The sequence below is a fragment of the Acanthochromis polyacanthus genome, chromosome 4 (genome assembly GCF_021347895.1).
Source record: "Acanthochromis polyacanthus isolate Apoly-LR-REF ecotype Palm Island chromosome 4, KAUST_Apoly_ChrSc, whole genome shotgun sequence".
Classification (NCBI taxonomy): Eukaryota; Metazoa; Chordata; class Actinopteri; family Pomacentridae; genus Acanthochromis; species Acanthochromis polyacanthus.
In genome coordinates, this window is record NC_067116.1 from 22,004,044 (window position 1) to 22,261,066 (window position 257,023).

Genomic DNA, 257,023 nt, shown 5'->3' on the forward strand with positions numbered 1-257,023 from the left:
TTTAAGATGTGATGAGAAATTAAATTTAAAAATAAGAATTCATAGACCACTTTCTATTGTTACTGTTATGTTTGCATGGAACATTTCAAAAGGGTCAGGGTTCTTCTGCTGCTCCACTGAACATCTAACATGATGGATTGATTGCTTTCTCCATGTGTGTGGCTACACCTGTAGCACATTCAGGGATGGTTGTGTTTTTAGTTTTTGGACCCAGCACAGCTCGAGACAATTTGAAGTTGTTCAGTAAAATATCTGTTTGATGCAAACAGTCATTTCCCCTATTTATGAGCCATGTCTTTGTAAAATGTACTTGTAAACCTTGCGCAAAAAATCTGCAAATGTTTGAGGTTCAGTGCAGCAGCAGAGACAGGGTAGGGTGGACCCTCTTCAAGCCCTTTATATCTGTGGAGATTGTAAAAGCAGGATAGACTTTAGGAGGGTCTTCAGGAAATGCTCCATCCAAATCATTTTTCATTGTTAGCATTGTAATTCTTGAAATGACATTTACAATATCTGATTGATTTTTACATTTAAACAATGAGAGTCATATTAGCATGGAGCATTTCCAAAGGGTTGAGGTTAGGGAGGGTCAGACCCTCCTAAAGTCTTTATCCTCTGTTACAAATGTTTCTGTTTGATGACACTATTGTTAAGTGTTTTCTGTCAGTTGTACATTTTACTGTAAATTTTCAAAGAAAAGTCATCCAAATTTTTGAATGAAGAAAAATGTTAAAGATGTCGCCCATTCATGGCACGTTTTGAAAAACATATTTAGGTAACAGGAGTATAAAAGCAGGATAGACTTTAGGAGGGTCTTCAGGAAATGCTCCATCCAAATATTTTTTCATTGTTAGTATCATATTTCTTCAAATGATATTTACAATATCTGATTGATTTTTACATTTAAACAATGAGAGTCATATTAGCATGGAGCATTTCCAAAGGGTTGAGGTTAGGGAGGGTCAGACCCTCCTAAAGTCTTTATCCTCTTTACAAATGTTTCTGTTTGATGACACTATTGTTAAGTGTTTTCTGTCAGTTGTACATTTTCCTGCAAATTTTCAAAGAAAAGCCATCCAAATTTTTGAATGAAGAAAAATGTTTAAGATGTCGCCCATTCATGACACGTTTTGAAAAACATATTTAGATAACAGGAGTATAAAAGCAGGAGATGACTTTAGGAGGGTCTTCAGGAAATGCTCCATCCAAATAATTTTCCATTGTTATCATTGTGATTCTACAAATTACATTTTCAACAATTAATCTATTTTGAAAATGTAAACAATGAGAGTCATATTTTAATGGAGCATTTCCAAAGGGTTGAGGTTAGGGAGGGTCAGACCCTCCTAAAGTCTTTATCCTCTTTTACAAATGTTTCTGTTTGATGACATTATTGTTCATAATAAGTCTTTTCTTTTGTTGATTGGAATTTTTGTTGCAAAATCTTCAAAGAAAAAAACGTATCAATACTTTAGACAAAAAACAAACAAAAAACGACAAATGTTTACGATGTTGCTCAGAAATGATAGTTTTAAAATGATTTTTTTCTGTGTCTCTTTCACAATTTAACTAACAAACATATTTAGATAACAGGAGTATAAAAGCAGGAGATGACTTTAGGAGGGTCTTCAGGAAATGCTCCATCCAAATCACTTTTTCATTGTTATTATTGTAATTCTTGAAATTACATTTTCAACAACTAATCTATTTTTAACATGTAAACAATGAGAGTCATATTAGCATGGAGCATTTCCAAAGGGTCGAGGTTAGGGAGGGTCAGACCCTCCTAAAGTCTTTATCCTCTGTTATTCCTGTTACTGTTACTGAGTGATCTACAGAAAACTACAAACCAGTGCTCAGTTTAAATAGTTTCTGTAAACATTTGTAGACACTGAGGAATATTTTGAACAAAACTTTTCCTCCAGAATCTCTAACATGAATAATTGTATGTACTCCAACACTTTTATGTTTAGATTTCCTACAAAAAGTCATTTTAAATCATTATTTCAAAATGTCTTTAAATGATGGAAAGAGCTTGAAGAGGGTCTTCAGAAATGTTCCATTCAAATCCATTTAAAGCTGTGTTTAGTTTTATTATATTGACTGAAGCACAGAAGGAGAAATTCTTCCATAATCCTCATTTCTAATATTAATTTTACTGTTTCCATCTCCATTTAAGATGTGATGAGAAATTAAATTTAAAAATAAGAATTCATAGACCACTTTCTATTGTTACTGTTATGTTTGCATGGAACATTTCAAAAGGGTCAGGGTTCTTCTGCTGCTCCACTGAACATCTAACATGATGGATTGATTGCTTTCTCCATGTGTGTGGCTACACCTGTAGCACATTCAGGGATGGTTGTGTTTTTAGTTTTCGGACCCAGCACAGCTCGAGACAATTTGAAGTTGTTCAGTAAAATATCTGTTTGATGCAAACAGTCATTTCCCCTATTTATGAGCCATTTCTTTGTAAAATGTACTTGTAAACCTTGTGCAAAAAAATCTGCAAATGTTTGAGGTTCAGTGCAGCAGCAGAGACAGGGTAGGGTGGACCCTCTTCAAGCCCTTTATATCTGTGGAGATTGTAAAAGCAGGATAGACTTTAGGAGGGTCTTCAGGAAATGCTCCATCCAAATCATTTTTCATTGTTAGCATAGCATTTCTTGAAATTACATTTACAATATCTGATTTATTTTTAACATGTAAACAATGAGAGTCATATTAGCATGGAGCATTTCCAAAGGGTCGAGGTTAGGGAGGGTCAGACCCTCCTAAAGTCTTTATCCTCTGTTACAAATGTTTCTGTTTGATGACATTATTGTTCATAATAAGTATTTTCTTTAGTTGATTGGAATTTTTGTTGCAAAATCTTCAAAGAAAAAAACGTATCAATACTTTAGACAAAAAACAAACAAAAAACGACAAATGTTTACGATGTTGCTCAGAAATGATGATAGTTTAAAAATGATTTTTTCTGTGTCTCTTTCACAATTTAACTAACAAACATATTGAGATAACAGGAGTATAAAAGCAGGATAGACTTTAGGAGGGTCTTCAGGAAATGCTCCATCCAAATCACTTTTTCATTGTTAGTATCATATTTCTTCAAATGACGTTTACAATATCTGATTGATTTTTAACATGTAAACAATGAGAGTCATATTTTTATGGAGCATTTCCAAAGGGTCGAGGTTAGGGAGGGTCAGACCCTCCTAAAGTCTTTATCCTCTGTTACTCCTGTTACTGTTACTGAGTGATCTACAGAAAATTACAAACCAGTGCTCAGTTTAAATAGTTTCTGTAAACATTTGTAGACACTGAGGAATATTTTGAACAAAACTTTTCCTCCAGAATCTCTAACATGAATAATTGTAGGTATTCCAACACTTTTATGTTTAGATTTCCTACAAAAAGTCATTTTAAATCATTATTTTAAAATGTCTTTAAATGATGGAAAGAGCTTGAAGAGGGTCTTCAGAAATGTTCCATTCAAATCCATTTAAAGCTGTGTTTAGTTTTATTATACTGACTGAAGCACAGAAGGAGAAATCCCTCCTTAATCCTCATTTCTAATATTAATTTTACTGTTTCCATCTCCATTTAAGATGTTATGAGAAATTAAATTTAAAAATAAGAATTCCTAGACCACTTTCTATTGTTACTGTTATGTTTGCATGGAACATTTCAAAAGGGTCAGGGTTCTTCTGCTGCTCCACTGAACATCTAACATGATGGATTGATTGCTTTCTCCATGTGTGTGGCTACACCTGTAGCACATTTAGGGATGGTTGTGTTTTTAGTTTTCGGACCCAGCACAGCTCTCGACATTTTGAAGTTGTTCAGTAAAATATCTGTTTGATGCAAACAGTCATTTCCCCTATTTATGAGCCATGTCTTTGTAAAATGTACTTGTAAACCTTGCGCAAAAAATCTGCAAATGTTTGAGGTTCAGTGCAGCAGCAGAGACAGGGTAGGGTGGACCCTCTTCAAGCCCTTTATATCTGTGGAGATTGTAAAAGCAGGATAGACTTTAGGAGGGTCTTCAGGAAATGCTCCATCCAAATCATTTTTCATTGTTAGCATTGTAATTCTTGAAATGACATTTACAATATCTGATTGATTTTTACATTTAAACAATGAGAGTCATATTAGCATGGAGCATTTCCAAAGGGTTGAGGTTAGGGAGGGTCAGACCCTCCTAAAGTCTTTATCCTCTTTTACAAATGTTTCTGTTTGATGACACTATTGTTAAGTGTTTTCTGTCAGTTGTACATTTTCCTGCAAATTTTCAAAGAAAAGTCATCCAAATTTTTGAATGAAGAAAAATGTTTAAGATGTCGCCCATTCATGGCACGTTTTGAAAAACATATTTAGATAACAGGAGTATAAAAGCAGGAGATGACTTTAGGAGGGTCTTCAGGAAATGCTCCATCCAAATAATTTTCCATTGTTATCATTGTGATTCTACAATTTACATTTTCAACAATTAATCTATTTTGAAAATGTAAACAATGAGAGTCATATTTTTATGGAGCATTTCCAAAGGGTCGAGGTTAGGGAGGGTCAGACCCTCCTAAAGTCTTTATCCTCTTTTACAAATGTTTCTGTTTGATGACATTATTGTTCATAATAAGTCTTTTCTTTAGTTGATTGGAATTTTTGTTGCAAAATCTTCAAAGAAAAAAACGTATCAATACTTTAGACAAAAAACAAACAAAAAACGACAAATGTTTACGATGTTGCTCAGAAATGATAGTTTTAAAATGATTTTTTTCTGTGTCTCTTTCACAATTTAACTAACAAACATATTTAGATAACAGGAGTATAAAAGCAGGAGATGACTTTAGGAGGGTCTTCAGGAAATGCTCCATCCAAATCACTTTTTCATTGTTATTATTGTAATTCTTGAAATTACATTTTCAACAACTAATCTATTTTTAACATGTAAACAATGAGAGTCATATTAGCATGGAGCATTTCCAAAGGGTCGAGGTTAGGGAGGGTCAGACCCTCCTAAAGTCTTTATCCTCTGTTACTCCTGTTACTGTTACTGAGTGATCTACAGAAAACTACAAACCAGTGCTCAGTTTAAATAGTTTCTGTAAACATTTGTAGACACTGAGGAATATTTTGAACAAAACTTTTCCTCCAGAATCTCTAACATGAATAATTGTAGGTACTCCAACACTTTTATGTTTAGATTTCCTACAAAAAGTCATTTTAAATCATTATTTTAAAATGTCTTTAAATGATGGAACGAGCTTGAAGAGGGTCTTCAGAAATGTTCCATTCAAATCCATTTAAAGCTGTGTTTAGTTTTATTATATGGACTGAAGCACAGAAGGAGAAATTCTTCCATAATCCTCATTTCTAATATTAATTTTACTGTTTCCACCTCCATTTAAGATGTGATGAGAAATTAAATTTAAAAATAAGAATTCATAGACCACTTTCTATTGTTACTGTTATGTTTGCATGGAACATTTCAAAAGGGTCAGGGTTCTTCTGCTGCTCCACTGAACATCTAACATGATGGATTGATTGCTTTCTCCATGTGTGTGGCTACACCTGTAGCACATTCAGGGATGGTTGTGTTTTTAGTTTTCGGACCCAGCACAGCTCGAGACAATTTGAAGTTGTTCAGTAAAATATCTGTTTGATGCAAACAGTCATTTCCCCTATTTATGAGCCATTTCTTTGTAAAATGTACTTGTAAACCTTGTGCAAAAAAATCTGCAAATGTTTGAGGTTCAGTGCAGCAGCAGAGACAGGGTAGGGTGGACCCTCTTCAAGCCCTTTATATCTGTGGAGATTGTAAAAGCAGGATAGACTTTAGGAGGGTCTTCAGGAAATGCTCCATCCAAATAATTTTTCATTGTTAGCATTGTAATTCTTGAAATGACATTTACAATATCTGATTGATTTTTACATTTAAACAATGAGAGTCATATTAGCATGGAGCATTTCCAAAGGGTCGAGGTTAGGGAGGGTCAGACCCTCCTAAAGTCTTTATCCTCTTTTACAAATGTTTCTGTTTGATGACATTATTGTTCATAATAAGTCTTTTCTTTAGTTGATTGGAATTTTTGTTGCAAAATCTTCAAAGAAAAAAACGTATCAATACTTTAGACAAAAAACAAACAAAAAACGACAAATGTTTACGATGTTGCTCAGAAATGATGATAGTTTAAAAATGATTTTTTCTGTGTCTCTTTCACAATTTAACTAACAAACATATTGAGATAACAGGAGTATAAAAGCAGGATAGACTTTAGGAGGGTCTTCAGGAAATGCTCCATCCAAATCACTTTTTCATTGTTAGTATCATATTTCTTCAAATGACGTTTACAATATCTGATTGATTTTTAACATGTAAACAATGAGAGTCATATTTTTATGGAGCATTTCCAAAGGGTCGAGGTTAGGGAGGGTCAGACCCTCCTAAAGTCTTTATCCTCTGTTATTCCTGTTACTGTTACTGAGTGATCTACAGAAAATTACAAACCAGTGCTCAGTTTAAATAGTTTCTGTAAACATTTGTAGACACTGAGGAATATTTTGAACAAAACTTTTCCTCCAGAATCTCTAACATGAATAATTGTAGGTATTCCAACACTTTTATGTTTAGATTTCCTACAAAAAGTCATTTTAAATCATTATTTTAAAATGTCTTTAAATGATGGAAAGAGCTTGAAGAGGGTCTTCAGAAATGTTCCATTCAAATCCATTTAAAGCTGTGTTTAGTTTTATTATACTGACTGAAGCACAGAAGGAGAAATCCCTCCATAATCCTCATTTCTAATATTAATTTTACTGTTTCCATCTCCATTTAAGATGTTATGAGAAATTAAATTTAAAAATAAGAATTCCTAGACCACTTTCTATTGTTACTGTTATGTTTGCATGGAACATTTCAAAAGGGTCAGGGTTCTTCTGCTGCTCCACTGAACATCTAACATGATGGATTGATTGCTTTCTCCATGTGTGTGGCTACACCTGTAGCACATTTAGGGATGGTTGTGTTTTTAGTTTTCGGACCCAGCACAGCTCTCGACATTTTGAAGTTGTTCAGTAAAATATCTGTTTGATGCAAACAGTCATTTCCCCTATTTATGAGCCATGTCTTTGTAAAATGTACTTGTAAACCTTGCGCAAAAAATCTGCAAATGTTTGAGGTTCAGTGCAGCAGCAGAGACAGGGTAGGGTGGACCCTCTTCAAGCCCTTTATATCTGTGGAGATTGTAAAAGCAGGATAGACTTTAGGAGGGTCTTCAGGAAATGCTCCATCCAAATCATTTTTCATTGTTAGCATTGTAATTCTTGAAATGACATTTACAATATCTGATTGATTTTTACATTTAAACAATGAGAGTCATATTAGCATGGAGCATTTCCAAAGGGTTGAGGTTAGGGAGGGTCAGACCCTCCTAAAGTCTTTATCCTCTGTTACAAATGTTTCTGTTTGATGACATTATTGTTAAGTGTTTTCTGTCAGTTGTACATTTTACTGTAAATTTTCAAAGAAAAGTCATCCAAATTTTTGAATGAAGAAAAATGTTAAAGATGTCGCCCATTCATGGCACGTTTTGAAAAACATATTTAGGTAACAGGAGTATAAAAGCAGGATAGACTTTAGGAGGGTCTTCAGGAAATGCTCCATCCAAATTACTTTTTCATTGTTATCATTGTGATTCTACAAATTACATTTTCAACAATTAATCTATTTTGAAAATGTAAACAATGAGAGTCATATTTTTATGGAGCATTTCCAAAGGGTCGAGGTTAGGGAGGGTCAGACCCTCCTAAAGTCTTTATCCTCTGTTACTCCTGTTACTGTTACTGAGTGATCTACAGAAAATTACAAACCAGTGCTCAGTTTAAATAGTTTCTGTAAACATTTGTAGACACTGAGGAATATTTTGAACAAAACTTTTCCTCCAGAATCTCTAACATGAATAATTGTAGGTATTCCAACACTTTTATGTTTAGATTTCCTACAAAAAGTCATTTTAAATCATTATTTTAAAATGTCTTTAAATGATGGAACGAGCTTGAAGAGGGTCTTCAGAAATGTTCCATTCAAATCCATTTAAAGCTGTGTTTAGTTTTATTATACTGACTGAAGCACAGAAGGAGAAATTCTTCCATAATCCTCATTTCTAATATTAATTTTACTGTTTCCATCTCCATTTAAGATGTGATGAGAAATTAAATTTAAAAATAAGAATTCCTAGACCACTTTCTATTGTTACTGTTATGTTTGCATGGAACATTTCAAAAGGGTCAGGGTTCTTCTGCTGCTCCACTGAACATCTAACATGATGGATTGATTGCTTTCTCCATGTGTGTGGCTACACCTGTAGCACATTCAGGGATGGTTGTGTTTTTAGTTTTCGGACCCAGCACAGCTCGAGACAATTTGAAGTTGTTCAGTAAAATATCTGTTTGATGCAAACAGTCATTTCCCCTATTTATGAGCCATTTCTTTGTAAAATGTACTTGTAAACCTTGTGCAAAAAAATCTGCAAATGTTTGAGGTTCAGTGCAGCAGCAGAGACAGGGTAGGGTGGACCCTCTTCAAGCCCTTTATATCTGTGGAGATTGTAAAAGCAGGATAGACTTTAGGAGGGTCTTCAGGAAATGCTCCATCCAAATCATTTTTCATTGTTAGCATTGTAATTCTTGAAATGACATTTACAATATCTGATTGATTTTTTACATGTAAACAATGAGAGTCATATTTTTATGGAGCATTTCCAAAGGGTTGAGGTTAGGGAGGGTCAGACCCTCCTAAAGTCTTTATCCTCTGTTCCAAATGTTTCTGTTTGATGACATTATTAAGTGTTTTCTGTCAGTTGCACATTTTGCTCAAATTTTCAAAGAAAAGTCATCCAAATTTTGTGATTTAGAAAAATATTTAAGATGTCGCCCATTCATGGCACGTTTTGAAAAACATATTTAGATAACAGGAGAATAAAAGCAGGAGATGACTTTAGGAGGGTCTTCAGGAAATGCTCCATCCAAATTACTTTTTCATTGTTATCATTGTGATTCTACAAATTACATTTTCAACAATTAATCTATTTTGAAAATGTAAACAGTGAGAGTCATATTTGTGTGATTTTTTATGATTCACTGCATTAACTGGTGAGATCTGGAAACTATTTTCTGAAATGAAAACTAATTGTCTAAACAGTAAGAGTCATCTTAGGATGGAGCATTTCCAGAGGGTTGAGGTTAGGGAGGGTCAGACCCTCCTAAAGTCTCTATGCGCTTTTACAAATGTTATTACTAGATTTCATCAATGTTAATGATTCTTTCTGATGTTTTAACATCTATAAAGAAAAAAATACAGAAAAATTGACAAATGGTGAGGATTTCTTGTTATGTTTCATGTTTTGGGTTTGGTTTGGTTTGGTTCGGTCCGTCTCTTGTTTTTCTCTTCTCTCTGGTTTCCTTTCAGTGCGATGCTGAAGACGTGGCTCGTCTCCCTGCAGCTCATTCCAGATCTTCAGCTCCTCCATAAAACCTGGACTTTTCTCTTCTCGTCCCAGATTGTTCTGCGCATTTGGTACAACAACTGCAACTCTCCTGCTTCTCCGGTCATTCAACTGAGTATTCTCCTTTTAGTGACTCAGAGATTCCTATTTTCCTGACAGTTTGTGCTCTCCTGTGTAGATACTATGTTCCTCGCTGCTACCTCAGTCCTCCAGAGCTCCAGTGTTTCCTGCCCTCGGCCTTCAGCTCTGCCTCCATCACTCCAGCCGTCCACCCCCAAACCAGCCAGTCGTCAACCTCCACTTAACTTTCTCAGACTTTTGTTCAAATAAATCACTCTTTTTACATTACACCCCTCCATGTTCTCATGTCCACCTTAACTAATGTACATATTTTGATAACAGGACTGTTGAAGCAAGAGATGGAGGAGAAGTGCTCAACTGAAATGATGTTTTTATTGTTAAGTGTGTCAGTGCAAAGCATTGAAACACTGATTAGACTGATTACTGCTCCTCAGATGATGGATTATTCTCACAGATTCTTCTGACACGATTTTCAGCAGGAATCTCATGCCACAGCGTTGAGAATGCTCATACAGATTAAATATCAATTCAGTTAGGGTTTTTGAAATATACTGGCTTTTCAAAATAAAATGTACTTATGTAAATTCCACCTTATGTATGATTATTAGCCGGACATATCAGCCGTCAGAAGATGCATTTGCACACTCAAACTTCCTTCAGAAATGTTCCAGTTCAACTTGCTCTTCTGCCATCTCCATAAAGATAAATTTAAATAATGTTTGTCAGGATAAGATATCTAAAAATTACTGGAAATTTAACAAATGTCTCTTAGAAGATGACAAATTTGTAAGAGAAACTAAAGATATTATCACAAAATTCTGGAGACAGGCATGTGTGAGTAAGAGTGCATGTCTTAGCTGGGAACTAATGAAATATGAAATAAGAAAACTGGCCATAGACATAAGCAAAGTAACAGCTAAAAAGAAACAAAAGTCGGAGTTAGAAACTGTTACAAAATAATAAATCTCTCCAAACAGACCCAATTATCTTCACAAGATATTGTAGAATTGTCTAAACTGCAGATACAATTAGACAACATATATGAATCCAAAGCAAAAGGTGCATTCATAAGATCAAGGCTTAGATGGATGGAACACGGGGAAAAAAATTCTAAATATTTCTAGCTTGGAGAAGAGACGGAAAGAAATGTCCTCAATAAAACAGCTTACAATCAATAACACAACAATAGAGGATCCAGCGATTATATCAAAATGTTTAGTTGAATTCTATCAAAATCTTTATTCTTCCTCTAATCCATGCTTTATTGAAATTTTGATACTGTGGAACACCAATATTTGTTTAGAGTAATAGAATTTTTAGGTTCCGGTCCCAATTTCTTAAAAGCCGTCCAAACTTTGTACAATGGCTGCAACAGTTCAGTAAAACTTGAACATGGTACAACACAAAGATTCCAGCTCCACCGTGGTTTGAAACAGGGCTGTCCCTGTTCTCCCTTTTTATTCCTTTTAGTAACACAAATGTTAGCTTCATATGTCAAACAAGATCATTTTAGAGGTATTTCAACTTTAGGTGCTGAATTTAAAATTTGTCAATTAGCCGATGATACATCTTTGTTTTTAAGGGATGAAAAGGAAGTCTCTAAAGCTTTACAATGTGTTAACCATTTTTCTTGTGTCTCTGGCCTAAAAATGAATCTCAAAAAATCTGTTCTCTTTCCACTCAAAGAATGTACTCTTGCTCATATAGATGGAATTGAAGTCAAGGAAAATGTAACCTATTTAGGAATCACCATTTGTAAGGATGAAAAGCAACGCACAAAACTTAACTTTGATCCAATAATAAGCAATACTCAAAAAAGATTCAATTTATGGTTGTCTCAAGACTTATCCTTACAAGGTAGAGTACTCTTGTCTAAAGCTGAAGGCATATCTAGATCTGAATATGCCTCACTTTCCTTGGACATGCCCTCAAATATTTCAGAGTCACTGAATTCACACATGTATAACTTCATTTGGCGAAACAAGCCGCATTATCTCAAAAAGAACATGTTAACAAATAATAAAAGTAAAGGTGGTTTAGGTGTAGTTGATTATGAATCCTTAAACCTCAGCTTTAAAGTCAACTGGATTATTATCAGAATTACCTATCCCGATCAACTGGACAAATCGTTATTAGAAATGCCAAAGATGTATGCATTTAGTATGATCAAAAAATGGGAAAAGATGTAAAATTTGTAATTCAGCTTTACATTTTATTAGGAAAGTATCACATCCACAAAATGAAATGGGCTAATAAAAAAAACAAACTTTAATGAATTTATTGTAGACGTTAACTTATATATTTCTGCTATAAATTTAACTAAAAACAAAAAAGCTGAAAGATCCATTAACAACCTTAAAAAATTCAAACTTAAACCTGGCTCCTCCTAATATTTTTGTTTCTTTGAGTGTCATTTAATTGTTTACTTTATCTCCCCCTCTTGTGTGATGTAAAGTAGAATATCCCTGGCGTTTTCCTCTTTGTTGTATTTTTGTGTAAAATTGCAAATAAAATTGATTTAAAAAACTGACATGCTTTGTATCCTGTGAAGTTTTTCATTTCTACATCATTAGCTGTTGAGAAGAATCTTAAGCGCAAGATTCCCCCCGCCCGTGTGAGCCACGCTTTAACGTATAAGCGAACATACCTGCGTCAATCAGACGCACAGAGGACAGCCAGCCTGCGCTTCATTTATGTTCCTCTCACCCCGAACCTCAGCTTCACAGCGGCTGTGTGAGGAATTATTAAAATCTATATTTTAATTTAACGTTATCGCATATTACTGATATCGCGTTTTTGCTAAACTCTATTAATCCAATAGCATTTATCTGCTGCATTTTAAAATTCTAGTTAGTTTACGGCACAACTTAAAAATAGTGAGAAGATATTTTAGACGAATTACAGATAATGCTATGGTGGTAATCAGATGAGAAGAAGAGTTTTCTGCCTTACACAAGGGCTCTTTTTATTTTCTTTTTTTTCTGAGAGCAGCTCATCTTACGGTGCAGCTCAGGGTTCAGCAAAGTCGTTGTTTGAAATCAGTTTAGCAGAGCAGCCAACTGAAACCGTGCTGTTTTTATTGACGTCAACTACATCACAACAGAAGTTTAAACGAATAAACGCTGGTAAACAAGGCGCAGTTGGCTTTTTCTTTTTGCCGCTTTCACGCTGCTGCTGCTAACGACGTGTCCAGTGGTTTGCTAGCAACAGGTGCAGAGAGAAGAGCTAAAGCCGAGGAAAGAGCGAAACACCGACGTGTGGGACGGTACGATACGACCAACTCAATGGGGACTTCGGGTAACTTAAAATGATATTTTTGGAACAGTTTCTTTACCAGACTTGACAGTTGCATTCGGGACTGCGTTAATTAATAAGGCACTCCAAATTGTAACGCCAACTGTCTCTTTTGTTCTGCGTGGTGGAGGCTAAACTTTGGCTAATTTACCAGTTAGTCGTGTCCAGGTGGTGATGTGCTGTACAGCTTGAAAAAGACATACAGTATGAGGCAGTAGCATTAAATGTGGTAGTTAGCATGCAGTTCCAAGTTAACCAAGATGGCGCTAGGGGAATACATTTTATGACATGACTTCAACTACCATCACCTGTTATTACATTTTGTAAAATTGGCAATGGGATTTTCTGTTCAGACACAGGTAAGGACTTAGGAACTTTGAGTCAACTTTCTGCTGATGCAATGTAATTAAAGATGTGTTTTTTTTAATGCTTGATTTGCTCTGAAGTCTGTTTTACACTACTTGTACTGCAGCTCATAGAACACAGATTAGAAAGCTGATTAGTGCATTGGTATTTATCGCAAATAATATTCAGTTGGTCAAAACTAAAGTCATGTCCATATATCATTTGTTATTGAACAGTGTCAAACATTGATGCACTTCTTTAATATTACATTTAACTGTTTAAAGTTTATGACCTGTAGCGGGCAACTGTTATGTTAAAAATAAGGGGATGCACTAAGAGTTCACCTAGTGATAAACTAATTTGTACCAGTATTCCTCTCAATCATCAATTGCAACAACAGTGCTTTCTACTGTAGTACATTTTTACAGTCTTCAGCTATCTCTTTTATAACAACTTGTTCGTCCTGACAGAAGTAGGTGGTACATCATCGTTTCATTTGGTGCAGAAGAAGAGTAAAATGGTGCACTACATGCTCCTGGATACGCCTGGAGCATGGTGAAGTAAACCTGGCTTAAAAAAAAAACAACAACATTTATAACCACTGTCATGATACTCGTTTCATCTGATTGGGGTCTTAAGCTCGCTATCGCAAAGAAAATCTGTGTCATAATACACTCTCCTTGTTGTTCGGTTCAGGATGTAATTTGTTGCCATTGTTCTAATTGTCATCTTGTTTACCCCTTTTGCTGTGTTTCCAGACAAAGTAGGCAAGATGAACCAGGAAGATGTTTTGGAAAAGCTGAAGAAGGATGTTCGCTCCTTGCTTATTTCATCTAAGATGGGACTGGACCCTGATCAGCTGAAACGGGACTACTTCATCATGCTGGGACATCCAATGCCCTTGAAACTTCTGGGCTTCAGAAGCGTTATGGATATGGCTAGGGCCATGCCAGATGTGGTGTCCGTTAACACCAGGCCAGATAGTACCCAATACTTAAAAGGTAGTCTTTTTATTTTTTTTATGCATTAATACTGTTTAAGGATTTTTTTTTTAAAAATGTTACTATATTACTGTCTGAGGCCAAGATCCTTATTTCTGTTTTTGTTGTTTTCACACACCGACTCGAGTTTTATTCTTTCTTTCTCTCACTTTGGCCTCCTTTGTCATAGCTGTTAGTGGAGAGTCTACTCGAAACATCGAGGAGCTGGTGGCCAGACAGCGTATATCTAAAACAGGCAAGAAAGCCAGGAGAGGAGGTTTCAGCTACTTCTCCCCTCACTACCTTCATTCCTCTCGGTCTTTGGTACTCCCCAGAAGAGGCTGTGCTCCCCCATCCCTTCCATCCCAGCTGAGGGCACAGCTCCGCCTTCTGCTCTCCAAGGTATGACGTAAAGGTTTTCTGTGCAGGTTGGTTGTAATTATCTATTATTTCTCTCACCAGGTCCATTGTGGGTGGTCTACATTATAAGCTGGACTGATTAAGCCTGCTGAAGTTTGAATGACACTATGTAATCCGACCTGCTTTTTCCCCGAAATGTGACAAATTTGCGCAAAGAAATGCAGAGATTGTTGTTTTTTAGGCTTCATAATGTCTTAAATGTTTGTATTGATTTTGCCGTGCAATATTGACATAGATCTCTCAAAAGAAGAGAAGTAAAGGCCCGGTTAGCTTTTTTGTTAACATTCTTTTCTATTTTTGTTAATTTTAACAAAATAGTCTCTAACAAAATGTTGCTGTCATTGCCATCTCATTTGGAGTAATGCTGTTGCTGCTCTCCCAGGGTCCACTTAGGGTGTCTGACCTAGAGGCCTTCTTCTTTCGCGCCTTCGGCCACCCGCTGCGTGTCCACAGCTATGGCTTCTACTCCACTGGAGAGATGCTGGAGGCAGCGGCGGACATGATCGTCATCCAACAAAGCAGGCTTGGCTCAGTTTTGACCCTTAGGGAACACATGGTCCCCAGGCCACTGCTTTGCCCCGCCAGCTCACCAGGGTTGTTCGTGTCCATTAATCCAGGATCGCCTAGAATTCACACACCAGCCTCCAGAGGGCCAAGAGTTGAAGTCCAGACATCAACAAAACCTCCAGGTGTGTTTTTCAAAAGTTGGGTTTATCTAGACAATAAATACATCACAGACTTGCTGTTATCTTTTGCAGTAGTCTAATTCTTTTGAAACATCTTATTGCTCTCCAGCTAATCTTTTAGTGAGTTCTTTTGACCGGCCTTCTACTCAGACTACCTTGTGCTCAGACCATAATGAGTCAACAACTGTCAGTGGCAAGTCAGAAATGGCTGAAAAGATTCAGGAAGCCACACCTGTGCCTTGCCAAGACGGTCAGCTCTTTCATAAGCGCATCCTCAAGGTTTGTTTTCAGTTGAAAGGTGGTTTCAGATAGCTTGATAGTTGCATTTGAAAGACAGGTTATCTAGGGAAATGGCTAGGGAAAACTATTTTGTGTAAAATTATCTATTGTAAGCAGTTATCTTTTTGTGTCTCTCTTTTTTGTCTTTTTTTTGAAATTTTACATCAGCTGGAGGAGGAGCTTCGTCAGCAAATCCTGGAGAATGGAGTTGCTGGCACCATCAGTCAGGAGCTGAAGGAGAAGCTCCAAAAGGTCAGACTTCACGCTAATTTATGAACACGTCTATTTCTGTTATGCAGTTGCGGCAGCAAGTGTGTAAAGCAGTAGGTGTTGGACTCAGACTGTGTGGGTACCTTCAAGTTCACCTGCTATCGTGGTTCATGTGTATGCAGCAGCTTGAAGTGCAAAAGGGCTGGGTGAAGTGGATTATAAATCAAAACGTGATGATTTCATACATTTTCTCTCAGTCTGTCGCCTCTCTGGTCTCATTGCTCTTTAACAGCTGTCAATCACAGTCATGGATGACGACAACAGCTCAACAAATGAAATGACACTTCTGTAGGAAATCAAAATGTTGTGTGGATGTCGCACATCTGTACAACATGAACAAATAGCACCACAAATCTGCAGCCAGTGGCATATTGTGTGTTTTTCTTCATTTTGATTTGTGCGGTGAAGATGGCAGTAAATAACAAAATGTTAATGAGGCAGTTTATTTTACTACATCATATCATCCAGAAACTAATGTGCTCATTTTGGTGACTTATTTTGGTGATCAAATTCTGTGTTTGTAAGTGTGTTTTAATGAGACAGTTTTAAAATGAAACTCGTCATGTGTCAATAACCCTCTGCAGGTGGTAAGGCAGAAGACTGGTGGATTAACGGTTCACGATCTGCCTGCTGAGTATAAGGTAAACAGAATATACATGTTGTTTTTAACCAAACTAGTCATGCCTTTGGTAGTCTGAAACCTCTTCATCAAAAGAGGAACTAGATCAGTGAACAACAGAATTTCCCTCTGGGGAGTATTTAAGTCTAATTTTCAGAACCAGCTAAATCTAAGTTGTTGGCTCCGAGGTTCTGGTTGTGTGTATTGGTCTGCTTTCAGATGTGAAGTAAATTATAACTCAAGACAATAACCAAGATGCTTTATGTTATTGTTGGAGTCTCACATGTGGTGCTTTACGCCCTCCAGAGGCTTTTTGATGAGGACTTGCCACTGCTACAGAGCGGCTTTGTCAGCGTCACAGAACTTGTTGGTGCCCTGAGCGACATTTTCCACCTCGAACCAGCAGGAGGTGACAGTGGACATGACTGGATAATCATGAACATACAGGACAGTAACAATACACAGCCAGGTGGGATAATTAATTTGGTAGCATCACCAGTTAATGCTTCTGTAGATGCAAATGTTATTTTTATGTTGGTTTTCTGTTGTGTTGTTTTATTTTAATTGCCAATAACCCATTTCCCTCCAGTTTGTGTATATTTTTGTCTCAGTATCACTAAGGCATCAATCTATGTTTTTTTTTGGCAGTTAGTGTGTTCCTCACCAATGCCCTGTAACAAAGCATTCTCGTTGCATAGTTGGCTTTACGTTAGACAAGAAATATGTTCTTTATTTTCTAGAATCAAAAGAGATTGAGAATTTTATTGATGGTGCAAAACTGCCAACTACAAGCTACTACCTAAGTGGAGGAAAATCACCTTGGGAGGGTAAACTGGAAGAAGAGAGCGATAATATCACAGCAGAAGATACGGATGAGGAGTGGAAGACGAGTCATATTACCAAGACCAAAGAAATGGTCTGTAACAAAATGTTTGTGGATGTTTTTTTTGTTGTTGTCTTTAGCCATAATAGAAGGGACGAGCCCAATATTTTGATCTCAAAATTCATATTCAAATACCACTGTAGCGATCGGATATTCGGGTCCAGCCATACAGTGTACAATAATGATTTTATCTCTGTGTACATCTTTGACAACTGTAGAATATACTGAATGTATAGAAAACCATTGTTATGTCATGCTCACAGCACACACTTTGCTTTTTCTCTCTGTCTATCTCCAGAACTGTGATTTGTACCCTGGCATTCAGTTACACTGCAGCCCTGCTGTGCCCCTGGACGCCCTGCAGAGCGAGCGTCTCAAACCACCGACCCGCCGTGCTGCCCGAGAGCTTGTAGAAGTCTTGGTTGAACACGTGGAGTCACCTGGACATTTCTACATCCGCTTTAGTGGGAGTGAGGAAGCCCAAGCTATGGAGCAGATGATGATGGAGATGAGGTGGTGCACATGTTGGTACCAGCGTAGTTTGTATTTAAAACATCAGCTTACATTGACTTTCTCCGTCTTTTTCTTCTCCGCTTGTCTCCAAGGCGATGTTACAACTGTCGTGATGTGTCGGAGCGCTACCGCTTACCTGAACAGTTTGTCCGACGGGGTCAGGTCTGCTGCATATCACCCACAGGAATGTGGGTCTACCGGGTGGTGATCCATCAAGTCATCAGCCCCACACAGGTTGAGGTGTACTATGTGGACTTTGGAGTCATGACAGTAGTGCAGAGCGCCAATCTCAAATTCCTCAAGTAGGTGCACATCAAACTTGTGAGCATTTTAGTGTTACGAAGATGACAGATGAGTGTTTTGTTGTATTTTCTACAGTATATCTGTGTGTTTACCAGGTCAGCTTATTCAGTTCTTCCAGCACAAGCTGTTCCATCATCTCTTGCTGGAATTAAACCCACCACTGTAAGTTTTCAGTTGGTATAACAATGTGTTTGATGTTTTTTGACAAATATGAGCCTTGTTACGAAGATTTGCACTGACCTTTTGTTATTGCTAGTGTGTCCACTGCATCCGGCTGGCCCGTAGCACTAAAGACAGTGTTGAATGTCATGTTTCTGCATACATTCGTCTTGTTTCACCTCATTGATGAAATTTTGCTTGTACATATCACATTTCAACTAATTGAGAAACCGTTCTTTTCTGTGGTGTTTAGAGAACAAGCTTGATGGGACAAAAATGTGTCTTGTGCATGAGTCCCAAATAGCAAAAAACTAGCTTGTAGTTAAAACTGTTATTAGTGTTTTTATTTTTATTCCAAAATTCACCATCAGCTTATTTTCACAGTGCATATCACAAAACTACAGTATAGGTGTATTATTAAAACAAGTTGGATGTGTCTTAACAATGTAGCTGCCGCTCAGTGCTGTTCTAATTCATTTTCATTAATGAGTACCGTCATGGTTGGTCTCTCACAGGGAAGCTGGACTGTTGAGGCCACAGCTTCTTTCCGGAAACTGTGCTCTGATCGCACCCTGGTGGGTGCTCTGGATTGTTACACTGGAGATGTGCTGCAGCTCTACCTGTGTGACACAAATACTGATAATGACATCTATAGCCACCATGTTCTGCTGAGCCAAGGCCATGGGAAAGCCTGTAGCCCTGTGGACACCGCAGCAGTGAGCCACACACTTGAGAATTTGTATTATATTTGTATTACAGCAGTATTTGAAGTTGACAGATGTCTGTTTTTATATGTCAAAGCTGTACCTGGTGAAATATTATTATTGTCAAGTCTTTATTCAGTATACTACACCATTGTATGAGTTATCTGATAAATAATTAATACAGGTACTAATAGTAATTATGCAAGTAATGTTTTAAATTCATGGTTAGTTGTGAGGGAATTCATTGTTCCTGCTGTTGTAGTTGTGTGTCCAGATCACGCCAGTAAGTCTCTACTTGGGAACGGGAATGATTGACCTGCCAGAGGTAGAAATGGAGGCGATTTCATCCCCCACGCCCGCGGACAACCTTCAACAGTCCATTTTGGCCACGCTGAAGGTAGCACAGACACATTCTACAACCGAGCCATGCTTGAAAAGAAGTTGTTGCCGTAGTGGTGGATTGATTTTGGGAAAGTTGCGGAAATTGTCGGATGTAGCCCCCACAATTGCGGTGCTAAAAAGCTGTCGGGGTCGAGCAAGTGTGCCGTGCTGTTGAACAATCTGACACACAGTTCTTATGTAGCATACCAAAGCTTAGCACATCAGAGACCTAATTCCTGTTGTTTTATGTATAGCCAAAAAAAATCAGTGTCAGTACTGGGTTATTTGAATGCTAGTGGTGGATTTGCACTGTCTCTTCTTTCCCTCCCCCTCTCCTTTTCATTTTCCTCCCCAGTCTTTTAATATTGCTGTAAAGCTCTTATTCTCCACTGTCCATAGCTCTTATCTCACCAGCCATACTGTCACCGCTGCAGGCCCACTGCAGATGGACACACACACACACAAATGCACTCAGTGTATGCACTCAGACTAAATACACACATCATCTCGCTGAAGGGGCAGTTGCAGTCCAATACTGCTTAATGTATAGCCACACTGTTGGAAGGTCACAGCTTGGTTGGACAGTAAATAAGATGAGAGCCAATCAGTGGGCGGTTTAATGGATATTGGATTACAAGATTGTCTCTCTCTTATGTTAATGAGTGACAGGTTGTTAAAGTGAACATACAGGAAAGAGCATGTTACAGTGCTGCTGTCTACACTGTTGAAAACAGTCCATCCCAGCAACAGTGAGGTGGAGGCATTATGTTTTTGGATTGTTCACCCATCTGTCTTGTTCATGTAAACGTAATATGTCAAGGGTTGTCTTGAATTAATTACTTCAGAACTGACACAAATGTTCATTTCGACTCAAGTATGAACTGTTTAGATTTTGACGGCCAAACATCAAGGTCACTGCGACCTCAGTTCATCACACTCTTGTAAACGCAGTAAATCAGGAATGACTTGAGAAAATTTCGTTCCGACTGTTGCAAACATGCACTTGGTTGCAAGGTTTTACTGATTAGACTTTAGTGATGAATGGTCACTCTTACCTTAAAAAAATGTTTATGACCAAGAAGGTCAAGATGTCACATGCTAATTATTTAACTTAGTTTAGCAGAAAGCAGGCAGCCAGACCTTTTAGTGGTGCTTTCCTAGCTGTCAATTATTTATATATTTTTTTTACAAATGAGCAAAAATACTATTTGTGGATGGACAAATTCTTCGAAATTCAGTATCGGAGCTGTTATACAAAACACATGAATTGGCACAATGTTCTTTTGCTCTAAAATAATCTTCTGATTACAGGAATTTATCCCGATGATCATAGTGGAGCTCCCATTAAAACTGGATCACAGCTGGCAAATGTCAAAGTTGAAGCTACATGGAGCCATGCTTTATATAAAATGGGGAAAAATGAAAAGAATATTTTCTGTCTTCTAACAAAGATGCAACATGTGTCTCTGAATACCTACTTTGATGCAAACTTGCACACCTGAGCAAATAATCACTGTCGCCTGCTCGGTCTGGCAGATTCTCATGGTATCTTTTTTGTGTTTCTTCTAGATGATTTATATGCAAGATGACTGTCTAAAAAGTTTCTTAATTTAAAATGAGACTTTTGTAGTTTCTTCTAATGCTTTATAACCTCCTTGCCAGTGCACACACTAAATCAAGGACCACTAGGATAATTTTCCAGTATTCCAGAGGCATGTGCACAAGCTGTCTGTGCCACATAAAGTGTTGAGTCAGGACTTGAAACGGTGATATCATAGGACATGGGACATACATGTCTAGTATGCACAATTTGTATGAAAAAGTAATAATTATTAAATGACAATGCTGTATTTATCAAGAAAATATTTAGGTTACGTGTGCGACAGTGGGTGTAAACAAAGAATTGGACTTAGGTTCACACCAATACCAATCAGGAAAAATCACCTTTATCGACTCCAATCCCATTCTTAGGATCAAACAATCTCTATATGTATGTAAAAGACACGGGAGTGTTTTTGGTGTTGCAGGTTGAAGAGGATGAACTGCCTGCACTGGAGTGCATCAGTGAAAATGAGGTCATCCCCCACGTCCAGGTAAGACCAGCTGACTCTGAGCTGATCCACAGGAACACAACCACTGCCTTTATTCAATGTGTTCTCAAACAGCTGGACTTTTAGCTTCTACACAACAATTTCTTATGATATAGTAGGGTTCACTGCATTGGGTTTAATTCTGTATGAGTTCTGATAGTTTATCTTGTATATGGCCCTTTTGGTAATCAAAGCTGTAATTCCTGAATAGGGTTAAGGATAAACAATTTACATGGGTCATCACAGTGTATCCATGAAAATATACTTTACTATGCTTAGGTATTGTAACTTTGTTTTGAATTGGTTATACTGCTCTTTTCACTGAGAAAGCCTAATTTATATGCAAGATGAATGGTAACAAATTCACATTGTTTCATTTTTATGTGTTCAGGGTGAAGGGGACAACCCGTTCAGAGCTCTGTTCAATGTCCAAACCCCCAAAAGTAATGAAGTAGCCTGTGGGTCGACCAATGAACATCCTCCTACCAGTTCCCCGTGTTCCAACACCAGCCCTCTCGCTCCTCCAGATCTGATTGAGATGACCTGGGCTCACTGTAAAGCTGATGTTGAAGTAAGATGAATCATTTAACTGAAGTAAAATTGTGGTGGATTAAGGTTTTTGTAAAGCTCTTCTGTTAGCCACTTGAAACAAAGGAATAAGTAAAAGTTGTTTTTTTGTTCAGTAAAGAAAATTTCATCTGTTCTCAGACAGTGAGCGTGACTGCTCCACCAACTCCATCCAGCAGTAATTCCAGCCACTGCTGTCCGACACCAGAGCCAGTACAGCAGCAGCCCTATGTCACTACCCCTCCAATGGTCGAACCATCTCTGATCCTGAGGACGCTGAACCTCCATACTCCTGACCTGGCCCCGACCCAGGACTGCTTTCCAGGTACACACACACACGCATAGATTTATTTAACACCAGTGTGAATATTAATCATGCACAATAAAACACAACCTGCAGGAACAGTTTGAATTAAAACTGCAACTGAGTTATTGAAAAATAAGCACTTTGCCTGTTTGTTGATTCAGTTTGATTTACTGTGTACATATATTTGCAAAAATAATTTTCCCATATGAATTTGTTGTTGAATATTATTTTCTATTATCATCTTGTGTAATTTCTTGTTAACCTCTGTAGTTTTGAGGCATTCGGTAGAACTAGTGATTTCCAAGTATTGTTGTGCCTGTTTTTCCTTCCCCTGCATCTATTAGAAAATTTGTCCAAAAAATTGTTCCCATAATACTTTGGTTAATGTGAATTTTGGTACCAACTCAACCCCTGTTGTTTTAGTCTTTTATTTGTTTACATCTTGGCAAGTTATCACCACTAAATGTAGCTTGGTTCAAAAATACATTATGCTTAAACTTACATTCAAATTCCTCACTTGACTTTTATCATTGGTAAGAGCAGTAAACATTTCCTACTATTGTAGAATGGTAACATGACTGAACTAATGTCCTATTGTACACATAAAGCTTTAGTTTTCTCTCTTGCACACACACTCATTTTCTAACAGGATTAAATAGTGACCTTCATTAACCTGCACATGTACACTCATTCGCTCCATCACTCTCTCTACCATACACGCAGAGAAAAGCCTTCAATGAAATTAGTGTGTCCATGGATGCAGAGAGGACGTATTGATTTCCACCCTGCTGCTTGCAGTGGTGGATGTACCTGCAGTGAGAACCTGACACAGATTCAATTAGACCTGTTACCAGAGCTATTTGACCCAACGAGCTGCTTTCATTGCATTTGTCCTGATATCGATACACTGCTGCTCGACCATGCTTTCACTTGCACCATGTTAGTGAAAAAAAGCAATGCAGTGGATTAAGGAAGATTTAACTACAAATGGCTTTTTGCAGGCCGTAGCGATGCAGCGTGCTGCACGCAAACCGCACAGATCCAGATGAAAACACAAGCTACAAACGAGAATTAGAACAAGACGGATTAGAAGAAATGTTTGTGTGTATTTTGAAAATGTGTGACTGTCCCACAGCACAGTTCAACAACCTGCTGACTATATTGCCTGTAGTTAGATCAGTTCTTTCTCTCCATACTTGTCACTTTTATATTTTGTTTCTGACCATGCTTGCTGACTTCCCTCAGAGACCTGACATTGCAAAACAACTTGACTCAGAAAAACATCTACTCTTACAGTTGCAAAGTCTGCATTTGTGCCTTGTCACAATTATCTTGCATTTATCTTGATTTGCCTACAGCTCAGTTTGACAGATAGCAGCCTTGTTTAACATGAAGGGTCAGTGCTCCGCTTGTTGTTGAGCTGCTGCTCTGAATAGTCGCTGCAGCCTATAGAAAGAAATGAAAATGACAGTTTCCTGTGTTGTTAATTTTCAAATTATGGAGTCTCTTATCCTTGTGCCTACACTGAAGGTGTAACATGCAGATAGTACAACACTACGGCTCCATTATAGTCAATGAAAGCGTCTACACCAGGTGTATGAGCTGCACTTGTGTGCCTTCTTAAGTCTCATAGAGATATGCGCTGAAAATATTTTTATGTGAGGTGTGTGCGACCCTGTTACACAGAAGTTTCTCATAAAGTGTCTGTGCTTTTTAAAATTGTATAAACTATCAGTATATGGGAAATGACAATTTTGTATCAAGGTTGTTGCTAGAGGTACGAACCCGTAGGCTGTGGCCTACTTTCCATTTGCCAATCAGATACGCGACATCTGGTCACGTGACTCCCGGTAGACGCTAGCGGTACGGACCCGTAGCATCGGTACTACAGGTACGGACCCTAAACCTAACCCTAACCCTAACCTTTGCTTACCTTTAACAGTTTGCAGTGGCTAGCAGCTTCTTGACTCGCGAGACTCTCGTACGGGTCCGTATCTGTCTGGCAAATGGAAAGTGCCGTATCCGTAGGCCACAGGCTACGGGTACGGGTCCGTATCTGTAGACACTACCTTGTATCAAACGGGGCAAGTCTTGACTGCAATGACGACATTTACCAATAGATACCAGCTGATGGTATCTTAGTCCTGTTAGTTCTTACAGAGTCTACTGTGGTCTGCAGGTCTTAACTTACCCGTATTACACAAACTGATGAAAAACTATGACGGCAATCCAATAAAGAAAGCTCAACTTCTTGTTTTGCCCCAACTTTAGGCTGTATGCGCACTGCAAGTGTAGCCAGTAAAAAGATCCATTCTGTAGCACATCCACTCTGCTGATGGTCCGCATACTTCACACACTCAGTGTAGCCACGAGGTTAGAGTTACACCAGATAAGAATCTTGCTTTTGTGGATATCCAGTGATGGTTTTTTTACTTTGCTACTGTGGCATTCTGGTGAGCTGTTGAAGTCCTCATGACAGCCTGTCAGGTGTGGATACAAACCCAACAAACACCTCTGACCACAGCTCACAGTAGGAGGTGTTGAGATGACCTTGTAGTCTGGTGTTGCTACTTCAGGTCCTCCACTGTGAAGTACAACAGTAGCACAACAGATGTTCCTACTGACACAAGAGTAAAATAAGAAAATGTATTATTGGATATTAAATTGAAATGAAATATGTGTGTCATTCTTTTTCCAGGTGTGCCTGCTGCTCCCATCTACTGGCGTCACTCTGGCTTTCGGTCTCCTTTCTTTGGGTTCAGGTAGGCCATGCCTCCTACAGCTGCTCCAAAACTACTGTCAGACCAACTGCATGAAGGACTTGTAACAAAAACGGAGTGTTTATTCTTGAAGAAATACATTTATTATCATTTATTTTTTCAGTATTTGAAAATGCAGTTTAAAAGTCATTTTGTTTGCAATGACCTGAGTTCTGTACAGACTTTATATGTATTTTAAAGTAGATCTGTTAAACTCTTTTGTTCGACTCTGTTTCAAAGTTTGATGTTGGTGTAATTGTAGCACTTTTCTAACAGACTAAATTACAGGAAATGGTTAATTGTGAATAATATTGCAAAGGCTTCTTATTTTAAAAATGTTTTATTATTTTCTCAAAAGCCATCAAGATGTTAGATGTGAAAAACAGTTTCATTTCCTTATACTCAATTATATTGCTGTTTTGAACAGGTTTACCATTTCAGATACTGTTATACTGAACAAAAATGATAACATGTAAGTCATGACAAATGCAGTTTTATTTTGGATAATAAATCTGATTTGATTTCACTATTTTAATTTTTCAGTTTGTATGTAATTGTTAGCTGTAGTAATGACCACTGTTTTCATCAGAGATCGTCTGAGGTGCTGTGTAGAATTTGGTTGTTTATATATGGTGTGAAACATGTTTAAGACTTAAAAATAAGAGCAGTGCAAATAATTAGTGTTCATGCTCATGTATTCATCCGTACAATACGTATTTCATCCATAGTCTCCCACCACAAATTTACTGTTGGTCTGACGTTGGCGATCCCTTTCCTGCACTGTCACCAGCCGCTCATGGTTGGTTTTTAATGAAATGCCTCAAACTGTTAAATGCGAACACACTGTACTAAGATGATGGCAATAAATTATTATTATGAACATATGAACTTGAGCACTCCCATGTAGCACAAAGCAGCGCTTTGACTTAACACAGTCTCACGCAGCCTTTAGTGTAGCTTTAATCTTGTTTTCATACTGAATTCTTCATAGTTTTGTAGTTCAGAAAATGTCAAAAGCCCCAGCACAAATTTTCCCTGATGTTGTTACCTTCTGAATTTTGACATTTGCCATTTCTTAAGTATCTGTCAGTGTTCTTAATTCAGTATTTGTGGTCCCATAAGGCTTCAGCTTCTGTTTCTTGGCTTTTAGAGTCATCAGAATAACGTCAGCATGCCACTTAATCTGTTGTTCTACTTATCTTGATGGCACCTACCTGTCATTCAAATTATGTATAAATTTGCGCTCTAATGCAGCCTCAAAACTTTACCCCTGAGGGAATACTATTGACTACAGGGATCAAGAGGTCATTGCAATAAAAACTAAAAAAAAAACAAAAACAAAACAAAACCCTAAACTCTGACACTCATCACCGTGAGTGAAGCATTTTACTGATGAAAGATAACAGTTGCGGGGCTAAAATGTGTTTATTTAACCTCCTTTTATTTCAATCTAATGTAATAGGGCAAGACTATATCTGAAAACTGGAGGTCCTTTTTATTTATTTGTTGTTGTTTTTTAACTAAAATGTGCTCAGACTTTAGAAGGTCAGATTATGAAGGAGTCCTGAATCACCGTCTGTGTCCTGCTGGGCTCTCTGACCTTTACTGGCTCCACCAATTAGCTTTTTAAAAGGCTCCTAATGAGAACAGCTCGTTCTCTAACTTCAACACAATGAAGGCCATTAACCTACCTACTGTACACACACACATTTCCTGCTTTCATAACCCGTATGTCCAACTAACTGCCTGTGACATAAATGATACGTAAAAACTGAGCTCAATAACACCTTTCCTTGTTGGTTACATGAGAAGCAATAGAAAATATCTCCAGTTTTACGTGCCTTTACACAGACACATTTGTGACAATCCTTGAAAATTGCCATCCACACTTTAAGACGCATATGAAAGTAACAGACGTTTTCCTTTACACGCTCAGCTTTTCCTAAATTCCAGACATAAAATGGCAGTCCTCAACATGCACGCACATAATCACACACACACCGCATTCATTTATCAACACCAACACACTGGAGAGCACAAAGCCACACTGCAAGCCAGTGCCTGTTTCAAGCTCCATTAGGGTGTTTGTGTGGGTGGAGGAGGGTGAAGCTCGGTAAGACAGACGCTCAGTAAACCTTATTAAGGAGGAGAGTAATGTGGTTGCAGCTGAATTAGCAGCCAACAGCAGCAGAGCATCTGTGTGCTGAATGAAGCATGAAGATCGGATGGCTTTGATTTACAGTCGAGACCTGGAACCAGACCGTCAAAAGAAGACTGCTTTTGTTTCACGAGCTTCTGGTTTGTCGTGTAGATGAGGGACGCTATCGATAAATTACATGGTTGTCTCCACATTTTTATAATTACATCTATATATTGAACATTCAGTTGATGCCTGATGTTGCCATTTTAAAACTAGACAGAATAAACCCACAGACAATCAGATGTTGACTGTGCAACCTTAAATTTGACCACCTGAGGATAGTGGTGAAAGGTAGCTAAGGACATTTACTCAAATAATGTGCTGTTGTACACATTTCAAATCTTTGTACTGTAGCATGCAGTTTGATACAAGTAAGTAGCATCTGAAAGCAGTTAAGACGTATAAAATGCATCGAGAACTGTACAAATTAGTAATGGACGCAACAAGTTTAGCAGAATTTCTTTTTGTTATGATCTTGTGGCTCTTTGGAAAGACAATATATTGAGAACTACTGGTTGAAAATAGATATCTGTTTAAAGTTTGGTAGTTCAGCAGTAAAATCTCCATCTAAACCAACTACGATATACACTACTGTTCAAAGTGTTTCCATGAAAACTCACACTTTTATTCATGTGCTCGCATAATTTCATGAGAGTTTTCTAACCATCAATTAGCCTTTCAACACCATTAGCTAACACAATGTAGCATTAGAACACAGGAGTGATGGTTGCTGGAAATGTTCCTTTGTACCCCTATGGAGATATTCCATTAAAAATCAGTAATTTCCAGATAGAATAGTCATCTACTACTTTAATTATGTCTAGACTGTATTTCTGATTCATGTTATTTTCATTAAAAAACTGATTTTCTTTCAAAAAAATAAGGACATTTCTAAGTGAAAGTGAAGTCAAAATTCTTAATTGCCTTTTTAATTTTTCATGCAGTTGGAGAAAATGTGGAGAGAAACTTGGTTCTTCTACTAATCTCTCAGGCATCTGGTTCTGTTACTTTTACACACAGATGAGCAGAACCAGTACGCAGGGTGAAGCTTTTTATGTCCCACTTTTAGGTTTCCCTGCTCCTAGTGGTAACTCAGAATGAACTGTACTTACTAGAAGTGCATGTATGAGAATTTACCTTGTGTATTTGTGCATGTTGATATTAGAAATGGTGAAATCAGACAACCCACATTTTTAAAAAAAAGCATGATGTATTGGGACCATTCAGGCTTATTAAAGACAGGCAGTGCAATCAACTACATACATCCAGCATCCATACATCTCTACACTGCTGATCCTTAGATAGGCTCTCTAGTTCAAGTGGCATTCTTTGGCTCCATAAACGTAGTCGTGCCTTCAAGTATATTCACCTTTTGCGCATTAAGATAAGTTTATTCTTCTGGAATTGCACTGTCTGTGGCTCTAGTTGGTAATATTCAGTATTATCAGCAGGTAATGTAGCGGTAGTGGTTGTATAAGCTATTCATGTTAAATTAATCTTTTTCTAGAATATGCCTCTATTCATAAGGTAGAACATCTCTCTACCTCTCTGACTCTCAGCCCCGACCTCTGCCAGTGGGACTGAGAATTTATGGCTTTGTGAAATAATGGAGGCCTTGAAGAGACCCTGGGGGAAAGGTAGAGCTGCTCGTCGGAGGAACAGGGTGAAGAAAAGATAGATGGATGAAGGTTCATGGTGCGATGTATTTCTTTTTCCCTCCCTTGATGCCACCATGTATGACTGCATATTCGGTTTAAATGTTGTGGGGTCTCAGCTCGCAGAACTGGTCCTCAGGAGGTTCATTCTGGCCAACTAGAGCATTGACCCTCCTAAGAAAGAAATCTAAATGGTCATGTAACAACAGCAGAACAGCAACTCATTAGAGGAGCATGTCATCAGTATAGTTAAATTTAAGAAATCTTAAATAACGGCAGCATCACTTCTAACAAAAATCAAGAAACAGACATGTAGAAGCAGTAAACTAGACTTTGATAAGCTAAATCGGTTTGCACAAAACGCCTTAAGTTAGGATTAAGTTCAGGTTTCCTTGAAATACAGGTGGTTGCACAAAACACCCTGAAGTCTTCTCCTTAAAGGGAAACTTCGTTTTTTTTCAACCTGGGGTCTGTTTCCATATGTAATTTCATACATGTGAGTGATGGAGAAATGAATTTTTGACATAGCTCCAGTATTTAGCCAGGCAGGCAGCTTAGCAGCTCTGTAAATTAAAAAAAAAGAATGCTGGAGAACACTGCTAATCAAAAACAATTTTCAAATTATCTTCAGAGTGAGTTTGTTGTGAGCAAAAACATCTTGGTGTATATTATTTTGATACCAACTAATTACACACAATCTGCAGTCTGTTCTTATTCACATACTCTTATATTCAGCATGGTAGACAAACACGGGCTAGTGGCTGACATGAAAATACTAGAAAGTGTAAAGAACACCAATCTTTCCACACTCCTATTTTTCATTATCAAGTGGGTACAGGTCTCCTAAATCACCTGCTCCACTTCCTGCTGCGCTCCACCTGGATGCAGATGTGGCCAGTGTATTGTTTGCCAGCATCAGCCAGCTGCAGCTGAGCTCCAGGCTCAGTTATTATGCGATGGCACACACTGACAGTTCCATTAAACCGTATTTATGGCAGCCACAAATAATTGATATGCAGATATGCCAGACTGTTCGCAGAATTGTCTTTGGTCCAGCAGTGCAATGCATCAACCTGCCATGCTCAGTGACAACAGAGACAACGTGCACCATCACCGGGTATTGTTTGTCCCCACAGACCTCCCTCCCCCTCTCTCTGTGGCTCTTCCTGCCTTTTCTCCTTCGTCGGCATCTTCTTCTTACCTCCTCCTACTCCTCATTTCTGTCTCATTGCTATCCTCCCGTATTTAAACAAACATGTATTCTGTAAAGGCTAAGAAAACGGGGCATTTAATCAGCTGAGGTAGAAACATGCGCTATATGTATACATGCTTGTGTAGGGACTGTTTGCCCTCCAGCAAGTGCTCTGCATCTGTAGTTAAAGCCCTCTCTGCTCATTCTACAGTCAGTCCCTTTGGTGCGTTAGACAGGATTTGTAAAACAAAAGACTGCCAGCTATACAACATATCTGGGATGAACAGGCTCCAAAACCATTCATATAGACGACATCAGAAGACCAGCAGTGCTTGGTGTTACACAGCTGCAGAGCTGTAACTTTCAACAACCTTCAGTGTTACATAAAACTACAATTTGTAACTTTTTCAGCCACAGACAGTTTGCTGGAGAAGAACTGTGAAGCTCTAAAGTGCAAACAAGGAAAAACAAAAGTGTCAGACTAATGACAATGGATGAACCTGCAAGTCTTAGATCACCTGAAGGGCTGGAGCCTTATAAGCGTAAGCTTCTTCCATCCCCTTTTCAAATCACAGGAATGTAAATTTGTACTTATATATATATATATATATATATATTATTATTATTATTATTATTATTATTATTATTTGTTGTAAAAAGTATGAACTATGTCATTGTACCCCAATACTGATTTGAAATAAAAAAATAAAAAAATAAAAATTGACATTTGACCTTAACGACATTTTTGAATGTTAATTTATTTTACTCTGCAACATCCACCCATGACTTTTACAGTATGGCTACACTTAAGGTAAAGTAGTGCCTACGTCATATATGTGGTTAGTAAGAGTTGGGCAACTCAGACTAATTAAATACAGCTGTGAGAGTCAAGCAGTTCAGCAGGGCACAGTCACCATGGTAACTTGATCTGTTCATGTTAAGAACATTGTCGTAAGCACTGATGGCAGGTTTTATGTATAAAGATTGCAAGTGATGTGAGGTCCCATTCTGTTTTGCCCATTTTCTGGCTTCAGATAAGGTGATGGATGTTGATTTCAAAATCTGAAGGTGAACAGGGACTGGATCTCTGCCAGTGTTAAACAATCGAGTTGCCATCACCATTTGTCATGTCTCTTCTGTCAAGGGATCTTCCAAAATATCACCTGACACAAGAATCACTTGTTAAGGGAAACGCATCAACACTGATGAAACCTTAACTGTTTTTTGCTAAGTGCAGCATCCCAGTGGTCTTTTTTTTTTTTTCGTATTTTGAGGAAGACATCTTCAGTCTATTTACTCCCTGTCAAAAGTTTTGAGACAGGTTCTAATTTATTTGAATGAGAAAGTGTCTCAAAACTTTTGACAAGGAGTGTACTAAATTTGGTGTCAACGCATCGAAGTGTTGCTGGGATATGCCCGGACATACTGTTTGGCAGTTTTGCCTATAGATCTGAAAAGCTGTAATTGAGAAATTGTTTATAATAATGAAGTCCATCTACACCAATTGTCAGTATTTGTCTACAGATGATTTGTTTCAGATTTGGTAAATATGTAACAACAATGGCCCCTGATTTATTTTTAATTTTTGTTTTTTTATTGCAACACAGTGTCTTCATAAATTCAGTCAATATGACATGATAGTTTGTTTGGCTGTTCCTGACATGCTGACAACAACCACTTTTATAAGGTGAATGCTTCAAATGGTATTAGGAAAAATGCATTTCTGCTTATTGCAATACCCTCTACTGATTGATGTGGCACATTTTGTTTTTTTGGACAACCTGTGAAACGGGTACAAAGCTTGTATGAATTTGGTGTCAACACATGAGATGTTATCTCACTTCCAGTTTGTCGGATTGACCATCAATTTTGATTGGTTGAAAGTGACAAAGAGCCCCAAAAGTCTTACATCCATCTGATAGCTTTTGTGAGGAAGATTGGGGAAAAAAAGAAGTTACCTGTGAACATTTTTTGACTTTTCAATAGGTTCCAATGCAGTAGTCACATCAGTTATGGCAAGTCGACATATCTCGACTTGGAGACTGTCACACTCTTACCAGACACACGAATTATTCATTTAAGGCAAACACAGTAGGGATAAAACAGAATATAAAGTCAAGAGGTGCAACAGATCTTTGCCTGTTGGATCCCGTGGACACGATTTAGTTTAGATTAATCAAAACGTTGATGAAGTATGACTTCACTCAATGTTTTGCACTTTGCCACCAATTTCAATTGACTGTGATGGAAAAATGCATTTGAATGTCAAAAATTCTTAATATAACTTATGTAAGGCTGGGCATTAGGTTAATCTGTCCCAATTTTGGGAAGATTTGGAAAATAATTTGGTATTCCTGACATTCAACGTGACTGAAATTTACATCATCAGGCTTTAATTCAGGTTGACAGAATGCATCAAACAGTATGTTGTTTTTGAAAATTGGGCCTATAATTCAACAGTAACCTGCATAAACACGCCTCTGATTTTAACCCCATGGTGACATCGGAATGTTTGAGGCACAGACATGAAATTTTGTGAATAGAATCAAAGGACTGTCAATAGGTGGAAGTTGTAGAAGGTCAACATTTATTATCAGCGGTGGAGCTCAAATTCAGGAACTCTGCTGAAAGTGGGATTCCCTCCAGTTTTCTTTACACAGTGGGAAAAACTCAAAAGTTGTGCTTTGTCACTAATTTTGTCTATCCAAAAACTTGACAGTGCATTAAATGCATCATTGCTTTTACTTGATGATTTATTTCTGTAGACTTCATCAAACTGACCAGTTTGAGTCAGATGGGATCAGAATCACAACATCCAGCTAAAGGAGTTTCTGAGGTTGTTCATGACTGAGGACAGGATGAGAGGCAGGTTTGTGTTGCTTTGTGTGTTTGGAAAAAATTCACTCAGTAGAAAAGTATTTCTTGACAAATTACTTTGTCTCACTGTTAGTTCCTGACGGCGCTAGTTTTCCAGTGACGGATCAAGCACAGCATACTCAAATCATTTATTGTGGTTTCTTTGTTGCGTATCTGCACTTGAGTTAGCAAAGACAGATATTGATGTTAACTGGCTGTGTGTAATCGATCTGAAACCAATCTCTTTCTCGAAGCTGAGTATTTAGAGAAAGCAGTGTTGAATGAAGAGCAGACAGAGCAGCAGGTCACCTGATGAATGGTTTTACTTGCAGCCAACAGCGTAATGCTTAGTCATGATTTATCATCAACTCACAAGCCCTTCCTGTTCTTCTCACCTCCTTTCTCCTTGTCATCTCTACTCCTCTGTCCTCAGCTCATCTCTGCTTTTCTTTCTGCCCTGCTCTCCTCTTTTTTCTCACCCTTTCTGTCCTCTTCATTTGCTTCTCTTCTGCCTTTTTCTCTTGTTTTTGTTTACACTCTGCATTTTATCACTTCTCCTCTTCCTGGTTTGTCATTGCAGGTACAGAGGAAATTAAAATGTCACCAGAAATCACTGTTCTATTTTAAAGTGACATTTACCAACTGATAATTAAAGCACTGTATGCAATGCAAACATGATACAAAACAACACTGTTTTCAAGGTGCCCAGTCTGAAACTTCCCAACAAAGCTCAGTATAAAAGAGGAAACACAGGGTATGTCCTGCTGGTGAAGTGCATTGTGAAATGGTCAATAGTGCCTGTTTACATCTTCACTGGGGAAATGATAGGGAGGGCAGTGCATAGTGAACTGAGGTTTCAAAATTAGGAGAAATTCAGGAAAATGGTTTTAAATAATTTATGTAAAAGTAGCTTGGATCCCTGAAGTCATTCAGAATACACAAAGAGTAGCAACGAAAAGTATGAGAGCCCTTGATATTCAATGTTTGTGTTGTTTTTTTATTTTAATTGATGTTTATATATGATTTTTTTTACCCAAGTCAAAAGTACAGGTCAACACAATGCGTTTGAGCTAATATCACACAAGCAAGTATAAGCTGGTTAAACCTCCATACCAATAACCTTGAATATCACCAATCACCTTGAACAAGCCAACTTGGTAGTTGAGGATCAGAGAACAATGTTCAGGAGTAACTCTGGAATTTTCTTTCCAATAGAACTGCTTCAGAGCAGATTTTCTCTTGTAGATTTGGGAATTCACATTGAATCCAAGCTGTCCAAGCCAAATGGCAGCAAGTCGGACTCAAATTCTCCACTGTACTTCATTCTTGGAATTATATTTTCATGTTAGTATGCAGTGCCAGTACAAACTGTAGTTCTTCCCGAACAGACTATGCAGAACGCTGCAAACCCATTGGTTTGTGGACTACCGTCTTGAAACATTGAGTCAGATGCTTAGGCCATCGTCATCTTGGTTTTTGGAAACCAAACATCATGATTGACCTGCTAGATCTCACAGAGACCTGAATGCACATTCATTGCTTTGTCATCTGTTTTATACTAAATGGAACCTTATTTTACAAAATGACCATCATGCTCTGTATTGAATTAGACTTACAACTACTGATTGAAGCTTTGGTTTATAGAAATACAAAAAAGCTAGAGAGTTTTTTCCAACCATAGCAAAATGATAATGAGGTGTAGTCAGGCTTTTATGTGACTGTTTTCTCATAGACTTCTATGCAATTTGACTTTTTTGGGAACCACAGTTGTCGCCCTCTACTGGCTATATGAAGGAATGCACGTTTAAGGCAGTTCCTCAGTGGCTTCATTTGTCAGACCCACAGTCTATCTTCCAAACAATTTAACCCCAGTTACTTAGTTTAGTACTCGGTGCAAGATTGATTGTAATCAACTGCTTGTCAACACAAAAAATACACTCAACAAAAATATAAACGCAACACTTTTGTTTTTGCTCCCATTTTTTATGAGATGAACTCAAAGATCTAAAACTTTCTCCACATAAATCTGTGATAGTGAGCACTTCTCCTTTGCTGAGATAATCCATCCCACCTCACAGGTGTGCCATATCAAGATGCTGAATAGACACCATGATTAGTGCACAGGTGTGCCTTAGACTGCCCACAATAAAAGGCCACTCTGAAAGATGCCTCATGCAGTGCAACACATCTGCTTCTCATAGAGTTGATCAGGTTGCCGATTGTGGCCTGTGGAATGTTGGTCCACTCCTCTTCAATGGCTCTGCGAAGTTGCAGGATATTGGCGGAAACTGGTACACGCTGTCGTATACGCCGATCCAGAGCATCCCAAACATGCTCAATGGGTGACATGTCCGGTGAATATGCTGGCCATGCAAGAACTGGAACGTTTTCAGCTTTCAAGAATTGTGTACAGATCCTTGCAACATGGGGCCGTGCATTGTCCTGCTGCAACATGAGGTGATGTTCTTGGATGTATGGCACAACAATGGGCCTCAGGATCTCATCACGGTATCTCTGTGCATTCAAAATGCCATCAATAAAATGCACGTGTTCTTCGTCCATAACAGACGCCTGCCCATACCATAACCCCACCGCCACCATGGGCCACTCCATCCACAACATTGACATCAGAAAACCGCTCACCCACACGGCGCCACACACGCTGTCTGCCACCTGCCCTGAACAGTGTAAACCGGGATTCATCCGTAAAGAGAACACTTCTCCAACGTGCCAGACGCCATCCAATGTGAGCATTTACCCACTCAAGTCGGCTACGACGACGAACTGGAGTCAGGTCGAGACCCCGATGAGGACGACGAGCATGCAGATGAGCTTCCCTGAGTCGGTTTCTGACAATTTGTGCAGAAATTCTTTGGTTATGCAAACTGATTGTTTCAGCAGCTGTCTGAGTGGCTGGTCTCAGACCATCTTGGAGGTGAACATGCTGGATGTGGAGGTCCTGGGCTGGTGTGGTTACACGTGGTCTGCGGTTGTGAGGCTGGTTGGATGTACTGCCAAATTCTCTGAAATGCCTTTGGAGACGGCTTATGGTAGAGAAATGAACATTCAATACACCAGCAACAGCTCTGGTTGACATTCCTGCTGTCAGCATGCCAATTGCACGCTCCCTCAAATCTTGCCACATCTGTGGCATTGTGCTGTGATAAAACTGCACCTTTCAGAGTGTCCTTTTATTGTGGGCAGTCTAAGGCACACCTGTGCACTAATCATGGTGTCTAATCAGCATCTTGATATGGCACACCTGTGAGGTGGGATGGATTATCTCAGCAAAGGAGAAGTGCTCACTATCACAGATTTAGACAGATTTGTGAACAATATTTGAGAGAAATGGTGATATTGTGTATGTGGAAAAAATTTTACATCTTTGAGTTCATTACATAAAAAATGGGAGCAAAAACAAAAGTGTTGCGTTTATATTTTTGAGTGTAGCTAGAATGTAAAGAAAAGGGGATATTCTGAAATGCAACAAGCATCTGAAGAGATTTAAGTGATGTTTTTCTGTGTGGATGGGGGACTTCGAGAAAATAATCTTGAAAAACGTATTTGGATGGAAAACTTTGACATGGAAACCCATTTCTGATCACATTAGTGTAGCCGACCTAAGAGACAACAGTCTCTCTAAAATACTGGGGGATGGGGACACTGGGGATTGGCAAGTCCAGATAAGCATCAAGTCATAGCTGCCTCCCAGCGCAGGAAATAGCATTAGCTTTGTTGTCTCACACACACACACTCACACACAGTGACCTCTTCCTCCCCAGGTTGCCATAGAGATACTGTTTCCTCTTTACACACTCCCAAACAGCTGGCCATATGAAGGCTACTGTGTGTGCTTCTGTTATTCTTTATGATGTATGTTTATTTTATATGTCAGATGCACACAGAGTCAACAGCACTACTTTATACATTTTTTCAAGGCTCCATCTTTAATGTTATTGCATCATGCTTCAAGGCTACACCTCCCAGAACCCAGCAGTTAATCAAAAATTGTATTTTCTGTTAATGTTGTTTTTATAATCAGCCATTTTTTCTTTGTGTGTTCTTCAACCATGCTAAATGCATTTTTATGTGACTTTAAGCAGAGTATAAAATATGTCACTTCCTGCCCAGAAGAGGATTTCACATAGTCCTTCATGGATCAGCGTCTCCTGTTTCTCCTCATCTGTCTCCATATTGAACTAGACTGTGAGGACCAAACCTCAGGCTCGAACTCATCACTGTAATGGATAGGCTGTCTGGCTGACTGATGGAACAGGTGCAGCAGGCTCACGTTAAGCTCTGCTGGGACTCTTAAGGTAAATGGTTAAATCAGTCTCATTAATACTCATCACAGACTGTTAGCCTCATTCCTTATATGTTGTTAATCACCATGTCAAAGCGCCACTTCTACTCTCAAATGACTTTTTCAGCATTTTACACAGTGTTTTCTTATATTTATAACTAGTGTCGCCTGCCTCGTCTGGACGCTGTGATCTCTGACCTTTCTGCGCTTTCTTTGATTCACTACATCGAGCTTAAGCCAGTGGCAGTTTGACTCAAATGTAATACTGTAATACCGAGAGCGGTCCTGGAAACAAAGAGGGAAGGTCACTGCTGACTGATCCAGCAATCTGAGGCTCAGATCTAGTGTCTGCACCTCCCCCAGAGTCAATATCATCAGTTAAATCAAATACACCCCCAAAATACTGGCAATACCTCTGCTCCAGCTGGGTCTGTACTCTGGATGCTCTCCTTGTCTCATCCAGGTGAGCTGCATTTGTCGCTATATGAATTCATGTCTAGTGTGCGTTGAAACATGAGATCTAAGTTTTTTAAATCCTTTTTTTAGTCAATATATGAAACGTCAAAAAGAAAACTTGACTGGATTAAATTCACATAAGCATCTTTAATTTCTTAATCATAGTCGTTTCAACTTTTTTCTGGTAGTAGTGGTTGTGAATCACCTTGGTTATGGTTTATATGTTAATTAGTCACTGCTCTCAGCCAAGAAATACTTTGGCACGTAACACCCATAAAACCATAACTTATTGCTTTTGCATCTCAGTGCAGAATAGACCAACACCAGTATGTCATGTTAGTTGGGGCGATTAGAGCTGCTGGTAGAGGGAATCCTTTGTTTTTGGATCAAGTCAGAGTAACTGTTTATTCTTGTTTTCAGTTTTTGTGCTAAGCTCAGCATCTGCTCACTGATTTTTACCATAACAATGGAGTCTGCAGTTTGTTTATTTATTTTTTGGATTACTTCTGAGCTGTCTTGTCTTTATTGCAGAGGCTAGTTGAAGAAACGCAGGAAACATTGGAAGGAGAATGGTGGAAGAACATGCGCGAAATCCCGCCATGCGTTGGACCAGATTCATGTCCACTGCGTTGGTGACATCATTCCCTGTTCATGGGACCTCCACTTTATTTTGTACATTCCTGTTGTGCTGCCACAAGAGCACTGGACCTCTGATTGTCCTGTGGCTTCTTTGGGTCCTGTGGGTTTCAGTTTGGGGCCTCTGTGTAGATGCTCGGTGAGATTGGAATCTGGAAGTTTGGTGGTCAGTGCCTTGGGGTCTTTGTCGTGTTCCTCCAGCCATTTTTGAGCAGTTTTTGCAGTTTGACAGGGTGAGTTGTCCTGCTGGGAGACACCACCGCTTTTTGTAAAAAGTTGAAAAAGAGTGCTGTATTTATTCTGTGACAAATAACGTGCTCCACTCTGTTTCAGAAACTCTTGGAGCTGGTGGGACAACCAGAGTCTACTGTGCGCCACCAATGGAGTGGCTTGAGGTCAAATGAAGATTACCTTTTGAAACGGGGAGTCAGATAGTGTCTAATATTCACTTTCCCCTCCTTGATATTTCCAGCTGATTTAACATTTGTCCCCGTAATATTTCCACCATGAAAAGGTCCACTTATTTTCATCAACCCAATCTTTATCTGTATTTTGGGCAGCTAAGGGTAAAATCACTTTCTTCAGCAGTAAAGGCAGTTTTCTAGCTGGCTGAGCACGGATGAAGTACGGAGCTGTACAAACAGCCCTCCCTGCAGTTTTATCTCTGCTGTGGAACTGCAAACTATCATGACCAGGAGATGCTGTGTCAAGGAAGGTTTCCTACTCTTCTTTTCCAAGATGTCACAGTTCACAACCACAAACAGCATCTACTGTTCTGGATCAATCTGTTTAGTAAAATGTGGTTTTAAGTGATTCGGTGGTGTTTTGAAGCATTTTAGGATTTGTGGGTTTATTTCAGGCTATCGTTCAGATGGATGAGGCTTTACAAGTGAGGCTAGGGGTTAAGGGTGAAGAATCCATGCCACAATCAGACAAAGGGCCATAAGAGCAGATGAGCATTCAGAGATTTGCTCGACATAAGCCTCAGAATAGATGGCAGCTTTCTCTTATTTTTATTTGACAAAGAAAACTGGTACACTTATTTTAACTTGTAGCCAACTCTGGTCAGCATCATCATTATTTAAGCTGTGTAAGCTCTTTGCTTTCAACATCTGAATAAAAAATCGAACCATTTCATTATAATGGTTAAACATCCAACATTTAAAATAGTTTCAAGCATGAAGGCACTACCTTACTTGAGTAAAGAAAAAATTACTGCAGAGCTCGTAAATAACAAAAAAGGAAAAAAAGAAGAAGGTGCAGCACATCATGTCATCATCAGTGTAGACATCCACAAAAACAGAACCACTTTAATTAATTTGCTTTTGCAGCATCTCTTTCTGTAAAGTTCCTTTGCATCTATTTCACTGAGAGTGTTCCTGCATGTGGTGTTGTGTGAACCCCAAACTAGATTCCCTGACTTCCTCCACCCTCGTCGTCTTAGCTGGTTTTGTGATTCACTTGTATGAATGTAAGTATGGGATCTGTATCTCAATACAAATGTGCTCTGTTTAGTAAGCCAGGCCTTCCCTCTCTGTCGATATTTACACAGACTTGGTTGCAACACTAAGTTAATTAAGGAACCAGTGATTGAGGGCAAATCAATTACTGTAGCTCAGTGGTCTGTGTTTGGGGGTTTCACTGTAGCATTTTTCTACTGTGTGCCAGCCTACTTTACTGTAATCTGAACCAAGAGTAATACTCAAGTTATATTCGTAACTGGTAGTAGTTTATGTGCAATCAATAGCAGGGCCATCAGGGATTTGCGTTGTACTGCAGTTCTCCTTTAGATTGGCTCAAATGGTGTTTCCCATAGACTGTATAAAAAGGTAGATGTACGCTCTGTGATGTCTCCCAAAGATCTCCTGAACAGAGGTTTTGAAGCAGCACCCTTTTATTATGGATAACTTTAAGCCTTAATGCAACTTAAGCAACCGAATTGTATAATGGTGTGCCTTCGGTACAGTGGTCATGAATAGGTAAAGTAGCTGTAGAGACCAAAAACTGTTCTTTGTATCTAGCTGTAACATGTTTATTTCTGCTGTAAAGTTGGACATTTTAACATAGCGGTGTATGGGGATCAACTCGCTTTTTGCGCAGCCTCACGTGGCCATTTGAGGAACTTCAGTAGATTGCTGTGGTTACAATCAATGGCAATCACTATACTTTCTCTCTCTTCCATCACTTCCATGAATCAAATAGTGCAACATAATATTGGCCATTGGGACGAGTGAACGTTGGTGCAACTTGCTGCCGCTGCTCGCCAGTTATTTTTTAACTTTTAGAAACATTTTATAGTTTTATGACCAAATTGGACATTTTAATGTTTAATTTTATATGTAAAATGTCTTTGAATGTTTTGAAAAGCACTATACAAATAAAACATTTTTTGAGTGTTTCGCAAGCTGCAACACTGTCCCTTGTGATAGTTTTTGTAAAGTGTCATGGAAAATTTTCATCTTACAAACAGCTGTTGTTCTACAATGTCAAGCTAAACTCTGGTTCAAACTTTAGCTTGCTGCCATACATTCTGTGCATGAAATATATGCAGCAAGGGAACAGCCGATACAAGCTGAGCTTTGCATCTGTTAATGTCCCCATCAGTTGTTCATGGGAGACGTATTATTGTAATGCTCTGCCAACAATAACAATTCACTTCAGCCAGGACATATTGTTCCAACTAATATTTCCACATTACTTACAAATACATTTTAAATGTTATCTAGTGAATAACTATCATTGCAAACACTGGTTGGCAATTTTAAAAAAAAAGATTTCTTCCAGTATTAAGTAGAGAGGGTTATTTTTTTAAAAACAAAATTTAGTTATCAAGGTATTTTTTTTAAGTTACCTCCACTTCAGTTTACTTATTAATCAACAAACACAGAAATTTGAGTTTAAATGACACACAATATTAAGTTGAAGCAGTTGCCAGCATTATTAACTTAATCCATTAAAAGAGGTTTTAAACTTAAAGGGTTTATCTAAATCATTGTTTGTTTTTATCTTACACCAATGCATTAAAAGGGAAAAGTACCTTGAATTACTTTTTAGAGTGTAATTTTTTTTTTTTTTTTGCCTATTGGATTTCTGCATAAAACAGGCAAAATAAATGATAAAGGGTGTATGGGACTAAGAATAGTGACTTTGTGGTCAACATAATGTGTGACTTGTTTTTAAATCTCTTATGAGTACCACTATGATACATATACTGCAGTTCATTTGTTTGTTTTATTCTCTTATTTAGAATTTCTCAATATGCGATAGTACACAGTGACATTTTTACATTTTGTAGCAGTGATCTTTTAAATCGTTTGCATTGAGGTTTAACTGTATCTCATTATAGTCTTTTAGTGACACATTTTACTAGCAGTCAGTTAAAGTCAGTCACTCCGAATGACACATCTGTGGGATCTTTGCCACTACAACATACCTCTTGTGTTAATAATATGTCCTGTAGTAACTACCTCAGCTGTCCACTTATGTTTCTGGTATTCCTCTGACATGCAGGCCTTCCACATCACGTCTTCTCCAGGAGGTTGTGTGATGCGGGGCGGCTCCTCTCCTCCCTCCGCCTCCTCCCAGTCCGTCCAGCTGCGGACTCCGTCATTTCGCCTCCCCGTCCTTCACTTGTTGGATGTCTCCGTTTAAATTCCACTGATTTCAAGCTTCCTGGACGTTGTTTGTCCTCTTGGAGTCCTGCGAAGACCACCACTGTGCGTGAAGGTTAAAACCTTTTCACAGGTTAGATGTGCGTAAAAAGCGCTCATCCCGGAGCGTTATTTTCTCCTCGTCCTCACCTGTTTGCTCCTGCACCGTGACGATGCTCCGTTCCTCGGTGTCCTCCGATTGTGGCTGTCTCCGTAGCGGTCCATCTGACCTCTAGTGTGCCGGTTCCACAGCGATAGTGTTTGTTTCCCTGGCGGCGGTGTGCGCTCTGGACTCCGGCTCATCCTTGGAGAAGTTCCGCCGCAGTCCCATGCACAGCTGCTCTCTGCTCTCCTGCTGCTGCGATAAGGATGCTGGTGGCTTTTCATGGTCAGACTCCACAGGATTAGCCTGAGATGAACTCACGGACCATGTAACTAGATCAGGTATGTGCACTGATGAAAGGGGGAGAGATGAGGTAAGGTTTTCCATTTATAATCTCCCAGAAAAATAACATTCCTCAGACAGTAGATTCAAACATCAGAGGATGTGGTTATGTTTGGTGTGAAGAAGTGGCCCCTGTTCAATTACTGTGGCGAAAATGTCACATTGTCCAGCAAAGATTGCTGTGACTGCAGCTGTCTTTTTTGCTTTTGTTGCAACGTGGAATATGTCTTTAATGTGGAGGAGATGAAGTGACAGTGGAGCAGCTCAGCAGGAGCTGGAGTCTTGTGGTTTTGCCATTTTGCTGCTGCTGTGATCTTCTACTGGCATTTCATGGGAAAAGGGCTGCATTGTTTCTAAGGGAAAGGGTGAAGTGTAGTTTCAGACAGTGACTGCAACATGAGGACTTATGGTTAGGGGCTGTGTACCCACATGAGTCACTTGTATTTAAAAAGACATTTTGAACAGAAAGAGAGCAAGAAGTGAAGGTACTGAGTGTCAGTGTCTCGAGCAGAGCAGCCACACTGCTGGGTGACAGGTTCAATTCACTGTGTTTATTTAATGCTGAATAGCTCTTGATAACATGACATGATTTGGCGGATGCCTGCTATTGCCTTAGGTGTGTAAAGACAGAACAATAATTTAAGTAAATACTGTAACCAGACAGTTTCCACAAGCACTAAAGTTCATGCAAACACTGTAAAAATGCTGTACTTTCGGACAGGAAGAAGATACGTTTTCAGGTTTAAATGGCAGGTGATATATTATCACAGCACAGAATAGCAATATGTATCACTCCACTGCTGCACTATCCCAGACTTTCAACTACAATTGTGTTGCTGTTGTATCATGCAAATATTTTAGACTTCTCTTTTTACTTATCTATTTGAGGGGCCCTATTTACAGATACAGTCATTACTCTCCAGCCAACAATGAAGAAATATTTAGTTTTTTTCTCTCTAAGCTTGGCTTTACTTTTTGGTAATCACATTATATAATTGGATTAAAGAACCCCTTAGTTGAAAATCAAGTTATTGACATTGTTAACCTGTAAATGTGGTGTTTTTTATATGCTGGGAGACAAGAGTGAAGTAAGTAGTCCACTCCATGGCTGAACTTTTCCACCTTAAAACTGTAGTGTATCAGTGACAGTCTCAAAAACTTGGATTCAGACTTCCAGAGTTTCATACATAACAAATCTGAGGAATCAATCCTGGGACTGTCTGTATCATTATTTTTCAGAATCGGTGTCCAGTTTGAAAATGTGCATCCGAAGTGCCCTTGTGTATTGTAGAATAGTTTTACAGTGTTTGACCAGAATTGTAGATGAGCTGGTGTGCTAAATTATTTTCATGAAATAAACCCTTATATGTATTATAATGTATTTTTAATCCGTGGAGACAAGTTTTTAAAGGTTAAGTTAATGACTGGAGAGGAATTTTAAAACCTCACATGGTCAAAACCTCTCTAAATGATGCCAAATGCACTTCAGTTAGAAGTTGTATGGGATGGTGTCGCTGCATGTCTTGTCTTTGCATCGAAATCAGTGAGTAAAATGTAAAGTAAGAATTGTCATGAAAGGAACTTTTCTCTCCAGGCTTGTAGGACCGAGTGGTTTGAATAGAATGTGCTTTATTGTCATTATACAGTGTACAACGAAATTGCTATCACATACTGATAGGGGAAGCTGCCATGCAATGCGCTAACCACGGCTCATCAGGAGCAGTTAGGGGTTCGGCGTCTTGCTCAGGGACACCTCGACATAGTGCTTTCCCCATGGGCGGATATGCAACACAGAAACAAAAACCTTCACCTCCAAGTTCAATCTTTTTTCATTTTGTGCACGAGGCAGCTAAAGCATGGCCTGTGAAGTGCATTGATCTCCCACGTCAACACCCAGCAGAAGGTGCCATACTACTGTGACCCATTTCTCACAGTGGAAAATATAGCTTGACTAAATAACTGTAGAGCAGCCTCTTCCTATCCTCCTGTCTCCACAACACACTCACTCTCACACACTTCTTGATTTCTCCACATCCAGTGGCTGTGATACAACAGGAAGTGGGCTGATTTCCCCAAGGAGTCTGCACTCAGGCTGTCACGGCTAACACAGCAGCAACAGACAAAATGTATTTAATACACTGGTTGTATAATGGTGTGCTGTGCCGACAGTTCAAAACACTGTGGGAAATTACAACTCCGCTGATAGCAACATTTGGTTTGTCAACACCAAGTTGTTCTGTATCTGCCTCTCTGGCTGGGGAACTAAATGTTTGATCAACCTCAGTTGATTTGGGGAACAGTTTGTCTACACAGCCTCATTAGCTAATCATCACAGATTTTCTTTGACACTGTTTGACGCTAAATCACATAAGTTTGTGAATTACGTGTTTTTGCTTCAGTTAAAGGACCACTGAAGCCTTGATTGAGCTCCAAAAAGATTTTTAAAACCTGTTGGACAACCTGACGGCCTGTTGTTGTGGTTTCAAGAAACTATGATCCTGCACTACTAGAGACATTGGTGATTATTGGTTTATTGATTGTTGTTAATAATGTAACAGATTAAGAATATATTCACCAATACAGCAAAAATTGAGGGACATGTATGTTAGAAAGTGCATTTTAGATTAGCTGCAGTACCTGGTTGCGCCACCAGATGGAGCTCTTTAATGATAGAGTGCCTGTATATCAGAGTGATGACAACTGGGGATTTGACGCCATTTTGTTTCCATTCACTGTGCCACGCACTAATGCACCTGTGACTGTGTGTGTACTCGCGTAGTGTGCGCTACGTGTTTTATTTGGATTTTTACATTCTAAGCTTTCCAGTCATCGTTCAAAAGTAAAAAAGGATGATTGCTTATCAATAATAATGATTTTTTTTTTTTTACAATTTAGAGGACACAGGAACTCTACTGGAGCCTATCCCAAATATGGGACACGCAGCGCGTGGTGCACATTCACGAAAACTAGCTATTTGTGGATTGTTTACTGATTTAAAGACATGTTTTGGACAAAATATTTTACTGGCTTGTTTTGTCTGGATGTCCAAGGTTGGATTATGGCCATTTTTTGTGGAATATTTTCATCTGTGACTAGTTATGAGCCTTCAAAGGTGAGTTGTGCCGTTTACGTTATTTGTTGTTTGTTGGACAAATGTGTTTATATTACCCGCTGTGGTAATCACATATGAAAGTGGTTTATACCGGCGGATTCATGAGAATCTAAGCTTTCCATGGGTGTATAATGTTTCTATCATCGAGTTTGGAGCTTCTGTCAATTTAGCAAAATACGTTTGCACATCTCAAGACGGCCCCGCTGAAGTTTAACGGGGTACCCAACAGTCACCAGTAACACATCTCCATGCATGAATATGGTCAAAGTCAAAATAACCACAACTGCCTAAAATCACATCAAACTTTTCTATCTGTCATTCACCCATACATCATAACATGAAAGTACATACATGGGACTAACCTGGCACAAAAATGATGATGAAGTCGGTTTCCATCCCACTCTACGAACTTTATTTTCTCACAGTTTCCTTCTTTCAGGATCACTGGGAAACCTAAACATGTGGAATCCCTTCTCTGACCGATTTGTGCACCCAAAAGCACTACAGCCCGTCATTTTTCAGGGAATTTAGAAAGTATTGGAAGACCTGGAATTACTCTCTGCGGTGTAAACAACGTTAACAGGAAAACCCGGTGTTCATGAATAGGAAACAAAATGGCGCCCATAGATCACGTGACCAAAATTTTTTGGACCCGTCATGTCACCACTCTGATATACAGGCACTCTATTTAATGAGATGCAGTCTTGCATCTTTGTGTTTAACACTATAGTGACCAGAGAAGGCGGTCTCTTAGATTACAGACCATTCCATGTTGGAGTAGTAGAGAGAATTGTGGAGACTTAGCTAGCAATGGGCACCATGACAAAGACTGCTGTGACAGTTCATGGTTTCCAGGCAGAGCTCACATTCATAAGACTAGCTGGACTCTACAAGGACTAGTTACTGTTGTAGAGCAGCTACCGTAACAAAACCATTTGGCCATGAAAGTCACCCATGTGTTGTTAGAAAGACCTCTATCCACACATCGAATAACGCTGGCTGTACATATTGATAACTAGATGATAACCTCACTAACTATCAGTTACGAAAATGGTTAAAAATTGGAATCCCTATGCACTGCTAATCTCTGTCCTACTGCAAATATTCTGGCAGTTCTTTGGTTATCAGTTTTTTTTGAACATTTTATCATTTTCATTTGCTACATTTTTAAGTATCAAAGTTGTGATTGGAAACCAAAAAATACATTAAATTATAGAGTGTGGCAGGCTTCTCATAATTATCCTACAGCCCATCACAAGTGGTTAAAACTTGCTGTCAAACATGAACCATGATCTTGCATCATGTCCACACAAGATGAACATCTGAAGGTTAGTAGCCTGTGATAAAATGCATACTGTAATTATAATTAAGCCTCTCCTGGCAAAAGAGTCCTAGCATCATGACAATCTCAGCCTGCTCTGCAGTGTATAGAATATAAATGAGATATTTTTAATCAAAGTAAAGCCATTGTTACTAAAGGAACGGCCTGTGTGTCATAGATTTTGTCTTTCTTGCTGTCTGGAGGCAGACTGCTGTACTCAGCCTGCCTTAAGAGTAAAGTCCTGTCTTGCTTCCTGCTGCTGGCGCTCCACTCAGTGTATTTTCTGAGACAACATGCATGGAAGAGTGTTTTTAAGGTTGTGGTAGTGGCGTGTATATGCGTGTTTGTTGTGTTGGGGCAGGGGTGGATGGGGAGAGTCTCCAACTACCCAGGGAAGAAAAGAGTGTTTCAGTGTTTCTGGAGTGGTGTGTGAATTATTCATAAGCCCTTAAGGGTTTTGTGGCTGAGGGATTGGTATTTCTTGCCGTACAGTTGAGAGTCGACTGTACTGTAGTCACACATTAAAGCTGAGATGAGTCATGTGCAAACGGCAGCATGGCGTTAGCAGGACACGACACCAGACTTACCGTAATGCTGTCATGATCAGGTCGCTACGTTTTTAAAATCGACTTCAATCTCCACTGATGGCTGGTTTCTGGTATCTGGAGGAGAAAGATGCTTTTATTTAATAGATGTGTTCAACAAAGAATGATGGATCCATTTGTTCCTGTGCGCCCAGCACACAGAGTCTCCTGCTTCCTGCACATGATGATTTAACATTAGTGCTTGGCAGAGCCTGGCAGGTTGTCATACATGAATAACACTAAAATATGATCTTACATGGTTCTTTGTGCAGCTTTAAACCATAGAGCCATGCAAATATTCTTGTTAATATCTAGGGGAATCAATCAACACTATGTCTCACTGCTGTAGTAGCTCACAGGCAGAACTTATGCTGACACTTAAGAAAAGATGAGGGCCTTCCTGCACTCTCATGAGCTGGACTCGTCTCCTGTGGATCTGTGTGCTCGGAGCCGGGAGTCTCTTGAGTCACCAACTGGCACTGACTGCTTCCAGCCTGCCATTAACTTCCCTTCATTTACGTTAATAAACACCTCATTTTTCATGTTACATTCTTGCATTGATGGTCTGTGAGTCCAGAAATGACCGACTTCTGTCATCCAAACCAAACAGCCAAACCCAACAGGTCATTTAAGAAAACACAACCCATTTTTAAAAGACAACCACAATCTTTTTCATCTTACCACTGGTACGGTAAATATTCTTTTCTTTTCTTATTGTCAGTATTGTCAGTGAGAAGTCTACAAGTCCAGATTGCTTCACTCAAACAAGAAAACTGTTTACTCAGCTCAGTGGTTATTAATTTAAAAAGACAACATTTTATCTTTAAATTCGGACACAGGGAGTGAAATAGGGGACAACATCAATCTGATTGGGACTGTGGATGTTGCAGTTTTGTACCAGAGATAATTTGTGTTTAATACCTTAAACCCATTTTTACATACTTTTTTTTTTAACTTCACATCATTATCTTATTCCATGGGATTAAAGCCAAAGCACAAAATGCTTGTAGATACACAGCAGCTCTGCTTCCGTAGACACTGAATGATTGTTTATTCCAGCTCTTTGCATGACTGTTTTTTTTAAATACCATCCCACTGGATTTCTGACCATCACACCCTCACAATACAGAATTACGATGATTCTTGTCTTCTCCCATCATGCATGGAAAGACAATATAGCATAACATAGCAAAATTACGACTATGTTCTTAAGAAGTTTTACCTAATTCTTAGAGATAATAGAGCAGGCACATGTCTCAACCTGGAGGTGCCAGATGTGACACCATTGTTTGTCAAGATACTGTATTGCAGATTTGCCGCAAAAAAGTCAAATTCTTTTTCATCCTTGTCAGCAAAAACAGGGAAATTAGTCCGAATTCTTCCAATGCGTTGCTTTTCTATTGGAAAAACTCACTCTAATCTTCTTTACAACTTAATTTGTCCATCTTTCAGGTTAGTTACTCCCAGGACTGGCAGTTTATAGCTTTAACTATCCACTTCCTCCTGTTGCAAAGTTAAAACTACCTTCAGATTTGTGTTCAGTAAATGGTAAATGATCCACACTTATATGGTGCCTTTTATCCTTAGCTGGGTTCATACCAATCTCTTTACAACGTGTTTCTCGTTCACCCTTTTACACACACACCAGTGAGTCCCACAGGACTCTGAGCATCCCACTGCAGCCTCTGCTATTTACACACTTCTATCCAGCAGGTATTCTCCAGACAGCAGTATATTTTTACCTGCAGCAAAGGCTCCAGAACATCAGGTAACATTTACTTTCACTTATTCTTATGGGGGTTCGGATTGAAATTTGTGACACTTTACCGTGCGCAACTTGAGTAGTGTGGATGTGAAGCGCAGTCATGCTGGGTGAGGATGAGGCCAGCGAGAGGAAGGCTTGTTGGCAGAGCCGGAGGCCTCTGGAAGAGAAATGCTGTTATCTGCTAACGTAGCTCTACTGCTGCTGGCTGCTGTATCCGTGGTGACTCATCAGAAACACACATATACACATACAGACGTACACACTTATAGACACACTTCCAGACATAATGAGACCGACAGACATATGCCTACGCTAACACGCCCTTCAAACTAGAAATACATTCCAAAAACTTACTATACACACACTTTTTACCTTTTGAAAATCCAAGTGATTGTGACATTTTCTCCGAATCAACAGCCACATAAAATCTCATGCAATGTCTTTTCACCACAGATTTCTAGTTGAGGATGGATCATATGATTATGTTCCTCCGCCCAAAAAACTGTTATGTAACAAGGAAACGACTTGGAAACATGTCAAAAGCATCAATCTGATAGTTTTGTCCTTGTAAAAGGAATAAAATCTCCCTCGTAGCCCAAAAAAACCTGCTCATGAGTTGGGAGTTGAACTACAGGTCATTTGAGTTTCAGATCAGTATCTACACAGACACTTACCTTGACCACCTATTTCAACTTTTCCTGCTGAGGAGACATTTTCTCTGACTGCTTTTTGTTTTTTTTTTCTTAAAATATCTTCTTTCGTGAAATTTCAGCCCTTTCTCGTCACTACCCACCAGCTCCCCAACTTTGTTTTATTCATCATGAAGTGAAATGTAGAACTGATTCTGTAACGGTTCCCTTACGCAAGCACTGCTCGAATCTTAGATCCAACGTCTACACTTGCAGTAAGCAGTTTTTCTGATTTTCTTCTGGAGAAGGAGCCGTAATCCACTCCTTTCTTCCCTTACATGCATGCAGTGAATAGTAAGGTGGAAACAAGTCAGAGGCGACAGGACGCAGATCATATTCCTGTGACTTGAAGTCAGCATGTAAGAAATATGTGCTAAAATATACATTCCATATGAATAAAACATGTTGCACCACTGAGATGTAACTGCATTCCTGCTGACACATACATTTTCAGCTGGCAGGTATGAATTTTGTTGATAATGATATGTGTTTATTTATTCATGTCTTTCAATTTCACATCCTTAATCCATATCTCGCTGGACGTTTATACCCATGAGTTAATCCAACAGGCTGTATATTCTGCTTTTTTTCCCCCCCTTCAAAACTTTTCCTTCAAAAGAACCTATCTTGTACATAAGAGTTTAATTTTTGAGGGTATTTATTCATGAAGGAAAATGTTGCACATGAATTTTTACAGGTGAGCTTTTGAAAAACGAATTGGAATCCAACCAATTATCACAAGGTGGCACTTTAAAAACCTTTTACATCAGTGATTCCCCTTTATACATAAATAACACTTCCAAGCTACAATCTTGATCATACAGTGCTCATAATACATTTCATCCTTTATGACATCTCTGAACATGCCTCATAAGACGTGTCAGAGGTCACTAGAGACAACACCAAAACCTTAGTCTTATTTTCTATGTGCTACATGGTTACATACATACAAAACCAGTCTGGAAACTAATCCATGTAAAACAAAATATTGGAGAAATCACATTACTTCAAACCATGTAAACCTTTTAATCTGAATATTGCCTTAAGCTGATTAGTTCCTTTGCTGTGCATGTTAAGATACTGATGTTCTCAAGATGAAATTGGTGCATGATAAAGTTGTGGGATTTCCGCAGGGTGTTTTATCTCTTTTATCTCTTTCCTCCCACTTACATTATGCCGGAGATTTAAAGCCTGCCACAATCTCTGTCCCTGCAACTTGACACAAACCAAGATTGCACAGAATGGGATGAGAACAACAGCTCTCCAGCTGCATCTTCCCTAGTCAACGAAGACAGAAGACATTTAAAACACGTTAATATTTCAGTTCAGTTTCTACATAATTGAAGATATTTTGATTAAAGGACAAGTCTTTAAAACCCCTGAGATTTGTTAAATTACCTCCTGAGTTTTACGGCCTGTGTTATTGCACTGACTTATATGAAATCATAATGACACTCTCAAATGGGAAAACAATTACCTGAGAGCTACAACCTAACTAATGCAGGGAGATGAGAGGAGATCTGAGTGGTTGTTTGTCCTGGAAGCGTTTCCTCTTCTGGGTGTCTGCCTGGCTGTTGGCAGGATGGCACAGTGGATTCGGTTACCATCCTGTAAGCTGAAGGTCATACATTCAGTCTTATTCATAGCCACGTGTTGAGATGGGTTTTAGCAACACAGTGAAATTTATTCTCACTCAAGCATTGTCAGGCTGGGCTCTGTTTTGACAGTTGTGGATAAAGCTTTGGACAGTGTTTGCAGACTGGTTCACTAAGATGTTTTGGCCTGATCTGTAGTGTTGTTCCAGTCTCAGTTTTGCTCTGATCAAATAAAAACTGACTCACTATGAGTAAAAATCTAAGGCCATACACCCTACTACTCCACTAACTCAGAACTAAGGGCCATGTTTTCATGGAAACAATCAGTGACACCAGCTGGAATTTGCAATAAAAGCAAAAGCATGACTTATAATTATATTTTTAGTAAGAACATGGTGGAGTGATCAATAAGGGAAGATTTTCTCAGAGACTGCGGTGACTGCTTATCTCTAAATTTTGCTTGTTAAAAAAAAGTACTGGGCCCTGCCGCACTAGATACTATGGAATTGTTTTGTTTTGTTACACTCTTTAAAGAATGTTTCCGTAAAATGCATGTGTTCAACCTCAAGGCTCTAAAATGGAACCAATACGCAAGTGCCAAAAACTGCAGTTCATCTAATGGCCACTTGAAGCTGCTCCAAAAGTGAGTCAATCCCCATAGACACCCATGTTAAAATGCTCAACTTTACAGCAGAAATAAACATGTTTACAGCCTTGCACTCAAACTGTTTTGGTCTCTGTAGCTCATAATGATGATTGTATGGAAGTGAGTTTTTATATAATTCACCTGTTTAAATTGCACTAAGCCATAACATTTTGCATAGTTAACAGTGTGAGGGTAGTTGTTTGCCACCTGTTTGCTTATTTTTGTATAGATGGAGGTTAGGCGATGCCACCAAACTGAGCTTCAAAACCAATGCTCAGAAAATCAATGAGTAATGTCACAGACGCTTTGTTCATCATTATTTATACAGTCTGCTTTGTTGAATTCATACAGGTTTCTTCCATTTGTTTGTTGAACCCAGTAGTTTGACATGGTGATTCGGTGACATCTTTTTAGTTAGAAAAAGTCTCTAAGTTACCCAGACTTCATGCAAATTAGTCACTCGGATAATAGTCTAAAACCAGAACGCTTTGTGCAATGGATTAAATGTCTGCCAGAAGACTGTAAGTCAGCTCTAAGTCATAGTCAAAATCCAAATGCTGTACATTAACAGAACAACCTCACATCTGACATCATGCAGTATAGAAGTGGAAATGTAAAAGTGTGAGTGTAGTACAGTTTAATCCCTAATACTTCGAGGAGAACCAGTGGATGCTGTATTACTTAATGGCAACTGCTTTGCCATTAGTGCAATATATTTTGTATAATGGCTAATTCAAGACAGCCTGGATGGGAAAACAAGCACATCACTGAACCCTAGCTTCTGCTTCTGTCCTTCTACTGCGGAGGGAACCACCTCAGCAGGCCTGCCTTCCTGCTGCTGGCCCTGTCATCTGTGGCTCTGCTTCCTCTCTTTATTAACTGTCACAGATAAAATGTTCATGTGAATGTATGCTAATGTAATATTCGTGGTACATTACTCCCTCAAAGATGGAAGCTGGGCCGTTTCATTTCCTTTTATGAGACTGCCGTGCTGACCAGCAGAATGGAGGTACAGTAATTACAGCTTCCCTGGCTGCCCGCTGCCCTATACTGGGTGTGCGTTCAGCGGCGCTGCACTGCTGCCAAGTGTGAGGAGAAGCTGGCATATCGCAGGACGGCAGGGGATGAGCTGAGCAGCTATAATGAAATCCCTGTAAACCTCGTAAAGTATGGGGACGCAAAGCAGCCAGGATCTTTACTGTCAGGTCCTTTTCCTGCTCAAGCTCTTCCCTGTGAATCTGTCTGAACTGGACATAAATTGACTAGAAAATCAATTGAAGCCTTCCAGTTTGAAGTGCGAGTGAGTCAGTAGCTCTGTGGTCCGAACTGTCCCCCGAAGGTTAGAAGCAGGAGTTTGCTGGTTCAGATTGTTATGAATCTTAACAAACTGTGATTGTGTCTCAATGTTGAACTGTCTGCATGCTCATTCTTTAGCTGAAAATTTTCCATGCTCCTGTATGTAGCTATTCTAAACAGGGGGGGAAACATACAGAAATGTACTCTAAAAACAGTGAAAAATGACTTATATTGATGGACACTACTGTCCTCCAAAGCAAAGGAAGTAGAGGAGCTTCTCACAATAAGTGCTCGTGCAGATAGTGCAGATGTTGTATTTTTTCCTACATGCATAAAATGTTGAAATATTTTGCTTACTAATTACAAATACACTCTGTAATAAAGAGCACTGTATACAGTTAGTATGAAACTGTAACTCTGCTGGTGAGTTCACTGTATAATTTCGACATTTAGTGGTCTTTTGTTTTATGCTCGATGACGTCTGCAGCAGATGTAAGTCTGCCTGTCTCTATAAATCTCACCTCTGGCCTCAACTTGTCGTGCTGTTCTGAGTGTTGGTTATTTTCTAAATTGTGCTTTGTCTACTGGTGCAGCTGGTTGTACTGGATAAAAGCAGTAAGCAATATTTTGTTTGCTCAAAGCGATGCTGTCACAGTTCCCTTCAGCAATCTTTCTGAGTCTTCAGCTGTTTGCTTTCTCTTTCCAAGCTCGGGTCAGCAGTGGCACTGGTTTTGGTTTACCCCCACTTAGGAAGGATTTGAAGGAGGGGGATTTGCATCATGTTCAGAACAGTGTAAACCAAAACCAGTTCTCCTGATATGAACCTTTCTTAGCATAAAAGGAAAGAAAGGTTATTTTATAGGGCCTATTTGAACTAAACAAAGAGGCAGCATCTGTGGACAACAAGAAGTGCTGCTTTACCTTCCTGTTGGCTGAACAGTCTTGCAGGCTGTACGTGTGTTAAATATCTAAATGTGATGATGTCTGTTTAACCTGGGAAGTGGAATGTTTTTTCTCGCACTGACCTACTCAACATTTGTACTAATCCATGCATTTCAGTACTGGAGCAGGCTGACTGTGTGAGAACAATCTGCTGATGTAGACTGCAGTTAAAACGGTACAATGCCTTTCCAAAGAGCACTCCAGCAGCTTTTGGTGAGTTAAAGGAGGGATGTTTGAAACAGCTGATCCTCCAGTTTCTGCCAGTTGTTTTTGGAATGCCATTGATCTGGTAGCCATTGATCAGATCTAATCGTCATTGTTATTAAGTGAACCAGGTTTGAGCAAAACCTTATGCATTGTTGGCTTATTATTGTTGGCTTTGCGCCACCTGCAATTTTTCCAATGTTGAATGGTCATATTAGATGCTGCAAAAAGTTCAGATAATGAGTTAACTTATGTAAAAGTCATCCTTGTGAGCTTCAGACTGCTCTGAATGAAAGATTTCCTATGTTTTTCTTACCTTTGAGATGGTTTACATTACAGACTCCTCAATACAGCCATCTCAGTGTGGTCTTTATGCTAATTGTGTGTACACATTCTCACAGAACAGCCTACTTGAGAATAGTATTATTGACATTTAATGCACTCCAATGTACAAATAATGTGTAGTCACTCAACAGACACATCTTGCTGTGATATTTGTTGCTGCAGATGCTCATTCTCATATTGTGGATGGAATTATGGCTCAAACATGTACAGATGCATTTGATAAGTTGCCATTTATAATGATGAACAAGAAATTATGTTGCTTAACACAGTTTACTTTCAGAACCTCCACATTGGCAGGAAAATGAGGTTGTGCACAGCATGCTTCCAGAAGCTGACCAATCAGAAAACAGCTGGTTTTCAGGTAGGAAGACATTCCAGAGACCAGAGCCCACATTGCCTGTGTAAGGCAGAGACACAACTGAGTGGCTGTAAAACAGGAAATATGAAATAAATAAGGATTTTTTTAGAACTCTGAATCATGCAAAGCTACTCTAGGGAGTACCAAAATAAAAATATAGAGTTGGTATAATATGTCTCAATCTAATGAACTAAACTGAAAGCCCCCTAGACACTAACAACATTATTACTCCGCCAAGGAACAGCGGAGTTATGTGATGATCGGTTTACGTTTGTCTGTGAATTTGCCTGTCTGTCTGTGCGAAACATTACTAAAAAATTAAGAAACAGATTTAGATGAAATTTTCAGGGGAAGTCAGAAATGACACAAGGACCACCTCATTAAATTTTCACAGTGATGCGGCTTATAGTCTGGATCCAGGGCTTTGTTAAGGATTTTCCATTGGGACATATAGCGTCACTGTAACCATGACAACAAGTAAACACTGTGTCAGTTACCTGCTGACCATCACATGATTGTGATCCTACTACAAATTGACTGTGATTTATCAGATGGAAATCATACAAGGAACAAATGATTAAATTGTGGGGTGTTTTCGTCATGTCAAGAAACCGCTTCTTAGATAAACACTTCCTGTGCTGCTGGAATGGTGACAAAATAAAAGTTCATAACATTAAAAATACGCCTTCAAAATAAAAGCATGGAGGGAATGGGTATTTCAACACCAGTAAACCAAAGGCTTGCTAAAAGTGATGAACTGATCAACAGACTTAAGAGTAATTTGCACGCAATTTGTTATCCATACATAACATGCACATGCATAACACATGCCTGTGCTCAGCACAAGGTAATTAATCTGTTGGAAATGATACATCAGCTGAGCAGCCTTGGTGGAGTACTGCGCTCTCTGAGTGCTTTTCTAGTTACCAATGTGATTTGAGCAGATATATTTTGAGAACATAGTAAATAATTATGTGCTGTTACGTTTTATGTGTTAACTCTTGAACAGGAGTAGCTATGCAGCTTTCGTAGAACACTAACAGCTGTTGTCATAAATGTATTAATCTCAGTAATAGTATTATTAGCAGCGCACTCATGTCTGTAATAGTAGTAAAAATGTAGTAGAGGGTAGACGACAGATCAGAGAGCCGTAGTCATCACACTGTCCTAGATATCTAGTGATAGTCTTTTATGAAATTGAATTGAAATTGAATTTGATGTCTGTATAAAAATTACAGATGAACTCTGAGCAATAAATATTTCATTTGCCATGTGAGTAAAGGTATTCACCCCGTCTTGAGTCACAGCGAGTGTGCAGAAAGGCTGAATCAGGAGCTGGCAGGATGGAGTACAGTAGCCTGGAGAGCTGCATAACGGCATAATGTACACCAGTTATAAATCTGCCAGCAGCTTATACAGCATCAGAACATGGTCCAGATTGGACGGAGAAATAGACTCAAAGTGTGTTCCAATACTCTGTTGTCCTATCTCTCTCCATCTTCACGGGGACGAAGCCGTTTTACCATCTGTATCGATCATACGCTTTTATAGGGCCAAGAGGATCATTCTGGAGAGTGGTTCTCTACATTCATTGCATTCTTTTGCCCCAAATGACCTTGAGCAAAATCAAGTAATTGAACTAAAATGTTCTGTGTCATCAATCTCTGTCCGCTGGACCGTAACTGCTGCGGCAGCTTAAGAGGGAAGACGGGATAACGGTTGGTTGAGCCTCTGTGGTTTCTTTAGGACATGAAGAGGGATTTCAAGTCTACATATAAGCGTTTCATTCCAGGAAGTGAATCTATTTATCAACAGATATATTAAAGCATCCTAAATGTGGAGTTGTGAACTATTTAAAAAAGTTTTGACAGTTTTCTTTCCACATATGATGTAATCTTTTCGATATTTACTTTGTTTACGTCTTTTACTGTGTTTAAAAGTACCCTGAAAACTGAACTTCTGGAATCAAACAACTTTAATTTGTACAATGTGCAAAAAGAAAAAAAATGCACTTTGTCTTGTAACAACCTCCTCTTAACAGTATTTAGTTGAGAAATTGCACGAGTGACAGTTAACCCTCAAGCGACCAAGCTATTTTAGCGACTAAAATTACCGACTGGGGTCATGGGCGGCATGGCTCAGTGGGTAGAGTGGCCGTCTTGCAACCGGAGGGTTGCTGGTTTGATCCTCGGCCCGTCGTGCTCATGTCGAGGTGTCCCTGAGCAAGACACCTAACCCCTAATTGCTCCTGATGGGTTGTGGTTAGCGCCTTGCATGGCAGCTTCTGCCATCAGTGTGTGTGTGAATGGGTGAATGTGACGTATCATGTAAAGTGCTTTGGGTACCTTGCAGGTGGAAAAGCGCTATATAAATACAGACCATTTATGACCCCACTACATTTTACACAGGAATATGTCTACTTTAGTGCCTCTTTTTGTGCTTTCTTACCTATTCCACTTCACTGCAGTTTAAGATGGATATTCTAAAATAACCTTCTGTAATTATTCATGGATTTTAATCATTTTTGACTCAGAGCTAAAGTAAAACCATATGAACAATATGATGCATTGTAAGAACGCAGTAACATTTATTTAGACACGCTTTGTCTGCCACTTCTTTTAAAACTTTATTCCTTTTGTTTCCTCAATAGTAAATCAAAAGTACATAAAAACAAAATCTACACAAACATCTTGTCTGTATGTGTGCAATGTAACATGCAGAGAAGTATTTAGATTAGGGGCGGCTGTGGCTCAGGTGGCAGAGCTGTTCGTCCAATGCAAGACACTTTACCCACCTTACCTCCAGTGCTGCCACTTACACTGGTGTATGAATGTGTATGCTGTGTAATGTTGGTGGTGGTCAGAAGGGTTGTAGGAGTGGATTGGCAGCCAGTCAGTCTGCCGCAGGGCAGCTGTGGCTAAAAATGTAGGTCTACCAGCTATAGTGCACTGCAAAACACTGAAATATAGCGATTAGAGGTACAAATAAATAAATAAAACTAAGGCCTACAATAGTAAAAACCCTGTACATCTTTCTGGAGTCATAAGTGACCCCAGACAAGTTTCCATTATCCTTGTCACACCAGTTGGCCAATCTCTACAAAAAACTATGAGCAGCTGTAGGACTAGTAGATTGACAAATTCATGGTAGGAAACATTTTTCGGATAAAAGATATAAATATGGCAAATATAATTATATGGCTGGGGTCATAAATGACCCCACTCGGTCACTTTAAGGTTAACAGTCACATTTAAGCAGTAATAATAGGCAGAATGCAAAGGTAATATGTCTACTTTTGTCCTATTACACACATCTCGCCTAAATAGATAACCATCATTTCAAAAAAGAATTTTTGCTATTCACACATTTATATCTACACAGATTAGCAACAACAATAAACCCGCCTGCGTATCGTGGTGCCACAAGAACACATCTGACCCTTCAGCATATGAACACAGGACCTCTTGTGGTGTCTGACACTGGGACGTTGGCAGGAGATCATGGGATCCTGTGCGTTTTTGTTGAGGACCTCACAGATGCTCATCTGGACTGGGATGTAAGGAGTATAAAGTTCGACACCTTTGGCTCTTTGTCGTGTTCCACAAACTGTTCCTGAGCAGTTTGCAGCAGTAAGGTTGAAGCAAATTGTCTGTTTGGGAGTGCCATTCCAAAGGATGTCAAATGAACAGCCACATGAATGCCAGGACCCAATTCTTCCTAGCAGAATGTTGCATTATAACAGCACAATCAATGTTATTCATTTTACTTGTCTTTGGTTTGAGTATCTTGGTGTAATGAATACGGAGAAGTCAGTTAGTAGTATGGAGGTTTCAGCGGTGCAAAACCGTCAAAACTTGAAAAGGATTTTCGGAGTGTAAAACTTAAGTTAAACCCATATTGTTTAATGAATGCTATAAAAAAGACTGTCTCCTTAAGGACCATTTAGAGGGAGCCTGATGTAAGCAGGCAAAATTATTCTACTCCCAAGTGACAAAAGATATGAGATTTTCAATATCACTAGATAGAAGTGAACTAGCTTAACAATCATCAAACACAGGTGAACTTTAAACCTCACAACATCAGAAAAAAGCAGAATAATCCAGTCATCTTGTGAGTTTATTGGGATCCGTCACTCTGTCAACATTTCCAGTGTCTTCAGTAGATTATGTTGTTTTTGTTTTGGCATTTCATCCATGATAGTATTTTTACGGTAAATAATCTTTATGTAAAAGAAATACCCCAATTTCGAAAACACCTCCCCAACCCTAATGTGTTTACTTCACACCCACGCATGCAAATAAACACATGCTTACACACACATGCAAACTCACACAGACGCCCACGCCGGGCCGCAGCATAGACGGCAGAGAGAGGAAGCAGATAGAGAGAAGCTTTTGGAACGCCAGATAACAGGATTAGACAAATTACAATTCAACTGTGACTGTGAATCCTGTTTGGATGTGTGACTTGTTTTCTCTCTGCTTACAACTGCAGCCGTGGAGCTGTGGAGCTCGGATGACAAAATGGTGGTTTTCCAGATTAAGACTGAGGGATGAAATTGTGCATGAATTATTCCCTGGATGGAATTTAGGTCTGAGCTGCTGCTGCTAAGACACCTGAAGCTGTCAGGAGCAGAGAGGAGTTTAACAGGAGATTTGGCAGGTTTAAAAAACAGATTTTTGTGCTTACGGTACATTTAAGCATTCTCACACGCTCATACACAGTCCTGTATTATGTTAAGTCCATGAATCAAAGGCACTTCTGTTCCCAGGCAGCCAAAAATTAAATAAACAACTATAGAAATGGAATAAAGTTGGGAAGGAAATAATATTAGACCTGTACCTCATCCACATTCTGGGAGGCACAGGCCATATTAACCTTGCAAAGACAGCCTACAATACTAACTTGTTACTGTGGTCTGATGACACCATAGCTGAAAGTACATTTCAAGTGCAGTCGATGAGTGACAATTCTCTCCTTGAATTTGATATAAACATTAACTCTTCATACTGATGTGATGGCAGCATTAAATTCTGAGCTGTTTTAACCTTCACTTCCAGTTTGACCCACTAAACAGCCAACAAAATGAAAGAGGCTGTCAGGCTTTTTAAAGATCTACCCAACAACATAGTTTCTTAGTAGCACTTAAATGAGAAACTGGACATACAGCTGCTCAGTAATTTGTTGGCCTGCTCAATAAATTCTTTCAGCATGAACATCATGGTGTGCTCAAATACATCATGTTGCAACTTTCTTATGCTTAGAATAAAAAGAAAATGTGTGTGGTTCTCATTTTCCAGGACTGATCTACAAAATTAGTTTGTTTGATAAAACTACATTTATTCCAACTTAAATGTTTTTGGATGCACAGTTAAAACTAAAAACGAAAGAACTTTATTCGGCAGCAGAAGTTCCCATGGTGGTCTGGCAGGTTATGTTTATTTTAAAATGTGAAGGGGAATACAGTTTAGCTGAACATACTAGAGTTGAGACAGGGTGGTTGTTAACATGCTTTAACAGTCCAGTAAAGTTTCTTAGATACACCAAATAGGAGAGTGGTACAATAACACAACCTTTTAGAGTTAAAAGCTTAACTTTACTTAATTTTACTGTTCAGATTTTCTTTCCCAGCTTTTGTTACAACTGAAGTCAGTTTTCTTTTCCAGATTCAGCTTTAAGAGTTCTTGAGTTATTTACTTGTGATGTGTTTCTAATAACAACAATTGCTAACATAGACTGAAGAGAACAGGACCTATGATAGAACCCTGAGGGACACCACGTCAGGTCTGTTTTTTGTTTTTTTTTAAATAAAGAATTGTTGAGTAGTTCGTTAGATGCTTTACCAGTTACAGGTTTTAGGGATCTTCAGGGAAAACCATGCATTGTTGCGTGTCAGCTATTAAAATTAAAAGTCTTCCTTTGAGCAGGACTGCAGTGTTTTTAGGATCTGGTGGGTTCAAAAGTGTTGCACATAGTAAAAGTTCATTTAAATGCTGCTCATCTGAAGTTACAAATACTTCAAAATCCTCAAATCGTGTCAATACTCAGTGCTCCAGGACACCGATGTGAGGATGAAACTACAGACTTAATGTTTCAAGTGCGGATTATGTTTGTAGTGTGTTTGGAGAAGTAAAGACAGACGCTGTGTGACTGGTGGTTTGAGCACTTTAAGATCCAAAAAATCAATCTTGTAAAAATTCTCTGTGGCAGTCAAGGTCCTTCATATGCTGCTGAAGACTGATGGCTGAGAAATCTGGAGGGAACACTCCATCATAGAGTGAGCGCTCTTCTGTCATATTCTCATTACTCTGATTTGCCAGAAACGGCATCTGGGAGACCTGTAGTTTTACAACATAAAGGTTTTTTTTTTATCCTACAAATAAAATACCTTGTGGGACAGAGACAAAGGAAAGCAATAAGAGAAGTGGGTACAATTAAGTGCCAACAAGCTAATAAAAAAGGCTGATAAAGCCCACAAAAATTAAAGACCAATGATTGCAGGTGAAAACCCTTTTATGCATCAACAGAGTGTACTACACTGTATTATTAGACCTTTTCATTATCTAACATAATGGAGTGAAACACAATGTAGCATATATTGTCTATCATAACAAATGACAAAAACATGCATCATAAAACATAAGTTAATGTAACAGTTATGTGAGGGATTTTATAGCATAGGATTATTTTTAACAATGCAATGCACAAATATATGTTTAAAGCAACATAAGCCAGCCGAACCTGTTGATAAAATTATTGCGATGTAATACAAACCATGCATTGCAGTTTTAAAAGCTGATATATTACTGCTTTATGCTTAAATTTTGTGCTTCCATGTACTAAAACATCCCTTGTGTTGCTGTCAGAAGCATTATTGCAAATAATCAACAGAAGTCTTGTGATAAGGGCATCTCATATAATATTATACACCTTGATTGTCTGAGTGAATGCATTGTATGTGCTTTTCATTCATTCAGCTTGGCATGCCACTCTAAGGTGATTCCTGTTTATCAATGTTTTGTGTTGTCTTATACAATCATTAGCAAGCAGTGTTGTTGCCCAGTCAGTGTGAATTTTATGTGACGTAGATGCTGGACGGTAGTGGTTGCTGGGAGCAGTTAATGTTGTTTCATAAGAATCTAAGAAAATGTGATATTCAGTAAGACCTGTTTTATTTATGTTACCAAAGGATGTTTTGCTATCTTGATTAAAAAAAAACTGCACTACTTCAATAATATCATCCATACCTTTCTGTTGTTATTCTACATGGATAGAGGTGTGTACCTAGTTAAACAGGAAGATTATGTATTTATTCTTTCATCTGCTCTGATTCTTTGTTTCTAGCTGGGTGAATCAGCCAACAGTGACCACACTGCTGGAGGAATTTCTGTAACACAATACATCAAAGTCTGGCAATAAATGACCCCAATTAAAATTTGGTTGATCTGTAGGATTTTTTAATATTTCTGCATAAATATGATCTAAAATGTAATCACATTTTCATACAAGTCCGAAAGATAGATAAAGAAAACCCTAACTTAACAAATGTGATGACAATGTTATACTTTCTTACCGATTCATTGGGTAAACTAATTCAATATTACATATTCAAAGGTTTGCATAGTTTAGCTACTCAGATCTGAGTGGCTAAACTATGCAAACCTTTGAGTTCATTGGCAGAAGCTTTCTTATTGCATTTCTATGTACAGCATGTTGTTCAGTGTTTTCCAGATGGTTACTGACATAAGCCAATGTGAGAGAGGCCTTCAGTTGTTCAGAACATAGACTGTATATAAAGTGGATGTAGCATCTGCCTCCAAAATTGAAGCCCACCCGGAAGTGTCAAAAACTTGCAATATCACGCCGTCCGCTAGGGTTGGCTCCAAAAAGCTTTGGCTCCATAGACTCCAATTCATCACCGGAAAAAATCAAATTTGATAGACTGATTTTCTACAGCTCAGGATTTTTTCCCCGTTAGTTTTCATGGTCAAAATGAGAGATCAGGTGGTCGATCTTGAAATAAATCAATACTGAATTTTAAATAAATCGTTAAAGTTGGCGGTGCCAGGGGGCGTGGCTATACTTGATTGACAGTCCCATTGACTGGTCCTGCCCCGAGTTGCTCTCCGGTCCAGCCTGTTTGATGACGCTTTTTACGTCACTGGCTCCAAAAAATCCAAAACGGCGACCAGGAAGTAGCAAAATCCGGGCTTAATTTTCTCGACATTGAAACCAACGGGTGACGTCACGGTTAGTTCACGCCTGGTTCAGAAGTTAGTTTGGGTTCCTGTGTGACCTCCTAGATTATGTGCCTTAATGTTGTAGTGAGGGCTGTATAGTGACTTGGTGATTAGTACTGTCGCCTCACAGCTGGAAGATCCTCAGTTTGCATCCCGTCTTGGGCGTGGGATCTTTCTGCATGGAGTTTGCATGTTCTCCCTGTGCATGTGTGGGTTTTCTCTGGGTACTTCAGCTTCCTCCCACAGTCCAAAACATGCTGAGGTTAATTGGTGCTTCTAAACTGTCTGTAGGTGTGAATGTTTGTTTGTTTGTGTAGCCCTGTGATAGACTGATGAGCTGTCCAGGGTGTCCTCCCCTTTTTATATGAACGATGATATGTCATGAGCAAAAGTAGCGGTCAGCACCATGGCTGAGCATTTCCACTTTAACACTGCAGTGCACCGATGACCATCAAAACACAGATTCATGCTTCTGAGGTTTAATATGTAACAAACCTCAAGAACCAGTCCTGTCAAATTGCAGGTTGGGCCTTTTTGTATACTTCTTCATCAGAATGCTTCTTTCTTCTTCATTCTGTTTCGGTTATTATTCTAATTATACAACTTACCATCGTGACGTAGGGTAGATTAGCAGTGTTTAGGTGAGCTGGTATACTCAAGCTGCATCAAACAGTGAAGGGGTGTGTGGAGGTTTATCTGTTTTGAATGTTATCAAACCATACAGTAACTGCTATCATCTTGCATTCTTCCAATACAAATATACCAGTAGGGGCTTCTTCCACTGTATATTGAGCTCATTAGTTTCACTGTGACTTATGTTTTTACTGACTGTTTTTCATTCTGTGTTTACTTGCATGTTCAATTTTTATTTGATTAAGTTTGGACCCCAAAACTTCTTGGTTAGATTCTGGTGCAAACATACCCTGTCGCTGTGTTTCCTGCATGTTACAAAGCTTCATTTTGTACGTTTACAGGGTGAGAACATTTTACATGCAGTTATTCATATGACCACAAGAGGTTGTCAATGTTATCAGGGTTACTAAGTGTTTATCAGTCATCAGAGAGGATGACAGTACACTTCTTCTGGTCCTGATGCTAGTATTTGGGAATAATGTGTGATAATAACAGTGATTTAATGCTAATTGTATCTGAACTCAGTTGAAGGTAGAGGCGGGGACTTCATAGCACTGCACATTCAGATGAACGTAACAGTGCAGAGTTTGATCTAAACCAGTTTAAGGCAGAAAAGCATTGTTTTCATGGAAACATCTCAGAAAAATGTAACTTTATTACACAAAGATGAGGTTTTCGGGGTTAAATTAACAACCCGAATGGGGCTTTAAATGATACAGAGTGACCACCAAAGATCTTCATTCTTTTCTCTGGAAACACTTGACTCCAATTTCAGCTTCATATTACCTCCTAATCCTTTTCATATTTTTGCCAGTCTGAAATATGTAATAATGGATTATTTTCCTCAATAAATAAATTCTAAAGTATATGTTTTTTCATTTTTTAAATTGGGTTCAGTTTATGTATATTCCAACCTTGTATGAAAATCTGATGATATTTTAGATTGTAATTTTTCAGAACATTTAGGAAGATCTAAAAAAGTTTTTACAAACTTTCCAACAACACTATGCATTTTTTTTAAATGCTTTCATATACACAAATAATTCAGATTTAAAAAAAAAACAAAGTCCTAACTATACTTGATTTTACCCAAATGGAACTTACCATGCCATTAGTAGACAGTATGCAATTTCAGCATTCACAGACATCAGTATTTTTTACAGACGCACGTAAATATATAAGTCATCAGAATGACTGATAGGTTTCAGAGTGTGAAATTGAACTGTCTGGGTGGAATAAACACATGTATTTTCTGCCTCAAGCTAAAATGTTTTAGTTCCAAGCTTCAAGAAAAATAATGACTTGCCCAGAAATAATCTAATGATGAATGTGCCGAGGCCAGAATGCAGTGCAGCTCCAGTTCACGACAAGGTGACTCACCAACTGGATTTCATCATCCATTCTTACACCCGGAGAAACATTTTTAATAGTATTATATAAATTTAAAGTAGTTATACAGAGCCACAGAAACCAGAACTGTGACTTCTTCAACGTATTTCTATGAAGCAAAGTGTCACAGGAGCTGAAAATGTGTGTATAAACAATCTCAAAGTTCTGCTTAGATCTGCAAACCCTTGATGACCCGAGCTGCCGTCTTTCCTGCTGCATTATGCATGTACAGTACAGCAAACTGATGCAAATGACAGGAGTGGTGGTGCCACCTCAAATGCAGTGGGCTTAATCAGATTCCATACTGCACTAACAACTTACATTGGATCAGATATTGGTGGTGAATACTGAGGTTCAGTGATGTCGTTTAGGAAATAGAATGTAATGATTTTGGTACACTGAGTGCAGTAAAGACAGCTGTCAGCTCTAATGGCTGTTTTATTCGGATGCTGTGATTTATTTGGTGATTATTAAATCAATATTTGCCTCCTTGAATACAGTATGTGTGCAGTGTGTGTGAGAGAGTCTTATCAGTGTCCAGGGCTCTTCAGGCAGTGTGGGGTTTTGAGGGCCACTCTAATCTGGACCCAATTGTGACTGATCCAGCTTTCTTTCTGTCTGCACTCAGCATGCGTGTGTGTGTGTGTGTGTGTGTGTGTGTGTGTGTGTGTGTGTGTGTGTGTGTGTTTACGAGTGTGTACAGTGTGTGTGCTGATGCAGACAGTTTGTCTCACGAAGTAAACTCAGATTAATCTAACCAACAAGTTTGTCCCAAAGTGCTTGCCGAGCAACATGTAAACAGGAGATAAAAACAAATCTGTGTATTACTTTGTGTCTGTGTGTCTGAGTAAAGGATGATGTGGTGACAGCGGTGACTCCGTTTCCATTTCCTCCTTGCAGTACAAGTCACTGTGCTGGCATTAATTATGAAAAATAGTTTGGTGTACCGAGGCTGAAATTGCACACACTGGAGAGACTTATGATGAATGATGTTAAGAGGAATGTGTCAGCTGGCATCCCGTTTGGTCTCCACAAATAATTGAAGGCTAGTGTACTTTGTGACAGAAACATGGTTTATGAGCTTGGTGCCAGTGTAGCATTTCAGATCGCAGCCTGTGGGAGCAGCACCGTCATCTTTTCTTCACCACAGTGGAGTCTGACAGGACTTCTAGCTCATTGTGTTTTTCCTGAAGAAACTGATTCAGACTTTCATAACATCAGGCATACGTCATCACACCTTAATGCAGTTTTCTACTGAGCTTCCCTTCCTTTAACCTGCCTAATTTGCTTCTACAGCATTTCAAGCTGTCACAGTCACAAAATTTCCATGTCTTTATTCTTTTTAGATAAGTGATATTGGCATCTTTGACTGCCACTTTTTTTTGCTGCAAATCCCACACACTGCGTCCTCCACTTTACTGTGCTCTACATTTTTCATTGGCTTCAAACGGTGCCCATGGTGATGCTGTGGTGTTTGGGTTTGCAACTAAATCCTTGACATTAATTTCATTGGATGCTTATGAAGAAGCAGGTGGTCAAATATCAAAAGCATGTCGAGTTAACAGTTGGTCACATGACACCAAAAGAGTAAAAAGGGGCACAAATGGTGGGAAATGGCTTGAAAATAGTGAACGAAGCATGGCATTTTAGTTAATTTCATTCAGCTGTTTTTATACAAGTAAATGGAAAGGATTATTACAATTATGCAAAATGATCAAGGTCAGATGAAATAATTGCGATTAGGTGATGCTGTATTAATCACGACAGGCCTGATAACTAGCTGGGACTTATGCTGTTATGAATAAATGAAGAATAAACAATGATAGAAGAATTCCCTTTCATTGTTTTTGCATTTTAAATGTCAAAATTGTTAAAATCTTTCAAAAATTGAAGAAACATGGGAACATCGTGCCAATATGCAGCAACATCCAGGGCTGAAAAAGTTTTTGGCTGTGCAAGTGCCAAAAAGTGTAGTTCCACAAATGGCCACTTCAGATTGCTTCAAAAGTAACACAATCCCCATAAACCCTCGTATTCAGTTGTCCAACTTTGCAGCAGAAGTAAACATGTTTGCAGTCTGGCACTAAAAATATGTCTATAGCTAATTTCATTATCAAGGATGATACCTTATTATTTAGGACATGGCCCACCTCAGCTCCACTCACTTTCCATCCCCCATTTTTTCGTCAACTAGGAATTTGAAGGCATCAGATGCAGCCAAGATGGTGACATCGGAGATACCACACTCAGCTTCAAAACTACTCCTCTGGAAACCTGCGAGTGATGTCACAGATGGGTCACCAACTTTTTATGAACAATCTGAGTGAACTGATGGCTTTCATCCAGATCTCAGTCAGACACAGTGGAGCCATTTCTGCTGTACCACTGAACTCAGCACTGGGTTGTGTGGCAGTTTAGTTGATGTGACCATAATGATGTGACAAGGCTTTTTGTCAAATGTAGAGATTAACAAGTGTTGAAGAGTCATTTTAAGCCACAGTATTTATTCGCCATCCATATGTGTGGACATGGAGGACAAGAATGACTCTGAAGTTCCGAGTATATGAAAAAGATGGATGACTGATGGAACCTTAAAAAAACTACAGTCAGTTTCAGTGAGAAGCTGTCACTATTCAAGGGAGATCTTAAAGGAGACTCATCACACATCCAAGTCTGTATGCAGGGCTAGAAAGAAGTTTGCTGACCAGACTTCTGTGGCCTGCTTCCCATCTCTGCTTGAAGCTCAGCACGCATCTCACATTTACCATAAATCCTGCATAGGCCAGATGCTGCTCTGAATGAATGTCTTATTTATGTGTTGTTGTGGCTTTAGTGATAATCCCCCCTGCAGATGGGGCGGTCAGCACCAGAGTGACAGGTTTGTTGTTCTGCTCTCCCATCATGGTGTGCTGACAGACGTCATCCATCACATTACATTTACAGGACAATCGTCTCGCACGAAGACATAACACACACATCAGTCCACTCAGATGTCGAACATCAGAAATCATAAGTGACAGGCTGAGAAATTAGCTCTGTGTGCGTATGCTGGAAGCTGTGAGCGTACACCAACCTGCACACATTTCTGTGCCCATGGTTCTATTTCATTTATTCCTTCTTTTTTTCCATTATCTCCTTCCTTTCTCATCCCACATCAAAGGGTCTCCCGCCTCCACCCCAATCACGGCTTTGACATGTTATTATCAGCAGGAATAGATTTCGCTTCACCTGGACAAGCCTCAGCCTGCAGACTAAATCCTCTAACCGACCAAGTCCCTCGCTACTAAATCACTTTTACTGCTGCTGTCCCATAATGCTGCATGTGTGTGTCTGTGTGTGTGCATGTGTGTGTGTGTCTGTGTGTGTGCATGTGTGTGTGTGTGTGTGTGTGTGTGTGTGTGTGTGTGTGTGTGTGTGTGTGTGTGTGTGTGTGTGTGTGGGCATTTCAGGGTGGATGGGAGAGAGACTTTGCTGAAGAATGAGTGAGTCCAATGAATTTGAGACAGTAAATGTCAGTGTTTTCATTTGAGTACTATGACTCTTGGTCTTTTTCTAATTATTCATATTATTCACAGTGAAAGTGAACATGTAGTCTGATTGATGTCTATGATATCTTGTAAGTTAAGATGTGGTAGTGAAAGCATAACATATTGAAGGGGGTTGTATTACACCGTTTTTAGATCGTTTTTATCTACACCCCTTGTTTTTCAAGTGATTCCTAAGGGGGGTGCTGAATTACAATCGCGTTCCACAGTGAGATGTTTTTCCTGTTCTCATGGCGCCATCTTGTGGCCAAAAATGGTTACTTTAGTTAAACCTTTGTCTCCGTCTTTTCATGCTTCCTTACCTCTTTTCTCATTCACCTCATTCAGCGGTGTGACCTCTCACCTTTGAACCCTGATTTGAATTCTCTCCACCTGTACAACCCTCAAACACTCTTCTGATGTAAGTCTATCTATCTATCTATCTAATCTATCTATCTATCTATCTATCTATCTATCTATCTATCTATCTATCTATCTATCTATCTATCTATCTATCTATCTATCTATCTATCTATCTGTCTGTCTGTCTGTCTGTCTGTCTGTCTGTCTCTTTTTCTACAAAATAATCTAACAAGCCTTGTTATTTTCTTGCTTTCAGGTGTTAAGCAACTTTGCAGAACGTGAGTATATCAGCATAAATCACAATTACAAGTGTAGTCTGTGAGGTGATTGCCACAAGGCAAACTCATTTTAATTTAGTTTTATTGGGTTTGTTTTTCTGCGTTTGCGAAATGAAATGCTGTGATTCAGTTGCAATAACTGAGGTATTTAGAATTTTTCTCAGTCGCTTTAATGCATTTCTCAGATCAGAGTTGAAATTCTCAAAACTGCTTGTTCAATCTTCACATCATTGTGTCACTTGTGCACATCAAGAAAGCAGTTTTCTCATTTCTTTGAACAAGTTGCAAATGCTTTGGTGCATCCATGCAAATGATTCTGTACAATTCTCTGCTGATTCATACATTATCGGCTGCTTATGTCATGTTGATCAAAATGTATTCTAGTGGGTCCCTGTTGAATAGTCTCACCCTCCACAACATTTAGGCATTAGTTCATGGCATAAGTCTTTACATGCAAAATGGTTGAATAAGTTGTCATAATATGACAAGGATGTTTCTATACATTTCCATTAGACTTTTAAAAAAAATCTGTCCTGAATTGGTAAATTGCTCCCAGGTGAATCTTGAATTTTTCTAAGAATGGAAATGTGTAAAGGGTGAGGGTTTTCTGAAATGGCTCAAAGACACAAGGAAGATATTCATCATGTGGATGAGAATTTGTGTCCCAACAGACAGGAATGTCAGGAGGTGTAGGAAGACTGCACAGTAATTCCTACAGCACTGCATGTACAGTTTTCCCTGAGGAGATTGTGTTATGTTCAAATTTCTACTTTTTTTTGTTTTTTTTGTTTTACTTTTCTTCTTTGTTCTATGCAGCGCTGTTTTCTTTCTGTTTTGCAATACCTGTCAACAAATTTCAACAGCAAAAGTCTAAATATGAATCTTGTCCAGTCTCTTGCAATCAATCTCCCACATACACTAAGGTGGAACTTACAATTTGCAATAATTAAAATCAAAACTTCAGCCATAGTTTACATCAGAACATCCCTCCAGAGTACACTGGTTAGAATGACAACATGAAGAAGCAATCTGACACAGGGACTTGTCATTCTGATGCCACTGACATGTTCATTGACACAGATATTTACTTTTGAGAGATCAACTAAGGATTTTGAGCACGTGACTGGCTTTTGCAGGTAATCCATGGTGTTTTTGCTATTTGTACAAATTGTTTTGAGAAATGCACTTTCTGTTTTGCAATTGTCGAGAATGATTCGAGAAATGTCCCAAAGCGACTGAGAAAAACTGTAATACTACATCAAAATAAAGCAACGTTTTTTTTTAATTTTTCTATTCAGACATTTGGTGATAAAGGCACCCAAGAATCAAAACAGAGATGTAATAATAACAGAAAAATACAGACTAGCAACAAATTAGATGAAAAACCTGAACCTTTAACACCTCTAGTGGGTGGTCATTTTGCTGCCATAGTTTCAGTCCACTTCTCCCTTTTGACCAAAGTGATCCCCTTTATCCTATGGTGTAACATTTCTATATAGATGGGGGTGGTCTCTTGCCCCCATCCATAAAGCACAAGTGGTGACTGAATGACTCCTTGGAAATTATGTAAATCTTGTTTTGTGGCTTTCACAATGACCAGATCGCAACCCAATACAACCCTTATGTGAGATTTTGGACCAACATGTAAAACTACACTCTCTACCACCACCAACATCAAACTTAGAGAATCTTTGAGAATCAATACCAAGGCTCATTGGATGGTTCTTGTAGCAAATAGTAGCCCAAAGCATTACTAACACACTTTATGTTGGTTTCTCCTTTAATTTGTTAGCCATCTAGAAGTAGAAGCGATGCCACTTTGTTGCAGATTTCAGCTACACAAACAGTCAATATTCATGCCTGAATTTAGGTCATTTACATTATGTAGGTTTTCTAACTAAAATAGATTCCCATAATTACAGAATGACCTTTGGAGTCTGCTCCGTTCCCCTACCTACAATGAACTAATTACTTTGCATGTGTGCTCACTGTGATGTTGACCTTTGTGTTCTTTGATTAAACTTCACATCTGTTGAGCAGTACAAAGGCTCTCACTGATGATATCACTCTCTGTGCCTGTGTCAGAGTTTGATGGAGAGCTGGTCGGATGACAGCTGGAACTGTTGTCATAACTGGAGGAATACTGGCCACAGTGATACTTCTGTGTATCATAGCCGTGCTCTGTTACTGTAGACTCCAGGTAGGCTTTGGTAGACACATGATGATAACTACTGGTAGCGGTGTTCTTGCTAGAGAAGGTGAGAAATAAGTGAATATACAGTGTGCACATTTCATACTGCAAAGTTTATAGAAAATATATAAAGATAATTATGGTGGGTGCTTGTATAGCTCAATGGGTTAAGCAGGTGAACCATGTATAGGGGCTGGTCTCTGACACAGCGGCCCAGATTTGATTCCTGCTTGCGGCCCTTTGCTGCATGTCTTTTCCCCATTTCCTGTCTATCTCTAGCTCTCCTGTCAAATAAAGTCTAGAAAAGGCCAAAAAATAATTAAAAAAAAAAGAAGATATTTATGCAATGTTTGCTATTCAGTTTCAGTTCTGTATTTCAAAGATACTATAGAAACGCAAAGTTCACAGTGTACATGATTAAAACACTGCATTTGCAAATAATCTTTGAAAACAAAAAAGAAAATTTCCACCAATTCACACTGCAGCTTGTCTTCTTTTAGTTATAGAAACCTGTACTAGTAGAAAGATGTAATAAAGGAGAAAAATAAGATTTTATGACTTGGGAATAGACTACGTGATTGTTTTGTTGCTTTTTGTTTGAAGTATCGTGAACTTTTTTCAGACTAAAGCTCTCTCTCTGTAGTACTACTGCTGTAAGAAGAATGGGTCTGACAGCGGCTCCATCTCTCAGCAACATTTCGCCTGCAATGCCTGCAGTGTCTCTGGCCTGGACGGATCGATCATCACCCCACTGTCCATGTCGCCGCCAGAGCCACCCAAATCCTCCAATCCCGCCAAAACCCCCGGGGGGCGTCGCAGCTACTGCCCCAGCTGCTCGCCCTACGACTCCCCCTTCTACATCCGCACCACCGATGAGATGCGCAACGGTGGTGAGCGCATCACCTACATGCCCACACACTATGACAACCAGGCGTTGGCGATGCCGCTGCCCGCTGTCCGAGGCTCCCTGCTGAGGGACACCCAGCGAGGGAGGCCTCCTGATTTCTACACCAACACCCGAGCCATCAGCACCGAGGTGTGAGCACCCCATCACCCTTCCACACACAGACACACACCAGCACCACCATTAACACGACAATAATTTGGACTCCTATTGCAGCTGCCAGTGAGGATCTGCTGGATGAAGGCTCACTGTTTTTGGAGGTTACATTATCACGTTTATTTAGGGGTTTTGAATGATTTAACTGAGAACTGTCTTAGCCAGTTGTGGTGAGTGGCAAGAAGGGGCCCCTTTCAAACCCGGCTCCCCACTTTATGCCCCTAAATTTAAGTTTCCATGTTCACAAGTATACTGATAATTTTGTGATTGATAGTAGACGTTAAACTGTCTGTAGGAAAACCTCCCTTTATCCTCCCGCACGAAGGGTTTGGTTATACACTGTTGACTGTTACTGTGTCTTTACTGACTGAGGGCTATTTTAGATCATCATTTTTCCATGCTACATATCTTCCCAGTGACTGCCAAAAATGATGACGTGTGTAGCAAGTATGAAGCAATTTTGACATGCTAAGCAGAATGAAATGTGTCTGAAAACAGTGGAAAAGGAAAAGTCAACATCTCCTGTGTAGTTTTGTGGCTCTCTGCATAAAATGAGGAGGCGGGCGGACGATTGAAGATTTCTCTATGCAAGCTGTCTAGCAAACTACCGCAGCTCTTCATCTCCAGCCATCTTCTTTCAGCAGTCTTCATCTCCTCAACTCTCCCGGGGGAATTCTGTGAGCACTGTAGTGACATATTGTGATGCTGCACATGTAGATAGACTTACAAGCATTTAAAACTGGATCGTGGATACACAGCAGTTGAAAACCCCGTGAGCTCACAGGTCCAGCTCTGAACCTCTTGTTTCTCCCCTGATGTGGAAACCTGTGAACAAGCAAGGATGCCTGAGCCTTTGAATGCAACACAGTGGTAAGCTTCGAATGAACTGACTGAATTTCTCTTTACTGACAGAGATGCAAAAAGTTTCAAATGTAAATATTAACCGGAAAGCAATGAACGCATTTCTTGATCCCATCGTGTTCTTGGCAGAGAGAGAGAGAGAGATGCACGCTGGGATTTGAACTTGATACATTTTGAATGAGGGAGTGCCATTTACTGGTTTGTGCTATTTTGTCTATACACTCCTTCTATATTCCTCTAGTACTCTCATATTGAACCTTTGAAATGCAAATAACCATGAAATTTCTTCTCATTCTTTTTTTTTCATATGATGAGGAAGTCGGTGTGCACATTTATGTGGTTGAAAACTGTCTCACAGTGCTCATTTGCTCATTTTCTTCCCAGCATTGCTTGCCATACACTATAATATTTCCTGTGATAACTGTCTTTATATTTCTGTGTACAGCAGGGTTCAGGTAAGCCGAATAAACAGTGCAAGACGCCTTTAGGACTTGCAGGGTGTGATAATGTTTGGAGAGTTTTGTGAGATTTTTGGATAGTGCTGTCTTTCAAGCATTTTTCAGCAATGCATAATTAGAACATTTTTTTTAGCCACTGCTTCATTTATTTCTTGATTGATTGATTTTTTCATCAATGAATCTCATCATTAAATAGATTCCAACTGCAGTGCCATTACGCTGTGCATCTTGAAACCTCTCAAAACCGCTTTATGTTGGAATTATTTTTCTCTGGATAAACTAACATGAGCAAAGAAATGTACAGAAGATTGGCAAAATTAAAGTTTTTCACTGAAGGTCAATGTCTGATCTGCATTCAGTGAGATAAAAACCTGTGTTTCTCCATGTCACTGTCCACCACCACAGGCTTACTGTCATCATTCATTTATTTAGCCATTGTATTTTATTACTTATTTAACCAATTAACTTTGAAAACATAAAAAAAAAGATTTTTAGAAATGTGCTTAAAACAGAAACTGTACATGATAAATACAGAAACAGTAATATTTATTTGATGGTGTTAACTTTTGACAATTAAAGATTTGTAACTGCTTGAATTGTGTTTTTGTGTGGTTACTGACAAGTCACACACACATGCAAACACTCATATATGTCTATGCAGCTGTGGAAATAATTATCAGACCACTGTGCTAACCGTTTTCTGCCTCTTCCTCTTCTTTGATGAAGCCATGTTAATGCTGTAATTGTTTAACAGCAATGATAAACTTTGAACATCATTATCAGTGTTAAAGGACTGTTATGTAGGGTTTGATGAAGAAAAACAAGTCGTGTATTAATTATTTTCAAAGCTCTATATGTACATTCAGCTCAAATACAGAGAGACGACGGTAATGTTTCCTGAAATGTTTCAATTATCCATCCATCTATCCATCTATCTATCCATTATTTATACACTGCTTAATCCTCATTAGAGTTGCTCTGAGGCTGGACTCTATCCCAGCTGACTTAGCCTGAAGGCAGGGGACACCTTGGACAGGTCACCGGTCTATTGCAGAGCACAATGTTTCAATAATGAGCTCTGAAATCAGCACAAAGCAGATGTCCAGCTAATGATTGTCATGAGGCAAACAACCACTATCAGAATGTGAGATTCATTTTCAGAAAAAAGGCCTCATTTACTCAATACTTCCCCCAAAGAACGCTCTTTTATGTAAATCATAGCCTTTGTTTTGTACATATTTTATCAATCTGATTACTGTACAAGAAAGGAGGGATGCTAAAAGAATGTAGCCTGACAGGAAGTGTTACTAAAACAGCAGTTTAGCACTGACATGCACAATAATACAGTATTTCAAAATATGTCAAAAAAGATGCATGTTTAAACATCTATGTGCAAATGTGACTCCAAATGGGGGCCAAGGGGGGACTACAGTTACCCATAAAATCTTATTGGCCAGATCTGATTGGTTCTGTCAAGTTTATTCACCCAAAGTCCAGAGTCTAAATTTCAGTGAATGCAGTGTCTAAGTGCAAGTACAGCAGCCGTCAGTTGGCCGAGCGTCATGTTGCTAAACATCACAGGCAGCACAAAAGGCACAGTTGCAATTACTTAATCAAGGCGACATACCGATCCCCAAACACTGTAAACAGGAGCTGAATGTTCAGTTTGTTGCTTCCAGAGTTTTGTAGGAGTCGTTCCTTGAGTTTTTTAAATATTTAAAAATCAGACAGCAGCAGTCTTTCTAAAGCAAGAAGTGCATGCATTTAACACAACACAACACAACACAACACAACAGAACACAGTGGTAACTTCATGAATAACTTAAAAGTCTAAATTATCCTCAACACTGAGACAGGATTGATCAGGATCTAATAGTAAATGATACTTATCTTGTGCTGTCACACACACAGTCACAGTTAATCACTTACAATTAAATCATTACTTACACAGCTGAGTCTTTGATCGTATTTTTACTGTTACAGTATGATCTATTTAGTGAGGTTAAAAAATGTCGGGTATATAAAATTTTTATGGGGGAGATTTTTCCATTTCATAGCAGGATATTCGCAGCAGTGATATTGTGCCTGGATGCACTACAAAGCATTTCCTCTGTAATCATTAAAGTAACTGCAGTATAGATAGATAGATAAATAGATATTTTATTAATCCTGAAGGAAATTCAAGTGTTCAGCAGCTTACATCCAACAACATAAAATAACAAAAAAGGTAGGTTAGTAACATTAACACTGAAGGTTAGTATATACTCTGAAAATCTTGCTGTACAATACTATACTATAAAAAACTATTCTAATTGTAAAATACAGGACTCTTGAAATCATGTTATGACTTATGACTTTGGGCTGAAAACTTCTGCCTATTTGGAAGAATTCCTAAACATACATTATGGTTTAGGTAAGTAACTGATAGTCCATCTAGAGCTGTACGGCGCATGCGTGACACAATGCTAACATTCCTAACCGGAAGGCGTGTCGCTAAACTCCCGAGTGATTCATCTTCTTAAACACACAATCTTCGCTGCAACTCTTCTGACAGTCAGCAAGCAACTCTACAGCGTCCCAAACAAGTAAGCTGACAGCTCTGTTATCAACACCTCTGTTCATTCCACTGTCACGTCCACAGCCAGTGACAAAGGAAATGTTGTTTTCCTTCTTATTTCTCGTCATTTTCCTCCGGAGCCGGGCGTGGTGTTGCTGAGTGCCGTCGCTCCGCTGAATAGTGCTCCAACTGTTTTGGACTTCGAGCTGCCTTAGCTGTTAGCCGAACTTAGCTTCAGCTAGCAGGCTATCCGGGCTGACACACACAGCTCCTTCCTGTTCAGCCTGCAATCACCTGCTCACACAGCTAGCTTCTAGTCCACAGGTCTGTCTGTGACAAACCTGTTCTGTTTTCCCGTTACCACTAAAAAGTGTACGGAGTTAGCACGCTGCTTGCTAATGTTGTGCCTATATGTCTGTGTGTGTGTCGTTTGCGTTAAGTTAGCTGCTGTGGGATGAATCTGCCCGCTTCATAAGTCTGCTGGTTGTGTGTGTTTGACAACCACGAAGAGACGTTTCTGTCACAACAGCTTGCCAGTGTCATTGAACCTAGTGAGTGTCCGCTGAGCTGCCGCTTTAGGACAGAACAGCTGCAATGCAAAGCTAGCCTGCTGCTGCTGATGCTGTGAGAGACTCTGTGATGTGCTCCATCCAGGCCTGCAGACATCAGTGAGATTAGCAAAACCAGTTTACTGCAGTAATTAATGGGAAAATTCACTCTGATACTGAATAAGGCAACATTTCAACCAGTTTCAAACCACAAAACCTGTATCTACGACCACTGATGACTGTCTCATTAGATGGAAATCAGAGAGCATCACCATCTGAATTAATGATGCCATCAGGTGACACTTTTTGGAATTGGGCCATTTACCGTGTATTAGTGTGTAATCCGGAGAGTTCTTGTTTTGATATCCCATTCAATCAAGCTTTATTTTACTGGAAGGCTCACAGCTGTGCACTAGAAGATAAAGCCATACTTCATCCCAGACACATTGCTGCAGCTGTTGTCATAGTGTTTGTTCCACTGTTTGTGGATCAGATCCAGGATTGGTCTCTGGATGACATCACCACCACAGTCTGTCTTTGCTGTTCAGCTGAAGGAGAGACTTAAGACCTAAAATCACAAACAGTAACTGAATGTGGTGCCGTACTGCTTTAAGACAGTTGAAAACATGAGTGCGTTATATCACTTGTACTATGGCCAGTTATGAAAGCAAAGTGGAGGTGGTCTGTAAGTCATCATTATAAAACGAAAGTGGAAGTTATAGTGTAGCCCTGAACAGTAAAGAGCTGAGTTACTGTAATCTAATGAAACTCAGTGACATTGTAGTGTATAGCGGATGTATTTGTCCTGTGGTTTCTTGCACTTCAAAATACATGACATGCAGTCTTAATTAAAGAGACATTTGCCAGCTAATCACATACAATATTTTGTGTTGCCTTCACATAAATGTGTACACCTCTTGCTACACTGGACTTCACAGTATTTTGATTTGAAGTGCCACAGTTAATTCTTTCATGCATCAAAACATTAATCCAGTAGGTTTACCTTTTACAAGCAGCTATCCTTTAACCGGGGTTGAGATAAAATTCTGAAATAAAATAGCCGATGTAGAATTGCAACATCACTTGTCAGAAAAGGCAACTAACTTGATGATCTTCTGAGCAGTTTTTTTTAAGCCAAGACACCAAACATGTTGTTTTCAGCCCTTTGAAAAGGAAGCCGTTCTGTTTCTCTCTGTGTTATATAATTTAAAATTGAATATGATTGGTTTTTGACCATTGATTGGACAAAGTAACATGTTTAAAGATGTGACCTTGGACTCTCAGAAACTGCTTGGGTATTTTTATTTTTTAACTGTTTTCCAATATTTTATGAACCAAACAATCAGTTAATTAAGAGGATAGATGCTGATATATTAGGAAATTATATTAAAAGTTTCCTACATGTGTCTCAACAATACTGATCGACTTGGAGAAATACTGGTAACAATTTGATGATTAAGGAGCTTTTGTATACGTGGCTACCTGGCAGTTGACAGTGGTAATATCAACAAACAGGTATTAGTCTGATGTAGGTCAGGATTCAGTATTGGCACGGAACCAAACTAGCCTTTTGTTATACATGTTGATGGAGAAGTCTGTCTCTGACACAAAGGGCAAACAATAGGACGATGCGTTACACGATTGGCCAGAATGCGAACCAGTATATCAGGAATAATAAGCCTACATTTCATACTGATTCATTGGTTTTGCTGAAACAGTCTTTTCTTACTCTTGCATGGTGTGTCCTGTTCCTGCTGTGTTGTACAGTGTGCAGAACGTGTTGTCACAACAGTCCACTTCAGGTCAAAACGGTGTGCTTCCTCCGTAGTGGTACTTTCTATTGCACCATAAACAACACTGTAGATGCAGTGTTATTTTTGAATATGAAAATAACTTAGGTGGCTGTGGCTTTGAACCTAACAGGAAGTGATTCAGTGACAGGTGTCACGAAGAGGCAGACACTTGTGTTCAGCAATACGCTTCAGAACTGGTTTCGGTGTTTCTGTGTGAAGTCATTTTGTTCAGATGCTGAAACTGACTGTAGTTGCTTGTAAATGTGCTGGATGCTTTACACAGAAGATCATTAATACTTACAGGGAGATGAACTCCGTTTTAACCCTGTCTGTGCTGATGTCACACAGTGACTCTAGAAATGTGTTACCTATTCAGACACCAAGAAAAACACTGTAATGGATCGTCTTTTATTAGCCTGTGGTAGTAAAGAGGGATTTGACTGTCTCATAATTTATGTACACCACCTGCCAGGGACAAAATCTGACAAGAAACAAAGTAAATTGCACTTTTCATGTTTATACAGTCTTAAATGAGTTTGTAAAATGAGACCGTCTCTAACTTTAACAGGCTTTTTTTTTGCTATTTATACCAGTTTATTGTATTGCAATGACAGTTGTGTTTAGTTTTGCCTACGGCCCGTAATGTTTCTAGAAGTAAAAAGCAGGAAAGCCTTTGCAGTATCTTGACTGTAACGCCAACAGGAGTTAGTTTGAGCCGTACATCAGACATGTAGCCAGTATTATCTACAACTATGAGATACCAGAGCCCAATATCTCCTATTGCTAGCTGAAAAAAAGATGACCTATATGAAAGGTTTGCCCTATCAGTCACCCACAAACTGAAGTGTCAGACTCTTCTTGAGCATCTTGTACCCAGGGTCACTCACTCAACGGATTAGAATGTAATCGTAGTACCTCCTCTGGCTCACGTGACAGACATTACAGTTCCTGTTTGACTGTAACTATTAAATCTGTGACAACACAGCAAAGCAAATCCACCCCGAGACACACCCGCACCCTTACAGACGCTATGTGGCGACACTGCCTAGCTCCTGTGGGTGTTGCACAGTCTGGCTGCCCCAATGGCCGCTCACACTTTCCATAGAGGCAGTGGTAGCAAGGCTGCCAACTGGGGCCGTACTGGGGGAACCAGCTGGTAATGACTGGGTTCAAGATTGCCGCTGTGTTTAGAATTTGAGTGAAACCCAAAGAGAGTAGGGAGAGTGTCCGGCCACACAAGAGCAGCAAAGGTTAGAGAGAGCAATAACAGTGCAATGTGGACAAATTCTGTACTATTTATATAATAATCACATTGAATATGGCGTCTTGCCAACTCATAAATGCCACTTAAGCTATTTGTAGATCAATAAACCAATGAATGTGACGATCATATGACCGTGCAATAGTTTGACATGAGAGCGTCTTAAAAGTGTGTTTACTTCTTTCCTTGTCATCACATGCACTTGTGCTTTACATTCTTCTTACAGGAAATACCCTTTTGCATTAGCTTTCTTTACTAATGAATATGTTTGTATGTTTCAGGGAAAGGTTACAGGATGTTCAATATTTACACAGTTAACATTACATAGCTGTAATTAATGATCAGTTTAGTATATGTGGAGTCTGTTTATCAAATGCTCTAGATCCAGTCTGACTTTAAAAAGAAGAGAGATGAGGTCCAACAGAACCAAACCAGATTTTTGGTCTGAGTGTCATAGTTTCCCAGCATGCACTGCCACCATCTGCGTGCCTCGTTTATGCTCCTTTTCATTGGAGCTACTTCCATCAGTGAATCAATGGAAGTGTTTTCTACTTCATGCTGGGCTTTGTGTAATTAAATAAGCATGAATGGCGCACATGACCCTGCTGCTTTTCTTATCTATGTCTGTGTGTGTGTGTGTGCACATGCACGTATTAATATAATTTGCTGGGGCTGAGTATGTATGAATGCCTTTTTGTGTGAATAACAATGTCTTTGTGAATGAATGAATTGACTCGTCATGCATTTCTTCTTGATGATGTGTATCTGCTAATTTGTGCGTCTGTGTGCACCCCTCCACAGCATCATCTTCAAAAATTCAACCCCCATCTGTTAGGAAAAAAGGAAAATCTATGAACAAAGTGAAAATGATTGCCTGTGTTGGTATTGGGCTATGGACAACAATTAATGTTTATTACTAATTTTAGTTCTATTTATTTGTATTATTTCCATTATATTAATTTATTGTCATCATAAATTTATCTCCTGTTTGTTTTCTATATCCATCAAATTTAATTTCTAAAATATCAGAAAATAGTAAAAAATAAAATTGAAGAAAACCTCTTGAGATGTCTTGCTTTGTGCAGATAACAACCAAAAACTCAAAGATGTTGAGTTTATAATAATATTAAACAGAAGAATAGGAAATCATTACAATTAGAATCACAATTAATTAATTTTAGTCCTCCCAAAATAGACTTATTACCAGAAAAATTGGCAACTTATTTTGTTTCTGTTGCTTATCTGTTTATGTACAATACATTTGCTTATGGTTCAGGACTAGGCAAATGTGATCTGTAAAAGGCTGAAATCATGTCTGCCATGCTTCATCTGAAGTATAACATACTGATACAGGCATTTTCTTTGTTTCAAAAGTGCTTTTGAACTGCCTTAATTATGTGCTAAACGCTGGATGTTTTCTTTATCTGTGCTTACTTGCGGTCCTGTTTCAACTGACTTTGTATGAAGATGTGTTTGCTTGTGGTGTAGACCAACTCCCAGCAAAATTATTAGGGCAGCAGGATGAAACATGTAGAGACAATTGGCTAATCCAGATGTCGTGACCAACTTTAACAGTGCTTGTCTTTTAGAGCTGAGCTGGTTAACCTGCATGTCCACAAGTGGCTGACTGGACTAACTAGAAATTAGACTGTTGTATTAGCAGGACATTAGTCTCTGGCAGTCTGTAACTTACTTTGCAGTCAACACAGATTACAGAGAAACTCAATTGTGCTAATTCACAAAAAACGAAAAGAGAACGTACAGACTTTATTCCAAAACAGGAATTAGGGGAGTTGGTTAAAGATGCCTGGTTACAGATATACCTAAATAATAAATGTAACAATGCCCTGTTACTGTACAAATGTGCCAATAGGGATTACTACTAGCAACACCATGTTTAAATAGAACCAACTGCTTGTGTGAATGCTACATTGTATATCACTGTTCTGGATGAGTGCTGAGTGAAGCATACGTATGCATTGAAGCCTTTGATGGCCATAAGATTCTGTATCAGAAGTGTTTTGGAGATGGAACCATCTAGAACTGTGATTATGGGAAGCTCAGTGACCCCATTCAGTGCCAGCTTGACCTGTCAGAAACTGTGACATTCAGCTGACAAATGTGAGAAGACGCTCACTCTAAGGACTGAACAACAAACTTAGGAATTGTGAAACTGGCTGTTTGAGGTTAGGTTTGCAAATTACTCTTACTCATGGGCAGGTATCATCAACTCAAAGATGACAGTGTGTTTAGATTACCTTGGCCCGCACTCATAATTGTGGATTGCAAAACACAAAGTTGTTTGGCCATTGCAGGGCATGTCTTTGGAGAGTCCATGTGCTGGATATGTTCATTGCAGTGTGATGTTGCCTCACACATTACAGTGTCACCACGGCACACAATACTATGACACACCTTTATGTATTTGTGGAACACAACAAAAATATCATCTGCCAGGCTCTAAACAAATATACCTATTCAGTGTCAAACTCTTTATCTAACTTTTATAACGTTAGGTTACTCATGTAACCCCGGTTCTCTGATAACCGAGTGAGGTATCTCACTATGGGAAACGCCCTCTGGCGTGACCGATCATGGAAGCTCCAATGACACCACATCTGTCATATGACAGACCAATCATCTTGAGATGCATGGGGCAGCCTGCCCCCTTTATAAGCGCCCCCGCGCTGCACCCACCATTCTCAAGCGTATTTCTTCCACCCCACTGATGCAAGTAGGACAGTGTTGTGAGATACCTCACTCGGTTATCAGAGAACCGGGGTTACATGAGTAACCTAACGTTCTCTTTCAAACCTCCCTCGGTATCTCACTATGGGAGATATAGCCCACTCCCGGATTTGCATGCTCCGAAGCCCACAAAGCCGCGACCCGCGATGAGTCGACACCCTAAACCCTCCCCAAGGGCTAGCACGCAATTAAGATGTACCCACACTCAGGACTGAATGAGCCAGAGACGTCTCGGTCACGTCCAGCCTGTAATATCGGATGATTGTGTGTGGGGATGCCCAGCTGGCAGCGGCACAAATATCCCTCACAGATGTGCCTTCGAACAGGGCCCATGAGGTGGGCATACCCCTGGTGGAGTGGGCCCGAAGCCTCTCCGGGGGCTGCAACCCACGACTTTTGTACGCCAAGATTATAGCCTCCACCACCCAGTGTGACAGGCGCTGGTGCGTCAGGGCCCTCCCCTTGTGAGAGGGAGCCCACGATATGAAGAGCTGGTTGCTCTTCCTAAATCCCTTAGTCCTGTCCATGTAGATGCGTAACGCCCTCACAGGACAAAGCAAATTGAGCCGTCTCTCATCCTCCCCTGCAAACGGCGGTGGGTGGAAAGCGAGCAGCTCAAGCGTGGAACAGCTGTAGGCAGAATCACTAACCTTAGGTACAAACGCTGGGTTAGGACGCAACGTTACCTTCCCATAATCTGAGGAGAACTGAAGGCATGAGGCGTGCACAGACAAAGCCTGTAACTCGCCTATCCGTCTAGCTGACATTAAAGACAGCAGCAGGACAGTCTTAAGAGAGAGCACTCTTAAATCTGCACATTCTAACGGCTCAAAGGGCAACCTTGTGAGCGCCTCCAGAACCAAGGGTAAATCCCATGACGGAACCGGGTGTTTACGCACGGGACGCAGCCGACGCGCACCCTTCATAAACCTCTTTATGAGAGGATGCTGCCCGATAGGCGCACCTCCAAAGCCCACGTGACAAGCTGAAATAGCGGCCAAATAGACCTTAATGGTGGAAAAAGCTTTATTACCGTCCAATAAGTCCTGCAAGAAGCACAACACATCTGGGACAGAACACTGAAACGGAATGATAACTTTAGTCTCACACCATTTTTCAAACACGCGCCATTTATTGTCATATAATGATCGCGTGGAAGGTGCTCTTGCGCACTGAATAGTCTCAATCACCCTCGTCGGGAGACCAGACTCGTGTAAATTCACCCTCTCACGTACCAGGCCCAGAGAGCTAGACGTTCGGGGTTCGGATGAAAAATCTGCCCGCGCGCCTGTGACACCAGGTCCGCACGTAACGGTAACGGCCATGGCTGGCCGTGTATGAGCTGTATCAGCTCCGCCATCCACGGTCTGCTGGGCCAGTAAGGAGCTATCAGGATTAATGAAAGCTGCTGCTCCCTTACTCTGATCAGAGTTGGAGTGATGAGGTAGAGAGGGGGGAAAGCATACAGCAGCGCGTTTGGCCACGGGTGCGCCAACGCGTCCGCGCCCAGAGGCGCGTCCCGGTCTCGTAATGAGAAAAATAGGGGACACTGCGCGTTTTCGTGCGATGCGAAGAGATCTACGGACGCTTGGCCGAATCTCTCCCACACCCGGAGAAGCACTTTGGGGTTCAGTCTCCACTCCCCGTACAAGGGATTCCCCCTGGAGAGTAAATCTGCCCGTTGTTCAGTGCACCGCGCGTAACGATAACAGGTGCTCGCTGCTCCATAATAACAGACTCTGAGCTAGTCTGTGTAATTTTACAGAGCGAGTGCCTCCCTCCCTGTTTATGTAGGCCACTGCTGTCGTGTTGTCCGCTCTGACCAGCACATGACACTTCCCCAGGAGGGGCAGAAAATGTCTGAGGGCTCGGAAAACAGCCAACAGCTCCAAGTAGTTTATATGAGCCTGACGAAGCGTCGGGGGCCAGGTCCCATTCACTGACCTCCCCTCGAAAACCGCTCCCCACCCCGTTAACGAGGCATCAGTTGTAACTGTCTTCCTCATCACAACCGCTCCCAATGGGACGCCGGTAGTGAATATCCCCGGGTCTCTCCAGTGACGGAGAGCCAGGAGGCACTCTGGGGAAATCCTCACCATACGCCTGAGGTGACGTCGTGCGTCCAGACGCAGAGAGGATATCCAGCGCTGAAAATCCCTCATTTTCAGCAGCCCGTGTGGAATGACAGATATTGATGACGCCATCAGCCCTGACAGCCGGAGACAGTCCCGTAATGACACTGAACTTCCCCTTTGAAATAAAGCCAGGTGTTGGCGAAATTTCTCCACCCGAGCATGGGACAGAAAACTCCGAAATGAAACAGAGTCTATTTCGAGGCCCAAATACTCGATCTTCTGAGTAGGAGACAAACAGCTCTTTAAGGGGTTTATACTGAAGCCCAAGCTGCTCAGCCTGTCTATCAGTCCCCGCGTATCCTTCTCCGCGTTCTCCTTGTTGGGAGCACAAAGGAGAAAATCGTCCAGATACGCGAACACTCTGAGGCCCGATGCTCGCATCGGGTTCAGGGCTGCTTCCACACATTTGCTGAAAACTCTCGGGGCTAGTGACAGCCCGAAAGGCAAGGTCTGATACTCGTATGCCATTCCCCTGAAAGCGAACCTGAGATATTTTCTGTGTGCGGGATATATGCTTACATGAAAATAAGCGTCCTGCAGATCCACTGAAGTGAACCAGTCGCCTGGACGAATGGATCGGAACAGAACCTTGTGTGTGAGCATTTTGAATTTGTACTTTCGGAGGTGTAGATTGAGGCAACGCAGATCTAGGATCGGACGTAATGAACCTCCTTTCTTTGGAATGAGGAAATACCGGGAATAAAACCCCTGATTTCTCTCTCCCTCCGGTACAATGCGAATTGCCCCTCGGCTTAATAGAGAAGATATTTCGCTCTCCAAAGCCTCCGCGGCTTCCCCCGTAGCTTCTGACATTAGGACACCGTTGAAGCGGGGCGGCTTCATTGCAAACTGCAGCCTGTAACCCTTGGTAACTGTTGTAAACACCCAGGGGCTCACTGCGCATGCGCGCCACTCCTCTGTGTTGACAGCAAGAGGGCCTGGTGGCCTGAAGCTTAACAATGGACCAGCTGCGCCCTCTGGGGGAGACAGACTGTCCTGCACCTCTTGATTTCTCTTTTTGTTTTGTATTTGCTGTGCCCTCGGCTTTATGAATGAGCCTGGCTGCGACAGCTTGTTTTTTATTGAAAAACCAGGAGAAGTGCTTAGTGTGAACATTGCACTTTTTCCCACTTCCCTTTGAACTGTCTCCGTGGAGCGACGAAGGGGGGAAAAGAAACTGTGCACTGGGGGAACGAGTGCGTATTTCTGTCTGTGAACGGGATGACCAAACGGGGCCGTTACACAGCGCTGACCGGAACATTGGTCCAAAACATCCATCCTCTGTTTCTTGAGAGGAGAGGGAAACACGTGGTCTGTTCCGAGGGGGCTCAGAGCAGGGATCTCCGTGAGTGCTGACTGCTGAGCCTCTGTTCCCGCGAACCACGACACCTAGGCCGACCGTTTTTTCTTCCCGTCCGGAGGGCGGGACGGGCGGTTTGGATCGGTGCCTGGAGCGGCAGCTACCGCGGCAAAGGACTTTTTGGGCCAGTGCCTTTGATGCTGAGCTCCGCGTTGGTGAGACGCTGGCTGCTCAGACGTGCATGGTCTGGGCTCCTTATAGCCGCCGCTGCGCACTCTCGCTGTAGCCGCAAATCCCTGGCGAGATGGCGGTGTGGGGCGAGAGGTAACCTTGTGAGGAAGGCAGAGGTTGAAGGCTTCTCCCTGCTTCTTTCTCAGGTCACTGGTTTGCTGCATGGCCGTGACAGCCTCCCCAAATAAGCCCTTAGCCCTTGACGGGTTAAAGGGAGCATCAATAATGACCTGTTTTTCCTGGTCAGACAGGCTGGAGAGGTTCAACCAGAGCGCTCTCTCCCCTGCCACTGCAAGCCCCATAACACGGCCGCAGCCTTGTACCGCACCTCTAGAGACACGGAGAGTGAGGTCGGTGACAACACATATTTCCTCCCATATCTTGGGGCTTGGGGAGCCTTTATCCAGGAGAACCCCCATCTCCTGGAAAAGTTCAGCCTGGTAGGCTGTCAGCAGAGTGACAACATTTAAGTTTTTCACTGACTGGGCTGCTGATTTGTACATCTTTTGGTACATGGCGGCAGAGAAGCGCTCCGTCTTCCCCGGGAGGGTGGGACCCGCCGCGGTGAGCGCGGACCGGTGGCTGGGGTGGAGGTGAGAAGCCACCGCCTGCTCCACTGCCGGGGGATCTCCGAGGCCCCACTCCTCGCTGTTAGCCACGTCCAGGCTGGAGTAACCCTTGACGGGGACTCTGTGGAGAAGCGGTTTGTCCCAAAACCGCTTCATCTCCTTCATGCATGCAGGGACGACGGGCATGACCTGTTTTTTTTGACACTGGGCGAGAAGGCAGAATTTTGCCGTCGTATAGATCCCTTTCCTCGCCCTTGTCATCCGATGATGCGGGCCAGTCTATACCCAGCCGGGATGCTGCCCGCTTACACACCTCATGCAGGTCGACCTCCGAGGGTGAAGAGGGGGGTTGGATTTCTCCGCCAACGGAGCTGCTGGGTCGGGATGCCGGAGTCGGGGCGAGGATTGCGTCCTCGTCATCCTCCTCGTTCTCGTCGTTAAGGAGGTCCAGGTTATCATCCTCCTCTCCGCCCCCCCCTCCGTATTCGTCCTCCGAGTCGAGAAGCTGGTCGAACAGCGGAGGGAAATCCGCCACCGGGGGGTTAGCCCAGTCTATGTTAGCTGTAGCCGGCTTGGCGGCGCTATCGGAGAGGCAGGGGTCGGCTTTTGAACTGGCCGAGACCCTGAGGCGCCTCTCCAGGATCCTGGTTGGCATAGTGCTGCAGTGCTGGCAGCACTCGGAGTCTGCGAGTGACGCCTGAGCATGCTGCACTCCCATACAAGCAATACAGAGAGGATGTGGGTCTCTCCCTGAAATGCTAAGACTGCAAGAGGCCGGGCAAGGACGGGACTCGACGTCCTTCACCTTGCCGCTAGCCGTTGTCCCCTTAGAGGAAGCGGTAGCCATAGCCGACCTCGACGGTCAGTAATAAAACACCACCACCCTAATACCTTAACGGTTAGCGTGATAAGTGAACAAAAACACACACTTTCGCGACGAAAGCAGCGATAAAAGTGAATCCTGAATTAGATATTCACGCTCGGTGACTACCTTGACGGCGCGTCGGAAGAGCAGTTGAATGAAAATCCAAAATCAGGACCGCCGAGGAGCTATGTGATGATCTTCACGTGGAAGAAAGCGAGAATGGTGGGTGCAGCACGGGGGCGCTTATAAAGGGGGCAGGCTGCCCCATGCATCTCGAGATGATTGGTCTGTCATATGACAGACGTGGTGTCATTGGAGCTTCCATGATCGGTCACGCCAGAGGGCGTTTCCCATAATGAGATACCGAGGGAGGTTTGAAAGAGAACATTATACGTCTTTAATTGAATATCACTAGGAAGCTTTTTGTATGTTTTAAAGGCTTATATTTGGCTGTGCATGCAGGCTGTCTTCCTACAGAGCTGGACGGACAGGAGGGAAGGGGGAGAGCTTTAACCCTGGTCTCCCTTGCCGACCCTGAGTAAACCAGCTAGCCATGGATGACAGCTCCTCACTGGGCAAAGTCAGCAGCTCTACAGAGTCCGTGGCCACCGTCACCAGTGAGGAGTTTGTTCTGGTACAGACCAGCTCTGCCGGATCACCACAGGGTTCTGAAGGCAAGCCAAGACTGAAGGTCAGAACAACACATGGACCCAGTTTTGCATCTGGTTTAATCATTTTTTATTAGTAGCCATGTCCACATTGTACAAAATTATAGAGTAATCGATTTTTGAGCTGCCTGAAAACTACTGGCTTTGTTTCAAGGCATAAAATGTAAAATACTGCAGCGAAACACCTCCTTTCCCATTACCTTCTTTCAAGGGCTGTGCAAATAGCCAATTTGATGTTGAAATGACAAACAGTGCAATTAGCAAATCACAAAGGCTGCAATTTGTGATTTACAGTATATATTGTACCATGTCTGACCCAGGCATTAAACTGTTCAGTCAAATTCATGCCAGCCTGCTTGTTTGACAGTCACACTTTTGATGGTGTCTCGTGTAATTGTGCTACATCACATGACTCGTGACTTGAAAAAAATTAATCATAAATCAAATTACATTCAAAATGGCTGTCAGATGGAATAAAGAGGCAGAAATGTTTTGTTTGTTTGCACACACAGACAGACCTGTTAAATGCCAGACCCACTACTGCCACCAATGTAAATGTTTCTCATTTCATGTGGTTCTGTTACTTCTACGTAAGAGAGGAAAATAATGGAGAGATGATGGTCTCAGTCCTAGTCACTCTTCCTTACTGTTTCATTTATCCTTGTTCCCGTTTTACCCCTTCATAATTTTTAAAAATATTTTTCTCTCTGTCCTCAGATGTCTTGGAATGGGAGTGAACAGCTGGAGAAAGCTATGGAGGAGATACTGGATGATGATGATGAGGTGAAGGTAGAGAAGAGCAGTGTGGAAAAGATGGAGAAGCACAGGGAACCAGAGAGCCGAGTCCTGGAGACCCAACCAGCTGGTAAAGACTGTTCCAGTTTCATTTTAGGTGGCTGTGTGTGCATACAGGCAGTTACAGTCTGCCAGCCAGTTGCTTTTTGAATATCTAGAAACTTTAATTTTAAATACAACATATTCTTCTCTTCAGCTTTTACTTAATTTCATAAGAAACTATTGTCAAAAAATAATTGATTTAATTGCATTGTGAGTTTTACTATTCGCAGATGTACATATTTTTATTATTGTGACCGTACACATGTCCACAAGTAAAATGTCATATTTTAGACAGTTTATCTTTACAGAATTTAACATATCACACAGGATTCATACTCAGTGTTTTAGTGGATCAGTAAAAGTGAAACTGAAAGGTTATGAACACAATGGAAAACATACTAGAAACAAAATGATGATGATAACTTCTTTTGGTCTTTTCTGCACACTATTCTCAATTGTTATAGGACATACATTGCAGAAAAGGATCTGAAACACCTTTCTAATTATACATTGTTTTTCTGGTTATCATTTATTAGAGTGATGTGAATAGCCTCACAGTATATTTGTTCATTTCCACTGAACCTAAACATCAGTGTTTAACTAATAATATATATAATATTGTTTGCAAAAACATGTAAATTGAGGAGTGTGCTGTGTGCAGACCGCAGACATACCAAAATCCGGTTTTGCCACATCAGATTAGCAAGACTGCTATCTGAACTCTCTGACATTGACCTAACTGCGTTGTATACTAGCAAGGACAGGTTGGTCCAGATGGTTCAACAAACACTGGTACAAAAATAACGCTCCCACAGGGGTCAATTCATTGCACTGTTGGCTCAGTGGCATCTGCAAGGAATTAGCACTAGCACTTCAATTAACAGGTTGCGTTCCCTTTGGGTGTCTTGTAATTAAAAGTGCACTCATTATTAGTTATATGTGATTATCTGGGATATACAGAGTCACCAGACCAACCTTATGTTCATTTTGTTTAGGAACTTGGCATTCTTTGATTTGACTCAGCTCTGGAAGACGTTTTTTTGTTTCATTTATGATGGTGTATATGTTTCAGTTTCCAAATGAGTCGGAAATTTGTGGTACTGCCAGCCGCTGTATTAACATCAAACATGCTCGTCTGAAGTGTGATTTAAACCCTGTTTTTTTTTTTTTTTTTTTTGAGAGACCAGAAAATTGAACTCCTTACGCACTACAGAATAGTAAATGTCAGGATTTGAATCATCAGATATGAACTCCAGTGTCAACTACCTCCTGTATTTATTTTTGGATGATGTAGACACGTGTGGAGCCTTTCTGGTGAAGCCTGTTACTTTCAGGTGAAATGAAACAACTAGTGATAGCATGTGTAACAGAGAAGGGACGCACACGCCTGCAAATAGTGGAGTTAGCAATGTTGTCAAGGATGAAATGTAAAGGGGCAAAAACTGCAAAAAGTTCAGGTATGTTTGTGTCGTACTTTGTAAATATTTTTAAATGTGCTGTATATAGTTAATACACGTGTGGCTAATCTGTCAGCTGGTGAATGCGGGGAGATGAAGACGGTTCAAAGTGGAAAGCTAAAACATGCATTTTCAGTTTGGTAGTCTGACTTTTACATTTTAATTACTAAAGAAATAGTTTTTGGTGGATAATTATAATTATGACAAGTTTTACATTAGGTTCAGCATTTATTTATTGGTTTGCAGTTGCTTTCTACAGTTTAACACATTTTCCATGCTTCCAGTTTTGCTGTGGCAGTGGTGGTGCACAGCTGCAGAGTAACTTAAGAGGAAATGGTTAACATAGTGTAGAAAATGAGCCAGTCAGCATTACAGGTCCAGCTGCTGCTCTCATTGTTCTGCTTCCTGTTTGTGAGTGTAAAAGTTCCAGGTCAAAGGTCATGAAGAAGACCCCTCAACTTCCTGTCTCATTTTGTTACTTTGTTATTTCTGCGTCTTGTCTGTGATATTTCTACTCGTATTATACACTGACAGTGCAACAACTGAAGTTAAGTTAAGTTAGAATATATTCAGATGGTAACAATGACAATATCACAACTTTTCTGTCTGTCCACAGAAGCATGTCCAGCATTATCCAGCTCCACGGTCCCCACAGAAGAGGACAGTGTCCAGTTCAACAAGTTGTCCTACCTGGGCTGCACCTGGGTCAAAGCCCCACGCAATGAGGCCGAAGCGCAGAGGGCGATGGCCACACTGCGAGCTGAGAGTGCCATCCCCATCCCCATCACCCTGCATGTCCCCTGTGGTCCAGATGGCTCTGTCAGGTCAGCCTGACAAACAGGATAGACTGCATTTATGAGTGAGACAGTGAAACATAGACTCAGGTCAAGTCAACTAGCCTATGGTCAATGAAAAGTACGTTTGTTTGTTTAGCTTAATAATGCAGATCGAAACTAATACTCAGATTTGAGGAATTAACATGAAGTTTTATAATAATAAATATGCAGGAAACTCCATGAATATAGGCTATTACTATATTCATGAACTATAGTTTGTGGTAATCGGAAAATGTATACACATTATATTAAAATTAGTTTCATGACTACATTACTACTTGTTGAAGCGTGATAGTTAGCAGAAAAAATTAAGTTACGAATAAAATGAATATGAAGCGCTAAGAGAAACTTTTCAGTCATCCAGAGTCCTTCAATGAAAGGGGAACATGGAAATGTTTAGATAACACCAAAGAGGAAATGAGACATGACTTTCTGAAATAGTTTGCATTTTTGTGCTGTTTCAAGACAGACAGATACCTTTCCCCTTTACTGAGTGGTAGCTTGATTAAATGTAAAATTAATTTTAGAGATCTTACCACACAAAACTGAGTCATTTACAGTATCAGACAGCATGTTTGTATGTTAATGCACAAGATGTTCAAACTTTCAGAATGTTGCAGGTCTGTAGAGATACAACAATCTAAAAAAAATAAATCAAACTTTTTATAAAAAAAAGCAATATTTTTCCAATTGAGCAAATTTCAATAAATATTCTATTCTATTCTATTTTGGGGAATCATTTCCTTGTGTAAACTGAAGTAACTTTTCCCAGGATCGTGGACCAGGCCTCAGGAACAGAGATCGCCTCCTTCCCCATCTACAAGGTGTTGTTCTGCGCTCGTGGTCGAGAGGGCTCAGTGGAAAGTGACTGTTTCTCCTTCACTGAGAGCTACCGAAGTTCTGAGGACTTCCAGATTCATGTTTTCTCCTGCCACATCAAAGAGGCTGTGAGTTACATTCATGGAGTCCAACTGAACATGGTTTTCAGTCTGTATAGAACACTTAATCTTTCGCATCACTGCCCAAAATGTTCATAATACGCCTTCAAAAGGTTGTAATTGAAGTGGTCTGAGAGGAAACCAGACTTCTTCACCTCCTCCTGGATCCTGTTTTCAGGCTTTAGAAATCTAGCCTGTGACAGAAGACTTTAGCCAATCACGGGGCTTTTTAGCCAGATTAGGTGAGATAGTATAAAGACCAGCAAGGTCCGTGGGGAGGGCAGATTGTTTTGCAGCAATGGGTTAGACAGAAGACACTCCCTTCAGCGGAGTCCGAATCCCACTAGGAACCTTAAGAAACTGCTAATGTTTTGTTAGCTATTTTTCTAAATTGGAAGTACGAACTTAGGACTGACAGGAAGAGGGAGGAGTTTTTTCTTTTTCACTTTGTCAAGATTTTTGTCCAACCCTAGAATCAACATGGTTTAAATGAAGATTTCTCCTAATATGTCATTATCATAAATTGTGAAACTTATCTGCAGGGCCACATGTAAAGATGGCATGTTCATGTTGGCTTTCATATAGAGGGGTGAGGTGTGTGATTTTTCATTTAATACAGGGATAAAGAAACACAAGTTCAGAGGATCTCTCCAGGAAGACATTCAAAGTGTTGCACTATGTTCTACTCATGAAACATGTCACAAATAGCTGTTGAGAAATGTGGTTTTAGAATATTACAGTAATTGGTATATGCAGCCCTCCACCAGTTCTGATGCCTGAAAAGTTCGGAGGAGAGGGTTTCCATTTTTTTTGATCATGCAGCAGTTTTATCAAAGTTGCTTTACTGCGTTTGTGATGTGTCATTCAAGAAACTGCCAAAAGACAGTGTTTATTCTTAAAAATTGCTTAAAATGGACTATAATGAACCCACTATTGACTCAACTGAACTACATGCAGTGTTTACACAGAGGAAGTTGGAGACAAGTATGGAAACAAAGTTAAAATTTAAATACAAGCATATCTATTCTATGTAAAGTCACCGTTTACCAGTTTTGAAAACACCAGTGGTCACTTGGAAAAAAGTTGTACATGTTGATCCAGGAACTTTACATTTTTGGTCAAATATATTAAAGAAATTCAACATAGATTTTTTTTTCTTTTTTAATTGCATTATTACTTTGTGCAACTGCGTGAGAACATTTTTGAGTTCCTTTTTCTAACTGTCCATATCAAATGTTTATCTTAATGAATAGACAGTTCTTCTTTTGTATGTGGAGTGACATATGTGAACGTGACAGACTGCAGCCTGATGAGCAGTGACACTTATAAACCAGCTGATGGCACTGTTGTCTTTTCTCAGTCATCTCCAGTCTATTCTAAAGTTGTCTTTATTGTTTATATTTTTGCTTTCATATTCAGATCATTCCTATTTGTCTATCTTAATTCTTTGTACTACTTATTACATTCTTTTTGTTGTGCTACATTTATGTTATCTTCTCTGCCTGCTCTTAAATGAGATTCCATTACATTTATTTTTTCTCCCCCCATTTCTCCCTCTAAGTGCCTCTGTTTCTCTTTTTGTCTGAAAAGCTTCCTTTTCTATTCATCATATTCTCTCGCCCTTTTCCATTTAGGTTAGTCGTATCCTGTACAGTTTCTCTACAGCCTTTCGCCGTTCTTCGCGGCCGGCGGACATCAGAGACACAACACAGTCCAGTCCGCCTGACAGTGATCTGTACACCTTCACTGTGTCGCTGGAGATCAGGGAGGATGATGGCAAAGGCAACTACAGGTACTTGGTGAACATGTGCAAATAACACACACTTAAATGATTTGCACACATTTTGTTATCAGCGCTGGACTGTCGATATGACGGATGTGTTGGTAGTTGGAAAGGTTTAATGTGCTGCTGCAATATTGTTTTATCTGGCTGCTGTTGTTCACCGGTAAAGGGCACAAAGCTTATCATCTCAGCAAAACAATTTTTCCATTTTCACAAGCCATCGTATATCAGGTTTTCCTCAGAGATAGACTTTCATTTTCTCAGTGTTATCTGTTCTCCTCTGAAATAGAATGGCCCAATAGCCGCTCTGAAAGCACTGCAGATGCCCATTTTATCCATATAATACACTCCGGAGAAGACTTGAGGGAAGACGTATCATATTTTATCTGTAACTGGGCTAGTCATACTACAGTAATAGTCTTTTTTTCAAAAAAAAAAATCTGGAAAAGAAACAAGCAAACATACACAGATAACAACTACAATAATAAATCACAGTACAACTATACTTTAAAATCAAAATGCAATACTTTCTAAGTCCTTTTTGGTCATACGCATTACACGATTCTTCTTCCTCACTACAGTCCAGTGCCTAAGGACAGAGATAAGTTCTACTTCAAACTGCGACAGGGGGTCCAGAAGAAAGTTGTGGTTTCAGTTCAACAAATGTGCAACAAAGAGCTGGGCATCGAAAGGTAAGGATCACTTTAAATAAATATAATTTGTGACGAAACAGTCTGTGTCTTTGTTGCAAATGTCATAATGTATTTATTCCTCTCTCAGTTCAGGTGTTCCCCCATGTTAATCTTGCACCCCAAATCTATATCTTTGCCTTTTGTTCCTTTAGCCCTTGGCTTTTTTGGGAATTATTTTCTGAATAATTGATCAGACTGTATTGTTTTGTATTCTGGAAGGCATCTGTTTCAGCAGGACAAATGAAATGAACTAAAGGAGGTAACGATATAGTGCTTAAAACACTACTCTAAATCTGCAGAGTCTGAACAGAGCTTGTAATAAACTTCATGTTAGTAAATTATTCAGTGGTTTTCCATATGAAAGCACCAGACTGATTTAAAATTTCTTTCTCAAGGACGGTGCGCAGACACTCACACACTGGCCAAAAAGTTGCAACAACAAAATTGCTTGCAACCTCTGCAGTCTCACCTTTGTCTGTATTTACATGAGCACTAATGAAAAAGTGGGTCATTTCCACTTTTCATCGTCAGCCCTTGCCTCCTATTGCTATCAGAGGGAGACAGACACCTGCCCTCTTTTATTTTTAGTGTCAGTGGAAACACCTATTGTGTTTGGAAATCATCCTTTTTGAGGTGCTCAGCCCATGTTTGACAGCATTTTATTAATATTCATTTTTTAAATAGCCTTGGTTTTGTGGGTTAATTCTTGTGAAATACGTTCTGCTTTTGCATCATGTTTTGTGTGGATGCAATACATTATCGCTCTATTTCTGAGCTGCTGCTTGGTGGGAAAGATGACCTTTTATCTGAAAATTGTAACTGTTTTTGCTTAAAATGTTATGTCCACATTGCTAAAGCGTCACCCAGTATGACACTCAAGCCCAGTGAATATAGAGAATACTGTGTAATTAATTGATGGACCAACTGTCAATATATCTTAATGTAATTCACACCAGAAATGGAACTGCACCTCCAACTTGAAGCTGAAGAAACCAACTAAGCAGTCACTTTACTATAAATATCTGCATTAAGGACTTCATGGAATTACTGTTTGCTGTTTGATTATTTATTTATTTTTTTTAAATGTTGAGGCCATAACTCAGCTTGTCTGGGCCCTCTCCAGGGTGCTGAATTACAGTCAGCAGAAATACCAAATACTGGCTGTTTTTATTATAACTAAAAGGCCTGCTGAGCTGCACAAGTTATCAAGATACCTTTTATAGATTATGCATTTTAAAATTGGCCATTGCTTAATCCTGTTATTTGAAGTCCTTTCTGATGGCTGTGGGTCTCTTTTCCTGTAGAATCATTGGACCAGAGAGTCTTAATGAATTACATGAAACATGCTATGCTTTAACATTTTATTATAGTACATGTTTGTGCTTTGGCCAGTTGAGTTTTTTCCACCATCCTTTTTTCTTTCCCCCCTTGACTAACTCGGCTTGCCCTCGCTGGTGAGTGCAGACTGTAAATTGTGCAGCAGAATTAGTGGACATTGATTTGTGGATTGTACCTCCTGTGTCTTCCCTCGAGGTGTTTTGGGATGCTGCTGAGCCCCGGACAGAAAGTCTGCAACAGTGACATGCATCTATTAGACATGGTGAGCAGAACTCAGTTTAATTCATTTAATTAGTGGCATACAGTTTATAGTACTTTATTTACTCCTTGTGACTGGGAGTAGTAGTTTATATGGCTTTTATTTGTGGAACACTGGAGAATTGCCACCTCACTGATTTATGATGCACCTCAACTTAACCTTGTTGATTGTTCAGTTTGAAATGAATGAACATATTACAAATGAAGACATCTTTACATATACTGTTAGTCACAAACTTCTCTCGGTGTATTTATTACATTGCAACTAAACAGAAAATCGTTACAAGAAAATAAACCACAGATTATTACGTGCACAGGAATCAATGGGAAAGAGCTCCGATGGGAAGGCCTATGTGATCACAGGAACATGGAACCCCAACATGGCAGCCTTCCAGCCACTGAACGAAGACACACCAAAAGGTCAGGATAAGTCACTTTCCCCTTTACATATAAATTGAAATGTTTTAATTAATGCAAATTCTTAGAACTACAATTTCATCAATATTTAGACAAGTTTTTACACAGTGAAAGATTAAATTTATGTTACTCTAAGTTACAAAGCCAGCCAACTGTGTCTGTACTTTTCTAAAATGTCCTTAAAATTACCTAAATATTTCTGTTATGTTTATGATCTGTGTAAGATGGAAAACCACAAAGGCCTGTTTACTGGCTCTACACACGCATGTGAAATACAGCAGGAATTGTTACCATACATTACTGTCAGTGTGACATGAGACTGCTAACAGTTCAAGGCCACATCTGGGAATTATGCAGTGTTTGTAGGCCAACTGAGTCTGGGATGTGATAATTGCGTTCATCTATTCCCTGACATAATGTACAGTCTTGCACCTGGCCTTGTGACCCGTAGCTTGTCAAAGCATGGAAGTGTGAACAATTTGCATCAAGCAGACGCAGGGGGTTGCAGTGCTGTGGACACCTGGAAGTGGCAGGATTAAAAACAGCAATTTGAGGAGATTCATTTTTCCTGTAACTGCAGTTTTATTGGTACATCATGTAATATTTTTGCATGATGAGACTCATTATTTCATAAGTTAATGCTGACAAGTTGAATTAACATCATTAGCTAGAGTGATGTGTTTTCTGTTTTGTAAATACTATTGGATCAACAACTTTCTGAGTGTTTAATAGGAAAAATTGAAAATGGCTGTATATTATGTATTGTTGATGTAATCCTTCTAAATGCAGTTATAAATAAGTTATAAGACAGTAGGTAGTAAGTTAGATCTAGTAAGACTTTTCTCTGTTTAAAACCTGAATTTAACAAATACATAAAATACAATGCTCATTTGGTGCACAAAAATACTTGAAAGTGAATTGCTACCTGCAAGCTAGTGCATACATAAATTAGAGTGTTCTCAGAAAGGTGTATTGAAGTTGAAGAAGTTGATTTATCATCATGCAACTGAACAGACATTTTATACTGAATGTTCTCAGGCAGAGAAACTGCCTCTCTGAATCCATTAAAGCTAATAAAATAGACGATGTGGCAACTTGCTGACTCAAAGGGTCAGAGAGTTTGAGTTGGAGGTGGATGACAATTCTGTCTTACCAGTGGACCTCATGGAAGTCAGGCAATGTAGAGCACTAACTTAAACGCACACACACATCTCAAAAATCAGAGTATTCACTTGTAAATGTATCCACATCCTTACTGTGTGCGAGATGTCCGAAGTTTTGGGTTGTTGTTAAACATCCCTCTGTAGTTGTACATTTCTGAATAAACTCCTGTATGAAAGAGTAATATCACTGAAAAGGTAAATTGTATAGTATTTGAAGCTTAATTATTTCTCAGGTTATCCTGCTGTTTTGTGTGATGTGGATATGTTGGCCTAAGATGGTATTCTTATATCAGTCTGTACAGTGGTCAGGATATGCATCTGCTGTCTTTTCTTTCACTGGTTGTCAGGAAATAGTTGGTTGTGTTTATATTCAGTCCCTCTGTGAGCTAAATATAATAATGAAACCTTCCTACTGTGAAATAACTTCATTACCCCCACTCTGTAGAACAGAAGCAATACGTGATGAATTAGTTTTAGAGTCATATCTTTTTCTTACCATTTACTGAACCATTTGCTGTACTATGACAAAACTGATTTTTAGTTTTGGGGTTCATCTTGCACTATAAGCTTTTTAGCTAATATTTTTAAAGAATTCAGTTGTGCACTGAGAGTCTTGTCCTTATCCACTAGGGGGTGTGACATCCCCACAGGATACATGGTGGGGATTTTTTTTGTTAGAAGCTAAACAGACAAATACTGAAATCAGTTCTGTTTGGGTTTCTGCATTTATTGTAAGGTTAGATTTTGCTAGTTCAGAGGACCAAACAAAAAAAAGCAACAAAAACTGATGGACAGTTCGTAACTTGGCAACGCTATGAAAGCCCTAAAGTCGACAGTACACCTCAAGCTGATCACCGTTTTTTCCTAAACACTGCAATTTCCCAAGTAAATGTATTCTAGTCACTGAAATTAGAGCTTTCTTTTACATAGACTGAGTCATATCGGATAAAAAGAAATGAAACAAAAAGTCTTGCATAATAGCCTCACAGTGACCTTGTTTTTTTCTTGTTTTGCTTTAGATAAGCAGGTCTACATGACCGTAGCAGTGGACCTGGTAGTGACTGAAGTGGTGGAGCCAGTCCGCTTCCTGTTGGAAACTCTAGTCAGGGTCTATCCATCAAACGAACGCTTCTGGTACTTCAGCCGCAAGACCTTCAGTGAGATGTTCTACCTCAAACTCAGACAGGTATACCTGCTAATACCATTAAATCCATCCAGATCTAGCACACCTGCTCACCTAGTCACACGTGATCATGCTTTACATATACTTAGATTTTTCTTGACGCGTCCTGGTTGGAAGACTTTATGTAATGTACTACCTGTCTTTCAGTTGAAAAGAGGATTCTCCTTGGATGAGTGTTGACACAGTTTGTTTTGGGTGGTTTGTTACTTGGGAAACAGTTTGTACATGATTTCTGATTGATTGGTCGTAGGGCTTAGCAATGGAACAATATGTATCATGAAATTTCAGAGCTAATCCGTTTGATCCACTCAGTGTCTACAAGACTTTAAAGTATTTCAAAAAAGTAACTGAAACAGATCAAGACGCCTCACTGACGAATAGCTACATAAGTAAATGAAATGGAGGACTGTCAGTTGAGAACTCCAGCGACGATAGATGCCAGCCATATTGCTATCACAGATTATAATTTACAGGATAATTCAAGTCAAATTACTTTCATTGCTGTAAACCAGTAACAATGTGTCTCAAAGGGCCTTACTGGCCAAAATGGCATCAGTTCTGAACCCAGGCAACGCTCTCCAGAATGACCAGGGAAGAGCTGTTTGACTGCATGGGCAGACTGGACACTGACCAGAGTGAAAGAGAAGGTCAGAGTGGGCAGCTTGGAGACATTGTGTTGGGTTAGTGATCAGTCAAATACTGTATCCAAGAGAGATGAAACACTTGGTTGTTGTACGCTAAAGATCTGTGCTGAAACATACAAATGGTATATCAGCTGACTTCCGTTTTCTCTCTTTCCATCTGTGCATCCTCTTCTTTTGCCTCCAGTTTTAGTCTGCCTGCCTCTCATTATCAAGCTGTTGCGTTTATGTTCAACATGTTATTCCCTTTATCTGTGTAAGATCACTTTGTACTGTAAATTATAGGATGTAATGATATACAGTGTTTGAATGGGTACACTCAGTAACCTCACATTTACACAGCTCAATATTTCAGTTGGCTCTCAAAATTATTAGAACCTCTGCTAAACTCTTTCAGTTGTCACATTTAATTTGTGCTCTGTTGATTGGCCACCAAATAATGCGTGTAATAATAATAATACGCTGTCACCATTTTTGTTGATAAAACAAAAAATAAGCAGCTCCCTTCTTGTTTCTTACTGTTAATGTGTAATGGCACCAAACCCCAGAAATGTTTTCCTCACAACCTGTTTGATTAAAAAGTGCTGAGAGAGAGCACACATTCGCTTACCTCCCGCCAGCACGAGCACACCCAGGCTGAGCAGTTGCTGCAGGTGCTTAAAAAATACAGTTAAGCCGTAAGCTTCCTCTGCTCTGTTAAAAAGCAGATCTCTTTTAGTAGGCCGGGGGGAGCTGTCAAAGCAGTGGAGTGTGGGGAAGCTTTGGATTGTGGAAGCTAATAAGAGGCTCTGTCTCATTATTTGCATGTGGGTAATTAACAGCAGCGGTTTGACTCGTCCGCCTGATTGCCTCTCTAGTTATCTCCTCAGTAAATGGAAGAATGTTGGACTGGTGCTGTGGTTAAGAGCTAATTAAAAGATAATATTGTGTGGAGGTTTCTGCAGAAGATGGCAATCGGAGGTGAGACACACACATAGAAAATATGTAGTCCTATTGTCTTATTACGCCAAAAACAGTCATTAGCCATCTGAAGCACCAAGGAATCATTATCTGAGCCAACTTCCCTGAATTTATATTGTCTGCTTCACTGAAATATGTATTCAGAGTCCGCATTATAATCCTGTGAAGCTAGGTCTTTGGTATCGAGTCCAAGTTTATTACAAGAGTTCCATCATGTTCAAGTGAAGATCAGATTTAGAGAAGGTTGAACCCAAGTCCAGATCAGTTTTTCCATAACTATAAATAAACATTTAGTAAAAGATGAACAGATATGTAAATCTAAAATGTTTGGTTCAGCTTTGCATGAATGTCTCCACAAATGAGCTCCATTTTTTACAAATGGAAAATATGGATATTACAAAAATATATACACTACTGGTCAAAAGTTGTAGAACACCCCAATCAATTTAGAAACCAAAATGTGTTCTTAACTTTTGACTCATCAGAGTACCACTTTTGACAGATATAACAGCTAAACAGACTTGTGGCATTCTTTCCACAATGGAAATTAAATTCAAATATTCTTTCAAAATCGGCTGCAAAAAATTTTCATAAATGTGTGGCACTTATAGGTTCCTTTGCTTTTACCCTTCAGTCCAGTTCATCCCAAACCATCTGAATGGGATTTAAGTCTGAAGACTGTGTTGCCACTCCATGTTTTCATGTTTTCAAGCTTACCATCTTTTCTTTTTTCCTAAAGTAGTTCTAGCATAGCTTGGATTTATGTTTTGGGTCATTATCTTGCTATTGAATGAACCTCTGACCAACTAGGAACATACCAGAGGGTACTGCATGGCGCTGCAGAATGCTGTGGTAGTCATTTTGGTTCAGGGTTCTTCTCACTTTGTACAAGTCACTGAGCCTGGATCCAGTAAAACGGCCCCAGACCATCACGCTTCCTCCTCCATGTTTGACAGTTGATGTCACACACTCAGGAACCATCCTTTCTCCTACTCCATGGCGTAAAAAAACCCTGTGTGATGAACCAGAGATTTCAACTTTTGATTCATCAGTCCATAATACCTTCTTCCAGTCTTGAGTAGTCCATTGGTGGTGTTTCAGAAGCAAGCCTCTTTTTCTTATTCTGATGTCTTAGCAACAGCTTTTCTGTTACAATGTCAAACCTGCAACTCCAAGTCTTCTCTTCACAGTTGAAACTGAGACTTGATTACTATCACCACTATTAAGCTGTGCTTGAAGTTGTTGTCCTGAGAGCTGCCTATCACCAAGCTGTTGACTCTCAGAAACTTGTCTTCTGATTCTGTTGTGTCTTTAGGTCTTCCAGACCTTTTCCTCTCAGTTTCCCCCAGTTTCTGAGTGCCTTTTGATGGTGAAGAAAACTGTACTGTTCTTCGCAATTTCTCTGTAGAAAACATACATTTTTAAGTATTGTGATGGACAGTCTCTCTTCTATTGTTTATTGACTTTTCCTCATCATTTTTATAGCAACACACTACTTTCTGCAATACAGTACTGTTCAAATAATGCTCTTGACGGTATGGTGCCACGGAATGTTCCAACCCTACTTTTATGCAGACAGAGGGGTTTGTAAGTAATCAAGAAAAGTTGGGACACCTGTAGGATTTGGTAGCAGCAACTTTCAAGTCTTGATCAACCTCCATTGCTGCAGAACAGCTTTAAATTGTTAGCCCATTTCTTCTTTCCTGAACAAGGCCTTTTTTAAAATAATTCTGAAATGTACATTCTTTTTCAGTTTTGGGTAACCTTAGCTTTTTTTTTCCTTTCTTTTTTTTCTTTTTTTTTTTTACAAAGATCCATTTATTGTTAAGGCAGTTCATTGAAGTATTATGTACAGCTAACATAATCCTCATCTTACACAATAACTTTCAACAGAGAACTGTTTCCTTATATTTCAACATACAAACTGTATTATCTTGTTTGTTTTTTTTACCTCCTCTTTATTTTATTATAAATCCTTAGTTGATGCCTTGTTCAAACAATGAACCTCCTTTAGCCCAAATTTCTATTGTTATTTCATCTCTGTTCATAATTCATCCTGTAGGGTTAACTATTCACTCACAGAGGCCATAGCCAAGCAAATTATGTTACCTAAGCCTCCTCGGATTTTCTCTAAAAATAGGCCAGCCTTGATATTCTCTGCCAATTTCTGTTCTCAGTGCTGACTTGAGTTAGTCATTAGATGCCATGCGAGTGGGCAGATCAATACTGCTCATTGATCGGTTCCAGCAGGTGGAGGAAAGGGGCAACAGCTCCAAAGTGGATAGAATGGACCAGAAATAAACATCACTTCCTTATGACACCGAAGGTCAAAGCAGATGATCTTGTCCATTTCTTTAATCTGTTACTATGCATTTAAAAAGTTAATGTAATGAAACTCATTCCTAACTTTGCCAGCTCCTGATGAATTATCTGTATCCATTTGTCACGTCATTGAAACGAAAGAAACCACTTCAATGTTGTAATCATTAACGGCAAATACAGTTCTACTTTGACTTTTAATCTTTAAAATTTGTTCTTTAAATTTTTTTTTCATCTTTCACATTTTTTATACTTACTGTGCTCGTTCTCATTTTGCACCACTCAGGTCAGGACTGCCAACGACTGCTGATGGTTATAAATGGTTTCTCTCCCCTGCACACACTTTTACCAGGTCATTGGCTTCACTGACGCTCTGGCCGACAAGCTCCTTCCATCCCATTGATGTTTCAAACGCTGGGCTCTTTTACTTATATTGGTGCCCTCTAATGGAAGTATGAGCTCTGTCCTTGTGTTGGGCTTAAGGTTGGTCATAGCGATTACGCTTTTGAGGTTGATTTCATACTACAGTAACACCTGTACATTTTCTGCCACAGAATGCTCTCTGTTGAGGACAAATGCGAGGGAGGCTCTGCTGGTTGGATGAACTCAGTGCAGAGTCACATCACTGGCATAATCTTGAATATGTCTTTAAGGCTGCAAACAAGCACTTTCACTCTTAACTCAGCACTTGCTGTCTTGTGATTGCAGAGACTAACAATCAGTAGATGTAAACCCACTCTCCAACTAGCTGACAGTCCATTGTTGCCAGTTATTAGATGGTAATTAATGTAGACTGTGTTGCAGCCAGCTGCCTCTTCTTTGATTTGCCTGCCTTTTTGTTCCCCCCCCCCTCATACAGTTGTCATAATGATAATTATAACTGACAAAGAAGGTTTTTAAAAACGTTGACGCCTACGAACAGCACTGACACAAACCCTAAAAAGCAACTGAAAATGTTGACTTTTAGAGCTATTCATCAACATGTAAAGGATGCTAGGTTTTTGAAACTTGTTGTTGGGACCACCTTTGGGTTTCTGTATGAACATCTGTATCACTGTATATTCCAACTAAAGCAGCATATGATACTGTATATTCTTATGAAGAAACTACAGTCTACTTTCTCATTGTTATTTTTTTAAATTATGATGATTTTCTGTTTTTTGTCAATTATATAATTCTGTAATTTAAAAAAAAATCACCTAAATGTATTTTTTTTGAGATCCAACAAATGCTGATTGTGTGTCTGCATTGTGCACACAGCAGGCACCAGAGAGAATGGGTCAGAGCGATGCTGTGTATGAGGTGGTCAGTCTTCAGAGGGAGGCAGAAAGAAGCAACGAAGAAAGAGGACGACTGGCCTCACCCACTGAGGAAGAGGAGGCTGATGAAGGTACTGAGGTCTTCCTCTTTTTTTTTTTTATCTCTTGCTCTCTTTTCAGTTGCTCAGTATCAACCCCCTCACTGTTGGTTGAATTAATTAATTTAAAGTGGGTTCTAGGTAACAATGCGAAAATTCTTCAAATCTCTCTAAAGCTTTCTCTGTCTCTGTGCATCATTGAGATGCCACACTTGATGTAAGGAAAGCCTTCCTCTCAAAGACACACACTCATACAGACACATGTGCGAGAAGTCAACATTTTATTCTCTCCAAAGCTTGATTGAAAATGTGACCTTGCATTGTTTGGCGCTGTACAAATCCCATGCTGCTTTCAGTATCGGAAAAGAGAGAGAGAGAAAAAAACACCACTTCTGTGTGCCTTCAGAAGCATGAAAAATAATGAAATTGGTTCGCCACAAATAGCTTGTTGGTAGGAGTAATATATATCCTACAGTCACATTTCTTTTCAGTGTGGCGTGAACACTTCATCTAAATGAGATCATATGTCCAGATATGCGCTCTGAAATAGTTTTACCAACACACGCACACATTTGTTCTGTTAATGCTGTCACAAGCATGTGTATACTATGTATTAACAGACATACATCAACAGTGAAGTTTAATTTTGTTGAGACACATAAACATTGGCAAGGATTTATGTACATATGTATGTTTGAAATGTATTTGTAAATGGCAAAGCATGTGATATCAGCACGGCAAGATTATGTGGAATTAGTTTGATACTGGGTTTTGCAACAGATTTTGTGTGTTTGTAAGTGTTGCATTGTGCACAGCAATGAGCTGCAGGTAAAATCTCAAGGGTTTTGGAGAGTTATTTGTGTGATTATGCACGGTTGTGTATGTGCTTGTGCTTGAGCTTGGCCCAATCCTGTTAGCGCTTGTTGGCTTATAGCACTGGAGCGCTGAGGTGTCAAGCACCATCAAACACCTCTCACATGGCCTTTTAGAATGAAGTTAACAGCCTTCTTCAGTCCACAGGAACAGACCGTGGCAGTTGGTGTGCTTTAATCCCTTTTTTTTTTCATGTTTTAATTATTGATGACCCCTTGTTCAGATGAAAAATAAATGACAGGCAACATATGACAGAGAAACAGAAACAATTATTACAATTTTCCTGTTCCAAGTTTTGCTTTTAACCACCGGTCAAAGTGAGTAAAGTTAGAGTGACTTACCAGCCTTGTATTTTGATTAATACCCTGAACATGGTGGGTTTTGGTGAAAGAACAGAGTGGATATTTACCACCAGTAGTAGCAGCGTAGCCAAAGGGATAGAGGTAAAACAGCAGTAACATTAGCAGTAACAACCCTGGTTGTTAGACTCCAGCAGTTTCCAAACATGACCCAGTTTCAGTCCACTACCAGAAACAGGATTGGCATTTCCACCTGACCACTGGGTAGGTAGGGCAGGTGTCACAGATTAGGCTTGGCCACAATTCAGACTGCACGCTTCATGCTAATACTAATTTGGATGAAGGTGCGCACTTGTGTTCATTTTGCTGACTGTTAGTGTGTGTGTGTGCACCAATATTCCTGTGTCAGTTCAGATGATTTTCCCTCTCCATGGTGTGTGAAATTTTATTTCACTGCAGCCAAATGAATGCAAATGGAGATCATCTCATTGACGGAAATATTTTAATTATGAATGTACGCATAAAAAACACCTATTCACTACATTATTATTTTATTAATGCAAATCTTAACTTCTGTGGCTAATATACAGGTTAATTAGTTCCAAATATGTGGGAAACCTGTGACTTTTTAATGTGACACAGATATCTGCAGTTTTATGGTGCAACAATCAAAGCTCTGCAGTGGAATATTGAGGCTGCCTCTGAGAGTGAATCACTTTTTTTTTTTTTTTTTTTACAAAAGATGCCGTTAAAATCGAAACTTTTCATGAAAAGTTTTTAAAAATTGTGATGCAGCAACAGGGGGCCATCTAACTTTGGAGGCTTATCATCATCTGACTGTACTTCATCTCTCAATTCTGTTGTTATATTGCTGCTGTAAACAGCTTTGTGCCTTTTCTCCTTGAAGCGCTAAAATGTATTAACAGAATGGAAGACAAAAATTGTCTCTCCTATGTCTGTCAAATCGACTAAAGTCACGAGTCAGCCGCCAAGGCTGGAGCTGACGGTTTTCAGCTGGCACTGTGGGAGCCACTGAAAGGGCTTTTTCTATAATGTCCCTCTCCTCCCCCAGAGCTGAAAATTGGAGGCGCTCAGGGCTGCGGAGCTGGAGGTCAGCCTCATTGTGTACAGAAATGAATACACTCCTAGTGTAGATGCCACCGCTGCGCACACACTCATTCAATTCATGTGGATATTTTTTCCCTCATGGAAGCTGCAATGTGAAAAATAGGCCTGAAGCTGACATTCTCTTTTTTCTTTGCTTTTTCTTTCAGAGAATGCTGTGTGATTGTTTTTTGTTACAGCGTCTCATGCTCACAAACGCACACAGACAGATAAAAACTGTCTGTTCCTATTTCATATGCATCCACACAAACTGTGATCCTACACATGTTTATATCTATACAGTCCCTCTGTTTTATCAGTTGTAGCCGGAACCACCATATATCTCTAAAAACACAAATACAGAACGATGAGACAAGTAGAAGTTGTTTTAATCAGTACATCGCTTTTAAGCAAAAAGGGTCAAAACCAAAAACATAAAAAAATAGAACATCTTCATTATACAAATAGGAAATTTCTGCTGGTTTTAACATAAACAAAACCGATCCACTAGTGGCTTCAACATCAGAGAAATCCAGTTTGAAAGTAATCCTGCAGTGAATATGCAGTCCCTCTCCAGATTAAAAGGTAACAGTAATGGCACTCGTCTTCACAGTTTCTTTCATCACCTGGTAAGTTGGCAGTGTTATTGGACTCATGCTTCCCTGCAACGTGGCCTGAGCAAATCTGAGGACAGAGGCAGCTGCTTCATGCTGGATCTGAACCATTTGAAACGACTCATCAAGCATTTATAAAGACCTAAAAAGCTCCTGCTGAGGTTGTGAGGATGTATAGGAACAGCAGCGCAATGAGCATAGCGGCAGCATGTTCTGGAGGACGGTATTTGTCTCATTCCTAAAAGTCAAGGCCTTACCAGAGTCTTCATTGGGAGTGAACGATGCCTTTAAATATTTCTTAACATACACTTTATTTTGTTTAAAGACTAAGGCAAACTAGAGATGTTGCTGTAACAGTAAGATGTCTACGCATATTCTTTATTGTTTAGATCATTGGATTGCATGATAAAGACTCTTGACACATGCTGCACTAGGTCATTTTGTCATGGTAGAGAATTGTTTTCGGACATGCAGCAGGACCATTTTCTCACTCCTACTTTATTCAGTATTCAATCACTGTCACTGTCTCAACAGAACTTCTACTGCAGATTTTCTTTTGCCCAACATTCACGTTCATATTTATTTTATACAGATAAACAAGCATTCCTTTTTATTGCTGAGATTAATTAATAAATATATATATATATTTTGCAACCACTTCGATGGGAACATTTAGGAAGAAGATGGATCCTAATTTAATAATACCATGGAGAGCATTTGTTTGTGTGTCTCTTGTAACTATCCTTTTTTTTTTTTAATCTAATGGGTAACACATTTCACCACCTTTTCCAGTTTAATACACATCAATCAGCCACAACTCTGAAACACTGATATTTGAGGGAAATATCACTGATTATCTTAAAGATGGCAACTGTCAAGTTGGGATATATTGGGCAGTGATAAGTTGGTTCTTGAAGCTGATGTGGGCACTGTTCTGCTGGGAAACCTTGAGTCCTGCATTCATGTGCTTGCTACTTTTACATGTACCACCGACCTAAATATGATAGCAGCCCCTTTATGTCAACAGTATTCCCTGATGGGTTATTACAGTAGGACAGTGGTTCCTGCTACACTGCAAACATTGTTCAGGAAGGATTCAAGGAATGTAGCTAAAAACGTTCCTTGAATCCTTCCATTGATCTGCTGCAAAACCTGGTCCAATTCATTGAGACCCCAACTCACAGCTTACAGGACTTTAGGGTGCTGCTCGTAACATGTTGGAGCCAGATACCACAGGACACCTTTTACAGGCCTTGTGGAGTCCATGCGTCGACAGGCCAGCGTTGTTTTGGCAGCGCAAAAATGACGTACACAATATTAGACAGCAGCATACATGCATTACACATATAATGGAACAGCAGTGTTATAAAATACATGTTATCAGTACACTTGCCAGAGATATTCTGGTAATCTGTGTGTGGATTGCATGTGTGTTGGTTCCAGTGGGTGGTTTCTGTGTGGGGACCAGTTCATCTCTCCAGCAGCAGAGCGGGCCAGACAGTCAATTAGTGCTTTTGCATCTAAACACAAGTGGTTCGCTCTGCTGATTGCCTCTTGTCTGCCTCACGAACTGCCAGACAGAAGAACAGCAGTAATGGAAGGTGTAGGCACTGCACACACAGGCACTCCTGCCTCCATTTAGCTGTTTGCTATCAGGATTAACATGTTTAAAAAGAGTAGCATGTGTCAGAGCAGCTTTGTGATTTGCATGTGACTTTCATGTGGTCGAAACGTCCGGGACCTCGGACTCGGCAGAATCAATCTTGAAGAAACACTCAACAAGATTTTTTTTCTACCTAACTCTGTATGCTCCTGTGAAAAAGTTCTAGATTTTAGGCTCTAAGCTCTAAATGTGTATTAACATGTGGGCGTGTCTGTCTCTTTCAGATAGTGACAGTGAAATCTCGAGTGGGACTGGAGATGTTTCCAAAGACTGTCCTGAGAAAATACTGGAGTCCTGGGGAGGAATCCTCAATAGATGGTAGGGCTTCAAAAAAGACAGTGAGAAACCTGGACATTGAGGGGAAAAAAAACATTAAGGCTTAATGAGGAAAACATTTGGAGTCTGGATTGGAGGAGTGATATTGGTTACAGTGAAACTACACACAACTGAATGATGACAAAACAAATCAAATGACAGATATATATAGTAATGTGCTGATATTATGACTTTAAATTTAGTCATATATAAAACATTACAAGCCATGAATTATGTTGACGTTTTAAAATGCAGAGCTTGATTTAGAATTTTAGTGGTGGCTTTAGGGTTTAACTACATCAAATATCAGATGTAACAGTTTTGTGAAACGCGTTAAAGGAACCACACATTTGGAGTAGTTTGGTTTTATTGTAGAGCGCCTTTAAAACATAATACAAGTCACAAATTAAGATTTTCAGCTCTTTAGCTCCCTCATCTACAAAAGCATGATGATGTGACACATCAGTGACGAACAGTAAGTTAAGCCATCCTTTCCTCATACAGAGTGCGATGTACTGTGCACAGGCCCGCTCCATTATGGCAGTTAGGTTGTTTTATCCTCTCAGTTTATATGATCTATGTACTCAAACCAAAGCACAGACTTGGCACTTTAATGAAGTCTCATGTTTTTTTCCCCACATTTAAACTGCAACACAAAGCCTAAAGAGCAGAAAACATGCACAGTCCACGTTCTTATTCTCTAAACACTATTTCCCTTAATTTATCTGGTATAACCCAAACTGTCTTTTGTCATACTTTGAGCTTTGACAAGAACCAGCACTGATACATGCAGCTTTTTATGCATACATACATGCATACATTATTAACTGAATAAAAGATGATTCAGGCTTTTCGTTTGAGTTCCCAGCCTGTTTTCGTGCTGTTGCATCAGCACAATGTAGTGAAGCTTATTGGGAAATTGCTTTCATATGGTCTCAATAAATGCATTATGATGAGATTTCAAGCATCATTAAAAAGAGCTGACAGTGTGTTTTCAAAAGCAGATTTTTGTTCTCATGTGGGAGCAGAGCACGGCTGTTAATATTCCAGACAACAGTGTTGTACTTGGTAGTTTTGTTAGTGAAGTAGTTCACGAATAAATACAAGATGTGTTATTCGGGGGATGGTATAACTACTACTGTAGTTTATAAAGCAATGCCTCTGTAATTAACTGACTACTGTAATCAGCACTGTGGGTCATATTGTAATTGCATTTAAGTGAGTAAGAGAACCTTTAGCTACTGTAGCAGGAATGTGGGAGAATCGCACAATGGCAGAATTTTGTTGATCAGCTCCCATATATTTGTGTGTGTTAGTATAACGAGATGTTCAGTCAGTCATCCTTACTTGGCAACCAAAGTAAGGAACAGCCTAAATACATGTTGAAATAATTAAAATATAATTAATAACCACTTTGTTTTTTAGACTAAATGGCATTTATTTTGTACGGCGTCAATACTGCAGAGTGACAGACCTACACCTGGGCACTTGAGTGACTCGATTGGTCTTGTGCTGTCACTCCACGTGTTATCGTGTCATACCTACAGGACATAATAAAGTCAAGTAATTATCAAATCTGTCCAGCTGCATTTCAATATAATAGTGAAAGTGGCTGAACCGAATTGAGTGACATTTTGAAATCATGGATTACTTTTGTCTGTGTGTGTACCAGGCATGGGAACCTGTCCACTCGTCCAAAGGGTTTGTCCTCATTGGTTCGCAGTGGCATTCCTGAGCCACTCAGAGCTGAAGTCTGGCAGCTGCTGGCTGGTTGCCACGACAACCATGACCTGCTTGAGCACTACCGCATCCTCATCACCAAGGTAAACTCACACACACACACACAGACCAGGGAGGGACAGCTGCTTATGAGAAGTTGCGTTTATGATCCAAATGCTGAGACAAAGCATGTCCTGGGTGTTTTCTAGCTGCCCACATATATGCTTGAGTCTGTGAATAAACGTGAAAATATATTTTTATAATCGTATCCTGATTAGAGGGCTGTCAAGACAACAAGCTTTTAGTGGTTGCGATTGAATCTCGCATGTCAGCTGTAGCTTAAAAAGTGACTCCTAACAAAAGTCAAGAGTTAGTTCGACTTAGAGCGATATGTAGAGTCGTCTTTCCTCTTGTTAATATTATAGTACCCACGCACTACTTTGGTTAGAATATGAACCTCGCGCTGTCTGTATTTTGTCATTTTCTTGTGCGTTTGTTACTCACGCCTTACATTGATGGTGCATTGGTTCTTCCAGGTGAAGTGGTTGTTGTGTTTTGTTGGAAACCGGATGTGTGGTGTGAACCGTTATTAGATCATATCACTTTGATGAAAATATTTGTCCCTTTTGTGTGCAGTTATATGTCTGACCAGCATCACTGATACTGCAGTTCATTAGCGCTGTTCCTCTGAACTGTGTGTCAAGTCAGAGAACACTTTAATTTAGCGGTGACATTTAAAATGCATGCGGTACTGTCTCAGGACAGCTCGTGCTGGCTCTTTGGCCTGCCAGAGCGTGCAAGGACTGAAAGTGAATTTTTGGACCTTTTAAGACTGTGTTCGCTTATAACCTATTTGTTGCAGTTGGTTGATCAATTAAATTTTGAATGGTGATGGCGCTGCAAGGCTGAGTTCTGTTGCAACACACCATCTGCAAACTGAATTCCGATCTGTTGAGGTCAGGTTCTTATGTGACGTTGATGCTGAGAACCAATAGATTAAAAGCTTGTCATTCAGACGGATTTCAGGACATATGTTGCTCCACTGTCTCGGATTTTTTCAGTGTTTACTTATTTGCTATTTGAGAACCAAAACATTTCTGTAAAATATTTTTGGCAGTATATTGCGAATCTCATATGCTTTCAGACCTGACAATATTTGTATTTTCTCTCTTTAAAAAACATCTTACTCAAGAAGCCAATTTAATGGTTTAATATCTCCAGAAATGTAATTCCTAGAGCCATGAAATTTAATGAAGACAGACAAATATGGTGCATCAAATACAAATCATTGCATGGCTCCAGCAAATGCCAAATTTTCTTCATTGCCATTTGAAAATGAAAACAAAGGCAAATCAAGCTTCCAGTTTTTCCTATTTTGACTTGTTAAAATGGTAATATGGATTCATTTGTATGACCTCAAAACTTCATTAAATGTGCAAAGTTACCATTTGCTTCCATCTTGTCTTCATGTTAAAAGATATGAGGCTTATGTTGCCTTATGAACATTGAGCAGAGACACCCATCAGGTATTATCAGATAGAGGCCACTTGAACAAGGCCATGTGTGTGACAGTAAAAATCAGCGTCATGTCATGTGAAGATGCTTGTTAAAATAGCAAAAAACTGGGACCTTGGCTGTCCACACATCAAATACTACTGATCCAATCTGCATGTCTGAGCACTCCAGAGTTCCTGTGAACCAAACCGGATAAGTTATATATATATGTGTGTGTGTGTGTGTGTGTGTGTGTGTGTGTGTGTGTGTGTGTGTGTGTGTGTGTGTGTGTGTGTGTGTGTGTGTGTATATGCTACAACAACAAATAACACAAATGGAGATTAGTTTACAAATTCACATTTTTTATGTTTTTTTCCAAAATGATTTGCAGCAAATGACTTATACAAATCTAAAACCTAGTAAACATGCCATCTAACATGTGTAGTACAATACAAATATCATTGTCAGTAGTACCAGCAACCCACAGTAGAAGGTCACAGTCAAGGTTCAAGTTCAGGAGGGCAGAAATGAGAAGAATTTTACATAAAGGCTGATGATAAAATAGGCGAGAATAGCAACAGTTCTGGACTCTGTTGCATATGCTACAGCGCGGCTGTGGCTCAGGTAGTAGAGCGGGTCATCCAATGATCGAAGGGTCGGCGGTTCGATTCCCACTCTGACCTAGTCATGTGCTGTTGTCCTTGGGCAAGACGCTTTACCCGCCTTGCCTCCAGTGCTGCGCTCACAATGCGTGTGAATGTTGGTGGTGGTCAGAGGGGTTGTAGGTGCGGATTGGCAGCCACGCTTCAGTCAGTCTGCCCCAGGGCAGCTGTGGCTACAAATGTAGTTTACCACCACCAGAGTGAGAATGTGTGAGTTAATGAACATCCATCCATTGTGAAGCGCTTTGAGTGGCTAGAAAAGCGCTATATAAATCTAATCCATTATGCTACTGTTCAAAAAATTTGGGGTCACCTTGTTTTTGAAAGAAAATACTTTTTTTCATTGAAGATAACATTACATTCATCACAAATACTGTCTACACATTGCTTATGTGATAAATGACTATTCTAGAAGGAAACAGCTGATTTTTAATGTAATATCTCCATAGGGGCACGGAGAACATTTCCAGCAACCATCACTGTGTTCTAATGCTACATTTTGTCAGTTAATGGTGTTGACAGTCTAAATGATTAGAAAACCTGTGTGCAATTATGTTAGTACATGAATAAAAGTGAGAGTATTCATGGAAACCATGAAATTGTCTGGGTGACCCCAAACTTTTAAACGGTAGTGTATTACCGAATGAATAGATTAGTGCAGGTCAACTGTGGGAATATTACCGCTCTTAATTATGACTTGCCCTACAGTATACTACAGCTTAATGAAATTTTGACACTCCTTTACATGACAATGATGCAAATGCCTGTCCAACATTTTGTAAACCCGTAAATATCTCAGCCTTTGTTTGATATGTTGATATAGTTCATGAATATGTTATTGTCACCTTTGTTTTGTGTACTCTGTGTGAATCTCATTAGAGATTTTTTTCGCCAGTTTTTTTAGTCTCCGAATATAATCAGGCAGTTGTATAACCAAAGTCTGTAACCCACTCTGAGACTGTAAGACCTTTGCAAACATGTATGTAAAGTTACAAAGCCCCACTGGATCAGACAACAGCAGCAGCAGCAGCAGGAGGTGATATAAACACTCAAAGCAGACAGAGATCCTCCTTTTTATTGATAATAACATAGTCTTTCTTTTTGCCACACAGAAGCGGGTGAAACTACCTGCCTCGATCAATAAGCAGAGAGAGAGGCGAATAGATGGAAAGAAGAAAAATTGTGAGAGAGAGGAATGTGAACCCATAAATGTGAGGCTGATGGTGACTGAGAGAAGAAAAGGAATGTGTGTAAATGTTAAGAGAGCTGGCCTAGTGCTCTCCTTTCTAAGTCACAGATTTTTAGTTGTCCTTCACTGCTGTGTAAATTTCTTATTGTATTTCTCAATCTGTCTCTCATTTTTATCTGCCATATTGGACAGTTTTTCTGCTGCTATTTCATTTGTCTGCCTGGTTCCCTGTGTCCCTTTTCTTTCTCTTTTTCCATTTCCCACAATCACTTACTTTTTGTCTTGAGTGCCATCTCTTTTTTTTTATGGCTTACACTCACTTTCTTTGTGTTAACCGTGTTTTTTTTGTGCCTCTCTCTTTCTTTCATTCTCCCCCTCTGCCTCCCTCCCCCCATTCTTTCACGCTCTCGTTACATAAGACCCAGCTTCTGTAGTTCAGCTCCTTTATTCTCATTCCGCTGTCCGGACCACGCCCACATCCTCTGTCTTGCTGGAGTAGTGATGGTATTGATAGGCGGTTGGCGGGGCTATTAATAGCAGCACCAAATGAATGGAACTGAGGGAAGATGGAAGAGGGAGGGTAAAAGGGAAGTGAGGCAAATGATAAATGTCTGTCGTCTGTGCCCGGTGATAACGTTAATGCTGATTGAATTCTAAGTAATTGGACTGCATTCTGTTGGAAATGGTATCCGTGTTGTAAATAAGCACTGTGTCTCACCAGTGGCCCTGTGTTAGAGACCCACACAGAGATTTTTGAAGTCCTGAGAATTCCCAATGTGAGAAGCTTGGGGTTAGCCTAAGTTACTGAGCATTTAACAGCTTGTGGCCCATGGCCGGGTAGGTTGATATCATAGATCGCAAGTGTCATGTTCAGTGTTGAACTGCTCTCGTTTACAGTCATCACACACAGAGTCACAAATGCACACTCAGTCGCACACATTCCAGCCTCAGGGCATCTGAGACATTCACAAATAACTCCTTTCTGGGCTGGTGCAGCACTGTGTTTGGGGTAGGGGTTGGGGGTTTGCTGGTGACATTTGAACAACCTTTTCGTGTCCCTAGAACTGAACAAGCCCAAGGTGTGCTGCCACGCTTGAACCCACAGCTTAAAAAAGCTCTGCCAGCTATTTCCATGGCTGCCTTTCCAAAAACCAATCTCACTCACAGCACAGCTAGTGTGTTAACAGAGGTCAGGATCTCTCCTCAGGTTCGATGACTGGAAGCAGAAGCCTGGAACAGTGGTTTTTCCGCAGAAGGCTGTGAGGACCCTCAGACTGTATGAACCTGAAGGTCTTCCAAGGAGATTGTTTTGCAGAGGGGATTGATTTTTTTTTTTCTTTTTAACTTTTCGTTTCATTGCTTCACACTATCCTACAAAGAAAACTTGTACTAATTATCAGCAGTGGGTTTCATTTGGGGGCTGCACAGTGGAGTAAGTGGTTAGCACTTCGCCTTGCAGCAAGAAGATCCCTGGTTCGAATCCCGGGGTGGGCCTGGGATCTTTCTGCATGGAGTTTGCATGTTCTCCCTGTGCATGCATGGGTTTCCTCCGGGTACTACGGCTTCCTCTCACAGTCCCCAAAAATATGCTGAGGTTAATTGGTTACTCTAAATTGCCCGTAGGTGTGAATGTGAGTGTGATTGTGTGTCTGTATATGTAGCCCTGAGACAGACTGGTGACCTGTCCAGGGTGTCCCCTGCCTTCGCCCGAGTCAGCTGGGATAGACTCCAGCACCCCCCGCGACCCTAATGAGGATAAAGCGGTGTCCATGGATGGATGGTTTCATTTGTATTGAATAGACTCTGATTCTTCTTTTTTTCCCCAAGCAGATATTGAAACAGTCCAATTTTATTGATGCATGTGTAACTGCCTTTTAAAAATAAAGACAACATAATGTTTCTAATTACCATCCAGCTACTCATCACTTTTGCTTTGGGATCTGTGGCTTTGCCATGGCCTAGCCCAAGTGCTTGTCCTCTTAGTTGCTGGATAAATCCAGCTGAGCATATTGTGACTCCAGTATGATTGTGTTTTTATAGAAAAATCGTTGAAGAAATGCATACCAGATAAAAGTTTTTATCTAGTAACTATTATTTTGTGTCGATCATTTCCACTTCTTACCTCATCTTTGTTGGAAAGACCCCCCAAGACAAGAACGAACCCCCCAATTTCTTTCCAAATGCGTAATTAAAAGCAAAAATATAATTCTACCAGGACTGTAAGATGCTTTATATTTTGCTGTCAAATGATATTCAGGCCTGGCGCCAGCTTAGTGATGACATTTAATGTTGGTGTACAATCAAAGGTAGCATCAGTCATGCAGCCAGACTTGAATAATACTACACCCACGCCTGATAACCCACATACAGATACATGGAGTACAATGTACATAAGATAGGCTGCTATGGTAACTGCAAGGGTCTTTGGACTTGCTTGAAGTTGTCTCCATGACGATTCTGTGTCTGCTTTCACCTTTGTCTCAGCATTCTGCTTTAGTTAATTAAGTACTTGATATTTGAATAATTGGAACCTAGGTAGGTGGCCAGCTTCTTATGAATTTCCCAGAGTACTTTATCAACCTTCTGGCAACCACTGCAGTCACTACTGTACAGAATGAGTGCATAGTAGTTTGAATTTTGCCCTTTTCTGACACTGCTTTATGTTATGGTTTACTAGCTCCACTTGCATACGGCAGGGTAATATACATATTAAAATCATAATGCTTGTAACTTTTTCAGTATAGTAGGCGCCGAGTCTTTAAAAACAAAAGAATTACAAAGACTGTTTATGCCAGATTGCTGATGACCCGAAGTATGCATTCATGGATCAATCGATTTATAAAATTCTTTCAGATTATTTCTTATAAACTGACTGGTCATTGCCGCTTTAGTTTATTATGCCATTCAGTGAGTCATTTGATATCATTATATGCACTACACATTTATTTGTAACTTCATGACATAACAAATTCCAGCTTTAGGGATTTTGATGTTTCACCTCTGCCAGACCTAGTAGACCTCGGAAATTCTCTCAGAGCTCACTGATGGAGTTCAAAACCATGCAGTGTGATCAAAGCTGAAAAGCAAAAGTCATTTTTCTTTGGTCTTGCTGTTACCTTTACCTGAAATTACAGTATGGCTGTATGCACAATTACACACTGCGCATACATAAACGTAATTACTCAGTTCAGTTCTGCCCTGCAGAGTTTGAGGTCTCCCATCATTCATGTATGAAAAAAAATCCCCACAAGGGTCTAGCTATTGTCAGTCAAAGCCTTTCACACGATACACACTCCCCACTATCCCATCCTCCTTTATAGTATCTGTAGGCAGCAGCTGCACTGCATGTCCACAATACAGCCAACGCCACTTCCATTCTCCCCTCTTTACAATATAGGCCTATTGACAGCATTCCTTCTTTCTCAGGTCTGTGTGTGTCTCCATAATGCATCCATCCAGCTCCCAATCACATACAGTATCCACAGCAGAAAACCAGAAGGCACCATAAAAGGGGACACAGCCTTTCATCAGCCAACGGTCATTTCTGATGCATCAGTGTCATTTCACTAAACAGATGAACAAGAGAAAACTAAAAAAACAGAATTTGATGGATTATTAGTTTTTCCGCTTTCCCACTTATCAGCATGTGTATATACTGAATGTAGTTGAGATGGTGCAATGAATATATGTATTACATGTTATATTATGAAATGTCTTCTCAGTGCTTTGAAATAAATGTAGAATTTCCCATTTAGATAGAAATAAAAAGTGTGGCAGCATTTTTTTTTAGAGGATATTTGTTGTAACTGTATTTGTGCTACCATACAGTAGTAACTACATCCACTCTGTGTGTATTATCTTAGCCTCCTAGCTGTACTGACACTGATATGACAGCTTGGATTAAGGAGATCCAGCCTCCAGCTTCTTCTTTGGTCACAACACTTCTGTGTCTCAGTCTTCAAACCGACTGTAGCCTCACAGCTGGAGTAGTGCTCTGCTCTCTTTTCTTTGTACTGGTGAGCAGCACCAGCTTGTATCTCCTAATTCAATAAATCTGAATGACTTGCCACGAACAACATCATTAATATTTTCATCTTGATGCTGAATTTAGACTTGTTTTGTCCAGGAAGCATGTAGCAGGAATGCTGTTTATATACCATTTGGAGTCGGATAAAATGCAAATCTGCTCCGTTATGCAAGAAAAAACATTCAGCATAGTCAGTAACATAGTACTCCATACCCCAGGACATACAGTAGTGACACATCCATAATACAGGACAGCAGCCTGCTAACAGGACCTATTTAAACAATCTTTGTGTTTTTCTTTGGCGAAAAAAACCCCAGTCAGATGAAGTGAATGTACAAGGACTTGTTTACAGTTTACATTCACATGACGAAGAGATGCACATTACATGCTGACCTACATGGCACATGGAGAATAGGAGCAACAGGCTAATGAATATAAATATCTCAACCTGAACGGTCAGACAGGCCTTCACCGCCATGTGGCATGATATTGAATGAAGATGATAGATGGTGATTTCAGTAGGCAGCCTGTCTTTGACATTTAGTTCCTCTTTACCATTCAGCTGCTGTAATCTCAATGGAAGCAGCATACATGGTGACACTGTGCTGGAGGCCAAAATGGCAGAAATATTTTTAACATTAGGAAATTCAACTGTAGCCACTTAAATGTGATGATTACAGCTGTAACGTTGATCTCCAGATACTGCAAGCTAACTTCTTAACGTTAACAGTCTCATATGCCATTGCTGTTATATGTTACATAATAATGTGCCATCACATCTGTTACTTCCAAAAACAATAATCACAGCTTTCTGGTTGTTGTTGTTGTTGTTTTTATGTTTACTGCCTTATGTAACTACTGTCACACTTTCTGCGTTCAGTGACAGAGATGTGACTGTAAAAATGGTGTCAGCATTTCAGTAAAGTGAACATGGTACACCGATACTTTCCAAACGTGATGCTGGTCTGTGGCTTTTTTTCACTCCAGGATGCTAGTGAGCCAAGAGATGTACAAGGACTAACATCTGGAATTCACTGGATTTGGTGTGAAATGATCTCAGTCTCTACAAGGAATCCATGTTTTGATTTTTGGCAAATAGTGTCAGTGTATGACGTCAATTTCACTGTCTTAGTGATAGACAGTCAAGCTACACTCCAGTCAGTGACTTCTAATGTTGTCAGTACTTCAAATTCTTCGTCTTCTGTGCTGTAAACCTTGGAAGTGAATCCAAACAAAGGTTGACCCACTCTTGATAAATATAATACTGACTTCTGTTGCTAAGCTGTTTTAGTGTTGGTCTATTGATGTGCTAGCTGAAGGTCTGTATCCATGCAGTGAGCCAGCGGTATTCTGCCCCTCTAAACACCTACCCAGTCCCAAGACTCTTGAACAAGGGTGTTATTAGTGATCAGACTTACAATACAGAAACCACGACACATTTTGCTTTATTAGGAAAATAAATTCCTTGATAGCCAACATCTTGTAAACCAGTGAGCCACTTATTACAGAGGCTACCATATACCAGCAAATAATGTTCATGAGACTTTTAGTTGTAGGAATATGACCCTTTTCCTTGGCTTTGCTGTACCAGTAGCTTTGTAATTAAACAATAAGATGCCGTCTACACACATTAAAATAGAAATGAATAAACTCCAGGCTTATGGCAAGTATAATGTGGCAGTGCACATTTATCCATAATTCTATGACTTTGTGTAATTAATCATCATCCATTAGTTCTTAGCGGACCAGACAATTCCTTTATCTGTATCCGCTTCCTCGGCTACAACGGTGAACCCAGCATGATAAGCGGAGGGCCACAGTTCCCTCTGAAATCTGAAAAAAATCCTGTTTTTGCTTCTTGTCAATGTGTCTGATCCCTTCCAGGCAAACTTGTGAGTTAAAAGGCATCCAACACACGAAGACGATTCCTGGACTGTGAAGATTTCATTCATCACAAAACAAATATGGACCTCTGATAAATACTAGAAGAATTTAGTCTAATGTCCCATAAGAAATAATAAAATTGTCATTAGTGCCATAATAGATGTCCACTGGCTGACTGGATTATTGAACAAGCACTTGTGATGTATTATCTCTGAATATAAGGACATTTGTACATTATTTCCCATATTTGCATATTAACAGCCATCATCCTTATCAACAGATGTTCAGCACCTGCTTGTGTTAAAGGACTTTCATCTTCCCTCATTTTTTTAAACCTTTTTGAACAGCAAGACTCTATACTAATATCACTTGAACAGAGCTTACGGTACTGGCTGTCCTTTGGTTAACCTTCAGGAGCAGGCTGACTGCTGTAAGTTGTTGCTTGACCATTAAGTATTATTCATTTTGTCTACATAAGGTCAGCAATGTGTTATTGATTTATTGAATCAATTTATTGAAAAAGGTTGTTGACAATCTTTGGATTGTTTTCATTTGTTGTTTTTTTCCCCGAGAGTGAATTTTTTCATTTGTTTTGTTCTTATTTAATTGATTGATTGGTTCAGCACCATGTAAAGTGTGCTCCATAAAGATGCCACATACGTAAACTGTACTTACCTAATGGCCTCCCAGCCAAACACCTTTTAATGTAGATGTAAACTCCCTGCTTATGCTGACACATTGCTGTTGAGACTGATATCAGCAGGAGCCCAGGGGTGGAGGAGGGTGGGATGCTGGGAAGCCGTGAAAGGTGAATCAGCCTCCACCTTTGTTTCCAAGTGGCCCCGCTGGCTTTGTTTTGGAGCGGAATGAATTATTAACGGTGGCCTTCTGGTCGTGTTTTTCATCAGTGTCCACCTCCAAAGGTAAAGAGCACCATGTTGAGAGATCTCCATTGACTGGCTCCTTCCATAGTACCAGCAAAAAACCTGACCTTTTTTTTTTTTCAATCTTCATTTTTTCTATTTTTAGTTTGTCTCCTATCCTTCTGCCCAGTCTTCTGCTTTTTAATTTTTTTTTAGTATTTTTCACAATGACCACCTCGGTAGAATATTCTCAGTTTAACCTTCGCTAATAGACAATAGACACCAAGTATATTGACTTCTTTGTAAGTTACATCACTGTTGCTTCTTTTATTACTCCACCAAGGAACGCGATGGAGTTATGGGATGATTGACGTTGGTTCGCATGTCCGTCTGTTTGTCTGTCCATTCGCAACATCATTTAAAAACGGACTCACGGATTTGGATGAAATTTTTAGGAAGGGTCAGAGATGACACAAGGACTAAATGATTAGATTTTGGCAGTGATTCTGCTTATAGTCTGGATCCCCAGATTTGTTAAAGATGTCTGTATCATTGCGCGATAGATGCACAGCATCACTGTAACTATGACTGCAAGTGAAAACTTCGTTAGCTGCCTGCTGACGATCGCACGATTACAGTCATACTACAAATTGACGGCTGCAAACTACGAATTGTTTAAAGACTTCATCGGATATCATATGACTGAGCAGCCTAGGCGGAGAACTGCACTCTCTGAGTGCTTTTCTTGTCTTGATGACCAACTATTATTACCAAAATAATTTTGTCTTGTATAAATTTGCACTACATCTCTTTGAAAATTTTAACTTAATGTATGATACCATGGTATAACTCACATATTGTGCCATGGATTACAAAAATGTAATGTTTCTATTAATTCATAAAATGTAGCGATAAAGAGCTTTATTGTTGGTAATTAATGATCATTACATTATTATTAGCAAACTGGAAAATGAACAAATCAGAAACCAAAAGTTTAAATATCCCATATTTATGAATATTGCTTGTAAAATAATAAAATGTTTAAACCAAGATGTAACTTCTTCTGCGGCTCCTGCCTCTATATAAGTCAGCAAGTCTGTGTTAGCATTTTCTGTGGCTTGAATGCTCTGTCATAAACAGGTGGCATGTCAGAGAGGTGAAATGGCGGGAGCCCCATTTACTTTGTTTTGTATTGCACATTACCTTTTCCTTCATCACAATGCATTTTCCTCAAGGACACTGAAGTCAGGAATAGGTTTTGCCATTGTGTGAATGACTCCTCTTCTGTAAGGCACATTGCCTTGCTGCTGTTCAGAAAACACACTTGGTTTTGCTCCAGTGCTTTTATTTCGAACTTTGTGTGTGAATCTGACCAAACAATAGTGCATACTTCTCGAATGAGACACAATCACATAATTGGACAGTATCTTGTTTTCTTTTCTCAGTCTGCTCTAGTATACAATATGTCTGTGCAAACTGTAAAATGTGCACAGTTAAGTAGTAGTGTTCTCTCAGGGACTCATCTCAGTGCAGCTCAGCCACAAAGTTTTCTTCTTTTTCTGTGATTACTTTACTTCTTGTCATGGTTGTTCTTTTTAAACGTGTATGTTATAATTTTAATCAAAGCACTCTTCCTGGAAAAGGTAATTTTGTTTCAGATTGGTCATTTTCCATCCAACTTGTAGCTATCCACTCCTCATTGGCTCTAATGATCAGAAAAGAATACAGTAATGATACCAAAGATGCATTCAGTTTACTTTTTTTTGCAAGCTTCTGCTGCCCAGCCACGATGCTTGACACTTTCTTTCCATCCACCCCTCTGCTTAGCCAATTTGCTGTCACTTGATCCCCTTTATCATCTACTGGTCAGAGGATGCTCCCAACTGGCCAAAATGCTTGGCAACTGTAACTAAGGGTCAGACATAACTGTGCTAAGCTGTTGATTAAATAAGAATAAATAAAGACACCAAAAGAACCTGGAGCCTTGATGGATCATTTAGAGGATTCATTTTACAAGGATTAGCCATCCAACATATCCCTTAGCATAATAAAGTGTTGGTGTTACCCTTAACACAGAGACATTGTTCAGTAATGGTCATTTGTTCATTTAGTAATTTAAGTGGCAAGAAAGTATGAACAAGTGGCAAGAAAGTATGAACAAGGTAGAACTGTTTTTAGGCATTGGGCAAGATGAATATATGGAGAAGGGAAAGTGAGAGGAAGATGTGGAACTGAAACGGGGAAGGAAAAAGAGGAGGGGAGAAAGAGGGAAGGGGGAGGGGGCTTTAGTTAATAGAAGATAGACTGTGAGAGAGATAAGTGATATGTAAATAGGAAACGTATCCAAATTTACCTCTGGGAGAAAGCCAGTCTGAGAGACAGGATAATGTGGCAGGCAGCCTCAGGTGCAGCTGGGAGGGGAGGAGGCAGGGCGATGAGCGAGAGGGAGCGAGAAAGAGGGAGGGTTTGTGTTTGTGTGACTTTGTGTGTGTGCAAAGAGAGAGAGACTTGAGTGTGCAAGCTAGAGAGATTGTGTGGTGAGGGAGGGAGGGAAGTGTAAGCCAGTCACAGCATCTCTCCTCACTGCACCAGGGCTGAGGGACTCTTCGTCCCCTCACTTCCCTCGCTGCAGATTTAACTCATTTCCATCAGCGCAGTCATCTTTTTTTTCCCCCTTGCATTTTACTTGCTGTTTTGGACAGATGCGTTGCATTCATCTCTTTCTGTATGCCAGGATCTAAGGATTTATTTATTAAAAACGTGGGCTGTTCTCTTTGTCGGATGTAAAAGGGGAGATTTGCAAAGGACAGTGCATAAAACTGGGACTCCGAATGGGACTTGGTCTTTTCTTTACGCTGCTAGAGTGGATTCCCCTTTTGTTGCGCTGCCTGTGTTTTGTTCAGGGCGACAGACATGCTAAGAGAGGAGTTAAAGGCGAGGCTATAAGACCCCATACCTCTACAACTAAACAGAACGCTTACTTGAAAGGACTAAGGAAGTTAGAAAATCTATGGTTGCATTAAGCACTTGAGAAGAAGGTACTAAGCCCTGCCAAGCACTGATGGGGCTTCAGAATGTCACATCGAAAATTCAAGTAACAAGTTTATGGGATAAATAAGTGGATTGCTGATTGATCCCCAAACCCCTCTCTGCAAGTGTGCCACGGGATTGCTGAGGAGTGAAATTGAGTGGAGCGCTGAGTTATTCAGCTGGCCTCTCATTGCTTCTGGAGAGTCCTTCTAACATGCCTGCATGGAAATCTGATGTTCAACGCTTTCATCAGCAACTGGACTTTTATGTTTGCTTGTCTTCTGCAACTTGCAGTCCAGAACTCTGAGAGGCAAGATTGCACATTTGGATTTTAACTTTAGATTACTTTGTTGGCAGAACTCATCCAAATGATTTTGATGCACGTGGTTTTTACCTCATTCTCTCTAGGGATGCGTTGTAAACACATTTTCCCCCACCGCCATGTGTGCTGAGAGAGCTGTGACATTATCTCCTGCGGAGATCCCCATGTTGTTCTAGCCTGTGTCTGTGTTTTGATTCAGACAATAGCTGGGCGTACAGGGGCTCCAGACACTGACCAGAGGACCACCAAAATAAGGGAAGCCTGCCTTTACACAGTAAACACACTAGCACCCATGGCAAAATGAAACTTTGGATTGTATAGAATGGTTGATTCACAGAGATGTATGCAATTATTCATCAGGAGAAACTCCTTGTAAGAAGTTTTTGAAAAAAAAATCATTCAACACAATGACTGCTTACAGTGAATTTTCAAGAAGTAACCACGCTCAGTACATTTAATCTCTTCTGTAGGTGTGAAATAGGAGGCTTTATGCTGCTTTCTTAGTCATTCTCCTCTGAGGATCTGTAAAGTGAGGGGAGCATTGTATTTTGCTTCATGCTTTAACCCCATGTGGTTTCCTCCCTCACATCTTCTGTGCTCTCTGCCCTTGTGAGGACAGCTTATGCCCTCAGCCTCCTGGTGGCAACTCTCATTAGAATCAGGCAAAGAGGCTACAGACTAGGAGGCAAAGCAGCAGGGAAGCTCTGCTTTGGGATAGGTGCTGGTCACAGCATTAATGCTACCCTGCTTCAGATCCACTGAAGGAATACGGCCTTTTTTTCTCTCTACTCCTGACTGTTACCCACCCACTACTTTCACTAACCATGCGAGATTGGAAAGGAGAGCTAAACGGGCTGTCCTACCCTCCCAGAGGCGCTATTGATTTTCCTCCAGTCAGTGCTCATTTGATTGAGACCCAGCTATGTGAGAGTAAGGTGAACGAGAGCATGAGTGTGCTAGAGAGAGTATTGAGCTTGGTGAACTGAGAGAGGCTGCAGACGCCTGGTGAAGAACGGGAGAGAGACAGGCAGTTCTCCGGTTTCAGGCCAGCTGCCTAATGGGTGGCACACCACAAACCTGACCCACCTGGATAGCACCCAGAACAATGAACCAGTCTGAACTGACAACGGACACGTTGCTCACTGCCAACAGCAGCCATGGAGACTTCTTTTCTAGAAGGGCCTCCAACCACTCCTGTCCCTTGGGCTGGAGGCTAAACGAAGGCCTAGAGGCTTGTGTTCTGGAGACTGCTGTTATTGTGCTTCTCACAGTGCTCATTATTGCAGGGAACCTGACGGTGATCTTTGTGTTCCACTGTGCCCCTCTGCTACACCACTACACCACAAGCTACTTCATCCAGACCATGGCCTACGCTGACCTGCTGGTGGGTCTTAGTTGCCTTGTGCCCACCCTGTCTTTGCTTCACTATCCAGCAGGTGTCCAGGAGCCAATCACATGCCAGGTTTTCAGCTACGTCATTTCTGTTTTGAAGAGTGTTTCAATGGCCTGCTTGGCCTGTATCAGTGTGGACCGCTACCTGGCTATAACTAAACCACTATCCTACAACCAGCTGGTAACACCATGCCGGCTACGAGGCTGCATCACCCTCATCTGGGTCTACTCTAGCCTGGTTTTCTTACCCTCCTTCTTTGGATGGGGTAAACCAGGATATCATGGGGATATTTTTGAATGGTGCGCTCACTCTTGGCCCACCTCTGCCCTCTTTACAGGTTTTGTGGTGTGTTTGCTTTATGCACCTGCTGCCCTTGTTGTCTGTTTTACCTATTACCACATCTTTCGCATTTGCCAGCAACACAACAGGGAGATCAGTGAACGGCGGGCACGTTTCCCCAGCCAGGAGATGGAGACTGGTGAAGGGAATGGTGGAGGGCATCACGGAGGGCATGGACCAGATCGACGCTATGCGATGGTGCTCTTCCGCATCACTAGTGTTTTCTATATGCTTTGGCTGCCCTACATAATCTACTTTCTGCTCGAAAGCTCCCATGTGCTGGATAGTCCTGCCCTCTCCTTCATCACCACCTGGCTGGCCATCAGCAATAGTTTCTGCAACTGTGTCATCTACAGCCTGTCTAACAGTGTGTTTCGCCTGGGCATGCGCAGGCTCTCGCAGACTATTTGCTCTTTCAGCCATTGTGCTGCAGATGACCGCGACTTTGGGGAGCCTAAACCAAGAAAAAGAGCAAACTCGTGTTCCATCTGAAGGAAGGACTTTTACAGGGTGAGGATACTCCTGGAATCTATGAATGGGAAATGTGAATCTTAATCAGCATAGCAGCTAGTTTATTTGCAGTTAAATTGGCAAGGCTTAACCAAATGGAAAACGGTTTCTGTCGTATCAGCTGACACCAGTGACATTGGCTTGGACATAATAAACTGTTTATTGCATTGCAAGCTTTTCAAGGAGATGGATGCAGTGTCTAAACAGAGATTTAATGAAAGATGGACCCTGTGTGATGGCGTTTATTCTACAGTACCATAGAGGCTTTCTTTGCCTTTACATCTCACTGTATGTCATCAGCCAGGTCAGACCAAGTGGGACTAAAAAACTGTAAATTCCAAAAGATTTCCGAAGACATACTATGTTACCACACTGTTTCATGTCTCTTAAATTTTACTTGTAGTGGTGAATTGGATGAATCTTTTACTAGATGTATCAGTTATTTCTGTAACTGTCATTAGCAGATACAGTATAGTCCAATATACACTTATTTGTGCTCACAAGCCTGTTAAAGGGTTGTAAATGGACATTAAGACTTTTTATCCATATAAACATACGCACAGTGACAATGACAGCAGTTATGCTGATAAAAACAAATAAAAAACGCTATATGGCCTTGACTGTTTCCAGGAGGAAAATCAGGAGTCATTTTCTGCTCCTCTTCTCTTATAGGAGGAAGATGCATAGTCATGATGTCAGGTGTTCTGCCTCGTTTTTTGATTGACTACAGATCTGACATCTGGTTGAAATTTAAATGGGGTTGTTTGTGCAGATGTTCTGCTAAACACGGTTCTAATGTTATTCTGCACAGCAATCTTATAAAGTAAACCTAATATAAAGCTGTGTAGACAATTATACAGAACATACTCCTACATCACAGTAGTGAATTAAGGACTTTGTGAAGTTATATGGAGTATTGGAACATTAAAATGGAGTTAAAATTCTTAAAACGAGTCAAGTTTTTTGCTTGTCTCAACATAGTCCTTAATCTACAATATACACAGTCATATTTCCACAATTACCACATGGTTTGCTGTAGTAGTGTGACCTGAAAGAGATAATGTACTGCTCCCATTGCTCACCAATTTAAATAACAGCCAGATATTGTTGGCCACCAACCTATTGGTGAAAAACACCATTTTTCCAAATTAAGATGGAGGATTGGTTTGACTTAGCCTGGTTAGATTGACTGGGGCCTCGATATTGAGGACAGTGAACTGATGCTCTCAGCAGATAATTACCCAGCACAGTATTTTCCCCTAAGGTCCAGTTTTACACCTATAAAATAGCCCATCAGCACCAGGATTCCCTCCACCGGCATGATATCCCTGATGTGGCTGTGTTATCAATATTCTCCTCACAGTTTATTGTATGACTATTCATGATAGTTATTTCTTGCCAGCTAATAAATATTCAATCTTTGTTTTATAGTATATGGAGGGATATGATTACTTGATTATGAACACAAAACTAAACTGGCTAAACGCAATGCTATCTTCTAATTCTGAATTTCAAATTTTGATCTATAATACATAAGAGAATTTCATTTGTACCATTTTACCTCCAAAACAGAATTTTCCACATAAACTGATTTGAGAGGATTTTGTTATTTTTAGATGCAACTCTACTGGATGTTGCTTTCAACCCACTCACAGATATAAACAGATATGAAAAATGATAGCAGTGTCTATCTACAACGTAGACCTAAAGACGTCACCACGGTTTTTTTTTGGTGTTTTGGGTGGCACAGTTATCTGTGTTAAAGATAATAGTGGATTTTATTTCCCAGCAGGAGTGTGCAGGGGCTCAGATTAATGTGATCTGATCTGTCTGGAGGTTGCTCTGAGGTTAGAATTTAACAGATCTGAAATTACATGCTGAGTTGTGCAAACATTTAAGGCCATCAGTAGCTTTTCTTGTCTTGCCTTTTTGAACTGCTGTTCAGATAATAGTCTGTACCGTACTTTTAATTTCACTGCTCTACTTGCAGCTCTACCAATTCTGTAAACAGTAAACTTGAAAAATTGCTGCCCTCAAACTGCGGGCTAAAATCCTCTGGACTTCTAGAAGGTGTTTCCTGAGCTCTTCTCGTGACATTTGAGCCAGGCAAGAGATAACTATGTTGGGGAGGGCAAAGTATATGTTTTTTAAAAAGAGATTTTAGTGGGTTGTTTGTGGGGGTTTTATTTGAGATGGGTAATTATTTTTTTTTCTGCTCAAATATTATGGTTCTTGTGTTGTTTTACTGTGCCCTCCCAGCTTGGCGACTGTTCCCCAATCTTGGGCATTTGCTCTGTAAGTGGAAATGATGTGTGTTGTTAAAGCAATCTACAGACTGCCGACTCTCACCCTTTGCTACAGCACAGTTATTCCAGCCAATTTACCTTTGGCGGTGTACATTTCCACAATCATTAGGTCGGTGTCAAAGGATAATTCATTTCACATTAACGCAGCCACATTCTGTAACCAATGACTTACACTGATTTCCCTCTTTGCTCATGTAGTGGTGTTGGTCATTTGTGGTTTAGGCCCTGCTTGTGATGTAAATGTATATCTGTCCATGCAAGAAACCAAGTGACACAGCAAACCCAGTCCCTTGATATTGTACCCGTTGTTCCATTCAATGCTGCTTAATAGTACTCTGTGTCAGTTATTCCTCATTTTAAAGCTGCATTAAGTGATTTTTGACTTCTAGGAACAGGAAGACTCTGAGGTTTTGCTCACTATATTCTTGTGAAATGCTGGCAAGCAGGTTGCTGTTTACATATCCAGCAGAACCAGAATGACATGAGCATTGTAGTAGAGTCTTTCTGGCCACCTCATGAATGTAAGTGCAATATTGTTTTTAAGCAACGGTTTCATAAACCAACATTGCCAAAAAAGAAAAAATGGATCTCCTTTGGTTTATCTACATGCTCTTCTTTACCAACCACTTGATTCACCAGCTCTCTGTAGTTTTGCATGAGGCAGGCAGCCTATAGTCAATTTGAAATATTAATGTGCTGGGAGTGGCTGTCCATTGTTCATACTGTAGGAGCCAGTGTTTTTGTTGTTGCAAATTAATGACACAAAAGTGAAAGTTGCAACAGCAGCAGAGGAAAGCTGCAGAAATATGTTTTTATTCTAAGTGGGACCATCAACATTGATCATCTTGAAACATAATCAAGAGTTTGTTGATTCAGTGTTTGTATGAGAAATATTGCTTTTTGCAGCTTTAATGCAGTACAGATTGTTCTGTATATGTGCCTAAAGATATGTATTTTGTAGGAAAAGTGGGGGGAAAAAAGATACTGAGAAGTACGTACAATTACATAGACATGCTGCACTTTCTAAAAGATTTTGAAACATTCCCTGTGACACTGTGCACATCCAAGTGTACCGTGTCAGTGGATTTAGTTTTCCATGACTTTGTGATAAGGTCAGAGGGATTTCCACTTGAACCAAGAATGGGTCAAGTCATTCATTTATCACAGTCGATCTGACTTCTGCCTTCAAGTGGGTAATAGTTCTATCTCACATCAGTAGACTAACAAGAGACAGCAGATTTGTCTAAGTCTTGTGAATTCCCTTCTTTAGCCATACGACTTGGCATATACCGTATGAAGAATAACAGTAGGGAGCCGTGTGTCAAATACTAGACCTACAATAACATATATATTTTTTGATTTTGATAGCCTGTCTTTTTGTACTCCCTTGGAGCGTAGTGTAGTGGGTTCGTAGATTAAAAATTATAGCATCTGAATTAGTGCTGTATAATCTTCACAATGTGGTGACAAACAACAACATAGAAGACAAGACAAATCCAAATTCTGTAATAGCATAAAAAGTTGAAATACTCCATTATAGTGAAGATTATAGTTTTTGGTCTGAATTTGCACAATATTCATTCCTTGGGTAGGTTGTTTTTAAAATATATATAACAGGTCATGTGAAATGTGTGTCTTGGCACAGGGTTCCAAAAATCTAAGAGCCACTGAATGAATATTTAAAAAAAAAAACAAAAAAGCAGAATTGTTTGTATGTGTCTCTAGTACACTGACCAAACTGAAGTGGTAGAAAATCAAAGCTGTCATCTTACTTTCAAGTGCATTGATAGGATCTTTTAGAAAAAAATAGTTTAATTGCAGGATTATATGTATTTATTAAGTTATGTTGAAAACTTTACACAATATACTGTATATGAGTATACTGTATATAAAGTGTGTGTTTCTGTTTTTAATCTGCTGTACAGCCAAAAAAAACAACATCTAATGAAGTCTGACAGATATTGTGCACTCATTTGTGTTAAATCAACTAGGCTGCTGATGTTTTGAGTAGGAGGTGAGTGTGTTAAATTACACAGTATCTATTTTTTTATTTTGAAATTTTGTCAAAGGCTATGGTTTTGCTGTTGCTGCCAACCTAATAAAGGTGAAAATAGTAGACATTTACATCTGTCTGGTTGCTTTTGTGAAATGTGTGTTTCTGCACCAACAAACACCAGATAGCCAGCTTTCATTAATAACCTGCTGAACTCAGTCACTTTCATTTTCCTTCACTTGGTGCCCATTTAAACAGACGATGAATGCAGATGAAGGCTTGTTACTTTGTGGCTGCCATTTTGAATCTCTCAACATGAAGGATCTGTGTGATTAGCTAACACCTAAATCTCCAAACACTGGTAACCTGAAGGGTGGATATTGAGCAAGATGGCCTGATGTATAAGTTAATAATACAATGAACGTATAACAGTCACTGAAGAAAGGTATAATATCAACCAAGACATAGGGGAAACATCTTTTGTACTGTTTTTTATCTAATGAGCAACTCAAATGTTTGAGACCTGTGGCACCTCCTTGGAGAGAAAGAATGGAATGAAGCCTATACAAATGATTCTCATAATTTCCATAATAACTATACGGCTGTCTAACACTCTGCCACTCAAGGTTGTTCCGTCTGAATGATAATACACATTTCTAGTTAGTCATACAGTATATTCATTCGAGTTTCCTGTCCCAACCCGAACCACAGCAAACACTTAGAACAAATGACGAAAGTGATTGCTTAGCAACAACGAGGGAAGTGAAGTAAAGATGTCATTTTCAGATTCTGGACTCAGAAGTCTCCTCTCATTCAGCAGATGGCTGATAAGGTGACATTTGAAAGGTAACATTTATGCAGTAGAGTAGCTTTACCTTTACTGTTACTGGAAGCTAACACACACTGTCATGTCCTCGTTTGGTGTGAATAGTATTCACATTAGAGAGCCTGATCCTTTTCTTGGTGCTGGTTCTTGGTCTCAAATTGTCTTCGCCCAACAGTTCAGTAAAGAGAGGAGCGAGATGAGATGGTAGAAGATTCTGGAAGACGACTGAAAGCGAGAAGGTGGAGGGAAAGAAAGGTGGGAGGAGAATGAGCAATGGGGAGCAACAGGTGGGAAAGGAGTGTGGATGGGAATGAAGAAGAGTCATTTGGCTTATCTATAAAATGTTAAGATCTATTGGTAAAATTTTATGCTGCAGAGAATTATCAGGTTATTTTTTTAGGGTATTTTTATTTACATTGCACAAATTATATTTGAAATACCCAATATGTTTCTGTGCCAGCTAAAATACAATTTATGCTTTTACAGAACTTAGTAACTTATACATTACCAGAAAATTTCTATGGATATTATCTAACAGAGCCATTCTGAAATTGGCAAATTATAATAACGCAAACTATTCAAGCATACCACCGTGAGAAGTGGTTGTTGCATTAATAACAATTGTACTGTTACACGAATCAGAAAAGCTGTTTATTTTGGTTACATTTTCTTTTTCAATCCACTGTGTTTTATTTTAATGTCGGTATCCACTTTTTCACACCAATTTTACCATTTCAATTTTTTTCCCTATCTTTGAAATACAATTTCAGAACAAAATCTACACTTGTTCTTTGAACAAAAAGCATTGCATTAACAATTCAGTCAAACTGTGAGCAGCTTCCCAGTCAAGTCTCTCTCAATATTCATCGCTAGCACTATATCAGGAATTCCCTTTCATTTCCACAAATGGCTGCACTCGCCTCACTTCCTCTTTTCCTTTCCATCCTGCCACTCTCCTCCTTCTCCTCTTTCCGTCCTGATTGAGAAAGGACCATCTGACCCTCTTTTGAGGTGGGGAAATCATAATTGGAGGGGAAACCAGTTCCTGTCTCTGTGTGCTAATGGCGAAGCCTCGCAGCAGCCACCAAAACCCTTTGATGGCATAAGGAGGGCACACTTGTACACCCACACACCAACGCGCTCTCATACATCTTGCATGGCCTCAGTTATTCTTTGAAAACATGGGCGCCTGCAGATTGTGGTCTGATAGCTGACAGGTGTTCATCCAGTCATAGCCAATCATGTGTCCTTAAAGTATCTAATGTGCAATGTTACAGGCTACAACATGGTTCTCCTTACTTTCTTTCCTTTCGATATATACATATGGTTATAATGTTAGATGCTCATATTAAATGTTGTCAAGTCTCAAATAGGAAGGAAAATATATGTAAAACTTATACCAGTGGGACAGAAGCTCAGACTTTAGGCTGCTTTGAATACTGGGTTTCCAACAGGTTTTTCTTTTCATTTGCTCCAGGCACAGAACACCCACAAAGTCAAACCATAGCCTTTTTGGTAACTTTATGTATACGGTTTTACAAAATTGTCTGAGTAGTATTAAAGGCATTTACTGTATTCCAGTCTACAAATAACCAACAGTGCAGAGATACAATGTAGTCATTTAGCGATAGCACAATAGCATTTTTCTAGCTATGTTTATTGTGGTATTTCCCAATTGCAGATGATCTATTAACAGGGGCATACGATGAAAAGTATTTTTGTATATGGTTTGTAATTGATAGACGAAATGCACTGTTTACGTCACACGGGTAATGAACATAATATTATCTTGCTGTTATCATTGTATATACAGCATACTCACACAGGCAAAGACTTCCGCAAAGCCTGCCCGTCAGACAAAAGCTGTTTTTTACTTAGGGTCCTAAAGAACCTGGAGTTAATATCACCTGCTTTCAACAGATGCTAAACTAAGGAATTATAAAATAGAACTGGAAAAAAAGCAAAACTGCCTTAAACATTTATTTATCCATTAAATCATCCAAAACGACAGCCGCATCGTTGTCAGGAAGTTACATTCTCTCCTGGCCATAAATCTGGGTGTCAAATTTCCATTTATCCAATTGTTGCCAAGACATTTCACCAAAAATATCAGCCCCATCGTGGTACCAAAGGAAAGTTCAGTGTATCACCACGGTCAGCAGAATTCATTACCTTTCATACAAAATTTCATTGCAGTCCATCCATTCATTGTTGGGATACTTCAGTCTGGACCAAATAGCTGGACTGATTGACACTGTTGGTATTGTTTTGCTGTTTTGTTGGATTTTTGCACTACCTTCTTAAATGTGCAGAAAGTGGGGGAAAATGTAACTACTTTTGAATACAAACTTTTTCTCAGTGTTTAAAAAAACAATTGTAGCTGTATATATAAATATCATTATCAGAATTTCTTAATTTGGTTAATAGTCTGAGCTATGCCTCCTACACTCATAACCTGTTCATTCACTGTTGCTGTTCAGAATAGAAAATGAACTGTATTCTTGCTTCACTTCATAAGGTGGTTCCATAATTTGATTAAATGTTGAGGTTTCAGTAAACATCACTGATAAGAACATTTGCTATATAACTGCTATGTGAGTTAGCTGTACTGCTGTGTAACTGCATTTGTGTAGCTTCTGATCATGAAAGCACAGGGGGAAGCTGCAGAGAGTACCTGTAGCTCCACGAGAACGCTGTGAGAGCCACTCAGCAGAGCATACAGCAGAGGTTTGACATTATAATCACGGTGATGTCCTTTATTTTGCGAATGCCACTCACTTTGATTGCCATGGTGACAAAATGGTTGCTGGTTCAATGCCTATAGAGTACCTGAATTTTGTCAAAGCGCTCCAGAGCAGTGAACGGTACACTTATCTGCCCACTAATTGCAGAGTACTCCTGCATTGGAACATTGGAAAATGTCTAAAATGTAGAATCACTGGCAGTCTTCATCAACTGCTTTCAAGTTCAGTACTTCCATTTCACCTTTAGACCTGATGATTGCCATGGGTAGACTTTCTATCCATCAGTGGCCACTTTACTAAGAGCTTTCTCGTCCATCTCTTCTAAGTGCTTTGACTCTCCCGAATGTGCACGTAGGTTCTTCTGCTTGCAAGTAACGCTCATCACAGCACTTTGAGTGTGAAAAAGTCTGCTTCTGAACTTCTGCACAGATTCTGTGCTTTTTTGCTTATTGTTCTTTTAGACTCTTATTCAACATCATTCTGTCTGTTTGTCTTGAGTAACACGAACTTTATGAAATCCCACGTTACCCTTGAGAACCATAGCATTTGTATAGGCAGAAACCGATACAGGTCTGCTTGGCCTGTGAGGGGACCACATTGACTGTGGTACTGATTTGGCCAGCATTGGTTCTGCCTGCTTGGTCGGTATGAATTTTCTGTCATCATTAAGGTTATTGTAGATTTAAACAGGAACATTTATGTCATGTTTGCCATTTAACCCTCTGTCTGTGACTGCAGTTAGACTGTGGGCTTTAAGTCAATCAGTCAAAATAGACCAGTATACTCTATAAGAGGTGCATTATCTAAAGACTTTAAAGAGCGTTCCATGCTTTTTGATATTGGACTCTGGAGGCTGTGTCCAAATTCTTTTGGAATTTTCTGAAACAGACAATCTATGCATCATAGTTATTGACTAGGTATGTAGAGGTACAAAAGCAACTGGGGTTTACGATTCGCCTTCAAGCTCCCCTTTTTCACTGGGGACACTTACGCAGTGAAAAGTGACAGATAACACTTCCAAGATGCTGAAAATCTTCTATAAATATTTTAGCTCTGCCTTTACATTTTGAGGGTGGCAGAAATTTTTGCACAGTGGGGACATTTTTTAAAAAACTGTGGCTTCGTTTTACTGCAAATGTCAGATTCTCACTCACACTAAAATTAAGGTAAAGGTTAAATGTAGCCATGTTGCTGTGATGCCTTGGGGTGTGTGCTAGGGAATGCATTACATCATAAATAATACAGAGCCTCATAAATATAGTAATACCAACCTGTGTGTGGGTGAATGCCCTATAACAGGATCCAGCTGCCAGCCTCCTGTGCCAATGACTGAGGCTGGTGCGCTCAGAGCCCTTTCGTAGTCACACAAACAGATGTGAGCAGACACAGACACACGCTGGAAGCATTTAAAGAGCATCATCAACATGTAAAGTATATAAAAAATACTAGACACTATGTATCTGAATGAGAAATATGATGTGGAGAAATGTACGCATGGAAAGATGGTGCCTGTTCTTCAAAAGGAGCTTCCACAAAAGTACAAAAATGCACAATTTGTCCTGCAGCATAGTAAATCTGGGCTATTTGTTAATTTTTTAAGTTGTGTTTTGTAGGAGATGCCAGTGGTAAGGTTAACAGTTAGCACAAAGAAGAGCTATGTTGCTTCAATTCTAATCAAGAGAGGATTTTTTTTTTCGCATTCCATCATTTATTTAAAAGGAAAAGCATACATACCATAAAAGACAGGAAGCTGACTGAGAATCAATGATAGCACGACAGCACCCACATCAGAAGCTGAACTGAGCAGCAAGTTATTGATTTACTTGAACTGCTGTAATGATCATTAAATCTGTGATTGATAAACTGCTGGGATCTAATGCACTGCTGCTCTCCTCCACCTTTTTAATCTCTTGGTCAGAAGCACTGAATATTTAAACAGCAGTAAATGTACATATGTTTTCCCTTAATGAACATTTAGTCCAAATAATTTTAATTACAATTGTTTTTTATATATATATATATATATATATATATATATATATGTATATATATATATATATACACAGCGCCCTCCATAATTATTGGCACCCCTGGTTAAGATGTGTTCTTTAGCTTCTAATAAATTCATTTTTTTAAAATAATATAGGACCACATTGAAAAAAATAGGAAAATCCAATTTTTAATTCAAGTGCATTTATTCATTGGGGAAAAAATGACACATTAAGAAATAATTCTTTTACATCAAATCACGTGTGCCACAATTATTTGCACCCTGATGTTAATACTTTGTGCAACCCCCTTTTGCCAACAAAACATTTTTCTCAAATTTTCAGTGTGAGAGTAGGCTTCTGCAATAAAAAATGAATTTATTTTAAGGCTTTCAACACATCTTGACCAGGGGTGCCAATAATTATGGAGGGCACTGGGCACACATATATATGTATATGTTTTGTATACAAATACACTACCATTCAAAAGTTTGGGGTCACCCAGGCAATTTCATGTTTTCCACTTTTATTCATGTGCTAACATAATTGCATAAGGGTTTTCCTATCATCAATTAGCCTTTCAACACCATTAGCTAACACAATGTAGCATTAGAACACAGGAGTGATGGTTGCTGGAAATGTTCCTCTGTACTGCTATATAGATGTTCCATTAAAAATCCGCTGTTTCCAGCTTGAATAGTCATTACAACATCAACAACATCTAGACTGTATTTCTGATTAATTTAATGTTACCTTCATTGAAAAAACAATACCTTTCTTTCAAAAATAAGGACATTTTTGAATTACCCCAAACTTTTGAACTGTAGTGTATGTTCATGCTTTTAAACTTCTTTTTGACCAATGGGCTATGGGCTCACACATTTAAAGTCATTCTTCCATTACACTCTTTAGCGTCACCCAACACAAGCGTCTAAGATCCTGTTGACGAATTACCTTGATGAAGACTGATGTTGGCTTCAACATGTTGATCATGTGAAAGTATGGCATTTTCAATTTGCACAAACCCTTCACTGGGTTTGTGCAAGTTGGGTAAACCCTTCACATTGGGTTGTTTTTATGGGATATCTACATAATAATTTTTCCCATGAGAGGAACACACCTAGATGGTATTATTGGATTAATTAGTGGATTTGAAAAGGTACATCACAACAAAAGTTAACCCTAAACATTAAAGCAAGCAAGTAAAATTGTACTTCACACTGATACCAAAAAAATGTCTCTCAGAAACTGTTACTGTTTATTGGTCAGCATTAACCGACAGCTGAGCCTGGAGGCCTTATGTTTTCAGGTTGTTTGCCCATAAATATGTCTTTAAGTCCATTTCATTCTCGTGAGTGTAATATCTTACTGAAATCTCTACAGTTTTGTCACAAGTGTTCACTTGGACTGGAAATTGAGCTGATTAGATTTTGGTGGTTGAAAGTCAAGGTGACTACGACCTCAAATCTGTCCTGTTCTTCTAAATGGGTTGCATGATGAACACTGGGAAGGAACTTCTTTATATGTGCCGCAAACTTGGGCTTGGAGATGAACTAATCAGATTTTTGTGGTCCAAGGTCACTGTGACAAAACATGTTTTTGGCCATGGCTCGAGAATTCCTTTAATACAGTAATTATGACAAAAATGTACAGTAACATCTAATAGAATAAAATTATGAAATGGGGACACATATTCAAAAGATTTTGGGATGCAAACTGCAGCTTCACTGGTTGACAGAGGCATCCAGTTGTGAGATGGTGATTCTAGTTCCCCTTGATTCACTTCACTTGTTGTTATTGTAATATAGAAGTAATCTCTGTACAATTATGAAGCAGTTGATGTGGCTATTGAAGCAGTGATCTTTCTTCTCTTACCCTGTCACAGACCGTGATAGATCATCCTTTCTTTTTTCTATCAACACTGTCAGACAACTGAGCTCGCCACAGCTGACACACAGAACTGCAGACATTCTTCCTCCTGTTCGAAAAGCATTTTGTTGTGAAAGAGACGAGCAGATCAAATTATTGGCTTTGGAAATGTTTCAGTCCACTTTTCTGACTGTGGTATAAAGAAATATATAAAGATTTTTAAAGGAATCTTTTCTTTCCATCCTTTTTTGATTTGCCATAATTTGCACCGATATACTTTGTCTAGCCGTTCATATGCAGAGGATGAAGAGAAACACCTTGATGGACGGTGAAGGACAAACCTGTTTTTTATTGTTAACCTCCCTGCAGACCTCGGATACTAAAACTCTGCCAGCACACGTACAGCCAGCTACTCTCATTCTCTCTCAGGGCATTTTGGCTGAATTAAATACCATAAGACAGTCAAATTACCCCCTTGGCTCCTTAGCATATCTCATTCCTCCACCTACCTCCCATCTTTCACTTTCTGACTTTCTGTCCTGAGGCTATGTTTCCCTTATATGCACACCAGTCCTGACTCTGTTAGGCACTTATTTAGTAATGAATGATAGTCCAGCAGCCACCTCCAGCCATTGGTGATATGGCTAGTTCTTCCTCTGTGGCATTTCACCTTGGTGCTCCTGTCAGTGTGGGAGGAGAGGAATGAAAGAATAAAAAATAATAAAAAAGGAAAATAGTTGTGTGTGGTGTTTTGAGCTGTGAAACTCGTGTCTCGTTAGAATCTGTCAATCAGTAAGTGATTCTCTCAGCCAGTGGCTTAGTTCAGTGAGTAAACAAGTGTTTTATAGTATCTTAATAAAGAACAATGTAATATGGTTACTGAAACCACAGTGATCAACAACATGGTCTATTTTGAGTGACAATCTTGTCTGGGTGTCTAGCATTGATCAAGGAATAATCTTGACAGTAATTGTCAGATTGGCAGCCTGAACCACAGCTGCTTCAAAGCAACAGGTGACACTGACAGTGTGACAGAAAAACTAAAGTGTTTGCTTTTTTATGATGGTTTGGCAGTGAATTTTTAGGCAACAAGTGGCCTGTCTTCACTAGATTGTGTACTATTCAGTTTGCTGCCTTATATATGTAGAAACGTACGCTTGTGGCAGTGACGGTATTTATTTTTTGTCTTTTCCAGTCTTGGTAATTATTATGAGAAATGCTATTGTCAATGTTTAAGCCTATCAGCCCTGAAGATATTCTCAGGGCTTTTATTTATTTTACACATTTGACATACCAACTGTGTTTTTCAGGTGTTTCTCGTACGTGTGACTTAACAAACATGTTTCTATTACAACTAATAAAACTTTCTCCAACAGCTTGCATTTTATCTGTGTCATAGTCCAGATGTGTAGCTTTGACCTTAATCAAGTTTATACACCTCACATCTATTTTCTGGTGTTGCTTTTGCTTTTAAAATATGGTGTAGTTTTGGATGTAGGGTACAGATATGCATGAATGACTTAGAAATAAATTTTTTGCCAGTGTTAATTACTTAATATCTGATTAGCTGTATCATCTCTGTCATTCTGTGTGTGTGTTACAGTGATTCCCCTGGTTTGAAATGGCTGTGAGGTGGTGGGGTCACTTTCAGCTGAAAGTTGTTGACGGGGGGGGGGCGGGGATTATATATACTATCGGGCCGTCTCCGCCGCAGCCGCGCACCCCCCCGTGGACGGTTTCGTCGGTCCGGCGGGTTTTGCACTGCACTTTCTTTTTTCTTTTTTTTTTTTTTTGCCGCGGACCAGTGAGGCGGCAATGTCGGCAGTATTTTAATGAGGCGGTGGCCTATATCGACGAGGCGGGCCGCCTCGCTGGTTATGTGGGAGGGGAAACACTATGATATATTTGAGGATAAACTGTCAGCAATCTGACATTCCTGGTTACAGTTGGAGTGTCTCCGTCGTCTCTCTAGTTCTTCCCAGCAGAACATCAGAACTTAAGAGGCACTGTGTCGCTATGGAAACCCTCAGCTGAGTCTGAAGGAGCAACAGGGTTTCAGAGAGTTTATTTGAAGTTTATAAATAGGGTGCAATTAAAATGGATGTTAACATTAGCTGCAAAATAACAACCTCGTCAGTATTCATTCATGTGCACTTCTATTTGAATGATGCATGCATGGGGAGGAAAATGGAGGCAGAAAAGGAAATCTACAATCATGTCTGTCACAAGTTACAAGGAAATTGAATGACAGACACTCCTCATGCAGAAACGGATGACAGAACTTTGTACACATCCATACACAGGTCTTTTTGTCTTCTCTCATTGACCCACAAAGTGTCTCACCCTGCACTCCACCTCTATTATCCCCTCGAGTCTACTGTCCCCACGTAACAGAGATTCAACTCATATCCTCGAGTATAAACCACAACGCTGAAAATGTCAGATACCTGCAGGGAAGCACTTTGTACACTGACCTCTCTCAGTGATGCTGTGTGAGAGAGAAAGACAATAAGAGGGAGAACAACATCTTATGTTGCTTCAGCATCAAGTTGTACTCCAGCAAATGCAGGTTGTAGTAGTACAGCGTGTTTTACACATTGGTTAATTTTGGGCCAATATATACCAATCAGATACATCAATAAAATCACTGACAGGTGTATGAATAACATTTATTATCTTCTTACAGTGGGGTTTGGATATATTCGGCCCCAATTGAACAGGAGCGATATAGTGTTAAAATTTTTTTAGTCTGGGCCTTTCGGTTTTCCTCGTGCAGAGCTTTTTTTGTGTGTGCCTGAACTTGAAGACTCTCCACTGTCTGCAAAGTGCTGTTGGGGAACACCATGGTTTCTCAGTTAACTACATTGAACAAAGACGGGTGGATCGAATTAAAGCTGTATGTTAAACTGTGATTGGATATGTATCTGGTTGTGAGACAAACTTGCTCACTTGATTGTGAACATAAGTGGCACAAGGAAAAAAGTGAGTGCAGTGCCAACCCAACTCATTTAGCAGCCTCTTGTCACTAACACTGTAGGTGTTTTTGTAGCAATGGATATGTGACCATACTCAAGAATGCGGGTTTTAACACATCCTGTAAGTAACCTAGCCCATTGTGTAGTTTTGCCTCCACATTTCAAGTCATACCAGCTTTTTATCAACAAACCCAAACTACAGCTGTCCATAACTTTTCCTGTAGCTCTCACATCCAATGGGTAGATTTAGTACCCCACTGAGAGCTACCTGACAGTAATTATGTTTATCAAGCAGGTATTTTTGTAAATACTGTGCTAAATTGATTATGTATTTTTTATTTGAGAGAATGTTTGTGTTGTTCAGTCCTAGTGTGAAGCTAAAAGTTGCCAATGTAAGTACAGTACTGATGTTTGTATATGTATATACAGTGGGGTTGTTTACCTGGGGAAGAGATGACACCAGGATATGGGAAGAAGGCGAGCTGACAGAGACCGTGTAAATGCTCTGGACAATGTTCTGCTGGTAGGTCTGGGGTCCTGGTATTCATATGGATGTTACTCTGACACGTACCTACACACTAATGTACTTCATATCGTGGCAGTAGTATTCCCTAATGGCAGTGGTCTCTTTCAATAGGATAATGCTCCCTGACACACTGAAAAGCATTGTTCAGGAAAGGTTTGAGTAGCTTGGTAAAGAGGTGTGTATTCTGTCTCTAAATTGCCCAAGGTTAGAAAAGTGTATCCGATTCATGGAGGCTCCATCCCAAAAAAACCAGGGCTTCAAGGATCTGCTGCTTACATCTTGGTACCTGATAATGCAGGACAGCTATAGAGGTCTTGTGAAGTGCGTGCCTGTCTTAGGTGGTTTTCATGTTTTTAATATTTGTAAAACTGCATTCAAATAGACAAGAAAAAGTGACATTGATGCCGAAGTAGTTTGTGGTTAATGTTTGATGCAGAAAGAGGGGTGCAGTCTCTTTCTAGAGAGTAAGTTAGGATGAAGTGACGCTGCAGTTTGTCAACTTAGGCAAGAAATTCAGCGAGCAATGGCACCTTGTTTACTGAAGTGGAGAAGAGCCCTATTTGAGCTTCATTTTAAGGCTCAAGTTAATGGATCATGACTTAGTCTCTATTGATTAATCTGTTTGATTTCAGGCCCATAAAATGCCATAAAAATACTAAAAATGCCCATTACAATTTCACAGAGTCTAAATGAATGCCTTCTAATGGCTTTTTTCATCTGCCTAACAACCAAACGTATTTAATTTCCCTTCTGATAATACAGAAAAGCAGAAAGTCCTGCTTTATTTTAGAAGCGAGTGCCAGATATGATCATTTTGCAACTCAAACTGACTTGCATGTATTAGATACGGTGATGAAGTGCAGACCTTTCCATCAAAGCAGTTGGTGTGACAGATCTATATTCTGCATTAATATTTGAGCATGTAGTTAATGAGTCAGCTATTGACAGGACACCCTCGCCTAAAGATTTAACATACAGGAATATTTTTTAAATTAATGTTCATTCGGTTTGTGGTGATCAACAATTAGTTCAGCTATGCCAAATTATTTTTAAAAGTGAAGTAATAACTGATTGGAAAACCCCCCACTAACGGTTCTGTTGGACCTTGCTCACTATCTTGTCAGGGTTTTCTGTAACCTGCCTCCTTGTCACCAGTGTCACTGCAAGCAAAACGAGGAGTTTTGCTTCTTTGCTTTCTGTCTGAGCGATGAATCCCCACTCCCAACTCAGCTTATTGAAATGCAGAACCAGCCGGACCATTAAAATGCCACGGCAGCGATACAGAGACAGATGAATTTGCAATCTGCCAGGCGAGCCAGCTGTTGCCCCCCTACCACCACCACCCACCCTCAACCCTCCAGGGAAGCCTCCAAAAACTTCCTCGCCAGCATCCAAGGACAAAGGCCTCAGGGGGGAGCTGGTTTTTAATTACCGCGCCGCGTCCTCTGAACATCACACCAATGGATTATCTCAGTGCATCCCACAGAAATGAAGAGAGATGAGGAGTGTTTGTCGGAGCCAGGTGCATCAGCAGAGACGCAGTGTCATTGTTGTTTCCCAATATCTGAATGTAGTATCAGTAGAGGCTGGGCTTCAAACTTTTAATACAGTCTGTGTTTTTTGTCCGAATTACCACCTCGCTGTGGAATCTTTTTTTCTTTTGGTTTTAGACGCAATCTGTATTTTAATAATCAAGCATTTTGGAAGCTTTTCTTTAAAACTCAGTGTTTTAATCTTTTGTATCACCTTTTTGCCCAAGGTGGTTCTCTGATATTTTAGTCATCAAACAAAACAGATGAATAAGCTCTTGAATAAGATTGTGTTATAAATTTTGTAAGTGACTAGTTGAACTGATCCTCTGACATGTACGACGTAGCTTATAACTCATTTATCCCTGTGGGTTTTCCTCAATTTCTTGTTTTTTGAGGAGGCCAGAGTGCCTCAGTGGAAATTAGTGGCAAACCTTTGAAATGCCTAGACAACATTTTATATTTACCTCAACAAGGAAAGGTTTGCTGAGTACACATTTCCCCTAACAGCACCCACCTTCATAGCCACACAATTTTACTGATCAACAGAAGGAAACCACACTGACCCACCAGTCTTTACTGCAACTGAACAACTCTGCTGGAGCATATCGTGCCTTAATGCCTTGCTCAGAGGCTCATCGAAGAAGGAAGGAGTTTGGTTCATAGTTCCTGAGTGTCTTCTTCATTGCAGTTTCTGCCATAAAAATACCACCAGAAGACGATGCCTCCCTCTGAAAGTAATCAGTAGATGGAAAACAGGATTCAAATGTCAAGCATGTTTCAGCTGTAAAGAAGATTATGTGAGCAGGATATAAAACCACATAAAAGTAGGTTGTGAAATAACATTACGTTGCTTGCTTCAGCCAGTGTTTTACTCCTATTTGATATGTTTACACCAAGCATATTAGAGCATCTGTTGTTTATGTGGTGTGCAAAATCTAGAACTTGTTTCCTGTACGTCATATGCAGTCATTCAGAAGACATAGGAGTGAATTGTTTAGGATAAAAGAATGATTGTTTTCATCAGAAGTACAGTATGCTGCACACAGTATAAGTGTGTGTTTATTTACCAATAATTTACCGTAATAAAATCCTATCTTATGGCATGTTTTATGTATATCCTCTGCCCCTCTTTCCTGCCTCTTTTTCTGTATTTAGTTTGTTTTTTGATCCAAACAGAGCCTGTTTGTCACTTTCGATACTGGCCTCCCACTGAAAGAGCTGCCATCTATCCAGAAGATAAAGAGGCCAGCTAATATTCTGGCTGTCAGTCATTCAGACACCGTTCACCTCCTGATCTCTCCTTGTGTCTCCTGCCCTCCCTTTTTCTGTCTGCCTGTTTGTCATTTCTCCATCCCTTCATGTTTCTACTTTACATCTTCTACATTTAACCTTTTTTCTTATTTTATAACTGCCATGTATTTTTCTGTAATACTCTACAGCTGATCTTTTTCATTTACTTATGTCAGTTAATAAGAAAACAACGACGCTTTACAGTGAAGCAGGCACTGTCTTCAACCACTTTTGAGACATCTCGAGGACTCTCGCCTGGATTTATTCCAGGGTGCAGCCCTGCAACAGACGTGCTCTTTAGCACACCATCCTGCTGGTTCATCACAGCGACTGTTCTCTACCATGGCCCATAATGCCCCAGTCCCCACTCATACTGTAGCCAGACCCAGATGGGGCAGCACTTACTTCTGTTTCTTCATTTCCATCGTCGAAGTGCATTGAATTCATTCAATAGATCCACCACTCTGCTGGGGTGAGGAGAGACAGAGAGACGAGCTGTCTAGCTGTGAACAGAATCAATAACTGGATTTGAAAGTATATGGAGATGGGTAGCACATGAACAATTTTGTAAGGATTTTTTAAATTATTTAATTTGCGGGTGTTTTTTTTATAAAAAAAAAATATATTAGTACTGTTAAAGCTGTTGGAAGGAGCCAACAAGCCACCTAAGAAAATTAGTTTATTTTTGGATTTAATAGAGAATTTTAGTGAAATGATGGTATTTGCTGTTTAAGGGTATTTTGTGCCCTGACAGTAGTAAAATTTGGGGAAAGAGAAATTCAATCATTGAATCTGATTGGGATGAAGAGGTGTCTATATTATTCCTTTGTCTCTTAGTAGCCAGTCCAAAAACCCACTAAAGCTGGGATTGTGTTAAATTTAATAACTGAAATCGTAGTAAGAAATAAAATGCTTCTTTTCTTCAGGACTAGATTGTCCAGTGTGTTTCTGGCTCAGTGGTGGCCTTTTTTCTGGATCATGGCTGCCGCGTTTTCCTTGGGTTTGACATTTATGTTGTTAGTGAGGCACTTCTGATTGCTCAGCATGACTGTCACACAAGGAGAACACACACACACACACACACACACACACATATGTATATGCACACACACATATTCACTCACTCTTGGATTGCAGACAAATTCTGTAGACGTATTTTGGAAAAGTCTTGATATGGCGAAAACAAATGCAGTGTGTGAACAATCACATTGTCAATTTAAGAGGGACCTTTGTTTGTGACAAAGCTATTGCTTCCCAGCATTGGATTGGGTTGTCTTATCCAGTTGACACTGTTTCACTGCAAGTGACAGTTGCTGGAGTTGTTAAGTAAAACTCTTAGGTTTTGTCTCCAGCCTTGCTCCCTCTGTAATTATTCTGTACACACAGTTTGACTTCATGGTTGCTTCCAGCGGTTCAACACTGTGCAGCATCATCTCTGATTGGCTGGGCTGTCACTTTAGGACTTAGTGGGCTCTGAGTGTTCAGCTGTCTAAACCGGGCATATTTCGCTCCTGCCTCATCGGTTTAGCAAAGCGTGGCTGCCTCTCTGTTAAAGGGGCTCACCAGCCTGCACCCGTGGGCCCCTTCCATACCCGGCAGTTACACAACACTGTCAGAAGAGAAAGGTAACTAGAGAGCTCACTGTTCTCTCCAGAATGGTATAATGAGAAGGATGACGCTGCTTCTGAGATTCTGCATTTACATTTTTACATTTAGAGCATTTAACTACCACTTTTATCCAAAGAGCCTGAGAATGTGAGGGCAGGTAGGCGGTTCATTATCTTGCTCAAGGACAGTTTGACAGGATTCGGTGCCGTTGATGGACAGACTGACTCATGTTTCTAAAGCTAAATGTTGCCGCATTGACCTTGTATGAAGCACACATAAGTCTTAGCATAATTTTTCTGGCCTTATTCCACTTTGTTTCCAGCATGTCTTGTTAAAAATGATCTTAGCCTCAGTGCAAGCATAAAACCCTACAAAGTAAATTTATCTGTTCTTGGTGTCAAATGTCTCATTGATGAGTAACTCAGTGGGTCAGTGGCATCCATAGTCATCCTCTCCCAGAATATGTTGTCTTTTGCCAGCAGTTTTGCACAATGTGTCCCCAAAATCCATCTCAAAAGGCCAAATATTGTGGGGGTTTTTCTAATGAATGCCAAACAAATTCTTGAAAACAGGACATCATAACGTTTACTTTTTAGGAGTTTTAATGGTAACTTTCAATGCTTACTGTGAATGATGTTTTTATACATGTGTGTCTGTCTCATTTCCTGTATTAATGCATTTCTACATAACAATACGTGAGCATTTATATACTATTCATAACAAGTTTAATGAGGTGCAGTTGAAGACTTCCTGATGAAAATTTCAGTTGTCTGCTCCATTTTCTCCTTTGTAAGGACACACTGAGTCTTGTCACTGTAGCACATTATAATGTAATAGATCCAGGTGCAGTAGTTGGATACAGTATTCTTTCAGTGGAAAAACTTGACCTCTGTACTTGATTGTGTGGACACTTGAAGCAGGACACCATGACTAGACTTCATTAGGGCCACAAGACACAAATATCCGCTAGCTCCAGGTGAGTGACCAGTGGCCTGAAGGTCCCCTGGTTTCATCTTTCCTCCTTACAGAGTCAAGGGGAAACTAACAGAGCCTCATATCCAGCAAGACGAACAATAAGGGGACAGGGGACTTAACCTGTCAGCTGCGTAGCGCACTTGACATGGAAAAACTCTGGTGTCATCTCAGTCGTGCCAGCTTCTGAATGAATTGTTTTCATCATAAAATGACAGGTGTTTGCTCGTATTGCCCTCAAGTGTAAAATAAATTAAGGCACAGCTCCCATGGCAATGATTAACATTTTAAAAAATCTCACATTAAGCATCTGCCCTTTTACTTCTTTCCTCCCTAGTGCTGAAGAAGCACTTTAGTTTCAGCCAGTGGAGCCTGTTCTTTCTCATGTGTCAAGGCTACAACCAGAAATCTTTATCTTAGCACAGATATTTAGCTGCTGATATGAGACTTGCATCCACACCCAGTTAATTCAAATGCATTTAACATTTTCCCTCCAGTGAAGGCTCTAGAGTTATATTTTTATGCAAAACTACAACACAAATGAAGGTGAGTATGATTAGAAATGTGCATTATATAATGCCAAGTCATGCACATATTATAATAAATAGAAGGGAATAAAATTACATAATTGCATGACATGATTGTTAACTGGATGAAGGAAACAGTCACAAGGGGAGAACGCTGCAGAATTAAATGAAGAATTCAGAACCAGGCATAGATGATACGTACATTAGGTTCATGTACTCTTCAATATGTTCCACTTTTTTATATCCATACATAACTTGCTTTATAAATCATTTGTAAAGTACGTCAGAAAATTAGGTTTATATATAAATATGGATTGACCACATGGCCACTGGAGTGTTGCTCCTGCAAGGCAACCATGCGTCTCTAGATGGGTATTCTGCAAAATGAAAATAAAAAAAAACCCTCTTGACTTTGTGAACCTGTGGCAGCTTCCACCAGTGAAGGCTGCCATGGTTAATGAAATGCTGGATGTGTAGGTGGAGCACAGGTTTAGACACATCAGCAGTTTTTAAAAAAATTTTTCTTTTTTTATCCGTGTGTGTTAAGTAGGTAACCTGTTGGTGAGGTCTGAGTAATGGACTGTCTGCACAACAAGCCCCTAGGCTGCAATTAGAGGAAGCCTCTTGTTCCCCTCCGTGTACATATCTCACTCCCCTCTCTCTATCTTTCTTTTTTCCGACTTCTGTCTCAATCTGTCCCCCCCTCTTTTTATCTGTCTTGATCTCTCTCCCTCCTCTTCTTTTTTTTACTTCTTCAGCGCATTTTCCTTTCCTTTCTTTTTTGTTGTTTCCACCTTCGGCCAGTCAGTTTAAAAGTCACCCAGGAATAAATCTGACAGCTGCACACACAGACAGATTCAGACTGATGGTGAACAGTGCTGATGTAAATCCCCCTGCCTTTGCAAATGCTTTTTTAATCCTTCCATATTTATTATGTCAGAGCTTCTGTGCTGATGTAATGTTCCTGCTCATTGGTATGCAGGTGAAAGGCTGAAGAGTATGTCGGCCAGCATAATGTGTTTCACTTTGCAGTTTCAACATGGAGCTGATACTCTTTTGTTTTAATGTGCAAGTAAGAGTTGATTGTACGTTTGTTTGGATTTGCTTGGATGCTTTCACATTCAGGCTTTCATGAGTTCATTGGTGCATATTTGCGTTCATGTGTTGTGGCAATGGTGCATACCCTCATGAATATGTTTGTTTCCATTTTGCATAGGCTTTAGTGCTTAACATTCCAATCCCCAAAACCCACCAGTGGATGTGAAAAGGGTGCGGTCTTAATTACAAAAAAAATCACCTAAAATTACAGCATTCATCAGAGCCAGAAACTGTTTAAAAACAAAAATAAGAGAGCATCTTCAGATGGTCATTTTACTCAAAAGCTGTCCAAATAACAGTGAGTCAAACATATGTAGTAAATGAGTGCACAGTCCGTAGAATTGTGACTGACAGGAGCAAAAAATGTCCAAAAACTGCTCGGACTTCAAAGGGTTAACAGGCGCTTTTGACTTGCCTTCTCAATCCTCTGCAGCTTACTGAAATTAGCATATGCTGGTTTTTGCCAATCAAGAAGGGTCCAACAATCCTCTGTGTTATCGGATGTGAAAATGAACAGCCCAATTTGCCCTCCACTTTTTGGAGTATTGCAGGATTACCTGTAGTCAAAAATAGCTTTGTCTTTTCGTTCGATGCTGCCTCTCCTACTCTGGTCTTATCGCAGCCGCAGATCCTCTGTCCTCCTGTTACCCCTGTCTGGAAGCCAGCAACCAGCCTTCAGGATCCCCCTGCCTGGTTTTTCTATTGATTCACCTGTGGCAGCCACAGGAAGATATTCAGGCTGAAGATCCTTTGGATGGTGGTGATAGTGATGATGATGCTGAGCTCACTGCTTCAGTCTCAGTGACAACATTCAGCTCCTTCTAGTTTCAGGAGATGTTGACCTGTAGGTGTCATAATGTGTTGGGCTCTATGCTCAAACCATGGTAATGTGGATAAATACTGTAGCATTTACCAAATTAAACTTATAAACTAACTACAGTATCCTCTGACTTTGTCACCTTGCTGCTCCTTAAGTGTTAAAACTGCACAAGTATCGAAGCACATTTATTGGGTTGCTCGGGCTTATTCTTACTGTAGATTTTTCTGATGAGATTTTCAGCACGTAACCAGTCCACAGCTTTATGAAAACTCATACAAATTACATATCAAAACGCACGGCTCTGTCAGGAATGGTGGGCTATGTCATTTGGGAGTGATTCATCATACAGTTTTTCAAAATTTGGACAAAACTGCATCTAAAATCCCCAGTGAAATGAATGAGAAGTCAGCAGGACAGCTGCCTTTGGAAGCCTGTAGCTCCGGGATATTTTACAGTAGAAACTTCATTCAAAGTTTAAACAAGTCACAAGGCTTTGAAAGTTATTTGTCTGAATCTGTGTTTTGATATTTTTGTAATATTCAGATCTTTTGTTCAGTTACCAGAAAAAAATGGACCAGAAATGTTTTTGAAAAAAAATTGCACAAAACCAACAATTTCTACATAAAAATGCAGGTATTTTTGTCCTCTTTCACCCAAAGTGAGTCTCATTGTTGTCAGACTAATATTTTTTCATAAATTAAGTCAGAACACAGTGTACCCACCAAACCTCCATTTCACACCCAATATATTTGTGCTTTTAAGTGTCGGATAAAAACCCAAAATGTTGAGTTTCTATGACCTGCCACCAAATCTGTGCAATATACTCAGCATGCATAAAGACACATTGGCTTGTTCAAAACAAAATCTGCTTCACACAATGAAACAGTACAATTCATACATTTTGGGCTGTGATCTTTTGTTCGAGAGTCTAACCCTTATTCTGCTTTTCTGCACCTCCTTCTGCTCTTCTCACTGCAAGCAATCAGTGATTCACAGGTGATTGGTGATTAACGCTTTACTACACTTTCAAAGAGGTGCGGATCAGAGTTCATCAAGCATCCTGGCTTTTCAAAATCAATTTTACTTATATAAATTGTACCTTATGTATAATTACAGCAGGATATATTAACTGACAAAAGCTGGATTGACACAACCAAAATTTCTTCAGAACTTTTCTAGTTAAGTATATAGCTTACAGATACAAGATTAGGGTTTGACAGCCAGTGATGCACCTGTTCCGGGAAAAATCAGCAGGTCTTCGCGCATTAGCTGATCTAATATATGCCAGTTTTCACTCCAGAAATGCAGGGGGGACATCAGTAGAGTCAATCGCAAGGCTCAACGTATGCTCGAAGCCCGAAGGGTGAAAGGTGTAGAATTGGGCTTAATTTTGTTTGTTCTGTGTGGCTACAATGGTGTACAGCAGTGAAGCCGAACTGGGGCACTGTGATGGAGGACTGATGCTGCTGATGAGGCTGCAGTTCCTCCTGAACACCTCAGCCTCCCTGTAGAGATCAAAGAGCTGCAAGCTTCCGCACTCGCTTGCACACACACATAGCTACAGACCATACAAATAAGCAGCGTATAACGCTCATTCCAGCACACACTTGGCAAGGAAAGGTAGGCGCCAATATGCTCAGATCAACAGTAGATTTAAAGAAGAGTTCACTTTAAAGCAAAATAAATGTGATAACACTGTAAGACAACAGCAACAATAGTTTTGTTATTCGTCCAACAAGCTTACATTGTAATTTGGAGTTGCATTCTACTGATTATAATACAATCTGGATGTAGTAGTTCTACAACTTTCTCATTCTGTGCTCCATTATTGGAGTGGGGACTGGAGAGATGATGATAAAAGGATAATTCCACAATTTTACAGAGCCCCAAATGTTCCACCAATAATATAACTTTTGTAACTTAATACAGAATTTAATACTGTTGATTTTGAAAAAATAAATCATTTTAAAAACTGGTGTCATTGCATTACAGCTTGTAAACATTGCACACACCTACAGCTGTGTGTTCAGTTTCTCTTTCTCCAGCTTCGGAAACGGAAACAAATTTTAGTGTCATGAATAAAACCTGCATTCTTCTAATTTTTTAGCACAAGTACATCGATGCATGAAATATGTCAGCCGTCAATGTCAAATAAAAGGCTTGTCTTACAAGCATTCACACTAATACCAAGGTGTGAATATCTTTGTATTTCTGCTTTCTGCTTTGAAAATCAAAGGAGATGAGGCAAATATTTACAAGGACACATAGAAATAGAGGAGATGGAAGGAAATGAAGTAGAAAAGAAAAGATAAAAAAGGAGAAAATAAAGAAAACAGCAGATGAGATGATACAAGAGGAGATGAAGTAGAAAACGGGGGAAAATATGGAAGTAGAGTAAGATAAGCGAGAAAAGGGAGCAAAGGAGCTGGAAGTACAGAATTCAAGGAGAAAAGGAAATGTGCAAGGGGAAATTGAAGAGGAAGAAGGGATAAAAAGCAAGAAGGAAGGAGATTAGGCAGTGCAGAGGACGTCCTCTCTTCCTTTTTTATGGCGTTTTTTGAGTAATGAGGCTGTTAATTAGCAGAGGCATGCATGGTTTATTGAATCAAAGTGTTTACAACTTCCACTGTCAACCAGATTCTTGCTGGTCCTCGCTGATGCTGCCGTGGTAATTATAGTGTCATAAGTGTGTTTGTTAATAATGATGGGATAACTAATAGAAAGTAATCCATTAATCATTAGTCTATAATTATTTTAAAAGTAATGGAGTTTGTACTCATTGCATAATTAATGGAATCGTTCTTCGAGTGGTTGTCCTCAGATACTACACACTGTAAATGTTCATTACAGTACTGCGTTTTTTCTCCAAGGGCAGGCAAAGTGGTTGGAAAACATCCACTGATTGTCGAGGACATTTCCACTGTATCTCACACAAAGTATCATTGATCTTTGTAAAGATTTATTGATATCAAAAAATGTGTATGTATTTATATCGCATATGCATCACAATTTAGTTTCTTTTGTCAATTTAGTTTCCTTCCTCAAGTCAACTGTTTTAAACCCAAACATATTCAGAGTAATGCCACATTAATGAAAGAAAGCAGCAAATTCGCACATTGAAAAGGTTTAAATCAGTGTTTAACATTTTTGTGTCAAGAATTGCTTTATTATTAAAATAGTGTGTTTAAAGCAGCAGCTGGAGGGAATCAGGAGAAAATGAAAAGATAGGCAACCTAAAAGTTAACATTTATGTGGGCTACAACCTCTGTTTATCCCACTGCACCACCACATACTACTCTCAGCATGGAGGATGTTGCTATATATACTGTCTCATTTGCTCCGGGTGAAAAATGTTCTATTATAATGTCTTTTTGTTATTGTTTTTATAATGTCTATTTGTTATTGCACAGCCTTGGGGGACAGTCATTTTGCATTTCACTGCACATACTGTCTGAGCATGTGACAAATAGAAACTCTTGAATCTTGAAAAGCCCAGTGATTTGATAAAATCTCCAGTCACAGACTTGATTTTCTAAATCCTGAAAACGGAGCCAAGATGAGTTGCAGAAGTCTCGTTTCCTCTCAGACTACTTGAGTTTTATTTTCCTGAAAGGTTAATCTGGAAATGTTGCCCAACTGTTTAATCAGCTAATCATTTAATCCCTCCATGTGAGCTGAGCTTAACTGTGAGTTTGTGCCTACTGTCATAGAAGAATACCTCTTCAGCTAAGTGAACAAGCTGTCTAGATACATTTCACGTTCCATTTTAGGTTTAAAATGTAAGTCATAAATCTTTTCTGTCTCATTTAGAAAATGTTGCTTTCAGGTTAAAACCACTATGAACACGAGGGGGGAAAAATCAATACATTCCTGAAGAGGTGCATGTGTTATTTTCTTTTTCTTTTTTTTGTTATTGCTACAGTACACGCTCGATATAAAACCTTTAGTTCCATTTACAACACATAATACCCTCAACGACACACCACCGCCACACTACAAATCTCATTAAAGCATTACACATAGCTGTGCCAGCAGCTTGTATCAAACCCTCTCCTGTGCGTGTGTGTAGTGGATATATGTGAAGCACTGAAACCATATGTATGTAACTATACACATGCAAAATAGGAATATTGTTGAATACAGGCCACATGTTACTACAAGGAATTCAGTTCCTCAAAGATAATGTATAATACAGTAGTGATACATGTCATGCATCCGTCACTGTGCTTTTATTTTACATACAATGGAACCATTTCATTTCTTGAATGAAAAAACAGGACTTAACTTCAGGAACAGTAAATATTTTGTGATCAGCTTTCGGTTGTGTCTGAGGTTGTTTTGAGACTTAAAATTTCATTTGTACTTTTCGTTTTTTTTAAGGTTCTCTTTCTTTCTCAAGTTACCCTGCTCAAATTGCAAAAAAAAAAGTAAGAAAATTGATCTGCAAAAAATAATCTGAGAAAAAAAGCTATCGTACAACAAATCCACAGTTGTATGCTAAGGTTTGTGTGCAATTTACATAGTTTACCTTGTGATAACTAGGCATTCAAAAAATGAGCCTAAACTCATATAATTTCTAAAGCAGTTGTCTAGCAATAAGAAAAGATTTTGTTGGTACAGATTTCTTGATAGTGGTGGTAGAGGTGCGGTGTCGTACATTAAAGGGCCATAGCTGGAGTTGACTCATGGGGTTTGCAGTTACATAGAGATGCTTCTCAAACACGAGACTGTCAGGACACCCTGAAAGGATATCTTTTCTTTTGCTGCCACCCTAGTGCACAGGTTACTTTGTCTGTCAGCACAAAAAACATTTCAGTAGTTGTACCAGCATAATGACCATGGAAATGTATTCTGAGAGCATTGCTGAGCTTTTATGTTTAAGGAAGTGGGGGACCTCCTGACCAGGACCTTCCACAGTGTGCAGTGTTTTCCACAAACATGTAGAAGACTGCCTTTCCTCTGACTTAAATCCCCCCCTTCTGTTCTCTCTCTACTGTCGGAAAACAAGAAGGGGAAAGAGAAGAGAGTTTTTTCCACTCACTTTCTCTCTTACTCACACACTCTCCCGCTCTCTCTCTGATACACACAAACACACATCAAGGCCAGTCAGGCTCAGGGCTGGTTTATCTGCAGCTTACAGTGAGTTGCTGGAGAATGCCGTGCTTCCTGCCCTCCCTCCACTACTGTTTGCACTGTGTGTGTGACAACGTGCATATGACTGACTGAGTGTGTGTGTGTGTGTGTGTGTGAAGGAGGGGAAAGGAAGTGACAGGGAAACAACCCAGTGCCTCTATATGTATGTGTGTTTATGAGTGAGAAGCGCATTGCAAAACAACTAACCGTGTTTGGTGTGTGGATGTGTGTTTACACTGCAGTGGCTGTGGATTAGACAGCGCAGACTAAGTGGCTAAGGCCTGGGGAGTGCAGTTGCAGTAGGAAAGGGACAAACACCAAACAAACACAGTGACACAGCACTGTATTGCTGGTTTGCATCATAGCTGTGGACTGCTGGCAGTTCTAAATGAAGCACAATATATTGTCTTTCTTTTGTGCATTGTGTTGATCAATACAGGGCAGATATGTCATCTCACGAACCCATTTACTAAAAATGCATCATCCTTATTTTTAGCTGCAAATCAGATGTAAAAATTCCACATGCCACATGAGTAAAGCATGCGATCTATGTGTGTTGCAGGACTCGGCTCAGGAAGGTGTCATAACGCGTGACATCCACCGCACTTTTCCCGCCCACGACTACTTTAAGGACTCCGATGGAGATGGACAGGATTCTCTGTACAAGATCTGCAAGGTGAGCCCGACATGACATTAAAGTGGATAAATATCCTGGAAAATGAATACTTAATGGACTGATATTTGCTTGTCCAGACTTATTCCATAATCTGATTTTGACTTCAGCCAATGAGATTATTAGATACGATTACTCTAATAATATTACATAAAAAGCTCTTCTCTCCGATTTTAAGGGGAAAATTATTTATAAAAGCTGGTTAGCTGGAATCTATACATTTTAGGGATTGTGAACTGTTAGCACTGAAGCACTGGTGGTAGCCCAGTTTGGAATATGTCGAAATTAAATTTGCAAAGAGAAGGCTTTTGTGAAGTTGTAAGTTAACTGAAAGTTGCATTGGAGTGGGCGGGAACAGCAGTGGACAGAATGGAGGCATTGTTTATACTGTGCGTTACCTCACTTTCGTGATAGCATCATGGAAAAGAAGGCAAATCTGTCTAAATACTCTTTCCTGTTGTATTTATATGTTTATAAAAACGTTGCTGCTGAGAATCAAGTGCTAAGATGAGAAGCTAGCTCTGAAATCCCTATGAAGCCAGCCATTAGTTTTTTTTTCCTCTTTGTGGTCTGGCAAGGCTCAGTAGGAATTTGCTTGGCATTTCAAATTGGCTCTCCAATGTATGATTGACAGTGCTCGCCTTTACTGAGACATCAACATGAACCCGTCCTACACATGACTTACCGGACATACAGACCGCTCTGTGAACAGTCATTGATCCTTCCAATTTTCTAAGTGGAAAACGTGGTGGCTGATGTGTAGGTGGAAGATTTCTTCAAATTGCCTACCAAAAATGGTTTCTGAATTTCAAATTTGAGGCAAGAAGTAGACCATTTAACTACACAATGCTTCATGGATTTATTGTACAGCAATGAGCCAGAATATTGTGACTACTCACGGATGAAGTAAATAATGCTGATTGTCTTGGAACAATTGCACATGTGAACATTTGGGATATATTAGATAGTAAATGAGCAGTCTGTTCTCACATTTAACATGTTGCATGTCAGAGAAATGGGCAAATGTGAAGAAGAGAAACTTTGACAAATGCCAAAGGGTATGACCAAATGACTGGTTGGAGTAGCCAGGAGATGGCAAAGCTTGCAATGTGGTCCCAGTCAACTGTAGTTTAATACCTGCTGCCAGTGGAAGATGGAGGGACAAGCCATGATCCAGCAACTGTGAGGTGATGTGCTCCCTGTTCAGCAGCAGCTCCAAATCACAGTTTATAGAACTTAAAAGCTCCAGTTGCTGCCAAGTTCTTGGTGCCAGATATCTCAAAGTATCTTCAGAGGTCTTGGCTTGTCCATGTCATAATGTTTGATCTGTGTGGTTTAAATAAATGAGGATGTTTTTAAAGGTAGAAATCATCATTTTAATGACTCTGATATTCACAGATTATTACTACTCATTGCTGTTAAATTAATCCTGAAATCTCGGCGAAATTGAGCTTGAGTATTGCAACCAGAACTTTTACAGGTCATGAACGACTACATCAAGGGCAATGTCCAAACTCGATTTTTGTTTAAATTAATTAATACATCAGATGAATCAATCTTTTAATATTTAAGGCTGTGAGAGAAGTAGGGCTCCACTAATCCATTATACAATAATTTAAAGCAAGCACTATAACTCTGTGTAAGGAGTTATAGTGTTTGCTGCAATTTGAAGTAGTAGTAGTAGTGGTAGTATACGGTCCAGCACTCTTAATAACATATACAATTGAATACAAACATGATATATTAAAATCTTTAAGCCATCCATACAAACGTAGTCATCAAACTTTGAACAGCACTTCAGCTGGCCTTTTTCTGGATCAGTCACGATCCTTATACCATAAAAACAAGCAGCAGTGCCTTTAAAAAGAGTGAGGAAAAGAGGTGCTATAAGTAGAAGGCTCCCAGCGGACTTGCATCCTGAGGTAATTATCTGCGAAGACACACGTTGTATTTTATTCAGACAAAAGCCAAGGTCAGCACTACTGAAATGTATTAAAGCCACTCCTAATCTCTACCATTGTCCTCCTCTGAGCCAGACTGTAGCTTCAAACTCAACTAAGACAGTTTTTAAGCACACATGACTTTACACTGATCTGTCCAACGGGTCTGTGAAGAACAGACAAACTTAGAATGAAATCAGCATGCATGATTTTTTTTTAGTAACCAAATAGTCAAAAAGTGATCCTGGTATTGACAGTTAGCCATACCTGTGAGTGATCGATGCATCATCAATGCTTCAGAGAATCTTTACACCTAAAATTAAGAAACAATTAAAATAGTGCAAAGTAATTATAATGTACTAAAAAGTAAACACAGTAAGATACAACTTTCTGTCTGCTGATAGATTTGCACTTGCAAAGTAACCTGTGTTGCAATCACTGTGTTAAAAGCATACAGTTTTGATTAATTCGTTTTCATTTTCTGTATTTAAAATATATATATTTTTAAATTGTCAAATTAGTGCATAATCATGGTGTTATGGACTTTTTTTAGATTTTAAATTAATGCTAAAATGTTGTATTTGGTAGTTATGTAATGAACTTACATCACAGACCACATAGTACAATCATATGAAAGAGGTGTATGAAGGATATAAACCAAGCATAAATAGAAATATTGCACGAGTGTTTTGCCTTTCTATTAAACTCAAAAACAGTTCCAGAAAGATTGAGTAGAACTTCTCTTTTTTTATTATTTTTTTCCTAGAGCTGCAAAAATAGAGTATGGTTGGTCAGTGCTCTGGGAGAACCTGTCAGAAAGGTTTAGCATCCAGTCTGGACCCAACTAGGTCAGTGGCGAGCCAGCCTTCATTTGTATGCAAATCCATGTAGATTTGCTGCTGATAAGGTTGGTTGGATCTTGAGGCATGAGTGGGTTACAGGCACAGAGGATTTGGGACAAAGTTTATATTCATCTTCATGTAATACTCAGTAATAAGCCGGGAGTCTTTTATTTTCCAACCTTTATTCTCCAGGGAAGGTCACCTGAGCTTTGTGTTCTTTTTCTGTGATAATCTGTTTTGCTCCCGTAATGTTCCATTCAGTCACACTTCCAGCTAAGACGTATAACCTCAAACATCCACTGTCGGTCAGTCAGAAGGCCCTCTGGAGCAGCGGGGAGGTTGGCTGTCAAGGATAGTCAAGGATGCGCTGACAGCGGGGTGGTTGGAATGACTGGGTTGGGGATTCGAAAGCTGTGCCTCTTGATTAAATGGGTAAAGGGAATATCTTCCAGATTTCCATGGTGACGGGACTTAAACAAAGGGGAAAAAAGCAAACATGATAACACATCAACATGCCTCATCAACCAGGCTAATGTTGTATATCCCAGTAATCGCTGAGTGTTTGCATGCACACTTTATTCAGGGTACTAGTCCACATCCTGGTGACCGTCATCCTGACCAGATTTCTGCATACATGAAAACACAATGTCAGCAGAGTTTGATAGAATACATTTTTAAAAATCCTGATTCCTTTTCTGAAGCTGTTTGTGACCTTTGTCAACAGAACTCCTTCCCCCAAAAAATTATACTACAAATACTGACTCCGATACTGAAAACAGAACATAGATGCAAAGTCTTCCCAGTGGAAATGTGGTGTTATTGTTGTAATTTTACCTGTGCCATAATACTATTTCGTGTTTGAAAGAAAGAATATTAACTGGTTGCCCTGGGCCAGAGGTTAAGTCGTCTACTGTTATCTGCAGCATTACCAGTTCTTTTTTTTCCTTTCTTTACCAGAATTTCTCCAATCAAGTTTAACGATGCAGTTATAAAGAAAAAATATGAGCTTCTACACTTATATATTATAGTGTGTGAACTGAGAATAAATGCTAATATTTTTTTTAAATAACACTGTGCAACAGTAACCACAGTTTTCTGCACTACAGTAATTCAACTAAGGTCTAAACGTTTTGTTCTGTTGTTTCTATGAAATCTGAACTTTAACTTGACAATGCCCACTCTCTCCAGTAACCCTGAAATGATAATGTTGGCTTTTCTTGTACCTCAGGCACCTCAAAGGTTCCCTTTAATAAATCCTCTGAAACACTTCTCTGGACTGAAGGTTTCAGATTTTCATTATTTTATTCAACACGGAGACACAGTCCACAGTCTTAAAGCAGAAGGTGAAACATTAGTGATTTTCGAGATTAATTTTTGAAGCCGTTGTTTGAGAGTAAAAGATCAGAGAGACAAGAAATGTGGGGAAAAGGGAGTAGAGGAATGAAATGCAGGCCATAATCAGGGCATCTAGGAATCAAACCAAAGACTCACTACTTTTTGTGCTTTGCGCTTTAACCACTCACGTATCAGATCACCAGCATTAATGTTTTTATACAAGTTAAGCAATGATTGCATTTTTAGGATTGAAAAAGCTGTAGCTTTTATGAAAGTTAACTGCATTGTGGTTACTTTGTGCAGATTATGGTGAGTTGTTCTAGTTACACGTTGGCTCTCTGTAGTTGGATCAACCTACGATATCCAGATTTTCCCCAATATAGATCTCATAATACTACTGCTCCTGTCGTAATAATGCTGCCAGTGTTTTAGGATTATAGGTGCAATGGTCTAAATGCTGTTTATATTATGTCAAAAATTATTAATAACACATTTTGTTCCCAAGTTACAACAGTACATACAAGAGTATAAAAATCTATCTGCTTGTTGGTTATGAGAAACCAGGCATACTCTATAGATTGCAATAACCCACCCCTCTGAGCCTATTATCTGCTCAGGCTAACAAATTTAGATTTCACCCACCAGGACCTCCCCCATCCATCTGTCAGCATGCACTTCTCCCAGCCGAGTTGGGGACGTATGAATGCCACACTCCATCAAGCATGTCAGCTTGTAGATTAGAGTCCAGACAGCTCCACAAGACTTCTCCATTACCTCCACATCAAAGCCCAAATTAGCTGAACAGATCAGAAGTGGAGCTCTGGACGTCCACACTCATTTTTCAGACATGTGAAAAACGGGAGACAATCGTTTAACCCAATGCACGGGGGTTTGACTGCTATTACAGTCGATGTGTCCGTCAGTGAGTGAGCCTTCTGCAAAAATATCTGTGAGGAAGATATTGAACCATTACCAGCTTAGTCATTTTAAGTAGTTCTGCATAGCAACTGAACAAAACACATATTTAAAGGTGTAAAAGTAAAATTTTTCTTGTCATTAAATTCCACTCTCTCTCACACCCCCTCAGAAGTGCAGCTGCCTAGTAAAGGAGTCCTTATTCAGCCCTGAACTGAAGAAACCTCTTGGATGAGAGGTGAAACGTCTTCAAGGAACTTTCTTAAAGTCCAGTGGATTTATTTTAAACCACTTTGGATAACCATGACCTGGATAAATGAGAACCTACACAGACATTATTCAGCTCCGGTGCTGCTCACCTATTAAGAATGTTGAGCTGCCAGCCTGATAGTTTTGCACATCAGCTCATAAGCAGAGATCAGTAGAGGTGTTTAGTCTTAGAGGAGATGTGGTGCTGCTCCATCTGGTACCTCACCTACCTCTAATTCCTTCCACTTCAGCAGCATTTGAATTACGCTGTTTTGTCGTTCGGTGTTAGTGCATTTCTTCCAGCCTGTATGCTTTGCAAGGATGAAGACAGATGAAAGAGTGGAAGCTGTGTGATGTAGCCCTTGTATCCTTGTTTACGCTTTGAAAAAGGCCTGTCTGTTTGCTCATTAGCATGATTGGTGAGGTATGTCCACTACCGTCCATTCTGAGACAACGCCTCTCTGAATGGTCATCTGGAGGTTATTCTCCTAGATCAGTCTTCCATATTTTATTGGCAGAATGAAGCCAGGTTTCTCAAGCTGGACGGGCTGCTGCTTCTCTGACTCCTGCAGTAGAGAGAAGTTTTTTGTTGGGGAACGCCATTCAAATGAATCAGGCTTTAACACGAAGAGTGGATTTGGCCGTCTGTTTCCACGTCAAGGCACATATTTATGTTTTATTAATTGATGCCATGGTAGTGAGTACAGACGTGTCAGTCGGTTGAATAGCTTCAGAAACACTTTACCACTCACCTTATCGACAGCACATTGGGGGTTTCACATCCACGTTGTACCATCAGTGACAAGCTGTGCGGAGGTGAGAAATGAGCTAGAGGTTTAACTTTCCCTCTTTAGCTCTCTGCGTTTCATTCCTGACACAAGTATATGTTACTATTTATGTAAACAAGTGTTATCCTGTTACATCCATGTTTAGACTATCGTGTCTTTCTCTGTCTGACAGGACTGGCTTTTCATTTAATTGTGGCCTGTGAAGCAGGTGTGAACAGTTGTGATTTCGAATGTGTTTGGATAACACATTGCACAAGCTAGTTCGATCATAATCTGGCCCTGAGATTGCAGAGCCATGGAGCCCAGAGTCAACTGGTCGAGCGTGCGACACATAAACAAGGGCTATCGTCCCCGATACAGCGACCTGGGTTCAATTCCAGCTCACGGCCCTTTGCTGCAGGTCTTCCCGCCATTCTTCTCCCTGCTTTCCTGCCTGCCCTGCCTTTCTACATTAAAAAAAAAAAGATTGCAGCGTTAGTTAGAAATGGTCGGCAACGTAAAATTCAAAACTATCACTCTGCAACCCCAGATCTCCCAACACAAGCAGTACTTGATGATGTAAAGACTAGCCCTAATGTGCTTTAATCACAGCATTGTAAGCAAATATCAAGCACAGTTTTCTAGGTTTTAATAATATACTCTTCACTCTGCGCTACACTTGTCCTTAGAAAGTCAGTTTCTTAAAGTGACTGTGGAATTTTGGTGCTATGTTATTACATTCAGAGGCTTAGCCCAGCATTTAGAGAACAGAAGCCTCATCGAGAGTCATAGTGAGAGACAGACTCACACTGACAAAGCGAAAACCAAAGACAGAGAGACAGTCTTCAGAGAAATTCCTCAGGGGAAAAAAGGGAAAATCCGAGTGCAGAAGAGAAACTTGTCTCATAGGAAATGTCTGCTGTATATGCTGATGTTCTGACAACATTTGCATTACACTGATGGGACTAACTGGAGTATCAATACGGTGCCAGGCTTTTAGAATCAAATGGTGACTTGTTGCTAATCATAAAATGTTGGCTTAAAAAGAAGATGCAGATCCTAAGCATATTTACATATTACCAAACCAGGTAGTCTAATGAAACATGCTTTTTTAACAACTCAGCCATCATTACATACTGTCATATAGCCCTCCTTGTATTATCATATTCAATATCAGATCAAATGTGGCCACAGCTACATTGTCGATGTTTTATGTAGCAGTTAAACTAACTGTTAAAACAGCGGTTGACACTGAACCCTCCCTCACCGCTGAAATGGAAGGTGCTAAATCCTCTCGCTGCTCCAATGGAGTTGTTCATTAACTGGTGTGCTGCATTATGCCGTGGCTGAACTGTGCAGCTCCAAAGTGTAAATACGTGGAACCATATGAGACAAGCTGCTGTGTTAACTTATGTTTTGCAAAAAAGGACAGAAGACAATTGATTTATTAGTTTGGTAGTGTAGTATCTGATCTGAAATATATGTTGGGATATATGTTGCTTATTAAAATAGATGTGGTTTTTTTGCTGAATGAAGTCATTGCTGTGAGTACACTGGGGATCATTATGTCCAGGTAATGATAATTGTTCTTTGGGGCCCTAATCACTCTTTGGGTGTCTTAATGATAGGGGGTTGTTCTGTAGGGTCTTGTTCCATGACCAGATGTCTTCTAATTAGAAAACATATGTTGTGACCTCATACTTGTCCAAAACATATGAGTCATTCCATCTCATTTCAACAAATCTGAGGAAATTTTGTTGCATGACCTCCTCTGATCATCTCCAAACTTTTTTTTTAACTATCCCAACATAAGAATAGATTACTTGCAAAGTTTTAACATCATATGATTGCTATTTGCTAAGTTATAAAATATTTAAATCCCTATTTTTCCACTCGGAAATTGATATGTTAGGTAGAAAGGCTTGATTTAGGAAGATAATACTGGGAACTGACTGATGATATAGACTTACAAGTGATCTGAAGGGTTCAAACACCTTAACAATAGAGCAGGAAAAAAATTTTTGGAATGAATATACCCATTTCTCTGTGGTACAGGGCAATTTAAAAATTTGGCGAAAATGGCATTTTTCAAGAATTTAGGCATTTTTTTCACAAATTTTAATAAGTAACAAGGTTCATATGTTATAAAAATCTCAAAGTACCTTAAAAGTTCTCTCTAACCTAAAAATATCCAAGAGCTAGCTAGTCTCCTTAGACCTCAAAACGATGCCTATTTATGAAACAGACTGAAAAACACCATACATATATTGGCACAGAAACCAATGTGGGACATGGAGTAGAAACATGAAACTTTGTCTGTATAACAATAAACATCCGAATAATTGATATCTGAAGTATCAACATTGTTTCTTGAATCCTTCATGGCCAATTTAACCAAGAAATGCACTATGTTTTATAGGCGTTTTTTTAGGAATTCTAACTAATATATTGCAGTTAAAATGAGTTATATTGCCTTAGGTCCCATGTAAAACATGTAATTTGTCCCCAACTTATCACACCACTATTTCTGTCCTTTGAACTGCTTGAATTTCTCTGAAATCAGGCCATCATCTGCACCAGATATGTGGTACTGTCCACCACGGCGTGTTGAAGGAGCAGTGATTGGACAGAGGATGTGGGCTGTAGGCACCCACACTACGTCATCCTTTCTAGGCCATGTGAACTTCTTGCTGGGACCTTTTGGGTGCATGAATTTCACTTGCAAATCTTCAAATTCAGCTGATAAGTCAAATACGATACCGAGGCTGTCCTGAGAATGCAGTCTGGGAGTGATGCCATTTCTTCTTATTCAGTTACTGTATGAAAGAAAAAACAATGTCTATATAATAATTAACTTCAGATATGCCCTTTGTAACTTATACTACGATGCTGATGCTTCAGATTCATCTTTCATCTTTAGTTGGTCATGTAAATGGTTCCTAAAAACAAAAACGAGGATCAAAATGTATAGTAAATTGATTCAGCAGTTGCTCATCTTTGGCACAAGAAACAAATATGAAAGTAAGTTCACACATACTTCACACATACTAGTTCCTCCAAAAAAAATTTGAACCGCGTACCATGTATCCCACATGCACTTTTTAATGCCTAAAGTTAGGCTATTTTGGGTCTACACCTGAGTTCAACAGCCTATAAATCAATAAATAAGCTTTATTTTAATGTTTTAAAACTTTTACCTTATGCAACTTTCATTAGTAAAGAAGAAAATTCATTCTTTCAATGTCTTTTCACAAGAATAAGTCCTAAAATAGAGGCATGAAAAACCCAAAATAAAGTCGCCCATGAAATAATAAGGATATTTTGGGAAATTCCACAGTCCAGTATTTTTTTATTTTCATTCATTTCTATACTTTTCTCACCAGAAGGGTAAAAGTTTTGGAAGGGGAAAAAATTCTGACCATGTAAAAGGAGTATAAATTGCTTTTTTTAGTAGTTTAAAACCCTAAAATCATAGGCGAGGATTAAGTTTGGACTGACTATGGGTATTAGATTAGATCATTACTGCTTATACTGTATGTTTATAACCATAATACTTTGCATTTGTTCATAAAATTACCCAAATAAAGCCCAAAAAAATTTTTGGGAGGATCTGAGAAAGTGGTGCAACAAGCATTTGTTGAATTGACATGGAATGACTCATATATGATCTCTGATTGCTGTTCGGGGAGATTCATTTGGCCGGATTCTCCTAGACCGTCTCTCGCTGATCGATGCTGTTCTTCCTAATAATAAACTTATTATTAAGCAAGTCAGTGTCAATGGACGTTTCTCCTTCACCTGCACTTCACGAACATCAGAGAAACTACAACAGTAGTGTTATTGTGGGTGGTCTGTGCTGAGAGCTTAACATTGTATATTTACAATCCAGTGAAAATGTGAAGGTTTTCAGGTGGACTGAAGCATTTGTAACAAAAGTTGCAGCTTCCGAGAAAGCTGTACAAAATTTGATAAATTCACTCAAACAACATCATGTCCTCTAATTTTGTTGCCGTTTTGGGGTATGCAGATTTCTGCAGCCTATTCCCTCTTAAGGCTAGCAGCTCAAGGCTGCATTAGTTTCTACTAGCATAGCACACCAGAAGCTCTACCTGAGCTGTTGGTGGTCTGGTTGCTCTGTGGGTATTGCAGGTATCAGGCTTTGACAAGCAAAGTGACAATATGGAGAAGATTTGAGATTTTGAGCAATATATTTATTATCAGTTTATACATTGTAAACAAGCTGAAAAAGTGATCGTAAAGCTGAAAGTTTTCTGTATCCCTTTTTCTTTCTGTCTTGCAGGCCTACTCTGTCTACGATGAGGAAATTGGTTATTGTCAGGGGCAGTCGTTCCTCGCTGCTGTTCTCCTGCTGCATGTGAGTAAACTTATCATCCATCCATCCATTAACCAAACATACCTTTTCATGGTTTGGACAATGCAAAAACAAGATCACATTGAACACAAACTCTGACCTATGTATTTTTGGTGCTGATCATCCTTGACGCAATTTTTCTGTTGTTTTGGCAATTTTCTATGTGTGTATTTAAACACCATTCAGCTGCAACTTTAAAGCATGAAAATGTGATGTTCTCTGCAATGTTCTGCTGGGAAACCTTGGGCTCTGACACTCATGTGGATGTTGCTTTGACACATACCACCCACCTAAGCATTGTTTCAGACCACATGCACACCTTTGTAGCAACAGTATTCCCTGATGGCAGCGACCTCTATCAGCAGAATAATAATGATCCCTGCCACACTGCAAACGTTGTTCAGGAAAGTGTTGACTCCGAATTCCCCAGATCACAATCTGATATATACATTTACATAAACATATACAGCCTCTAATGCTTTTCCCCTGCTTTCAAAAGAGCTCTTTGTAGCTACTAGAATGTTACCTTGATGCTCCCACAGATGGTTTCAAAACAACATTCAAACATGTTATCAAGGTTAACAATCTAACAAAGAAAAAAATGTCAGCATTATGGTTCTGCACCGAGACTTCATTGCATCTACAAAGAACATGTTTCTTAGCTTCTAGGTATAATAAAGGAAAACCAAGGCAATATTACAGACTGAAAGGAGCTTTAGAAAAATAGGCAGATAGAAGGAATGTGTGTGGTTGTAAAGGAAGTTGCTGACTGCTTGAATAAAAGGTAGTTTCTAGCAAAATTGTGTGGATGAATAGATGAAGTCAGTCAATGTTGCACACATTTCAAGGTCACTGGCAGACACTGCTTTTTATTCGCCTTGCACATCTATTTCCTTTCTATTCTTTGTTTTGTGTTTCTGTGCGTGTTGCAACTTGTCTGCATAAAATACACCTGAAATTTTATTTGAGAAAGTTATTAAAAGACAGATGGAGGAGAGACAGAGGAGTGGACATGTGGAGGCAGGAGTCCCAAGTGGAGGAGAGGGAGCGGTGAAAGTTTGGTCGAAGTCCAAATAACAAGGGCAGCAGAGGTTAAAGACGAGTGAGACGGCGGAAAGGAGGAGAGCTGGAGAGAGGTCAGGAGGAGGTGGGGTGAGGTAGGAGAGTCGTGAAGAAGAGCTATGAGTTTACTGGATGGACCTGAAGAAGTGGAGAGGAGAGGGGAAGTAATGAAGGAGGAGACTGTAGAGTGGAAGAAGAGGAGAGATAAAGAGAGCAGAAGCAGTAAAAGAAAGAGAGGTTATACAGGCGGAGGAGGAGGCAGACGGGGTATAGAGGAGGAAGAGGAAGGAGGGAGAGGTTATAGAGGAGATGTCAGGAATATTAATAGGGGTTCAGGTTTACCTGCAGGATCCCATTCAGCCCCAAACACATACTGTCACTCTGATTAAATATCACCTCACCGTCCGCGAGAGTATGTGTGTGTATGTGTGTGTTAGAGGAGAAATAAACCCATATACCCACACAGACACACACCAACACAATATTAAGCTTCCTCTCATACCTCTTATCGTCATCCATCCAAACAGCACGCAGACCGAAACACACTGAGACTGTAAAATACTCACGCATAAAAGCATAAACATTTCTTGCAAATACCTTAAAATTTGTCACTTTACTTCCATCACAGCTTTTTCTTCTATCCTTAAGGGTTTATTTAGAGTCAGTCAGTCAAGTTTAAGACATATTAGTGGGGTTTACCAAAACTTTTGAAAATTAAGCTTGACCTTGGTCTGGTAGCACCACAGTAACTTACTGTAGTTAAAATAGAGTTGAAAGTGGATCTATTTCAGGTTTGTAAAGACTGCATCACCACCTAATGTTATGTGGAGATCTTAACAAAGAGTCCTGCTTTCTCTTTAGGCAGCAGAAACACATTTTTGCTTTTTAGTGGCTGAACGTTTTGGTCCATGTAACTGTTTAAAGGTATCCATGTGGTTTCAGATGCCTGAGGAGCAGGCCTTCTGTGTGCTGGTGAAAATCATGTATGAATACGGGCTCAGGGCTCTCTACAAGAACAACTTTGAAGATCTTCACTGCAAATTCTACCAGCTGGAGAGACTGATGCAGGTTAGTAATGCTGAGTTGTATATTTGTAATAAACTGGAATATATTACAATGTAATGGAAAGTAACAATGCTAAGAACACAACCCTGATGAGGAGGATGGATTGGATCAGACATGCTTATACTATAGACATCATTTATTGGGATTTGTGGTTTGTGTCATTTTGGCCTGGTAGATGGTTCTAAGTACTGCTGTACTCGTGAGCCTCAGGCACATTTTCCATGGAGGAAAATAGTCAGAGGCATAAATGACAGTGTGAGTTCAAAGAGTTAGTCAGTGCACCTGACAACAATGCTGAAGGCTGAATCCATCCGTCTGAATTAATATAAACTATAGGATTATGTGTACATCAGTTTTATCAACATTGAAAACTTCAATTTTTGAATTCTGTAAAGGCCCAAAGATATTTTGTGCTCTGTAATTGGATATTTCTTGCCCCAGTGCACTTTAGGAGTCATGGTTGAACCTCCCATATTGTAAAAATAAACTCTGTTGTGTTTTGGACGTTTTATAAACTTGGAGATTTCAAATAACAGCTGTAAAAATATCAAGACGTTTACTTCTGTCAGTCTTTTAGCCCTCTCACAACTTGATAGCCTTTACAAGCCGGTAAGAATTTTATCCAGGTTCTACGTAGAGCTGAGTGCCCAGTAGTTCTCAAGCTAAAGTTTTCGCAGAAATCTTCTAAGCAAATAAAAATAAATAAAGCCGCTGCTAACTCTAAAATGTCTCAGCCATAAACAAGGCACACCAAATGTTGTTTTGTTGGCTGCAAAAATGAACACGAGAGTCTTCATGCACTCCCAGCATCTGAGAAACTGAAGAACCAGTATATTATTTATATTTCTGATGGCAATGTCAGTACAACAGTAGCACAGTCCTTAGTGCAGCTAATGTTTGTAACACTGCCATTAGCTTTACTTGTATGATCAGAGGTCAGAACTGTGCACAAATTGTAACACTATGGGACAATCAGGTGAAAATCAAGTAACACATCATTGTGTGTTAATTTGCTAAATTGGTTCACAGTATGGGCTGCACAGTTGCTCAGTGGTTAGCACTGTCGCCTTATAGCTCAAAGATAGTGAGTTTGCATCCTGGCATGGGATCTTTCTGTGTGGAGTTTGCACGTTCTGCCCGTGCATGCATGGATTTTCTCCAGGTACTCCGGCTTCCTCCCACAGTCCAAAAACATGCTGAGGTTAACTGGTGATTCTAAATTGTCCGTAGGTGTGAATGTGATTGTCTCTCTATGTGGATAGATTATTCCACAATACATCATTTAGAATCCACAATCATCTCGTTAGACGCAGAAAAAGCATTTGATCGAGTAAATTGGAAATTTCTGTTTGCAACATTAAACAGATTTGGTTTTGGGCCATCTTTTATAGACTGGATAAAAATCTTTTATAATAACCCGGCTGCATGTGTTAAGACCAATGATCAGACTTCTCCAAGTTTCTGTTTGCAGAGAGGCACTAGGCAGGGCTGCCCACTTTCTCCATCACTTTTCGCTATCTTTATTGAACCTCTTGCAGCTGCCATAAGACAAAATACAGACATCAGAGGAATCCAATCCAACAATATAGAACATAAAATAAGTCTTTATGCAGATGATGTATTACTTTTCCTAAATAACTCCAAATCATCTATCTCCCAGACAATTACGCTTATTAATACATTTTCATTGATATCTGATTATTCTATCAACTGGTCTAAGACTACAGCCATGCCTATTAATTGTGACATACCAAGAATATCTAACATCATAATACAGTCTGGAAACCTCAGATATTTAGGCATAAATATCTCTCCCAGGATATCAGAACTTACAAAACTAAATTATGTTCAGTTATTGAAAACAATAGAGGATGATCTTATACGGTGGAAGCACTTACCCATATCACTCATGGGGAGAGTTGCCACTATTAAAATGATGGTTTTACCTAAAGTTAACTATGTATTCTCAATGATACCATCCAAACCATCCTCCTGTTGGTTTAAATCACTCCTTCCACTTCCTTAATGAATTCTGTAAAGATTTGACTACAAATTGCTCCCAATGTGTTTTTTGAATCAGAGTTTCTTCTCTTCTTTCATATCATGTTCTTTTTATACTCTATAGCTACAGCTGAAGAATAGATTCATCTCACTACGAAGTGGCCTAAATCGACATGATTAGCCTCGGAGAACTACAAATACAGTCGAAAAATTAGAAATGTTATCCAGTCGTTTTGTCTGCCTCATAAGTTTAAATACCATGAAATTTACTCCACATATTCCGCTATACTTGTTGCACAGTCAATTCCCAAGGGCCATTAATTTACACAAGATTTGATTTTCCAACATTTTAACTTTCCTGAGAATAGGCATCCTTTAGGCTGTTTCATGTATTTACTAATTGAATGCAGGACTTGTACAATGAACCGATACACTAAAAAGAAAAGACTAGCAGAGAGTGCACAAGGCCTTGCAAAATGTATTTGCTTTTTCTATGAGGGCAAAGGCAGCTTGATCATATTCATATTCCAGTGTGTTACCAGTGATTGCATCAGCTGTGGGTTTTGACATGTTTGCTGTTGTTGCCTTGTTGACTCCTTGTTTCTGGTCACAAAATGTGACTGAATATAACAAGAATGAATTCTAAGTCTGTCTGGGTGGAACTTAAAATCTCTGTAGGCTTTCTGTATTTTGAGTCTCACTGTTACTGGTGTAAAATCTCATCCACTCAGGCATTATAGCCTAAATCTGCACGCTGAGTACATCTTAATTTGACCCTGAAATCCTTCTTGGCCCTACTGGAAGTCATTTTACAGCACGAGAATCAACTTAGCTAGCCAAATGTGATCAATATAAGGACATTAGCATTGACTGCTAATTATTAGCAAACAGGTGGAAGCTCACTATCTGATCCAGTCAGGTGTCACGTGACAGATTACGTGCTGGCTGCCAAAATTGTCTGCTATGTGGCTAATTGAATCTTTAATTCATTGGGCATCCATGGACACTAAAACACATTCACTCTGAGGCCTGAAAGCTACAACAATCTTTTCCTCTTCATGTATCAAAACAGATGGACTAAACAAAAGATGGAAAGAACAGGGAACAATGAATGAAAACAGATTTAGGAACATCAATACCAGAATTGTCTTTTTCTCTCCTTAGATTTTATAATACATGCAATATAACTTTTGCTTTGGCTGAATTGTTGTGCCTATACACCTGGTGCATTTCATGAAAGAGACTGCAAGGCTTTACAAAGTTAAAATGACTCCTTGTTACAGATTTGTACGTGTCAAATTTTGTAAATTTAGGTGCTTTGTATGCTTTTTATATTTATGCATTCACTGGAGGTTTAAGCTTGATGTTTGTAGTGTAAAATTAAAGTCACTGACTGTTTGGCAGCTGGATGGGGTATTGACTCCTTTATTTAATTTATACTTTTTTTGATTTGGAGTTTTCTTCTGAAACATTTTAGCATCTCAATAAGACAGCATGATTTGTAATATTATATATATATATGTGTGTACCTGTAAATAGAAAACAAATGTTGACAAGCAATGGCAAGCAAAGCTGCATGTTTATATCCTTGTATTTGTTGTTTAATCTCACAAGTTTCTCCTGCTCCTGTTTCTTCTGTCTACTCTTGCAGGAGCAGCTTCCAGACCTATGGTCCCACTTCCAGGAGCTGAACTTGGAAGCCCACATGTATGCCTCCCAGTGGTTCCTCACCCTCTTCACTGCCAAGTTCCCTCTCTGCATGGTTTTCCACATCACCGACCTGCTGCTCTGTGAGGTACGCTGTATTATACTGATTGTATTGAGAGAGGGATTTAGTCCACACTGTACAGAGTCTGGTAAAAGGAGGGTCAACCATCTGGAAACATGAAATTAGTGGAGACGAGATAGAGAAGAAGGTTATAAGGTACAAAGAAAAGGAGTGACGGACAGAAGGGAGGAAGGCAGCCATTTTGAAATTAAAAAGCACACAAAACAGTATAAAGAGAGAGATTTGGAGGGAGAAGAGTTGGTCGAACTGAAACTCTACTTACTAGCTATCATCATTATTATCATCATATGCTGTCTTCGTTCTGAAGGCTGGTGATCTATGGTGTGTACTAAGAGGCTATTAGTTGTAGCAGGCTCCCAGAACTACTACAACCTGCAATATTCAACTAACCTGAGCGATGTCTGTCAACCGTTGTACTGATGGAATCATCTGCCTGCCAGCCTTTCTCAATCTCTCTGGAGAGCGCCTACGCTGGGTGTTAGTCCCACTGCCATTTATTTGTCCATACCTGGAGTCCCTAATCCCAGATGTCCGGGGAAGCTCCGTTTTATGATGCTGACACAACCCACCAGTCGTAGAGTGAATAATTGCAGTCACCTGTGCGCATTTTGTAAATGTTAACATGGGACTTACTAACCCCACACACAATCTATTCATTCTATCTGGTTGCAGTTTAACATCTTACCCAGGACGGACTATATATCAGTGACCAGAAGCACAGCACACTGAAGAGAATGCTAGGACACCAGCATTGATGCATCTCCATTCTGCTCAGGCCTTTTAGGGTTGATACTATCAAAGGTTTAATGTGGTTAAAACCTCAGGACCCAATACCAATCACTGATCATTCATTTCTATCTTCTAACAAGATTTGTGCCAGATGTCTTTACCTTAAAAACCAGAGATGGCAGATGACCATATATGATTCAGTTCTGCTTTATTAGTCTAGCAAATCATAACATATATCATCTCAGGGCACATTGAGGTCAAGATCTTATATTGGAGAGAGAAAGAGAGAGAAGAATTCCCTTTGGAACGATCACATGTTTACAGTGAGGAGGAAGAAATCCTGATAACAGGAGGGAGCCTCTGACAGAAGCAGACTCTAGGTGGGTGGCCGACTGCTTTGACCAGTGAGGTTGAGAGGAAAGAAACATCAAACTATAAACAGTGGACAGCTTGGTAACCACAGATCAGAGCAATGTAGCTGCTAAACCAGAGATACCTGCAGAAAGGTACAGGGGGAGAGAGATCAGAGAGGAAAAAGACAAACAAGGGGAGACGGAAGACACAAAGTTAATGATATGCAACTGTGGGAAACAGAGTAGGTGCAATGAGGGAGTATAAAGAGAGAGACAATCAAGTGATGAAATTATAGAATAGCTCTGATCCATCTGTTTTAGGTTTGAGGAGAATTTATCATTAGTAATGAAATATAGCATTCATAATGTTTTTATTAATGTATGACCACCTGTATATGTAAACTGTTTTAGAAGAGCTCTGTATATCTGCATAGAGAGTTTCTGTATTTACGCAGAACAGACTAATAATTTTGTGGTTTTTAAAAACATTTTTTACCACCACTGTAGGCTCTTTCACTGCACCCGCAAAGAGAGAGAGTAAAACGGGTACCAAGAAGCACTAGAATAATAAAACAAAAAAAGTGAGAAGAGTTTTTGTTAAACATTCTTCATCATCAATCTCTTACGGTGAGTTCCTTGTAGCTGCAAACGCCTTTATCCTGAATTTGACCCTTTTGAATAAAAACTATGACGCCACTGTTTGTGTATTGTAGGTCTGAGCTTTTTTGTTTGATTGTTGGTTTGTTTTTGATTTGGGCACATAGGAGTGTCTGTGGTCCACTTGGTCAGGCACTAAGAAACGTAACACCCCGTTTTAGCTCAAGTATAACCTCTTAACTAATTGAAAATGCATTCTGAACCCTGGCACACTCCACTGACACACACCCCCTCCAGCGCCTGGAGAATGTAGGGAGGGTGTAAATTTCCTACCGACATAAACATTGATCAGTCCAGTAAATTAGTCACTGCGAGTTGAATGGGACTTGTTGTAGAAGTAATATTCCGTTACTGTATTGGTACCACTCCTAGTCTAAGTTGCATGATAGAACTCTTTTTTTGCTGCACACTGTCCAATTTGCAGAGGTCACAGAGTGTACAGAATTACAGCTTTTCTCTAGAAAGTGGTGATCACTGCACAGTGGTACGAGGTAGGTAGATTGGAAAGTGATTGCACATGTGATTTATTCACTCAAAAAAGCAAGTCCAGTGTAAAGTTCCTCTTAAAGGCAAGAGCTTGTTTAACTTCATGATTGTGATTAAACTGTTTTTAGTTGCCGTGACTTATATTATTATAGTTTAACAGAGTTTTCAATACTTTGGCTTTCTTTTCCTCATTGACACCAACAACACACTTGTTTGTCCCTGCAATCAGAGTTGTCTGATTTGTTTTGCTCCTGCTGAAGTTTGAATCCATCAGCCTTCATGGGACTTTCAACTCTTTCAAATCTAAGACTGAAAGATCCTGGAGGGGCTTCTTTTGAACTAAACCCCCAAAGCGTAGGATTATGGTGCATTCACTGACTGTTCATTGTAAACGTCCATTATGAAGTTCCTAAGTGTTCTTGCCACCAGGTTGTAGTGCAGGTTTAAATTTTGCTTCTGTGATAGTATCATCTGATCTTTGGCTGGCTCAGGTGAAGAGATGAGCAGAGTTTTCAGCTGACTGCCACCTGTTGGTGATGCAGATCAGGTGGCAGATTTAGCTGCCAGACAGACCTGATGAAGCCAAATATGTAATGAGGGGGAACGTCTGACTGAGGCACTGATCTGGAGGTGAAACATGCAGATGTGTCACTACTGAAAAATAATATTGTATTTGGAGCGTAGAGCTAAAGTCTCAAGGGACCAGGAACAGACCCTTGAGGAACATGATCCAACATGAGCTGGAAAAACATACCCAGAACCACAGCTTGTGTTCTGTCAGGAGGATCAAGAGCAGCAACACTGAGACCAATTTCTCAAGTGACTCAGAGTGATTCGCTCTGTCAAATCCTGACCTTAAAGTTAAAGCATAAGCAGTTATCTGCTTCATCCTTAGTCTCAATTTGACTGATTACTGTCTGTATTTTTGATTATTGTAACTTTAATGCATGTGAGAGAAAAAGACGATGGACTGTTATTGTTCCATTTAATAATCCTAAACTTTGGTCTTGCTCCGGCAAGTTTCATTGCATAAAAATGCCAAAGTCAAATGCCATGTGTCTTTCCTCTCCTCTCCATCCTCCGTGCTCTCTCACACTTTTCCTCCCTCCATCATCCCCTCTCTGCCCTCCCATTGGCCCCAGGCAGAACAATTAAAAGTTTCCCCGATCTTTCTCACCCAATGAGCCGCATGATGAGAATCTGCCTGTTAAACCAGAGTTCTCATATCCTGCATCCCCCTCAGTCTGCCCTCCTCTTCTTGACTCTGTCTCTATCATCATTTCACATTTGTCATTTTCTAACTCTTTTTTTGTTTGTTTTCTTGCTCTTTACTTGCCATTGACATCATTTTTTTGCTGTTTTTTTTCCTTATATCCATTTCTCCTTCATTTCCTCCAACTGATATCTGTTAACCCATTCATTTCTCCTTCACTGTCTATATATTCTCAATTAGTTTTTCTTTTTCCTTTCTCTTTATATGCCTGGTTGTCATTTCTAACTCTTGAGGAGCTTAACTTGTTTGCTGTTGTAATGTTTCATCCTAACTATCCTTTCTTATCTCCTGTTCTGTCCTTTATCTTTTTTGTAATTGTTCCATATTCCAGCTCTCTCATGCCCTTTATTAATCACTCTTCAAGCTCAACTGCTTATTCCTTGATAAAGTCTTTTCTTAAAAGTTGACTTTGTTTGTTGTTTCACTCTTTCACAGTTTTGCTTTTGGCTTTTATGAAGGACAGTTTCTTCTGATTGGGTGTGGGGGTCAGTTTCTTTCAGTTGCATGACAGTTTTTCAGATCATTTGTGAGTTGTGGGTCATGTGACTTCCATTTCAGAGAGATTACTGCAGTTACATCAATCAATCAAGTGGCCACAATTTTTGGGGGGGGGGACAAGCAGTACCACATTTGTGAAGAATCTAGTAAGAAGCTCTTTACCACCACAGTTCACCTCGTATCACTTATTTTCTTGACACTGCCATTGCTCCTGCAGCTTCTTGCCTCATCACCTTCATACTTTATGTCCTCATACTGTATCTCCCCCCTCTGTGTGCTCTTCTCTCATCTCCCCATGAATCTGTCTCGCTACAAAGCACACACTTTGAGATTATCTTTCTTTCCCTTGCTCACACCTTTGATCTTGCCTCAGCACTGTAGCACCATCTTGAGGCCGTACAAAGATAGGTGTGTGGAGGCAGAGCTCCCCCTCTTTTCTCTTTCTCCCGTTATTTTTAGAGCTGTCCAGATATTTTTAGCTCTGTGTTGCCATGTGAAATGGTTGTCACGGAGACCAGGGAGACGGGTGTTCCCATGCAGAACTGGCATCAGCTTTACGTTTCGTTTCTTCCTGTGTCAAAATTACAAGCGCGGTATCGATGAAGGAGGGAGGAAAATCGCATTGTCATTGTTCATGCACGTATGCATCAGAGGGTAAAAACAAAGCAGCTTAACACAGTGATTTAGTCCACACAATGAAGTAGACGCTGGACTGTGATTGCATGATACATAAACTAGTATGATGCATAAACTAAAACAAGGGGAGGTTTCAACTTTACTTTTATTTTGCTGAACCTCTGTATTTCTTTGTGCTACAAGCCCTTTTCATTTGTTCATATTAGTGGTAAACTTAATCTGTGCAGCAGTTTTCAGAAATGATTGACATTAATGGCTTAAAAAATAAAGCAATAAACTGTCTGAGCCTGTACAATGTACTGTACAGTAACTGAACTTTAAGATGTTGCGTGAGCATTTTGACATCAATAGATTAATATTTGCGAGACAAGATATTGTTACGATATTATGAAAGCTGAGTATAAAACTGTGTTTTGGTCAGATGTGACCTTGTCTCTAAAAATATCATCTTTGAAGTAATTTTTTCTCCTTTTTTCTCAATTTATTTCTTGTAACATCTTCTTTGTGTTTCCTTTTGTTTCAGATTTTCCAAAAAGTATTTAAAATACCAGATGTCTATTATTTCACTGCAAATATCATATTTTGTTATTAAAAACTTGTTTTAGACGATATTAGGATTGCTGTGAAAGGACATATATTCTGGTGTCAGCGATGAAAGTGCTGGTTGAAAAATGTTTGAACACAGAGAATACCGAATCTAAAATTCAGAAACAAAGAAGCTCTCAAGGAGCAGAGAAATTGAGAGAAGCTGGACTCACCAATATGCTATGTTTCACCACTTTTTGGTATCTTTTGGTACTAACCCTTTTGGATTTTGGACGTTTAAGTAATGTTTTTGAGATGCTGTTTTCGCAAACAGGAATTGCAGAAGTGCAAAGCTGTAAAGTGACACTATAAATTGTGTAAATGTTCCTGTTTAAAATGTCAACACCCCCCCATATACAGTGATATGCTGAAATGGTTCCAGCTTTTTAAAACTTGCACGTACACAGGACCTTTGTGGCTTTGCTCCCATTACTGAATACTGAAACGTATTCCTATTCAATTCTCCTTTTTTTGTTTTTTTCCAGGGACTGAACATCATCTTCAATGTAGCCCTGGCCCTGCTTAAGGTCAGTACTCACTTTATTCTTACAATTAACTGCAGCCATCTGTTTTGATCAGTCGTCATGGCAAAAATCCAGTTTCCTTCTTGCCTGCCCAAATCCTAATAAGTTTTAGATCAACTGTGTACAAAAGAGAAGTGATATATAGCTTGATTGATAATATTATGCATGTTTGTACATCAAAGGTATACCCATCAGGATTCAAGCCAATCTTGTTATTTGTTGTTATTAGGGAAAATGTTACCACAACCTGTGATACAAAGGTTGTGAGAAAGATGACTGTGCAGAAGAGGCGTAGTGTGTGAGCTGTGTTTGATCTGATGTCAGAGTTACTTCAGTTTATTGACATTTGTTGCCCCCTAGTGCTCAAATCCAAAGCTACGTCTGGAAAGTAGGAGGCTGATTTGTCTTTAGATGACACATTAGACAAATAGTTAGAGACTGCATATGAAACAGCTGCCATTCTCTATCACAGTGACCAGAGTCTGAAATATTGTTTAAGTTGGTGGCTTTGATTACAAAGATACTTCTCAGTTCTTATTCTACTGTTATGCTATTGTGAGAAGTGTATTGATTGGAGGAATTTGAATAATGTTTTGCAACTCCACTCCCTACAGCTACAGTCAATAACCTATTAAACAATGCCTCAACAGTGCCCCATAGAAAATCATTTTACCCTGTCCAGATTCTACGTTTTGTCACGTTACATGCTGAAAATGAAAATACATAAAATCTGTCTTTTCCAGCTGCACACACACACACACACACACACACACACACACACACACACACACACACACACATATATATATATATATATATATATATATCACATAATCAAACTCTCTCTGCAGCCAATACCATAGCAGCTGGTCCCCACCTGGAATCAAATGTGGTTGTTTTGATGACTTCAGAATAAAACCAGTTGTTTATTGAGGATTTCACTACTTGCAGAGAAAACATTTCACTATAATTGAAAAATTGCTTTCAAAAGCGCTTCAGGAAGAAGTTGTGGGATTCCACAAGTTAGGAGAAGGATGAAATGAATATTTTAAGGGGTTTAACTGTTCCTTGAGTATTGTTCATTATTAATGAAAAGCCTATGGCAACATCAACACCTTGCCTCTTTGCTCCAAACTGCATAACCGAGCCAGGAGGATATTGATCAAAGAAGCAACAGAGAAGAGAATGGCCTAAAGAAATTAAATGTGTTACATCAGGCAAGCTTTCCAAAATCCATCTGGTGTTTGTATTTTAAATTGTAGTTAAGGAAATATAGAAAAAAGTGTTTGTTTATTAAAATGACATATTATTGCTGTCAGAGCAGAATGGTGTAGAATTACTAGTTGTTGTTATCAGATCTGTTTGTGGTCAGATGTATCAATGAGCTTTGGCAGTGACTGTGTCATATTGCATGTCTGTGCCTGGCTGTTTAATGTAGACCTTTTATTTGATGGGACAGTCTTTGTAGAAGTCTTACTGAAACTTCAGGAATACTTAGTGTTGAAGAACAGGGTTGTTGGTCCTAACATGTGGTCCACGTCTTTCTCCTGAACAGAAATAAACACTCAATTGGCATCTTATTTATTTTTCTGTTTTTCATTACTTTAGCTAACCTGGGTTTTATAGATCAAGTTTGACATAAAAGATCTATCTCTTTTAGACTTATCTATTGTGGAAAATAGGTAAAACTGAAGTTATTTCACTTAAAAATGTAATAACCTGATAAACAAATTAAAAAGGCTTTTGTTTATAGGAGGAATCATGCTGTTTGCTGCTCATTTTTCTGCTTTACAGTATTCTGTCATCCCAGAATAAGACAATGTTGCTTTTAACCATCAGAAAAAACAAATTATCAGTTTAATTTAATATTTATGAATAATTATTAAAGGGAAAAAACATAACAGTCAGCAATGACAAGGAAAGGTGTTGGTTAAAAAGACGACCAGCCCTCAAGTTTCTTACATTGTATGTGTTCACAGACGCTGAAAAAAAATAAATTGCCTGAAAGGAGACTTTTTTTTTCTTCAGTTTATTCTCCAGTACCATTTAACTTCGGTGTAAAACGCTGCACAGTATACTCATCAGCACCATCTGATGCAGGCTTAGATTACTGGTTGGAGATGGACAACAATAATAATTATTATTGTCGTGATAATCCAAGTCAGAGTGGTTTTGCTTTTATATAGGAGTGCATCTATTGTCAGGCTGCTTTCAGTAAATGAATCATGCATAGTTGGTTGTAAAAAGCCCTCCTGCTCCATATTGTTGCAATAATGCATTCTGTGCATCGGAGAGAGAAAGATGTGGTGGATGCGATGGTCGGAAATGGAGAACAAATGAGGATGTGAGAAGGGAGGAGTGTGGAAGGGGCTTCCACTGCCAGCTTCCAATTGGCCAGGCATGACGGCATTCTCCCCTGAGGCTCCCTCCTCCCTCCTCCATCCATCCTGCACTCCTCTCCGTTCTCATCACCCCTCCCTCCATCTGTGTTCACCTCCCTCCCTCCTCCAGCTTAGCAGTCGCCGTTCACATCACAACAGGAGCATAAGCTATAACGTTAGCAATCTGGACCTGAAGGAGAAAAGCTCAGTGTTTTGTTTTTTTTTTTTTTTTTTTCCTCTTCATCTTTACCTTCCTTGGATGCCTGCTTGGATCTTCCTCTCTGCCTCAGTTCCTCGGTCTCTGTCTTTTTTACCTCCTGCTCCTCTGCCTCTGCCTTTTCCTCTTCTCTGTTGGCTGGATATGTATTTCTCTAACACGCTACCTCTGTCCACCACCCAGACCTCTGCAACGGAGCCGCCCCTGTTAGCTTTTAGCCATTAGCTGTTAGCATCACAAAGAGGGAGAGAGATTGGAAAAGAGAGAGGAGGTGGATGGGCAACACTAGCTTATTTGCTTTGCCTCACCCCAGTGGCGGTCCAGGACCAGCACTCCTGACAGTACAACAACACATACTCTTGCAAACACTCATCCATTTAGCCTGTGCTGTTTAGTGGCAGAAATGACTTTCCATCTGAAGAAGCTGGCTTCTCGTCTAAAAGATCTACCGACCGATACAGACCGGATGCCTGGCTGCCCCTGCTAATGGAAATCTGCTGGAGGGACGGACGCTGGACTCTGTTCTGGGGCTGCTGACTGGACTGTGCTTTTACTGCTTAATGTGGTTTGGATCTGTACTGAGTTTATTTCAAAAGGTTACATCAGTGAAGAGCAAGAGCAAAGACACAGAGAGGCAATCGTGAAACACTTTTTCTATTTTACTACCTCCTCTCATCTTGGTTTTTATGCATCACTGGTTTGCATGTGACTCAACGAGTTCAGCATCCACTCAGCCATAAGCTAACACAAACACGCAGCGCATCATCTCCTGAAGGCCACATTCCTCATGCTAACAGACTGCATCTTGTCTGGCTCTGCCATGTCACCAGGACCGCTTGCCCAGCCTTAGGAGAGCCGATTAAAAGATCTATATGATTATTTCAAACGATTTTGAAGCTTGTCAGCTTCATACCAGGGGTGGCCTCCCATTTGAAAAGACTGAACGAAACAAATCGACTGCTTTGATGTGTCGTCTCACCCGCACTGAGCCTTGAACATAAAGGCCACTCTGCTGTGCAGTCTGAGGCGGATTTTCTCAGGGTCTTTGAAGTCTAACAACGAAGACGAAATAAAAAAGGTGGAGTACTTATCCATCGCCGCTGTTTGCCGGAGCAGCAGCCCACGTGTTGAGCAGCTTTGTTGCTAAGCAACGGCATACTGGATTGGAATTGGTGGAGGGAGTTTGCCAAAGGAAGATGAGAGTAGGTAGTGTGACTGGATTTCAAAGTGAGTCTGGCAGGTAGCTGGAATGCTTAGCATTATGTCGAAAGCAGTGTCGATAGATCATTTTCTGACTGTGATTTTGTCGCACCTGGGGGCCGGTAGTGGGCTCTGACAGTGGTACAAGCTGAGTGGCCTCCACCAACGTCTTGTCCACTTGTCGAAATTCTGTGGTGCCCAGATGAACTGGATTCATACTGACGTCACATGCCTTGAATGCCAAGGCTGTGTCTGCTGAGTTGCTATGTGATCATGAACATCCGTCTGTTGTGACACAGTGACAGTATCATCTCCTCGCCGCTTTCTTCTCCAGGACTCAGCCAGTCTGGCTGAACACTGACCTCAAAACAAATCTCAGCTCACTGAAGTTGGGGCCACTTTGTCCAGCTCACCTCCAACAACTGAAAAAACTCACTGGGACATTTAGACGACACGCTGGAGTCATCTGCCACCCTGGCCCCAGAGCGGGACCACCCCTCTCCCTCACCCTGTCCCACCCCACCACCATCGCCTCCACACTCCCCTCCACCCTCTCCTCCTCCAGTACCAACCCTGGCCCCTCATCTGCCCCTTCCAGCAGTGCGCAGGGCGGTGGAGGATGGAGAGGGAAAGGCAGAAGAGGGAGCCCACGGCAGTCAAGCCTCAGCGGACTCTTTCTGCAGGGTAATGGGTCTCCTTGGGATGGGACACCGACTCTTCGTGCCCAGGCTGCTGGCGGTGAGAGAGGGGGGACAGGGATGCTGATGCTGAATGAAAGAAACTGAGCATGCAGTGGTGTTAACTTGTGTCAATAACGAGGACAAAGGAGATGAAAAAGCCGTGAAATGTGTCTCAAAAAAGCAGTCAGTGTATTTGTTCTATCTGTTGCGATGATTTCTTGAACTTCGTCCATCGAGGTTATATGAAAGTTTAAGTGCAGCCTGCAGGTTCTGCTCCTTTCGGCACGCTGAGTGTAGATGTTCCAGCTGACTGCCTTCTGTTTTATTTGTAAAAAATGACTTGTCTGCTTTCTGATATAGGTCCTAAATCTTGCTTGAATATTACTGTGGAAACTCCTTTAGAAAAAGAAGCTCTTGAAATCCGAGTGTCAATTCAAATGTGACTGTTTCCTTTTCATAATGTTTAGAATTTAATAGTCAACAATGATCAAGCTGATATAGAAGATTTTGTCCTGTGAATAACAGACCACCATATCTGGTCACGCACTCTCAGGATAGTCTAGTCTGTGCGTCTTTTCACCACAAGATGGTGGCATTGGTGTTTTTAAAAATGGTATTTTAAACTCTTATTGACTAAACTCTGTGCTCCCTACAAAAGCATCCCTCTCTGCATTCATTGAGTACAGTTAGTTATAAATCCAATTTTTTTTTAAATTTTAATGTTGTTGGGTTTTTTTACTGTGCTGAATCTAGTGGAGAAGCATAATACTTAGTTGAAATAGTTTGGTGTGACTCAAAAATGATGTATTGTTTTTTAACTGTTCAGATTTCAAGAGCAGAATTGTTTTCGATGTGATTTAGCTGAACAAAGTCAATAGTGACTCTTGCAGATCAACGTAATATTCATCCAACTATTCACTCAATAACCCTGCTTTCAGTCCACCTGAATATACCAATCTAACTGTGCAGTTTGTGTACTTCATGCCTGACTCTTGATGACCATCTCTTATCTGTCTCCACCACCTCTCCTCTCCGCCCACCTCTTCATGTCTCCCTCCAGACGTCCAAAGAGGATCTGTTGCAGGCAGACTTTGAAGGGGCTCTTAAGTTCTTCAGAGTCCAGCTCCCTAAACGATACAGAGCTGCAGAGAACGCTCGAAGGCTGATGGAGCAGGCCTGCAATATCAAGGTAAGAAAGGAGCTGCACATCCTTTGGTCCTTACTTTGCTGACATCTGAATCCCAATATTACATTGTAAAATATAGTTCCTTCCACTAACACGTGCATTAAATGGGTTCAAACAACACAGTAAATAATTCCTGTCTTATAATCTCCCACTACAACACAAAAGCATCTTATCAGAGGGTTCCGATGTCCATGATAGAGAGTTTTGTAGGATTGAATTCCAGACTTCCTGGTTGTTTTCCCCACTCCCTGGATTATTGGTGTCTTGATCATCTCATCTATGTATTTGGTGGCCAGAGGTGCAGTCAGGTTCCCTGCATTTCATATGCAACACACTTTGCAGGGAGAAGCTGAAAGACTGCTATTTTTCATTAGACTTTTTCATGTCTTTTCTCTTCCAGCATGGCGATTGCGTGCATTCCTCTATTCTGGGTATTTGAAGCAATCTCGATTTGTTCAAGCCTTCACTTTCTGTGAGGCAGGAAGGAACTAAACACTTAACAGCAAATAGGAACGCTTTACTGAATTCATATCCTGGGAGCAGGATCTCTGCCGTGTTAGAGAAGCCTGACAGAGTGCTGGAGGCAAATGATTGCATTCTTTTTCACATTGTTTAGTTATATTGTGTGCAGTCAGTCTTTGCACCGTTTGTTGTTTTAGCTTCTTTTATGTGCTTTTTACACTATTTATTGCACCTTTATCTTTCACTGACCACACCTCAGTCTGAAAATAGCAGATAAAATGGGTTTTTGTGGATGGGAGTCATAGTTTCCTTCAAAACTCACCAGACTGTGTTTTCACAAAAATTCTCGTGGACGTGTTCGTCATCGTTCTCCTTATGACCTTTAAGAGTGTGCTGGCATTTAAGGAATTTGCTGAGGTCACCAGAGACCAGAAACAGTACACGGTGTATATAATATTGTGTGTCTGTGTATGTTAGCAGTGTGTGTTGTGATAGAGGAAGGAAAGAGTTGACAAAGAAAGATGGAGGAGATAATCATCCTCCCTCCACCCTTCTCTATTTCTCTTCCCTGTGTGCTCTCTATTACTGTCCATCTCTCTAATTAACACTACGCAGTTAATACTTTACATTTGAGGTATTTTCTGAACGATTTATCCAGAAAGGCCCTCGGGTATGTGAGCAAATTGTGAAGTACTGTGTTCAAGTTCATACTGGCAGGACTCTTGGTTCTTGGTGTTTACGTTTCCCTTATGTTTGGTGTATTAACGTGTTTTTCTACATACAGGATATCCTGCACTGTTACTCACTGTTTATCTCTGGTGGTTTAGTGGTTCTCTTGCACAATCCTGCAGCAAGATAACATAAAAACACACTTACAATGGCAGAAACGTACAAATCTATCATCTTCTACCACCAACTACAGCAGGATCAGTGATTCTGGGCATGAAGTGTTTTGGAATAGTGACTGTGAGCAGCATAGCATATGATAATTTCATACTCACCAAACCATTCAGTGGCCTCTGCTGCCCGGTATGGAAGCCTCTGTAACCGACCTGCTGTCAACGCACTGTGTGCAGGCAGGCAAGGTGGGCTGAAAGAGGTGGTCTGTCTGACAGAATGATGTAGCCTCAGGACAAACAGAAACACTTTGCTTCTCATTCTGCTCATTGTGCTTGTCGTCATCGCTCCTTGCTGATCTTTCACTCCCCCCAGTTTCCTCTTGCATTGACATATTTATCACATCATTTTCTCTCTTTTCTGAGACAAGCCATGCAAGCTGAGTTCTGCTGAGTTAAAGCACATATGCACTAATACAAGTGGTAAACTGCTAGCAGTCTGACTTGGTCTCATTCCTGCTCAGTCACATGGGAGGGAACCATATCCATCCTGGAGGTCCCTGTTTCAGGACCACGCCAAACCTAGGAAAATTCAACTGCTGCCCTTTTTCAAAGGTTGCACAGCATGACACATTCAGTGAAAAGCCTGTGTAATACTCCTGTAATTAAAACATGGGTGTCATGTTGTGTTGAATTCCAGGGAGTTTTAGAATTGAGAATTTTAAAATGCATGCAAAAGCTGTTATTTACTTTCTAATGCACAGCTTTGATTATGCAGAATTAAAAATAGAAATTTTTACTAGAAATCTACATTTTTACTCAGGATTGATGGTAACAATGGTAAAATATTCTCTGAAGAGTCCCTTATCCATAGATTCCTAGATTTTGGCCTCACAAGCGTTACTGACTGAGTCGAGGTTGTTATTAGACCCAAGATTAGGGTGTTCAGTGACCAAAGCGCCAACACAAATACTGAACACATCCTAATATCTACAGTGTGATTTACGCTTCCAAACTGTGCTTTTGTCTGAGGTCCTCTCCTCAAAAACAATGTCTTTCCGCTGTCCTATTTTTAAAGCAGTCACTCTTTTAAGTTTTAAAATAGAATATATCCCTGTGGATACAAGTATATGGAGTAAGTCAGTCAGAAAGAGATTAAGAAAGAGAGACCGCTAAGAGGAGATGAGCTTTTCATCTACTGCTCCTCACTTTTCTACATCTTTTAAAACTGACCATCAGACCAACTCACCCGCAGTTCACAGCTTGTCACATGAGCTTATAATATGTTACACTGGACAATGGCACATGAGGTCACATATCCCTCCACAACGTGCCATATCAGGTTATATCACAAGGCCTCAAAAGACAGTTTGCCACTCTGTATCATCTTGTTCTCTTCTAGTGTTGACACCCTCTCCTTTGTGCTTCATCGAAATCCTCCAGAGCTGCATTTCTCTATGTCCAAACATGGCATATTAGAGGTGAAACTAAGCTATTTTCATTGTCCATAGGAATACTTTTTACAGTCTTTGTCACAAAATAGAAATGTCAGCCGCTGTTTGTCTTCAAATTGAATTTTTGATATGAAGGAAAGAAAAGCAGTTAATCATGACACTTGAGGTGCTACATCCTGTTCACATTTTTTCTTATTCAGTAAAATAGCTTTAGTGCTTAATCATATTTCAAAATAGCTGAATAATGATCAGCTAATTAATTGTTTGACATTCCTTTACTTAATGCTACACCTTAACCCACAGATCATATATCCCACCCATGATAAACATAATTATTTGAACATGATATTAAAAGGTAACTTCTAGATTATGTTAGCCAATAGACACAGTGCTTTACTGAGAAGACAGTGGAAGACAGATTATGTGTTATCCCCATCATAGAAAAAGGGCAAACCAGCCTGTCCAAACCACATTGCTTTCTCTTCACCCCCCTTTTACATATTTTTCTCTGTCAACGTTTAAATCGGATCAACTGAACTCCGTAAGCTGCTTAAAACAGCGAAAGAATTCACTGGCACCTTGGCTTGATGAACACAACGGGTAGTGGGGTGACTTAGCCTTTCTGGGGATTATGGGAAGAATTTGAATTTCTCAGCCTTCTTAAACATCCACCGGACCGCAGCTGGAGTGATGACTTTTCAGGACTTGAAGAAAAAAGGAGAGAAATGTCATATATTCATTTGCTGCTCAGAGGTTGGCTGATTAATCCGTCTTTTGCCAAATCCCTCCGACAGAGAAGCTAAACTTTAACAAACTGAGTCGAAAGAAGAGAGAAGAGTGTGTGTAGAGAGACTGACAGAATAATTTGTAGAGGAGGAAAGCCATAGAGTCCTAGAGAAAGACTTACAGGGATAGAAGATGACTCAGAAGCAGCAAAGACACTTTGAAAAGGACCTACAGCGAGAGAGAGGGAATGTGCAGTATAGTAGGGCTGCAACTTATGATTATTTTCGTGGTCCTTTAAAGTTGTTGATCATTTTCTCGATTAACTGATGACTTCCTTCATCCATTAAATGTCTGAAAAAGGTGAGAAGCATTGAGCAGTGTTTCCCAAAGCTCAAGATAATCTTTTCGGAAGTCTTGTTTTGTCCACATCCCAAGATGTTCACCTTACTGTCAGAGACGAGTAAAGAAACCAGAAAATATGAAACTTATGAAGCAGCAATCAGTGGCTTTCATTGAAAAATTACTGACTGATAAATTAATTACCAAAGTAGCTGGCAAATAATGTAGTAGTTGACAAGTGTTTGTTTAATTGTTTCAGCTCTACAATATAATGTCAGATAGCAGCATCGGAGGGATTGAAACCTAAAAGCAAACATTTTTAGATACAAGACAATAATAGAGCTAATAGTGTAGCTTGTTTGCATTTTAATGTTTCACGCTTTTAGAGGAAGAGTAGATGACAGTAACTGATTTTATGTCTCATTGTACAGCTTGACCGTCTCAACAGAATTCTTGGACATGGTCCTCAGATAGATCCATCTGTTGCTCTAAAGTGTCCAGTTCTCGACTGTCTTAAATAACACCAAATTGCAAAAATTCTCTGACAAATGAGACTTGAAATAGTGGGGGACCAAGAAAGGGCTTCAAAACCCTCTGTTCCCTTCACTCCGGTAGAAAATATTTGCCTGCTGGTGAAATTCGACAGTTACAAGGACATTTCACTGCAGTGTAGAACCGTAGCAGAGCTGTGGCTTCTTAATGTAGCAGAGCTCAGCACTTCTCTTATCTCATCAGACAGGCTCAGGATAGTGTCCCTGGGTATAAGACAGTGGCAATGTCTGCACTACCGCAGGTTAGCAAAGTCTCTCCTAAATGTATGCTACATTTGAGTCTTTTAGCCATTTGCTACCACTAGTTCAACAAGTATCACTGACAAATCAAGTCTACAATCTCTTTGTGAAACCCCAGTCTTGTATAGTAATATTAGATGCTTCCTGGTTTGCCAGTAAACAGTTTGTTTTCAGCGAGGAGGATGCTGGTTAGATTTTAAGTGTGGGTCCTTTAGGGAGATGCTGCAGTGTTCAGGCATCATCCTGGACAGCTTAGCATTTGCTTTCACTTCACTTCCTGGGTTTTACTGTTGCAACGATGTGCAGCTGTGAACGACAAGTCACTGTGGTTGATCTGACAACTTCCTTCCTATCTCTCTGAATCTCACATACACACAAATGCACACTCACGCATGCAGTGTAGATGTGTACGCAAGCCTTTATCTTTATTTTTACCAGTAGCAGGAAGCAGAAAAAAGAAAACCTACAGACTGCAACCTACCAGGAGTAAGAGAGATTAAGAGAGAGGGAGGGAGAGGATAAGTGTACGGAGTGGAGAGAGGGAACGACTCACTCACTGGAAAGGAAGAAAAAGCAATCTCATCCTCCTTTGTCACACACTTCTAGCGTTACAGAGAGGCAGAGGGAGAAACAAACAGGTGTGTTGTACTGCCCTCGCACTCTCCTCCACCTCCCCTCCTCCCAGTGGGCGGGGCTCAGCTCCTGAGGGATTCTTGAAGGCAGCCAGTCGCCTCCTCCACTCTCAGAGAGAAACAAAACCTGTCAGCCGCACTCCTCTCCTTTCCTTCTCCACCACTTTCCCTCCTCGGTCTTCAGCCTCCCCTCCTCCTTGCTGCTGGCAGCCAGCAGGAGTCAAGATGATGCAGGAGGTGTCCATCATGGTGGCGTATGACGCTCATGTAGTCGACCGACCGGGTGAGGAGGACACCTTGGCTCGCTTGGTCGCCCACTCCAGACCCCTGCGAGCTCCCAGACCAGTGGTAGGTCTGTTCTCCCGTCATTTTTTTTTTTAGCCCTTTCTTCCTTCTTTCATCACTCCTTTCTTGCTTTCAGTGTATGCCTGTTTCACCCCCGTTTCTAGTCACAATTGCAGTTTTGGATAGGAAAAATGGAAAGAGAACTTCACCTGCCTCCACTGCTGCTTTTCCTTTTTTGTCTGATGTAGCTGGTTGTTGGTTGGTTTTTTTTCTTGTCTTTATCTCATTTTAATTCTGACAGCCGTTGTGGATGTGTTCATAAATAGAGGTGGAAAATGCAGGCTTTACTGAAAATTGCATCTTTCTTTCCATGCGGTAGATGGTGTACATGAGTGCGTGGGTGTGTGTTGTGTTCCTACTGAGAATGTGTCCGATGTTTGAGGTTACAGAGCTTTGTCAGTCAGTCCATGCAGAGCTCGTTTGTAGCTCTCGATTTGTTTCAATTACTGATACAAAATTGGAATCAATGGAGATATTGTGAGTGTGTATGTGGGTGTGTGTTTCCCCCACGTGGGTAATTCAATTCTCTGGCCTACTTTTTCCTCTGATGTCCAGTTGCTGTTGTTCTTATTTCAATATTCAAACTCTTAGACTGCGTCTTTATGTAAGAGCAGATCACTCTGCTCCACACATACACACTCTCTTTCATTTAACATAATACCCAGTTTGTCATCTCAGCTTGGAGGTTTGGGACCAATTCCATTTTCTGCTGCAAGGATTCAGGTCAGGGATCTAAAAGTGGGCCTGGTACCATTTCCTGCAGCACCAGGCCTCTGAATCAGACTGGACCCTCTGCCCTTAAACTGACCCCTTATGTTCACACTGAAAGTTCTGCTCCGCAAACCTGAAGTTCACTGATGCAGCTTTGAGCCCTGAAACACATGTACACACGTGTGTGTAGAACCATGTATGTAGATTCTAAAACCTGTACTGGCTGAGCAAGCGTAGTTTTGCCCTTGGAATTTGGGAAATATCATTAAAATGAGGTATGAGATGTTTCTGTACAGGAATAGTGCTAAGAATGTCAGCCTGTGTCAGGAAGTGTGAGACTCGGAGCATGTTCTCCTAATGCTGTTGATAACCAGTAATCTGAAATATGTAACTTATTTCACAGTTTTGTAAACTTTGCGTACAAATTTCAGTTAAATAATGAAAACAAGATATCCTTGTAAAGGGCCGCAGTGTTTTACAAGAGGGGAGTGTCAAAGAATTGCATAAAGTGTTAAGCAAAGTCAGGGAATGTCAGAGAATTTTGTAATTATGACATTTTTTAAGCATATTTAATTTCATTCCAACAATGAATTAGGCACAAAAGGGAACCTCATGTTGTTGGGGATCTCATGTGTTTATAGCAGTACCATTTGTTTGAATAAAGGCCTCGCCTCTGACAGGTAAGCCAGCCCAGTTTTATGTTGCATTTCATTACAAAGTCATGCTGTAATGTTTGTGTGCTTTACGGGTGTTGGAGAGCAGCAGATTGTAGAATCAGATGTTAGACCTCAGCTTATCTATTGAAACTTACGTAATACTAAATGTCCACATTCATTAAATTGTACTGATTTGATTTAGTTTCTAGCTAGAGTGCAATTATTTCACCCAAAATGATAAACGTTAATTTAATTTTAATTCAAGGACAAAGTCAAGCAAAATCGCAATTGAAAGATAAACTGAGCCGCAGTATCATGAAATGGCAAAAGGATACTGATAAGAACAAAGGAAATATAGAAGAGATAAACATATAGCTATGCAGTTTGTCTTTACAGAAAATGTACATTGATCAACAACAACATTATATAATCTGCCTTGTAATACCAAATATACTCTGACCCTCAGATGCATGGACTCCACAGAGCTCTGTTCTGTGGTATCAGACATTTAAGTCCTGTAAGTTATGCGTCAAACCTGTTTTTCTAGAAAATCCTGCAGATTTTGGACCAATTTGAGATCCAGGAAATTTTGGAGGCCTCTTTGTCATGTTATTCAAGCCATTCCTGAGCATTTTTTACAGTGTGGTAGGGAGCATGGTCCTGTTGAAAGAGACCGCAGCCATCAGAAAGTACTGTTGCCATAAAGGGATGTAGGTGGTCTGCAACAATATTTAGGTACAAGTCAAACTAAAATCCATGTGAATGTGATGGACAGTGGTCAGCATCAAACCTGCAGCTACTCTTCTCCATTTTGTGTTCTGCCACTTTAATATCATAGCCAGCATTACGGTCCTACAGTAGCTGTTCTTTGGGATCAGACCACGTGGACCATTAACCTGCACATACATGAATAAACACCGGGTTCTCATGACTCTGTCACCAGCTCAGTGGTTGTCCTTCACTGGAGAACTTTTTATAGATACTCACTCTGATGTTCTTATCCAGTCATGAAGCCATCGCAGTTTAGTTCTTGTCAGAGTCATGCATATCTACATAAAGTTCAAGAGCTGACAGTTCCCACACTTTGGCTGGTGTCATTGTAACAAGATAGTCATTGTTACTCACGTCACCTGTGCTGTGGCCTATCAGTGTATATAGTAACCTTCAAAACTATTTGCATGAAGATTCCTACGTAAGTGAGAAACTTAACATTTTGTTAGCATCAAGGAATTACTGTCAAACCATCGCACTGCATACAGGAAGCGTGGAACATATGACGGAACCAGTGTGTAGCTGGCTTGAGAGATTCTGTAGGAAAGTGCTTGAGTGCAGTAAATGAGTTTATAACATGAGGTGAAACCACAAGACGGGTAGATTAAGGTGGGTTTAAAATGTCAAAACTGGAGGTGTGTAAAATCTTAAACACGAGTCACTCCCTCCTTTTCTTTTAATGTCTCACACTTTCAGTTTGTCTTTGGGCATTAATTCAGGACGATTTCATGCAATAAGGTTTCAACAAGAGCCAAGAAGAAGTTGCTCCTGTTAAATATCGTTTTGTTTTGTCATGTTGTATATCACAAAGAGAAGTGAAGTTGAAGCTAACCACAAAAAGCCACATCCACTTAACCAAATATTATTAAAAAGGTCATTTGGGTTGAATTTCACCGTGTAGAATACAAACTACATAATTTTAAGTGAGACTGAGGGATTAAGTTTTAAAAAATGCATCACTCTCATGTTTGAATAGAGATCAGGTTTACCATTAGGGGATGAATTGTTTTTCTAAGCCTTTTTACAACCAGAAAGAAAAGAATTATGGACACAAATATTTGAGTTTGTGGTCAGTAAAAACAACTCTTAGGCTAAAATACAGTGATCACATACATACCAAAATAGTATTTTTGGCATGTTGAACATCCTTTTATCACCTAATGATTATCTTTCAGGAAATACTGTGAAACACGAAAAAACTGAGCAGTCACTTCCTTAAACAATACGAGTGAAACTGAATCATAAATAGATTGGTAGCGTCTAAAACACCATGAGTTTGTAATTGAAGCTACACTTCCAGCCCTGATAGTGCTGTTGTCTCTGGGGGAACATCGTGTTCGATTTGTTCGTATTGTTTTGTTACAAAAAAGTGATTATTAACCAGCCTGCAGAGACCAAGCTGCTCTTTCTTCCCACACAGATAACAACAGAATGGGTCTGAGTTCTGTTATCTGCTGGGGAATTGTGTGTCAGACATTTTACGGTGTGACGTTCATTCACCTCAGTGGCTCTTTGGTAATAAAAGTGAAGGATCAGTAGGGAGGACAGGTAATGACTGGCCTGATAGGTTTCCTGAATAATTGGTCGATTCTGTTTCCCTCATCTGTTTTTTTTTTATTATTATTCATGAACGAAATCTGCAATATAGTGATCTACTTTCTAGCTTGTTGACTGGGAGATTGTTGCTTATTTTTCGAGAATATACTTCTTTTGTGACATGGACAATTACATCTTTGTTTATTTTAAAATGCTGTAAATTTTAAGCTCCTTTTTAATAGAACAAACTGATTTCAATGTCATTTATTTGAAATACAATTAAAAGAAGGTAGATTATGAATGATTATTATAAATGTGTTAGTTCTGGAGTAAAAGGAAAGTGAAGCAACATTTATTTCTTTTGTGTCAAATCTGTAGACACCAGACTGCAGCACGACACTATATGAGTTTAATTTGAAGTCAAACAGACAAAGAAGATCTTTATTGATGATAAGTAATAATTGACAAAATGCTGAAATAAGCCCAAGAATAATCATTTCTGTCTTCCCTGTTGGATAAAACAGCAGTGTTACTGTTGTACTTACTGTACTAAACGCTGTGTTGTCGCACTTGACATTGATTCTGTTACGCTTCTGTTGTGTTGTGAATCAACAAAAGAAATAAAGTTGTATACGTTTTTTAAAGAAATGACAGCAGTGTTCAGATTTTTTTAACTGTTTTCTTTCTGTCCTTTTATATTTAAAACAGAAATACAAAAATAGACTGTATACAACTTCCTCCAAGTGTGAAGCAAGTGATTTCATTTTGCAAGTTGCATTTAAACGCAACTAGTGAAGGACAAGCACACTCGTACAAACAACACACATGCCAGTCTCAGAGGAGAGGTCATGTGACTGAGACTGACCTGGAATCCCCAGCCCTGATGGTGGGCGCCATGGCAACACTGTTTCCACACAGGGGAGATAACATTACCTCCCACCTGATGCACACACACACACACGCACGCACGCACTGAAATATCAGTGAGTCATGAAAGCTGCTTCTCTACTGTTTGGTTTAGGCTAATATTTTGGAAGATATCGCTCCTTAACTTAGAGACTAACAGTCACATGACTTTGCGTATTTGAATGTGAATTGGTGTGAAAACAGGACATGTTAAGAACAATATGCAAGAACATTTTGTGGACAAAAACACTGATAAAACAGATTCCACAATATAACATAAAAACACTGCAACATGACCACAGTAGTTCAGCAGCAACATCCAGAGTTGGTTCAGTTAGTTTTGTGTTGCTACAAGAATATCTATTTGTGTTTTTTCTGTAAGACTTTCAGCTTCTGTGAAAACCAACGCTTCTTCTTTTACTACGTAAATGTTGGATGCTGTTTCTCAAACCCTGTTGAAGTGTTTCTAACCTGCGTCTGATCTCTGACCCCTCTGATAAAGTCTTAATCGTGTCTGGGAATGAAGATGTGAAACGTTAATGCAGAGAGAAGCAGCTGCTCTGATAGTTGCTGGTTCCCACTGAAAGCAAACATCTCAGTCAGGGAGTAGACATCACAATCGCATTCCTTTTTTTTGCCTCTTCCAAATAAAGTGAACACACATTCACCCTCTAAACTCACAAACAACTGGGATGGGCTCAGATTTTATCAGACGGGCCACACGAAGTTTACAGTATCATAATGATGTCAACAACTTTTGTGTTTTTTTTCAGGTTCCAACCAAAAAGCTGAAGAAGTTTGAGAAGGAATATCAGACACTGAGAGAGAGCCAGCTGCAACAAGAGGACCCCATCGACCGATACCAGGTACGGCACACACGCTTCAAGATGTACAGCGAGATAACTTACTGCTTTAAATGTTTGTAATAAAATCGTGAGAGCCTTGGGGACAGCTGTGGCTCAGGTGGTAGTGTGGGCTGTACAGTAATCACAGGGTTGACAGTACTCCTTAGACGCTGCAGCATGGTGAATTGGTGAATTAGAAGCACATTGTAAAGGGGTTTGTAGAACCTAGCTAAGGCTACATAAGTGGAGACCATGTGTTACTTGTGGTAAACTATATTATGTTCTGGTACATTTTCTTATTTTGTCAGTTTGGAAAGCTAACTACAGGCATCCTCTTTTTTATTACATAATCAAATACATCATATTCATGTGAGAGTGATTTCACCTCCTGTAGGTTTTCAATTGAATAATTTAATAGCTTCTCAGTGTGCTCAGTTTTACAGATGGGAAAAACAGCTCTTGGCTCTTCAAGGTTGTGATTTAAAGAAAAAAAAAGCTGTTCTTTTGTTCCTGTGAGAATAAAACCATAGCAGGGATGAAACTCAAGCTATTTTTAGGAAGCATTTGTTGGTAAAATTAACCACATTTCTAAGTTTAGAAACCTGCTGTGAGCACAGATTTGTCCTATCAAGTCTAGTGTACCTTAATTTTTGTGAGTCTTTTCTGGCTTGGAACGTGACTTCTCACACAACACTGACTTTTATCATCATCGAAGCAAACATCTATGAAAAAGTATTTTTGGATGAAGCTGCCAGAGAGTTGTTAGAGAGCTTTAGCTGCAGTGACTTCATCTTGTCTCTTCTTCAGGAGGTAAAAGCAGGAGAGGTGAGGCAGATATTTAAAGATTCAGACCAACAAGCAGCTCCACTCCATTTCATCTGCCTCATATTCTTTCTCTTCCTTTGTTTTTTATTTCTCATTTCTATTCTCCAAAATTGCCTTTCTTTCGCCGTTGTTTTTTTTTTTTTTTACTTTTTTAGTGGACACACAAGATGTGCAATTTTTTTTTATCAAGACATTTTGAAATAAGTAAACAAGTTCGACTTTTGACAGCTTCCGGTACTTTTTCCCAGCTGCGGCAGCACAGCTTGTATTGTTTTCACCTACTGCTGCAGGAACTACCACAAAGGCGACTATGAGTACTTTGCCAGGTGTTTATGTGTTTGTCTGGCAACATATCCAGATATGTTAGCAGGAAGGAACATTATTACTGTATGAGTCCCAATATACTGTCCTGCTAATGCAGAAACATGTAGCGTTGTGCTACTAGCTTGCCAGTTGCAAACCAGTGTGATGATGACTTTCCAGTTCACTTCTGGAGAGTAAGAAGAGCACTCCAAAGCAGTTAATATTCGTATAGTAGTGGTAGTTGTTGTTGTTGCAGGTAGTCTGGCATTTCTTCAAATTTTTTTGTAACTACTGTTGCATTAATTGTCTCTACTCATATCCAAGCCAAATCCCAGATGTGTGCATGGTTAGACTTAAAGATGTATGGCTAAAACACAATGTTTCTTAGTTGGTGAGTAACCTCAAAATGTTCCTGTTAGCCACAAATATGTCTTAAAGTTCAGATGCAGATGGTCAGTGTCACATCAGTGATCATGATCCTAATTACAAAGTAAATATGCTTGATGAAATATTGCCAAAAGGCCCACTGAATATAAACCATCCATCTATACACCGCTTAAACCCTAATTATGGTCATGAGGGGCTGGAGTCTATCCCGACTGACTTAGGGTGAAGGCAGGAGACACCTTGGACAGGTCACCAGTCTGTCACAGGGCTACATATACAGACAAACAAGCACACTCACATTCACACCTACGGACAATTAAGAGTTAGAATCAAATTTTAGGAGGATGCCTGAGTCCCTGGAGAAACTGAATATAATAATAATAATGATAATGGAACACACCTTTCAAAACCAGTCTTACAAAGTGCCCTACACTTGGCAAATAGAATAAATGAATACAAATAAAATACCAATAATAATAATAATAATATGACAAGAATTATCTAAGCATAGTGCAGTGTACAGGTTTGAGCCAGTAAAAGTAAGGGGAGTGTTTTCAAAAAAAAGTATTCATAATCAACTTTGTACAAAATTAAATAAACAGAAATAACCTCATTGAAATCAGTATTTGGTGTGACTCTTTGCACCAGTCCTCCTTCCTATGCTTACATACAATTTTTCAAGGTTCCTCACAGTAGGTTGTTCTACCATCTTGGAGAAGTTGCCACAGTCCTCCTGCGGTTTTAGGCTGTTTCTGTGATACTCCTGCAAATTTCTTCTGGCTTCAGAATGAATTTGGAACCAATGTGATGCCTCCCTGATGGCAATTCTGTGATGGATAAGAATGTAAACATCTGAAATGCCTAAAGCTTTGGCAGTGATGTAGCTCTATTAAAATTTCAAGTAAAATTATAGAACCAGTATTTGATTTAATCACAACAAACCATGAAAATTATCATCTCAAGAAAACATCTACAAAATTAGATGAATTTGTTTTCTTCCCTAAAGCCAGGAGTGACATGTTGTTGTACGAGCTGCTACTTTTGGAGAGAAGGAAGACTTTCATTGTAGATAAGATGCTGGACCGGATCCAGCTGAACAGTGGAAAGACTTTGTTACAGAGCAAGAAGAGCCAAAACTGGAATGCTGCTGCTGCTTGTAAATGGCTGCAGTGTTTTATTTAAAGAATGACTTCTTTCTAGCTACTTTTTGGATACTTTAATTCAACTATTCAACATTTTGATACGCTTTGATACCCCAGGTTTAGGTATGTACTCTTTGTGTTGTCATGTTTCTCTCATTTGCTTCATATGTGTGAAATCTGTGTGCAGTTTTTCTGGTCAAACTGGCTTTTTCATGCAGCGTTTTGATTTTTATCACAACACAAAGTAAAACCATTGATAAAAGGGGAGAAATGAGAGTGAGAAGGGCACAGAGAGTGAGGCTGGAGAGCGTAAGAGAAGGGAAACTCCTGTCACTATCATGTGTTAAAGTTTAGTCTGTGCTGCTGGAGGCTCGATACGCACACGTTGTTGTTACTGTGGACAGAAGCTCGGTAAGTTGTGTCTGCTCCAAAAAGGGTTTTCTGCAAATTATGAGATTTTTGATTATTTGTCTGAAACAAACATTCCAATCAAGATTTTCATGTAAACCTCATCAGTCTAAAACTGGCAAAAACGGAGAAAACTCTGCCATTGTTGCTAACAGAGATTCATATGTCTGATCTGTTTTCCCAAATGAAACTTCATGTCGCTGCTCTCAGGAAGGGATTAATTCAATCTAAGGGGTTGCGTGCAAACTCCAGAATAGCAGCAAGGGGAGCTTTGTTTTCTCAAGAGCATTACTTGTTTTTCCCTTTGTTTCTTTGGACATCCCTCACTGACGACACCCTCATAGGTTCTGCTGCTATTGTCGGTATTTAAGACTATTTATATTATAATAATTATAATAATATTTATGTTCTCACAGCTGTTTAGATTTGTTTGTATGTGTATATTTATGTGAAATTTTCTGTGTGAATTCTAATCAGCTTTGCGTTATGTTCATACTATTCAAGCGCATGTACATGTGTGTGGGTGCATCATTTCAGCAGAGGAGAGAAAAAGTCAGCGCTGTAAAAGTGACAGGATATCAGAGTCAGATGACCGCTCACAGCCATGACAACTGCTTCGTCCCATTGAGGCATGGCTGTCATGTGAGACTGTTTATAGCCACACTGGTAGTCATGAGACTCCACTAATGGCCTGCAATGGGGACTTTAAGATGATGTGTGTGTGTGTAGGCAGGAGGACTGTGTTCGATTCTTACAGCTGGATGAGAAAATTCAATTTTTAAAAAAAAAAAGGGGAGTGCTGCTTTTCCTGATTGGAAAAACTGACTTAATATCACAATAGCATTCTCCTCTGTTGTTCAAGAGCATTTCTGGAGATATGATGATGATGATGATAAAAAAAATGTGGATGCACTTTCCACATTTGCAAGATTCTGCAACTTTGTGTGTTGGATTGTGTGTGCAGAGGGAGAACCGTCGTCTGCAGGAGGCCAGTATGCGACTGGAACAGGAGAATGACGACTTGGCACACGAACTGGTCACCAGTAAGATCGCACTTCGGAACGACCTCGATCAGGTAACACAACATCTAAAGGGGACGTTTTGAGCCCAACAGCAATCTGACTGCTCTGTTTCAGACTGAAAAGGACGGAATAATTTGTATTTTACATGTGGTGTTGGTTGCTGACATTGTTTAGGTTGTTTTATACACAGAGTACCATGCGAGGCTAAATGTGCTCAAGTTTGAAATTTGCAGATCTGCAACTAGCAACTTTTTGGCAGAGTAATTTTAGAAGTAGAGATAATTAAAATCCCTGACTCGAGTGGTGACAAACAGCCAAATGTAGCTGTAAGCAGAAAAACATTTTGTACCTTTTGCTGATATTAAACACTTTTCACAGCAGCTGCGGTTTTGTTGAGTTGCTCATAAGCATTTTACCAAACTACCCACCACACGACTGGTGGACTGCACCTGCACTGGACTCTGTCAGTGTGAATCTTTGGAGCTGTATTAATGAGTATAGAATGTGATTAATGTGCTGTGTCTTGCATCAATGTGGTCTGCAGTTGAATGCATGTTTATGCAACGGTAGATTTGGTGTTAAATGAAGAATGTGTGTGTGTGTGTACTCAGGCAGAAGACAAAGCCGATGTTTTGAACAAAGAGCTGCTGACCACCAAGCAACGTCTGGTGGAGACCGAGGAGGAAAAGAGGCGGCAGGAGGAGGAGACGGCTCAGGTAATATGAGATCGTTAAGATCAGCCTTAATGAGCTAAAAAAAAAAAACAACTGAACAATCTTGAGGCAACACAGTATTTACGCAACTCCTGTGGAGGTTGTGTATTGACTTCACTGTGTTTTGTTCTACTTACTTCTGTATAGTAATCAGTGACTTTAATCAGCTTCTGTCAGTAACCAAAGAAAATGAGACAGGTGACCTATAATGGCTAGAAGTAATAGCCACAACAAATATTCTCATTACAGGGATCCAATACAATTCTCCCAGCAAATAAGCCATCGATCACTATTCTGAGCAATACAGAGAAGTTTGAAACGAGCGTCAGCAAAGAACCATGACCACTATTTCTTAACATATGGAGTAGGAAAAATGTTATTTACTACATACTTATCTCATCTTAAAGACTTGAATACTTCACACATGCACACATATATACCACACTATAACTCAACCTGACTATTTTATGTCAAATACATGTCAATCAGTGGTGGTTGCTATCAAAGTGGTCAATATACATAGATACATTTAGGGCAAAGCTACTGTTGTGTATAAAGCTTAGAGATGGGTGCAGTGTGTTTTTAAACAGTGTGCTGTCAAAATGTAACCTCAGTTGCATTTAAATATGGAACATTTCGTCAGCTTATCTTCCTCATTCATGTAGTATTTCATTTTTTTGTCATTTTGTTCTGTCTCCTCCAGTTGAAGGAAGTTTTCAGGAGGGAACTGGAAAAAGCAGAGTTGGAGATCAAGAAAACCTCAGCAATCATAGCGGAGTACAAACAGGTTTGCTGCTGAAGTCATCCACTGCTTTTTGCTCATTTAGAGTCTTGTAATTGGCCAGATTTACACATATGTTCACAGCAAACAGTAATGTAGGTCTTATTGCATGTTATTGTAGGTTTTGCTTAGTTTAAATCAGGGGTGTCAAGATCCGTTCCTGGAGGGCCACTATCCTGCATGTTTTAGATGTTTCCCTCTTCCAACACACCTGATTCAAATGATCAGCTCGTTATCAGGCTTCTGCTGAGCTTGATGATAAGCTGATCATTTGAATCAGGTGTGTTGGAAGAGGGAAACATCTAAAACATGCAGGATAGTGGCCCTCCAGGAACTGAGTTTGACACCCCTGGTTTAAATGATGTGATTACTTAAAAGCTCCTATTATTAGTAGTAGCAATGATATAAGATATCAGGATTAAACTAGATGCCAAATAAAGTCTAAGAAGCTATTTATTATTATTCAATATGTGGAGCTGCAATATCTTAGTGAGTGTGAAGTGTGTTGATGCAGAAGCACAGGTTTAATAATTTTTTAGTGTATCTCTTACTTTGCAGCTGGAATGTGTCATCTCACCTGTAATTTGACTTCCTCTCTGTCTTTCAGATCTGCTCCCAGCTGAGCACCAGGCTGGAAAAACAGCAGGCGGCAACAAAAGAAGAGCTAGACATCGTCAGGGTGAGATTATATGGTGTCAATGCACAGCAAGCAGCAGATGCAAGTTAGGAGACTTTCAAATTCCTGGATAAAAGCCACAATATGTTGCATCAGAGAACAAAGGGTTTTTACTCGCTGTTCTGTCCTTTCCAGTCACATTAAACAGTCAGACAAGCCCATAGTCATCACACCCGAAAAGAACTTGATTGCACAAATAATTTCACACAAATTGTTTAGCCCTCGTCAAACATGCGATGTTGCTATTAGAGGGTGTGACAGGGAATCACCTCAGGCCTGGATAAAGAACTTTCTGATCTTCTGCTTAATGTGACGTGTTGCAACAACTCTGATGTTGTAGTGAGATCTAGCGCAGAGAGAAATACTGTCTATGTCAGTGTTAATGTAAACTTCCACTTAGGATGTAGTGTCATTTTAATGCTGTAATAAAGTAGAACAGATAGAGATGAGAGGAAATGAAAATACGTGATATAAAGAATGAAGTGTGACATAAATGACCAATAGCAGATTGGCTATGGCTGATACTGATTTGGTCTTTTGAACAGAAAGCATTGGTTGAAAATGGCAGGGTGATGCCTTTCATTTATGAAATGCACAAACTGCATTAAATTCCTCAAAAGTGAGGACAGAGTAATCTGTAAAAATCTGTTTCCTGGCTACCAGGCAAAAGTCAAAATCAAAAATAAGGATGGATTACACAGTCGCCTCCCACAAAGAATATGTATCTACTATTTTCATCGCAGTCATGAGGGTGTCGTTCCCTCATGAAGATGACAGAATAAATTATGGGTTGTTTTTTCGGGTATAATGTCTTGCCTGTTTGAAGGATGGTATAAAGAAGACTGAATTAGTTTTAAGAAATACAAACAAGCCAGAGCATCCCCCCCCCCCCCCCCCCCCCTTAGAGCAGAGTGATAATGAGGTATAGACAGATCATTTTTCAAATGTGTCAGCGCTGGAAAATGATCTTGCTGGACCTCATAGGTCTGGCTATGCAAGACAGATCGTATAGAGAGGTGTCTACTACAGCATGTGAATATAAAAATATGTTTATCTTTACCTGTGATTACACAATACATGTTACCTAGCTACGTCTACTAACATACACATTTGTGCCTGTATGCTCATGCAGAACAAAGTCATGGGCTGTGACCACTGTAGGGACCTGTTCAGCACTCTGGGGTCCCTCCAGGCTTCATCCCCTGGGAGTGACAAGACATCCAACGAGCCGCTGGACGAGGAGAAGGATGGGCTGAAGGAGCAGCTGAGGCAGCTGGAGCTGGAGCTGGCACAGACCAAACTACAGCTGGTGGAAGCCAAATGTCGCATCCAGGTCAGCGCACTATGCAGGGACAATGACAGCAATGTGACTTTTATCATTTTAGCTTGTTAGCATGCTAGCATTTTCTAAGTTTTTTGTTACTTTTGTAGGTACTAAGTTTAGGTACTATAATACATGCCTTGAGAGTACATGGGGGTCTACCAAATTGTATGGCAATGCTTTCAAAAGCTGTTAAGACATGTCGCTAAAACATAAATCACTAGTGATAGCCCGATATCCTTGTAATCATGGTTACAAATATCCCTGAGTAGCAAATATATATAATTCCCTGCTTTGTATCTCTCTTCTGTGATAATTAGATTATTATGAGTGTGTTAGAGTACACAGGCCTGTTGAAAAGACCAAAGTCTATTTGAATTGTCAGTTGTAAAGAAGTGCTCATGTTCTGTATGACTGCAGTCATGCTCTGTAACTCCACAGTCTGTATTTAAATCCACAGCCATTTGACAGAGCACTGTGTCAGATTAACTTACAAGAGAAAAGGTTATGTGTCCAGCTCTGTCCCAAAGTGCTTTTCTCCTCCATGTCTGCTGACTGAGTCCTTCTCTTTGTCTTGCTCTGCAGGAGCTCGAGCATCAGCGAGGGGTCCTGATGAACGAGATCCAAGCCGCCAAGAACTCTTGGTTCAGCAAGACTCTGGGGTCTCTGAAGAGCTCTGCCTCGTCTTCGTCCTCATCACAGACCCCGTCCTCTCCAAAGGAAGGGCCTGCCTAGGTGACCCTCCCTGCCCCTGTCTTTCCCCTGCAGGATGCACACTAGAGCTGAGCAACACAAGTTGAAGAAACAAGCAGCGGAGAAATGCAGTATTCCTTTTCCAGCAGGTGGCTTCCTGGACTGCAGATAGCTGAAGAGATGAGGGACGAAAGAGGCGGAGGGCTGGAACAGATGCTTGTCTCTGACTGAACTAGAAAGTGTCTGTTGACCTTCTCTGGTTCACAGGTGATGAGACAGGTGAGGGTGAATCATCAGCGAGGTCTGACGTTCATTTTAACTTCACCGGCCGCTGCTGACTCAGCAAACATAACAGAATCTGTCTTATAGGTCAATGAGCTCCACCCTGTGTCCTGACATTGCTACTGCAGAGATCCATCATTTTATCTAAAAATTCCATTCAGTTCCACAAACAGCTCACTGTCTTTAATGATTGTGACACAGCTGCATCACAGCGGTGTTATACATTTACTGTTTATAAATATAACCATCTACATTCACCATCTTCAGCGCAGCAAAGCCCCAGTGCTGTAAAGAAGGAATACTGCACCCAGTCTTAAATGAGAACAACACAACAGTTTTGCTTCTTTATATTAATATAACATAAACAATGTTGTCATATAAATATGTATAACTAATTATTGATTTTTTTAATAATCTTGTACAGTTCTTTAAGAGAAAAAACAACAGGAAAAGTTCTTAAATTTCTTTTCTACTATTTAGAAACTGAATGTCATCTCTCCAGATGTTGACGTAAGCACAGTGTGTGATGGATGTGGTCGGGTCCAAACGCTGAAGAGCCAAAGTGACAACCTGTAGACATTTTTTTAGTTCAGTGTTCCTCGTGGTTTTTCAGTAGTCGGTGAAACTAACTCATGGTCTGCAATCTCATTGACTTGCCATTTTTCTAAATTCTAGTTCAGTGTTTTTAGTTTAATGTTTTTAAGAAGCTTTTTTTTTTTTACGTAGTTTGACACAGATCATGACATTTTGTGAAAAATTTGACTGACTGCAACAAAAATTGACTCTTGGTCCCTTTTCTGCATCTGTTCCGTCCTTTAAAAATGTTTAATGATTCATTTTGGTTATTCATTTTGGCAGTTTTATGTTGCTCATTCTTTTACAGAATGAAAGAATGACTTCCACAGACAAGACAAGACAAACCAAACTGAGTCTGTCAGTCTATAATCTGCACCAACATGCAGATGACACCCACTGAAGTCTTCACCCTTTCAAACTTGTCATGAAAATTCACAGAGTTGGCACTTTAAATTCCACCTCATAATATAGTTTAGGCCCTAAAGCATCTGTTATCCAGCACAGTTCATCCCTGAACAAACATCTCAAAAGATTAATAAGCAAGACTAAGTTGCAATATTGCTCTGAAATTGCCAAATAGTTAAAGCCATTTGCACAACTTTGCCAACACCTTCTTTGCTGTTTGTTGTGCTCATTTACTTTCTTATTGATGCTTTACACAGTGAGAAGGATACAAAGTCTTCCTGTGTCCACTGTGGGCTGGTGGCTCTGATGCTCAGATAAAACTCCATTGTATCCTGTTAACAGTAATGTGCAGGTAAAGCTAATAAAGCTCATCTCATCATGAACAGCAGATGGCGCCACATTCAAATTAGCTGAAAGGACGAGTTTTGATTTACCTACTAACACTTTGTACTTATTACACTGCTGGTTGTTAATATAAAAGATGCAAGGATGCTTCTTTTGCTGATAAACATCAGTTACCTGTAGTGTGAACACGTTAGTGCTGCAGGTAGAAAGCTGCAGTCTAGATGCCAACTGTCCTTCTCTACGCTGGTTGGCACCAAATCCGCCTTTGGACTCGGAACAATCCCATATGTAATCTGTGTGTGTGAGTGTGCGTGTTTGAATGTATGATTGTGCACGTGTTCTGCACTGTAGTGGTCTAAGTTCACGTGGCTGCCTTTTCTTTTGATGACTGACGCAGTTGGACGTTGAAAGACTGAACTGTTGGAGAGCGTCAGCTGTGCCATAAAAGCCTCATCTCTGCTCCTGTTCGGTGGTCTTCCTCTGCGCCCCAAACAATCTGTACCAACCTCACAAACAGCCATGTCATTTATTAAAAGGTCTGCTGAGGTCGTTTTCAACTGCGCGTTTCACACATTTCCACATGGAGCCTCCCAGTGCTACACCCACCATCATCTTACTGGTGGCCAAAGGGCAACTCACCTGAAGGGAATGCTTTGTTTTATAATGGAAAAGCAGAAAACAGCAGCTGACTGTGTGAACATCATTGAATTCCAGGTGTGTTTTGCGTAACCAGGACATTCCGTCTTCACTGTCGTGCATCATTTTTGTTGGTTAATCTGTGAAAGTTACAGCCAGTTTAGTCTATTACGTGCACTAACACAGCATTGATGTTTTAAACACTATTTCAAAGTTTGTTTGTTTAGAAGTTATTTTTTAACTGATGTTTATTGTCGCTGAGATGACTGCTGCCAATTTATAATCCACTTTAATTTCAGTGATGCAAAAGCAGGCAGTGAGTCAGATGACAGGCGTGATGTGTGTTGTGTAGTTTACAGTTTGTTGTAACACCACAGTCCTGTTACACATGGAGGGACGGCTCCTCGGCTGGTCTGTACAGTAACTGTCTGAACTGCATTAATAAATTTCAGTCTTTCTGTTCATTTCTGCACTTTGAGCTTTTATTGGCAAATGAATGAATGACTCAATTTAGTTTAGAATGAAGGATTGAAACAGCAATTTGGGTTTGTTCATTCCTGCACTTTGAGCTTATATTGACAACTGAATACTGATTAGAATGACTCAAATTAGTTTAGAATAAAGGATCTAAGCAGCAATTCAGGTTTGTTCATTCTCTTTTTAATGAAGGCAGAAAATTATTAGTGTTAAAATATGGTTGTCTGGCCAGCAGCAGCTTTTATTTTCTGATACAAATGGAAGCACAAGCTAAATCTACAAAACATGCAACATGACAACAAACATCAGTTTATCTGTCAGGACAGTCTGAGAGACACATTAAATACTGCAGAACTGCAAGACTTTATACAAGGAAGCATATGTAGCAGCTACTGAATGTCAGGTTCTCTAATGTGGTCGTCATGCAGTACACAGAACTCTGCAATACTTATAGGCTTTATTGTAAATATTAAATAAACCTTTTTAAAGCTTGTTTGTAAACAAATACAGAACAAAAATTATGATTTAAAAAAACATTTTGCTATGGAGTTACGGTTTTACACAGATGTTGCAAATAATTTACAGAATTAACATCTCAAACAACATTAACTGCCAAAAAAAAAAGGTTTTGGAAATCAGGAACTGGAGGTGATCTGCAGCCGTAAGAGACTACATCTCCCAGCATTCCTAGGGGCATTGGGATATTCCAAAGGAGACAAAGGCCAACCCTGAAGTCAACACTCCTGACTCAGAGAGTTTGAGGTGTGTTCCCACTGAGTGACAAAAGATCTGAAGCACTCCATCACTATCAATCACCCTTTCTGAGAATCTGCACAGAGTTGTTTGTATTTCCAGAAAAACATTGGCGTAGATTTACAGATGTTCATGGCTTTACTAAATTGCAAATAGAAATATTTTGTTTCCAGACAATGTGAGTTGACTGAATAGTGCTTCCATTTCTTTCTCTTTGTACCATTTGAACACACAAGGAATACCAAGTGACCGCATACAGAAGATTAGGATTGGGTCTTAGAGTTTCACATATCCTGAATCTGCACTACATTTTATTTACTTGACAGAAGAAGACCACAGAAATGTCAACAAGCCATTTGTACAAAATGGCCCCACAGACACCATGAAGTACTAGACTTGACTATATAGGAGTTCTGTGCTCTTTTAACTATTCATAAAGCCTTACAAATGTAGAATATGATAACAAAAGCTAGCTTAAGCATTTAGCCATTTGGTGTGACTACAAGGTTAGGAATCTTGGAATACTGCGTGACATGAGAGAAGTTTGAATGTTGATATGTTGCCTTTAGTCCAGTGAGCCTGAACTAGATGCACTCATGGGCTGAATGTTGGACTTATCTGTATTCCACATCTTTGATTTCAACTTTGCTCAGTCTGTCACTGAGCTCATCAAAGTAATTATCAACAAAGCGAAGCATCTGAATGACGGCGCTGAGCAGCAGAATGTCACAGTTCATGTCCAGCTCCAACTCTTCACTGTAGTTCTTCACTGGAACAACACAGGACAGCGGCACACCGAGCCGAGCGCCGACCTCCTGCATCTGGATCACAAAACGCAGTACAAAAGGATTCAGCCAAGGATAGTTCACTGTTTTATGACTAAAAAACAAGTCTGCAAGATTTGTTTTGTTTTATAAAATCCTCACCAGTTCCTTAATGTAGCCGCTCTTATAAATGTTTCTCACATCCTCTTTCACCAAAGGACAAGCTTCATCTACTTTAGTGAGCAGGACCAGCTGAGGAATCCCTGGAGGTACAAGAGCAGAAAGACACTTTTATCATATTTTTGTCACAACTGTTTGCAGCAGTTGCTTGTTGTTGAATTAGCTGTTTAAAGTGCACATCAAAACCAGGCATGTGAACATGATAAGAGTAACCGCATTCTGAAAACTGCTCTCACAAGGAAGCCTTTTATTAACTACATGAATGCAGTCCACTCCTTTGATTGGTCACTTTGGACACCCACAGTGTCTCTGGCTTAGCCTAGCCATGCTAGACCCATGTTCTGAAGGCACAAGGGTCTAGGCACGCTCGACAGGGAGGGAGGCGGGCTAAAAGGTTGTCTATCAAATCTCTCTGCAGCAATTGGGTAGGTATACAACCAATCAGCGCAACGAATAGGCTTCCAGAGCGCCGGAAATCAGAGGATGCGGTGGTTCGGTGAAGCCTTATTTATACAGTCAATGGGTGAAGCTCAAGTATATTACAGACATGTTAACAGAAAGATTATTCAGAGTCGGTGCTAATGGAGCTCAACGACTGTTGTCGTTTTTGTTGTCGACCCTGGCAGAGAATTAAATTCGTCGCCGTGGGTTGTCTAGCACGGGTAGGCTAGTTGTTTCCGGTTGTTTCTGTCAGAATCGTCGCGCCTCTGTCGTCACTTAGTTACGCCCGCCTTCTGACTCTACACTTCATGGTGATTCATCCGGCCAGTTTTAGGAGAATCCAGCCTCGAGCCTTATGGAGGGTAACTAGACCCACCCTGGCAGAGAATTAAATTCGTTGCCGTGGGTTGTCTAGCGCGGCTAGGCTATCTCTGGCTCATCTCTGACTTAGTGTTGAAAGAAGTACTCAGATTTTGTACTTGAGTAAACGGCAATAATACCACAGTGTAGAAATACTATTTTAGGTCTTCATATTTTTACCAGCCCTGCGACAGACTGGCGACCTCTCCAGGGTGTCCCCTGCCTTCGCCTGAGTCAGCTGGGATAGGCTCCAGTACCCCCAGAGACCCTAGTGCGGATAAAGCGGTGTATAGAGGATGGATGGATGGAGAATGGATATTTTTACCATAATAAAGTACAAATGTATTACTGTGAAAATGTGTCAAAAGTAGAAGTACTCATTATAGGTAATGGTTCATTTCAGAAGAATGTTTATGGTATTGTTGGATCATTCTGATCCATCAATGTGTCACTTTCATGTTGTAAAAAGTACAATAGTTGCCTCTGCATTGTAGTTCTTTGTAGGTTCTAATTTTTCATCTTACTTTGAAGGAGAAACCTTTCATTGCTCTGTTTGTACCTACAGGGGTGCACCATACTGGATAGATGATAAAAAACAAAGAGAACGCTGCCAGTGTTCAGCAGTATTTGGTTAATCTGTCAGCAGTTGCAATAACTAATCAAAATAACTCATTTAGTCAAAGAGTTATCAGCCACTGTCATTCAGGGCCTCAAAAGTCAACTGGACAAGAGAGTGGTTGTTTCACAGTTGAGAGTGTTTCAGGAGAAATACTTCCTCCCAAAAATTCAAGTTCCACTGACCCATTAGGTTGACCTTTCTTTTTTTCTTTTTTTTCTTTAGCTTTACAATATACAGTAATCATAAAATAAGTCAATAGCAATAACATTAGGTTAATATTAATGAAAGAATACAAAAATAAAACTAAATAAGAATAAGAAAGTAAACTGAAAAGAGAGAAAGAAAAGAAAAATAAAGGGAAAGAAAGAAAAAAGAAGGGGAAATATATGTATATATGTATCCACTGACCCATTCGGTTGACCTTTCTGCGGATAGCATCCAGCTTCTCCTCCATCTTTGTGGACATGATGGAGATCTTACAGGCATCAATGACGTAGGCCACACAGTGGATCTTGTCCTTCAGCCCTGGAGACTTGCGATAAGCAAGAGTCTCTGAATTCAGAGGAGCTGAGGGGTTGAACTGAGCCACATGTTGGAGTTAACTACAGTCAAGTCCATATTTCAAACATTCACTATCCTGCTGAGTGTATTCAGCTGCTGTACCTGGTAACGGTCTGGCAAATGACCATTTAGGATGCTGCTGATGTCATCTACGTCAAGCCCCGCCCCTTTGTTGTCCTCCAATCCCATGGTATCACACAAGATGATTGGCAGAGGTTTGCCTTCTCGTCCAGCTTTCACAGAGTAGGTGCGAAACTGTCGGGGACAGGAAGTGGACAGATCAGGATTGTCACGTTGAAATCAGTGAGATCAGACGGAAACTAGACAAGCCCTTAGTAGAGGGCAGAACCACGCCCATGCATGATACTCTGTATCAATTTTGATTATCCTATCTATATCCATTCCTACTTGATCTGCTGACCTGTAACTCCACAACTGAGCATGGGACCTTAGACTGATCTTCAGTGCCAAGTTTGATTATCCTGACTTCAGCACTTGCAGAGATATCTGACCGGACATACCCACATACATACTTACTCAGCCAGATACCGAAGCGAATGCAGTAACCCCGCTGACGTACATCAGGCGTGGTTAATCGCTGGGAGCAGACACTGACCTGTGTGGTGAGGCTGGTGCTGGAGCAGCCAGATATGGCCTGGCTGGTGACGTGGCCTCTGAACACAGAGTTGATGGAGTTAAAGAAGCTGGACTTTCCTGCTCCGACTGATCCGATGAGAAGAACTCGAGGCTGGGACACAGAGCTGAGTGTGGGTTTGTAGGTTTTAATGCTCGCCATCAGCTCCTGCCTCTTCCTGCACAAACACAGAGACAATTAGATGGAAAACTTAAGAGGCTATTAGTTGTTTTGACTGTTTCAGAGCTTCTTTGTGCATAATCAGCTGACCTCTGTGACATCAGTCCTGTTTGCTGGTGAATAATTTGATTGCATAATAATTTGCATAAACACCATCCTCGTCTAAAACAGAGTTAAATATTGAGTCTAGTGGACCACAGCATGACACAAGGAACACATCCATTATACGAATATATTCAAATGTTTAGGACATTCTTTAAAAACATCTTCAGATTAATAGCATAAAGTTCAATTTTATTGTATAAAAGAAATGAATAATGTGCAGAACAGTGACTGTCCATCTTACAGTGACTCCCAGGTTACTGTCCTCCATGGCCTCTCAAGTTCAGTGGTTTCTGTTGACCAGCAAAATCAAGAAATATAACAATTTTACTGAATTAATAAAAATATTAACATCCCACCTGGGGCTGAAAGATTTGAGAAAAATATCTATGTGTGACTTTGTTTTTTGACAGATGATGTAATTTGTTTTTATGTCAAACTTCAGTTCACCGTTCACTGTGTAACAGACATAATACACGCGATGAAGCATTAATTCATAAGACATCATCAACAGTGTGACTTTCACTCAAGGAGGATGACATGAATTTGTAAAACCTTTGCTTTGCTGTAGAATGTATGGATGCACAGATCAGGAAACATAAGATGCAGCAGAACACTGATCTGCAACAACAAACATCAACATATGTTTATCTATAGTGAACTTACCCTCCACCTGGTAGACTTCACACTCAGTCAGGTTGAGATCATTGCCGTGCATTTCTGCAGCAGTGAAGTTGTAGTAATTTCCTGGGTTACTATACACTACTGCTTTGCTTTGACTGACAAGAACCAATGCTTCTCCAAAGTAAGGACCAGAGTTAGCGACCATTCTCACTGCATATACAGGAGCAGTGACTGGATATTTCAGGAGCTTTTCTCCACTGAAGGCGAAAAGAAAGGCCTGGTCATCGTGACCATATTGTCCTGACTGACTAAAAGGTTGTTTGGTGTAGCCTCCAAACACGTAGCCGGAGGTGTTAAAGCCCACAGACACAGTGGGAGAGTGGGTGTCACATCGCTGGTGGAAGTCGGCACCAGTGAAACCATGGATGCTGGCCTTGTAGAGCAGCCGCAGTTTGACTCTTCCCAGCTGAGAGCAGATTGTTTTCTGCTGGCATCTTGTTAGCATTGGGTTCATGATGGACAGTTGGTCTGCTGAGCTGAACGTCGAAAGGCTGAATGAACCTTGATGTTTATTCACTTTGAAGTCTGAAGGAAAAAAACACAGATGCATAAAACATTCAGGATTGTTAGACTCACTGTTCAATATGTTTGTAAATGAACACTGATCACACAAGAAGCTGCCCATGGTAAAATCATTTCAACTACATTACTTACACTGTACTTGGGTCATTGATCAAACCCCTGAAAGCTCATCTCTGTGTCTCAAAGTTACATATTTTGATGCTTTTATTTCCATGAAAATTCTTCCTTCCTGCCTTTAAATGCTTTAAATGTAACCCTTCCTCTATCTACAGTCGGTATGGAAAGTATTCAGACCCCTTGAAGTTTTTCACTCTCTGTGTCATTGCAGCCATTTGCCAAAATTTTAAAAAGTTCATTTTATTTCTCATTAATGTTCACTCAGCACCCCATCTTGACAGAAAAAAACAGAAATGTAGAAATTTTGGAGATTCATCTTTAAAAGTAGTCATTTTTTGACTGGACTTGGGTGAATCAGAACAGTTATTAACTTTATTTTTACCTTCAACTTGTTTACCTTCTGTTTCATTTAAAAACAGCTGCTGTGGAAAAGCTGTACAGGTTCACCAGCTGCTTATCCAGGGTATTTTACGCCACGTATATTTAATTACAGACTTTAGTAGAGAACAGATATTAATTCATCAGTACTATCCAATTTGAAGATGTTTACTTGAGGCAGATGTCCAATTTTAAGTTTACCTTACATTACTACTTTATTCCCTCAGGTAATTCTTTGTATTCTTCTTTGGAAATTCTGCTAAATATTAACAGAAGCTAAATATTTACTCAGTCTGCTGTCTTGTTTGCCAGAGCACATGGCAAAGCATTAAGTGTTGTTTTCCAGGAAGACAGGTGTCAAGATTAACTGGTGATCCGATCAACTGGTGATATTCAGTGAGCTGTTACAACGGCAATACATAGCATAGGTGACTGTGTTGATGCCTGTTCAAAACACACAGATGTCAATAAACTGTTCCGAAATGTTCTTGTTGTAGCTTCAACATTGTCGTTATTGCTCTGTTTGGACTGACGGGTGTTCAGTCTACCAGTAAAATACTCGGTTTAATGAGGACTTCCACCTAACGGAGTGGAAATATCGCTTCACTGTGGCAGAGTGTGACGATCTCCACCAGATTAACTGGGGACAGTCTGTGGCCTCAGTCCGACGGTCAGACAGAAACAGCAAGAGAAGTTCTAATACCATTTTCAAAGCCTACTGCGATAAACCACTGAGTTGTTCTACTTTTAAACAGATTTTAAGTAAAACAATGACATCATATAAACCATCTGACCGCATTCTAACCAGGGGTTTCACATTCCAATCTTCAGAACGTCGATATGCTTCATCTAACCCCCCCCCCCCCCCCCCCCCCTATTCAAGATTTATTTATTTTACTGGGGCATTGCAAGTTAATCAAGATTGTATTCTATAGAATCAATGCATTGTAAATTAAATGGACTGACTTTATAGAACACAAAATTAAAGGTATTTTTTATTTCTAAAGACCTAGAACAATAATATAGACGAGGATATTTATTCTACAAAACCTTAACGAGTCCACCCATGAACTACATAGCTAGCTGCTGTTTCAAACAAGATCTCACAACTCAAGACGTGAAACAATAAAATAAGAATTAATAAAAACAGACCAAATAAGATCATCTTGCTGAATTGTTCTACCATAAGTTCCATCTGCAGATTCCCTCTCAGACTAAAAACTGCCTCTTCACTGAACACCTTTACACTTATATATACTTACGACTACCAATAGCTGTGAATAAATGTTTTTTCCCCTCTTTTTATTAGCTCTATTTGACAGGTAAGTCGAGAGACGGACGGAAAAGTAGGGAGAAAACCTACAGCAGAAAGTCGTGAGCTGGAGTTGAACCCGAGCCGCTGCATCGGGTTCATAGATCTCCTGTTGAGTCACCTGAGCTAACGTCCCAGTGTATGTGACATAATGAAAGGAATCGGTGTCTTTTCTCAATGACATGTCAGTTTAGACTAGTATGACACAACAAAGTTCTGCTGCTGGTTTGAACATGAATGTCCTGTAAATTTTGCTAAACTGCTGCATTTCAAATCCAATACGTTAAATACTGCTGGGCTGTTTCAGTAAAATTTTGAAGTTTGTGTTATTTAAATAAGACAGTGTAGCTACAATTTCATCTAAACCTGCCAATACTGTATCAATATATTAATATTATACTGCAACACTTCGGCATTCTGTTATCGCACAGCTTGGTGAACTTCTTGTTAAATAACGTGTACACCGTGTCCTGGTCTCCTGTCTGCTGCTTTAACAGGTTTTGACAGTGATCACAGCTCCACTAGTTCCAACCGCGGTTACGTAGTTTTCTTTCTTGTTGCCTGACAGCGCATGACTCTTACGATGAGAATGCGACTTATTTCCAGATATTTTTGTCAGGACCAAAATGAATAAAACAGCAGAAATCTCATTTTTAGAAGCGAAGTTGTTCCATTGTTTATTTCCTGGTTAGTCGGTAAGGGGTCCTGAAAAGCCACGCCTCCGAAACATCTGTCTCAGAAACGCTGAAATCACCAGTTGATCGGATCACCAGTTAATCTTGAACACCGGCACAAGAACGAGCCACGCCTAATGACTGGCTCATGTTTCTACCACATCACCCCGATTTTAACACACTGTACACTGATTCTAAATATCTTAGAACCACTTTCATGAATCTTAACACATACATCTACTGTATCACATCAGTGAATTTAGCAAAAGCTAAACAAACCACATCCAAACTTTTGTAGTCACCAAAAAAGAAAACTAGATTTTAAATCCTACTGGCCAACATAAAGTAAAAACATGCAGCCCTTTAATGTCTTCAGTCCTACCTGCTTCTTTTCTGGACAGCTGAGGGAAGATGACTAGAGATCACAGTAGCCCACTGTACACTACTGGGATCTCAGCACTTCTGCAGCTGGAGAAATGAAACTGGAAGTCTCCCATCAGACCCAGTTTCACTTTCAAAATAAAACACTGGCAATCACTGTATTACATCTGCTGCCTTTGATCACACAGGGAACACAACAGAAGTGAGTACGCTGCTGTGCAAGATGAGAAAATGTCTTATTATTCCAAATTGTACCATCTCTAAATAACTGCATTATATGTCAGTTCACAAATACATTATTTATGAACAATTAAAAACAAATAAAGGCCATAAAGTAGAAACTCGGTGCAACAAAAATACAGACAGCTGTGATCACTGATACACAAGTTAGAAAACCTGTGTTCACTGAAACAAAACTGAGTCCACGTAATGTAGCTGAACATGGAGATGAAATAACTTTCAGCATTTTAAACCTAATGTCTGTTTCTATCTGCATGCCTGCATCATGGCTCTACTTAGAAGAGAACTGCCATAAAATCCAAAAGATCTGTGTGACTTCACAAACATGGAAAGGGATAAATGAGGATGCACTGAAAACAGTGAAGACAGCTGCAGCATTATTCAAGTGGTATAGTTCAAATAATAGCACCACTAATCAGAGCTCTGCCTCGTCTTCATCCTCGTCACAGACCCCGTCCTCTCCAAAGGAAGGGCCTGCCGAGGTGACCCTCCCTGCCCCTGTCTTTCCCCTGCAGGATGCACACTAGAGCTGAGCAACACAAGTTGAAGAAACAATATTAGTCAATACAGTATTCCTTTTCCAGCAGGTGGTTTCCTGGACTGCAGATAGCTGAAGAGATGAGGGAGGAAAGAGGCGGAGGGCTGGAACAGATGCTTGTCTCTGACTGAACTAGAAAGTGTCTGTTGACCTTCTCTGGTTCACAGGTGATGAGACAGGTGAGGGTGAATCATCAGCGAGGTCTGACGTTCATTTTAACTTCACTGGTCCCTGCTGACTCAGCAAACATAACAGAATCTGTCTTATAGGTCAATGAGCTCCACCCTGTGTCCTGACATTGCTACTGCAGAGATCCATCATTTTATCTAAAAATTCCATTCAGTTCCACAAACAGCTCACTGTCTTTAATGATGGTGACACAGCTGCATCACAGCGGTGTTATACATTTACTGTTTATAAATATAACCATCTACATTCACCATCTTCAGCGCAGCAAAGCCCCAGTGCTGTAAAGAAGGAATACTGCACCCAGTCTTAAATGAGAACAACACAACAGTTTTGCTTCTTTATATTAATATAACATAAACAATGTTGTCATATAAATATGTATAACTAATTAATGTTTTTTTTAATAATCTTGTACAGTTCTTTAAGAGAAAAAAACAGAAAGGTTCTTAAATTTCTTTTCTACTATTTAGAAACTGAATGTCATCTCTCCAGATGTTGACGTAAGCACAGTGTGTGATGGATGTGGTCGGGTCCAAACGCTGAAGAGCCAAAGTGACAACCTGCAGACATTTTTTAGTTCAGTGTTCCTCGTGGTTTTTCAGTAGTCAGTGAAACTGATTCATGGTCAAGAAACAATGTCAACATTTCCAGCTCACAGTTTTGGAAACCAGTAACTGGAGGGGATCTGCAGCCTTAAGACATACTCGAGAGACTACATGTCCCAACATTCCTAGGGGCACTTGGATATTCCAAAGGCGAAAAAGGCCAACCCTAAAACCAACACTCCTGACTCAGAGAGTTTGAGGTGTGTTCCCACTGAGTGACAAAAGATCTGAAGCACTCCAACACTATCAATCATCCTTTCTGAGAATCTGCACAGAGTTGTTTGTATTTTCAGTAAAACATTTGCACAGGATTTAAAGACGTTCGTGGCTTTACTGACTTTTGTTTGCTCACTATAATGTATAACGTATACACACACACTGAACAGCTGATCAAACTGCAAATGGAAATATAGAAATATGTTGTTTCCAGACAATGTGAGTTGACAGAATAGTGCTTCCATTTCTTTCTCTTTGTACCATTTCAACACACTGAAGGAATACCAAGTGACCACATACAGAAGATTAGGATTGGGCCTTAGAGCTCAAGATATCCTGAATCTGGACTATATTTTATTTACTTGACAGAAGAAGACCACAGAAATGTCAACAAGCCATTTGTACAAAATGGCCCCACAGACACCATGAAGTACTAGACTTGACTATATAGGAGTTCTGTGCTCTTTTAACTATTCATAAAGCCTTACAAATGTAGAATATGATAACAAAAGCTAGCTTAAGCATTTAGCCATTTGGTGTGACTACAAGGTTAGGAATCTTGGAATACTGCGTGACATGAGAGAAGTTTGAATGTTGATATGTTGCCTTTAGTCCAGTGAGCCTGAACGAGATGCACTCATGGGCTGAATGTTGGACTTATCTGTATTCCACATCTTTGCTTTCAACTTTGCTCAGTCTGTCACTGAGCTCATCAAAGTAATTGTCAGCAAAGCGAAGCATCTGAATGACGGCGCTGAGCAGCAGAATGTCACAGTTCATGTTCAGCTCCAGCTCTTCACTGTAGTTCTTCACTGGAACAACACAGGACAGCGGCACACCGAGCCGAGCGCCGACCTCCTGCATCTGGATCACAAAACGCAGTACAAAAGGATTCAGCCAAGGATAGTTCACTGTTTTATGACTAAAAAACAAGTCTGCAAGATTTGTTTTGTTTTATAAAATCCTTACCAGTTCCTTAATGTAGCCGCTCTTATAAATGTTTCTCACATCCTCTTTCACCAAAGGACAGGCTTCATCTACTTTAGTGAGCAGGACCAGCTGAGGAATCCCTGGAGGTACAAGAGCAGAAAGACACTTTTATCATATTTTTGTCACAACTGTTTGCAGCAGTTGCTTGTTGTTGAATTAGCTGTTTAAAGTGAACATAAAAACCAGGCATGTGAACATGATAAGAGTAACCACATTCTGAAAACTGCTCTCACAAGGAAGCCTTTTATTAACTACAATGCAGTCCACTCCTTTGATTGGTCACTTTGGACACCCACAGTGTCTCTGGCTCGTCTCTGACTTAGTGTTGAAAGAAGTACTCAGATTTTGTACTTGAGTAAAAGGTAATAATACCACAGTGTAGAAATACTATTTTAGGTCTTCATATTTTCACCAAAACAAAGTACAAATGTATTACTGTGAAAATGTGTCAAAAGTAGAAGTACTCATTACAGGTAATGGTTCATTTCAGAAGAATGTTTATGGTATTGTTGGATCATTCTGACCTATCAATGTGTCACTTTCACTTTGTAAAAAGTACAATAGTTGCCTCTGCATTGTAGTGGAAAACCAAGTGTTAGATTCTAATTTTTCATCTTACTTTGAAGGAGATACCTTTCACTTCTCTGTTTGGACCTACAGGGGTGCACCACACTGGATAGATGATAAAAAGAACAAAGAGAACGCTGCCAGTGTTCAGCAGTATTTGGTTAATCTGTCCGCAGCTGCAATAACTAATCAAAATACCTCATAAAGTCAAAGAGTTATCAGCCACTGTCATTCAGGGCCTCAAAAGTCAACTGGACAAGAGAGTTGTTGTTTCACAGTTGAGAGTGTTGGAGGAGAAATACTTCCTCCCAAAAATTCTCTTCCACTGACCCATTCGGTTGACCTTTCTGCGGATAGCATCCAGCTTCTCCTCCATCTTTGTGGGCATGATGGAGATCTTGCAGGCATCAATGACGTAGGCCACACAGTGGATCTTGTCCTTCAGCCCTGGAGACTTGCGATAACCGTGAGTCTCTGAATTCAGAGGAGCTGAGGGGTTGAACTGAGCCACATGTTGGAGTTAACTACAGTCAAGTCAGTGTTTCAAACATTCACTATACTGCTGAGTGTATTCAGCTGCTGTACCTGGTAACAATCTGGCAAATGACCATTTAGGATGCTGCTGATGTCATCTATGTCAAGCCCCGCCCCTTTGTTGTCCTCCAATCCCATGGTATCACACAAGATGATTGGCAGAGGTTTGCCTTCTCGTCCAGCTTTCACAGAGTAGGTGCGAAACTGTCGGGGACAGGAAGTGGACAGATCAGAATTATCACGTTGAAATCAGTGAGAGCAGATGGAAATCACTGGGAGCAGACACTGACCTGTGTGGTGAGGCTGGTGCTGGAGCAGCCAGATATGGCCTGGCTGGTGACGTGGCCTCTGAACACAGAGTTGATGGAGTTAAAGAAGCTGGACTTTCCAGCTCCGATGGATCCAATGAGCAGAACTCGAGCCTGGGACGCAGAGCTGATTGTTGGTTTGTAGGTTTTAATGCTCTCCATCAGCTCCTGCCTCTTACTGCACAAACACAGAGACAAACTAGTTTTCAGTCTGAAGGATAGGCTATTAGTTGTTTTGACTGTTTCAGAACTTCTTTGTGCATAATCAGCTGACCTCTGTGACATCAGTCCTGTTTGCTGGTGAATAATTCAAATGCATAATAATTTACAAAAACACCATGCTAGTCTAAAACAGAGTTGGATAGTGAGCCTAGTGAACAGATTTTATGTCATGGCACAAGGAACACATCCATTAAAAGAGTATATTCAAATGTTTAGCACATTCTTATGAAACAACTCCAGATTACCAGTTGGTATCAAACTGCATAAAGTTGAATACATTGTATAAAAGAAATGAATAATGTGCAGAACAGTGACTGTCCATCTTACAGTGACTCCCAGGTTACTGTCCTCCAGGGCCTCTCAAGTTCAGTGGTTTCTGTTGACCAGCAAAATCAAGAAATATAACAATTTTACTGAATTAACAAAGGTATTAACATCCCGCTTGGGGCTGAAAGATTTGAGAAAAATATCTAAGTGTGACTTTGTTTTTCGACAGATGATGTAATTTGTTTTTATGTCAAACTTCAGTTCACCGTTCACTGTGTAACAGACTTAAAACACATGAGGGTTCATTATTACATGAGACATCATCACTTTCAATCAAGGAGGACGACATGAATTTGTAAAGCCTTTGCTTTGCTGTATATTGTATGGTTGCACAGATCAGGAAACGTAAAATGCAGGAGAACACTGATCTGCAAAAACAAACATCAACATATGTTTATCTATAGTGAACTTACCCTCCACCTGGTAGACTTCACACTCAGTCAGGTTGAGATCATTGCCGTGCATTTCTGCAGCAGTGAAGTTGTAGTAATTTCCTGGGTTACTATTCACTACTGCTTTGCTTTGATTGACAAGAACCAATGCTTCGCCAAAGTAAGGACCAGAGTTAGAGATCATTCTCACTGCATTTGCAGGACCAGTGACTGGATATTTGAGGAGCTTTTCTCCGTTGAAGGTGAAAAGAAAGGCCTGGTCGTCATGAACATACTGTCCAGATTGACTAAAGGGTTGTTTGGTGTAGCCTCCAAACACGTAACCGGAGGCGTTAAAGCCCACAGACACAGTGGGAGAGTGGGTGTCACATCGCTGGTGGAAGGCGGCACCAGTGAAACCATGGATGCTGGCCTTGTAGAGCAGCTGCAGTTTGACTCTTCCCAGCTGAGAGCAGACTGTTTTCTGCTGGCATCTTGTTAGCATTGGGTTCATAATGGACAGTTGGTCTGCTGAGCTGAACGTCGAAAGGCTGAATGAACTTTGATGTTTATTCACTTTGAAGTCTGAAGGAAAAAAACACAGATGCATAAAACATTCAGGATTGTTAGACTCACTGTTCAATATGTTTGTAAATGAATACTGATCCAGGAGAAGCTGCCCATGGAAAAATCATTTATACTATATTATATGCAACATTAAAAAACATAATAACATGGACAGCAAAGTCCATCATGGGTTGTTAATCAAACCCCTGAAAGCTCATCTTTGTGTGTCAAAGTTGCATATTTTGATGTTTTTATTTCTATGAAAATTCTTCCTTCCTGCCTTAAAATGGTTCAGATGTCAGGAAACTGTGGCGGTTAGAACCCAAGCAGCAGGCAAACAGGCAGGCAGGTGAATTAATAATGATTTTTAATGGGTTTAAGCAAACAGAAAATAAACCAAAACGTGAGGCACGGGGAATGAACAGAACAGGGAATTAAACAGGAACTAAGGGCGACGGCTTACGGCCGTGGTGGGGGCTAAACTAAACTAAAACGGGGAGAGGTGACTCACGGTTGTCCAGGGGGAATCGGGAGACGAAGCGGGGACGGGGCTGATGAGAGCCGGTGGCTGGACTGTGGTAGGACTGTGGCAGGGATGGTGGAGCAGGCAGAATCCAGGCAGACAGGGAGAGTGCAGAGCGGAGGAGGGGAGACAAGCAGACGAGGGTCTCAGGATGAAGGGGGGGGAAACGAAGTAGGCGAGGAAGTCCAATGGCCGGAGGGAGAGAGACAGAGTCCAAACAGAGGTGTGCACACGACGGGGAACCGCAGGCAATGACCCAGCGGTGAGCTGTTGGCAGAGCCAGGCTTTTATCTGCCGCTGATTGCTCCTGCATAGCCGCTCTAATCAGCCGGAGTGCGGAGCAGGAGAGGAAGGGGCCATGACAGTACCCCATCCTCGAGGTGCACCTCCTGGCGCACACAGGGCTGGTCGGGGTACCTGCAGGGCATCTCCAGGACCAACAGGGATCAGGCTGGGGGGACTGCTCTGGGGGCGGTCTGAGGATTGGACAGGCTGGGACTGGACGGGTCGGAGGGACCGCTCCGGAGGGCGGCCCGGGGACGGGGAAGGCTAGATGGACAGCCCGGGAGCTGGACAGGCCGGGGCTGGACGGGCTGGAGGGACCGATCTGGAGGACGGCCCAGGGGCTGGACAGGCCGGGGCTGGACGGGCTGGAGGGACCGCTCCGGAGGACGGCCCGGGGACTGGACGAGGAACCGGCAGCTGGCCCGACGGGGACCCTCTGGAGGCTGGGCTGGGAACCGGCAGCTGGCCCAACGGGGAACCTCTGGAGGCTGGACTGGGAACCGGCAGCTGATCCGACGGTGACCCTCCGAAGGCCAGACTGGGAGCCGGCGGTGGCGGGACCCCTCCGGGGGCAGAACTGGAGCCAGGGTTGGGGACCCCTCCGGGGGCAGCACAGAAACCAGGACCGGGGGTCCCTCGGGGGGCAGCGCTGGAGACGGGACTGGACACAGGACCAGGGACCCCTTGGGGACAGGACTGGGGTCAGGACTGGATACGGGACGGGGGACCCCTCGGGGGGCAGGACCGGGGACAGGATTGGACTCGGGATTGAGGATCCCTCGGGGGGTAGGACCGGAGACAGGACTGGGTTCGGGATTGGGGACCTCTCGAGGGGTAGGACTGGAGACAGGACTGGGTTTAGGATTGGGGACCCCTCGGGGGTGGGACTGAAACCGGGACTAGGGACTGGATTACACAAGGAACTGGGGACCTCTCGGGGAGCTGGACTGGACACAGGGCTAAGGAGACCACAACTGCAGGAGGACCAATTGGGGTGGCCACTGCAGGGGCGCCACTTGGTGTTGGGGTGGCGTTAATCCTTTTCTGGAGGGGAAGAGCTAAGCGTCTTCTGAGCTTGGGGGAAGTGCTAAGCCTCTTCCAGGCTTGGGGCCTCCTCAAGGCTGCCGAAGAGGAGCTATACCCCCTCAAGGCTGCTGAGGAGGCGCTACGCCTCTTCAAGGTCTCAGGGGAGGCGTTATGCCTCTTCAGGGCTCGAGGGGAGGCGCTACACCTCCTCAAGGCTGCCGAGGAGGGGCTACGCCTCATCAAGGACTCGGGGGAGGCATTTCGCCTCATCACGGATTCGGGGGAGGCGTTTCGCCTCATCATGGACTCGGGGGAGGCGTTTCGCCTCATCAAGGACTCGGGGGAGGCCTTAAGCCTCCTCAAGGCTGCTGAGGAGGCGTTACGCCCCTTCAAGGCTGCCGAGGAGGCTATATGACTTTTCAAGGATCCAGGGGAGGGTGGAAGCCTTTTCAAAGCTGCAGGAGAGGCGGGAAACCTCTTTACGGCTGCAGAGGAGGCATAACGCCTCTTTAAGGCCGCAGGGGAGGCGGGACGCCTCTTTAAGGCCGTAGGGGAGGCGGGACACCTCCTTAAGGCTGCAGGGGAGGCGGGACGCCTCTTTAAAGCTGCAGAAGAAGCTTTTAGCTTTCTCAAGGCTGCAGGTAAAGTTTTTAGATTTCTCAAGGCTGCAGGGGAAGCCTTTAGCTTCCTCAAAGCCGCAGGGGAGTCTGGAAGCCTCTTCAAGGCTGCAGGGGAAGCTTTTAGCTTCCTCAAGGCCGCAGGGGAAGCTTTTAGCTTCCTCAAAGCTGCAGGGGAGGCCGGAAGCCTCTTCAAAGCTGCTGGGGAAGCTCTTTGCTTCCTCAAGGCTGCAGGGGAGGCTGGAAGCCTCTTCAGCGCTGCAGGGCCCACATGGACCGGAGACGGGATGGTGGCCCCCACAAGGACAGGAGACGGGGCGACGGCCCCCACAGGGGGCTCAGCTCGAGCACATCAGCTCCCCACCTAACCTGTAAACTGATCCTGAAAAAGAATACTAATAGGGAAGGCTCCACTCTACAATTAATAGTAATAAAAATATTTATAATAAACTGTACTTCTAAAGCACATTTCAAAACTGGAGTTACAAATTGCTTTCCAAAAATACAATAACAAAGCGCAATAACAGCACAAGTACAACAACAAAACATTAAAGTGTAATAATAACAAAACATAAAACAGGAAAGACAATTAAAACACAAAACCAGAAGCAATAAAACATTGCAAGAGACATTATTGAATATAATAAAAATGTTGATCTGTATAAACTGAGGCATTGACTAAGCTGTTCTGAGAGAATTGGGAAGCTTGTTCCACAGTAAAACACAAAAGCAGAGGTTTTCCTTGTTTTAAACAGCAATTGATTCTCTGATCTGTGAGGATCAGAGAACCAGAGCAGATCATGTCAAGATTTAAAAGTAATAAAAGAATCTTAACTTGAACTCTATAACGAATGGAGATGCAGTGGGTTTCATGCAGTATTGGAGTGACGTGTTTGTGAGCTGCTGTTTATTTTAATCTGCTGTAAACAGTTAATGGCTGCATTATTTTGGAAAGTGAATGACTTTTGCATCGTTTCTGTACTTGAAGCTGTTTTCCTGAACTGAGGCGTTTTGGAAAGTTGCCGATTGTTTGCCCCTGTCGGGCTGTGGAAAAGCTCTACAGGTTCACCAGCTGCTCATCTAGGGTATTTTACTCCATATATATTTAATTACAGAGATTTTAGTAGAGAACAGATATTAATTCATCAGTACTATCCAATTTGAAGATGTTTACTTGAGTCAGATGTCCAATTGTAAATGTCCCTTACATTCCTACTTTATTCCCTCAGGTAATTCTTTGCATTCTTCTTTTTGAATTTTTGCTATGCCTTAATTATTAACAGAAACTAAATATTTACTCAGTCTACAGTCTGAAAATAAAATGTTTGCCAGAGCACATGGCAAACCAGTAAGTTTTGGTTTCCTGGAAGACAGGCACAAGAATGAGCCACGCCTAATAACTGTGCCAAATATTTCTACCACATCACCCCGATTTTAACTCACTGTACGCTGATTATAAATGTCTTAGAATTGCGTTTCTAAATCTTAACACATACATTTACTGTATTACATCAGTGAATTTAGCAAAAGCTAAACAAACCACATCCAAACTTTTGCAGTCACCAAATAAGAAAACTCGATTTTAAATCCTACTGGCCAACATAAACAAAGTAAAAACATGCAGTCCTTTAATGTCTTCAGTCCTACCTGCTACTCTTCTGGACAGCTGAGGGAAGATGACTAGAGATCACAGTAGCCCACTGTAGAAGACGGGTGTGTCTGCAGGAGGCTGTACCCACAGAGCTGCACAGAGAGGGCTGCACACTTCCTCTGCTGTTTGTGTTTCCTGCTGATCTGATGCTAAACCAAATGGCAGCATTTACCGCCATGATGGAAGACGGCCGCGAAGTGAGTACTCGTTTTATTAATTATATTAGTAACGTTATAAAATGTTTAATTTGATAAACGTTACAAACATTTCTGCTGTTTTCATTTGCGAAGCAAAGCTCTTGTTAACCTGCTAAACTGAGAAACAAACTATGTTTGAACTCGTCATTAAGCAATGAAAACGACCACTTTTATATAGTGACAGTTGCTGTAAAATTCACACTTGGCTTGTTTGCTGATTTATTTAATTGAATCATAGCCAGATTTTGTCGGTCCAGCTCCAGATGATGATAATTAACTACAGCCAACATATTACTTAATCCTTCATCAGGTAATAGAAACATGAAATGATCTCTGTCAATCACATTAGGCAGTAACAAACTGTGAATGTTTAATGCTAACATTTTTACAGGTTTAATGATGTTAATAAAATTGCAGATGTCTGAAGTGGTCCCATTTTAAATCAGAGGTGTATTAGTGCTGGATTCCTCTGAGAGCTGCTGCTGTTGTTTATGAGGTCCATAAAGGTTCTTAGTAAGCTATGAAAGCGAACATTTATCGACCTCAATCACCAGGTGTTACACCTGTGACGAGTCCAAATGTCTACAATGAAAACTGTAAACAGTGAAAGTGCATTTTCCTGAGTTAGTCTTTTCATTTTTCACATTTGTTTGTGATGTTGAGACCTGTTGCAGCATACACTTTCCATTGTCACAAACCAGGGATTTGAATACCAGGAGGTTAGTTTAAAAAAGAACAAACGTTTACACAAAGAAGAAACTGCTCTCTCCAAATGCTTCTGTTGTTGCCACATACTATTCATTTTGAAGAGAAAGGACACATTTTGAACTCATTATTATTCTTCTCATTGTCACACTACTTTCAGATGGACATGCCTTTGATCCAGAAGTAGTGGCGTCTTCTTCTCCTGGAGCATTTCAAAACAGAGGAATACGATTACCCTAAACAAAACGTGTATGTTTATTTTAGTATTAAGTTAGGGGTTCACTTCCATTTCTACAAACTTGTAATACACAAGCAGTACCATGTCAATAGATGATCTGATAACTACAATAAGTTCATCAGACTGTGGATGGCAGTCTTTATTGAGAGTATTTATCCGTGTCAATTTGTTCACCAATGTATTTTTCCCATTCGGTATCTTAGATGAATCTTATTGTTTAAAAGGCATAGCCACATGTTTGCTTTTTGGACTGATGAAGCCAGAAGCTTGCTCCAGGGAACCATTTTAACCAGTTTACAGAGTACCAAGACAGAACGCCATCACTCAGGAAGTTCCATTCCACATGCAGGCTGTCACCGACTGGTGGAGGTCATTGTACAGTCAAAAGGAGCTGATGCAGGATTTGGTGGTACTTTGAAAATGTTACTGTTTTCTCATCATTGCAGACTCAGTCAGAAAAGCTTCACTTAGGGCCTTGGCTGGTAATATTATAAGTGAACATAACACTTTGTGGCTGTGTTTTAAAAGAATACCTGAATTCTAGAAAATGATTGTTTATTTGCTCAATAAATGGTGCCTTTCATGACACAACTTGTGTATTCACCTGTATAACATGGCTTGCTCTGCTGTAAATTGGTATATGTAAATTATATTGTTTAACAATGAACCATTTTCTTTTGGTGGGCCTTTTAAGTGTTACGGCTGGAGCCTATCCCAGCTGACTCGGCCAAAGGCAGGGGACACCCTGGACAGGTCGCCAGTCTGTCACAGGGCTACACATACAGACAAACAATCACACTCACATTCACACCTACGGACAATTTAGAGTCATCAATTAACCTCAGCATATTTTTGGACTGTGGGAGGAAGCCGGAGTGCCCGGAGAAAACCCACACATGCACAGGGAGAACATGCAAACTCCATGCAGAAAGATCCCTGGAAAACCGGGACGCGAATCAGGGATCTACTTGCTGCAAGGAAAAAGTGCTAGCCACTACGCCACTGTGCAGTACTGGCAGGAGTCCTAGAGCTAATTTACCTTTGTGTGTTTAGCTTTAATTTTTATTTAATGTTATTGTATGAAATAAACATATATCTGCCTCCAGAGTTGTCCATGTGTATTGCCTCTTTCCAACCTCTCAGACTGTGCCATTTGAGATCTAGACACCACGAAGGCCATTACTTATGATTCCATTATTATTTTACCTGATAATTACGCAATTTGTCCAAATTAAAGTCTTAGCAACCAAGTTACAATATTGTAATAAGTACTATTTGGGTGATTTAAACTTTTAGAATCTTAGGAAGGATTTGAAGTAGTACTTTGTGTGAGATACTCGATGTGGTCCTGAAAGTGCAGCCTCCAGCTCTGTAGTCAAACTTACTGGGGCCAAAATGAAAATGGAATACTCTTGAATTAACCTTTTAAATTCTAAGTATATTTTGAGGAGCGTTTTAATGAGGGCAGTTAGTAATGAAACATTATCAAACTTTAGGCTACTTTTTCAGCCACTATATAAACGCTCTACTTTCCTCTTACTGGTGGTGACTGAGCTTCTCGAATGGAGAACATTGAGCATTTTCTGGACATTCCTCTGTCACTACTGTGCATCATTCTTGTCAGTTCAAAATCATTCTTCTCATTAAGAAGACAGCTGCCAATTTACAGTCCAGTCGTATTCAGTTAATTTGAGAGATGCAAAAGAATACCTGGCCTGGATGAATACATCTCAAATGTGTTCATTTGTGCACGTGGATATTTTCAGCATAATGTTGACTGCAGTCATTTTAGAAAAAATGCATTTGAGTAGATATGTTTTCTATTCTCTTTCCAACAGTCAAAAACTGTAAAGTTGGGATAAATGCAAGAGCTATTAGAGTCACTGACAAACCTTGAAACAAAGAGCCATGACTATGAAGTTTGATAGAAAAAACAAACATTGTCTATAATGAGCTCAAACTAAAACATCACAAGCCTTTCCAGTCAGCACCATTAAATGAATAAAGATTTGTAGCTATGACAGATCTGGGTGCAGCTTAAATACACTAATTTATACATGACTTGCCATATGTATGTTGTACAAAATGTAAGAAAAATAAGAAAAGCGAGCTGGAAATTACAGAAGTCCAATACAAAAGTACATTTCCATTTATTATTAAAATATTGTAAATGTGTCTGCCCCAAAAGAAATTGTTCATCCAAACACAACCAGGAGTGCATTCCTGTCCAGAGCTATATTACCAGTGTATTAAGCCTAATGGGTCCATTTCAGTTGAACTACTTCAATTTAACTGTTCATTTTGTAATGCAGCACACAGCAGCATGTTTACGCATGGAAGGAAAAACTTACAAGAAATGCTGAAACAATGTTTAATGTTAAACCAAAAGTGTATGAAAGAGTCCAGGGTTAAGAAAAAATTATTGCTTTTGGATGAAGATAACGGGACATTTTTAGATGCACGCTGTCATTTGGTGAAAACAAAGTTAAACTGTGATTATTTCCTGGACATATAAGATCATGTATAGGTAATTCAGATAAGCTCAAACAAACTGTTCGAAAACTGCTGCAGCCTCAGCCACAAAAAATATAGTTAGTGACTTAATGTGTATGTTTGTCAAACTTATTTACTCCTGATGAAATATCCTGCTAAATGAGCCAACAGTGTGATTAAAACATGAAATGGACAAATGATAATTACTGTCCTGAGACTGATAACGAAAAAAATGGCATGGGTCATTCCATATCATTTCAACCAGTAGTCCCCACCTGACCCTCTCAGATTTTGGTAAGTTTTTACATACATTTAGTACATTATATATGATGGGAAAATCCAAAATTTGAATGCATTATTGTCATTAGTTTCAAAATTATGGCCATTTGAAGTAGGTAGGGGGTACCCTATTATTACAGCCAAAATTAAGACTTGAAATTTTCGACTATATTCAGACTTCTATAACATCTGAACAACAAAAGATGGAGATCTGAAATTTTCAGAATCATTTCACAGTGACCTATAGTCCTCAGAAATCTGAAAATATTTACTTTATATTTATAATTGCATGTTACACAGAATGACAAAGTTGCGATTTTATCCATCACGAACTTCTAAACTGCTACATTTGGCCATCCATTACACAAAAACGAATCATCATATCCATTAGAAATTTTATGTGGTATAATTTGGCTATCTAAGGATTGGATCTGTATAAAATGAAAGTGCTATGGTCTGTAATGCATGAAATATGAACAGCTAAAAATCAAAAATATCTCTCCGACCTTCGGATTCAAAGGTCAACATTATACATAGAAGGGTTTATAGAAGCAAGTTGTGCTTGGTGTCAGAATTTAGGGAAATTCCTGTAATTTCACATGATGTCTTTTATTTTTTTGATACCACCTATCCCACATGCTGATATTGACCTTTGAATCCGTCATAACTTCATTAATTACTTGAAATAACAAATGGTCCCTGACAGAGACAGGCTCTGACATCTAAAAGCTTATCTTTGTCTACAAATCTTTCCATGAAAATAATCTGTCTGCCTTAACACAGCTTAGATGTAACTCTACGCTGCAGATCACTCTAGATGCTGTATGTGTGCATGCTATATAGATCTATGACAGGTCGGGAAACAACAAACCGAATGCAGTGATTTCTAAATCATTTAAACCCTATTTGAATTGGAAGTAGGATCAAGGCAACATATCAAATGTTTATATGGAATACATCATATATTTTTTGAAAAAACATGTGGTTATTTTGAATTTGATGCTTGTTGTGGAAAGCAACTCTCTACAAGTGTTTAGGAACTGAGGAGACCACTTGCTGAATTGGGAGGTTGAAATGTTTTCTCACTCTTTCATAAGCATTTCAGCGGCTCCACATTTTGGGGAATCTTTATGAAAATACATAAAGACTCAGACATGTCAAATGTTTTCAACAGAAACAGGTCTGGACTTCAGAGAGGAAACATAGCAATATCTTACTACAGAGCCATGCTGGTGTGAGGTCTTCCCTGAAAAAGAAGACGTCAGGATGGCAGCACATGTTGCTCCAGAACCTGTTAAACTGCTCAGCATTGGTGGTGCCTTCACAGACATCAAAGTTCTCCATGACAGAAAGAGCTGATAAAAAGCCTGGATGCTCACTGTCCATGATTTCCAGAAGTAACTTCAGATTATTTACGGATCTTTTCTTTAGATGGCAAATTGTGAACTAGAATTTGTAGTTGCAGTGATGAACTGTGTATACAGTGATTTCTACTACAGAATCAAGTCTGTTTCAGATCATGGCCATTTATTCTTACTTTTTAGGGAAATCATGCTTATAGAGATTTCTTCAGATTCTGGAGTCTCAACTCTGAACCTTATAATGACATTATGTGCCTTAGATAACAAAATCCCAAACTTACGTGAAATTTTATGTTTAGAAACATAATTTTAAATGATGTAGCTATTTGACCCCACAGTCTTTCACAGAGTGATGAGTTTATCCTCTTTTTTACGTCTCGACTTTTATTTTCTCAGTTATCCTGCTGATATGTTGCCAGTTAACCTAATTAGTTTTCACATCTTTTGTTGTTCCGGTCCAGCTTTCAGTCAACATTTTGCTGCCACAATATTCTGAATAAGGATATATTTTCCAAAAAACAATAACACTTCTCAGTTCCTACATTTGACATGTTGTCTTTGTACCATTTCTAATCAATTCTAAGTTTTAGAAAGTTCACAAATTATTTTATTCTGTTTTTGACATTTTACACACCATCCCAATTTATTTATAAAATGGTTGTGTGCACAGTTAAACGTTTAAGTACAATAAAACGTCTTCTTAAATCACTGGCACATCCATGTAGTGCAGTTCTGTGTGCAAATGTTTTTCACGTGAAGCCCAAGCTTTAAAGAAAGAGATCATTCTTAGTGATAAAATCTTACAACTTGTCAATTTTATTCAGAATCACACAATTTTGTCAAATATGATCGTGTAAAATGGCAAAAAAATGATGAAAAATGGCACGTTCTAAGCTAGTTTAAATTTGATGCATAGCTATTTTGAGTCGTTAGTTTCACAAAAATATAAAAAATCTTACACATAAGGGGTCCAAAGTGAGTGAATTGAAGTTTATCTTTAAATGATAATAAAGATGATTGAATGCGAATGATGGCTTTCTTCTTAATAAGACATGTATTACAACAGCTCTGAAATTCACATTTTAAATTTCGTCAGCTCTGTGTCTTGCGTTGTATTGTCCTGAAAGTACAGGTCAGCGTACTGCAGAATGTGATCGACAGCATGAAGAAGCAGCACATCTGTGTTGACGTCCAGGTTCAGCTCTGAGGAGTAGTTCTTCACCGGAACGATGTAGGAGGTGGACATACCCAGCAGAGCTCCTGCTTTATTCATCTGCAAACACACAAACACAGCTGCAGGATTTAGTCCCAACAATGTCACACCAGACAAACTTTCAGGTGTCTTAGTGTCACCTGAAAATAATCATCTCAAACAGTAGTGTGGTTTTTAAGGATCGAGACTGAAGTTACTTTCACATCTCGCTGAAAGTCGACTCTTGTCTACTCTGTCTTTAAATGGAGTCTACACAGAAAATACAAAAGATCTGATAGCTTCAAGATCCTCATTTTTGAGGTTCTGTAAAATGATAAACTATAGTCTACACTTGCTTTGATCACTTATTCATGTTTTCTACTGTGTGATGAACACTGCAGATGGAAGCAGACAGCTTTAGTTCAGTCACATCTCGCATTCAGAGTCTGTAATCTTTTTCATCTTGACCAAACCCAATCATCTCAGAAAGGCAGGTTCATGAGCATCTGTCCAGTTCAGTAATTAACAACTAGTCATATGATTTCTGTTTCCAAGCCTGGGTTGACTTGTGATAATGTGAGGAAAATTGTGTGCAAAACTTCACCTTATTGTGAGCCAATTAGTGAGAATTATTTAATGATATTATTAATTATATTTTACATTGTCCAAACATTCTGTACATTTTTGACTAGAGTATGTGTATACTATCATATGATTATTATTGCAGATGCTGCACACTGAGACTTAAGGGTTACATGACAATCTAATAATGCATATTTAGAATTTGTTTTATCTTCTTGACTAAACACAGAAAAAAAGTGAAATATCAAGTCTGTATTTTAGTGCTTTCAGAGGCTATCATGCCTGACGTCCATGGTAATATGTGTAGCTAATTTCCATATTCCTTTTACAGAAAAAAAGGGAAAACATAAAACATTTCTGAAGCTACATATGGTTTACTTCAACCTACCACTTCCCGAATGATGTTGCTCTTGTAAACATTGGTGACATCTTTTCCCGTTTCTGGACACACTTTGTCCACATGTGTCAGCAGAGCCACCTGGTGAACGCCTAACAGAGAGAATACAGTGCTGTCATGAAGGTTTCACTGCAAACATGTTAGGAACTGCACTTAGTGCTTAGTTTCTATCAAAATATATTACTCAACATCACTTTCTTCCAGATGACATTTAAAGAAAGGTTCAAATTTCTCTGCATATAATTTCCTCTGTGGTTCTATTTCTTGCAAAATCCACCAATAAAAAATCTGTGAAATCTTGGAGAAACTGTTAGAATGACTAAGCTACAGCTTCAGTCAAAACTCCTTCATGCAGTAAAATGATGCTGATGTGGAGTGAACAGTAATAAAGGTGGCTGTAATGATGTGAATCTCTATACTAACTACTACTGATGAATTGCATAAGCTCCACTGAACATCTGTCTCTGTGTAAATATCTCTGAGCTCAAGGGCCTGTTGGTCTTTTGCTCACCCAGGTCACTGATGTGCTCTCTGAGCTGTTGGAAGGTGGTGCTGAGGCTTTTGGGGTAGCTCATGACTTTAGAAGCGTCCACTACAAAGACCACACAGTGGATCTGGTCTTGAAGGCTTGGTCTCCTCACATAGCCCACAGTCTCACATGTCACTGGCTGACTTGGGCTGAACTGGGAGAGAGAAAGGAAGGGGTTCAATTCAAAGAACTGTTGTGTGCCAGCATGCCAACATCTGTTAAATAGGCTGATGAGTGTGTCAGTAGTTTCACAGGTATTTAAGTCAAAGTAGGGGTAAAAAAAATAATAACCGAATGATGGCAACACATGAAAAGACCAACAAATTTATATGCAGTCTATCAGATAGTGGCCAAGATGCTTCATTCAGAACCATAAGCTTTGATGAACCCTTTCAGTGAAAACTAATTTCTTTACCTTCACATGTCCATATGGAATTTGTCATACACTGGAGGAAACATGAGTGAAACCCCATGGTTTAGCATTTCCATTGATAATCTGTTCTACTTAAGACAGTCTCAAAAACGTAGATTCGGACCTTCAGCATTTCACGCACGTAACTGATTTCCTGTTTGAACATGTATTGCTCCACTATTATGACTTGCCAGAGTAGTTTAACAGTGTCTGAGCAGAGCCGTAGGTGAGCTGGTGTGCTCAAGGTGCAGTAAGTGAGAGAGATGCAGGATTTCACAGTTCAGCACATTCTGGATGAAGAAACTGTGTAGAATTAAGCTATTTTCAAGCAAGAAGAGCTGCATTTAATGAACAAAATGAAAAGAAGGAGTTTAATTAATGACCGGGGGGACGTCAACCTCTGGGTGGCGCTAGAGGACAAGTCAGAGAATCATTATAAAAAGTATAATACATCTTTTGGGAACATGAATGCCTGTGCAAAACATGCAGATCTATCTAGTAGATGCCAAGCTGGACTACAGTGGTGAACCAAAGCACTGATCAGAGACATCTTTACACACTGTTAAAATAAAACGCTGATCCTGCTGACCTTGTGTCCCTCAGACACATGACCTTTAATGACTGACAGGACGTCATGAAGAGTCAGTCCGGTCATCTCTCCATCGCTCAGACCCATGATATCACACAGCACCACTCCAGTAGGGTCCTCTCCCTTCTGACCATGGATGTTGAAGGGCTGTAGCTGGCAACAAAACAAAGAGTTACTCCTCCTGTCTATGTGACACAAGAATGACAGCTTGAACCACCTGTCTTATTAAGAACAAATGTGAAGTACTCGTGTTCAGTTTTGCTTTAATGTAGCTTTTTGTCTTTTTTTCTTAAAACTCAGGTCTTGTCTGTTTGTATGTATATTTGAGTGTTGTTTATCTTGTTTCCCTTCAGTATAAACTGGTCATTCCTGACCAGAAAAAAACGTTTGAAAGATGACATTTACTGAATTTATTGAGGAAACTTTCTACTCTAACAAACACTGTGAGGATGAAAGCTTGAGAAAAGCTGTTAAGTGGACACTGAGTTAGAATTCCTTGGTTGAGATTTTACTGAGTTTTGCCAGAGATGACATTCAACAGAAAAACCTTAATTTTGGCTTTGGTCTCTACTATGGTCACTGGTCATCTAAAAATCATCAGGATGAATCGCTGGGAAAGAGAAAGAAAATTGCAGATGTTTTAAATGCTGAGATGAAAAGCTCAGACATTCAGTGTTTCGTTCTGAGGCCACATGAGGTTCACACTGTTCTCCTGTGTTTGCTTTGCCTCAGTGAATATAAAGGCTGCTGCTCCACTTGTACCTTCTTGGTGAAGCTGCTGGGGAAGGAGCCCACCATGGCCCGGTTGGTGACTCGTCCATTGAACACCGACTGGACTGAGCTGATGAAGCTGGACTTTCCAGCACCGACCGGACCGAGGAGGAGAATCTGGGCCCGAGTCACCTCCCCACAGCTCGGTCTGTAGGAGCTGACAGTCTTCATCAGGTTTGTCCTTTGCCTGAGTTGGAACATATATATATATATATATATATATATATATATATATATATAGTGTAACTACACTTTATAGCATAACTCATAACTACACTACAATTCGTAAACTCTACAAACAGGCTACGGGTACGGGTCCGTATCTGTAGACACTACCTTCTCTATTGGTCTCCTAGACATGTTCTCTGGATTCTCTGTGCTGCCTTGAAATATGCCTGGCAATAAACTGTTGTTCTGCTCCTTAGTACACTACAATATATAACATGTTCACATGCTGCTCAGAATATTTTAAATACGTAGAATAAAGGCAAAATATAAATGTATTTATCTAAAGGAGCTAAAATGCATTCATTTGACTGCTGGTAGTTAAAATCATGTGAACTTGACTTTAATGAAGAGCACAACTCTACTCACTCTTCCGTCCACTCCATGTCTCTCCACTGAGAATCCAACCATGGCTGAGCTGCTGAAGAAACTTCCATACCTGAGGAGATTTAATGAAATATTTAGTCTTTGCTAAGTCTAACCTCTTCTGGAAAGTAAAATACATGCAAATTCACCTGACTATTACAGCACATTTGCACTGTTTTTAATTTTAATTTTATTTTTGTAAGTCTGTGGATGAGTAACAAAACACAGCGATGCCACATCCAGACATTTCCAGAAGCTGCAACTGAGTTTATTTACACAAAAACCTTCTCAGACCAGAGACACAACCACAGTTACTTCAGTGATGTGGTCAGAGACAGACTGAACACAGATTTAATCCACGTAATGAAAACAAATTAAATAAGGGAAATGAATAAACTGCTTAATTGTTGGGAATTGTAACATTTGGTTGAATTTACTGTTATCCTGTGTTGTTTCCAACAGTCCAAACTGTTATTGGAAGTGACAGAAATGGCCCAACACAACGTAGAAGAGGATTTTCAAATCTCTCTGACCATCTAAATACCAGCTCACCAGTTGTCCAACTGTATCCAAGTTTAACATACTTAAAAGCAGCCGTTCAAGAAGACTTTTAGCATTGGTGCTAAATTTCATGTGTGTTTAAAGAGAGCATTCTGTTGACAAGTTGTTTCTTTAAATCATCATTATGGCATTTCCAGAATTACATTTAGAATTTTCAAATATACATTTCAAACATACAAATACACAACTAGAAACAAAATGTATCTAAACAACTACTAATACTAGGGCATCCAAATGTTTTTCATTGCATCTTCTATTCTGCACCAAAGCTGCTCTATGCCAAAAACTTTGCAAGGAACGACGAGTAACTTACCTGGGAGTCGAAATGAAGATCTGTTCTCCTTTCTCCCTGTTGAACTCTTGCTTGTAATTTCGCTGGGAGCACCGTTGATGAGTGATGTTGTGCCGATAGTAAATTGGGGTGTAGTAGTATTTGTAGTAGTAGTAACGGGAACTGAACATCCAAAATTAAAGCCACGAAAACTGAAAAAAACAACAAAACAATCACATACATCAGAGGAAGAGCATACAAAAATCAAAGACACTAACATCAACTGTCTAAGTTAATTATGTCCCACTTAAAATACTATTCACCCAAGAGATGATGAAATTTCATTTGTAAGGCATTACTGAAAAATTTTGTGATTGAATTCAATAGAAATAAAACAGCAGCACATAAAATGAATGCAGCTGCTGATCCATGACTGACTGCACTGATTTAACACAGCTTCCTCTTCTTACTTTCTGATTGTCCACTGAGATGTAGGGCAACATTTTGAGTGTCTTACACCATGCAGTGTGGAATTAAATGTGATTCTGAGCAACAGGGACCTTTCTGTGTGGCGTTGCATATTCTCTCAGTGCAGTGTGGGTTCTCTGGCTTCCTCCCACACTCCAAAGCATGCTGAGGTTAATTGGTCATTCTAAATTGTCCATAGATGTGAATGCAAGTGTGACTGTGCCCCGTGACTCTAATGAGGATTAAGCGGTGGACAGATACTGGATGGATGAATTTAAACTTAGCCAACCATGACCAGTGAGAAGCATCAGGGATTCTGTCAGCTCATCAACACCAGCCATGCATTATAACTGATAAGAGTCAGAATGTCTCATTCACTCGTGTGGTTCACAACATTTACTTTTCCATCCACAGATAAAGGGCACACCACAAAGAGAATACTATAAAGTAAGATATTGCAGTCCTTCAGTTATTTCAGGAAAACAAACCAGACCACTGTCTAAAAAAATGGGGAAATAACAATAACTGCAATTTCAATTATCCTTTTGACATAAAAACTGCATGTTTAGAATCACCAGTCAAATCTAAATTAAAAACAACTGCATTAAAGTTCAGAGACTAAATATTTCTTCACCACAGCAACAACTCAATGGCACAAGGCAACAACATGACTGGCTGGATCCCCGATTGGCTGGTACAAAGCAGGTGACTGGCTTTTGAGCAGGAGAGCAGGACGTGTGCTACACAGCTAGCGTCACTGGCATTACAGAATTCTCCCACACATTTCTGTTCAGGATACTTCGAAGAGATGAATGTCCTCTTTAACATCTCAGGCAAATCTCGCTTTTAATTTGGATGCATGATCTCTCTACTGCAGACTTTTTTTTTTTTTTACTGTTTTCATTTACTTTATATTTTGTAAAACACTCACACTGCACTATATTCTCATACTTTCCTGCCTAACCTTTCTCTTAGCACTATAGCAGCCTACAACGGTGGGGCCTTCACTTTGTTTACTCCTGAAAGAAGCTCACTTGAGGCTGGACTCCCTATGGGGGCATCAGGCAGCCAGAACTCCTACAGAGCCTGAGTCTAGGGAATATGTAGTACAAAATGAAATCTACTGATGTAAATAAACGAAACAATGGCTTCATCTATTAAGTCTTTTGTCCTCACATATCTATCTATCTATCTATCTATCTATCTATCTATCTATCTATCTATCTATCTATCTATCAGCTCTACCAATCATATCTGATCATTTTCTCTCTGGCTTTAACTTAACTTCTATTTTAATACAATCACATGCATTTCCATCTTTTTAAATTTATACGGGAAACTGTGCACTAAAATAATGCTTTGTACAGTAGTTTATACTGCAAACAAACTATGATTTGTGTAACGTCAATGATCAATCCCAGCGAGTATCTTTAGAGACGAACTTTAATGGAGGATGTCAGGAACATACATGCCTAGCGTGTGTATTATTTATTTATGCCCCTGCAGATTCCTGCGCACATGACCACACCCCACCTTAGTCACTGATGACTGCGCATCACAGCATGCGTTAACTAGTCCCTCTTATTATAACATAAACTCATTACATTACAACTTGTACATGAGTTTATACTGCAGACAAACTATCTGAGCGCAGCTGTGGTGAGAGACGAAACGGACTTCCACAGCTGCATCCAAGCAGATCAAAAGTAAACAACTCAGCTGTCACACTTTCCAAAACTAAACTCTACGATCTCACTCTGCGTAATTTAACAATCGAGAATTATTACCCGATTTTTTCTCCACCTTCTTTCTGCATTTTGACCTCTGCAAGCAGACGTGGCGAGCAACAGCAGCTCGGGACACACGGGAAATAAAGTAGAAACAGAGCTGTTTCCTTTCTGGGAAAAGGAAAATGAAACCTAAACTGTCTCACAGAGGATGGCTCAGTTTAGTTTGTAATTATTCATACGCAGGGGTTAAATTCTGTCAGAGAGCAGCTCCGCCTCCTTCAGTGTCACAACATCAACTCCTACAAATCCTTAGATCTGCTGTCAGACTCTTCCTGGATGTCGGATGCCATATTTCTTTGATTTTATCAAACAGCTGTAGCATCTCACAAGGTCCACACCTTTGGCTGTGCGCAATTTACGCATTCGTCACAGCAGCGCAAACTTCTTAAATTATTTACATCTTCTGAAATGTCAATATGGTATTTGTGTCTTTGTTAAGTTGAGATGTGGTGAAGATTCACAGTGAAGTCATCTGGAACAAAGCAAAGTGAACTCAGTCCTTTTTATTTTCAGCAAAAGTAGCAAATCTAGTTTATTCTGGAGAATTGGACAGGTTACATCAAGTGGAATTTACAGAGGGTTTTCAGTTGTGCTGCTTGAAATGGAACATTTGAATCTTGAATGGACTGATTTACAGATATGTGTATTTCTTAGAGGAATGCAATCGTATATTGACACATTTATTAAAACATTGATTAAAAACAAAAATGATAAAAGGTCTGCCACTGCAGTGTATTTTGGTGTTGGCCTGTGTTTTATTAAAGTCATTTGGGAATTCAAAGTGCCCTGTGAAGGTTTTTTCCCCTTTCAATTGGTTTGAAAATGCTGCTTCATCCAACTGACCAAAAGATACATAATATACATAATAAAATAATATGTAATAATACAGAAATAATGTAATGTAATAATGTTTTAATGAGAATCTTACTGGTATCTGGCTATTTTGATATTTAGATTTATTTGACTGACTCTGGATTTTCATCAGTTTAATGAAGGTGAGCTGAATTTAGTTTTAGAGTTTTAATTAAATAAATTATATTTAGAAACTTCTAATTTTGACACCTTTTTCCAGAAATGGTGCATTCATTACACATCCACATCTACAGCAGACCATGTGTACACTTTTCCTGGAACTACTTTCTACTGAGGAAATAGTCCCTGCTGTTAAATAGTGCTTGCCTAGCAGCAGATCAAAGCTGTATGTATCAGATATAAGATATTTTAAATTTAGCGTTGCTGTCTGTAATTCTCAGTAAGAAATTAAATTACAAACTGATTTCTATGCACTCTGTAATTTTGACAAAGTTTTTGAAACATTTCACTTTCTTAACCAAACAGCTTTGCTATCAGTGGTGAACAGAGAATTTGAGTGGATGATGTTCTGGTGCATGTCAATGTTTGAATGAATTGATTGCAAAGTTAGCTGTTTAAATGGATTAGAGCTGTAACAGAAGACTAACAGGTGCAGACTACTTTGTCTGCAACAATAGATCAATGCATTTGGTTTATGTTGTCATATAATGATGAAATGTATGATTAAGTGCTTGAAATGTTCCTTCTGCCTCTTCTCCTCAGATGCACCAGAGGGAGCTCCAGTCTTGTGTTTGGAGCTGTAGTTTTTCACCTACTGGTTGACAGCAGGGGTCAACCTGTGGCCACATTTTCTTCTTTCTCCTCTGCATGGAGATCCTGCAGCCCGATATCCAAAACTTCCTCCTGCACTGAAGGTTAATGTATCCTGACACACTGTCACTGTCATCACTCAGTAGCCTTTAATACTTTGAGAATATTTTGAGCTGAGCATCCATGTGTAATTGATGGTGGTGATTGCAGTTTCTTGGATAAGAAACTTGCTTTGTGCAAAGGTGTGTGTATGTTTATGTGTGTTTGGCTGGATCGAGACAAAGTTAGTTTTGCCTGTTGGAGCAGTGTCACAGTGGATGGTGACGGGAAAACTTGAAATGATTTTAATGTAACATACAGCAATCAGTACAAATTAGATAAATATCATTACCAGTAGTGTCGATGTTTATGATTGAACTTGATTATTTGTGTTGTGTATCATCTGTGATGTTATTGAAGTGCTGACAGCTACAGACTTAAATATTAGTTTGGTTTCATCGTTTTTGCTCCGTTTTACAAGACATGACACCTGTACGAGAAACTTTTACTGTAGTTTTTAAATCCCATTCCAAAACTCACAGACATTAGGTCAGACCTTACAAATAGTATGAAGTGTAGTGATGTTCGCTCTTGGTGTAAACTTTCAAACATGGACACAGAAAGAAATTAAAGATCACAACACATTTGTTCAATATCTAGAACATTGCTGGCTGGGAGGACTGGTCTTCTGCAATAAATGATTTGTATTCAAAAAATGAAGTCATTGTGTTAAAAGAGAAGTAATGCTGCACAGGCATTCCTTGTTTGCAGAAACACTAAATATATGTGTATTTTTCCTCATTGTATGGCTTCATTAATAGAATGAACCATTACGGGTAGAAGGCCGAGTTGTCACCAGTTGTAAACTAAAATATTGTGTATATTTACCATGTTGTTATTGTGTGTGTTCCCATTCTTCACTTCAAGCTGTTCTTTCCATGATTTTATTTTCCTATATGACATGAAAACTGTTTTTTTACTGGAATCTTTTCTGTTGTCATTTTCATGAGCTGCACCTCCCGTGTTCATCAGAGCAGCCTGAGATTGTGACTGTACTGCAGATCACATCGATCATCTCTTCACCTGACACAACACCAGCAGAGTCACCTCAACTTTTTACAAACACTGCTGTGAACTGCTTTGTTAACCTTTATTTAATCATTAATAACAATTAAAATCGGATTATTAATATTCTCCGCACCTTTTCTTCTTGCGATTACAGGCCAGAAGAGAATGCATTCTCAGCAATACCCCTCTAAGCTAAGCAGATGGAGAAAAAAAATGTTTGCAGGTTCTTTCAGGTCACTCGCCTGTCATTCATTCTGGCTTTATCCGGGCTAGTTTGGCCAGCTGCCGGTGACTGACCAGGCATAACAACAGCACAGCAAGACACTGCTACCCTCATGACCTTGTGGCTATGGTGAGCTTTTGCTGTGTCAGCAAAAATAATGGGCCCTTATTTTTAAATTATGGAGCCCTTTGTAGAGAACCTCTGACATGTTGAGCCGTTGTTTGAGGTAGCGAGCAGATAAGCAGGTCCGAAACTGGTAGAAACCACTGCTGAAAACTCAATACTCCAAAAAGAAACCTGCAGTGTTCAAGAAGTCTGACTCACCAGCTAATGTTAGAGTAGGAGCTGCTTAGTTATCTGAGGACAACACCCAAATCAGAACCTGCCACAGCCTTGAGGTCGTGACTGGGTGTCATTAAAAGGGTGTGTAACTGCTGGCCATCTGGCAGCAGACGCTGTCTATAGGTTGTTATCTCTGGATGGAGGATGTTTACCCGCAAAAGCTGGAGACACACAAAGCATAACATGATAATAGATCTGATAATTCCACTGTCCTGTGACCAGAAAATGATATATTTATAAATATGTGTAATCTACACTTAAATAACTTATGGAGATGCCTCAGGTGCTTCTACAAATACAGATCATGAGTCACATGTGGATAGTAAATATTTCTTACTTGGATTGTTTAAAACCCATGTAAGAAGCAGTCTTTAAGGTATATTATATGATTATTTTTAGATTTGTTTTTATGTAAATATTACATAAAGGAAAAAATAGAAATAAACAGAAATGCATATTATTTGTTTTATAATTAAATATAACATCTTTAGTGACCTTTTCATGTAATAATTACATAAGGCTACATAGACACTAAACACATAGAGGATGCTGGAGTGGAGGCCATTTTTATAAAATTTATTTGGCCAACAATCACTACCCAGAATGAATATTTTCATAACTGTTTTTCAAAAAATATAGTGTAAAACGATTACCAAATATAATAGGAAATGCTAAAACGATCACCTCTCACCCTTAGTTATGACTGTTACCGTACATGCTGCTACACTTGGAAAACAAGCTGCTCTGACCTTTTCAAGCTTTAAATCAACTCGATATGTGTATTTCAGGGACAACAACACAGAGACTCACTGAGCTATGATACACACTGATGAATGTGTTTCATGTAACACGTTTTCAAAAACGAGGAGATTACATACAGGCTGTTGCTTTCTGTCATCAAGACGGTCGTCGCTCTTCTCTGCCTCCCTCACTGGCTTCAATCCATTGGTCTTAGATAGATTCTCATGTCAGGCAATGTACAAGCAGCCTCGAACATGTAAAACGATCTGAGAGATTTCCCGCCAAATCTCAGTGCCGGCCAATGATCATGTAACTTTCAGGGAAGAGGCGGCCATACACTGACCTCTGGCATAGTTTTTTGTTTATTCTGAATTAGTATAAATTAGTAGTGATGGATTCATAGCTAACACCTTCACACCAGCTTCTCTTTGTCATCCAGGTCTGTGAGTTCAGACAGTTTGGACGGTTTCAGCTCTGACTCAGCAGCCTTCCCATGATATCTGTCCAGTGGAGAGCTGCAGGTGGGAGAAGAAGGGTGAGCCATCTAAACAGGGAGCTATGCCGACTATGTAGCCGTGTGACACAGCAGTCTGTTTTAAAGGCAACACCCCCCACACACACACTGGACCTTCATCCATCCACGCTAGATGACACACATACACTCAAGTTTCACTCTCTCTGCTGGAAAGACTGCCAGTAGCCTCGATAACCCGAAGTGCAGTGAGGGTTGAAATGAAAGCGCTGCAGAGATCTGGATGGAACAGGTTGGAGCTGCAGACAGGGCTCGGAGAATAACAACCTGAAGACTGTTTTTTTGGAGCGCTGTTTGCTTTTGGAGTCATTGTGGCAGGCAACATGGGAGTAGATAATGAGCACAGAAGATAACAATCTGGATGTCAGCAAACACAGAAATTGTGAATGTTTTAAACTGTAGTGAAATTCCATTTATGTGGGTTTTTAAATGCTGTTCTTTATTGTTGTTTCTTTAGGGTGGTTGTCAGCTAAAAACACAAGTTGTGGCCTTTAAAAAGTACTTTATTCAAATGTGGAGGTATTAGTCCATATTGTGAGTGGGATGTCCACCTCAATTACATATATATGTACATATATAAATGTACTATATGTATAATTTTGAAAGAATACAAAGCTATAATATCTTGGGTATAGGCCTCATCAGGCCAGAGGCAATCACTACACCTGACTGGATACTTTGAAGTGGTTCATCTGGTTTGTTCACGTCACTCTTTCCACCCTGGAGTTCTCATCTGTACTGAGACTGGTTGTACCTGTTTTAAAAACCAACCCGACACTGTCTCTCGAAGGTTGCCAAGCATCTCACGTTTAGTGAAGTGGCTGCCTGATATTACCACAGCTAGATGGGACTGAAATGTTGTTCTGTTTAGTTTCTCTTGCAGAAATTTTGATTCGGTAGACTTACAGTTTAGAAATCTCACAACTAATTTAAGAGCATTATTGTGTCTCTTACTGTCTAATTTACCGTTTTTTAAAATTTTTGTTTATCACGTTTCCCTCGGGTGTGGTGATCGGGAAAAAGGAGGCTTTTTGTATCTTAAAATCCTCCTTATAGAGATCAGGGTGGCTCTCTCTAAAATAATCTCAAGAACTGATCACAGGTTGGCATTCCCCAACATAACGCCTATTGGCGAACTTATAACGTTGTTTCCTGATTATGTGAGGCAGTTCTCATAAATGCAACTGAGGTTCTTTGGAAGTTTTTCCAATTTCTAGGAATAAAGGACTCAGACTCAGTGTCCTCAGAGGGCTGCTACAGGTATCAGCATGACTGTGTGCTTTCCTTGATGTATATTTGACTATCTCTTGTTTTTCTTTCTACGACTCCGTATCTGGAGGGAACTATTCATATTTCATGTTTTTCCTTTAGCCATCAGGAATGAAAACGATTGTGCTGATGAAAACAACTTTGGAAGCATCTAAATTGTGCATTTTAAAAACACATACAGTTTATACTGTATCTTGTCCCTTTGTTACAGGGCTATTTGCTCTGTTGCCATGGTAGAGATAGTTTCCAAGTCTTGTGATGACTTCTATAAGTGTGCTGCTGCTGCTGATTTACATGAATCTACCTGTCACTCAGGGGGATCCATATGTGTGACAGCAATTGAATCCTCTTCAGTGAGTGGGCTGCTGCTGGCAGAGTGTCAACAATCAAAAGGTTCATCACAGTTGAAGTGTCTCTGAGCACAACTCAGAAATTTCTCCTGTTTATTTACTGTATTCATAGTTAGTGAAAGCATCAGTGAAACACACTTTGACCTCTAGGCAGCGTCTAGAATGAGTAATATGGATAAACATGACTGTGCTGTTGCAGTCTGTCTCCTCACAGGAAGATTGTAATTTTACATATTTGATCACTTGGAAAGTTCAAGGTCTGCCTTTAGATTATCTTCTGTTGTTATTCGTATCATTAATCTGTGATTTCTTTGTGTTGTGATTTTAGTTTTATGCTGCATTAGTGTTTCCAGCTCTGGATTACAACTAGACAAGCAGTCAGAATAATCACTTTGTAATCACTTCAGGCCTTTTACACACAGTTATCTGCTGAGATTTCTATCACGATGACATGCTGTTTATGACATGTCTGTTTTGTTTTTATCTCTTCTTCATCTTGAAAGTGTTACTAAAATGCACTTACTGCAGTCAGAATAGCACATTTTCTAGTCTGCTTATAGGTGGAGGATGTAAATTGCCAAGTTAGAATAAGACAATTGATGTGTTAATGTGTGACAGACAGTTGCTGTGGGCTCGGTCTCAGACACACTGCTGCCTGTGACTCACTTTGAAACACCTTATGAGTTATTTATTATCACTAGTGTCAACCTCAGCAGACAGAATTTTATTTACTCTTGTCGTGGTTAGACCAGTAGTTTAAATGACAGACTAGCACTGCAAAATAGGTCAGCATTGGTCTGGTAAACATGCAGGTGCAGAGAACTGGAGGTCTTGCAGTAGGAAACTGTAGGAAAGCACTAGTTTCAGTGTCTGTGTCGTCACTTCAGACGGTAATAACAGCTGTGTTCTGAGTTGCAACTGCGGAAAATGTATGATGTTGATTTGTATAAAAAATTCATACATGCTATGAATTAGAGTAGTCTTACAGAACAAAATACGCTTCTTCTTTTAAGACAACTTTGAGAGGAACTGTCTTTTACTTTGGCTGCAGCCTTTTTTCTCATTTAAGTGGCCAAACAGTGAGAGATTTCACCTGAAATCTGTAGAGCTCATCTTAGATCCAAGGTGATTTGGTGCTGATCCGGAGAATATCCACTGTAAGTTTATGTTTGTCTTTTGTTTGTCTTTTGTTTTTTTGTTGTTGTTTTTTTTAGTTTTTGCTGTTATAGGCCGTTTAAATGTATGCTGTAAATTCAGCCCATCTGTCTGTCCACCCATCTAATGTCTTCTTCTTGTCTGAATTCGGGTCGTGGAGACATCAGGTAAAGCAGGTTATTCCAGATATCTGACTCCCCGGCAATCTTTTCCAGTTCCTCCTGATGGTTTTCAAAGTGTTACCTGGCCAGATGAGATATGAAATTCCTCCTGCGAATTCTGGGTCTCCTCCCAGGGATGCTAATTAGATGCCTAAACCAGCTCAACTGGCTCCTTCAGATGCAAAAGAGCACCGTCTTCTCTAAACTCCTCACCTTATCTCTGAGTCTGAGCCTAGCAACCCTGTGAAAGAAACTCATTTCAGCTGCTTCTGCTCCATGATCTCATTCTTTTGGACACTACCCAGAATTAATGACCATAGGTGAGGGCTGGAACATAGATTTATGAGTAATTTAGGAACTTTGCATTTACACTTCCTCTTAACCACAGTGGCCCAGTTCATTGCATGCGTTACCAACTTGAAAGTCTTGGAGAGTAGGCACCTTGCAGTAGTTCAGATCCATATAGTCCCATATCATGTCATGAGGTCATGCACACATCCATCGTATACGGATTTTTCACATATTCTGTATCCTCCAAGGTCTACCACTGTTTTCTTGCTGCAACATTTCTGCCCACTCATTTGCATTTTTCCCACACTCAGCTTCTTCACATCACCACATTTATGTATTATCTTCTTTCAGATTTTGTGCTGTGCCAAACAAACTCTTTCAAACTATTTCCTGGATCATCTCAGGAGCAGAGCCATGTTTTCAGGTGTGTAGCATTACAGATAATGGAAAAAACATCAGCTCTTGTTTGAGGATTAAATTTTGTACACTCATGTGTAGGTCTAAGCCAGAGTGACCAGAGTAGTCTTGCAATAACAGATGAAGAAATGCATCATAATAACTTGCACTGTGACTGGAAGGCCTCACACTATAACAAGAGACATGGCCCAGTGAGATTATCATCGGCTCTATTTGCTGCTCAGGTCTATGAAGTTGCCTCCTACCTAACACAGACGGTAAACAGGCCTTAATAAGCAAGTCAAGCTATCAAGCTATCAGATGTCTCTCTGTCACCAGAGCAGCTTGTTTGTGCACAAGACTTTGCCACAGGATCCCACAAATAGCTTGCATAAACACCTCCTGAAATCAATTTATTTTCGGTCATTGTATATCAAAGGAGCAAAGATAACTGGTCAAAAAACAATTTGTCACTTGTACACATGAGCTGGCTAGCATCTACACACGTGGACAAAATTGTTGGTACCCCTCAGTTAAAGAAGGAAAAACCCACAATTCTCACTGAAATCACTTGAAACTCACAAAAGTAACAATAAATAAAAATTTATTGAAAATTAAATAATCAAAATCAGCCATCACTTTTGAATTGTTGATTAACATAATTATTTAAAAAAACAAACTAATGAAATAGGCCTGGACAAAAATGATGGTACCCATAACTTAATATTTTGTTGCACAACCTTTTGAGGCAATCACTGCAATTAAACGATTTCTGTATTTGTCAATGAGCGTTCTGCAGCTGTCAACAGGTATTTTGGCCCACTCCTCATGAGCAAACAGCTCCAGTTGTCTCAGGTTTGATGGGTGTCTTCTCCAAATGGCATGTTTCAGCTCCTTCCACATATGTTCAATGGGATTCAGATCTGGGCTCATAGAAGGCCACTTTAGAATAGTCCGACGCTTTTCTCTCAGCCATTCTTGGGTGTTTTTGGCTGTGTGTTTTGGATCGTTGTCCTGTTGGAAGACCCATGACCTGCGACTGAGACCAAGCTTTCTGACACTAGGCAGCACATTTCTCTCCAGAATGCCTTGATAGTCTTCAGATTTCATCGTACCTTGCACACTTTCAAGACACCCTGTGCCAGATGCAGCAAAGCAGCCATTACTGAGCCTCCTCCGTGTTTCACCGTAGGGACAGTGTTCTTTTCTTCGTATGCTTGGTTTTTGAGTCTATGAACATGGAGTTGATGTGCCTTACCAAAAAGCTCCAGTTTGGTCTCATCTGTCCAAAGGACATTCTCCCAGAAGCTTTGTGGCTTGTCAACATGCATTTTTGCAAATTCCAGTCTGGCTTTTTTATGAGTTTTTTTCAGCAGTGGTGTCCTCCTTGGTCGTCTCCCATGAAGTCCACTTTGGCTCAAACAACGATGAATGGTGCGATCTGACACTGATGTACCTTGGCCTTGGAGTTCACCTTTAATTTCTTTGGAGGTTGCTCTGGGCTCTTTGGATACAATTCCAACGATCCGTCTCTTCAATTTGTCATCAATTTTCCTCTTGCGGCCACGTCCAGGGAGGTTGGCTACTGTCCCGTGGGTCTTGAACTTCTGAATAATATGAGCCACTGTTGTCACAGGAACTTCAAGCTGTTTAGAGATGGTCTTATAGCCTTTACCTTTAAGATGTTTGTCTATAATTTTTTTTCGGATGTCCTGGGACAATTCTCTCCTTCGCTTTCTGTTGTCCATGTTCAGTGTGGTACACACCTTTTCACCAAACAGCAGGGTGACTAAATAGATAGGCAGACTGACTGATTATGAGTTTGGAAACACCTGTGATGTCAATTAAATGACACACCTGAGTTAATCATGTCACTCTGGTCAAATAGGTTTCAATCTTTTATAGAGGTACCATCATTTTTGTCCAGGCCTGTTTCATTAGTTTGTTTTTTAAATAATTATGTTAATCAACAATTCAAAAGTAATGGCTGTTTTTGATTATTTAATTTTCAATAAATTTTTATTTATTGTTACTTTTGTGAGTTTCAAGTGATTTCAGTGAGAATTGTGGGTTTTTCCTTCTTTAACTGAGGGGTACCAACAATTTTGTCCACGTGTGTATCATCTGCTCCAACATCTTTATGGAGAAAAATGTACTAAAGATAACACAATGTCTGTCTTTCTTTTATGTCTCTGAGCTGTGCTTCCCAAAAGTGGAAAAATGTCCATGAACACAGAATTCTGAAAACAGAACATGCTGAAAAAGTACATATTTGGTTCAAGAATCTTCCGTCTGTCTTTTATCTCAGTTGGCTGAGCTGTTGCTTTGTGACGGATCTCACTAATGACGGTCTCGAATCCATCTGACTGGCAGCTCTGAGAAGAAAACATTGCTTAGCATCTCAGTGTTTACCTCTTCAGCTGCCTGTGAAAGATATTTCAGTACTGACACACAAACTGATCAGCTACAACATTAAAATCATGAGTGTGATGTTGTGAAGATCCCCTTTGTGGCACTAAGACACCTCAAACTTGTTGACTCAGCAGATCTCTGAAGGCGTCTTGTACTATCCGGCAGCAGATCCTCTAGGTTCTGCAAGTTGCAAGGTGGAGCCTTCATCGATTGGATTTGTGTTCCAGCACATCCCCCACATGCTTAATAGGACTGAGATTTTGAGACTAAGTCAGCACCTTGAACTCTTTGTCATGTTCCTCAAATGATTCCTGAGCTATGTTTAAGACTACTGTCCATGAAGGGATCTACATGATCTTCAGCAATGTTTAGGGAGGTGTAACGTGTCAAAGTAACGTACACAAGAATACCAGGACCCAAGGTTTCCCAGCAAAACATGGCACAGAGAATAACACAGCCTTCGTCGTTATGCAAAAATCTCATTTTCTTTATTTTCTTCCTTATGCAAACATACAAAAAATAATGCTGCATCACTCCAAAATAAATAACCGATTTGTTTGACGAAGGAGCGTCAGCTAATTCCTTAACCTTGTCTTCCTCCATTTTGAAGCGAGTGTTTTGCTACGGTAGGCGAGGAGAGTCAAAAATCATCAGTCTCAGTGGTTATTCGCGTTATTTATTTCATGCTTTTATTTCGTGCTTCTTTGAATTTTATTTTGTCATTTTTTATTTCGCAAAATTTCGTGCCACGAAATTTTGCTACACCCCTACCAGCCATCCATGTGATGTAAAACAAAATGTGATTTATTACACCAGGCTACCTTCATCCATTGTAAATGGGAAGGTGCACTGGCAAAGCTGCTCCCAGCTCCATGAAATTCCTCTATAGAGAGTATCAATTGCATTCATGTCCCCAGTAGGTGCACTGTACAGATGAATATGAAACTGAGATGATTTTCCTCTCGAGAATAATTTCTGTCGGGTATATTGTTGCTGACATCCCTGTTGTAGGTGGCTTCAGCAGTGGACAGAGGTCTGTAGCTATAGCCTCACAAGCTGTGATGTAGTGTGTGTTCTATCTTCACCTTTTTATCATGGTCAACATTAAGGTTTTTAAAAAAACTGTGCTACAGTAGCTCTTCAGCGGGTTAAACTTTGCCCCCCGTGCAAATCTGCGAGCCTTTTGCGCCTATGTCCTTGGTAGGTATCAACCACTGCTTACCAAGACACCTCACAAGACCTGTGGTCTAGGAGATGCTCTGACCCAGTCATCAAGCTCTCACAACCTATCATTTGTCAAAGATCATTCACTCGCTAATATATCACACAGCCTGTCAGGTGATCAGTGTTTATGTCCAATATGGGTCAACATGAAAACTGTAGAAAAAAGATGTTTGGGGTGATTCAGTGAAGGTATTTCCCCATTATTTGTCCAGACACTCTCAGCACTATCTGCATAACACATAGCAGAATACACATCACAGCTGTTGGTAAATGATGACCCCACCACTGTCCGTTTTCAATACAACTCTACAAACCTATAATGTACTTGTATCAGAATTATTTCTTCCCAAAATAATCATTGGCTCCAAAAAATTCAACATTAGCATTTTCTCTGTGTTTAGCCTCGAGCCAAAGATGTTTTTCTCAAACAATACTATGAAAATGCTGTAATTCAAGATGAAACTGATACCTTGCATTGACATTTTTCATGTCAATCCTTTGTAGTGTGTGGGAATATATGCACAGTGGGATCTTTGCTGCTTTGCTCTGTCCAGACACTTCTCATGACATATTTACTCTGTCATACCTTCTTTTACTATTCCACATGCAAAACACATATCCGCTGACTTTCTAGAGATAGTTTCTGAAATTAAATACTGCTGAAGTTGTTTACAAGATGTGCATTTTAAAACCTGCAGCTTTGACAACTGAAAATTGATATAGCAGTACATCAGCATTCTCTCTATGTCAGGATGGAGTAAACTTCTTAGCTAAACCTCTGTTAGAAGGAAATAATAGTAAAGCTTAAGAACTGTCAAAAAGAACAAAACAATACACGAAAGATGAAAAAACTGAGGAAGGAGTGAGTGGAAAAAGTAGAAAAGTCGACCAGCTTCGGGGAGGAAGGAAAAACAGGAGAAAAATGTGATAAAGAAAGTAAAGAAGAAGTGAGGAGGAGAAGCAATAGTGCAGAAGGGGAAAGGGCAGGAACCGGTCTGAACCAGCATAGGCTGACTCTGGACTATTTACCCCTCCTCTTTTCCCTCCCTCCTCCTCATCCTTCTCATCTTTCCTCTAACTCATACTGGCTGAACTTTTTCTTCTAGCGCTCCGTCATGCGCTTGTTGTCACCCGGAACAATTTGGCTACACATTCTGCAGAAGAGTAAGATGATCGAGTGCAGAGGTGGTGATGGCGGGAGGATCCAGGACTCAAAGGGACGGGCAGATCTTCCCTCGTACATTACATAAGGAATCAGGGGGTGTATTGATTATCAGGCAGACATTCTTGGGATTAGTGAACCTCCACACATACCTCTGCTGGGACAGTTTGTTCTCTCCCTATAGTGCATATAATCTGCACTATTTGTGGTTAGAAGCTGTATATGTGAATGCTGTACAGATGAAAGGGAGTGGTGACACTTTAAGATAGCATATCTTCATTTGACCGTCGGCACTTGGATAAATAGTTTGCTATACATCTTGTTCATTTGGTTTGATTTTTGCAAAGGATTGTGTTCGACCCATGAATGGACAGTAATAAAAATGTACTTAAAAAATGTTCCAATAAAATATATTCCTAACACAAAGTTAGATCATGCTGTATTTACAATCATGGGAATAAGGGAAATGATCTATAACAATGAACATGAGAAATGTCTGAAGTCCATCACACAGATGCTTAACAGATAATCTGCACTGCACAAAGAAGTGAAAGTTTTATAACGGAAAATGGGAATATTAATTAATCATAGAAATGACTGAGACAAAAGGCCGTGAGCAAAGAATATTTCAGTGGGAGAAACAACACCACAAACTTGGCAACATTTGATGATACTAAAGATAGTGTGTGTGTGTGCTGAGACAAGCCTTACCCATTTATTAACATCAATGCCTTGTAAATGTGTCAGATTTAACACATCTTAACCATTTCTCCTCTTCCGCAGTGGGATTTTTTCCTTACTTTGCCTCCTCTCGAGGTCATATCTTCCTACATGCCTTCCAGAGCTGACAAATACTAAACACACATCAAACTGGCTTTAAAAATTTAAAGGTTAAGGTACTGGGATAATCAATTTCTAAAATGCTGTTCAGGGACTAATTGAGAGAAACTCTACATCAGCAGCTTAATGAGAGGTGAGACCAGAACTAAGAATAATGCCTGTTCTTCTTTTCTTTTTTCCATACCACATAGCGATTTGGTAGCCTTGCATCATACATTTTACATTTTAGAAGATAATGGTGTACTATTGTCCATCAAGAGAATATATCCAGCAATAATTGGTTTGGGAGTGATCTCACAAAAAGGGACAAAAAACTGTTTTGTGATTCAGGAAACACCCAAGACAAAAATAAGTATTGATCGGTGTGGGAAGAATATAGAACAACCTATATTCACTGAAAAAGATGTGTGTGTGTGTGTGTGTGTGTGTGTGTGTGTGTGTGTGTGTGTGTGTGTGTGTGTGTGTGTGTGTGTGTGTGTGTGTGTGTGTGTGTGTGTGTGTGTGATGAGAGCTGAGGCCTCATGATAGTCATCTGATCTTTTTTGGAAGATGGGAACTGTTACGAAACCTTGACAGTGGGGGGACACTGAAGTCGGAGGATTTGGGGGGGGGGGGGGTCTCTGTTTCAGGGGCAAATACATTCTGATATAACCTAGCTGTTGGTCATCAAGCTCATTAGAACTGACACAATTCCGAGACTCAGTCAACTACCAAGTCCTAAACTCATGTCCCTGTGCCAGTGTCGGATGGAGATGATTGCCTAATAGACTGGCAGGAGAGTTCAAAAAAGTGACACCAGAGAGGTTCACTAGTAAATGGGAGGCAGGTACAAAGTAAGAGAAAAACAGGCGTCAAAACATAAGCAAGGTCCAAAAACAAGCCAGGATTAGACTCTGAAAGCACTGCAAAGCAAATTCATTGGGAACAAAGATGAAGTAGCGGATGAGTTCTGGAGGTATATATACATCCTGGGTGGGAACAGATGAGTAGTGAAGAGAGGCTGGTCAGGTGACTTACTGGTAGGAAGGAGCAGGGAGTGGTGATGCCTGAAATGCCAACAGAGTCACTGCAGAGAGAAACAGAAAACTTACCGGACTGAATGAATGACTGAGTGAAAAACAACTTGCTCACGCTGGCATCTCTGTTCTCTGGAGATCAGACACAGTCTATTAATATACATTACAGTTCCATCTTCACTCACCAGAGCTAATATGGAATTACTGCTGGGCCACGGCAGTTTGCCCCACTTTCCATTTCAGGGGTTTGGGTTAAATATGTGCTGTAAACATATTTTTCATTAAAAGTAGCCTGCATTCTTAAAGAGGAGGAGCTTATTTAAAGAAAGTCTTACTCAAACCTGCTTTGTAGAACTTTTTCCCCTCTTGTGGCAGTGACCCACCCACTGTTCATGCCTTCTTATGATGTATGGTTCGCTGTCAATCACTTTCTTTTTTAAATTGTAGAACTTCATCTGGGTGCTGAGGTTTTTTTGTTTTTTTTTTACATCTGAAGCATCAGAAACTTTTCTTGGACACAACCAAGGTTACTTCCAGTTGCTCTTTCTCCCCTTTTGTGACAACCAACCATTGCTGGATGACATAAAACGCATTGCTACAATTGCACCAGCAAAGGAATGTTGCCATAGACACTAGATTTTAAATTAATAAACTGCAAAATACAGACATTTACCAGCTGGTGAAGGTACTGTGTCAATCCATTTGTCATAGACTTTAATGTAGCAGATGTTCACTGATGTGTAAAAGTCAAGGTTTAAGTAAAAGTACAGTATAAGGACTAACAGCAAATGCACTTAGAATATTAAAAGATATGCAAAAATAGACCCCAACTTGTGACATTGTTAAACTGCTAGTAAAGATGAGTCAGTTTATAGGAAGATTTTACTGTTGCGTCTGGTGTAGGTGGAAGTAGTTTTAACTATTTAAGATAAAGGTAGTGAAGTCCAATTGTTGACAAGGGGCCTAATAGGATCCTGTTTGTGGGTCTCCAGGCTACTGGAGTAGATCTTCTCATTGGATTACGGAAACAAGCAAGGAGGGACAGCTAGAGGTCAGACTCCTCACCTCTGACCTAACCCCATAACTCTGTCAGGAGCCTCGCTGCACGCAGAGCAGTCATCATTCCATTGTGGTTTGAGATAGTAACCGCTCTGTGCTGGCTCACAAGTTTTCTAAAGCGTGACCGAAGGCAGCTGTATGGTGCAGGAAGAGCCAAGAGCTGCTGCCCCAAAAGCAGTAGGATCTTCTTTGTTTCCTTCGCTGACACCACTCGACTTTCTCCCCAAGTGCTTCTGCCAGACTTAGTCCAGTGTTTACATTTCATTCACAGCACAAGAGGGAGGTGATTTTATCATCAGCCTTCCACTCCTCCCACTGTTTGTGATCACCCAAATCTCTATAAGCTTACAGAAAGAACGGAACCATTTTCCCCATGGATGTATAAAAAGACCTAGACACCGCGATCCAAACTGATTCTCGTGAAATTTGTACATTCTATATGTAAAGAGTGTTTTTGAGGATTACTCAGGCATTTGTAAAACCTTCGCTGACTGAGTTGGCGACTTTAGACTGCTCCCCACACACAGGAATGCAACAAAAATAATCAGATTTTACTGTTTTTGTTTCCATTGGACCTAATGGATCAAACTGTAATAATATGAAGGATTGTTTGTTTGTCTGCCAGTTTCTCTCCACATTGAACCTGGAGGCTGGAGAGTCGAGGCTGCTTCAGGTTATAAAGTTACTCAGTGATGGTCTAGTTTATGGGCTGTACAGTGGATTGGTGGTACGAGTCCCGGCCTGGGATCTTTCTGCATGGAGTTTGCATGTTCTCCCTGTGCATGTGTGGGTTTTATCCGGGCACTCTGGCTTCCTCCCACAGTCCAAAAACATGCTTAGGTTAACTGGTGATTCTACATTGTCTGTAGGTGTGAATGTGAGTGTGACTGTTTGTCTCTATATGTAGTCTTGTGATAGACTGGTGACCTGTCCAGGGTGTCCCTTGCTTTCACCCTATGTCAGCTGGGATAGACTCCAGCCCTATAACCCTAATGAGGATTCAGCAGTGTATATATAATGGATGGATGGATGGATGGATGGATGGATGGATGGATGGATGGATGGATGGATGGATGGTGTACTTTTTTATGGCAATACCACTAGTGTTTGTATGTGGTTAAGTTTAAATGATGTAAAATGTGGTACATAGCAGTTGGCTACAACCAAACTGAGTCACACTAGGCTTGATGAGAAGTTCGTGAATGTTGATTGTGCAAAATCCCTAAATGACCATAAAATGATTACAGTACATACAATTACAATAACCGTTAGGGTGCATTTAAGCATTCAAGACACTCACATTTGTTTGACTGATGCTGTTCAGTTGAGTTCAATGGATAAATAGTGACTTTTAAAAGCATAAATCTTAACTCTCCATATTCAATTCCTCACCACCTCACTGATTGGAAAAATATGCTCAGCCATCCAAGTAAAGCATACTTGGGCAAAATTTCTCCATCCGCCACAGTTAAAAATCAGTTCCACCTGGACGAAGGCGAGGCGGTGCAATTTAGTTTTTCCATTGCATAACTTCCCAGCTGGCCTTTATTTATTTCTCTAGTGATGCCTCCCTCTGTATAATAAATGCTATATATAGAAATACATATTTAAGGGGAGAAGGCACTCAGAGCACGTGCAAAAGTGTAAACTTAATACTGTGCGACTCTCTCAGCAGAAAGTAAAATAAGATTTTCCTCTCAGATGTCATTCAGTTTAAGTAACAAGTCAAAAATCTTATAAACAGAGAGCTGACCTTTAATCCGCAGCCTGAGGGGACCAGTAACAGTCAGGTCATTAAAGATGTGTTGTTTGTATTTTTATAGAACCTAAAGCTGCAACACCACCTGCACATTTCTCGGACCCAGAGTACAAATCTCACTGCTGCATTTCTGCCTTTAGCAATGTTTAAGCCTTACAATTAAAATTAAACCAGAGCTTGTAAACTAAAACCACAACAACCCACAAGCAGCCTGTTTGTTGGACAGAAAACCAGCAGTCCTGCAAAGGCAGAGATGAATTCTGAGCAGGAAGAATGTAAAGTCATTACTGCTGGTGTGACTTTAACTAAGTCACATCAGACAAGTGAAGATCGCTTGAAGAAATCACTGGCACCAGGGTAAAAATTTGGACTGGACTTCAACCGAATAATTGCACACCCAAAATGTTACATACACAACACCTCTAATGTAGACAGACTCAGATATGTACTAGATTTTGCAGCAACTTAGAAAAACAGTGTGAACAAAAACAGTCAATTCTCTTGTTTCCTCTAAATGTGACCAAACCCATCGGAAACTCAGCTGCTCATGGTTTTGTATGACTTAAGCAGCTGTACAAGGGATCCTCCTCTTCAACCCATCGCAGCAAATGCACTTATGAAACATAAAGATCATGTCTGTTCCTGTTCCATGACTTCTCTTTGAGAATCCGTAGATAATTGCAGTCCTCTGAGTCTTGGTTTGATGCATCCACTTTACACATATCACAAACACTACATGTGGAAAAAGTCTATGATAAACAAATCAGCTAATCTAGGAGGGTAAGCTTTCTTTAAAGTTGTGATCATAGCTGACTATATTGGTGAGATGGTAACTGAATACTTCAGGGCTTTGCATGTTACTCAAAGTGTTCCTGCATGTGTCCACAGTGTGATCAGTGTCTGCATGGCAAGGCTCAGTAGCATTCTTCACAAAGGGACGGGTGATGGCTGCTGCATCCATTCTCCCCATGCAGATATCTGCCCCACATGTCAGTGGGCAGTCCTGCCAAGGCCCCAAGTGCTGCAAAGGGCAGTTGAGACGGTAAATGACCCCCCTCCCCTCCTCTTCTCTCTTGCTCACCCACCTACCCCCTACCCCAAATTCATCCGCCTCTCCGCTAACCTCAGAACCTCGCTGCTCGGCCAGCGAGAAGCAGCGCAAACCGGCGTGAGCCAGTGCTGAGAGCTACATCACTCCCCTCCGCCTCCGCCTTCCTCCAACTTCTTCCTCCCATATGTGCATACACACTCTCGCATTAGGATTAGTGTACTTATGAGGACCCGCCATTGTCTGTTTCTCACCCTCAGCTGATATCATGTACAGACCTC

At 40.0% G+C, this 257,023-nt stretch overlaps 7 protein-coding genes and 2 long non-coding RNA genes across 15 annotated transcripts; 4 read left to right on the forward strand and 5 right to left on the reverse strand.

Annotated features, from left to right (window-relative positions):
* Positions 1 to 2,068: 2,068 nt before the first annotated feature.
* LOC127533705 (uncharacterized) lies at positions 2,069 to 4,157 on the reverse strand. The gene is made up of 2 exons (XR_007941460.1): positions 3,921 to 4,157; positions 2,069 to 2,491 (listed from the first exon to the last, which is right to left on the reverse strand). It is a non-coding gene; the product is annotated as an uncharacterized LOC127533705 (long non-coding RNA).
* Positions 4,158 to 13,995: 9,838 nt separating this feature from the next.
* On the forward strand, positions 13,996 to 25,669 carry tdrd5 (tudor domain containing 5). The gene is made up of 17 exons (XM_051947634.1): positions 13,996 to 14,224; positions 14,394 to 14,605; positions 15,006 to 15,380; positions 15,601 to 15,607; positions 15,668 to 15,840; positions 16,443 to 16,499; positions 16,784 to 16,946; positions 17,218 to 17,393; positions 17,659 to 17,873; positions 17,966 to 18,175; positions 18,272 to 18,338; positions 18,851 to 19,051; positions 19,302 to 19,436; positions 21,448 to 21,513; positions 21,902 to 22,081; positions 22,219 to 22,402; positions 25,083 to 25,669. The coding sequence occupies exons 1-17, from the start codon at positions 13,996 to 13,998 to the stop codon at positions 25,148 to 25,150; spliced, it is 2,718 nt and encodes a 905-aa protein (XP_051803594.1). The 3' UTR covers positions 25,151 to 25,669.
* A 15,984-nt stretch (positions 25,670 to 41,653) lies between these two features.
* On the reverse strand, positions 41,654 to 42,389 carry LOC127533694 (uncharacterized). Its single transcript, XR_007941453.1, has 2 exons — positions 42,242 to 42,389; positions 41,654 to 42,140 (listed from the first exon to the last, which is right to left on the reverse strand). It is a non-coding gene; the product is annotated as an uncharacterized LOC127533694 (long non-coding RNA).
* Positions 41,989 to 74,986, forward strand: fam163ab (family with sequence similarity 163 member Ab). Of its 3 annotated transcripts, XM_022219135.2 has the most exons (5): positions 41,991 to 42,535; positions 69,528 to 69,600; positions 69,799 to 69,820; positions 71,906 to 72,020; positions 72,655 to 74,986. In XM_022219135.2, the coding sequence occupies exons 4-5, from the start codon at positions 71,928 to 71,930 to the stop codon at positions 73,051 to 73,053; spliced, it is 492 nt and encodes a 163-aa protein (XP_022074827.1). In that variant the 5' UTR covers positions 41,991 to 42,535; positions 69,528 to 69,600; positions 69,799 to 69,820; positions 71,906 to 71,927; the 3' UTR covers positions 73,054 to 74,986. The 3 variants fall into 3 exon arrangements, with proteins under 3 accessions (XP_022074841.1, XP_022074827.1, XP_051803354.1); XM_022219149.2 differs by lacking the exon at positions 69,528 to 69,600 and having other exon boundaries at positions 41,989 to 42,535; XM_051947394.1 differs by lacking the exons at positions 41,991 to 42,535; positions 69,528 to 69,600; positions 69,799 to 69,820 and having other exon boundaries at positions 69,841 to 72,020.
* Positions 74,987 to 76,834: 1,848 nt separating this feature from the next.
* Positions 76,835 to 206,155, forward strand: rabgap1l (RAB GTPase activating protein 1-like). Of its 4 annotated transcripts, none has more exons than XM_051947207.1 (26): positions 76,835 to 76,975; positions 88,860 to 89,088; positions 89,783 to 89,930; positions 91,976 to 92,183; positions 92,968 to 93,142; positions 94,768 to 94,925; positions 95,498 to 95,608; positions 97,142 to 97,208; positions 97,522 to 97,624; positions 99,804 to 99,970; positions 105,148 to 105,277; positions 110,022 to 110,115; positions 111,785 to 111,935; positions 156,314 to 156,427; positions 166,773 to 166,847; positions 168,849 to 168,974; positions 172,624 to 172,767; positions 178,464 to 178,505; positions 184,041 to 184,169; positions 195,105 to 195,197; positions 199,206 to 199,316; positions 199,875 to 199,979; positions 200,680 to 200,763; positions 201,365 to 201,436; positions 202,566 to 202,766; positions 203,340 to 206,155. In XM_051947207.1, exons 2-26 carry the CDS (start codon positions 88,951 to 88,953, stop codon positions 203,487 to 203,489), a joined length of 3,096 nt encoding a protein of 1,031 aa, XP_051803167.1. In that variant the 5' UTR covers positions 76,835 to 76,975; positions 88,860 to 88,950; the 3' UTR covers positions 203,490 to 206,155. The 4 variants fall into 4 exon arrangements, with proteins under 4 accessions (XP_051803167.1, XP_051803168.1, XP_051803169.1 ...); XM_051947208.1 differs by having other exon boundaries at positions 91,979 to 92,183; XM_051947209.1 differs by lacking the exon at positions 88,860 to 89,088 and having other exon boundaries at positions 76,881 to 76,975.
* On the forward strand, positions 124,480 to 131,974 carry gpr52 (G protein-coupled receptor 52). The gene has a single exon (XM_022205951.2). The coding sequence runs from the start codon at positions 126,408 to 126,410 to the stop codon at positions 127,524 to 127,526; it is 1,119 nt and encodes a 372-aa protein (XP_022061643.1). The 5' UTR covers positions 124,480 to 126,407; the 3' UTR covers positions 127,527 to 131,974.
* A 174-nt stretch (positions 206,156 to 206,329) lies between the features above and the next one.
* On the reverse strand, positions 206,330 to 214,963 carry LOC110959185 (interferon-induced protein 44-like). Its single transcript, XM_051947212.1, has 8 exons — positions 214,832 to 214,963; positions 211,429 to 211,971; positions 211,007 to 211,055; positions 210,463 to 210,658; positions 209,949 to 210,101; positions 209,694 to 209,865; positions 207,848 to 207,948; positions 206,330 to 207,742 (listed from the first exon to the last, which is right to left on the reverse strand). Exons 2-8 carry the CDS (start codon positions 211,898 to 211,900, stop codon positions 207,536 to 207,538), a joined length of 1,350 nt encoding a protein of 449 aa, XP_051803172.1. The 5' UTR covers positions 211,901 to 211,971; positions 214,832 to 214,963; the 3' UTR covers positions 206,330 to 207,535.
* A 1,160-nt stretch (positions 214,964 to 216,123) lies between these two features.
* On the reverse strand, positions 216,124 to 224,737 carry LOC110959186 (interferon-induced protein 44-like). Its single transcript, XM_051947213.1, has 8 exons — positions 224,603 to 224,737; positions 219,980 to 220,522; positions 219,567 to 219,615; positions 219,000 to 219,195; positions 218,761 to 218,913; positions 218,506 to 218,677; positions 217,588 to 217,688; positions 216,124 to 217,482 (listed from the first exon to the last, which is right to left on the reverse strand). Exons 2-8 carry the CDS (start codon positions 220,449 to 220,451, stop codon positions 217,276 to 217,278), a joined length of 1,350 nt encoding a protein of 449 aa, XP_051803173.1. The 5' UTR covers positions 220,452 to 220,522; positions 224,603 to 224,737; the 3' UTR covers positions 216,124 to 217,275.
* A 5,935-nt stretch (positions 224,738 to 230,672) lies between these two features.
* On the reverse strand, positions 230,673 to 238,194 carry ifi44g (interferon induced protein 44g). Of its 2 annotated transcripts, none has more exons than XM_051947217.1 (8): positions 238,030 to 238,194; positions 235,817 to 235,986; positions 234,946 to 235,015; positions 234,343 to 234,538; positions 233,581 to 233,727; positions 232,562 to 232,733; positions 232,042 to 232,142; positions 230,673 to 231,152 (listed from the first exon to the last, which is right to left on the reverse strand). In XM_051947217.1, exons 1-8 carry the CDS (start codon positions 238,056 to 238,058, stop codon positions 230,955 to 230,957), a joined length of 1,083 nt encoding a protein of 360 aa, XP_051803177.1. In that variant the 5' UTR covers positions 238,059 to 238,194; the 3' UTR covers positions 230,673 to 230,954. The 2 variants fall into 2 exon arrangements, with proteins under 2 accessions (XP_051803177.1, XP_022061645.2); XM_022205953.2 differs by having other exon boundaries at positions 233,581 to 233,733; positions 238,030 to 238,193.
* Positions 238,195 to 257,023: the final 18,829 nt, after the last annotated feature.

What these genes read in the sequence shown, in the direction of transcription:
- LOC110959186 (XM_051947213.1), bottom strand. Translation starts at nt 220,451, where the DNA reads ATGAACCCAATGCTAACAAGATGCCAGCAGAAAACAGTCTGCTCTCAG. An exon ending in TGAAGTCTACCAGGTGGAGG is followed by an intron (nt 219,616 to 219,979) that starts GTAAGTTCACTA and finishes GCTGGTCAACAG; the next exon opens with AAACCACTGAACTTGAGAGG. An exon ending in GCACCAGCCTCACCACACAG is followed by an intron (nt 218,914 to 218,999) that starts GTCAGTGTCTGC and finishes TGTCCCCGACAG; the next exon opens with TTTCGCACCTACTCTGTGAA.
- fam163ab (XM_022219149.2), top strand. Translation starts at nt 71,928, where the DNA reads ATGACAGCTGGAACTGTTGTCATAACTGGAGGAATACTGGCCACAGTG. An exon ending in TCTGTTACTGTAGACTCCAG is followed by an intron (nt 72,021 to 72,654) that starts GTAGGCTTTGGT and finishes CTCTCTCTGTAG; the next exon opens with TACTACTGCTGTAAGAAGAA.
- gpr52 (XM_022205951.2), top strand. Translation starts at nt 126,408, where the DNA reads ATGAACCAGTCTGAACTGACAACGGACACGTTGCTCACTGCCAACAGC.
- rabgap1l (XM_051947207.1), top strand. Translation starts at nt 88,951, where the DNA reads ATGGATGACAGCTCCTCACTGGGCAAAGTCAGCAGCTCTACAGAGTCC. An exon ending in GGAGGAATCCTCAATAGATG is followed by an intron (nt 110,116 to 111,784) that starts GTAGGGCTTCAA and finishes TGTGTGTACCAG; the next exon opens with GCATGGGAACCTGTCCACTC. An exon ending in AGCTGGAGAGACTGATGCAG is followed by an intron (nt 168,975 to 172,623) that starts GTTAGTAATGCT and finishes CTACTCTTGCAG; the next exon opens with GAGCAGCTTCCAGACCTATG.
- LOC110959185 (XM_051947212.1), bottom strand. Translation starts at nt 211,900, where the DNA reads ATGAACCCAATGCTAACAAGATGCCAGCAGAAAACAATCTGCTCTCAG. An exon ending in TGAAGTCTACCAGGTGGAGG is followed by an intron (nt 211,056 to 211,428) that starts GTAAGTTCACTA and finishes GCTGGTCAACAG; the next exon opens with AAACCACTGAACTTGAGAGG. An exon ending in CAGAAAGGTCAACCGAATGG is followed by an intron (nt 207,949 to 209,693) that starts GTCAGTGGATAC and finishes TTGTACCTCCAG; the next exon opens with GGATTCCTCAGCTGGTCCTG.
- tdrd5 (XM_051947634.1), top strand. Translation starts at nt 13,996, where the DNA reads ATGAACCAGGAAGATGTTTTGGAAAAGCTGAAGAAGGATGTTCGCTCC. An exon ending in CAGTAACAATACACAGCCAG is followed by an intron (nt 16,947 to 17,217) that starts GTGGGATAATTA and finishes TTTATTTTCTAG; the next exon opens with AATCAAAAGAGATTGAGAAT. An exon ending in GCCCTGTGGACACCGCAGCA is followed by an intron (nt 19,052 to 19,301) that starts GTGAGCCACACA and finishes CTGCTGTTGTAG; the next exon opens with TTGTGTGTCCAGATCACGCC.
- ifi44g (XM_022205953.2), bottom strand. Translation starts at nt 238,058, where the DNA reads ATGCAGAAAGAAGGTGGAGAAAAAATCGG. An exon ending in GAAGGTGGAGAAAAAATCGG is followed by an intron (nt 235,987 to 238,029) that starts GTAATAATTCTC and finishes TGTTTTTTTCAG; the next exon opens with TTTTCGTGGCTTTAATTTTG. An exon ending in GCAACATCATTCGGGAAGTG is followed by an intron (nt 231,153 to 232,041) that starts GTAGGTTGAAGT and finishes GTGTGTTTGCAG; the next exon opens with ATGAATAAAGCAGGAGCTCT.